Genomic DNA, 248,115 nt, shown 5'->3' with positions numbered 1-248,115 from the left:
ATCATTTTGCCCCCTCTCCTGGTTGCTCAAACAGTGGATATCATTTTTATATTATTTTGCCCCCTCTCCTGGTTGTCAAACAGTGGATATCATTTTATATCATTTTGCCCCTCTTTTGGTTGTCAAACAATGGATATATTTTTATATTATTTTGCCCCCTCTCCAGGTTGTCAAACAGTGGATATCTTTTTTATATCATTTTGCCCCCTCTCCTGGTTGCTCAAACAGTGGATATCATTTTTATATTATTTTGCCCCCTCTCCTGGTTGTCAAACAATGGATATCTGTTTATATTATTTTGCCCCTCTTTTGGTTGTCAAACAATGGATATATTTTTATATTATTTTGCCCCCTCTCCAGGTTGTCAAACAGTGGATATCTTTTTTATATTATTTTGGCTCCTCTCCTGGTTGCTCAAACAGTAGATATCTTTTTTTATATTATTTTGCCTCCCTGGTTGTCAAACAGTGGATATATTTTTATATCATTTTGCCCCCTCTCCTGGTTGCTCAAACAGTGGATATCTTTTTTATATTATTTTGCCTCCTCCTGGTTGCTCAAACAGTGGATATCATTTTTATATCATTTTACCCCTCTCCTGGTTGCTCCAACAGTGGATATCTTTTTATATCATTTTTCCCCTCTCCTGGTTGCTGAAACAGTTGATATTTTTTATATTATTTTGCCCCATCTCCTGGTTGCTCAAACAGTGGATATCTTTTTATATCATTTTGCCCCCTCTCCTGGTTGTCAAACAGTGGATATCATTTTATATCATTTTGCCCCCTCTCCTGGTTGCTCAAACAGTGGATATCTTTTTATATTATTTTGCCCCCTCTTTTAGTTGTCAAACAATGGATATTTTTTATATTATTTTGCCCCCTCTCCTGGTTGCTCACACAGTGGATATCTTTTTTATATCATTTAGCCCCCTCTCCTGGTTGCTCAAACAGTGGATATCTTTTTTTATGTTATTTTGCCCCCCTCCTGGTTGCTCAAACAGTGGATATCTTTTTTATATAATTTTGCCCCCTCTCCTGGTTGCTCAAACAGTGGATATCTTTTTTTATATTATTTTGCCCCTCTTTTGGTTGTCAAACAATGGATATATTTTTATATTATTTTGCCCCCTCTCCAGGTTGTCAAACAGTGGATATCTTTTTTATATTATTTTGGCTCCTCTCCTGGTTGCTCAAACAGTAGATATCTTTTTTTATATTATTTTGCCTCCCTGGTTGTCAAACAGTGGATATATTTTTATATCATTTTGCCCCCTCTCCTGGTTGCTCAAACAGTGGATATCTTTTTTATATTATTTTGCCTCCTCCTGGTTGCTCAAACAGTGGATATCATTTTTATATCATTTTACCCCTCTCCTGGTTGCTCCAACAGTGGATATCTTTTTATATCATTTTTCCCCTCTCCTGGTTGCTGAAACAGTTGATATTTTTTATATTATTTTGCCCCATCTCCTGGTTGCTCAAACAGTGGATATCTTTTTATATCATTTTGCCCCCTCTCCTGGTTGTCAAACAGTGGATATCATTTTATATCATTTTGCCCCCTCTCCTGGTTGCTCAAACAGTGGATATCTTTTTATATTATTTTGCCCCCTCTTTTAGTTGTCAAACAATGGATATTTTTTATATTATTTTGCCCCCTCTCCTGGTTGCTCACACAGTGGATATCTTTTTTATATCATTTAGCCCCCTCTCCTGGTTGCTCAAACAGTGGATATCTTTTTTTATGTTATTTTGCCCCCCTCCTGGTTGCTCAAACAGTGGATATCTTTTTTATATAATTTTGCCCCTCTCCTGGTTTCTCAAACAGTGGATATCTTTTTTATATCATTTTGCCCCCTCTCCTGGTTGCTCAAACAGTGGATATCTTTTTTTATATTATTTTGCCCCCTCCTGGTTGCTCAAACAGTGGATATCTTTTTTTATATTATTTTTCCCCCCTGGTTGCTGAGACGATCCTATTGTGTTGCTTTGCTTCGCAACAAATAAAGTTATATATATGCAAAAACGGCTCGTTTGGGTTGAGAAAATATTTTACGTAGAAGAGCGAACAACATTTCGGTCACAGTCAACGATTTTGTAAAGTGCTTTAAACAGGAACTACATAGAATTCAGCTAAATCCTAACTTATTATCTGTGTTTTTTAAACTAATAGTTTATTTTACTCCTTAATTATGAAATATGTAGAGGTCGCTCAAGACATAGATATATTTTTTATTAAGCGAGATACTTCTTTCTCTCTTAGGATCAGGCGTCAAACGAAGAGTGGAACCTGTTTGTTTGTTTTGGAATTTCGCACAAAGCTACTCGAGGGCTATCTGTGGTAGCCGTCTAGTGTAAGACTAGAGGGAAGGCAGCTAGTCATCACCACCCACCGCCAACTCTTGGGCTACTCTTTTACCAACGAATAGTGGGATTGACCGTCACTTTATACGCCTCCACGGCTGGGAGGGCGAGCATGTTATGCGCGACGCGGGCGCGAACTCGCGACCCTCAGATTACGAGTCGCACGCCTTACGCGCTTGGCCATGCCAGGTACTGAGTGGAACCTACTCGTCAATATATTTATAATACTATAAATGCTAGATTCTTATTAATATTAAATAACTTTGTTCTTGTACATACTTTGGAAACGCGTTTGTTTTTTTTTGTTTTTTTTTACAAACTGTTTTAATCAAGTTTTCTTCCTAGATTTATCAATTACTAAGTAAATCACATGTTCCAAAAATGCTGAATTATTGTATAATATATATTTCTGTGTATTGGTTGCTTGTAGTTAGGCGTAAAGCTACACAACGGGCTGTCTCTACCATGAGCAGTTTCCAGCAGTGACATACTATTGTAACACCAGGGGGAAGGGTGGTCTGTGTACTGAGAGCTTTAAAATTACACTTCTCTTAATAAACTATTGAACGGAAAAATTAGAGCTTTAAAATAATTAAACGTTTTGTTTCTTTGCTTTATAACATAATAAGCCTAAAAACTACACAATGAGTCACATACGTTCTGCCCACTGACATTATCGAAACCCAGATTTAGCGTTATAAGCTCATTGGACTCGTCACCGAGCCATCGCTATCAATAACATATGATTTTGAATAGAATGATTTCAAATATATTAAGTTTTATTATTATTGGCTATGCACAAACTATCAAGAAATGTTAAACATTTTTTTATTTAAAAAATATGTTTTTTTGCATGTCAAACACTTTAGAGACAACTTTCTAGGTTTGAAGTGATATATATATATATATATATATATGTACATGCTTAAGTTTCGTAGTACTATATCCTTAAATTAACTGGAAGTTGTCTGTATGTTATAAGCAACAATATTGCAAAGAAAATCTCGAATACTTTTTTGAACGATATTTCAAATGAGATTTCCAAAGTATAGATCAAGCCTGATTCCAACATTTGATATTAAAATTCTCTGGAGAAGAGAAACGGTTTTCTTTAGACGTTAGGCCTCACAATGTTATTATTGATTTTCTAAGATGTCTTTGTTATTCTAACTTCCATTGCTTCTCCAGCACTGCTGACTTTCAGTTCTAAGTATTTTAATACCTTTATAAGAAAAAAAACTAAAAAGAAAAACGCATCTGTTTTTAAAATTCTGGTTACCTAAATTTTTGGATTACGTTAAATAGACAGGAAACAGTGCAAACAGTCAACTCTTAGAATTTATCACCCATGAGCGTGCTTTATAAGTGCAATGTGTGCGAAGAAGATGCACATCTGTGAAACTGTGCAGTGTTACTGTTTGTTAAAGTTGTTGGTTTCTCTTCTTGTTTGTCACTAGGCACGAATATAAATAGAAAACAATCTAGGTTTCTCCTATCACGAGTATCGAAATACTGTTCATATTATTGTAACTTTTTCAGACTTCTGGAACTAAATGACTGACTGATAGGATTAAAACAAATAAGTGTTCGATACCCGCGGTTGGCAGAGCGCAGATAGTAAATTTTGTAGCTTGTCGTATAAAACCAGTGAACAAATAATTGCGTGTAAAATGTATACAATAGCAAACACAAGGAAAAGATCTGTTTTAAATAAATACCTTCGTTGCAACAGCATGTCTTTAAACACAGGATATCTAAATTAATACAAACAAATGCTGATCAAAGACACCGAATTCTGTAAGTCCACTTGTCTTAATCCTGGCATTAGTTAAGCCTTTATTAAGTATGGTCTATATTCGAGAAACAGACAACATTGTATGTTGTGCAAGGATTCTGGTATCGTTGGTTTAATTTAAAGTTAGAGCTGAGGTTAACCGTACTTAACGGCTCTACAGGAAGACAGACGTCACTGTAGTAGTAAGAAGGAATATCATTAGAGTTATGTAGGTAAGGAAGACAGATATTAATGTTTTAGTGTAGTAGTAAGGGAGTGTACCTTAATAAAATAAACTCAAACAGGAAGAAGTGTACCTTAATAAAATAAACTCAAACAGGAAGAAATGTACCTTAAAAAATACAATAAAATCAACCAGGAAGGAGTGTACCTTAATAAAATACAATAAAATCAACCAGGAAGGAGTGTACCTTAATAAAATAAACTCAAACAGGAAGGAGTGTACCTTAATAAAATAAACTCAAACAGGAAGAAATGTACCTTAAAAAATACAATAAAATCAACCAGGAAGGAGTGTACCTTAATAAAATACAATAAAATCAACCAGGAAGGAGTGTACCTTAATAAAATAAACTCAAACAGGAAGGAGTGTACCTTAATAAAATAAGATAAACTAAACAAAGAGGGAGTGAACCTTAATAAAATAGATAAACTCAACCAGGAGTTAGTGTACTTTAATTACATAAGAGAAACTCAAACAGCAGGGAGTAGACCTCAATAAAATAAGAGAAACTCAAACAGCAGGGAGTGTACCTCAATAAAATAAGATAAACTCAACCAGCATGGAGTGTAATAATGCAAAAATGGTAAGATGTGTCTTTTGAAATGATGTAACCATGGTAAGTTGTCTCTTTTGTAATGATGTAACCATGGTAAGTTGTATCTTCTGTAATAACTTAACCATGGCAAGTTGTGTCTTCTGTAACAATGTAACCATGGTAAGTTGTATCTTCTGTAATAACTTAACCATGGCAAGTTGTGTCTTCTGTAACAATGTAACCATGGCAAGTTGTGTCTTCTGTAATAACGTAATAACCATGGCAAGTTGTGTCTTCTGTAATAACGTAATAACCATGGCAAGTTTTGTCTTCTGTAATAATGTAACTATGGTAAGTTTTGTCTTCTGTAATAATGTAACCATGGTAAGTTGTGTCTTCTGTAATAACGTAACCATGGCAAGTTGTGTTTTCTGTAATAACGTAACCATGGCAAGTTGTGTTTTCTGTAATAATGTAACCATGGTAATTTGTGTCTTCTGTAATAACGTAACCATGGCAAGTTTTGTCTTCTGTAATAATGTAACCATAATAAGTTTTGTCTTCTGTAATAATGTAACCATAATAAGTTTTGTCTTCTGTAATAATGTAACCATGGTAAGTTGTGTCTTCTGTAATAACGTAACCATGGCAAGTTGTGGTTTCTGTAATAATGTAACCATGGTAACTTGTGTCTTCTGTAATAACGTAACCATGGCAATTAGTGTTTTCTGTAATAATGTAACCATGGTAAGTTGTGTCTTCTGTAATAACGTGATAACAACATGCAAGTTGTGTCTTCTGTAATAACGTAATAACCATGGCAAGTTGTGTTTTCTGTAATAATGTAACCATGGTAAGTTTTGTCTTCTGTAATAATGTAACCATGGTAAGTTGTGTCTTCTGTAATAACGTAACCATGGCAAGTTGTGTTTTCTGTATTAATGTAACCATGGTAAGTTTTGTCTTCTGTAATAATGTAACCATGGCAAGTTGTGTTTTCTGTAATAATGTAACCATGGTAACTTGTGTCTTTTGTAATAACGTAACCATGGCAATTTGTGTTTTCTGTAATAATGTAACAATGGTAAGTTGTGTTTTCTGTAATAATGTAACCATGGTAAGTTGTGTCTTCTGTAATAACGTGATAACAACATGCAAGTTGTGTCTTCTGTAATAATGTAACCATGGTAAGTTGTGTCTTCTGTAATAACTTAACCATGGCAAGTTGTGTCTTCTGTAATAACGTAACCATGGCAAGTTGTGTCTTCTGTAATAATGTAACCATGGTAAGTTGTGTCTTCTGTAATAGCGTAACCATGGCAAGTTGTGTCTTCTCTAATAATGTAACCATGGTAAGTTGTGTCTTCTGTAATAACGTAACCATGGCAAGTTGTGTTTTCTGTAATAATGTAACCATGGTAATTTGTGTCTTCTGTAATAACGTAACCATGGCAAGTTGTGTCTTCTCTAATAATGTAACCATGGTAAGTTGTGTCTTCTGTAATAACGTAACCATGGCAAGTTGTGTTTTCTGTAATAATGTAACCATGGTAACTTGTGTCTTCTGTAATAACGTAACCATGGCAATTTGTGTTTTCTGTAATAATGTAACCATGGTAAGTTGTGTCTTCTGTAATAATGTAACCATGAAAAGTTGTGTCTTCTGTAATAATGTAATTATGGTAAGTTGTGTTTTCTGTAATATTGTAATTATGGTAAGTTGTGTTTTCTGTAATAATGTAACCATGACAAGTTGTGTCTTCTGTAATAACGTAATAACCATGGCAAGTTTTGTCTTCTGTGATAATGTTACCATAATAAGTTTTGTCTTCTGTAATAATGTAACCATAATAAGTTTTGTCTTCTGTAATAATGTAACCATGGTAAGTTGTGTCTTCTGTAATAACGTAACCATGGCAAGTTGTGGTTTCTGTAATAACGTAACCATGGTAACTTGTGTCTTCTGTAATAACGTAACCATGGCAATTAGTGTTTTCTGTAATAATGTAACCATGGTAAGTTGTGTCTTCTGTAATAATGTAACCATGGTAAGTTGTGTCTTCTGTAATAACGTAACCATGGCAAGTTGTGTTTTCTGTATTAATGTAACCATGGTAAGTTTTGTCTTCTGTAATAATGTAACCATGGCAAGTTGTGTTTTCTGTAATAATGTAACCATGGTAACTTGTGTCTTTTGTAATAACGTAACCATGGCAATTTGTGTTTTCTGTAATAATGTAACCATGGTAAGTTGTGTCTTCTGTAATAACGTAACCATGGCAAGTTGTGTTTTATGTAATAATGTAACCATTGTAAGTTGTGTTTTCTGTAATAACGTAACCATGGCAAGTTGTGTCTTAAGTTATAATGTAACTATGGTAAGTTGTGGCTTCCGTAATAATATTGCGCATTAACTTTCTTTCTGAAACTTTTAAGAGATAATAGTTGGTATCGATACAAGGTTTCTTGACATTAGATTCTTTAATTCACTATATCTTTGAAGATTCAAGATGGAATAGATTTATAATATCTTTTTTTCTAGTAGCTCAAATCTTATAACGCTACAAATTGAGTGTCGATACCCGTGAGGGCACATCTTATTGTTTACCTTAGTGCTTAAGAACAACTACTAAACGAACATTAGATCCTTGGACTGGCTTGCTGAATTAACTCCTGACTGTCATATAGCTCTTCATTGTAAAGGTTTATATTCATCTGGATCATCTATAATAGGCTTGTTTGGAGGTGTGGCCACTTTGTTTCGGAAACTGACGTTCACTAACAATGAAGGTATAGTATTTGAGGTAATCATAGGCATGACCACAAGGAACAGTAAATAAAGTAGCTGTCAAAGGGACTTGGAATCAGGAAGATCAGAATTATTAGACATCAGTAGAAAACCATATTAATTTCAGTTAAAACATCATGTAATTCTGAAGTTTGGATAAAATGAAATATTCAGTTATCATTTCAGGAACAACTTAAGAAACAAATAGTTTAATGGTAACTGAGAGCTAAAAACCTTTTAAGGTACCTTTTATATTCTGTTTTCTCCAATTGGTTATACATAAATACAATGTTTATCATGTTGAACATTCTATTTTATCCAAAGTTATTAACACAGTATGTAACAATGCGCTTTTTATCAAAAATATCATCCCTCGTTTGTCTTGGCATGACAAGGCGAGTTAAGACGTTCGACTCGTAATCCGAGGGTCGCAGGTTTAAATCCCTGTTTCTCCACACATGCTCGCCCTTTCAGTCGTAGGGGCGTTATAATGTGACGGTCAATCACACTATTTGTTGGTGAAAGAGTAGCCCAAGAGTTGGTGGTGGGTGGTGACAATATGCTGTCTTTCCTCAAGTCTCACACTGATAAATTAGGGACGGCTAGCGCAGATAGCCCTCCTGTAGCTTTGCGTGAAATAAAAAACAAACAAAAAATCGTTTATCTTTTGAAAACAACTGCTTCACGGTTAATAAAAAAGCGCATGACATTAAGCCTTATCTTCAAAGTAACTCAGCTAATGAAGGCCTATAGGCTTTGAATTGTATGTTAAATGTTATTGAAATTCATGTGACATTGTTATTCAATAAAGAATCCGGTGTGGATGGCCGAAGGCTAGCAGATTAAAGTATTTTATATCAAAATTCATTCATCTCGTAAGTATATAATTGATGAATATTGAAAATGAGTAAAGTGGAAGGCAAATTAAAGTAATTCTTATTAAGTTTACAAATGTTAGAACATCTTGAAGTAAAGATGTTAGAAACGTGTAGGATATTCAAAACGTCAGAGAGAAAAAAATGATCAATATTATTGGATATTATTCGCACATTTTAATATATTTAATATTTTAACTTCGAGATGGCGCCACATCATTGTACATTCATTTTATCAGAAAAAATGTCATTAATAATCAACAGATGGCAGCGAAGAATATTTATTTTCTTTATTTGCCATGGTACATTATTTTTTTACGATGTAATAATCGGCTTATATCTTCTACACACTGTAGATTTTTGTATCGCTACAATTACAAAGCTAATTCTTTCTCGGCGTGTTATTGTAAATATTTACAATTCACAATAGCAACAATTACAGCTTTGGTCGAATATGCCACAAATACCACACAATATATAGCAACAACTACAACTTAGGTCAAATATGCTACAAATACCATACAATATGCAGCAACAACTACAACTTAGGTCAAATATGCTACAAATACCACACAATATGTAACAACAACTACAACTTAGGTCAAATATGCTACATATACCACACAATATGTAACAACAACTACAACTTAGGTCAAATATGTTACAAATACCATACAATACGTAGCAACAACTACAACTTAAGTCAAATATGCTACATACCACACAATATGTAGCAACAATTACAACTTAGGTCAAATATCTTACAAATACCACACAATATGTAGCAACAACTACAACTTAGGTCAAATATGCTACAAATACCACACAATATGTAGCAATAACTACAACTTAGGACAAATATCTTACAAATACCACACAATATGAACCAACAAGTACAATTTAGGTCAAATATGTTACAAATACAACACAATATGTAACAACAACCACAACTTAGGTCAAATATGCTACAAATACCATAAAATATGCAGCAACAACTACAACTTAGGTCAAATATGTTACAAATGCGACAGAATAAGTAGCAACAACTGTAACGTAGATGAAAACAACAACAACTTTAAATTTGATCAAATTCGTTTAGATCTTGATTCAACCCGAATCATATATATATATATGATAGAATTATATTTTGCCTAAACATTACCAAGTTCATACAGATGCGATGGACATTGTTTTACACTTCGGGACCTGTCTGTTGGATAAGACAGAAGGAAATCAAAAACATGAAACACACTGTAACAATTACCTCTAGTTTCTAGTTTTCATAGTAAACGTGTTTAGATATGGATCACACTGTACCACATGTCACCAGATTCAAGGTTTCATGGTAAACGTATTGAAATTTCTCTGAATGTTGTCGAACACGGTATTTTTAGTTATCGCATATCAAAGTTAATAACACATCAGTTTGTTCTGTTTCTTTTATATACATTCTCTGAGTATTGCTGGAGACAGCTGAGAAAAAAACAAGTATTTCCTTTTCTTCTCTCAATCTAGTTTCAAATTTCAGTGAATTGGTTGAACGTCTGAACACATGATGTCTTCATGAAGTTTTTATCACGATTCCTCAAAACAAAAGTAATTCTTGTCACAAATTTTGATTTTAGTTTCTGAACAACAACACAGTCAATGTTAAACCAATTTTTCAGACTAAAGGCCAACATCAAAGTTTCTTTTTTTTTGACAAACTGTTGATTACGAGAATGTCTTCTTAGGAAAGCGACCGAGTTCTTCAACCAATACCTAACTAATAATACAAAATACGTCAAATGGTCTGGACAAATAACAGTGAACCGTAAGTTGCTTTACAAACATCAAAGGTGGTTTAGTTTCTTTTAATATAACTTCTTAAGAGTATATAGAAAGTAATTTAGAGCTAGAAAATATTTTGTTTGTTTCGAATTTCGCGCAAAGCTACTCGAGGGCTATCTGCACTAGCCATCCCTACTTTACCAGTCTAAGACCAGAAGGAAGGCAGCTAGTCATCCATACCCACCGCCAACTCTTGAAATACTCTTTTACTAACGAATAGTGGGATTGACCGTCACATTATAACGCCCAACACGGCTAAAAGGGCGAGCATGTTTGGTGCGACCGAGATTCGAACCCGCGACCCTCGGATTACGAGTCGAACGCCTTAACACGCTTGACCTTGCCGGGCCAGAAGATATTTTGTATATAAAAAGGGAGGGTGCCGAGACATTGAGACCAGTATCACAGTTTTAACGATCAGCCTTGCTTGTTTGGTAACAGAAGTTAAAAGATTGGTAAATTAAGATGGGTCTCAGGACGGTTGGTATGGTATTAACACTTTTACTAATTGAGCAGAGAACACCGTTTCGGCCTTCCTCGGTCATCTTCAGGTCCGAAGTCCAAAATTGTGTAATTTTGCTGTGTCCATTGAACCCTACAATATATCACGTAACTAGTCAACAAGCTTAAGAAATGAGAAAAGGTCAGTGCACCGATTACTAACTCATTTATAATTTGAATATCTTGCAGAACTGACTAGCTCTGGTACATATTGATATCTCTACGCTCTAAGGAAGTTTACCAATTGAATCCTTCCGAGTCGACCCTTTGAAACGTAGAAGTAAGAATATAAATACACCCCATATAAACAATGCGATAAACTGTTTGAAACGTAAAAGTAAACATATAAACCATGCGATAAAGTGTTTGAAACGTAAAAGTAAACATATAAACCATGCGATAAACTGTTTGAAACGTAGAAGTAAACGTATAAACTATGCGATAAACTGTTTGAAATGTAAAAGTAAACATATAAACCATACGATAAACTGTTTGAAACGTAAAAGTAAACATATAAACCATGTGATAAACTGTTTGAAACGTAGAAGTAAACATATAAACCATGCGATAAACTGTTTGAAATGTAAAAGTAAACATATAAACCATGCGATAAACTGTTTGAAACGTAGAAGTAAACATATAAACCATGTGATAAACTATTTGAAACGTAAAAGTAAACATATAAACCATACGATAAACTGTTTGAAACGTAAAAGTAAACATATAAACCACGTGATAAACTGTTTGAAATGTAAAAGTAAATATATAAACCATGTGATAAACTGTTTAAAACGTAAAAGTAAACATATAAACCATGTGATAAACTGTTTGAAATGTAAAAGTAAACATATAAACCATGCGATAAACTGTTTGAAACGTAAAATTAAACATATAAACCATGTGATAAACTGTTTGAAACGTAGAAGTAAACATATAAACCATGTGATAAACTGTTTGAAACGTAAAAGTAGACATATAAACCATGTGATAAACTGTTTGAAACGTAAAAGTAAACATATAAACCATGTGATAAACTGTTTGAAACGTAAAAGTAAACATATAAACCATGTGATAAACTGTTTGAAACGTAAAATTAAACATATAAACCATGCGATAAACTGTTTGAAACGTAAAAGTAAACATATAAACCATGCGATAAACTATTTGAAACGTAAAAGTAAACATATAAACCACGTGATAAACTGTTTGAAACGTAAAAGTAAACATATAAACCATGCGATAAACTGTTTGAAATGTAAAAGTAAACATATAAACCATGCGATAAACTGTTTGAAACGTAAAAGTAAACATATAAACCATGCGATAAACTATTTGAAACGTAAAAGTAAACATATAAACCATGTGATAAACTGTTTGAAACAATAAAGTAAACATATAAACCACGTGATAAACTGTTTGAAACGTAAAAGTAAACATATAAACCATGCGATAAACTGTTTGAAATGTAAAAGTAAACATATAAACCATGCGATAAACTATTTGAAACGTAAAAGTAAACATATAAACCATGTCATAAACTGTTTAAAACGTAGAAGTAAACATATAAACCATGTGATAAACTGTTTGAAACGTAAAAGTAAACATATAAACCATGTGATAAACTGTTTGAAACGTAGAAGTAAACATATAAACCACGTGATAAACTGTTTGAAATGTAAAAGTAAATATATAAACCATGTGATAAACTGTTTAAAACGTAAAAGTAAACATATTAACCATGTGATAAACTGTTTAAAACGTAAAAGTAAACATATAAACCATGTGATAAACTGTTTGAAATGTAAAAGTAAACATATAAACCATGCGATAAACTGTTTGAAACGTAAAATTAAACATATAAACCATGTGATAAACTGTTTGAAACGTAGGAGTAAACATATAAACCATGTGATAAACTGTTTGAAACGTAAAATTAAACATATAAACCATGCGATAAACTGTTTGAAACGTAAAAGTAACATATACACCATGCGATAAACTATTTGAAATGTAAAAGTAAACATATAAACCATGTGATAAACTGTTTAAAACGTAAAAGTAAACATATAAACCATGTGATAAACTGTTTGAAATGTAAAAGTAAACATATAAACCATGTGATAAACTGTTTGAAATGTAAAAGTAAACATATAAACCATGTGATAAACTGTTTGAAACGTAGAAATAAACATATAAACCATGTGATAAACTATTTGAAACGTAAAAGTAAACATATAAACCACGTGATAAACTATTTGAAATGTAAAAGTAAACATATAAACCATGTGATAAACTGTTTAAAACGTAAAAGTAAACATATAAACCATGTGATAAACTGTTTGAAATGTAAAAGTAAACATATAAACCATGTGATAAACTGTTTGAAACGTAGAAGTAAACATATAAACCATGTGATAAACTATTTGAAACGTAAAAGTAAACATATAAACCATGCTATTTCCTTACCTAAATTCACCCAACACATAAAAACATTAAATTCACAGTAGATATTAGATTTTCAAAGTATAAATTTTAATTATCTAATAAGAGTTTGAGTATTATTGACGATTTGGAACTAAATATGTCTCAGGAGTGAAATATCATGAATCTTTGAGGTGAGAGTAGCCCAAGAGTTCACGGAGGGTACTTTCGACCAGTTGCCTTCTTTCTAGTGTATCGGTCAAATGATAGATATCCCTTGATGAGCTTCGGGCAGAATAATGAAACATATTTAGTTGTTTAGGTCTGGTTTATATCATCTTCATTTACATATTGCATATAGAAAAACACACAGAAACCTTCAAATATTATATGAAAAAAATAAAGTATATTTATGTGCTGAAAATAACTAAGTGTCTAGTTGAACAATAAAACCACCAGATGACGCATGTGTACTTAGCAGCATCATAATATTACACACATAGTTGCATTGTTACTTAGGTTATACGATAAATTGTTTGTTTTCAACCGCAAGACTTCACTGTGGGCTATCTGCGTCATACTCACCACGGGTATCAAACCCTGGATTTTAGCATTATAAATCTTGAGTATTACAGATGTGCCACTACAGGATAAGCAAACGATAGCCTTCAAGTTATACTTTTGTTTACACATCCAAATTAGAGCATGTCCTCTATATATAGATAGAGTGTATTCTCTTCTCTAATTACCACATTTAACATTACAAAGTTGCCCATTATCAAAATAGTATTACGTTTAACCGTCTGTTTCAGGTACTGAAATATCATTCTTTACGTGTGATAGAACATTTTATTGTCAAGACTAACGTTCGCCGAAGGCAGCAAGCAAGTCGTCACCACCCACCGCCAACTTTTGGGCTACTCTTTTACAAACGAATAATGGGATTAACTGTAACCTTATAACGCCGCCACGACTGAAAGGGTGAGCATGTTTGATGTGACGAGAATTCGTACTCGCGACTTTCAAACTGCTAGGAGAGCAACCTAACCACCTGACCATGTCGGGCCTCTATCTTCACGTAATCGCCCCTCGTTATGAACTGATAGCCAAGGCTCTAAAGAGAAGTCAGGTAGTCACCACCAACTTTTGAACTAGTAGCTCTTAAGTCGCATTCATAATCCAAAACTATAGAGTACATTTATTAGTTGTTGTTTTTTGTTTTACGTACCAACGGCAGCGGGTCGCGAACCATGTATCTCAAGATTCACAACCCAGGCTGACCCAGTTCAAGTCCGAAGTTATCGATATTGTTTCAATAAAGTTCACCTATCTTTAAGATTCGTAACGTATTACTTTTATCTGATGTTTTACCTCTTAAACTGGTTAAATAGACATTTTTCTTGCCACCGATTGCTTCATTAAATGATTCGACTCGTTAGTCGATCAATGCCTTAGTTTTATCGGTCAGTGAAATGCTCCGAAAGCTGAAAAGATCAAAGACTTATTTTATCCTTCCAGAGATCGTCTTTGATCTACACTCAAGTACATATCATATCATGTCGAATGGATTTAGCTCTTAACTGATTGAACAAAGTGTCATTTTGGGCTCGATCGTACGAGGCCTATTAACAACACAAATTCTCTTCGTGAACATGCTCATACCGTTGTTATCAGTTTCTGTGAACAAGGCTATATTTTACCCTCGACCAAGGCTTCAGGTAGTCGACTGTTTATAACGTATAAAACAAAACGAGCTCTCTATAACAGCCGCGTGTTGAAAAGAACAAATGGCGATCCTAGTAGAACATCACTAAGTGAATTATTAATTATGTCACTTGTGACATGGTTTATAAAAATGTTGGTGTAATTTACTAATTGTAATCATTGTTTCGTCTGTTCGTTGTAAAACACAAATTTCTACAATAAACTAGCTATTTATTGCGAGAAACGAAACACGAACTCAGCGTGCAAAACGAACAGACTTATGTGTGAGGGGTCATTTTGTTTCATTTTAGTTTTATAATGACCTAAACAATAAAAATGGAACTTCGCTGTAAGATAATGTGTTAAAGAAACTTGTAATTTGTGTGTTTATATGTAGAGAAATCTTAAGTAAAGTTTAATTAAATGTGTAAAAGGAACGATAGAGAGAAACAATGGCTAAAAATGAACTGTTTATTTCACCAAAGGTGGCATTTTGGTGTCATTCAAGTTGCTCCTTGGATATCACTGATTTACCTGGTTCGTTATTTTTAACAAGTTTCTGTAACATTTATTAATCTCTATCAGATTGCAACAATATATTTCCCTCTGTTTTTGGATGAAGAGTTAAAAACCAAACTATTTGTAACCCAATGTGGCCATGTGTTTGTCATTTCTGAACTGTCAATCTGACGGATCACGGTTCATCTTCCACTTTGGAACCGTACGTTTACTGTAAGAGTGACAGTCAGAACTGATTGTCTTCTCTCATGTCTACCCTTTTAAAATCATGAAAAACTTCACAGATGTCCTTCTATATAGCCTTGCGTGTAACTTTAAAACAAACAAATTCTACATATGTGTTAGGTTTGTTTCCTTCCTTTGGATATCTGCGATAGTTTCACAGTAACAGACTAGAGGGAAGGATGCTAGTCAACACTACCCACAGGCAACTCTTGGGCTACTCTTTTATTAGCGAATAATGGGATTAACAATCACATTATAATGCTTTCAAGAGCATGCATGATCAATGATCCAGGAGCGCCCTCTCAATCAGGATTTATGTTTATTAAAATAAGGTTAGCTTCTACAAATGAAATTATATTCATGAAACATGTCGGAAAGTGAACTACATCGTAGTTTTACAGTTTCATCGTAGTACGTAATAAATATATAACATTTTATGTAAGTACAAAGTTGAGAGATTTACTAACACAAGTTAATCATTTGGCTATACATGTAGTTCATATTGTATCTAATATAGATTTACTAACACAAGTTAATCATTTGGCTATACATGTAGTTCATATTGTATCTAATATAGATTTACTAACACAAGTTAATCATTTGGCTATACATGTAGTTCATATTGTATCCAATATAGATTTACTAACACAAGTTAATCATTTGGCTATACATGTAGTTCATATTGTATCTAATATAGATTTACTAACACAAGTTAATCATTTGGCTATACATGTAGTTCATATTGTATCCAATATAGATTTACTAACACAAGTTAATCATTTGGCTATACATGTACTTCATATTGTATCTAATACAGATTTACTAACACAAGTTAATCATTTGGCTATACATGTAGTTCATATTGTATCTAATATAGATTTACTAACACAAGTTAATCATTTGGCTATACATGTAGTTCATATTGTATCTAATATAGATTTACTAACACAAGTTAATCATTTGGCTATACATGTAGTTCATATTGTATCCAATATAGATTTACTAACACAAGTTAATCATTTGGCTATACATGTAGTTCATATTGTATCCAATATAGATTTACTAACACAAGTTAATCATTTCGCTATACATGTAGTTCATATTGTATCTAATATAGATTTACTAACACAAGTTAATCATTTGGCTATACATGTAATTCATATTGTATCTAATATAGATTCATTAACAAAAGTTAATCATTTGGCTATACATGTAGTTCATACTGTATCTAATATAGATTTACTAACATAAGTTAATCATTTGGCTATACATGTAGTTCATATTGTATCCAATATAGATTTACTAACACAAGTTAATCATTTGGCTATACAAGTAGTTCATATTGTATCTAATATAGATTTACTAACACAAGTTAATCATTTGGCTATACATGTAGTTCATATTTTATCCAATATAGATTTACTAACACAAGTTAATCATTTGGCTATACATGTAGTTCATATTGTATCCAATATAGATTTACTAACACAAGTTAATCATTTGGCTATACACGTAGTTCATATTGTATCTAATATAGATTCAACTCCATAAATTCGAAAGATGTAGCAAGTTTCAAGATAAATATAAAATATAGAAAAGAATTGAACATCTATTTTGAGTATTACTGATAATAATGTAATATTCATCATATATAATTCCTATGACGCTAGGATCCAGTTAAAAACAAACACGTACAGTAATTTTCCTTAAGCCTAGCGTTAAATATGCAAATTAGAAACAAACTTTGTATCTCTCTTATATCTTTAACAATCAAAAATTGTGAAAAAACAGTTGGTACGAGGGTTACATAGATAGTAAATACAATTTTAATATAATAACTGCTCGAAAGAAAAATCATTATTAGGCAGTTATTAGTATTATTATTAGGGAGTTAGTAGTATCATTATTAGGGAGTTATCAGTATCATTATTAGGGAGTTATTAGTATCATTGTTAGGGAGTTATTAGTATCATTGTTAGGGAGTTATTAGTATCATTATTAGGCAGTTATTAGTATCATTATTAGGGAGTTATTAGTATCATTATTAGGGAGTTATTAGTATCATTATAAGGGAGTTATTAGTATCATTATTAGGGAGTTATTAGTATCATTATTAGGCAGTTATTAGTATCATTATTAGGGAGTTATTAGTATCATTATAAGGGAGTTATTAGTATCATTGTTATGGAGTTATTAGTATCATTATTAGGCAGTTATTAGTATCATTATTAGGGAGTTATTAGTATCATTATTAGGCAGTTATTAGTATCATTATAAGGGAGTTATTAATATCATTATAAGGGAGTTATTAGTATTATTTTTAAGCAGTGTCTTCTACCTAGTATAAGCTGATATTGACTGGACTAATACTATATTTTGAAAGTAATCCTAGTTATAGTTGTATAAATATATATCTTGTAGAACCTTACGTGTGGGTTAACCACTACAAGACGATATTCACTGGACTAATACTATGTGGTAATATTAGTGTTAGCTAATGTTGTAAATATATATGTATTTATAACTAGTATAAAATACCCATAATTCACTACTGGATTCTAAAGTCCCCTCATGATTCACAGAGGACTCGATGTATCAGTTAAGCGTCTCTGAATTACTTCTATAGCTAACTATCAGCACAGATTCTGTAGTTTATATGTCTGTTGTCATCTCCCAATATTAATACAATTATTTTAAAAACCACATAGTTTTAACTTAGTTTCTCAGGTTTATTTTCTGTGTTTTTATTTTCATTTATATTTTTCCTTCCGTTTTTTGTTACCGTTTTTCAAACTTAGTTCAACTTTTTTTATAAATTCTCAGGTTTCTATTTTATCTTCCTAAGTTTGTGTTGAAAAACAGAATTTGGCAGAATCGTCTACATGTTGCTCACTCAGTACGGGAGAATTACAAAAAAATATAACACGTTTCTATAGACCTTTAGGAAATTGAATTATAAGACTTAAGCGCTATAGGACATAAAAACTGGTCAATTTCTTTTTGTCAACTTTAACAACTAATACTCGGATACATACTCTCAGAAACCCTTCAGTGTGTGTGAAAAGTTTCAGGTCTGTAAGTTTCTTCTTCTTTTGTTATATATTTAACACAATACATTATTATATATATATTTAACACAATACTTTATTCATTATATATGTATATATTAAGCACAATACTTTATTATATATATATTTAGCACAATACTTTATTATATATATATTTAGCACAATACTTTATTCATTATATATGTATATATTAAGCACAATACTTTATTATATATATATTTAGCACGATACTTTATTCATTATATATGTATATATTAAGCACAATACTTTATTATATATGTATTTAACACAATACTTTATTCATTATATATGTATATATTAAGCACAATACTTTATTATATATATATTTAGCACAATACTTTATTATATATATATATTTAGCACAATACTTTTATTCATTATATATGTATATATTAAGCACAATACTTTATTATATATATATTTAGCACGATACTTTATTCATTATATATGTATATATTAAGCACAATACTTTATTCTATATATATTTAACACAATACTTTATTCATTATATATGCATATATTAAGCACAATACTTTATTCTATATAAATATATTTAACACAGGATTTTATTTATTATATATATATATATATTTGCCCCCAAGTGGCTCAGGGGTATGTCTGTAGACTTACAACGCTAAAATCCGGGTTTCGATAACCGTGGTGGGTAGAGCACAGATAGCCCATTGTGTAGCTTTGTGCTTAATTTAATATATATATATATATATATATATATATATGTAGGAGAGAAAACTATGTTGCATTCAAACAGGAGAAAGCCGATGAATCAATGAATACAATACATTTATCTAGAGTTTCTAATTATTTTCTTTCTCAACGCGAAACGTTTTTTTCTTTTCCCTCAATCATAATTGTTCATGGGGTTGCCATGACAAGAAGCCTCACTGGTCATTCATCACAGACTAATTCAGCAACGGTTCATGAAAACCTGCTTTAGTCAGTTAGGTCGTATAATAAATATTTCTCTTTTTAATACGAGTGTTTTGTACATCGTTGATACTGGTCAGTGCTTCATCGCCAAGTCCCGCTAGAGGGCGTTGTTGACTCCTTACGATTAATCGGGAACTTCCACTATTCTTGATTATCTCGAATAATAGCTCGAAGCGAGTTTCCTGTTCTAATGAACTCCTCTCAGGGTAAGCTGTCTCTCACCCATAAAGCGATTAGAACACGTGAGCACGTTAAGAGAAAATTCAGCAGTGAACAAACAAACAAAATGAAGTGACTGTAATCATGATATTGTGGAGAGGTTGTTGTAACTTACAGATTATGTAAACTTACCACTCTTCTTCTACGGAAGTGAAGATGAACTAAGGTCACGTAAGACACAAATATCTGTCTCTGGTTCTTCCAAGACTTGACTGGTCAAGTTAGATTGCAGAACAACTGTCAACACCGTGAGATTTTCAAACGATCTATAGCCAATAGGGCTTTTTAGATGGCCCAACAAGGCAAGGTTGTTACGGCATTCGACTAACAAATTAAGGGTAACGAGTTCGAATCTCCGTTGCACCAAACATGTTTCCCTTTCAGCCGTGGGAATATTATTACATTACCGTCAATCCCACTAGTTGTTGGTGTAAAAGCCGCACAAAAGTTTGAACTGCGTGTTAATGTTTGATTGTTTGTTTTTTTAATCTCGCGCAAAACTAAACGAAGGCTATCTGCGCTAACCGTTCTCAATTTAGCAGTGCAAGACTAGACAGAAACCAGCTAGTTCTCACCACCAACCATCAACCATTAATATTACAACCTTGACTAACTAATTATTTATCTTCTTATGTAACAACCGAAAATAACACATTTATTGTAGAGCACGTGTAGTAAATGTACCACTTAACACTGTAACACATTTATTGCGTAGCACCTTTAGTAACTGCACTACTTAACACCGTAAAACATTTATTGAAGAGCACCTATAGAAAGTATACTACTTGACATTATAAGACATTTATTATACACCACGTGTAGTAAGTGTAAAACTTAACACTGTAATACATTTCTTATACAGCAAGTGTAGTAGGTGTACTACTTAACATTGTAAGACATTTATTATACAGCACGTGTAGTAGGTGTAAAACTTAACACTGTAATACATTTATTATACAGCACGTGTAGTAGGTGTACTACTTAACATTGTAAGACATTTAGTATACAGCACGTGTAGTAAGTGTACTACTTAACACTGCAAGACATTTATTATACAGCACGTGTAGTAGGTGTACTACTTAACATTGTAAGATATTTATTATACAGCACGTGTAGTAGGTGTACTACTTAATATTGTAAGACACTTATTATACAGCACGTGTAGTAGGTGTACTACTTAACACTGTAAGACATTTATTATACAGCACGTGTAGTAGGTGTACAACTTAACACTGTAATACATTTATTATACAGCACGTGTAGTAAGTGTACTACTTAACACTGTAATACATTTATTATACAGCACGTATAATAAGTGTACAACTTAACACTGTAAGACATTTATTACACAGCACGTGTAGTAGGTGTCCTACTTAAAGTGTAAGACATTTATTATGCAGAACTTGAAGTAGGTGTACTACTTAACGCAGTAAGACATTTATTATACAACATGAGTAGAAAGTGTACTACTTTACTGTGTAAGACATATATTATACAGCACGTGTAATAAGTGTAAAACTTAACACTGTAAGACATTTATTACACAGCACGTGTAGTAGGTGTCCTACTTAAAGTGTAAGACATTTATTATGCAGAACTTGAAGTAGGTGTACTACTTAACACTGTAATACATTTATTATACAGCACGTGTAAAAAGTGTACTACTTAACATTGTAAGACATTTATTATACGGCATCAGTTGTAAGTGTGCTACTGAACACTGTTATACATTTATTATACGGCATGAGTAGTAAGTGTACTACTTAACACTGTAATACATTTATTCTACATCATGAGTAGTAAGTGTAAAACATAGCACCGTAAGACATTTATCATACAGCACGTGTAGTAGGTGTACTACTTAACACTGTAATACATTTATTATAAACCAAGTGTAGTAGGTGTACTCCTTGATACTGTAATACATTTCTTATACACCACGTGTAGTAGGTGTACTACTTAACACTGTAAGATATTTATTATACAGCATGAGTAGTGGATGTACCACTTAACACTGTAATACATTTATTATACACCACGTGTAGTAGGTGTGCTACTTAACACTGTAAGACATTTATTATACAGCACGTGTAGTAGGTGTACTACTTAACACTGTAATACATTTATTATGCAGAACTTGAAGTAGGTGTACTACTTAACACTGTAATACATTTATTATACAGCACGTGTAGAAAGTGTACTACTTAACATTGTAAGACATTTATTATACGGCATCAGTTGTAAGTGTGCTACTGAACACTGTTATACATTTATTATACGGCATGAGTAGTAAGTGTACTACTTAACACTGTAATACATTTATTCTACATCATGAGTAGTAAGTGTAAAACTTAGCACCGTATGACATTTATTATACAGGTGTACTACTTAACACTGTAAGACATTTATTATACAGGTGTACTACTTAACGCTGTAAGACATTTATTATACACCACGTGTAGTAGGTGTGCTACTTAACACTGCAAGACATTTATTATACAGGTGTAATAGTTAACACTGTAAGACATTTATTATACAGCACGTGTAGTAGGTGTACTACTTAACACTGTAATACATTTATTATGCAGAACTTGAAATAGGTGTACTACTTAACACTGTTATACATTTATTCTACATCATGAGTAGTAAGTGTAAAATTTAGCACCGTATGACATTTATTATACAGGTGTACTACTTAACACTGTAAGACATTTATTATACAGGTGTACTACTTAACGCTGTAAGACATTTATTAAACAGCATGAGTAGTAAGTGTACTACTTAACACTGTAATACATTTATTCTACATCATGAGTAGTAAGTGTAAAACATAGCACCGTAAGACATTTATCATACAGCACGTGTAGTAGGTGTACTACTTAACACTGTAATACATTTATTATAAACCAAGTGTATGTAGTAGGTGTACTCCTTGATACTGTAATACATTTATTATACAGGTGTAATAGTTAACACTGTAAGACATTTATTATACAGCACGTGTAGTAGGTGTACTACTAAACACTGTAATACATTTATTATACACCATGTAAAGTAGGTGTGCTACTTAACACTGTAAGACATTTATTATACAGCATGAGTAGTAAATGTACTTCTTAACACTGTAATATATTTATTATACAGCACGTGTAGTAATTGTACTTTTTAACACTGTAATACATTTATTATACAGCACGTGTAGAAAGTGTACTACTTAACAGAGTAATACATTTATTATACAGCAAGTGTAGTAGATGTACTACTTAACTCTGTAAGACATTTATTATACACCATGTGTAGTAGGTGTACTACTTAACACTGTAAGACATTTATTATACAGCATGAGTAGTAAGTGTACTACTTAACACTGTAAGACATTTATTATACACCATCAGTTATAAGTGTGCTACTTAACACTGTTAGACATTTATTATACAGCATGAGTAGTAAGTGTACTACTTAACACTCAAAAACTTTTATTATACAGCACGTGTAGTAAGTGTTCTACATTATCTGTACATGAACTGTTTATAATGTTGTAACGGTGACTGGTTTTTATTTTTGTGTGTAGAAGGAACACGATATAACATTATCTGTACATCAAGTGTTTGTAATGTAATAACAGTGACTGGTTTATATTGTTGTTTGTAGAAGGAACACGATAGAACATTATCTGTACATCAAGTGTTTATAATGTAGTAACAGACTGGTTTATATTATTGTGTGTAGGAGGAACACGATAGAAGATTATCTGTACATGAAGTGTTTATAATGTAGTAACTGTGACTGGTTTATATTGTTGTATGTAGGAGGAACACGATAGAAGATTGACTGTACATCAAGTGTTTATAATGTAGTAACAGTGACTGGTTAATATTGTTTTATGTAGGGGGAACACGATAGAAGATTATCTGTACATCAAGTGTTTATTATGTAGTAACAGTGACTGGTTTATATTGTTGTGTGTAGGAGAAACACGATAGAACATTATCTGTACATCAAGTGTTTATAATGTAGTAACAGTGACTGGTTTATATTATTGTTTGTAGAAGGAACACGATAGAACATTATCTGTACATCAAGTGTTTATAATGTAGTAACGGTGACTGGTTTATATTGTTGTGTGTAGAAGGAAAACGATAGAACATTATCTGTACATCAAGTGTCTATAATGAAGTAAAAGTGACTGGTTTATATTGTTGTTTGTAGGAGGAACACGATAGAACATTATCTGTACATCAAGTGTTTATAATGTAGTAATAGACTGGTTTATATTGTTGTGAGTAGGAGGTACAAGATAGAACATTATCTGAACATCAAAAGTTTATAATATACTAACAGTGACTGGTTAAAATTGTTGTGTGAAGGAGGAACACGATAGAACATAATCTGTACATCAGGAATTTATTATGTAGTAACAGTGACTAGTTTATATTGTTGTGTATAGGAGGAACACGATAAAACTTTATCTGTACATGAAGTGTTTATAATGTAGTAACAGTGACTAGTTTATATTGTTGTGTATAGGAGGAACACGATAAAACTTTATCTGTACATGAAGTGTTTATAATGTAGTAACAGTGACTGGTTTATATTGTTGTGTGTAGGAGGAACACGATAGAACATTATCTGTACATCAAGTGTTTATGATGTAGTAAAAGTGACTGGTGTATATTGTTGTATGTAGAAGGAACACGATATAACATTATTTGTACATCAAGTGTTTATAATGTAGTAACAGACTGGCTTATATTGTCGTATGTAGGAAGAACACGATAGAAGATAACCTGTACATCAAGTGTTTATAATGTAGTAACAGTGGCTGGTTTATATTGTTGTATGTAAGAAAAACACGATAGAACATTATCTGTACATCAAGTGTTTATGATGTATTAACAGTGACTGGTTAATATTGTTATATGTAGGAGGAACACGATAGAAGATTATCTGTACATCAAGTGTTTATAATGTAGTAACAGTGACTGGTTTATATTGTTGTGTGTAGGAGGAACACGATAGAACATTATCTGTACATCAAGTGTTTATAATGTAGTAACTGTGACTGGATTATATTGTTGTATGTAGAAGGAACACGACAGAAGATTATTTGTACATCAAGTGTTTATAATGTAGTAACAGTGACTGGTTTTTATTTTTGTGTGTAGGAGGAACACGATAGAACATTATCTGTACATCAAGTGTTTATAATGTAGTAACAGTGACTGGTTTATATTGTTGCGTGTAGAAGGAACACGATAGAACATTATCTGTACATCAAATGTTTATAATGTAGTAACAGACTGGATTATATTGTTGTGTGTAGGAGGAACACGATAGAAGATTATCTGTACATCAAGTGTTTATAATGTAGTAACTGTGACTGGTTTATATTGTTGTATGTAGGAGGAACACGATAGAAGATTGACTGTACATCAAGTGTTTATAATGTAGTAACAGTGACTGGTTTATATTGTTGTATGTAGGAGGAGCACGATAGAACATTATCTGTACATCAAGTGTTTATGATGTATTAACAGTGACTGGTTAATATTGTTTTATGTAGGAGGAACACGATAGAAGATTATCTGTACATCAAGTGTTTATTATGTTGTAACAGTGACTGGTTTATATTGTTGTGTGTAGGAGGAACACGATAGAACATTATCTGTACATCAATTGTTTATAATGTAGTAACAGTGACTGGTTTATATTGTTGTGTGTAGAAGGAACACGATAGAACATTATCTGTACTTTAAGTGTTTATAATGTAGTAACAGTGACTGGTTTATACTGTTGTGTGTAGGAGGAACACGATAGAACATTATCTGTACATCAAGTGTTTATAATGTAGTAACAGTGACTGGTTTATATTGTTGTGTGTAGAAGGAACACGATAGAACATTATTTTTACATCAGGTATTTATTATGTAGTAACAGTGACTGGTTTATATTGTTGTGTGTAGGAGGAACACGATAGAACATTACCTGTACATCAAGTGTTTATAATGTAGTAACAGTGACTGGTTTATATTGTTGTGAGTAGGAGGAACACGATAGAACATTATTTGTACATCAAGTGTTTATAATGTAGTAATAGACTGGTTTATATTGTTGTGAGTAGGAGGTACACGATAGAACATTATCTGAACATCAAGTGTTTATAATGTACTAACAGTGACTGGTTTATATTGTTGTGTGAAGGAGGAACACGATAGAACATTATCTGTACATCAGGTATTTATTATGTAGTAACAGTGACTAGTTTATATTGTTGTGTGTAGGAGGAACACGAAAAAACATTATCTGTACATGAAGTGTTTATAATGTAGTAACAGTGACTGGTTTATATTGTTGTGTGTAGGAGGAACACGATAGAACATTATCTGTACATCAAGTGTTTATGATGTAGTAAAAGTGACTGGTTTATATTGTTGTATGTGGGAGGAACACGATATAACATTCTTTGTACATCAAGTGTTTATAATGTAGTAACAGACTGGTTTATATTGTTGTGAGTAGGAGGAACACGATAGAAAATTATCTGTACATCAAGTGTTTATAATGTAGTAACTGTGACTGGTTTATATTGTTGTATGTAGGAAGAACACGATAGAAGATTATCTGCACATCAAGTGTTTATAATGTAGTAACAGTGACTGGTTTATATTGTTGTGTGTAAAAGGAACACGATAGAACATTATCTGTACATCAAGTGTTTATAATGTAGTAACAGTGACTGGTTTATATTGTTGTATGTAGGAGGAACACGTTAGAACATTATCTGTAAATCAAGTGTTTATAATGTAGTAACAGTGACTGGTTTATATTGTTGTGTGTAGGAGGAACACGATAGAAGATTATCTGTACATCAAGTGTTTATAATGTAGTAACTGTGACTGGTTTATATTGTTGTATGTAGGAAGAACACGATAGAAGATTATCTGCACATGAAGTGTTTATAATGTAGTAACAATGACTGGTTTATATTGTTGTGTGTAGGAGGAACACGATAGAACATTATCTGTACATCAAGTGTTTATAATGTAGTAACAGTGACTGATTTATATTGTTGTGTGTAGAAGGAACACGATAGAACATTATCTGTACATCAAGTGTTTATAATGTAGTAACAGTGACTGGTTTATATTGTTGTATGTAGGAGGAACACGATAGAACATTATCTGTACATCAATTGTTTATAATGTAGTAACAGTGAGTGGTTTATATTGTTGTGTGTAGGAGGAACACGATAGAACATTATCTGTACATCAAGTATTTATAATGAAGTAAAAGTGACTGGTTTATATTGTTGTTTGTAGGAGGAACCCGATAGAAGATTACCTGTACATCAAATGTTTATAATGTATTAACAGTGACTGGTTAATATTGTTTTATGTAGGAGGAACACGATAGAAGATTATCTGTACATCAAGTGTTTATAATGTAGTAATAAACTGGTTTATATTGTTGTGTGTAGGAGGAACACGACAGGACATTATCTGTACATCAAGTGTTTATAATGTAGTAACAGTGACTGGTTTATATTGTTGTATGTAGGAGGAACATGAGAGAACATTATCTGTACATCAAGTGTTTATAATGTAGTAATAGACTGGTTTATATTGTTGTGAGTAGGAGGTACACGATAGAACATTATCTGTATATCAAGTGTTTATAATGTAGTAACAGTGACTGGTTTATATTGTTGTATGTAGGAGGAACACTATAGAACATTATCTGTACATCAAGTGTTTATAATGTAGTAACAGTGACTGGTTTATATTGTTGTGTGTAGGAGGAACATGATAGAACATTATCTGTACATCAAGTGTTTATAATGTAGTAACAGTGACTGATTTATATTGTTGTGTGTAGAAGGAACACGATAGAACATTATCTGTACATCAAGTGTTTATAATGTAGTAACAGTGACTGGTTTATATTGTTGTATGTAGGAGGAACACGATAGAACATTATCTGTACATCAATTGTTTATAATGTAGTAACAGTGAGTGGTTTATATTGTTGTGTGTAGGAGGAACACGATAGAACATTATCTGTACATCAAGTATTTATAATGAAGTAAAAGTGACTGGTTTATATTGTTGTTTGTAGGAGGAACCCGATAGAAGATTACCTGTACATCAAATGTTTATAATGTAGTAACAGTGACTAGTTTATATTGTTGTATGTAGGAGGAACACGATAGAACCTTATCTGTACATCAAGTGTTTATGATGTATTAACAGTGACTGGTTAATATTGTTTTATGTAGGAGGAACACGATAGAAGATTATCTGTACATCAAGTGTTTATAATGTAGTAATAAACTGGTTTATATTGTTGTGTGTAGGAGGAACACGACAGGACATTATCTGTACATCAAGTGTTTATAATGTAGTAACAGTGACTGGTTTATATTGTTGTATGTAGGAGGAACATGAGAGAACATTATCTGTACATCAAGTGTTTATAATGTAGTAATAGACTGGTTTATATTGTTGTGAGTAGGAGGTACACGATAGAACATTATCTGTACATCAAGTGTTTATAATGTAGTAACAGTGACTGTTTTATATTGTTGTGTGTAGGAGGAACACGATAGAACATTATCTGTACATCAAGTGTTTATAATGTAGTAACAGTGACTGGTTTATATTGTTGTGTGTAGGAGGAACACGATAGAACATTATCTGTACATCAAGTGTTTCTAATGTCGTCATTGTGACTGGTTTATAATGATGTCTCGGTGACAGGTTTCACATGTAGTTTCAGTGATTGGTTTCTTATATCGTCACAGTGACTGGTTTATAATGTCGTCTCGTTGACTGGTTTCTAATGTCGTCACAGCGACTGGTTTCTAATATAATCATAGTGGCCAGTTTCTAATGTTGTCTAAATGACAGGTTTCTAAGTTAATTTCAGTGATTGGCTTCTTATGTTATTACAGTTACTGGTTTCTGATGTAGTCATAGTGACTGAATTTTGCATTGTTTAAAGTAATTTCTGTTGTTTTTGTCAAAGTGTTCTTCTCAACATATAGATTTAATTTGAACCAAACTCTGAGCTGTTTGGCATGTGAACGATTGATCTAACAAAGAAACATCTGAACAGGTAATTAGGTACTATCAAAGGTATATTTATATATATATATTTAGGATTAGGACATTAGTACAGGTAGAAGCCCCACAGGCTAGTCATTATATGCTTGAAATGAAAGTTTTGACAGATTATGAAACTGAACGGGTATAACCATTGAGAAAACACATTGGAAAGGCCTTGTAATCAAATACACCTAACACGTTTCTATCCTTTCCGATGGCATCAGACATGCTAAGAAACAATAAGCTCTGAGAACTGTCTGAATGGTTTGGTGAAAACGTTGTCTTTATTCGTTGTTGTAGAACAATATTTCGACATTAAGATAAAAAAAACAGTTTATAACTTCCTGACATTTTATACGAGTTTTAGTTGAAAAGGTTTTGACTTATTATGAAAGATAAAACAATAACAGTTATTTCTTGAGGAATCATGAAATATTCCTGTGTTAAAGGTTAAAATAAAAGACGACACAAAACTTGTACTTGTAGAAACTCTATCTTATATCACTAGTAACATATAATCATGTTACTGTTGTGAGAACATGCAAGTAAATTTTTCATTTTCTACAATTCTGATTTAATTTAACGAAAGCCACGCAAACATACACATACGACAGAAAATCAAATATATATATAATTTCCAGTCCTTAATTATAAATGAACGTAGAACTAGCAGACTTTATAGACATAACAGTAAACAAGTTCACCTTCCTTTGTGTACTGTTCCATAAAATAAAACACATTACATTTTGAAATAAGTTACACAGGATATGTTATTAAAACAGAATACAACACACGAGTATTTTATTAAAAGTACACAGGATATGTTATTAAAACAGAATACAACACACGAGTATTTTATTAAAAGTACACAGGATATGTTATTAAAACAGAATACAACACACGAGTATTTTATTAAAAGTACACAGGATATGTTATTAAAACAGAATACAACACACGAGTATTTTATTAAAAGTACACAGGATATGTTATTAAAACAGAATACAACACACGAGTATTTTATTAAAAGTATAAACAACACGTTATTCATCAGGATGATAAAAAAACAATACAAACGTTAATACAACACACATAACATTATTACATGGACGATACAACACAAACAATATTATAACACGATAAAGGATGATACAATAATACAACATTATTACACGATAAGGATAATAAACACATACAACATTATTACACGATAAAGGATGATACAATACATACAACATTATTACAAGAACAATACAACACATAAAAAAATATTACCTGACAAAGGATAATACAACACATAAAACATTATTACCCAACAAAGGATAATACAACACATAAAACATTATCACACAACAAAGGATAATACAACACATACAACATTATTACACGATAAAGGATGATACAACACATACAACATTATTACACGATGAAGGGTGATACAACACATACAACATTATTACACGATAAAGGATAATACAACACATACAACATTATTACACGATAAAGGATAATACAACACATACAACATTATTACACGATAAAGGATAATACAACACATACAACATTATTACACGATAAAGGATGATACAACACATACAACATTATTACACGATAAAGGGTGATACAACACATACAACATTATTACACGATAAAGGATAATACAACACATACAACATTATTACACAATAAAGGATGATACAACACATACAACATTATTACACGATAAAGGGTGATACAACACATACAACATTATTACACGATAAAGGATAATACAACACATACAACATTATCACACAACAAAGGATAATACAACACATACAACATTATTACACGATAAAGGATGATACAACACATACAACATTATTACACGATAAAGGGTGATACAACACATACAACATTATTACACGATAAAGGATGGTACAACACATAACTGTTTATCCCCTCTCACACTTTTTGTTGTAAACACTTCCTCGTCTGTTTTGTAATTATTCTATTGAACACATACTTAAAGTAATTAACTTAATACAGCTGTGCCTCTTAAAAGCAGAACGTTTACATAGCAGACCTTCTGGTTCTTGTTTTTTCACGAGTTGTGGAATTCAAGGGAAATCAATACAGAAGCTAGAAATGTTATTTCAGAAACTTTGTGAAGAAATGTTCAGAATGTTTTGTATACCGTTTCGACAGATCTATTGATTAGACTTTATATTATACAAGGAAATGTAACCAATAGAATGACCAAGTTATACAGCTCTGTATTTTAAATGTGAGAACACAGAAAAAAGAAAGCAAATATTGAAACATGTTAAGATGTTTATTGTAAAAATAGGGTTAGCTATTATAACCTTTCATCCGGAAACAACGAAACTTCTTAGTGTATGCTGTGTATCGGGACTTGTTTGAAATGAAAATAACCTTTGATTATATCATTGTCAGAACGGATCGTTTATTGGAAAACAGCTTACTTCATTCATGGAGCGCCAACAGACATAATAACTGCTGAATATCGAAGAAATAATTGAACTAATAAATTATATTTACATAAAAAAACTTCGTGCTGGCTCACATGAAACAAATATTGATTTATGTCACAATACACGACAATGGAGGTCTTAAGCATTTAGTGTGATCGCTGCACGCGGCTCAACCCTCGTGTTTATTGGACGATGAATAATGAGTAGCTGTAACGGACACCAGATGGCGCTTTTCACTATCAGGACTGTTCCTTTTCACAAAAGTAACACTTCCAACCTAATTATACTTGAATGTTTCCCCTTTCTGACACACAATACACTACAAAACTGTCCAAACAATCCACGTGGTTCTCTGAACGTATCCCTCATGCCTTTCGTATGTAACACATAACTCACATTTATCCTATAAACTATTCCATCAGACCACGTGTTTCTCTAACCCTATCCCTCATGCCTTTCGTATGTAACACATAACTCACATTTATCCTATAAACTATTCCATCAGACCATGTGTTTCTCTAACCCTATCCCTCATGCCTTTCGTATGTAACATATAACTCACACTTACCCTAATAAAACTCTTTTTAATCTGTTACTTTCCCTGAAGAATCCAGTCAACACGTTCTGTTGTATCTTTCTGAGACCGCTAGATGTCACAATCCAGCCCACAATTCTCCAACAAAGCCTAATACCCATCACTTACGCCTGAACTACTTCTAACCACATTGGAATAAACCTCTAATTACTATTCTTTGTTCTATTTTACCATTATACACAACCAGTTTAACAGTTTATATACATTTACTACTAAAACCCTCTATTAATTACTAAGATCATAACCATGAGGGGCCAGTAGTAAGTTTATGCTAAGATTCTGGGTTCGATTCCTCACAGTACACATAATATATAAATATAGCCCACTGTAGATTTGTTCTCAAACGAGCAGATATTTTAATATGCTAATTTAAATATTTCAATACTCTATTAAAGTCTCAGTTCCTGACAAGAAGTGACAGAAACAATACATTCTTAAAATGATCTGGTATCTGTTTCGATCTTCATGGGTAATAAATGACAAAAGACGTTTTATTTACTTATTGTAAGTGAATGCTCGCTGAAGGTACATGTCAGAGTGTCGTATATCTCATGTGATCTAATTATTTGTCTGTATGGTACAGTTTCTATCGTGTTGAGTCAGGGTTAAGAACAGTTACTGTTTTAAAAGTTACCAGCAGTTGACATACCTAACCGTCAGTATAAACCATTAAATAGTCTGTCTTTCTTTTCTGCAGTGATTTGGTTGGTACGAACGTTTTTATTTATCTCGAGTTTCTTATAAAGGGTGAACTAACATTACAATTTTTAGACTACTCATCTAAAACCATTTGTGTTATTTATTGTTGTCAACGTTTCAGTGATGTTTACAGTATGTGATTTAAACTTAACTTGTAGTTATAGACGATCCTCACTTAAATTAATGTGACATTAAAGTTCCAAGATACATCCTTTTATCACTGGAGTGTAAGAAAACTAAAAGTAGCATAATTTACAAGACTAAATGAAATATGCTAGGAAATAACTAGTGGGATTTACTTCAGTGAAATAAGGTAGTTCTCGAAATACGAGTCAGGTAGAGTTTAGAATTAATAAGTAGAGCCCGACGTTTCACATATGGTTTGTTTGATTGTTTGGGAATTTCGCACAAAGCTACTCGAGGGCTATCTGTGCTAGCCGTCCCTAATTTAGCAGTGTAAGACTAGAGGGAAGGCAGCTAGTCATCACCACCCACCGCCAACTCTTGGGCTACTCTTTACCAACGAATAGTGGGATTGACCGTCACATTATACACCCCCACGGCTGGAAGGGCGAGCATGTTTAGCGCGACGCGGGCGCGAACCCGCGACCCTCGGATTACGAGTCACACGCCTTACGCGCTAGGCCATGCCGGGCCCTTTCACATATGGAACTTATATTACTAGATGATATGTTTGGATATTAGAGTTATTTAGCTGGAAATTTGGAGTCTGAACTTAGTCCAGTTGTTGGGGGTACACTTCTGTCAGAGGTAACAAAAGGTAACATTATCTTGTTATGGTCCTACTACACTTCTGTTAGTACCACAGGTTGTTGGTGGTGACAAAAGGTAACTTCATCTTGTTAAGGTCCTACTACATTTCTCTTAGTACCATAGGTTGTTGGTGGTGACAAAAGATAACATCATCTTGTTATGGTACTCCTACACTTCTGTTAGCACCACAGGTTGTTGGTGGTAACAAAAGGTAACATCATCTTGTTATGGTCCTACTACTCTTCTGTTAGTACCACAGGTTGTTGGTGGTAACAAAAGGTAACATCATCTTGTTATGGTCCTACTACACTTCTGTTAGTACCATAGGTTGTTGGTGGTAACAAAAGGTAACATCATCTTGTTATGGTCCTACTTCACTTCTGTTAGTACCAAAGGTTGTTGGTGGTAACAAAAGGTTACATCATCTTGTTATGGTCCTACTACACTTCTGTTAGTACCACAGGTTGGTGGTGGTAACAAAAGGTAACATCATCTTGTTAAGGTCCTGCTACACTTCTGTTAGTACCACAGGTTGTTGGTGGTAACAAAAGGAACATCATCTTGTTATGGTCCTGCTACACTTCTGTTAGCACCACAGCTTGTTGGTGGTAACAAAAGGTAACATCTATGCAAAAACGGCTCGTTTGGGTTCAGAAAATATTTTACATAGAAGAGCAAACAACGTTGTTCGATCTTCTATGTAAAATATTTTCTCAACCCAAATCAGCCGTTTTTGCATATATATTTCTCTACAAGTGGGTTTCCTCGTCATCACTGATTAATAAGTTGATAATTTAACAAAATTAACGTTCATAGTTAATTAACCCGATTAACCACCAGAATTAATAATTAATACAAAGTCTGAATGCTTTTGATTTTTCAGGAAAAGTAAAATAGACACTTATAAGTGTTCTCAAAGTGCGAAGTAAACAATAAAGATATTTATAAAATAGGCCTGGCATGGCCTAGCGCGTAAGGCGTGCGGCTCGTAATCCGAGGGTCGCGGGTTCGCGCCCGCGTCGCGCTAAACATGCTCGCCCTCCTAGCCGTGGGGGTGTATAATGTTACGGTCAATCCCACTATTCGTTGGTAAAAGAGTAGCCCAAGAAGAGTTGGCGGTGGGTGGTGATGACTAGCTGCCTTCCCTCTAGCCTTACACTGCTAAATTAGGGACGGCTAGCACACATAGCCCTCGAGTAGCTTTGTGCGAAATTCAAAACAAGACAAACAAACATTCATAAAATATTATAATAAATCAACAGTGTCTCAGTAAAACTCAAATCATGTTTGTGATAAGAAACTTAAGATTCCTGAAGTCTGATGATTGTCGTGTATGTTACTGATCGTTTGTTTCGTAATGTTAACTTTTGTAAATCTGTGTCCTCATTTAACTAGTGGAGAATATTGGTTACATAAAAATATAAATGTATGTGCTTCATAAGGCTCACATTGTTTGTATGTGCTTCATAAGGCCCACATTGTTTGTATGTGCTTCACAAGGCCCACATTGTTTGTATGTGCTTCATAAGGCCCATCTTGTTTATATGTGCTTCATAAGGTTCTTCTTGTTTGTATGTGCTTCATGAGGCCCACATTGTTTGTATGTGCTTCATAAGGCCCAAATTGTTTGTGAGACTTTAAGCTTGCTTTTTGTTGTTGTTGTTTTATTCTGATTTTAGAACCAATGTTCCTCAACGCATATAGTCTGTTCGTCCCAGTTAGGTTACTCTTACCAATCAATCAGTGACGTTTGAGGAAGTGCTTAATAAACGAAACCTCTTTTAAATTCTGGACGATATTTGAGTTATTAGGATACTTGAAACCTGAACTGCCTACCAACGTGGCCAAATGATAGAGTAAGTCTGATACCCATCCAAGCTCTTCACTGTACACACAAATGATTGTAGCAGCACATGTTGCGCAATTCAAGATCTGGTCTCTCAGTTTTATAAAACCGTCATCTTCGCAGTTTTCATGATTCATGTTGACAAAGATGGCTGACGAAGGTTCAACGAGGCTTATTTGTCGCTGTAATAATGCAATTTTTACAAGTGCTTTTTAATGGAATGCTTTTGCTAGTCGTGTAAAAGGAACAAAGTTCGACCAACATCCAAAACTCAACATCTTTGTGGCCGAACACTTGTCAAAGTGAGTTTCTATGGCAGTAAAGTTTGGGTTTGTTTTTTCAGGTTTACAGAATGCATTTGGTTTTACGTCTTTAATACTGGAAACCGTGATTTTCTTTGATAGCCCACCCTATGACTGGAATTTGGTCTCAAACACTCATAGACTTAATGTTAATCACAAGCGATTCGCTATGACGATTTATCTTCATCCTCATTTATCCTGGGTTTTCCATTTTATATAAAAGATACATTCATCTCTCTGCTAGGCTTACAGCAGAAAATGGAATATCGGAGTTTAACGTTTTAAGACTTACTTGTGTTCTACCAGGGGACATTTAGGCTAGGAACAAGTACAATATCAGTTGTTCCATCTGCTGTTGTCCTAGCAACAAAATGCAATGAACTCAATCAATATTCCACTAACGTCCTTACTTCTGGAGCTGCAAAAATATTTGTGATGGAATTAAAGTAAAAAAGGAGTAAATTAATTTTGTTATTAAAATGTGGTTAATATACATGTTACTCTTATTATGCACGTGTCTAATGATGCATTTGTTGAGAAATGTGTTCTACATGTGGCAGGTAACTTTTGGTATGTGTTCTACATGTGATAGTATTTGGTAGGTCGTGGGTCCTACATGTAGTAGTATTTGATAGGTCGTAGGTTCTATACGTAGCAGTATTTGATAGGTCGTGGGTTCTACATGTGGAAGTATTTGATAGGTCGTGAGGTTTACATGTGGCAGGTAACTTTTGTATGTGTTCTACATGTGGCAGGTAACTTTTGGTATGTGTTCTACATGTGATAGTATTTGGTAGGTCGTGGGTCCTACATGTAGTAGTATTTGATAGGTCGTAGGTTCTATATGTGGCAGTATTTGATAGGTCGTGGGTTCTACATGTGGAAGTATTTGAAAGGTCGTGAGGTTTACATGTGGCAGGTAACTTTTGGTATGTGCTCTACATGTGGCAGTATTTCATAGATCGTGGGTTCTACACGTGGCTTGTAACAGGCAGAAAACTCAACGCTTTTCTGTACACATATAGAATGGATTTTACTTACATAGGTCACCGTTTATTTCATGGTCTTCTCTCGAACAGACCTCTCTCCGTTACGTACGGCTGTCAAGGTGACAAGTACACAAAACACCGTATTATCTAATACCTCTCTCCGTTACGTACGGCTGTCAAGGTGACAAGTACACAAAACACCGTATTATCTAATACCTCTCTCCGTTACGTACGGCTGTCAAGGTGACAAGTACACAAAACACCGTACAGACCTCTCTCCGTTACGTACGGCTGTCAAGGTGACAAGTACACAAAACACCGTATTATCTAATACCTCTCTCCGTTACGTACGGCTGTCAAGGTGACAAGTACACAAAACACCGTACAGACCTCTCTCCGTTACGTACGGCTGTCAAGGTGACAAGTACACAAAACACCGTATTATCTAATACCTCTCTCCGTTACGTACGGCTGTCAAGGTGACAAGTACACAAAACACCGTATTATCTAATACCTCTCTCCGTTACGTACGGCTGTCAAGGTGACAAGTACACAAAACACCGTACAGACCTCTCTCCGTTACGTACGGCTGTCAAGGTGACAAGTACACAAAACACCGTATTATCTAATACCTCTCTCCGTTACGTACGGCTGTCAAGGTGACAAGTACACAAAACACCGTACAGACCTCTCTCCGTTACGTACGGCTGTCAAGGTGACAAGTACACAAAACACCGTATTATCTAATACCTCTCTCCGTTACGTACGGCTGTCAAGGTGACAAGTACACAAAACACCGTATTATCTAATACCTCTCTCCGTTACGTACGGCTGTCAAGGTGACAAGTACACAAAACACCGTATTATCTAATACCTCTCTCCGTTACGTACGGCTGTCAAGGTGACAAGTACACAAAACACCGTATTATCTAATACCTCTCTCCGTTACGTACGGCTGTCAAGGTGACAAGTACACAAAACACCGTATTATCTAATACCTCTCTCCGTTACGTACGGCTGTCAAGGTGACAAGTACACAAAACACCGTATTATCTAATACCTCTCTCCGTTACGTACGGCTGTCAGGGTGACAAGTACACAAAACACCGTATTATCTAATACCTCTCTCCGTTACGTACGGCTGTCAAGGTGACAAGTACACAAAACACCGTATTATCTAATACCTCTCTCCGTTACGTACGGCTGTCAGGGTGACAAGTACACAAAACACCGTATTATCTAATACCTCTCTCCGTTACGTACGGCTGTCAAGGTGACAAGTACACAAAACACCGTATTATCTAATACCTCTCTCCGTTACGTACGGCTGTCAAGGTGACAAGTACACAAAACACCGTATTATCTAATACCTCCTCTCCGTTACGTACGGCTGTCAAGGTGACAAGTACACAAAACACCGTACAGACCTCTCTCCGTTACGTACGGCTGTCAAGGTGACAAGTACACAAAACACCGTATTATCTAATACCTCTCTCCGTTACGTACGGCTGTCAAGGTGACAAGTACACAAAACACCGTACAGACCTCTCTCCGTTACGTACGGCTGTCAAGGTGACAAGTACACAAAACACCGTATTATCTAATACCTCTCTCCGTTACGTACGGCTGTCAAGGTGACAAGTACACAAAACACCGTATTATCTAATACCTCTCTCCGTTACGTACGGCTGTCAAGGTGACAAGTACACAAAACACCGTATTATCTAATACCTCTCTCCGTTACGTACGGCTGTCAAGGTGACAAGTACACAAAACACCGTATTATCTAATACCTCTCTCCGTTACGTACGGCTGTCAAGGTGACAAGTACACAAAACACCGTATTATCTAATACCTCTCTCCGTTACGTACGGCTGTCAAGGTGACAAGTACACAAAACACCGTATTATCTAATACCTCTCTCCGTTACGTACGGCTGTCAAGGTGACAAGTACACAAAACACCGTATTATCTAATACCTCTCTCCGTTACGTACGGCTGTCAAGGTGACAAGTACACAAAACACCGTATTATCTAATAAGGTATTTTTGAACGACGAGGCACGTTAGTTTTCTGCATCGAATTTTCCAACCCACGTACAGCGCATGCGCAAGACAGGTCTGTTTTTAATGGAAGATAAGATTCACGTCGTACAATCCTGACGTTGAGTAGCTGCATCAGTATCTACATAGCTACTGCTGGGTGAAGACTCCAGTCAGTAATATGGACGTAAACTACATCAGCGACGATCATCGTCCATTCCCTTACTTTAACGTTCGCTGTCTTCCATTTCACACATTACTGACACAAGAGGTTGGTCTGTGAACTGATATCTTCAAAAGTTGGTTGGCTACAGGTGGTGAAAAGGTTTGGAACACGAATGACTGAACTGCACGTCCACTCACTAACTTTATCGTCAAGATGACAAGAAAAAGATGGTGTAGATTCCCCGCTCTTCTAATTACACTGTGTTTCTTCAATCTTTTCCAAAGTAAGTAGTTTTTACTGTGTTTTAGAGAGAGAGGTATTTCTGTTTATCAAGTGCTGATTATTAATTTAATAAAATTAATACAGATACACAGACGACGTTTCGACATTATTATACGATAAATATAACTTCAGGGATTATTGACGTTTACAAGGAATACTTTAACTGTATTACCGATAGTAAGCTCTCGTGATTCTATACCATAATCCACCCAGTGTGGGAGTGAATAAACTAATTGGCTGATGCAGTTCTAGACCATAATCCACCCAGTGTTGGAGTGAATAAACTAATTGGCTGATGTAGTTCTAGACCATAATCCACACAGCGTGAGAGTGAATAAACTAATTGGTTGAGGCAGTTCTAGACCATAATCCACCCAGTGTTGGAGTGAATAAACTAATTGGCTGATGCAGTTCTAGACCATAATCCACCCAGTGTGGGAGTGAATAAACTAAATGGCTGATGTAGTTCTAGACCATAATCCACACAGCGTGAGAGTGAATAAACTAATTGGTTGAGGTAGTTCTAGACCATAATCCACCCAGTGTGGGAGTGAATAAACTAATTGGCTGATGCAATTCTAGACCATAATCCACCCAGTATGGGAGTGAATAAACTAATTGGCTGAGGCAGTTCTAGACCATAATCCACCCAGCGTGGGAACGAATTATGTATTTGGCACGAAATAAGAAATAATAATTAAACCACATTTTAAATTAAAAACCTAAAGGAAATAAAGAAACAACAAGAAATTAGTTGAAACTGCTTGTTTTAATAGTTTTTGCTAGGCTTATTTCTCTATTCCACAAGTTGAGAACGAGGGTAAAATAATTGAACTAATAACAATGAGGACCTTTAGGTAGGACCTTAAATATAAAAACAGCTATTACATCTGGTCAATTGGAAGAGGTCAGTTTCATAGTAAAAGTAAATATATCATGTTTCTAAAACTTTTTATGGACTTCCAGATACAATTTTCATTACTAGTTTTAACCAGTATAACTTTACTTATAAAAAAAAAACAAATTACAACCAGAGGTGTTAACAATGATCTGTGACGTACGACACAAGAGGGCGTCACATATATAATTCATTATTTACATTATTATAATAACAAGAGTACCAAACAACGACTGATAAGTAGTTTATTTTTCTGGGATATACTACGTCAGTTCTTCTGTCTTATTCACTATCAAACAGTCTCGTAGCTATAAAACTCCTGCAAGTCTAATAGTAACATGTACGTGCTTAGCTACCATGTTCGACATTTGTTTTCTCAGTCGTTTCTTCAGTAATGAACATCATTTTGTTCTCGTGTAAAGAGAAAAAGTCATACTGATATATTGAAAGAGCGTGACACTCAAATATTTATATTAATATGTATATGAATCCAACTGTGTACACGTCTGTGCATATGAAGGTTTATTGTTTCTCTAGTGTATACACATTTCAACATTTCCTGAAATAGATATGAAAGAAATGTTATTATTTGTATACCTCGTGTTAACATTTCGTTTGTCCTCTAATCTGCGTTCGGGTTCATATTTTATCTTTCATTTTATAACTGTTTTCGTCTTTCGTTTAACAGATCTTTGTTAACATTTTAACGTCTTAAATTTTATCAAGTGAATTTTACTGGTGGGCCACTGAACAGATCTTATAATAATAACAACGAAGTAGTTTCGTCCAATCTTTAGTGTTAACATTAAAATCGTGAAACCAAATTCTTGTGAAACAAGTTATTAATAGAAAACTACTTTTAACAATCTCTATGACAGAACATAAACTGTTTTAAGTACAAAAATATGGAATGTTATTGAATAATATTTATTACAGAAAATAGACTGTCTTACACGCTGATAGTTTTAATATGGAATGTTATTGAATAATATTTATTACAAAAAATAGACTGTCTTACACGCTAATAGTTTTAATATGGAATGTTATTGAATAATATTTATTACAGAAAATAGACTGTCTTACACGCTGATAGTTTTGATATGGAATGTTATTGAATAATATTTATTACAGAAAATAGACTGTCTTACACGCTGATAGTTTTAATATGGAATGTTATTGAATAATATTTATCACGGAAAATAGACTGTCTTACACGCTGATAGTTTTAATATGGAATGTTATTGAATAATATTTATCACAGAAAATAGACCGTCTTACACGCTGATAGTTTTAATATGGAATGTTATTGAATAATATTTATCACAGAAAATAGACTGTCTTACACGCTGATAGTTTTATTTTTTAGTTTAAGCAACTTTCAGTTTTTCGTTTTTTATCTAAAACAATGGAAGAACTTGTGAAACAAAATAATCTGTTTCAAATGCTGGAAGGTTACAACTGTGAACCCTGTAGCTATACCTGTGACTCCTGTAAGTGGAGGGCTATAACTGTGACCTCTATAGCTATACCTGTGACCACTCCAGGTGCAGTGTTATATATAAACATATATACATGCACACATATACATATATATAAACATATATACATACACACATATACATATATATAAACATATATACATACACACACATATACATATATACACAATATATTATTATATACATGCATCATATACATATATATAAACATATATACATGCACACATATACATATATATAAACATATATACATACACACATATACATATATATAAACATATATACATACACACATATACATATATATAAACATATATACATACACACATATACATATATATAAACATATATACATACACACACATATACATATATATAAACATATATACATATACACATATACATATATACACATATATACATACACACATATACATATATATAAACATATATACATACACACATACAAACGACTAGACATATATATATTTTACAGAGAAAGCGAATCAACATATATAATGCTATATAATGCATAATAATTTTAAAAAAATAATTAGGTTTCAGTTTCCATTTAAAGTAAGCCACATGTTTAAGACATTAATTAGAGATTCTTACAACTGTGTAAAGTAATGTGTAAGAAATATTGTGATGTGTAAAACGTTACTCCTAGATAAGTACGTTACCTCAACTGTACAGGAAGGAAGATAATACGGCTGTTTCAGTGAATATACAGAATACGCTGGGCTGCTTCTCAGTGTCTCTGAAATATTATTCATTTATCTTTTGTAAATTTGTGTATCATTTACAATAATATTTAGTTTAATGAATTTTCTGTTTACAATACAAAAAGTAATATAGGATATATCGCAACTTACGTTAAGTAAATAATTATCTAACGAAACATGACGAGAACCCCACTTGAAATGAGAATGAATCTAAGAACGGCTGGTGAGAACCTTTCTTAACCTGAAGATGACCTAGGAAGGTCAAAACGTTGTTCTCTCCCTATTATTAAAACTGTTAGTACTCATACCAGCCGTTCTGAGATACAGAGAAAGAAAGAGTTTTAGTATTTCATTTGTTTTTAAACTGTATGTCTATTCTTTCCCAAGCCATTAGTATTCATGAGCACTTTAATACCCGTCCACTAGATGACACTAACATCGCATGAGCATTTTTTCGTAGGTATGATGGTTCACGAACTCAATAATGTAATTTGTGAAACTCGGGAAAACGTACCTGAACGTAGTTAGATTACTTTCTGAGGTGACTGTTGAAATAAACAAAGCTCAACTGCCAGGTTATCGTGTATCAAGGTCTCAGTAACACGCGTTGTCGGTTTAGTCACTACAGACAATACTAAAAGTAACGCAGTCTTTTCTAAACTTCACGTTACACAGGAATAAAAAAGTCAAAATATGGTAATGACGACTGGATTATTAAAATAATTTTGAAAGTTTTGAGAAATCACAAAATAAACGAAATTTTCTCGTCTTTCTATGAAATAATAAAAATAACAGAATAAATTTAGTTGATGACATAATAAAAATAACAGAAACAATGTTTTTGATAAAATAAGAAAAAAACAATTTTGTTGATGAAATAACAAAAATAACAGAAATAATTTTGTTGATGAAATAACAAACATAACAGAAACAATTTAGTTGATCACATAACAAACATAACAGAAACAATATTAGTTGATGACATAATAAACATAACAGTAACAATTTTGTTGATAATAAACTAATAACTTTGTTGATGAGAAACAGAAACAATTTTGTTGAGAAAATAACAGAAACAATTTTGTTGAGAAAATAACAGAAACAATTTTGTTGATGATAAACAGAAACAATTTTGTTGAGAAAATAACAGAAACAATTTTGTTGATGAAATAACAAAAATAACAGAAACAATTTTGTTGAGAAAATAATAGAAACAATTTTGTTGATGATAAACAGAAACAATTCTGTTAATGAAATAACAAAAATAACAGAAACAATTTTGTTGATAATAAAGATAAACAATTTTGTTGATGAAATAACAAACATAACAGAAACAATTTTGTTGATGAAATAACAAAAATAACAAACAATTTTGTTGATAATAAAGAGAAACAATTTAGTTGATGACATAACAAACATAACAAACAATTTTGTTGATAATAAAGAGAAACAATTTAGTTGATGACATAACAAAAATAACAGAAACAATTTTGTTGATAATAAAGAGAAACAAGTTAGTTGATGACATAACAAAAACAACAGAAACAATTTAGTTGATGACATAACATAAACAATTTAGTTGATGACATAACAAAAATAACAGAAACAATTTTGTTGATAATAAAGAGAAACAATTTAGTTGATGACATAACAAAATTAACAGAAACAATTTAGTTGATGACATAACATAAACAATTTAGTTGATGACATAACAAAAATAACAGAAACAATTTTGTTGATAATAAAGAGAAACAATTTAGTTGATGACATAACAAAAATAACAGAAACAATTTAGTTGATGACATAACATAAACAATTTAGTTGCTGACATAACAAACATAACATAATCAATTTTGTTGATGAAATAAAAATAACAGAAACAATTTTGTTGATAAAATAACAAAAATAACAGATACTAACAGAGAACTATATCACCCGCTTCTACAGTTCCTTTTTAACATAGGAGAGTACACCATAGCCCATTTCTACAGTTTATTCTTTAACAACTGAGAATAATAGATAGTCCACTTCTATGGTTTCATCTCTAACAACGGATACTAAGTAGTCCGCTTCTACAGTTTTTCTTTAGCAATGGAAAATATTACTTAGTCCATTAACCACTACTAACGTTACAGTAACTGTTAATACTATATTGATTCCGTCACCTACATTGTTACCCAGAATAACGTGACGGTCACTTCGTTCTACTGGTGTTTCTTTTACTGATTCCGTCACCTACATTGTTACCCAATATAACGAGACGGTCACTTCGTTCTACTGGTTTCTCTTTTACTGATTGCGTCACCTACATTGTTACCCAGAATAACGTGACGGTCACTTCGTTCTACTGGTTTTTCTTTTATTGATTCCGTCACCCACATTGTTACCCAGAATAACGTGTCGGTCACTTCGTTTTACTGGTTTTTCTTTTACTGATTCCGTCACCTACAATGTTACCCAGAATAACGTGACGGTCACTTCGTTCTACTGGTTTTTCTTTTATTGATTCCGTCAGCTACATTGTTACCCAGAATAACGAGACGGTCACTTCGTTCTACTGGTTTTTCTTTTACTGATTGCGTCACCTACATTGTTACCCAGAATAACGTGTCGGTCACTTCGTTTTACTGGTTTTTCTTTTACTGATTCCGTCACCTACAATGTTACCCAGAATAACGAGACGGTCACTTCGTTCTACTGGTTTTTCTTTTATTGATTCCGTCACCTACATTGTTACCCAGAATAACGAGACGGTCACTTCGTTCTACTGGTGTTTCTTTTACTGATTCCGTCACCTACATTGTTACCCAGAATAACGTGACGAGCACTTCGTTCTACTGGTTTTTCTTTTACTGATTGCGTCACCTACATTGTTACCCAGAATAACGTGACGGTCACTTCGTTCTACTGGTTTTTCTTTTATTGATTCCGTCACCTACATTGTTACCCAGAATAACGAGACGGTCACTTCGTTCTACTGGTTTTTTTTTTATTGATTCCGTCAGCTACATTGTTACCCAGAATAACGAGACGGTCACTTCGTTCTACTGGTGTTTCTTTTACTGATTCCGTCACCTACATTGTTACCCAGAATAACGTGACGAGCACTTCGTTCTACTGGTTTTTCTTTTATTGATTCCGTCACCTACATTGTTACCCAGAATAACGAGACGGTCACTTCGTTCTACTGGTTTTTCTTTTACTGATTGCGTCACCTACATTGTTACCCAGAATAACGTGACGATCACTTCGTTCTACTGGTTTTTCTTTTACTGATTCCGTCACCTACATTGTTACCCAGAATAACGTGACGGTCACTTCGTTCTACTGGTTTTTCTTTTATTGATTCCGTCACCTACATTGTTACCCAGAATAACGAGACGGTCACTTCGTTCTACTGGTTTTTTTTTTACTGATTCCGTTACCTACATGGTTACCCAAAATAACGTGACGGTCACTTCGTTCTACTGGTTTTTCTTTTACTGATTCCGTCACTTACATTCTTACCCACAATAACGAGACGGTCACTTCGTTCTACTAGTTTTTCTTTTACTGATTCCGTCACCTACAATGCTACCCAGAATAACGTGACGGTCACTTCGTTCTACTGGTTTTTCTTTTACTAATTCCGTCACCTACATTGTTACCCAGAATAACGTGACGGTCACTTCGTTCTAGTGGTTTCTCTTTTATTGATTCCGTCACTTACATTGTTACCCAGAATAACGAGACGGTCACTTCGTTCTACTGGTTTTTTTACTGATTCCGTCACCTACACTGTTACCCAGAATAACGTGACGGTCACTTCGTTCTACTGGTTTTTCTGTTATTGATTCCGTCACCTACATTGTTACCCAGAATAGCGTGACGGTCACTTCGTCCTACTGTTTTTTTTTTTACTGATTCCGTCACCTACATTGTTACCCAAAATAACGAGACGGTCACTTCGTTCTACTGATTCCGTCACCTACGTTGTTACCTAGAATAACGTGACGGTCACTTCGTCCTACTGGTTTTTTTTTACTGATTCCGTCACCTACATTGTTACCCAGTAATTTTAATAACGTGCTTCTAGTTGGTTCATTCCAGGAATGTCAGGGGGGAATACAATCTGTTGTGGAAACGTTGAATGTTCTCCCCTTGCGAGTACATCTCTAATTACAATATTTTGTCGTTACTACAAAAGCAGCTCTTTCGAATTATGTTTTACTACCGGTCCAGTCATGTCATGTAGTTGGAATCATTATTTCTAGTTCACCCTTTACATATATAAGACAGACATTTTTAAAAAATATTTGCTGGACAGATTTTAGCAATAAAAATGAAATGATGAACGGATAATAAATTACGTATTTTATTTTTCAAGTTTTGGCATTAAACGGAATGGTTGTTAAGTTTACTAACAATCACACGTGAGAAAGCCGTACAACTGGGATTTTATATTTCTCAAATTTAATAATTTGCATAACAAACTTCTAGTTAAAACTGGCAACAAATAAGTTCATTTGTTTTTTGTACTTTCAACCAGTTGTGGGCCCGGCATGGCCAAGCGTGTTAAGGCGTGCGACTCGTAATACTGAGGGTCGAGGGTTCGCATCCCCGTCGCGACAAACATGCTCGCCCTTTCAGCCGTGAGGGTGTTATAATGTTACGGTCAATCCCACTATTCTTGGTAAAAGAGTAGCCCAAGAGTTGGCGGTGGGTGGTGATGACTAGCTGCCTTCCCTTTAGTCTTACACTACTAAATTAGGGACGGCTAGCACAGATAGCCCTCGAATAGCTTTGTGCGAATTTAAAACAAACAAACAGCCAGTCGTTCCGAGTCAGTGGTGATAGAATAAAGGAAGGCAGCAGCATAAAAACACCCACCGCGAGGTTTTGGGTTATTATAATTAATTATTTTGATTCGGGAAGGACAACCACTGGGATCATGGGATTTAAGTGGACAACCTACAGACTGCGAGTTAAAAGGCCTAACTTTCTAGTCAGCAACAAACGAGAATGTTAAACAAGTTCTAATTATCATACTAATTACAAAGAAGTAACGACTTAAACTCAGTTATACGTACAGGTAATAATAGTGTTAATAAAGTGTTATTAGTATCACTAAACACGCTATCAATACAACGGAATTAAAGAACGTTTGGAAAGGTTAACCGGGTAAAATAAACATCGGTGTTTGTTCCAGAGCTAGGTTACCTTAGGCTGCTTGCTGTGTTTCACGTGGAGAATCGAACCCGTAAATCCGAAAGGGGACAGATCGATTCTTGATCATAAATAGTTTCTATATGCACTGCTTAGTAACCTTCTTATTTCTTGACACGTGTTTTATATCCGCTAGAGGACACATTTCGATGTCAGAGTAAGGTTCATTCCATAGTAATATGAGCCAGTGACTTCTATTTCGCGTTAGATAAACGTAATCTGATAATATATAGCATTAAAATGAATTATATTATAATCTGTTATTAGCAGAAGAGGGTTGTAGGATACACAAAGAGGGTTGTGGGATACACAAAGATGGTTATAGGATACATAAAGAGGGTCATAAGAAAGACGAAATTAATTCCACAGCGAGTGTCGAAACTAAGTTTAAATTTATGCAAATCAATAAATCATAAAAGTAAATTAATGCTACACTGAGCCTACACGTTTGAAGAAATTATCTGTTTGCAAGTTTTTAATCAGTAACAACGTAATATTCGAGCTATTAGATAGTCAGACAGTAATACATGCCCTGTGGAGTGGACACCTGTCCCCAAGCCGTATTAAACTTTAATAACACAGGCTGTATAAACATATAACGTCAATTATATGTACCTAAACACAGTCGCTTTTATACTAACAGAACATCCGTCTCAAACCTGAGTAATCAATAGGTTTTGTTGTCATGGTTTCTCTTATTGCATTAAGGGGCCGTATGGTTAGTTCAATCTTAACATTTCCTTCCATTGTTTCAGCTACTCATGTGTCTTGAGTCAGCAAACAACCTTAGCGGTTTCACTAGTCTCAGTGCCATTGTTAAAACTACTGATGTTTCTTGACTCATTAAAGAACTTTATCGATTTCTCTAGTTTCAGTTCCATTGTTAACACTGTTTCTCTAATTTCAGTTCCATTGTTAACACTATGTTTCTCAAGCCTCAGTTCCATTGTTAACAGCATGTTTCTATAGTTTCAGTTCCATTGTTAACACCATGTTTCCCTAGTTTCAGTTCCATTGTTAACACTGTTTCTCAAGCATCAGTTCCATTGTTAACAGCATGTTTCTCTAGTTCCAGTTCCATTGTTAACACTATGTTTCTCTAGTTTCAGTTCCATTGTTAACACTATGTTTCTCTAGTTTCAGTTCCATTGTTAACATTATGTTTCTATAGTTTCAGTTCCATTGTTAACACTATGTTTCTTTAGTTTCAGTTCCATTGTTAACACTATATTTCTCAAGCCACAGTTCCATTGTTAACACTTTGTTTCTCTAGTTTCAGTTCCATTGTTAACACTATGTTTCTCAAGCCTCAGTTCCATTGTTAGCACTGTTTCTCTAGTTTCAGTAACATTGTTAACACCATGTTTCTCTAGTCTCAGTTACACTGTTAACACTGTTTCTCTAGTCTCAGTTACACTGTTAACACTATGTTTCTCTAGTTTCAGTTCCATTGTTAACACTATGTTTCTCTAGTTTCAGTTCCATTGTTAACACTATGTTTCTCTAGTTTCAGTTACACTGTTAACACTATGTTTCTCTCCTAGTTGCGTTCATTGCAACAAATGGTAAACCTTGTTTAAAATAAAAAAAATTCAGAAACTATCAAACTGCTCTACTTATTAGGCTACGAGTTATGTTAGTTTAAATGTAAAAAGATATTAGTGTTGTCGTAAGGGATAATTAGGCTTGTCTTGATACGTAAATCAAGAATTCGTGGTTCGACTCATCGCGATGGACTCAGCGCAGATAGTGCATTGTAGATATTTTAACTAAAACATAGACTACTACAATGATAAATATTAAACGTAATAATGACTCGTTTTTTGTTTCGAATAGTATTTTCTACCAGAATGTTTCTGTCACAATTATCAAGGGACTGTGTTAATGGAAGTATTTAGGGGTTAGCATTATCTGTAAATCATCTTTTAAAGGTTATTACATGAAATCTAAAGCTAGAACAAAATAATTCTTGAAATTAGTTTTATATAGTAGGCCAGATTTCTTACATATATCTCGATGTTTTCTATCTTATTATGAAAATATTGTATTTCTCTATAAGTGTATTTGGTTCGTAGTGTTTTTAATATCACACAAAGCTACATGTAAGTTACTTGCACTAATTGTTCTTAATTTTGAAAGCAACTCCATCTACCGCCAACTCTTGGTCTGCTCTTTACCAACGAATAAGGGGAATGATTATTACATTATAACCCCCACCCACAAATGAAGAGACGAGCACATTCGGTGACAGGATTCAAACTCGAGGTCCACACGTTCAAACTGATCACCCTAGCCATGTTACAGAAGTAGTTGCTAAGTAACAGTTGCTATGATAACGACATACTCCATCTTTTCTGATCACAGCAAAATAAATAGCTTTTCTCATTATAAGATAAATACTTTATAGGTCTGAAGAAACTCAATTAAAAAGGTTAGAATCTTGGAGAAAGAATTTCCTGCTTTGTTCAAAGTTTCAACGTAAAGAGAATAATGTTAAGTTTACAAAAATTACTTCGTTTTGTTCATCCGCGAAAAAAAACAAAAAACTAATAACGAAGAAAGAAAAGTAAGTAAATTCTTTCGAAACAATAAGTGTACACAAATAATGGTAGAACAGAAATCTTAATTTCTCGACATAATGAAGGAATATTGAATGTACTTCCTGCAGTATATGTAAATAATATCAAATGTATGGCCAAGCGTGTTAAGGCGTGAGACTGGTAATTTGAGGGTCGCGAGTTCGAATCCCGTCGCGCCAAACGTGCTCCCCCTTTCGGCCGTGGGGGCGTTATAATGTGACGGTCAATCCCACTATTCGTTGGTAAAAGAGTAGCCCAAGAGTTGGCGGTGGGTGGTAATGACTAGCTGCCTTCCCTCTAGTCTTACACTGCTAAATTAGGGACAGCTAGCACAGATAGCCCTCGAGTAGCTTTGTGCGAAATTCAAAAAACAAACAAACAATCAAATGTAATTCCAGAAATATTCGATTTTTAAAGAAACCAATGGAAAGTCTAAACTAAACTAATTTATATACCATTTATATTTATGTTTTCATATTACCATACGGTTCTTACTGAATAACGTGACTGAGAAAGAGATTTCTTGTTGTAAATAAGTGTACGAATCGATATGGAAAAGGACAAATTCACACAACTACCCGATCTGTTAACCTTATTATTTTCACAACTATTTGTGTTTTTTTTATTTTTAAACTTTCGATTTGGAGTTGTTATCTGAGTTTCGACTTGACTTTTGATAAGGTTTTCATTTAGACTCACTTTGTGATGCACATTTGATTTAGTTTGGTTTCTTATACCTTTTTGTGATTTAGTCTCGATTTCTAATATTATTTTGATTTACTCATGGTTTATAATATAGATTTAATCTACACTTTATTTCTGTTAAAATTTTGATTCAGTTTTGATATCTAATGTTGTGTGATTGTTTACATACATTTAACTTGTAATTTTTTATATAACTGTAACTTAACCTTAAGATTTCATGTAATAGTAATTTAAACTTTATTTTAAACATTCTTCGTGACAGGTTTCAACTGTATTAACCTGTTGACTGCCAAGTATTTTGGCTGCTACACTACAACTCTAATGCTTCTTCATTTTGTAACTTTTTTCGCGACGCCATTTTGGATCGAAAGTGAAACAATTTGTAAGTAGGGCAAATGCATGTATGGTGCTGACATCTTTCGTTGAAGTTAGGTATTATTGAGAACGAATTAATTCGTCCGTGGCACTGTGTCATCGATCGGCACTGAACAGGTTAAAAATTCTGCAACGAAACGTTTTCACAAAAAAAGAATTGAATGAAAGAGCAGATAACTGGTGCAATAGACTTGTGCAAAAATTAAACTGACGCTAAAAAGTTAGGAGATTTTTAGTTTTTCTATGAAAACTCTACTAACGGAAACGTTTCTTTAAATAAAACCACACATTTAAGTAAAATGTAAGCCAAATAGAGCTCTAAGTAATTGAAGGTCTACCAATACTTATCGTGTATGGAACAAAATATAATCAAGTTTATATAATTAGTACATTTAGGACTCCCTCTTAATACGAACTCTTGTGAATGTCTTTTCGTCTTCTTATTAAATTAAAGGCAAAGAGAAAAGCTCGTTAAACCGCTAATCATACACACAATACTTGAACCAACCTCGAAAAAATGTAATGTAGTTTCAGAACTTGGTTATTGTTGTTTAAAAATGAAATAAATTAAACACATTACTTTTACTTTACGTGGTGGATTACTCTTTCTGAATTCAGTGGATTACTATTATTCTACTTGGTGAATAACTGTAACTTCAATCAGTGGATTACTATTATTCTACTTGGTGAATAACTGTAACTTCAATCAGTGGATTACTATAGTTCTAATCGGTGGATTACTATTATTCAAGTTGTTGAATAATACTATAGTGGATTAGTTGGATTACTATAGTTATAGTCGGTGGATTACTATTACTTTAGTCAGTAGATTACTATAGTTATAGTCGGTGGATTAGTATTACTTTATTCAGTGGACTACTATAGTTACAGTGGGTGAATTACTATTACATTAGTCAGTGGATTACAAAAGTTATAGTCGGTGGATTACTATTACTTTAGTCAGTGGATTACTATTACTTTAGTCAGTGGATTACTATTACTTTAGTCAGTGGATTACTATAGTTATAGTCGGTGGATTACTATTACATTAGTCAGTGGATTACTATAGTTCTAGTCTGTGGATTAGTATTACTTTAGTCAGTGAATTACTATAGTTATAGTCGGTGGATTACTTTTACTTTAGTCAGAGGATTACTATAGTTATAGTCGGTGGATTACTATTACTTTAGTCAAAGGATTACTATAGTTATAGTCAGTGAATTACTATTACTTTAGTCGGTGGATTACTTTTACTTTAGTCAGAGGATTACTATAATTATAGTCGGTGGATTACTATAGTTATAGTCGGTGGATTACTATTACTTTAGTCAGTAGATTACAAAAGTTATAGTCGGTGGATTACTATTACTTTAGTCAGTAGATTACTATAGTTATAGTCGGTGGATTAGTATTACTTTATTCAGTGGATTACTATAGTTCTAGTCTGTGGATTAGTATTACTTTAGTCAGTGGATTACTATAATTCAAGTCGGTGGATTACTATTACTTTAATCAGTGGATTACTATTATTCTAGTTGGTGAATAACTGTTACTTCAATTTGTGGATTACTATTCTTTACAACGTCGTTATACAGATAATAAGGATATTCTCTGCCGACTGTAAATCCCTCATCTTGTGTCTTTTTACAACGTCGTCATACAGATAATAGAGATATTCTCTGCCTACTGTAAATCCCCCATCTTGTGTCTCTTTACAACGTCGTCATACAGATAATAGGGATATTCTCTGCCAACTGTATATCCCCCATCTTGTGTCTCTTTACAAGGTCGTCATACAGATAATAGGGATATTCTCTGCCAACTGTATATCCCCCATCTTGTGTCTCTTTACAACGTCGTCATACAGATAACAGGGATATTCTCTGCCTACCGTAAATCCCCCATCTTGTGTCTCTTTACAGCGTCGTCATACAGATAATAGGGATATCCTCTGCCAACTGTGAATCCCCCATCTTGTGTCTCTCTACAGCGTCGTCATACAGATAATAGGGATAGTCTCTGCCTACTGTTATTCCCCCATCTTGTGTCTCTCCTAACGTCGTTATACAGATAACAGGGATATTCTCTGCCTACTGTAAATCTCCCATCTTGTGTTTCATTACAGCGTCGTGATAGAGATAACAGGGATATTCTCTGCCTACTGTAAATCCCCCATCTTGTGTCTTTTTACAACGTCGTCATACAGATAATAGGGATATCATCTGCCAACTGTGAATCCCCCATCTTGTGTCTCTTTACAGCGTCGTCACACAGATAATAGGGATATCCTCTGTCTACTGTGAATCCCCCATCTTGTGTTTCTTTACAACGTCGTTATACAGATATTAGGGATATTCTCTGTCTACTGTGAATCCCCTATCTTGTGTTTCTTTACAACGTCGTTATACAGATATTAGGGATATTCTCTGCCTACTGTGAATCCCTCATCTTGTGTTTCTTTACAGCGTGGTCATAGAGATAATCAGGATATCCTCTGCGAACTGTGAATCCCCCATCTTGTGTCTCTTTACAGCGTCGTCATACAGATAATAGGGATATTCTCTGCCTCTTCATTTGACTGTAACATTGATGTAGAGCTAATACTGTTGTATGTGCCTCTTCACCTGGTTGTAACATTGTTGTAAAACTAAAATTGTTGTTCTTGCTTCTTCGTCTGTATCTGGTTGTAACAGTGTTGTGAAGTAAGTATTGTTATCTTTGCCTCTTCATCTTCTTGTAACATTGTTGTAAACCCAATTTTTTGTCTTCCTCTTCATCTGGTTGTAACATTGTTGTAAAGCTTAAAATGTTTTATCTGCTGCTTCATCTAAATGCAACATTGTTGTACAGCTAATACTATTGTTTCAACCACTTCGTTTGCCAGTGACATTGCGGTAAAACTAAAATTGCTGTTCTTCCTTCTTCGTCTGGAACTGGTTGTAGCATTGTTGTAAAATTAATATTGTTGGCCATACCTATTTATCTGATTGTAACATTGTTGTAAAGCAGATAATGCTGTTTCTGCTTCTTCATATGGTTGTAATATTGTTCTAAACCTATTACTGTTTTCCTCGCTCTTTATCGGTTTGTAATATTGTTGTCAAGGTAATATTATTGTTCCTGCCTCTTCGTATGGTTGCAACATTGTTGTAAAGGTAATATTATTGTTCCTGCCTCTTCGTATGGTTGCAACATTGTTGTAAATCTGTTGTCTTTGAATCTTCGTCTGGTTGTAACATTGTTGTAAAGCTAATATTGTTATATCAGCCTCTTTATGTGGTTGTAACACAGTTATAGAGCAAATGCAGTTGTCTCTCCCTATTCATTTGCTTGTAAAAGTGCTGTAAAACTAATATTCTTGTCACTCCATCTTCATCTAGTTCTATCATTGTTGTCCCTGCATTTTCATCGGGTTGTATCATTGTTGTAAAGACAATTTTCTTGTCACTCCATCTTCATTTAGTTCTAACATTGTTGCCCCTAAATTTTCGTCTGGTTGTATGATTGTTGAAAGACAATATTCTTGTCACTCCATCTTCATATAGCTCTAACATTGTTGTCCCTGCATTTTCATCGGGTTGTATCATTGTTGTAAAGACAATATTCTTGTCACTCCATCTTCATCTAGTTCTAACATTGTTGTCCCTGCATTTTCATCGGGTTGTATCATTGTTGTAAAGAAAATATTCTTGTCACTGCCTCTTCATCTTGTTGTAACCTTGTTGTAAAGCCATTATTGTTGTTCCTGCGTTTTCAGATAGTTCTAACATTGTTGTAAAGCTACTACTGTTATATCGACCATTTCGTTTGATTGTAGCTTTGTCATAAACTAAAATTACTGTTCTTTGTTCTTCGTCTGCATCTGGTTGTAACATTGTAATAAAATTAATATTGTTGTCCCAGCGCCTTCATCTTGTTGTAACAATATTGCAGAGCTAATATTGTTGTCTCTTCCTCTTCATCTGCTTGTAACATTAATCTATATCTAATACAGTTGTCTCTGCCTCTGCATCTGGTTCTAACAATGTTATAGAGTCAATACTGTTGTCTTTGCCTCCTTGTCTGAATGTAACAACTGATTGTAAATTTGTTGTTGCGCTAATATTCTTGATACTGCCTCTACATGTGGTTGTGAAATTGTTGTAAAGCTAATAGTCCTGTAACTGTCCTATTATCTAGTTATAATATTGTTATCAATCTATAATTGTTGTCCATGCCTCTTTATCTGATAGTAACATTGTAGTAAAGCAAATATTGCTATGTTTCCTAACTAATTTGTTGGTTCTGACTCATTATCTGGTAGTGACATTCTTTTAAATTTAAGAGTGTTATCCCTGCCTATTCATCTGGTTGTAACATTGTTGTAAAACTAAAGGTGCTGTCTCTGCCTCTTCATCTGGTTGTAACATTGTTGTAAAGCAAATATTGCTGTTTCTGCCTCTTCATATGGTTTGATTATTTTTGTAAAGCTAATACTCTGTCCATTACTCAATATCTCGTTGTAACCTTGTTGTAAAGCTAATATTTGTAGTCCATAACTTCTTCTCTGATTGAAATTTAGCTGTAAAGCTATTTATTATACTTCTTTCTTCCTTTATATGTGTTTGTGACATTGTTGCAAAGCTAATACTGTTGTCCCTGTCTCTTTATCTAATTATGACACTGCTGTAAAGCTAATATTGTTGTCCCCACCTCTACATCAGTTTGTAACATGGTTGTAAAGCTACTACTGTTTTCCTTGCCTCTTCGTTTGGTTCTAACAATGTTGTAAAATTAAAATTTCTGTTCTTGTTTCTCATCTGATTCTGGTTGTGACATTAGTGATATCGAGAAAACCCACTTGTAGATATATATATATGTAAAAACGGCTCGTTTGGGTTAAGAAAATATTTTACGTAGAGGAGCGAACAACGTTTCGACCTTTTTCGGTCATCGTCAGGGTCACAAAGAAAGAAAGAGGTAACTGCCCAGAAGCTGACCACATGTTTGAAAAAGGTTTGGAACTGCCTATACCATTGTTGTAAAGCTGATATTGTTGTATCTGCCTCTTCATCTTGTTGTAACATTGTTGTAAAGCAATCGTTGTTGTTCCTGTTTCTTCATCTGATTGTGAGATTATTGTAAAACTACAATTGTTGTCTCTGCCTTTTCATTTGTTTCTAACGTTGTTAAACTAAAACTGTTGTCTCTGCCTCTTCATCTGGTTGTACCATTGTTGTAAAACTAAAACCGTTACCCCTGCCTCTTTATCTGGCTGTAATATTGTTGTCAAACTAAAAATGTTGTTTCTACTTTTTCATCTAGTTGTACCAAGTTCAAGGACCACTAAATCATATTCATGTACCAAGCGCTATATGATATATTATTATACTGATTTAGTTTTAAGGTGGTAAAATCCTATCAAATTCTAATTGAACATCCAAATGATTTTTTTTTATAAATATCGCCAGTACGTGAACATATCTCCTTGGAGAAAAATTCGAGAACTGAACACTTGCAATGGAACCAGTGGTTTGTCAGTTGATAATAGAAACACACAGGATGTAGGAACATGTAATTCAGATATTTTATGTAATACGTAACGTTTCAAAGCAATATTCTGAGAAAGTGAAAGTTAGATGTCATTTCATATCATAAACTATATCATTGAAGACGGACAAACGTTTCCTCCCACTTATACCTAATTCGTCACGTGGCTTACACGTCTCTGCTTACTTACTAATTTCAAAACATTTCATGCGTGCATAATGGCTAATGCACGATTGTAGCATGTGCTTTATTATCTATCTACATTGTTAAACGATGTGAACCTTTCATTCCTTATTCATAGAATTTGTTTGATCATAACAGTCACGGTTCTTGGATATACTAGTATTCACTAATACAGAAGCTTTGTTGTAATAACATCTGAATGGTATGTTCTGGTCTATACCGCGTAAACAGCATAACACTGGACAATTTAAGTGAGCTCCACTAATTACTTCAGAGAGATTGTTTAAATGACGGTATATATTTATAGCCATCTCACTAAAATCAAATGTTACGTTAAGATAATTACACTAGAATTACCATCACTATAAGACAATTCTTTAAGATAATTACAACAGATTTACCATTACTATAAGACATTTCTTTAGGAACATTACACCAGAATTGCCACCACGTTTTTGTAAGATCATTACACTAGAATTACCATCCGTATCAGACGTTTCTTTAGGATCGTTACACTAGAATTACCATCAATATCAGACGTTTCTTTAGGATCATTACACTAGAATTACCATCAGTATCAAACGTTTCTTTAATATCATTATACTAGAATTACCATCAGTATCAAACGTTTCTTTAGGATCGTTACACTAGAATTACCATCAGTATCAAACATTTCTTCAAAATCATTACACTAGAATTACCCTCAGTATCAGACGTTTCTTCAGAATCATTACACTAGAATTACCCTCAGTATCAGACGTTTCTTTAGGATCATTACACTAAAATTACCATCAGTATCAGACCTTTCTTTACGATCGTTACACTAGAATTACCATCAGTATCAGACGTTTCTTTCGGATCATTATACTAGAATTACCATCATTAACAGACGTTTCTTTAGGATAGTTACACTAGAATTACCATCAGTATCAAACGTTTTTTTAGGATCATTACACTGGAATTAACATCAGTATCAAACGTTTTTTTAGGATCATTACACTGGAATTAACATCAGTATCAGACGTTTCTTTAGGATCGTTACACTAGAATTACCATCAGTATCAGACGTTTCTTTAGGATCGTTACACTAGAATTACCATCAGTATCAAACGTTTCTTTAGCCATAAAAAACACAATTCCTAAATCAAAAAGAAAACAATCACTTATTCAATGGACTCTAACACCAGAAATTCACGCACTAATAATCAAACGCAGACAATTAAGACGAACACACTACATCACACGCGATCCACACATTAAAACAGAAATCAATAGAACAAATACAAAAATTAAACAAGAAATTAAACAAGTCAGAGAAAACAATTGGCATAACTTCTGTAAAAACTTAGAAAAAACCAAGAACAATCCAAAAGAATTCTGGAAAAAATTCAAGAGTATTGCTTCAGACAAAAACACAAATCACATGCTACAACATATCACACACAACAATAAAATCGCAAGGACGGACGAAGAGAAAGCTGACTTATTAGCTGACTATTACAAATCCTCTTTTAGCGATTTAAACTCAGTAGATTTCGACACACAACACCAACACCATGTCAACAACTTCATAAATACAAACCAAGCTTCATTCTCACCACGATTCCCCGGCGAGACACTAGAAGCATACTCAAGTTCAATCAATAGAAAAATAACCATAACCGAACTAAAGATTAATATTAAAACTTGAAGAACACTTCCCCGGACATGACCAAATACCAAATATTATTCTGAAAAAAGCTCCACTCTTCTACTACAACACCTCACGAACATCATGAACATTTCACTAGCGACCGGGTATTACCTTGACACGTGGAAAAAAGCCATCATAACAACGATCCCCAAGAAACAAACTAATAGAACAAATCCAGATAATTTCCGCCCCATCAGTCTGTTAAGCTGCCTTGGCAAACTGATGGAGAGAATTATCTCCAACCGTCTCCTCCATTTTTGCGAATCAAACAACATCCTTCCAGAATCTCAAAATGCTTCCAGAAAAAATAGACAAACAACAGATCACCTCACACGACTCACTGAATCAATCTACAAAGCTTACAACAACAATCAAGTAACCATCGGGGTATTCTTAGATGTCAAAAAAGCATTCGACAGCGTTTGGCACAACGCCATCATATACAAACTAAATCACCTACAAATAAATCCCACGATAGTCAAATGGATTTCAAATTTCTTAACCAATAGAACAGCACAAGTAAAAGTCAATAAAACCATATCCAAATTATTTAATATAACGGCAGGAGTGCCCCAAGGATCAGTCCTCTCTTTACTTCTATACATAATTTTCGTCAGTGACATACCTTTTCCAAATCTAACATACACACACAATTCACAATACGCAGACGACATCGCAATCCGGAGCACCTCCAGAAACCCAGTAATGGCCATGTCTCGCGTACAAGAATCACCAAACAACGTCTCAACATGGAGCAACAAGTGGAGGGTCGAGTTAAATCCAACAAAAACACAAGCAATCACCTTCTATAGAAAACTAAAGAAGCAAAGAAAAAATCTAGAAAAAATAAAACTATCACTTGGAAACACAACCATTAACATGAGCAAAAATATCACATTCCTTGGCGTCACTTTCGACACAAAACTAACATGGAAAAAACACATAAACAATATACACTCATCAATAAGAAAAAGGATTTCATATCTAAAGACTATAACCGGTAAACAATCGAAATGCGCACCGAACACCATTATACAAATATACAAGGCTTACATCCGTCCACTAATAGAGTACGGATGTCAAGTAACATACAATATGTCAAACAACACACTCCAAAAAATCCAAGTGCAACAAAACAAAATATTAAAATCCGCATTCAGTTTACCATCATTTACGCCAACAAATTAGCTACACCAAATTAGTAATTTACCAACTATAAGAGATAGAATAACAGAACTTTCTCTCAAATATTATCTAAAAGCAGAAAATAGAAACAAACTAACGGCATCACTACACAAATTATCAAGTGCACCAACAAAATACATATCACCTTACAACATATTTCAAGAATCACAATCCACTCAACAAAGAATCTAAATAAATAAAATCCATGTTATTAACATGAATTCCTTTTTTTCAGGTACAGGGCACACGACAGGCAAAACTTTCGGCGCCTGTCGTGTGAAAGTGGGTTTTCTCGGGGCACTCCCGTTTCCCCCCACATCAAAATCTTTAGGCATCAACTCTTTTGCCAGACCCTGAATCGTGCCGTTTGATTTGATCTGGATTTGAATGAATTATATTCATGTTCACATCTGCCCAACTTCTTCCTTTCGGGACAGGTCCCGGCCTTTCTTTCCACTGCTGCCTTTGCCTCCACCCAAAACAACATTTAGAGAGACATCCTCCACCCAAAAAAGTCAAGAATAATAACAATAATTAATTTATTAAATAAAATAATAATAATTAAAAAAACTACCACTTAATCTTAATAACAATCCACGAAAGGGGACGAAGAAGAACCACAACGTTCCTGAACACCCCAGTTGGGAGAGAACTCTTCTGATTTCTCTCTCTCTAAACTGAACCCCTGCCACGTTAGTTTAGTTTAGTATCTTTTGAATAGTAAAATGTTACAAACTTGAATGTTCTTTACAGATAATCAAATTGTTTTCTAATTAGAAGTCAGATTTTCTTGGAGAAAGATCAGAAAACCGTAAAAATTAAAAACAGAAATTTATTTTTTTTATTTTATTACTTCCTCATAACCTTATAAAAGGTATCACACTTTTTTCTCTGAAAAACGCATATTTTATTATTTAGAAGCCGAGAAACCGGCTGTTAGCACTGTATTATCTCTTCAAACAAATTTAATAAGTTGGAAGTCATAACCTTGTGTACTGTATGTATATTATTAGGTAAAACTGTATTTATACACAAATCACCTGTACTGAATTATCTGTAGGGTGTCTGAAACCATAGACACTTCAGATAATCTTACAGACACTGTTCCACTCGGTGTACTTGTAACAGGAGACAAGTTGGGACTCACACCAGGACTGACTGAACATTCTCATACTGTGACAACACAACAGTCAGACAAGTTTCTCAAATTAACTAAAGCTACAAATCAGCCATGGTAGGCACGATACTTTATGGTCACGTTGTATATAGATTAAATGTATCAAACAAGATAATCTATTAAAATGGCTGAGTCAACATGTTGTCAGAAACGACAAGTAGTTAAGTAGGCTGAAAGTGATTTTGTAAGAACATAAACAAAAGCTGAATAAACAACAAAACGTTTCACACGAGATTACTTACTTTTTAAACTGTAATTTGTTTTCGGAAATAAGTATTAAAGTGACCAACCTAAAAACAACAAAATCTATTACTGACGTCAACAAGATTCGATTAGTTTACATTGGACAATTGGGCAACATCTTTGGAAATAATAAACATCATACAAATATCTAGAAAATGTACTACTTTACTGTATACAGTCTCACCCCCCCCCACACACACACACAAACATGGTGACTGAGCGATACGTTTGAAGACGTGTGACATTAAAAACTGGGTTTTAATACCTCTGGAGAGATCAACACAGATAGGCCTTTATGTAGTTTTACATTTAACTACAAATAAAATTCCATGTAAAACTAGTTTGTTTGTTTTTGAATTTCGCACAAAGCTACTCGAGGACTATCTGTGCTAGCCGTCCCTAATTTAGCAGTGAAAGACTAAAGGTAAAGCAGCTAGTCATCACCACCCACCGCCAACTCTTGGGCTACTCTTTTACCAACGAATAGTGGGTTTATAACGGCCCCACGGCTGAAAGGGCGAGAACTCTTGGCCATGCCGGGCCCTTCTATAAACTAAATGAAAGTACAATATTATTTAACAAACATTATAAGTTACTGTTTACAATTATAGAAACATATTAATACTATTAGAATGAAAAAAAATATATTTTTTTGTATTTTAAAGACAGTCAAAAATAATTCTAATATCTTATATCACGTAAAATATCATTTTATCAGAATTCGTCACAGATCACCACTCGTTTTACAAAGAATATATATTTTATATACTTTACATTAATAACACAAGAAATAATCTTAGGTGAATAACAAATTATGTTTAGTACCTTCAATGTTATTATAACTTCTCAATAAAAACCTTACATTACACGTGTGTGTATTTCACAACATATCTAACGAATCACTGTTATAAAGTTAACACGTGAGGAATCAGTTAAACAACACTATATGACACAATAACTAGTTATAACTTATGACACTACATGACACAGTAACTAGTTATAACTTATGACACTACATGACACAGTAACTAGTTATAACTTATGACACTACATGACACAGTAACTAGTTATAACTTATGTCACGACATGGCACAGTAACTAGTTATAACTTATGACACTACATTACACAGTAACTAGTTTTAACTTATTACACTACATGACACAGTAACTAGTTATAACTTATGACACTACATGATACAGTAAGTAATTATAACTTATGTCACTACATGACACAGTAATAAGTTATAACTTATGACACTACATGACACAGTAACTAGTTATAACTTATGACACTAAATGATACAGAAACTAGTTATAACATATGACACCACATAAAATAGTAACTAGTTATAACTTATGACACTACACGACACAGTAACTAGTTACAATTTATCACACTACATTACAGTAACTAATTATAACTTATGATACTACATGCTACAGTAACAAATCCTAAACTTAAGACACTGTGTGACACAGTAACTAATTATAACATATGACACTACATGACACAATAACTAGTTATAACTTATGACACTACATGACACAGTATCTAGTTATAACTTATGACACTACATGACACAGTAACTAGTTATAACTTATGACACTACACGACACAGTAACTAGTTATAACTTATGACACTACATGACACAGTAACTAGTTATAACTTATGATACTACATGATAGAGTAACAAGTTATAACTTATGACACTACATGACACAGTAACTAGTTATAACTTATGACACTACATGACACAGTAATTACTTATAACTTATGACACTACATCACACAGAAACTAGTTATAACTTATGACACTACATGACACAGTAACTAATTATAACTTATGACACTACATGACACAGTAACTAGTTATAACTTATGACACTACATGACACAGTAACTAGTTATAACTTTGACACTACATGACACAGTATCTAGTTATAACTTATGACACTACATGACACAGTAACTAGTTATAACTTATGACACTACATGACCAGTAACTTTTATAACTTATGACACTACATGATACAGTAACTAGTTATAACGTATCACTACTACATGACACAGTTAGTAATTATAACTTATGACACTACATGATACAGTAACTAGTTATAACTTATGGCACTACATGACACAGTAACTAGTTATAACTTATGACACTACATGACACAGTAACTAGTTATAACTTATGACACTACATGACACAGTAAGTAATTATAACTTATGACACTACATGATACAGTAACTAGTTATAACTTATGACACTACATGACAGGTAACTAGTTATAACTTATGACACTACATGACACAGTAAGTAATTATAACTTATGACACTACATGATACAGTAACTAGTTATAACTTATGACACTACATGATACAGTAACTAGTTATAACTTATGACACTACATGACACAGTAACTAGTTATAACTTATGACACTACATGACACAGTAAGTAATTATAACTTATGACACTATATGATACAGTAACTAGTTATAACTTATGACACTACATGACACAGTAACTAGTTATAACTTATGACACTACATGACACAGTAACTAATTATAACTTATGACACTACATGACACAGTAACTAGTTATAACTTATGACACTACATGACACAGTAACTAATTATAACTTATGACACTACATGACAGTTACTAATTATAATTTATGACAGTGCGTGACACAGTAACTAGTTATAACTTATGACACTACATGATACAGTAACTAGTTATAACTTATGACACTACATGACAGGTAACTAGTTATAACTTATGACACTACATGACACCCTAACTAGTTCTAACTTATGACACTACATGACACAGTAACTACTTATAACTTATGACACTACATGACACAGTAACTAGTTATAACTTTATCACACTACATTACAGTAACTAATTATAACTTATGATACTACATGACACAGTAACTAGTTATAACTTATAACACTACATGACACAGTATCTAGTTATAACTTATGACACTACATGACACAGTAACTAGTTATAACTTATGAAACTACATGACACAGTAAATAGTTATAACTTATGACACTACATGACACAGTATCTAGTTATAACTTATGACACTACATGACACAGTAACTAGTTATAACTTATGACACTACACGACACAGTAAATAGTTATAACTTATGACACTACATGATACAGTAACTAGTTATAACTTATTACACTACATGACACAGTAACTAATTATAACTTATGACACTACATGATACAGTAACTAGTTATAACTTATGACACTACATGACACAGTAACTAGTTATAACTTATGACACTACATGACACAGTAACTAGTTATAACTTATGACACTACATGATACAGTAACTAGTTATAACTTATGACACTACATGACACAGTAACTAGTTATAACTTATGACACTACATGACACAGTAACTAGTTATAACTTATGACACTACATGACACAGTAACTATTTATAACTTATGACACTACATGACACAGTAACTAGTTATAACTTATGACACTACATGACACAGTAAGTAAGCATAACTTATGACACTACATGACACAGTAACTAGTTACAATTTATCACACTAAATGACACAGTAACTAATTATAACTTATGATACAGTAACAAATTCTACAGTAACAAATTCTAAACTTAAGACACTGTGACTGACAGTAACTAATTATAACTTATGACACTACATGACACAGTAACTTGTTATAACTTATGACTACTACATGACACAGTAACTAGTTATAACTTATGACACTACATGACTACAGTAACTAGTTATAACTTATGACACTACATGACACAGTAACTAGTTATAACTTATGACACTACATGACACAGTAACTAGTTATAACTTATGACACTACATGACACAGTAACTAGTTATAACTTATGACACTACATGACACAGTAACTAGTTATAACTTATGACACTACACGACACAGTAACTAGTTATAACTTATGACACTACATGACACAGTAACTAGTTATAACTTATGACACTACATGACACAGTAACTAATTATAACTTATGACACTACATGACACAGTAACTAGTTATAACTTATGACACTACATGACACAGTAACTAGTTATAACTTATGACACTACATGACACCCTAACTAGTTATAACTTATGACACTACATGACACAGTAACTAGTTATAACTTATGACACTACATGACACAGTAACTAGTTATAACTTATGACACTACATGACACAGTAACTAGTTATAACTTATGACACTACATGACACAGTAACTAGTTATAACTTATGATACTACATGATAGAGTAACAAGTTATAACTTATGACACTACATGACACAGTAACTAGTTATAACTTATGACACTACATGACACAGTAATTACTTATAACTTATGACACTACATCACACAGAAACTAGTTATAACTTATGACACTACATGACACAGTAACTAATTATAACATATGACACTACATGACACAATAACTAGTTATAACTTATGACACTACACGAAACAGTAACTAGTTATAAATTATGACACTATATGACACAGTAACTAGTTATATCTTATGACACTACATGACACAGTAACTAGTTATAACTTTGACACTACATGACACAGTATCTAGTTATAACTTATGACACTACATGACACAGTAACTAGTTATAACTTATGACACTACACGACACAGTAAATATTTATAACTTATGACACTACATGATACAGTAACTAGTTATAACGTATCACACTACATGACACAGTTAGTAATTATAACTTATGACACTACATGATACAGTAACTAGTTATAACTTATGGCACTACATGACACAGTAACTAGTTATAACTTATGACACTACATGACACAGTAACTAGTTATAACTTATGACAGTACATGACACAGTAAGTAATTATAACTTATGACACTACATGATACAGTAACTAGTTATAACTTATGACACTACATGACAGAGTAACTAGTTGTAACTTATGACACTACATGACACAGTAAGTAATTATAACTTATGACACTACATGATACAGTAACTAGTTATAACTTGTGACACTACATGATACAGTAACTAGTTATAACTTATGGCACTACATGACACAGTAACTAGTTATAACTTATGACACTACATGACACAGTAAGTAATTATAACTTATAACACTATATGATACAGTAACTAGTTATAACTTATGGCACTACATGACACAGTAACTAGTTATAACTTATGACACTGACACTAATTATAACTTATGACACACACAGTAACTAGTTATAACTTATGACACTACATGACAGTAACTAATTATAACTTATGACACTACATGACAGTTACTAATTATAATTTATGACAGTGCGTGACACAGTAATTAGTTATAACTTATGACACTACATGATACAGTAACTAGTTATAACTTATGACACTACATAACAGAGTAACTAGTTATAACTTATGACACTACATGACACCCTAACTAGTTCTTACTTATGACACTACATGACACAGTAACTACTTATAACTTATGACACTACATGACACAGTAACTAGTTACAATTTATCACACTACATTACAGTAACTAATTATAACTTATGATACTACATGCTACAGTAACTAGTTATAACTTATAACACTACATGACACAGTATCTAGTTATAACTTATGACACTACATGACACAGTAACTAGTTATAACTTATGACACTACACGACACAGAAAATAACTAATTATAACATATGTTATAACTTATGACACTACATGACACAGTATCTAGTTATAACTTATGACACTACATGACACAGTAACTAGTTATAACTTATGAAACTACACGACACAGTAAATAGTTATAACTTATGACACTACATGATACAGTAACTAGTTATAACTTATTACACTACATGACACAGTAAGTAATTATAACTTATGACACTACATGACACAGTAACTAGTTATAACTTATGACACTACATGACACAGTAACTAGTTATAACTTATGACACTACATGACACAGTAACTAGTTATAACTTATGATACTACATGATAGAGTAACAAGTTATAACTTATGACACTACATGACACAGTAACTAGTTATAACTTATGACACTACATGACACAGTAACTAGTTATAACTTATGACACTACATGACACAGTAACTAGTTATAACTTATGACACTACATGACACAGTAACTAGTTATAACTTATGACACTACATGACACAGTAACTAAGTTATAACTTATGACACTACATGACACAGTAACTAGTTATAATTTATGACACTACACATGACAGTAACTAATTATAACTTATGATACTACATGCTACAGTAACAAATTATAAACTTAAGACACTGTGTGACACAGTAACTAATTATAACATATGACACTACATGACACAGTAACTTGTTATAACTTATGACACTACATGACACAGTAACTAGTTATAACTTATGACACTACATGACACAGTAACTAGTTATAACTTATGACACTACATGACACAGTAACTAGTTATAACTTATGACACTACATGACACAGTAACTAGTTATAACTTATGACACTACATGACACAGTAACTAGTTATAACTTATGACACTACATGACACAGTAACTAGTTATAACTTATGACACTACATGACACAGTAACTAATTATAACTTATGACACTACATGATACAGTAACTAGTTATAACTTATGACACTACATGACACAGTAACTAGTTATAAATTATGACACTACATGACAGTAACTAATTATAACTTATGACTACAGTAACAAATTCTAAACTTATGACACTACGTGACACTGTAACTAATTATAACTTATGACTACAGTAACAAATTATAAACTTATGACACTGCGTGACACAGTAACTAATTATAACTTATGACTACAGTAACAAATTCTAAACTTAAGACACTGCATGACACAGTAACTAATTATAACTTATGACTACAGTAACAAATTCTAAACTTATGACACTGCATGACACAGTAACTAATTATAACTTATGACACTACATGACACAGTAACTAGTTATAACTTATGACACTACATGACACAGTATCTAGTTATAACTTATGACACTACATGACACAGTAACTAGTTATAACTTATGACACTACACGACACAGTAAATAGTTATAACTTATGACACTACATGATACAGTAACTAGTTATAACTTATTACACTACATGACACAGTAAGTAATTATAACTTATGACACTACATGATACAGTAACTAGTTATAACTTATGACACTACATGACACAGTAACTAGTTATAACTTATGACACTACATGACACAGTAACAAGTTATAACTTATGACACTACATGACACAGTAACTAGTTATAACTTATGACACTACATGACACAGTAACTAGTTATAACTTATGACACTACATGACACAGTAACTAGTTATAACTTATGACACTACATGACACAGTAACTAGTTATAACTTATGACACTACATGATACAGTAACTAGTTATAACTTATGACACTACATGACACAGTAACTAGTTATAACTTATGACACTACATGACACAGTAAGTAATTATAACTTATGACACTACATGACACAGTAACTAGTTATAACTTATGACACTACATGACAGTAACTAATTATAACTTATGACACTACATGACAGTTACTAATTATAATTTATGACAGTGCGTGACACAGTAATTAGTTATAACTTATGACACTACATGATACAGTAACTAGTTATAACTTATGACACTACATAACAGAGTAACTAGTTATAACTTATGACACTACATGACACCCTAACTAGTTCTTACTTATGACACTACATGACACAGTAACTACTTATAACTTATGACACTACATGACACAGTAACTAGTTACAATTTATCACACTACATTACAGTAACTAATTATAACTTATGATACTACATGCTACTAGTATAACTTATGACACTACATGACACAGTATATAACTTATGACACTACATGACACAGTAACTAGTTATAACTTATGAAACTACACGACACAGTAAATAGTTATAACTTATGACACTACATGACACAGTATCTAGTTATAACTTATGACACTACATGACACAGTAACTAGTTATAACTTATGAAACTACACGACACAGTAAATAGTTATAACTTATGACACTACATGATACAGTAACTAGTTATAACTTATTACACTACATGACACAGTAAGTAATTATAACTTATGACACTACATGATACAGTAACTAGTTATAACTTATGACACTACATGACACAGTAACTAGTTATAACTTATGACACTACATGACACAGTAACTAGTTATAACTTATGACACTACATGACAGAGTAACAAGTTATAACTTATGACACTACATGACACAGTAACTAGTTATAACTTATGACACTGACATTATAACTTATGACACAGTAACTAGTTATAACTTATGACACTACATGACACACTAGTTATAACTTATGACACTACATCACACCCTAACTATTTATAACGTATGACACTACATGACACAGTAACTAGTTATAACTTATGACAGTACATGACACAGTAAGTAAGCATAACTTATGACACTACATGACACAGTAACTAGTTACAATTTATCACACTAAATGACAGTAACTAATTATAACTTATGATACTACATGCTACAGTAACAAATTCTAAACTTAAGACACTGTGTGACACAGTAACTAATTATAACATATGACACTACATGACACAGTATCTTGTTATAACTTATGACACTACATGACACAGTAACTAGTTATAACTTATGACACTACATGACACAGTAACTAGTTATAACTTATGACACTACATGACACAGTAACTAGTTATAACTTATGACACTACATGACACAGTAACTAGTTATAACTTATGACACTACATGATACAGTAACTAGTTATAACTTATGACACTACATGACACAGTAACTAGTTATAACTTATGACACTACATGACACAGTAAGTAATTATAACTTATGACACTACATGATACAGTAACTAGTTATAACTTTTGACACTACATGACACAATAACTAGTTATAAATTATGACACTACATGACAGTAACTAATTATAACTTATGACTACAGTAACAAATTCTAAACTTAAGACACTGCGTGACACAGTAACTAATTATAACTTATGACTACAGTAACAAATTCTAAACTTAAGACACTGCGTGACACAGTAACTAATTATAACTTATGACTACAGTAACAAATTCTAAACTTAAGACACTGCATGACACAGTAACTAATTATAACTTATGACTACAGTAACAAATTCTAAACTTAAGACACTGCATGACACAGTAACTAATTATAACATATGACACTACATGACACAGTAACTAGTTATAACTTATGACACTACATGACACAGTATCTAGTTATAACTTATGACACTACATGACACAGTAACTAGTTATAACTTATGAAACTACACGACACAGTAAATAGTTATAACTTATGACACTACATGATACAGTAACTAGTTATAACTTATTACACTACATGACACAGTAAGTAATTATAACTTATGACACTACATGATACAGTAACTAGTTATAACTTATGAAACTACATGACACAGTATCTAGTTATAACTTACGACACTACATGACACCCTAACTAGTTATAACTTATGACACTACATGACACAGTAACTAGTTATAAATTATGACACTATATGACACAGTAACTAGTTATACCTTATGACACTACATGACACAGTAACTAGTTATAACTTTGACACTACATGACACAGTATCTAGTTATAACTTATGATACTACATGATAGAGTAACAAGTTATAACTTATGACACTACATGACACAGTAACTAGTTATAACTTATGACACTACATGACACAGTAATTACTTATAACTTATGACACTACATCACACAGAAACTAGTTATAACTTATGACACTACATGACACAGTAACTAATTATAACATATGACACTACATGACACAATAACTAGTTATAACTTATGACACTACACGAAACAGTAACTAGTTATAAATTATGACACTATATGACACAGTAACTAGTTATATCTTATGACACTACATGACACAGTAACTAGTTATAACTTTGACACTACATGACACAGTATCTAGTTATAACTTATGACACTACATGACACAGTAACTAGTTATAACTTATGACACTACACGACACAGTAAATATTTATAACTTATGACACTACATGATACAGTAACTAGTTATAACGTATCACACTACATGACACAGTTAGTAATTATAACTTATGACACTACATGATACAGTAACTAGTTATAACTTATGGCACTACATGACACAGTAACTAGTTATAACTTATGACACTACATGACACAGTAACTAGTTATAACTTATGACACTACATGACACAGTAAGTAATTATAACTTATGACACTACATGATACAGTAACTAGTTATAACTTATGACACTACATGACAGAGTAACTAGTTGTAACTTATGACACTACATGACACAGTAAGTAATTATAACTTATGACACTACATGATACAGTAACTAGTTATAACTTGTGACACTACATGATACAGTAACTAGTTATAACTTATGGCACTACATGACACAGTAACTAGTTATAACTTATGACACTACATGACACAGTAAGTAATTATAACTTATAACACTATATGATACAGTAACTAGTTATAACTTATGGCACTACATGACACAGTAACTAGTTATAACTTATGACACTACATGACACAGTAAGTAATTATAACTTATGACACTACATGACACAGTAACTAGTTATAACTTATGACACTACATGACAGTAACTAATTATAACTTATGACACTACATGACAGTTACTAATTATAATTTATGACAGTGCGTGACACAGTAATTAGTTATAACTTATGACACTACATGATACAGTAACTAGTTATAACTTATGACACTACATAACAGAGTAACTAGTTATAACTTATGACACTACATGACACCCTAACTAGTTCTTACTTATGACACTACATGACACAGTAACTACTTATAACTTATGACACTACATGACACAGTAACTAGTTACAATTTATCACACTACATTACAGTAACTAATTATAACTTATGATACTACATGCTACAGTAACTAGTTATAACTTATAACACTACATGACACAGTATCTAGTTATAACTTATGACACTACATGACACAGTAACTAGTTATAACTTATGACACTACATGACAGTAACTAATTATAACTTATGACTACAGTAACAAATTCTAAACTTAAGACACTGCGTGACACAGTAACTAATTATAACTTATGACTACAGTAACAAATTCTAAACTTAAGACACTGCGTGACACAGTAACTAATTATAACTTATGACTACAGTAACAAATTCTAAACTTAAGACACTGCGTGACACAGTAACTAATTATAACATATGACACTACATGACACAGTAACTAGTTATAACTTATGACACTACATGACACAGTATCTAGTTATAACTTATGACACTACATGACACAGTAACTAGTTATAACTTATGAAACTACACGACACAGTAAATAGTTATAACTTATGACACTACATGATACAGTAACTAGTTATAACTTATTACACTACATGACACAGTAAGTAATTATAACTTATGACACTACATGATACAGTAACTAGTTATAACTTATGAAACTACATGACACAGTATCTAGTTATAACTTACGACACTACATGACACCCTAACTAGTTATAACTTATGACACTACATGACACAGTAACTAGTTATAACTTATGACACTACATGACACAGTAACTAGTTATAACTTATGATACTACATGATAGAGTAACAAGTTATAACTTATGACACTACATGACACAGTAACTAGTTATAACTTATGACACTACATGACACAGTAACTACTTATAACTTATGACACTACATCACACAGAAACTAGTTATAACTTATGACACTACATGACACAGTAACTAGTTATAACTTATGACACTACATCACACCCTAACTATTTATAACGTATGACACTACATGACACAGTAACTAGTTATAACTTATGACAGTACATGACACAGTAAGTAAGTATAACTTATGACACTACATGACACAGTAACTAGTTACAATTTATCACACTACATGACAGTAACTAATTATAACTTATGATACTACATGCTACAGTAACAAATTCTAAACTTAAGACACTGTGTGACACAGTAACTAATTATAACATATGACACTACATGACACAGTATCTTGTTATAACTTATGACACTACATGACACAGTAACTAGTTATAACTTATGACACTACATGACACAGTAACTAGTTATAACTTATGACACTACATGACACAGTAACTAGTTATAACTTATGACACTACATGACACAGTAAATAGTTATAACTTATGACACTACATGATACAGTAACTAGTTATAACTTATGACACTACACGACACAGTAAATAGTTATAACTTATGACACTACATGATACAGTAACTAGTTATAACTTATGACACTACATGACACAGTAACTAATTATAACTTATGACACTACATGACACAGTAACTAGTTATAACTTATGACACTACATGACACAGTAACTAGTTATAACTTATGACACTACATGACACAGTAACTAGTTATAACTTATGACACTACATGACACAGTAACTAGTTATAACTTATGACACTACATGACACAGTAACTAGTTATAACTTATGATACTACATGATACAGTAACAAGTTATAACTTATGACACTACATGACACAGAAACTAGTTATAACTTATGACACTACATGACACAGTAACTAGTTATAACTTATGACACTACATCACACCTAACTATTTATAACTTATGACACTACATGACACAGTAACTAGTTATAACTTATGACACTACATGACACAGTAAGTAAGTTATAACTTATGACACTACATGACACAGTAACTAGTTATAATTTATCACACTACATGACAGTAACTAATTATAACTTATGATACTACATGCTACAGTAACAAATTCTAAACTTAAGACACTGTGTGACACAGTAACTAATTATAACATATGACACTACATGACACAGTATCTTGTTATAACTTATGACACTACATGACACAGTAACTAGTTATAACTTATGACACTACATGACACAGTAACTAGTTATAACTTATGACACTACATGACACAGTAACTAGTTATAACTTATGACACTACATGATACAGTAACTAGTTATAACTTATGACACTACATAAAACAGTAACTAGTTATAACTTATGACACTACACGACACAGTAACTAGTTACAACTTATCACACTACATTACAGTAACTAATTATAACTTATGATACTACATGCTACAGTAACAAATCCTAAACTTAAGACACTGTGTGACACAGTAACTAATTATAACATATGACACTACATGACACAATAACTAGTTATAACTTATGACACTACATGACACAGTAACTAGTTATAACTTATGACACTACATGACACAGTAACTAGTTATAACTTATGACACTACATGACACAGTAACTAGTTATAACTTATGACACTACATGACACAGTAACTAGTTATAACTTATGATACTACATGATACAGTAACAAGTTATAACTTATGACACTACATGACACAGTAACTAGTTATAACTTATGACACTACATGACACAGTAATTACTTATAACTTATGACACTACATCACACAGAAACTAGTTATAACTTATGAAACTACATGACACAGTATCTAGTTATAACTTACGACACTACATGACACCCTAACTAGTTATAACTTATGACACTACATGACACAGTAACTAGTTATAACTTATGACACTACATGACACAGTAACTAGTTATAACTTATGATACTACATGATAGGTAACAAGTTATAACTTATGACACTACATGACACAGTAACTAGTTATAACTTATGACACTACATGACACAGTAACTACTTATAACTTATGACACTACATCACACAGAAACTAGTTATAACTTATGACACTACATGACACAGTAACTAGTTATAACTTATGACACTACATCACACCCTAACTATTTATAACGTATGACACTACATGACACAGTAACTAGTTATAACTTATGACAGTACATGACACAGTAAGTAAGTATAACTTATGACACTACATGACACAGTAACTAGTTACAATTTATCACACTACATGACAGTAACTAATTATAACTTATGATACTACATGCTACAGTAACAAATTCTAAACTTAAGACACTGTGTGACACAGTAACTAATTATAACATATGACACTACATGACACAGTATCTTGTTATAACTTATGACACTACATGACACAGTAACTAGTTATAACTTATGACACTACATGACACAGTAACTAGTTATAACTTATGACACTACATGACACAGTAACTAGTTATAACTTATGACACTAAATGATACAGAAACTAGTTATAACATATGACACCACATAAAATAGTAACTAGTTATAACTTATGACACTACACGACACAGTAACTAGTTACAATTTATCACACTACATTACAGTAACTAATTATAACTTATGATACTACATGCTACAGTAACAAATCCTAAACTTAAGACACTGTGTGACACAGTAACTAATTATAACATATGACACTACATGACACAATAACTAGTTATAACTTATGACACTACATGACACAGTATCTAGTTATAACTTATGACACTACATGACACAGTAACTAGTTATAACTTATGACACTACACGACACAGTAACTAGTTATAACTTATGACACTACATGACACAGTAACTAGTTATAACTTATGATACTACATGATAGAGTAACTAATTATAACATATGACACTACATGACACAATAACTAGTTATAACTTATGACACTACACAAAACAGTAACTAGTTATAAATTATGACACTATATGACACAGTAACTAGTTATACCTTATGACACTACATGACACAGTAACTAGTTATAACTTTGACACTACATGACACAGTATCTAGTTATAACTTATGACACTACATGACACAGTAACTAGTTATAACTTATGACACTACACGACACAGTAAATATTTATAACTTATGACACTACATGATACAGTAACTAGTTACAATTTATCACACTACATTACAGTAACTAATTATAACTTATGATACTACATGCTACAGTAACTAGTTATAACTTATAACACTACATGACACAGTATCTAGTTATAACTTATGACACTACATGACACAGTAACTAGTTATAACTTATGAAACTACACGACACAGTAAATAGTTATAACGTATGACACTACATGACACAGTATCTAGTTATAACTTATGACACTACATGACACAGTAACTAGTTATAACTTATGAAACTACACGACACAGTAAATAGTTATAACTTATGACACTACATGATACAGTAACTAGTTATAACTTATTACACTACATGACACAGTAAGTAATTATAACTTATGACACTACATGACACAGTAACTAGTTATAACTTATGACACTACATGACACAGTAACTAGTTATAACTTATGACACTACATGACACAGTAACTAGTTATAACTTATGATACTACATGATAGAGTAACAAGTTATAACTTATGACACTACATGACACAGTAACTAGTTATAACTTATGACACTACATGACACAGTAACTAGTTATAACTTATGATACTACATGATAGAGTAACAAGTTATAACTTATGACACTACATGACACAGTAACTAGTTATAACTTATGACACTACATGACACAGTAACTAGTTATAACTTATGACACTACATCACACCCTAACTATTTATAACGTATGACACTACATGACACAGTAACTAGTTATAACTTATGAGAGTACATGACACAGTAAGTAAGTATAACTTATGACACTACATGACACAGTAACTAGTTACAATTTATCACACTAAATGACAGTAACTAATTATAACTTATGATACTACATGCTACAGTAACAAATTCTAAACTTAAGACACTGTGTGACACAGTAACTAATTATAACATATGACACTACATGACACAGTATCTTGTTATAACTTATGACACTACATGACACAGTAACTAGTTATAACTTATGACACTACATGACACAGTAACTAGTTATAACTTATGACACTACATGACACAGTAACTAGTTATAACTTATGACACTACATGATACAGTAACTAGTTATAACTTATGACACTACATGACACAGTAACTAGTTATAACTTATGACACTACATGACACAGTAACTAGTTATAACTTATGACACTACATCACACCCTAACTATTTATAACGTATGACACTACATGACACAGTAACTAGTTATAACTTATGACAGTACATGACACAGTAAGTAAGTATAACTTATGACACTACATGACACAGTAACTAGTTACAATTTATCACACTAAATGACAGTAACTAATTATAACTTATGATACTACATGCTACAGTAACAAATTCTAAACTTAAGACACTGTGTGACACAGTAACCAATTATAACATATGACACTACATGACACAGTAACTAGTTATAACTTATGACACTACATGATACAGTAACTAGTTATAACTTATGACACTACATGACACAGTAACTAGTTATAACTTATGACACTACATGACACAGTAAGTAATTATAACTTATGACACTACATGATACAGTAACTAGTTATAACTTTTGACACTACATGACACAATAACTAGTTATAAATTATGACACTACATGACAGTAACTAATTATAACTTATGACTACAGTAACAAATTCTAAACTTAAGACACTGCGTGACACAGTAACTAATTATAACTTATGACTACAGTAACAAATTCTAAACTTAAGACACTGCGTGACACAGTAACTAATTATAACATATGACACTACATGACACAGTAACTAGTTATAACTTATGACACTACATGACACAGTAAGTAATTATAACTTATGACACTACATGACACAGTAACTAGTTATAACTTATGAAACTACACGACACAGTAAATAGTTATAACTTATGACACTACATGACACAGTATCTAGTTATAACTTATGACACTACATGACACAGTAACTAGTTATAACTTATGAAACTACACGACACAGTAAATAGATATAACTTATGACACTACATGATACAGTAACTAGTTATAACTTATTACACTACATGACACAGTAAGTAATTATAACTTATGACACTACATGATACAGTAACTAGTTATAACTTATGAAACTACATGACACAGTATCTAGTTATAACTTACGACACTACATGACACCCTAACTAGTTATAACTTATGACACTACATGACACAGTAACTAGTTATAACTTATGACACCACATGACACAGTAACTAGTTATAACTTATGATACTACATGATAGAGTAACAAGTTATAACTTATGACACTACATGACACAGTAACTAGTTATAACTTATGACACTACATGACACAGTAACTACTTATAACTTATGACACTACATCACACAGAAACTAGTTATAACTTATGACACTACATGACACAGTAACTAGTTATAACTTATGACACTACATCACACCCTAACTATTTATAACGTATGACACTACATGACACAGTAACTAGTTATAACTTATGACAGTACATGACACAGTAAGTAAGTATAACTTATGACACTACATGACATAGTAACTAGTTACAATTTATCACACTACATGACAGTAACTAATTATAACTTATGATACTACATGCTACAGTAACAAATTCTAAACTTAAGACACTGTGTGACCAGTAACTAATTATAACATATGACACTACATGACACAGTATCTAGTTATAACTTATGACACTACATGACACAGTAACTAGTTATAACTTATGACACTACATGACACAGTAACTAGTTATAACTTATGACACTACATGACACAGTAACTAGTTATAACTTATGACACTACATGACACAGTAACTAGTTATAACTTATGACACTAAATGATACAGAAACTAGTTATAACATATGACACCACATAAAATAGTAACTAGTTATAACTTATGACACTACACGACACAGTAACTAGTTACAATTTATCACACTACATTACAGTAACTAATTATAACTTATGATACTACATGCTACAGTAACAAATCCTAAACTTAAGACACTGTGTGACACAGTAACTAATTATAACATATGACACTACATGACACAATAACTAGTTATAACTTATGACACTACATGACACAGTATCTAGTTATAACTTATGACACTACATGACACAGTAACTAGTTATAACTTATGACACTACACGACACAGTAACTAGTTATAACTTATGACACTACATGACACAGTAACTAGTTATAACTTATGATACTACATGATAGAGTAACAAGTTATAACTTATGACACTACATGACACAGTAACTAGTTATAACTTATGACACTACATGACACAGTAATTACTAATAACTTATGACACTACATCACACAGAAACTAGTTATAACTTATGACACTACATGACACAGTAACTAATTATAACATATGACACTACATGACACAATAACTAGTTATAACTTATGACACTACACGAAACAGTAACTAGTTATAAATTATGACACTATATGACACAGTAACTAGTTATACCTTATGACACTACATGACACAGTAACTAGTTATAACTTTGACACTACATGACACAGTATCTAGTTATAACTTATGACACTACATGACACAGTAACTAGTTATAACTTATGACACTACACGACACAGTAAATATTTATAACTTATGACACTACATGATACAGTAACTAGTTACAATTTATCACACTACATTACAGTAACTAATTATAACTTATGATACTACATGCTACAGTAACAAATCCTAAACTTAAGACACTGTGTGACACAGTAACTAATTATAACATATGACACTACATGACACAATAACTAGTTATAACTTATGACACTACATGACACAGTATCTAGTTATAACTTATGACACTACATGACACAGTAACTAGTTATAACTTATGACACTACACGACACAGTAACTAGTTATAACTTATGACACTACATGACACAGTAACTAGTTATAACTTATGACACTACATGACACAGTAATTACTTATAACTTATGACACTAAATGATACAGAAACTAGTTATAACATATGACACCACATAAAATAGTAACTAGTTATAACTTATGACACTACACGACACAGTAACTAGTTACAATTTATCACACTACATTACAGTAACTAATTATAACTTATGATACTACATGCTACAGTAACAAATCCTAAACTTAAGACACTGTGTGACACAGTAACTAATTATAACATATGACACTACATGACACAATAACTAGTTATAACTTATGACACTACATGACACAGTATCTAGTTATAACTTATGACACTACATGACACAGTAACTAGTTATAACTTATGACACTACACGACACAGTAACTAGTTATAACTTATGACACTACATGACACAGTAACTAGTTATAACTTATGATACTACATGATAGAGTAACAAGTTATAACTTATGACACTACATGACACAGTAACTAGTTATAACTTATGACACTACATGACACAGTAATTACTAATAACTTATGACACTACATCACACAGAAACTAGTTATAACTTATGACACTACATGACACAGTAACTAATTATAACATATGACACTACATGACACAATAACTAGTTATAACTTACGACACTACACGAAACAGTAACTAGTTATAAATTATGACACTATATGACACAGTAACTAGTTATAACTTATGACACTACATGACACAGTAACTAGTTATAACTTTGACACTACATGACACAGTATCTAGTTATAACTTATGACACTACATGACACAGTAACTAGTTATAACTTATGACACTACACGACACAGTAAATATTTATAACTTATGACACTACATGATACAGTAACTAGTTACAATTTATCACACTACATTACAGTAACTAATTATAACTTATGATACTACATGCTACAGTAACAAATCCTAAACTTAAGACACTGTGTGACACAGTAACTAATTATAACATATGACACTACATGACACAATAACTAGTTATAACTTATGACACTACATGACACAGTATCTAGTTATAACTTATGACACTACATGACACAGTAACTAGTTATAACTTATGACACTACACGACACAGTAACTAGTTATAACTTATGACACTACATGACACAGTAACTAGTTATAACTTATGATACTACATGATAGAGTAACAAGTTATAACTTATGACACTACATGACACAGTAACTAGTTATAACTTATGACACTACATGACACAGTAATTACTTATAACTTATGACACTACATCACACAGAAACTAGTTATAACTTATGACACTACATGACACAGTAACTAATTATAACATATGACACTACATGACACAATAACTAGTTATAACTTATGACACTACACGAAACAGTAACTAGTTATAAATTATGACACTATATGACACAGTAACTAGTTATACCTTATGACACTACATGACACAGTAACTAGTTATAACTTTGACACTACATGACACAGTATCTAGTTATAACTTATGACACTACATGACACAGTAACTAGTTATAACTTATGACACTACACGACACAGTAAATATTTATAACTTATGACACTACATGATACAGTAACTAGTTATAACGTATCACACTACATGACACAGTTAGTAATTATAACTTATGACACTACATGATACAGTAACTAGTTATAACTTATGGCACTACATGACACAGTAACTAGTTATAACTTATGACACTACATGACACAGTAACTAGTTATAACTTATGACAGTACATGACACAGTAAGTAATTATAACTTATGACACTACATGATACAGTAACTAGTTATAACTTATGACACTACATGACAGAGTAACTAGTTATAACTTATGACACTACATGACACAGTAAGTAATTATAACTTATGACACTACATGATACAGTAACTAGTTATAACTTATGACACTACATGACACAGTAACTAGTTATAACTTATGACACTACATGACACAGTAACTAGTTATAACTTATGACACTACATGACACAGTAATTAGTTATAACGTATGACACTACATGACACAGTAACTAGTTATAACTTATGACACTAGATGACAGTAACTAATTATAACTTGTGACACTACATGACACAGTAATTACTTATAACTTATGACACTACATCACACAGAAACTAGTTATAACTTATGACACTACATGACACAGTAACTAATTATAACATATGACACTACATGACACAATAACTAGTTATAACTTATGACACTACACGAAACAGTAACTAGTTATAACTTATGACACTATATGACACAGTAACTAGTTATACCTTATGACACTACATGACACAGTAACTAGTTATAACTTATTACACTACATGACACAGTAAGTAATTATAACTTATGACACTACATGATACAGTAACTAGTTATAACTTATGAAACTACATGACACAGTATCTAGTTATAACTTACGACACTACATGACACCCTAACTAGTTATAACTTATGACACTACATGACACAGTAACTAGTTATAACTTATGACACCACATGACACAGTAACTAGTTATAACTTATGATACTACATGATATAACTTAGTAACTACATGTTATAACTTATGACACTACATGACACAGTAACTAGTTATAACTTATGACACTACATGACACAGTAACTACTTATAACTTATGACACTACATCACACAGAAACTAGTTATAACTTATGACACTACATGACACAGTAACTAGTTATAACTTATGACACTACATGACACAGTAACTAGTTATAACTTATGACAGTACATGACACAGTAAGTAAGTATAACTTATGACACTACATGACACAGTAACTAGTTACAATTTATCACACTACATGACAGTAACTAATTATAACTTATGATACTACATGCTACAGTAACAAATTCTAAACTTAAGACACTGTGTGACACAGTAACTAATTATAACATATGACACTACATGACACAGTATCTTGTTATAACTTATGACACTACATGACACAGTAACTAGTTATAACTTATGACACTACATGACACAGTAACTAGTTATAACTTATGACACTACATGACACAGTAACTAGTTATAACTTATGACACTAAATGATACAGAAACTAGTTATAACATATGACACCACATAAAATAGTAACTAGTTATAACTTATGACACTACACGACACAGTAACTAGTTACAATTTATCACACTACATTACAGTAACTAATTATAACTTATGATACTACATGCTACAGTAACAAATCCTAAACTTAAGACACTGTGTGACACAGTAACTAATTATAACATATGACACTACATGACACAATAACTAGTTATAACTTATGACACTACATGACACAGTATCTGGTTATAACTTATGACACTACATGACACAGTAACTAGTTATAACTTATGACACTACACGACACAGTAACTAGTTATAACTTATGACACTACATGACACAGTAACTAGTTATAACTTATGATACTACATGATAGAGTAACTAATTATAACATATGACACTACATGACACAATAACTAGTTATAACTTATGACACTACACAAAACAGTAACTAGTTATAAATTATGACACTATATGACACAGTAACTAGTTATACCTTATGACACTACATGACACAGTAACTAGTTATAACTTTGACACTACATGACACAGTATCTAGTTATAACTTATGACACTACATGACACAGTAACTAGTTATAACTTATGACACTACACGACACAGTAAATATTTATAACTTATGACACTACATGATACAGTAACTAGTTACAATTTATCACACTACATTACAGTAACTAATTATAACTTATGATACTACATGCTACAGTAACTAGTTATAACTTATAACACTACATGACACAGTATCTAGTTATAACTTATGACACTACATGACACAGTAACTAGTTATAACTTATGAAACTACACGACACAGTAAATAGTTATAACTTATGACACTACATGACACAGTATCTAGTTATAACTTATGACACTACATGACACAGTAACTAGTTATAACTTATGAAACTACACGACACAGTAAATAGTTATAACTTATGACACTACATGATACAGTAACTAGTTATAACTTATTACACTACATGACACAGTAATTAATTATAACTTACGACACTACATGACACCCTAACTAGTTATAACTTATGACACTACATGACACAGTAACTAGTTATAACTTATGACACTACATGACACAGTAACTAGTTATAACTTATGATACTACATGATAGAGTAACAAGTTATAACTTATGACACTACATGACACAGTAACTAGTTATAACTTATGACACTACATGACACAGTAACTAGTTATAACTTATGATACTACATGATAGAGTAACAAGTTATAACTTATGACACTACATGACACAGTAACTAGTTATAACTTATGACACTACATGACACAGTAACTAGTTATAACTTATGACACTACATCACACCCTAACTATTTATAACGTATGACACTACATGACACAGTAACTAGTTATAACTTATGACAGTACATGACACAGTAAGTAAGTATAACTTATGACACTACATGACACAGTAACTAGTTACAATTTATCACACTAAATGACAGTAACTAATTATAACTTATGATACTACATGCTACAGTAACAAATTCTAAACTTAAGACACTGTGTGACACAGTAACTAATTATAACATATGACACTACATGACACAGTATCTTGTTATAACTTATGACACTACATGACACAGTAACTAGTTATAACTTATGACACTACATGACACAGTAACTAGTTATAACTTATGACACTACATGACACAGTAACTAGTTATAACTTATGACACTACATGATACAGTAACTAGTTATAACTTATGACACTACATGACACAGTAACTAGTTATAACTTATGACACTACATGACACAGTAACTAGTTATAACTTATGACACTACATCACACCCTAACTATTTATAACGTATGACACTACATGACACAGTAACTAGTTATAACTTATGACAGTACATGACACAGTAAGTAAGTATAACTTATGACACTACATGACACAGTAACTAGTTACAATTTATCACACTAAATGACAGTAACTAATTATAACTTATGATACTACATGCTACAGTAACAAATTCTAAACTTAAGACACTGTGTGACACAGTAACCAATTATAACATATGACACTACATGACACAGTAACTAGTTATAACTTATGACACTACATGATACAGTAACTAGTTATAACTTATGACACTACATGACACAGTAACTAGTTATAACTTATGACACTACATGACACAGTAACTAATTATAACTTATGACACTACATGATACAGTAACTAGTTATAACTTTGACACTACATGACACAATAACTAGTTATAAATTATGACACTACATGACAGTAACTAATTATAACTTATGACTACAGTAACAAATTCTAAACTTAAGACACTGCGTGACACAGTAACTAATTATAACTTATGACTACAGTAACAAATTCTAAACTTAAGACACTGCGTGACACAGTAACTAATTATAACATATGACACTACATGACACAGTAACTAGTTATAACTTATGACACTACATGACACAGTAAGTAATTATAACTTATGACACTACATGACACAGTAACTAGTTATAACTTATGAAACTACACGACACAGTAAATAGTTATAACTTATGACACTACATGACACAGTATCTAGTTATAACTTATGACACTACATGACACAGTAACTAGTTATAACTTATGAAACTACACGACACAGTAAATAGTTATAACTTATGACACTACATGATACAGTAACTAGTTATAACTTATTACACTACATGACACAGTAAGTAATTATAACTTATGACACTACATGATACAGTAACTAGTTATAACTTATGAAACTACATGACACAGTATCTAGTTATAACTTACGACACTACATGACACCCTAACTAGTTATAACTTATGACACTACATGACACAGTAACTAGTTATAACTTATGACACTACATGACACAGTAACTAGTTATAACTTATGATACTACATGATAGAGTAACAAGTTATAACTTATGACACTACATGACACAGTAACTAGTTATAACTTATGACACTACATGACACAGTAACTACTTATAACTTATGACACTACATCACACAGAAACTAGTTATAACTTATGACACTACATGACACAGTAACTAGTTATAACTTATGACACTACATCACACCCTAACTATTTATAACGTATGACACTACATGACACAGTAACTAGTTATAACTTATGACAGTACATGACACAGTAAGTAAGTATAACTTATGACACTACATGACATAGTAACTAGTTACAATTTATCACACTACATGACAGTAACTAATTATAACTTATGATACTACATGCTACAGTAACAAATTCTAAACTTAAGACACTGTGTGACACAGTAACTAATTATAACATATGACACTACATGACACAGTATCTTGTTATAACTTATGACACTACATGACACAGTAACTAGTTATAACTTATGACACTACATGACACAGTAACTAGTTATAACTTATGACACTACATGACACAGTAACTAGTTATAACTTATGACACTACATGACACAGTAACTAGTTATAACTTATGACACTAAATGATACAGAAACTAGTTATAACATATGACACCACATAAAATAGTAACTAGTTATAACTTATGACACTACACGACACAGTAACTAGTTACAATTTATCACACTACATTACAGTAACTAATTATAACTTATGATACTACATGCTACAGTAACAAATCCTAAACTTAAGACACTGTGTGACACAGTAACTAATTATAACATATGACACTACATGACACAATAACTAGTTATAACTTATGACACTACATGACACAGTATCTAGTTATAACTTATGACACTACATGACACAGTAACTAGTTATAACTTATGACACTACACGACACAGTAACTAGTTATAACTTATGACACTACATGACACAGTAACTAGTTATAACTTATGATACTACATGATAGAGTAACAAGTTATAACTTATGACACTACATGACACAGTAACTAGTTATAACTTATGACACTACATGACACAGTAATTACTAATAACTTATGACACTACATCACACAGAAACTAGTTATAACTTATGACACTACATGACACAGTAACTAATTATAACATATGACACTACATGACACAATAACTAGTTATAACTTATGACACTACACGAAACAGTAACTAGTTATAAATTATGACACTATATGACACAGTAACTAGTTATACCTTATGACACTACATGACACAGTAACTAGTTATAACTTTGACACTACATGACACAGTATCTAGTTATAACTTATGACACTACATGACACAGTAACTAGTTATAACTTATGACACTACACGACACAGTAAATATTTATAACTTATGACACTACATGATACAGTAACTAGTTACAATTTATCACACTACATTACAGTAACTAATTATAACTTATGATACTACATGCTACAGTAACAAATCCTAAACTTAAGACACTGTGTGACACAGTAACTAATTATAACATATGACACTACATGACACAATAACTAGTTATAACTTATGACACTACATGACACAGTATCTAGTTATAACTTATGACACTACATGACACAGTAACTAGTTATAACTTATGACACTACACGACACAGTAACTAGTTATAACTTATGACACTACATGACACAGTAACTAGTTATAACTTATGACACTACATGACACAGTAATTACTTATAACTTATGACACTAAATGATACAGAAACTAGTTATAACATATGACACCACATAAAATAGTAACTAGTTATAACTTATGACACTACACGACACAGTAACTAGTTACAATTTATCACACTACATTACAGTAACTAATTATAACTTATGATACTACATGCTACAGTAACAAATCCTAAACTTAAGACACTGTGTGACACAGTAACTAATTATAACATATGACACTACATGACACAATAACTAGTTATAACTTATGACACTACATGACACAGTATCTAGTTATAACTTATGACACTACATGACACAGTAACTAGTTATAACTTATGACACTACACGACACAGTAACTAGTTATAACTTATGACACTACATGACACAGTAACTAGTTATAACTTATGATACTACATGATAGAGTAACAAGTTATAACTTATGACACTACATGACACAGTAACTAGTTATAACTTATGACACTACATGACACAGTAATTACTAATAACTTATGACACTACATCACACAGAAACTAGTTATAACTTATGACACTACATGACACAGTAACTAATTATAACATATGACACTACATGACACAATAACTAGTTATAACTTACGACACTACACGAAACAGTAACTAGTTATAAATTATGACACTATATGACACAGTAACTAGTTATACCTTATGACACTACATGACACAGTAACTAGTTATAACTTTGACACTACATGACACAGTATCTAGTTATAACTTATGACACTACATGACACAGTAACTAGTTATAACTTATGACACTACACGACACAGTAAATATTTATAACTTATGACACTACATGATACAGTAACTAGTTACAATTTATCACACTACATTACAGTAACTAATTATAACTTATGATACTACATGCTACAGTAACAAATCCTAAACTTAAGACACTGTGTGACACAGTAACTAATTATAACATATGACACTACATGACACAATAACTAGTTATAACTTATGACACTACATGACACAGTATCTAGTTATAACTTATGACACTACATGACACAGTAACTAGTTATAACTTATGACACTACACGACACAGTAACTAGTTATAACTTATGACACTACATGACACAGTAACTAGTTATAACTTATGATACTACATGATAGAGTAACAAGTTATAACTTATGACACTACATGACACAGTAACTAGTTATAACTTATGACACTACATGACACAGTAATTACTTATAACTTATGACACTACATCACACAGAAACTAGTTATAACTTATGACACTACATGACACAGTAACTAATTATAACATATGACACTACATGACACAATAACTAGTTATAACTTATGACACTACACGAAACAGTAACTAGTTATAAATTATGACACTATATGACACAGTAACTAGTTATACCTTATGACACTACATGACACAGTAACTAGTTATAACTTTGACACTACATGACACAGTATCTAGTTATAACTTATGACACTACATGACACAGTAACTAGTTATAACTTATGACACTACACGACACAGTAAATATTTATAACTTATGACACTACATGATACAGTAACTAGTTATAACGTATCACACTACATGACACAGTTAGTAATTATAACTTATGACACTACATGATACAGTAACTAGTTATAACTTATGGCACTACATGACACAGTAACTAGTTATAACTTATGACACTACATGACACAGTAACTAGTTATAACTTATGACAGTACATGACACAGTAAGTAATTATAACTTATGACACTACATGATACAGTAACTAGTTATAACTTATGACACTACATGACAGAGTAACTAGTTGTAACTTATGACACTACATGACACAGTAAGTAATTATAACTTATGACACTACATGATACAGTAACTAGTTATAACTTATGACACTACATGACACAGTAACTAGTTATAACTTATGACACTACATGACACAGTAACTAGTTATAACTTATGACACTACATGACACAGTAACTAGTTATAACGTATGACACTACATGACACAGTAACTAGTTATAACTTATGACACTAGATGACAGTAACTAATTATAACTTGTGACACTACATGACACAGTAATTACTTATAACTTATGACACTACATCACACAGAAACTAGTTATAACTTATGACACTACATGACACAGTAACTAATTATAACATATGACACTACATGACACAATAACTAGTTATAACTTATGACACTACACGAAACAGTAACTAGTTATAAATTATGACACTATATGACACAGTAACTAGTTATACCTTATGACACTACATGACACAGTAACTAGTTATAACTTATTACACTACATGACACAGTAAGTAATTATAACTTATGACACTACATGATACAGTAACTAGTTATAACTTATGAAACTACATGACACAGTATCTAGTTATAACTTACGACACTACATGACACCCTAACTAGTTATAACTTATGACACTACATGACACAGTAACTAGTTATAACTTATGACACCACATGACACAGTAACTAGTTATAACTTATGATACTACATGATAGAGTAACGAGTTATAACTTATGACACTACATGACACAGTAACTAGTTATAACTTATGACACTACATGACACAGTAACTACTTATAACTTATGACACTACATCACACAGAAACTAGTTATAACTTATGACACTACATGACACAGTAACTAGTTATAACTTATGACACTACATCACACCCTAACTATTTATAACGTATGACACTACATGACACAGTAACTAGTTATAACTTATGACAGTACATGACACAGTAAGTAAGTATAACTTATGACACTACATGACATAGTAACTAGTTACAATTTATCACACTACATGACAGTAACTAATTATAACTTATGATACTACATGCTACAGTAACAAATTCTAAACTTAAGACACTGTGTGACACAGTAACTAATTATAACATATGACACTACATGACACAGTATCTTGTTATAACTTATGACACTACATGACACAGTAACTAGTTATAACTTATGACACTACATGACACAGTAACTAGTTATAACTTATGACACTACATGACACAGTAACTAGTTATAACTTATGACACTACATGACACAGTAACTAGTTATAACTTATGACACTAAATGATACAGAAACTAGTTATAACATATGACACCACATAAAATAGTAACTAGTTATAACTTATGACACTACACGACACAGTAACTAGTTACAATTTATCACACTACATTACAGTAACTAATTATAACTTATGATACTACATGCTACAGTAACAAATCCTAAACTTAAGACACTGTGTGACACAGTAACTAATTATAACATATGACACTACATGACACAATAACTAGTTATAACTTATGACACTACATGACACAGTATCTAGTTATAACTTATGACACTACATGACACAGTAACTAGTTATAACTTATGACACTACACGACACAGTAACTAGTTATAACTTATGACACTACATGACACAGTAACTAGTTATAACTTATGATACTACATGATAGAGTAACAAGTTATAACTTATGACACTACATGACACAGTAACTAGTTATAACTTATGACACTACATGACACAGTAATTACTAATAACTTATGACACTACATCACACAGAAACTAGTTATAACTTATGACACTACATGACACAGTAACTAATTATAACATATGACACTACATGACACAATAACTAGTTATAACTTATGACACTACACGAAACAGTAACTAGTTATAAATTATGACACTATATGACACAGTAACTAGTTATAACTTATGACACTACATGACACAGTAACTAGTTATAACTTTGACACTACATGACACAGTATCTAGTTATAACTTATGACACTACATGACACAGTAACTAGTTATAACTTATGACACTACACGACACAGTAAATATTTATAACTTATGACACTACATGATACAGTAACTAGTTACAATTTATCACACTACATTACAGTAACTAATTATAACTTATGATACTACATGCTACAGTAACAAATCCTAAACTTAAGACACTGTGTGACACAGTAACTAATTATAACATATGACACTACATGACACAATAACTAGTTATAACTTATGACACTACATGACACAGTATCTAGTTATAACTTATGACACTACATGACACAGTAACTAGTTATAACTTATGACACTACACGACACAGTAACTAGTTATAACTTATGACACTACATGACACAGTAACTAGTTATAACTTATGACACTACATGACACAGTAATTACTTATAACTTATGACACTAAATGATAGAGAAACTAGTTATAACATATGACACCACATAAAATAGTAACTAGTTATAACTTATGACACTACATGATACAGTAACTAGTTATAACTTTTGACACTACATGACACAATAACTAGTTATAAATTATGACACTACATGACAGTAACTAATTATAACTTATGACTACAGTAACAAATTCTAAACTTAAGACACTGCGTGACACAGTGACTAATTATAACTTATGACTACAGTAACAAATTCTAAACTTAAGACACTGCGTGACACAGTAACTAATTATAACATATGACACTACATGACACAGTAACTAGTTATAACTTATGACACTACATGACACAGTAAGTAATTATAACTTATGACACTACATGACACAGTAACTAGTTATAACTTATGAAACTACACGACACAGTAAATAGTTATAACTTATGACACTACATGACACAGTATCTAGTTATAACTTATGACACTACATGACACAGTAACTAGTTATAACTTATGAAACTACACGACACAGTAAATAGTTATAACTTATGACACTACATGATACAGTAACTAGTTATAACTTATTACACTACATGACACAGTAAGTAATTATAACTTATGACACTACATGATACAGTAACTAGTTATAACTTATGAAACTACATGACACAGTAACTAGTTATAACTTATGACACTACATGACACCCTAACTAGTTATAACTTATGACACTACATGACACAGTAACTAGTTATAACTTATGACACTACATGACACAGGAACTAGTTATAACTTATGATACTACATGATAGAGTAACAAGTTATAACTTATGACACTACATGACACAGTAACTAGTTATAACTTATGACACTACATGACACAGTAACTACTTATAACTTATGACACTACATCACACAGAAACTAGTTATAACTTATGACACTACATGACACAGTAACTAGTTATAACTTATGACACTACATCACACCCTAACTATTTATAACGTATGACACTACATGACACAGTAACTAGTTATAACTTATGAGAGTACATGACACAGTAAGTAAGTTATAACTTATGACACTACATGACACAGTAACTAGTTACAATTTATCACACTACATGACAGTAACTAATTATAACTTATGATACTACATGCTACAGTAACAAATTCTAAACTTAAGACACTGCGTGACACAGTAACTAATTATAACATATGACACTACATGACACAGTAACTAGTTATAACTTATGACACTACATGACACAGTAACTAGTTATAACTTATGACACTACATGATACAGTAACTAGTTATAAATTATGACACTACATGACAGTAACTAATTATAACTTATGACTACAGTAACAAATTCTAAACTTAAGACACTGCGTGACACAGTAACTAATTATAACTTATGACTACAGTAACAAATTCTAAACTTAAGACACTGCGTGACACAGTAACTAATTATAACATATGACACTACATGACACAGTAACTAGTTATAACTTATGACACTACATGACACAGTAAGTAATTATAACTTATGACACTACATGATACAGTAACTAATTATAACTTTTGACACTACATGACACAGTAACTAGTTATAACTTATGACACTACATGACACAGTAAGTAATTATAACTTATGACACTACATGACACAGTAACTAATTATAACTTATGACACTACATGAAACAGTAACTAGTTATAACTTATGACACTACATGACACAGTAAGTAATTATAACTTATGACACTATATGATACAGTAACTAGTTATAACTTATGGCACTACATGACAGTAACTAATTATAACTTATGATACTACATGCTACAGTAACAAATTCTAAACTTAAGACACTGCGTGAAACAGTAACTAATTATAACATATGACACTACATGACACAGTAACTAGTTATAACTTATGACACTACACGACACAGTAACTAGTTATAACTTATGACACTACATGACACAGTAACTAGTTATAACTTATGACACTACATGACACAGTAATTACTTATAACTTATGACACTAAATGATAGAGAAACTAGTTATAACATATGACACCACATAAAATAGTAACTAGTTATAACTTATGACACTACATGATACAGTAACTAGTTATAACTTTTGACACTACATGACACAATAACTAGTTATAAATTATGACACTACATGACAGTAACTAATTATAACTTATGACTACAGTAACAAATTCTAAACTTAAGACACTGCGTGACACAGTGACTAATTATAACTTATGACTACAGTAACAAATTCTAAACTTAAGACACTGCGTGACACAGTAACTAATTATAACATATGACACTACATGACACAGTAACTAGTTATAACTTATGACACTACATGACACAGTAAGTAATTATAACTTATGACACTACATGACACAGTAACTAGTTATAACTTATGAAACTACACGACACAGTAAATAGTTATAACTTATGACACTACATGACACAGTATCTAGTTATAACTTATGACACTACATGACACAGTAACTAGTTATAACTTATGAAACTACACGACACAGTAAATAGTTATAACTTATGACACTACATGATACAGTAACTAGTTATAACTTATTACACTACATGACACAGTAAGTAATTATAACTTATGACACTACATGATACAGTAACTAGTTATAACTTATGAAACTACATGACACAGTATCTAGTTATAACTTACGACACTACATGACACCCTAACTAGTTATAACTTATGACACTACATGACACAGTAACTAGTTATAACTTATGACACTACATGACACAGGAACTAGTTATAACTTATGATACTACATGATAGAGTAACAAGTTATAACTTATGACACTACATGACACAGTAACTAGTTATAACTTATGACACTACATGACACAGTAACTACTTATAACTTATGACACTACATCACACAGAAACTAGTTATAACTTATGACACTACATGACACAGTAACTAGTTATAACTTATGACACTACATCACACCCTAACTATTTATAACGTATGACACTACATGACACAGTAACTAGTTATAACTTATGACAGTACATGACACAGTAAGTAAGTATAACTTATGACACTACATGACACAGTAACTAGTTATAATTTATCACACTACATGACAGTAACTAATTATAACTTATGATACTACATGCTACAGTAACAAATTCTAAACTTAAGACACTGCGTGACACAGTAACTAATTATAACATATGACACTACATGACACAGTAACTAGTTATAACTTATGACACTACATGACACAGTAACTAGTTATAACTTATGACACTACATGATACAGTAACTAGTTATAAATTATGACACTACATGACAGTAACTAATTATAACTTATGACTACAGTAACAAATTCTAAACTTAAGACACTGCGTGACACAGTAACTAATTATAACTTATGACTACAGTAACAAATTCTAAACTTAAGACACTGCGTGACACAGTAACTAATTATAACATATGACACTACATGACACAGTAACTAGTTATAACTTATGACACTACATGACACAGTAAGTAATTATAACTTATGACACTACATGACACAGTAACTAATTATAACTTATGACACTACATGACACAGTAACTAGTTATAACTTATGACACTACATGACACAGTAAGTAATTATAACTTATGACACTACATGACACAGTAACTAATTATAACTTATGACACTACATGAAACAGTAACTAGTTATAACTTATGACACTACATGACACAGTAAGTAATTATAACTTATGACACTATATGATACAGTAACTAGTTATAACTTATGGCACTACATGACAGTAACTAATTATAACTTATGATACTACATGCTACAGTAACAAATTCTAAACTTAAGACACTGCGTGAAACAGTAACTAATTATAACATATGACACTACATGACACAGTAACTAGTTATAACTTATGACACTACATGACACAGTAAGTAATTATAACTTATGACACTACATGATACAGTAACTAGTTATAACTTTTGACACTACATGACACAGTAACTAGTTATAACTTATGACACTACATGACACAGTAAGTAATTATAACTTATGACACTACATGACACAGTATCTAGTTATAACTTATGACACTACATGACACAGTAACTAGTTATAACTTATGACACTACATGACACAGTAACTAGTTATAAATTATGACACTACATGATAAATTAACTAGTTATAACTTATGACACTACATGACACAGTAAGTAATTATAACTTATGACACTACATGACACAGTAAGTAATTATGGTTGTCCATTTTCAGAGAACCAGAAGAATATGATAATGGTCTTCGCTCAAAATTAATTACGCATTATAGAATATGTTTTGTTAAATTAGTCACAGAAGAAAGTTTTGAAATCAGTTTTCTATTCGGCATACCTTTCAACAGGAAATACTTTAATGAATTTACTTAACCTACTTTCACAACTTGACTCAACCTACTTTCACTACATGAAAAAGCCTGCATTCACTACTTGACTAATCCTACATTTTCACTAGTTGACTAAGCCTACTCTTACTAATTAACTAAAGTTAATTTTTTCACTAGATGACTAAGCCTACTTTCACTACTTCACTAAACTACATTCATTACTAAACTAAACCTAATTTAACTACTTCACTAGCCCTACTTGACTAAGCCTACTTTCACTACTTCACTAAACTACATTCATTACTAAACTATACCTAATTTAACTACTTCACTAGCCCTACTTGACTAAGCCTACTTTCACAATTTGACTAAACCTACTTTTACTACATAACTACAGCTGCTTTCACTACTTCACTAAATCTACTGTAACTGGTTCACGTAGACTACTCTCACTAGTTGACTAATCCTAATTTTTACACTATTTGACTAAATCTACTTTCACTACTTCACTAAACCTACTTTCAGTAGTTGATTAGCCTACTTTAACGAGTTGACTAAACCTACTTTCACCACTTAACTAAACCAACTTTGACTAGTTGTCTAAACCTACTTTAACTAGTTCACGTAGACTACTCTCACTACTTGACTAATCTTATTTTTGTCACTAGTTGACTAAGCCAACTCTCACTACTTGACTAAACCTACTTTTCTCACAAGTTGATTAAACCTACTTTCACTACTTCACTAAACCTACTTTCACTACTTAACTAAACCTAATTTCACTACTTGACTAAGTCTACTTTCACCAGTTGAGTAACCCTACTTTCATTACTTGATTAAACCTACTTTCACTACTTGACTAAACATAATTTTATCACTAGTTGACTTAGCCATCTTTCACTACTTGATAAACCTACTTTTTCACAAGTGGACTAAACCTATTTTAACAACTTGACTAAACCTGCTTTCACTACTGGACTAAACGTACGTTCAATACTTGACTAAACCTAATTCAACAATTTGACTAAACTACATTCACTACTAAACTAAAGCTACTTTCACTACTTCCGTAATCCTACACTTTCACTAGTTGACTAAGCCTACTTTCACTATTTGACTAAACATAATTTTACTACAAAACTACAGCTGCTTTCACTACTTCCCTAAACCTACTTTCAGTGCTTGACTAAACCTACATTCACAACTTGACTATACCTTCTTTAACTAGTTGACTGAACCTAGTTTCACTAGTGACTTAGCCTACTCTCACTACTTAACTAAACCTAATTTTTTCGCTAGTTCACTAAACCTACTATAACTACTTAACTAAACTTACTTTCACTACTCCATCAAACTATTTTTCAACAGTTCACCAAGCCTACTTTAACTATTTAACTAAACTTTCTTTCACTACATCAATAAACCTACTTCCACTACTTGAAAACACCTACTTTACCTACTTGACTAAACCTACTTTTTCACTAGTTGACTAAGCCTACCCTCACTAATTGTCTAATCCTAATTTTTACACTATTTGACTAAATCTACTTTCACTACTACACTAAACCTATTTTCAGTAGTTGAGTAGCCTACTTTAACTAGTTGACTAAATCTAATTTCACTACTTGACTAAACCAACTTTCACTAGTTGACTAAGCCTACTTTCACTACTTGACTAAACCTACTTTTTCACAACAAGACTAAGAATACTTTCTCACAAGATGACTAAACCTACTTTTACTACTTGACTAAACCTACTTTTTCACAAGACTAAAAATACTTTCTTACTAGATGACTAAACCTACTTTCTGTACTTGATTAAACCTACTTTCACAACTTGACTAAACATAATTTTACTAGTTGACTAAACGTACTTTCACTAGTTCACTAAGCCTACTTTCGCTAGGTGACTTAGACTATTCACTATTTTACAAAACTTACTTTCACTATTTGGCTAAGCCTAATTTGACTAGTTTAATAGACCTACTTTCAATAATTGACCATACTACTTGAACTAGTTGACTAAACCTACCTTCACTCGTTGACTAAACCCACTCTTTTCAATAGTTGTCTAAAGATACTTCCACTACTTGACAAAATCTACTTTTTCATCAGTTACGAAAGCCTACTTTCGTTAGTTGACAAAACATAATTTAAATGCATCACTAAACCTACTTTAACTAGTTGACTAAACCTACTTTCATCAGTCGCTTTAGCCTACTATAACTACGTGACTAAACATACTTTTTCACCAGTTTACTAAGCCTACTCTTACTATTTGAGTGAAACAAACTTATACACAAGTTCACTAAGCTTACTTTCACTTCTTGACTAAGCTTACTTTAACTAGTTTACTAAGCTTACTTTCAATACTTAACTAAACCAACTTTCACTACTTGACAAAACCTACTTTTACTATTTGCCTCAGCTTACTTCATCTACTTGACTATACTTACTTTCACTACTTGAATAAACCTACTTTTACTACTTGACTAAACCTAACTTACTTGGTTCACTAAACTTTCTTCCACTACTTGAATAAACCTACTTCTACTACATGAAAACCTACTTTCACTACTTGACTAAACCGACATCACTACTTCACTAAGCCTACTTTGACTAGATGAATAAACCTACTTTCTCTACTTGAAAATACTTATTTTAACTTGTTCACTGAACCTAATTTCACTAAAGACTTAACCTTCCTTCACTAATTGACTAAATATCCTATTTTAACTAGTTGACTAAGCCTACTTCCATAACTTGAATAAACCTATTTCTACTACTAACAAAACCTACTTTTACTACTTGACTAAACCTACTTTCACTACTCGAGGAAACCTACTTTCAGTACTTGACTGAACATACTTTCACTACTTCACTAATCATAATTTAACTAGTTTACTAAGCCTTTTTCTATTACACGACTAAACCTACTTACACTACTTGGGAAAACCTACTTTCACCACTTGACTAATCTTACTTTCACTAGTTGACTAAATTTACTTTTACTACTTCACTAAACTTACGTTAAGTAGTTGGCTAAGCCTACTTCCATTACTTGACTAAACCTACTTTCACTACTTGGCTAAGACTACTTTGACTAGTTGACTAAACGTACTTTCACTACTTCACTATAACTACTTAAACTAGTTGTCAAAACTAATTTCCCTGGAGACTTAGCCTACTTTAACTACTTGAATAAATCTGCTTTTCTGACTAGTTGACAAAGCCTACTTTCAATACTTGATTAAATCTACTTCTACTACTGAACAAAACGTACTTTAACTGGTTTACCAATCTTACTTTCACTACTTGACTAAGCCTACAACATACTTTCACTAGTTGACTAAACTTAATTTCACTACTTGACTAAGCCTACAACATACTTTCACTAGTTGACTAAACTTACTTTCACTACTTGTCGATACTTACTTTAACTAGTTGACTAAGCCTACTTTCACTACTTGATTATACCTACTTCCACTATTTCACTAAACCTACTTCCACAACATGACTAAACCCACTTTCACTACTTGACTCTGTATACTTTCACTACTTGAATAAGTCTACTTTTAGTACTTGACTAAACCTACTTAAACTACTTCACTAAACGTACTTGCACTTCTCTACTAAGCCTACTTGCCTACTTTAACTAGTTAACTAAAAGTACTTTCACTTCTTGACTAAGCTTACTTTAACTAATTGACTAAACCTGCTTTTTGACTAGTTGACTATACCTACTTTAACTACTTGAGTAAACTTACTTTCACTAGTTGAATTAGCCTTCTTTCACTAGTTGACTAAGTTTACTTTAACTAGATGACTAAACATACTTTCAATACTTGACTATGCCTAGAACCTGCTTTCATTACTTGACTAGATCTACTTTCAATACTTGACTATACCTAGAACCTGCTTTCATTACTTGACTAGATCTACTTTCAATACTTGACTATACCTAGAACCTGCTTTCATTACTTGACTATATCTACTTTCACTACTTAACAAACCTAATTTTTGGACTAATTCATTAGAACTACTTTCACTACTTGACTATACCTACTTTAACTAGTTGATTAAACCTACTTTCACAAGATGACTAACCATACTTTCACTAGTTGAATAACCCTTCTTTCACTACTTGACTAAACCTACTTATACCAGTTGACTCAACCCACTTTTACTGGTTGATTAAGTGTTTTTCCATTACTTTACTAAAGCTACATTCACTACTTGAAAAAACCTTCTTTCACTACTTTACTGAACCTACTTTCACTAGTTGACTAAGCTTTTCTCCATTACTAAACTAAACCTACATCCACTACTTAACAAAACCCACTTTCACTACTTGACTAAGACTACAATCTACTTTCACTACTTCACTAAACCTACTTCTACTACTTGATAAAACCGACTTTCGCTACTTGACTATACCTACTCTAATTAGTTGACTAAACTTACTTTCACTAGTTGACTAACTCTACTTTCACAACTTGAGTAAACTTACATTCATTAGTTGACTAAACTTACTTTTTGACCAGTTGAATAAGCGTACTTTTACTACTTGACTAAACATTCTTTCTTGACTATACCTACTTACACTAGTTGATTAAACCTATCTTCACGAGTTGACCTAGTCTACTTTCACTACTTGACTAAACCTGCGTTTTTGACTAGTTGACCTAATTTCAGATCTGGTTTATACCTACTTTTACCACATGACTAAGCTTACTTTCACTACTTGACAAAGTATACAACTTAGTTTTACTAGTTGATTAATGTTACTTTCACTACTTGACAAAGTATACAACTTAGTTTTACTAGTTGATTAATGTTACTTTCACAACTTGACAAAGTATACAACTTAGTTTTACTAGTTGATTAATGTTACTTTCACTACTTGACTGAACTTACCTTACCCAGTTGACAAAGCCGACTTTTACTACTTGACTAAACCTTCTTTCACTACTTGGTTAAGCCTACAACGTACTTTCACTAGTTGACTAAACTTACTTTCACTACTTGGCGAAACTTACATTAAGTAGTTAGCTAAACCTAATTTCGATAGAGATTTAGCCTACTTTCACTACTTGGTTAAGCCTACAACGTACTTTCACTAGTTGACTAAACTTACTTTCACTACTTGGCGAAACTTACATTAAGTAGTTAGCTAAACCTAATTTCGGTAGAGATTTAGCCTACTTTCACTACTTGACTAAGCGTACAACGTACTTTCACTACTTGACTAAACCTACTTTAACTACTTGACTAATCTTACCTTCACAAGTTGACTAAGCCTTCTCCCACTAGTTGACCTAACCTACTTCCACAACTTGATCAAACCTACTTTGACTACTTGACTCTCTATACCTTCACAACTTGACTAAGTCTACTTTTAGTACTTGACTAAACCTACTTTAACTAGTTGACTAAAAGTACTTTCACTTCTTGACTAAGCCTTCTTTAACTAATTGACTAAACCTGCTTTTTTGACTAGTTGACTAAGCCAAGTTTCACTAGTTGAATTAGCCTTCTTTCACTAGTTGACTTAGTCAACAACCAACTTTCACAACTTGATTAAGCTTACTTTAACTAGTTGACTAAACGTACTTTAACTACTTAACTATGTCTAGAATCAGCTTTCATTACTTGACTATACCTACTTTAATTACTTGACTAAGCTAGCTTTATCTAGTTGACAAAGCCTACTTTTCTACTTGATTAAGCCTACAACCAACTTTTCGTACTTGATTAAGCCTACAACCTACTCTCACTACTTCACTAAACCTACTTCCACTACTTGACTAAACTTTCTTTCTATAGCTGAGGGAATCTGCTCTTTCTGAGTGAAAACAACAATCACACATAAGGTAGTGCTACATGTAAGTTAACGGTGTTTTCAAGATTACGGTACACTCTAACGACTGTAGTCATGGTGACGATGTTAACTTTCTGATGTTCATGAGCCGTTGACATAGTCATAGGGCAGGGGGTTTAGGGGAATAGAAACAAAGCGAGTTCATTAGTGTAAAAATAGTTATGACTTGACTTTACAAAACAAAGTCCTTCTAACTAAACCACAATCTAACAGTATAAACACTAAATTGATGCTATATCCCAATTATCTACTAGTTTATATATAACGAAGGTGAATCGTGAATGAAAATCTTCCACTTATAGAATACTTGAATGTTTGGTATACTGATAGTGTACTATTACATCCAATATACATCTGTTTATTTCATCACATGTGTGTTGTCAACAGATCTGATGTTTATATAACAAACACATCTACAATGTGCTGTCAACATTACTGATTTACAACTGTTTATATAACCACACATGTGTGATGTCAATAGATCTGATGTTTACAAATGTTTGGTGAAGATTGAACTGCATCATAAAGATTGGTGTACGACGTTTCCACAAGTTAATGTAATTCAAGTCCAAAGATTGGTAGATATGTACATGTATACAGGTTATGGAACTTCACAATATAGACATTTAGGTATTCCAGGATTCTAGATGACAAGAAACCAACTTGAAATAAAAATGTATCTCAGAACGGCTGGTATGGGCATTAACACGTTTATTGATAAGCAGAGAACAACGTTTCGACACTTCTATGTCATCTTCAGGTCAAAACTCTTTGTTAACTTGAAGATAATCTGGGGAGATCGAAACGTTGTTCTTACTTATCAATAAAAGTGTTAATACCCGTATCCAGGATGTTGCTTTAGGGTGGAGCTCTTTTGTCCAATCAAAATAGCTTCTTTTATTTTATGTTTATTTATGTTAAGTTTTTTTGTTTAATGTTTACACTGTTTTTATGTATGTACTGTATAGGTTTGAGTTACAACGGTGGTAAACATCGAATGATTTTTATTATGTTCGGTGAATCTGGTTTCACAAGTCCTTTGAACATTCCACCACAAACTCTACAGTGGTCCTTTGGAAGTTTCATTACACACTTTACAACAGTACTTTGAACATTCCACCACAAACTCTATAGTGGTCCTTTGGAAGTTTCATTACACACTTTACAACAGCACTTTGAACATTCCACCACAAACTCTACAGTGGTCCTTTGGAAGTTTCATTACACACTTTGCAACAGCACTTTGAACATTCCACCACAAACTCTACAGTGGTCCTTTGGAAGTTTCATTACACACTTTACAACAGCACTTTGAACATTCCACCACAAACTCTACAGTGGTCCTTTGGAAGTTTCATTACACACTTTGCAACAGTACTTTGAACATTCCACCACAAACTCTACAGTGGTCCTTTGGAATTTTCATTACAAACTTCACAACAGTACTGTGAATATTTCATTACAAGCTTCACAACAGTAGTGTGAACATTTCATTACAAACTTTACAACATTACTTTGTACATTTCATTACAAACTTCACAACAGTACTGTGAACATTTCATTACAAACTTCACAACAGTACTGTGAACATTTCATTACAAACTTCACAACAGTACTGTGAACATTTCATTACAAACTTCACAACAGTACTGTGAACATTTCATTACAAACTTCACAACAGTACTGTGAACATTTCATTACAAACTTCACAACAGTACTGTGAACATTTCATTACAAACTTCACAACAGTACTGTGAACATTTCATTACAAACTTCACAACAGTACTGTGAACATTTCATTACAAACTTCACAACAGTACTGTGAACATTTCATTACAAACTTCACAACAGTACTGTGAACATTTCATTACAAGCTTCACAACAGTACTGTGAACATTTCATTACAAACTTTACAACAATAGTGTGAACATTTCATTACAAGCTTCACAACAGTACTGTGAACATTTCATTACAAACTTCACAACACTACTCTGAACATTTCATTACAAACTTCACAACAGTACTGTGAACATTTCATTACAAACTTCACAACAGTACTGTGAACATTTCATTACAAACTTCACAACAGTACTGTGAACATTTCATTACAAGCTTCACAACAGTACTGTGAACATTTCATTACAAACTTCACAACAGTACTGTGAACATTTCATTACAAGCTTCACAACAGTACTGTGAACAGTTCATTACAAACTTTACAACAATAGTGTGAACATTTCATTACAAGCTTCACAACAGTACTGTGAACATTTCATTACAAACTTCACAACACTACTCTGAACATTTCATTACAAACTTCACAACAGTACTGTGAACATTTCATTACAAACTTCACAACAGTACTGTGTACATTTCATTACAAGCTTCACAACAGTACTGTGAACATTTCATTACAAACTTCACAACAGTACTGTGAACATTTCATTACAAGCTTCACAACAGTACTGTGAACATTTCATTACAAACTTCACAACAGTACTGTGAACATTTCATTACAAACTTCACAACAGTACTGTGAACATTTCATTACAAACTTCACAACAGTACTGTGAACATTTCATTACAAGCTTCACAACAGTACTGTGAACATTTCATTACAAACTTCACAACAGTGCTGTGAACATTTCATTACAAACTTCACAACAGTACTGTGAACATTTCATTACAAACTTCACAACAGTACTGTGAACGTTTCATTACAAACTTCACAACAGTGCTGTGAACGTTTCATTACAAACTTCACAACAGTACTGTGAACATTTCATTACAAACTTCACAACAGTACTGTGAACGTTTCATTACAAACTTCACAACAGTACTGTGAACATTTCATTACAAACTTCACAACAGTGCTGTGAACGTTTCATTACAAACTTCACAACAGTACTGTGAACATTTCATTACAAACTTCACAACAGTACTGTGAACATTTCATTACAAACTTCACAACAGTACTGTGAACATTTCATTACAAACTTCACAACAGTGCTGTGAACATTTCATTACAAACTTCACAACAGTGCTGTGAACATTTCATTACAAACTTCACAACAGTACTGTGAACATTTCATTACAAACTTCACAACAGTGCTGTGAACATTTCATTACAAACTTCACAACAGTACTGTGAACATTTCATTACAAACTTCACAACACAACAGTACTGTGAACATTTTACATTACAAACTTCACAACAGTACTGTGAACATTTCATTACAAACTTCACAACAGTACTGTGAACATTTCATTACAAACTTCACAACAGTACTGTGAACATTTCATTACAAACTTCACAACAGTTCACATTTCATTACAAACTTCACAACAGTACTGTGAACATTTCATTACAAACTTCACAACAGTACTGTGAACATTTCATTACAAACTTCACAACAGTACTGTGAACATTTCATTACAAACTTCACAACAGTACTGTGAACATTTCATTACAAACTTCACAACAGTACTGTGAACATTTCATTACAAACTTCACAACAGTACTGTGAACATTTCATTACAAACTTCACAACAGTACTGTGAACATTTCATTACAAACTTCACAACAGTACTGTGAACATTTCATTACAAACTTCACAACAGTACTGTGAACATTTCATTACAAACTTCACAACAGTACTGTGAACATTTCATTACAAACTTCACAACAGTACTGTGAACATTTCATTACAAACTTCACAACAGTACTGTGAACATTTCATTACAAACTTCACAACAGTACTGTGAACATTTCATTACAAACTTCACAACAGTACTGTGAACATTTCATTACAAACTTCACAACAGTACTGTGAACATTTCATTACAAACTTCACAACAGTACTGTGAACATTTCATTACAAACTTCACAACAGTACTGTGAACATTTCATTACAAACTTCACAACAGTACTGTGAACATTTCATTACAAACTTCACAACAGTACTGTGAACATTTCATTACAAACTTCACAACAGTACTGTGAACATTTCATTACAAACTTCACAACAGTACTGTGAACATTTCATTACAAACTTCACAACAGTACTGTGAACATTTCATTACAAACTTCACAACAGTGCTGTGAACATTTCATTACAAACTTCACAACAGTACTGTGAACATTTCATTACAAACTTCACAACAGTACTGTGAACATTTCATTACAAACTTCACAACAGTACTGTGAACATTTCATTACAAACTTCACAACAGTACTGTGAACATTTCATTACAAACTTCACAACAGTACTGTGAACATTTCATTACAAACTTCACAACAGTACTGTGAACATTTCATTACAAACTTCACAACAGTGCTGTGAACATTTCATTACAAACTTCACAACAGTACTGTGAACGTTTCATTACAAACTTCACAACAGTGCTGTGAACATTTCATTACAAACTTCACAACAGTGCTGTGAACATTTCATTACAAACTTCACAACAGTGCTGTGAACATTTCATTACAAACTTCACAACAGTGCTGTGAACATTTCATTACAAACTTCACAACGGTGCTGTGAACGTTTCATTACAAACTTCACAACAGTGCTGTGAACGTTTCATTACAAACTTCACAACAGTGCTGTGAACGTTTCATTACAAACTTCACAACAGTGCTGTGAACGTTTCATTACAAACTTCACAACAGTACTGTGAACATTTCATTACAAACTTCACAACAGTACTGTGAACATTGCATTACAAACTTCACAACAGTACTGTGAACATTGCATTACAAACTTCACAACAGTACTGTGAACATTTCATTACAAGCTTCACAACAGTAGTGTGAACATTTCATTACAAGCTTCACAACAGTACTGTGAACATTTCATTACAACCTTTACAACAGTACTGTGAACATTTCATTACAAACTTCACAACAGTACTGTGAATATTTCATTACAAGCTTCACAACAGTAGTGTGAACATTTCATTACAAACTTTACAACATTACTTTGTACATTTCATTACATACTTCACAACAGTACTGTGAACATTTCATTACACACTTTACAACAGCACTTTGAACATTCCACCACAAACTCTACAGTGGTCCTTTGGAATTTTCATTACACACTTTACAACAGTACTTCGAACATTTCATTATAAACTTTACAACAGTACTTTGTATATTTCATTACAAGCTTCACAACAGTACTGTGAACATTTAATTACAAACTTTACAACATTACTTTGTACATTTCATTACAAACTTCACAACACTACTCTGAACATTTCATTACAAACTTCACAACAGTACTGTGAACATTTCATTACAAACTTCACAACAGTACTGTGAACATTTCATTACAAACTTCACAACAGTACTGTGAACATTTCATTACAAGCTTCACAACAGTACTGTGAACATTTCATTACAAACTTCACAACAGTACTGTGAACATTTCATTACAAACTTCACAACAGTACTGTGAACATTTCATTATAAACTTTACAACAGTACTGTGAACATTTCATTACAAACTTCACAACAGTACTGTGAACATTTCATTATATACTTTACAACAGTACTGTGAACATTTCATTACAAACTTCACAACAGTACTGTGAACTAAGACTTTCACGTTGCGATTGTTCTAGAGAAATTCATAAGGACAGTGAATGTCTGTTTGTTTGTTTTAAATAATGTGTTACCATGTAAGACTGTATCGCTTTGTTTGTTTTAAACAACTTGTTACCATGTAAGATTTCCAACTTCACTGAGGGTTAACATTTTCGTCTAGTCAAATGACACTGGATCGTGATGAATGAAACTTTAGCGACCTTCACTGTCTGTGTGAATATTATTGTTTTAATTCACAGCCAGTGGGTCAAAGGTCATTCTTGTTTACTGTGTTCAACAGCGATGAAGTTTTATTTTCATATACGAGGTAGAACAAAGCGAGTGAACAGTTGTTTAGACCACTACCCTGTCTGTCGTATCCAAGTCTTGGCACCGTACGAAAGACCTTGTCGGCAGATATAGTGTAGTTCAAATCTTTGTCTTTTGTCTTTGATTTCACTCATAAGTGTCTTGAGGTTCGGGTCCGAAGCAAGTAAAAAGATATACAACGCTGAAATTTGGTGTTAGATCCCCCGCACATCGCCCATTATGTCATTGTGCTTTAAACAAACGAGTCCATCAATTTTGTTAGAACACACTTGAACTTCTATTACTTGAAACATGCAATAATTAAAGTTTTTATATCGTAATGTTTTATGTTTTCTTTTGTAAGAACCGTATAATAACAACTACCTCGGCCATATATTACTAAGTCTACAGATTTTCTTGGCCAATGCTGTTATTTTCAGCGTGTTCCACAGAATCGTAGCGCTGCGGTACAAATCGTTAACTAAATTCTGGAGTTATCAATGACAGAGATCGACGCCAAAAACGCGCCAAGCAGCAAAAATAACCGTTCAGTACATTTCTAAACGAAAATTCGATTTACATAATAAACATAAAAACGAGACATGAACACAAGAAACGGCTTCCAGTTTCTTATGTATATTAATATTCATATTATGTGTTATTCTTTCATAAGCTTTAATATCTTATGCAGTTTCTATAGTTTCAAAGCAAAGACGTGAGCGTATTATAATAATTTGAAACACTCCTACACACCTATGTGTTCATAAACTACTTCGGTACGTGGAGATCACTTTATTATTATAATAAATAATGTCCTGTCTCAACTGTTTATTCTCGCTTGCTACTTCTTACGTGTAAAGTCTCAATCCTTTCAGCCGTCAGTGGCTCAGTGGTAAATGTGAAGGCTTAAAACGCTATAATCACGATTTTGATACGCGTGGTGGGCACACCACAGTTAGCTCAATATGTAGTTTTGTGTTTACCAGCTAAAGCAAACAAAAAAGAACAACATCAATCTTTCTTTTCCTCAAATTCTTTGATTTTTCAACATTTATTCTGGTTTATATCCTTGTTCAAATTTTATATTTTCATTTTAGCTCTTTTCTGTTTTAGTTGTCTCATTATTGTCTGTTTTCGTTGTCTCATTCTTGCCTGTTTTTGTTGTCTCACTATTGTTTGTTTTCGTTGTCTCATTCTTGTCTGTTTTCGTTGTCTCATTCTTGTCTGTTTTCGCTGTCTCACTATTGTCTGTTTTCGTTGTCTCATTCTTGTCTGTTTTCGTTGTCACATTATTGTCTGTTTTGTCTCACTCTTGTCTGTTTTCGTTGTCTCACTCTTGTCTGTTTCTATTTTTCTCAAGTTCTACTTATTGAAAGTTCCATGTCACCGACTATGATAAAGATAAATAAAGACCCGGTGTTCAAAGTCATAGTTACATGAGTAGGAAGAAACAAATAGCGAGTACAGACATAAACGACATATTTTTGTAAGTGGAACCTACTTAACTATCAGCGAGGATGTGGCGCAACACTTGGTGGAGAAGAAACTCCAGATCTTTTTATTCTCACGTGCATGTGAAATCTTCCCGAATCACAAAGAATTAGTGTTTGCTCTATGACTCTGAGGTCGTTTGGTGATTTTATAAACCAACAGTCTTTATACTCGAGAGGCTTGTCCAGTCGGTAACCATGATCGGTAACAAAGGTTCGAACATGTCAGGGAACATCAGGTGCAAACATTAGTACTTAGTACAAAACCCTATATCAATTCAATCTGTGTGATTACATGTGTACAAACTTTTTCCACATTTGAAGAGTTCTCAGGACCAAAGGGGTAGCCTTCGGGTGGCCTGAGGGGGTAACCTTTACTACATAGAGTAGCACATCTACACCAAACTTAAATTATGCAATGTCACATTTTTTTAAATATTATACCAACATATGTTCTTCTTGTAAGATATTTTTCATCATTAATTATATGTTTATATGGATATATATATATATAATCAAAACATTGAACTACATAAAAGATTCATGCAAGAAAGCTTGTTGGAGACTGTTTAATCGAGTCCAGAAATAAAAACATTAGCGTTCAAAATTATCTTTCTTGAAGCTGTATCTTTCTGTTGCACCTGAACTGTGAGAGTCAGTAAAAACACACCTAAAATTGTACTTTCTCTTAGACATGAACTGTGAGAGCCAGTGAAAACACACTTAAGATTGTACTTTCTATTGTACCTGAGCTGTGAGAGCCAGTGAAAACACACCTAAGATTGTACTTTCTCTTAGACATGAACTGTGAGAGCCAGTGAAAACACACCTAAGATTGTACTTTCTATTGTACCTGAACAGTGAGAGCCAGTGAAAACACACTTAAGATTGTACTTTCTATTGTACCTGAACAGTGAGAGCCAATGAAAACACACCTAAAATTGTACTTTCTATTGTACCTGAACAGTGAGAGCCAGTGAAAACACATCTAAGATTGTACTTTCTCTTAGACATGAACTGTGAGAGCCAGTGAAAACACACTTAAGATTGTACTTTCTGTTGTACCTGATTAGTGAGAGCCAGTGAAAACACACCTAAGATTGTACTTTTTCTTAGACATGAACTGTGAGAGCCAGTGAAAACACACTTAAGATTGTACTTTCTATTGTGCCTGAACAGTGAGAGCCAGTGAAAACACACCTAAGATTGTATTTTCTCTTAGACATGAACTGTGAGAATTAGTGCTTTTAAATTTGTTAAAACCATGGAGTGAGATCAAATATCTATCCTGATCGACAATATTAAAACTGAATTCTAAATATCAGTTCGAAAAAATATATCAGGAGGTAACAGTTTTTCTCACTACGACCTTCGTGATGGGGAATCCACCTGAAGATGACCTAAGAAGGTCGAACCTTGTTCTCTACTTTACTTTTATTAAAGTGCTAATACCCATACCAGCAGCTTTGAGATACGTTCTCACTACGACCTGGATAAAAGACAACATTTATTTACCAACACCCTACGTAAACAGAATGTAACAACACCTCAACCACTTGGACACTGATTAAATTAATGGAAATGTATTTTGATATGATGGGAATCAAAGAAAGTTATGGAATATTCAACACAAAGTCTATGGCTCCAGTTCGGGAATATTCAACACAAAGTATATGGCTCCAGTTCGGGAATATTCAACAAAAAGTATATGGCTCCAGTTCGGAAATATTCAACACAAAGTATATGGCTCCAGTTCGGGAATATTCAACACAAAGTATATGGCTCCAGTTAGGGTATATTCAACAAAAAGTATATGGCTCCAGTTAGAGTATATTCAACAGAATGTATATGGCCCCAGTTAGGGATTATTCAATACAAAGTATATGGCTCCAGTTAGGGAATATTCAATACAATGTATATGGCCCCAGTTAGGGAATATTCAACACAAAGTATATGGCTCCAGTTAGGGAATATTCAACACAAAGTATATGGCTCCAGTTAGGGAATATTCAACACAAAGTACATGGCCCCAGTTAGGGAATATTCAACACAATGTATATGGCTCCAGTTAAGAAATATTCAATACAAAGTATATGCCTCCAGTTAGGGAATATTCAACACAAAGTATATGGCCCCAGTTAAGGAATATTCAGTACAAAGTATATGGCCCCAGTTAAGGAATATTCAGTACAAAGTATATGGCTCCAGTTAAGGAATATTCAGTACAAAGTATATGGCCCCAGTTAAGGAATATTCAGTACAAAGTATATGGCCCCAGTTAAGGAATATTCAGTACAAAGTATATGGCCCCAGTTAAGGAATATTCAGTACAAAGTATATGGCCCCAGTTAAGGAATATTCAGTACGAAGTATATGGCCCCAGTTAAGGAATATTCAGTACAAAGTATATGGCCCCAGTAGGACTAAATACATTTTTGTAATCATATAGAAACAAATACTACTTGAATTTTCTACAAGTTTCACAAACGTATATTTAGTATTTACGTTGCTACTAGGAAACACAGAAATCATACTTTGTAGGCCTTACAACTGAAATCTAAGGTTAAACAAATGTTATGATCTCACTAATTTTATTTCAACAATAACCAAACTACATTTACTGAACCAACAATCGTAATTGGTAAAAGTGACGTAACGTGAACTCGTCTTTATATCGACTTTGTAATTAAATCAAAACTCAGTTCTGTTTATAATGGTAATTTATGTATAATAGTTCTGACGCAAATTAAACGTACTGCAAGGAAAGCAGAAGCGTAGGAGGAGAGTATTACCAGAAGGTAAATATTTGGTTTACCATACATACACCTTATGTACATTTAGAGCTTTCAGGTGCTGTGTTCTGTTAAACATAGATTCGTATAAATTACACCAATTACTGTAAGTAAACTGAAGTTCATAGTAACATATTGAACACATCTCTCCATAGATTAATATATTAAATATCTCTTTTCCAACTGAAATAATGAAAGTTTCTAATGAGAAAAAAGTATTTTGGTGCTCTAAAGTTTGAGGTTTCATTTCTTAAAACATAACAAAGCATTTTCGGTTATCAGTTAAATACAACCTGTAGTAGATTATATTAACTACCAAAGCACACTAGAAACTACCAGTAATAATACATATAGCACGTGTGGTTCAGGAAAGAACAATAGAAAGTACCATTAGAATACATGTAGCACGTCTGGTTTACAAAAGAACCATAGAAACTACCAATAATAATACATATAGCACGTGTGGTTTAGAAAAGAACACTAGAAACTACCAATAATAATACATATAGCACGTGTAGTTTGGAAAGCAACAATAGGAGATATCAATAATAATACATATAGCACGTGTGGTTTGGAAAACAACAATAGGAGCTACCAATAATAATACATATAGCACGTGTGGTTTGGAAAACAACAATAGAGGCTATTAATAATAATACATGTAGCACGTGTGGTTAAGAAAAGAACACTAGAAACTACTAATAATATTACATATACGTTTGGTTTAGAAAGAAAACAATAAAAACTACCAGTGATAATATATAGAGTACGTGTAGTCTAAGAAATAACACTAGAAACTACCAAAATAATAATAATACATATAGCTCGTGTAGTTTAGAAAACAACAATAGAAACCACTATTCATATTACATATAGCACGAGTGGTTTCGGAAGGAACGATGTACACCATCGTTCGGATTACATATAGCACGAGTGGTTCAGCAAATAACAATGTAACCTACCATTCAGATTACATACAGGACGTGTGGTTCAGGTAAGAACGAAGTAAACAATTATTCAGATTATATACAGGACGTGTGGTTCAGGTAAGAACGAAGTAAACAACTATTCAGATTATATACAGGACGTGTGGTTCAGGTAAGAACGAAGTAAACAACTATTCAGATTATATACAGGACGTGTGGTTCAGGTAAGAACGAAGTAAACAACTATTCAGATTACATACAGGACGTGTGGTTCAGGTAAGAACGAAGTAAACAACTATTCAGATTATATAAAGGACGTGTGGTTCAGGTAAGAACGAAGTAAACAACTATTCAGATTATATACAGCTGAAATGAAAAGGTCTCTTCATGAGTTTTATCATTCTACGAATATTATTTCCACTTAATGTGTCGCTCCACATGATAAAGGCCCGGCATGGCTAAGCGCGTTAATGCATGTGACTCGTATTCTGAGGGTCGCGGGTTCGCATCCCCGTCGCGCCAAACGTGCTCGCCCTTTCAGCCGTGGGGGCATTATAATGTGACAGTCAATCCCACTATTCGTTGGTAAAAGAGTAGCCCAAGAGTTGGCGGTGGGTGGTGATGACTAGCTGCCTTCCCTGTAGTCTTACACTGCTAAATTAGGGACGGCTAGCACAGATAGCCCTCGAGTAGCTTTGTGCGAAATTCAAAAACAAACAAACAAACAAACAATCCACATGATAAAATGGGTTCGCTCCCTCCAGTATTCTAGAGAATTATTTACTTTTAAAAAATGAAAATGTATAATACATTTTAGAATATCACATCGAAAATATTAGTTCAATTGTTGTTTATCTCATTATAAGTATCCATAATTATCAAACTTACAACAAAATATCTTCTTATTAAAACAAACCAGTCATGACGATCAAATTTTATTAAATCGTCTTTTCTGCCATAATTACAGTTTAATTACACAAACAGAATCATTGCTGTACATAAATTAATAAATGTGTTTATCTAAACATTCTATATGTCCTTGTCTAAACATTATTCTATATAGTCTTATCTAAATGTTATTCCTTATGTGCATATCAAAACATTATCCTATCTATCTATGTCTGATCATTATTCTATCTGTCCTTATATAAACATTATTCTACGTGTTCTTATCTAAACATAATTATATCTGCCCTTACCTAAATATATTCTATATCTTCTTATCTAAACATTATTCTATCAGTCCTCATCTAAACATTATTCTTTATGCATTTGTATAAACATTATTCTCTGTGTCCTTGTCTAAACATTAATTTATAAGTTCTTATCGAAACATTATTTTATCAGTCCTTATCCAAACATTACTCTATATATTATTATCTAAACGTTATTCAATATCTTCTTATTTAAATATTATTCTGTATGTCTTAATCTAAAGATTATTCTATCTTTAATAATCTAAACATTATTCTATATGTCCTTGTATAAAAATTATTCTATATGTTCTTATCTATACACTATTACATCTGTCGTTATCCAAGCGTTAATCTAGATATTTCGTTGTCTAAACATTATTATGTATGTTATTCTTTATACATTATTCCATTTGTTCTTAATTAAACAGCAATCTAAATGTTCTTGACTAAAAATTATTCTTTATGCTCTTATATAAACATTATTCTATGTTTCTTTATCTAAGCTTTATTCTATATATGTCCGTGTCTAAACACTGTTCTACACATCGTTCTATAAACATTATCAAATGTGTTCTTAGCTAACCATTATTCTACATGTCCTTATCTAAACATTATTCTATATGTCCTTGTTCAAAAATTATTCTACATGTCCATATAAACATTATTACATATGTTCTTATCTAAACATTATTTTATAAATTCTTATCTAAGGATTATTCTATATGTCCTTATCTAAACATTATTCTATATATCCTTATCTAAACATTATTCTATATGTTTTATATAAACATTATTCTACATATTCTTATCAAAATATTATTCTATCTGTCGGTTTCTAAGCATTATTCTATATATGTCGTCGTATCCGTCCACATTTAAACATTATTCTATCTGTCGGTTTCTAAGCATTATTCTATATATGTCGTCATATCTGTCCACATTTAAACATTATTCTACCTGTCCTTGTCTAAACATGATTCTATATGTCCATATATAAACATTATTATATATGTTTTTGTCCAAAAATTTTCTATATGTTCTTAACTAAGCATTATTCTATACTTTCATATCTAAACATTATTCTATCTGTGTTCATCTGAACATTATTCTAAGTATGTCATTGTCTAAATATTATTCTACATATGTTCTTATGCAACATTATTCTATATGTCCTTGTCTGAACATTATTTTATAAATTCTAATATATACAGGATTCTAGATGTCCTTGTATAAACGTTGTTCTATATGTATTTATATGAACATTATTTCATCTGTCCTTATCTAAATATTATTCTACATATATCCCTGTATAAACATTATTCTATATGTTCTTATATAAACATTATTTTATCTCTTCTTATCTAAAAATTATTCTGTATGTTCGTGTCTAAAAATTATTATATAAGTCCTTCTATAAACATTATCTTATATGCTGTTATCGAAACATTATTCTATATTTTCTTATCTAAACATTATTCTATCTGTCCTTACCTAAACATTATTCCTTCTCTCCTTACCTAAATAATCTTCTACATATGTCCTTGTCTGAACATTATTGTATAAGTTCTTATCTAAATACAATTCTGTCTGTCCTTATCTAAACATTATTCTATCTGTCCTCATCTAAACATTATTCTATCTGTCCTTATCTAAACATTATTCCATATGTTCTAATCTAAACATTATTCTATATGTCCTTATCTAAATATTATTGTATATGTTGTTATCTAAACATTATTCTATGTGTTGTTATCTAAACATCATTGTATACATGTTCTTGTCTAAACATTATTCTATATATGTCTTAGTCTAAACATTATTCTATCTGTTCTTACCTAAACATTATTCTACATGTCCCTATCTAAACATTATTCTATAGGTCTTTGTTTTAACATTATTGTATGTGTTGTTATCTAAACATTATTTTGTCTGTCCTTATCTAAACATTATTCTATAGATCCTTGGCTAAACATTGTTTATATGTGTTCTCAGCTAAACATTGTTCTATATGACCTTATCTGGGAATTAATCTGTATGTGTCCTTGTGTGAACATCATTCTATAAGTTTTTATATAAAAATTATACTATATGTCCTTGTATAAACATTATTTTATATGTTCTTATCCAAACATTACTCTCTATGCCCTTTTATAAACATTATTCTATTCCGTGTCGAGACATTACTTATATATTTTTATCTAAACATTATTTTACCTGCCCTTATTTAAACATTAGTCTATCTCTCCTTACCTAAACATTATTCAATCTATGTGATTGTATAAAAATTATTCCAGATATGGCCCTGTAAATGAAATATTTTATCTGTCCTGATTTTAACATTATTCTATATGACATTAGCTAAACATTATACTATTTGTCCTCATCTAAATACTATTCTATATGTCCTTGTTAAAACATTATTATCTATGTCATTATCTAAACATTATTCCATATATTCTGATCAAAACATTATTTTCTCTTTCCTTATCTAAAAACTGTTGTATACAGTCATGTGAAAACGTTAGGACACCCTATGAAAGCCTGTGTATTTGTGTAACATTTGTGGATACATAAATATTTAGTCTAAATTTCAACAATATTCAGAGATATAACTAAAAGTATAAAACTGAAGAAAAGACTTTTTAAGATATTCTGTAAATGTAATTCTACAAAAATGCATATTCTAATTGAAGAAAAAGTTAGGACACCCTACCCCCTAATAGCTAGTGTTACCACCTTTGGCTGAAATAACTGCAGTGAGACGCTTCTTGTAGCCATCTTCCAGTCTCTGACATCGGTCTGTAGAAAGTTTGCCCCACACATAAATGCAGAATTCTGTCAGCTGTGAGATGTTTGAGGGGTTTCTTGCATGTACAGCCCGTTTCAAGTCACCCCACAGCATCTCAATGGGATTAAAATGTGGACTTTTACTCGAACATTTCAGGACTCTCCATTTCTTAGTTTTCAGTCAGACCTTGGTGGATTTACTGGTATGTTTTGGGTCATTGTCACGTTGCAGAGTCCAATTCTGCTTCAGCTTTAATTTTCTTACAGATGGTCTCACATGATCCTCAAGCACCCTCTGATACACAGTAGAATGCATAGTGGATTCTATGATTGTGAGCTGTCCAGGTCCTGCTGCAGCAAAGCAGCCCCAAACCATGACACTTCCACCTCCATGCTTCACAGTTGGTATGAGGTTCTTTTCCTGGAATGCTGTGTTTGGTTTACACCAAACATATCCTCTGTTCTGGTGTCCAATTAATTCATTTTTGGACTCATCTATCCAAAGAATATTATTCTAGAGGTTTTGGTCTTTGTCCACATTCTCTCTGGCAAACTTCAGTCTGGCCTTGATGTTTCTCTTAGAGAGCAAAGGTTTTCTCCTTGCACACCTCCCATGCAATTTAAACTTCTGCAGTCTCTGATTGTAGAGGCATGGACTTTCACATCAACAGTAGCCAGAGCCTGCTGTAGGTCTCGTGATGACATGTTAGAGTGTTTGGAGACCTCTTTTAGCATCTTGCGGTCTGCTCTCGGGGTGAACTTGTTTGGACGACCAGACCTGGGCATGTTGGCAGTTGTTTTGAAAGCCCTCCACTTGTTGACTATTTTCCGAACAGTGGAATGACTGATTTGATAATCTTTTGTGATCTATTTAAATCCCTTACCAGACTTACAAGCTGCTACAATTTTCTTTCTGAAGGCCTCAGACAGCTCTTTTGTTCTCACCATGGTGCTCACTCTCACTTCAACAGTCAGGAGCACACCAAACTAAATGTCTGAGGCTTAAATAGAGCAAGCCTCATTCAAAATGCTGAGTAACGATGTTCTAATCATGTGCACCTGGTGTGATACACCTGTGTGTGAGTTGAGCCATTTTACGTGGGAATAAATGTGGGGGTGTCCTAACTTTTTCCTCAGTTAGAATGTACATTTTTGTAGAATTACATTTACAGAATATCTTGAAAAGTCTTTTCTTCAGTTTTAATTGTTTAGTTATATTCCTATAATCTCTCAGTATTGTTAAAATTGAGATTAAATATCTATATATCCAAAAATGTTACAAAAATACACAGGCTTTCATAGGGCGTACTAACTTTCTCACATGACTGTATATGTCCTTGTCTAAACATTATTCTATATATGTTCTTATCTAAACATTATTCCATCTGTCCTTATCTATATATTATTCTACCTGTCCTTATCTAGGAATTAATCTATATATGTCCATCTGTAAAAAATGTGTTATATGTTGTTATATAAGCACCATTCTGTATGTCCTTGTCAAAATATTATCTAAACATTATTCTATCTCTCCTCATATAAACATTATTCTATATATGTCCTTGTCTAAACGTTATTCTATATGATATAACCTAAACATTAGTCTATCTGCCCTCACCTAAACATTATTCTACATGTCCTTGTCTAAACGTTATTCTATATGATATAACCTAAACATTAGTCTATCTGCCCTCACCTAAACATTATTCTACATGTCCTTGTCTAAACGTTATTCTATATGATATAACCTAAACATTAGTCTATCTGCCCTCACCTAAACATTATTCTACATGTCCTTGTCTAAATATTATTATATATGTCCTTGTCTAAACGTTATTCTATATGTTATTACCTGAACATTATTCTATCTGCCCTCACCTAAATATTATTTTATCTACCCTCACCTAAACATTATTCTACATGTTCTTGTCTAAATATTATTATTTTTGTCCTTGTCTAAGCATTATGTTCGGTGTTTTTATCTAAATGTTATTCTATCTGTCCTTATATAAACATTATTCTATATGTCCTTGTCTAAACATTATTCTATCTGTCATAATATAAACATTATTCTACGATATCTGATCTAAACATTATTATATCTCTCATTATGCAAACATTATTTTGTATGTCGTTGAATAAACACTATTTTCAGATGTCCTTGTCAAAACATTACTTAATATGTACTTATTTAAACACTATTCTATATGTCCTTATTTAAACATTATTCTATATATTCCTACTTAATAATAAATCTATGTCTTTATCTAAAGATTATTCTATCTGTCCTTATCTGAGCATTATTCTATGTCCTTGTATAAACATTATTCTGTATGTCCTTATCTAAACATTTTTCTGTATGTCCTTATCTAAACATTATTCTACATGTCTTTGTATGAGCAATCTTCAATATGTTCTTATGTACACATGTCTGTCGTTATCTAAGCATTATTCTATATATGTTCTTGGGTAATAATTATCCTGTATGTTATTATCTGTGCATTATGGTACCTGTCCTTATCTAAACATTACTCTTTACCTGCTTGTACAAACATTATTTTATATGTTTTTATCTAAACATTATTCTTTACGTGCTTGTATAAATATTATTTTATATGTTCTTATCTAAACATTATTCTATATATCATTATCTAAATGTTATTCTATGTATTCTTACCTAAACATTATTCTATATATCCTTATCTAAATATTATTCCATGTATTCTTATCTAAGCATTATCCGATATATAATTATGTAAACATTATTCTATTTGTCCTTATCTAAAAATATTCTACACATCCTTGTCTAAACATTATTTTATGTTCTTATCTAAACTTTATACTATCTTTCCTTATCTAAGCTTTATTCTACATATGTCCTTGTCTAAACATTATTCTTTATGTTGATTTCTAAATACTATTCTATCTGTCCTTATGTAAATATTATTCTATATGTCTTTGTCTAAACATTATTCTATCTGGCATTATGTAACCATTATTCTATATGTCCTGGTCTAGGGATTATTCTACATGTTGTTATCTAAACATTATTCTCTATGTCCTTATCTAGGAATTAAACTATATATGTCCTTGTCTAAACATTATTATATTTGTTCTTATATAAACATTATTCCATCTGTCCTATATCTAAATATTATTCTTCATATGTCCTTGTCTATATATTATTCTATATGTTCTTTTTAAACATTATTATTTCTGTCCTTTTCTGGGAAATAAGCTATATATGTTCTTGTCTAAACATCATTCTATATGACCTTGTATAAACATTATTCTATATGTTCTTATCTAAATATTATTTTACCTGTCAGTTATCTTAGCATTATTCTGTTCATATCCTTGTCTAAAAATTATTCTATATGTTATTATGTAGACATTATTCTATCTGTCCTTATCTAAACATTACTCTACCTGTCTTTGTCTAAACGTTATTCTATTTGTCCTTATCTCAACATTATTCTATATGTCCTCATATAAACAGTATTCTATATGTCCTCATATAAACAGTATTCTGTATGTCCTCATATAAACAGTATTCTGTATGTCCTCATATAAACAGTATTCTGTTTTATATCTTCTTGTCTGTACATTATTTCAGTATCCTTATCTGAATATAATTCTATATTTCCTTATCTTAACATTATTTTATATGTCCTTGTCTAAACATTATTCCATTATTCACTAAAGCTCACGTCATATCTGTTTAGTATTTACTAGTGTCTGAAGTTCAGTAAAGTGTGATTTGAACGTTGATATCTGAACAAACGTGTATTAATAAAGACTGTAAGCCACAGATTCTGTAAAGGTATACTATATATTTGTATTGTAAGAACAATAGAAGAAACCTCTGATTGATATAGTATGTTGGAAATGACCAATGTCACTCCAGTTCCTCATGCCAGAAACATAATATAGTGAAACGTTAAATGATAATCGATCCACTGCGTACAGTAATCTATACACTTGTTTCACAGCCATCAACAGAAAGGCTGTTATTTTCTTCCATGATCAACTTTATTACACTTCGTATTTAAACTATTTCATCATCTTTTTCACTCGAAGACGTTTCGAAGAACGCAAGTGTGTTTCAGTCCATTATAATTATCCGCAGTTGTAAGTAGCACAGAAAACCTTGATATAAGACGGAAGATACAAGATAGACCAGGAAAGGCTCTAAGTGCACTACATTAATAGCTAGTAATGTCACTGACAAATCTCACGAGAGCCATATCCTTAATGAGAAAACGTTGTGTGGTAGCTCCGAGAACATTTAGCTGTTCAAACCTCAGGTAATTATACAAGTGGTTGACCAAAGACAATAACGTGAATTTCCGTGGAGGTTTTAACAGAGAAGCCTAGAATCCACAGTTTTTGGCAAAGTGAGAGGAGTTCCAGATATAATACTCACACTTGTTTCGGTGGAAATTTTAATTCGTAATCCACAAATCTTGGCGAATATAAAAGCAGCCAAACTAAACTCACAGATGATTGATTTATTTCGTCACCATGTATGTATGTATGTAATTTCGTTCTTTGTTTCGAGTCCCGGCATGGCCAGGTGGTTAAGGAACTCGACTCATAATCTGAGAGTCACGGGCTCGAATCCCCGTCACACCTAATATGCTCGCTCTTTCAGCCGTGGGAGCGTTATAATGTGACGGTCAATCCCACTATTCAGTAATAAAAGAGTAGCTCAATAGTTGGCGGTGGGTGGTGATGACTAGTTGGCTTTCCTCTAGTCTTACACTGCTAAATTAGGGACGGCTAGCGCAGATAGCCCTCGAGTAGCTTTGTGCGAAATTCAAAACAAACTTTCTTTCGTATCTTCGTGCAAACCAACTCAAGGACATCTGCGCTAGTCGTCCTTGTTATTGAAGTGTTCCGGTTGAACGAACACAGCTAGACAACATTACTGACCGTTTATTATTACGCTATCTATAACCAATAAATTGTGGGATTTATCGACACATTATAATGCTCCAACTACTTAGAAGAAGAATAAGGACACGATTTGAAGTCTCGACCCAAAAAGTTCGACTAAAAATATGGAAATAAACAACAGAACTTTCACACAAAAATATCAGTTTACACAAAAGTTACAGGAATATAATGTAGCCAAAAGCGCCCACCGCCAGCGCTTCGACTATCTTGTCTAATTAATGGGACTTGGTCATCACTAGATGGGATGTTTGAACCCTTAGATATTCAGTTAGAGAAGATTGCAAACTGGTCACGCTCGAGCAGTTCAAGAAAGATAACGAACGATTCTTTATATAGAAAATTAGGTTTACATAAACAAACATACATATTTTAAAGCAAGGTACATTAAACTGTTACTAATATGTTAACCACTGTAAACAAAAAAATATTCAAGACAATAATAGTTATTTGTATTTTGATCATTGTAGAGAAATAACAAATATTCACAACAATTATAGTTATCAGTTGTTTACCACTTAAGAGAAAGAACAAACATTCACAACAATAGTTATTTGTATGTTGACCATTGCAAAGAAATAACAAATATTCACAACAATAACAGACATCAGTATGATGACCACTTTAGAGAAATAACAAATATTCACAACAATAATAATCAGTGATGTCGAGAAAACCCACTTCTAGAGAAATATATATATGTAAAAACGGCTCGTTTGGGTTCAGAAAATATTTTACGTAGAGGAGCACACAACGTTTCGACCTTCTTCGGTCATCGTCAGGTTCACAAAGAAAGAAAGAGGTAACTGACCAGAAGCTGACCATTTGTTTAAAAGGGGTTGTGTAACTGAGTGTCGGAATATAGAGGGCGGTGTTAGATGTTTGAATATATAATTTTATATTATTTATTTTATTATTTTTGATATAGATATAAAGGTGTTCCTTTGTATTGGTTTATTTCGGGTTTAAGTTGTTGTATAAGTAAGACTTCTTTAATTTCGCGTTTGTTTATGTTTGTTTCTTTATTTAGTATTTAAATGTTTCTATGGTTATGTTGTGTTTATTTGTTTTGCAGTGTTCGAAAACGTGTGAAGGTGACTTTTTATGTTCTTTGAATCTGGTTTCCATTTTTCTACTTGTTTCTCCAATATAGAAGTCGTTGCAGTTATCACATTGTATATTATAAATAATGTTGGTGTGGTGTTTGTCAGTGTAGTTTTTACATAGTATAGACCTTAGTATCGTGCCTGGTTTTTGAATAAATTTGGTATTGACTGGAATGTCATATTTTGTTGCTAGTTTTTGCCAAATGTTGGTTATTTTTCTGCTGATGTCGGGAATATATGGTATGCAGCAATGTATGGTTTCGTGATTTTTTGAATCGTGAGATATATTTACTTTTGTTGGATGATTTTGATTTCTGTCTAGGTGTGTGCGTATAATGTTTTCTACGGTTTGTGGAGGAAACTTATTGATGTTGACGAAGTAATGTTTTATTTTGTTTAATGTTGTGAGAAAAGAAACCATCAACATAATTTCACAAAACAGAAAGCTAAAAACCAACCTTACAAAAAGAGACATTAATTCCATTAAAAACCTAAAACAAGACAAAAGCATAAAAATTCTAAAAGCAGATAAAGGAAACGCTATAGTCATAATGAACACGAATGAATACATCCAAAAAATGAAGAACATCCTATCAGACACTAACAAATTTAAACCAATACACACAAATCTAACAAAAACACACGAAACGCAACTACTCAAAATACTCAGTGATGTCGAGAAACCCACTTGTTGAGAAATTTATATGCAAAAACGGCTCGTTTGGGTTGAGAAAATATTTTACATAGAAGAGCGAACAACGTTTCGACCTTCTATGTAAAATATTTTCTCAACCCAAACGAGCCGTTTTTGTATATAAATTAATCAAAATACTACTAAAAATAAAAAAACCAACACAATTTCACAAACACTTTATTCCTACGTACGTAAAACCGACTGATGCATACCACAAATATACGGCATCCCCAAACCTCATAAACCAGATCGTCCATTACGACCAATAATGTCCACATATGAATCGTTTAATTACAATCTTGGTAAATACATAGCATGGGTATTCTCCAAATATGTAACATCAGCCAGTTCATTCATCAAAGACTCTTTTAATTTCAAGTCTAATCTAAATCAACTTAATCATAAAGCCTTAATGGCCAGTTTCGATGTTATATCCCTCTTTACAGAAGTCCCAACCGCAGAAGCCTGCAAGATAGCCTTAGAACTCTATATCCGAGACCCTAACCCATCTATAGACATTCTCAGCAACCAATTAGCAACCCTCATAGAATTCACCACGATGAAAACAAACTTCATGTTCAACAACCACAATTATATACAAACAAATGGCCTGAGCATGGGCAACCCAGTATCAGCAGTTCTAGCCAATATTTTTATGACACAAGTTGAAACACAAGTAATTAACACAGCATTACATCCACCACTATACTGGTACAGATATGTAGATGACACGATTGCGGGATTCACAACTACAGATCACACGCTTAATTTTTTCAATCACATTAACTCTATACATCCCAACATTAACTTCACATGTGAACAGGAAGAAAGCAATCAAATATCATTTGTTAACCTCAAAATTACAAGAACCGACACACAATTTGTTCACTACAGTATGTTCACTACTGTAGACAAATAACAAACATTCACAACTATAATAGATATTTTATGTTGATCACTGGAGAGAAAGAACAAACATTCACACAATAATTGTTATCAGTTGGTTGACAATGAAGGAAAATAACAAACACTTACAGCAATAACAGTTATTAGTATCCTGACAACTGTCGAGAAAAAACAAACATTCACACAATAATTGTTATCAGTTGGTTGACAATGTAGGGAAGTAATAAACACTTACAGCAATAACAGTTATTAGTATTCTGACAACTGTAGAGAAATAACAAATATTCACAAGAATTATAGTTATCAGTATGTTGTCCACTGTAAAGAATTAACAAACATTCAGAACAATAACAGTTGTTAGTATCTTCACCACTGTAGAGAAATAACAAACATTTACAGCAATAATCGTTATTAGTATGTTGACACTGTGGAGAAATAACAAACATTCATGACGATAATAGTGATTAGTATTTTGACACTGTGGAGAAACAACAAACATTCATGACGATAATAGTTATTAGTATTTTGACACTGTGGAGAAATAACAAACAGTCATGACGATAATAGTTTTTAGTATTTTGATCACTGGAAAGAAATGACAAATATTCACAACAATAATAATTATAAGCGTGTTAACCATTGTAGAAAAAGAACAAATATTCAAAATAATAATCGTGATTAGTGTGTTCACCACTTTAAAGAAACAACAAATATTCACAACTATAATTGTAAATGCATGTTGATCACTGGAAAAAATAAACATGAACGAATATAATCATTACTGTATGTTTATCACTGTATACAAAACAAACATTTACAACAATATTAATTATATGTATGTTGACCACTGTAGAGAAATAGCAAATATTTACAGCAACAATCGTTCCCAGTATGTTGGCCACTAGAGAGAAAGAACAAACATTAACAGCAATAACAGTTGTAGAAAAAGAACAAACATTAACGACAATACTAGTTTTCAGTATATTAATAAGTGTAGAGAAATAACAAATATATTTAGTACCATAATATTTATTAGTATGTTGACCACTGTAGGGAAATAAGAAATATTCATAACAATAACAGTTTTCAGTATGTTGACCACTGTAGAGAAATAAGAAATATTCATAACAATAACAGTTTTCAGTATGTTGACCACTGTAGAGAAATAAATATTCATAACAATAACAGTTTTCACTATGTTGACCACTGTAGAGAAATAACACTCATATACAGCAATAAAAATTATTAGTATCTTGACCACTGTAGAGAAATAGCATATATTCACAACAATAATAGTTATTAGTATGTTATACACAGAAAAGAAAAAAAAACATTCACAACAGTAATAGTTTAATAAATAACAACTAGTTTAATGTAACTAAAAACTGTCATTACAGAAAACAAGTGCAAATTAAATAAAACTATTAAATATCAGAGAATAAAACTGCTTTATTGTAACTAAGTAGGTTACATAAGTAGGTTGTATAGTCACCAATGTATTTCTATAGTTGTTTTTTCTCTAATAGACAACTGCCGTCTATTTCACAGTCAAGTAAACGTCAGATTTGTAGTTGGTATATTTGGAATTCTGTGTCAGTCTACACCCCCGTGTGTTATAACGTAAATTGGTTGGAACCGTTAGATGAGTATATTATTTGATTGGATCTTCTTGTAAGGTATTACTTTACGGTCATACGCTAAATATCAGTGATACACTAAACATATAATAAAGTATTTTATGTAAACATTTGTCCTCTGATGTAATGAGAAATTAGACAAACACCTCATCTCGTTAAGAAAGCTTTGAAACATATAATTGTAGGGTTTTGGACTGGAGGACGAATTAGCAGACAAAATTATTGACAACAAGATAGATTTATAATTAGAAAAACAGACAAACAGATAGGTAAAGATGAGAACAGACTGATGGATAGTTCATGAATAGATAGATGGATAAATTCACCATAACATTTGTCATTCTAATGTACCTAATGGTTTATTTTACGTTAATCAATACCTCCTTCACATCTTTAATAAAGTTTCCTTTAAGCTTGGGATCTTTCACTTTCAAACACTGCATTCCAGATGAAACATGGTAAGTAAAATGTCTTTTAAAAGAGATCCCAGCTGTTTATTAAATTCTTACAGGTGCAAACTTATAAGAAGTCATTTTTAGGAACTTGTCTTAATAATGGCACATGGATCGTATTATCGATAATGACAATAATAGGCTTAATGGTACTTAATACTCAAAATGTATGAAAAAGTGCTGTATTATTAGTTTCTCAAGGTAGTTCTAACTCGCGTTAATACAAACTGAGTAACTCAAACTCAAACCTATTAAAATGTTACAAACCATTATATTAACATACGTGTTAATAGCGTAATACGTTAGTTTTTTTATTTTCTAAAGCCACTAATTTTACGTTCTGATGAAAGTCCTGCTACAAAACAAAAGTAAATGAAAGCTTTATGCTGCTATGGGGAACGGAGACATGAATCAACTGTTCAGTACCTTACGTAAACATGAACCAACGTTATGTTCAGTACCTTACGTAAATATGAACCAACGTAATGTTCAGTACCTTACGTAAATATGAACAAACTAATAAACAAAATTTTATTTTGTTTTATTATTGGAAAGGAGAACATAGCCTGATAGTTGATAGTACGTTTACCCTGTCTGTTCCAACTGTATATTTATATTTATATAACTCTGTATTAAAGGGTGTATTTCTCTATCCTCTAGATTAAGCTACACGTTCGTATTATTTTTTACTTGATAACTACTTGAATATTTTGTGTTTCACATGTTTTGTCAAAGGCTTTCTTACTTTTAATAATTTCTCAGTTTTACAACTCTTTCTAATCAAACATGTTTGAGGTTTAAAATAGTCTAGTCTGACTTATATGTGTGTTTTCTTTCCACATTTCAGTCTGACTTATACGTGCGTTTACTTTCCACATTCTAGTCTGACTTATGCGTGTGTTTTCTTTCCACATTCTAGTCTGACTTATATATGAGTTTTATTTTCACATTCTAGTCTGACTTATGTGTTTTCTTTTCACATCCTAGCCTGACGTATACATGCGTTTACTTTCCACAGTCTAGTCTGACTTATACGTGTGTTTTCTTTCCACATTCTAGTCTGACTTATACGTGTGTTTTCTTTCCACATTCTACTCTGACTTATACGTGTGTTTTCTTTCCACATTCTAGTCTGACTTATACGTGTGTTTTCTTTCCACATTCTACTCTGACTTATACGTGTGTTTTCTTTCCACATTCTAGTCTGACATATATATGTTTCTTTTAAGAGTTTAATTTAAACTTCACACATAAACAGATAAACAGTATATCAAACAATTTCTAGATGAAACTTTCAAAAATGTGAAAACCCAGAAAGATAAAGGTCTGGAAGTAAGTTAATAAGTTGAAATGAAAATCAAACTGTATAGAAAGTTCTGAAATTACCTATAAGAGACCTACGAAAATCACATGGCCCATTTTCCTTTGAATGTAACAACATACGCTACAAAAAGAAGCAACCTATCCAAATACTAGAATATTACGGACTTTGAAATTAAACAGTGGTCTCACGACGTCTACGCCAACACTCACCTTATAAACAAAGATGGTCTGATACGTCATGGTTTTATCTACTGCTGGTACATTTAAATTGACTATTTCATGGTTTTATCTACTGCTGGTACATTTAAATTGACTATTTCATGGTTTTATCTACTGCTGGTACATTTAAATTGATTCTTTCATGGTTTTATCTACTGCTGGTACATTTAAATTGACTATTTCATGGTTTTATCTACTGCTGGTACATTTAAACTAAACACTCGGACAATAATGATTGTTAAACACATAGCTACTCAGTGGGCTATTTGTACCACGGGTATCGTATACCAGTTTTTACTGTAGTAATCCTTGCCCCTGAGCCACCAGGGTTGTGGTGTTTGAATATAAAGTACATTATTTATGTATCTCTTTCACCATTTGCTCTTACTTACTGCACCGTTTGCGTTATATATTCTTTTAAAACTTACGTTCTGCAACATCTAAGCAATAATTACAATAAAACAACCCTCTTAAGCCATTAATTACAGAAACTGTGTGGCTGTTGAATGAAACGATGTTTCTAGATGCTGACACGCAAAGATATGATCAGTACACAGTTGCGTGCATTCTGTTTCAGCGAAATTAATATAAACTTTCTACTTCTCAGAAAAAGTTTAACCAGGCATAGCTGTCAAAAACTGGTAATTTTTTATCTTCTCTCTAAGCGACGAAGGTGAGCCTCTTTTGTAGCTATAAGCTGTAATGGCATGCACTGTAATGAACTTACAATACAGATGTTCACCAGAAAGTGCTTTAGTAACCAATCCACAAACAACAGATCCATCGAACACCGATTGTCATCCGCTATGTCTCTAAGACTCGATATTTTAAAAACAGTTCAAATAATTTCTATAGTCTCATTTCATCCATTATAAACAAGGTATTAATATCTTTTTAATCACCTCATCTATTCTATAACCAGATATTAATATCTTTTTAATCATTCCATCAACTCTAAAACCAGATATTAATACCCTTTCTAATCCTTCCATCAACTCTAAAACCAGATATTAATACCCTTTCTGATCATTCCATCAACTCTAAAACCAGATATTAATACCCTTTCTGATCATTCCATCAACTCTAAAACCAGATATTAATACCCTTTTAATCACTTTATAAATATCTAAAACCAGATATTAATACTTTTTAATCACTTTATAAATATCTAAAACCAGATATTAATAACTTTTTAATCACTATATAAATATCTAAAACCAGATATTAATAACTTTTTAATCACTATATAAATATCTAAAACCAGATATTAATAACTTTTTAATCACTATATAAATATCTAAAACCAGATATTAATAACTTTTTAATCACTTCATAAATATCTAAAACCAGATATTAATAACTTTTTAATCACTATATAAATATCTAAAACCAGATATTAATAACTTTTTAATCACTATATAAATATCTAAAACCAGATATTAATACCTTTTAATCACTTTATAAATATCTAAAACCAGATATTAATACCTTTTAATCACTTTATAAATATCTAAAACCAGATATTAATACCTTTTAATCACTTTATAAATATCTAAAACCAGATATTAATACCTTTTAATCACTTTATAAATATCTAAAACCAGATATTAATTACTTTTTAATCACTTCATAAATATCTAAAACCAGATATTAATACTTTTTAATCACTTCATAAATATCTAAAACCAGATATTAATACCTTTTTAATCACTTCATAAATATCTAAAACTAGATATTAATAACTTTTTAATCACTTCATAAATTTCTAAAACCAGATATTAATACTTTTTAATCACTTCATAAATTTCTAAAACCAGATATTAATACTTTTTAATCACTTCATAAATATCTAAAACTAGATATTAATAACTTTTTAATCACTATATAAATATCTAAAACTAGATATTAATAACTTTTTAATCACTTCATAAATTTCTAAAACCAGATATTAATGACTTTTTAATCACTTCATAAATTTCTAAAACCAGATATTAATACTTTTTTATCACCTGACCTATTTTAAAAAGGGTTATCATGTCGTTTTTATCATATCATCCATTATGAAATTGTTTTCATACCATTTTGATAAAATCATCCATTATAAAATTGTATTTTAGTACCATTGTTATTTTTACAGTCATTTTATAAATGTTAGTTTACTAAAGACAGTCAAGTTTCACAAAGTGATTACGTAAAGCTTTTTCCTTTCAAAGAATTTACTAAAGTGAAGAATAAATAGGCAGTTCCACTTACGAAACGCAAAATATAAGATTTTTGAGGACGTATATCTCAGGACGGCTGGTAGGGGTATTATCACTTTTACTAATATAGCAGCTGAGATATATTTTTACTTCAAATGGGTTTCTCGTTATCACGAGTTTGATGACGTATGTTCCCCTTTCGTAAAATAAAGTCTTGTAACCTTCATTCATCGTTTCTGATTTCACGTATCGATTTTTCTATCAAGTGATAATTTGAAACTCGTAATGTTTAATTTCCTGTTCTTTGATGTGCGTCCTCAGTTGAATTATATTATGAAACATGCGCGTTTCTCTCAATTGATGTGGTAACTGGGCGAATATAGAAACATGAAGAAAGTTGTTCTTCTGAGATCTAGAAAGACGTCAGAATTAACTTTAAGGGAAAGTCCAAGCATTTTTTGATCTTGTAAGTCGTTAACACTTACGAGTCGAATATAAGAATAATCCAGACGGATGACAGTAGGAAGATGTCTGATATGGTTAATATAGCGATCGAAAATGTTAAAATTCGAAACGTTATGAGATTAATTTTATGTTGAATATCGGTTTAACGTGAACACAGGGAGTAAAAACCTTGTTGACTCATTGCTACAAACATGTTCTTACATGTATGTATGTTTCGACATACCTCGATATTCTACAGCGTTTATCAGGATTTGTGATGTCTATGTAATATTACATCTTGGGTTCACAATTCTTAAGTTTTATATATATTTAAGCCTAATAGAGCAACATTTTGTTATATAAGGGTTTTAATAGTTCATTCCTCACAAACCAAAATATCAAGTAAGTTGCTGCGATATAATTGTATACTCCCTTAGCACGATCAAAATACAGCATTAACCAATTGGATTACTTGTTACAGTGAACCTTAGCACGATCAAAATACAGCATTAACCAATTGGATTACTTGTTACAGTGAACCTTAGCATGATCAAAATACATTAACCACTTACCTTACTTGTTACAGTGAACCTTAGCACGATCAAAACACAGCATTAACCAATTGCATTACTTGTTAAAGTGAACCTTAGCACGATAAAAATACAGCATTAACCAATTGCATTACTTGTTAAAGTGAACCTTAGCACGATCAAAACACAGCATTAACCAATTGCATTACTTGTTAAAGTGAACCTTAGCACGATCAAAACACAGCATTAACGAATTGCATTACTTGTTACAGTGAACCTTAGCACGATCAAAACACAGCATTAACCAATTGCATTACTTGTTAAAGTGAACCTTAGCACGATAAAAATACAGCATTAACCAATTGCATTACTTGTTACAGTGAACCTTAGCACGATCAAAACACAGCATTAACCAATTGCATTACTTGTTAAAGTGAACCTTAGCACGATAAAAATACAGCATTAACCAATTGCATTACTTGTTACAGTGAACCTTAGCACGATCAAAATACAGCATTAACCAATTGCATTACTTGTTAAAGTGAACCTTAGCACGATAAAAATACAGCATTAACCAATTACATTACTTGTTACAGTGAACCTTAGCACGATCAAAATACATTAACCACTTACCTTACTTGTTAAAGTGAACCTTAGCACGATCAAAATACAGCATTAACCAATTACATTACTTGTTACAGTGAACCATAGCACGATCAAAATACAGCATTAACCAATTAAATTACTTGTCACAGTGAACCTTAGCACGATCAAAATACAACATTAACCACTTACCTTACTTGTTACAGTGAACCTTAGAACCATCAAAATACAACATTAACCACTTACTTCACTTGTTACATTGAACCGAACCTTTAAAATACAGCATTAACCACTTTACTTGTTACATTGAAACTAATTACAATTGTTTATATTATTTGACTGGAAGACCTGAGTCGAAATGAAAGGACTAGAGAAGTCAATCGTGTGTGTTTAACCTACATTGAAGAGTTGATTTACATTTTGTAACAGAGAACATGGGAAGAAACTAATACTTCATCACTTCTAATCAACTACTTACTACATTCTCATTCGAAGGTACTGTGAACAGGAATCGGCTTTCCCATTTATTATTACATAGTTTATCGTCATTGGCTGTTATGTAACCAGAGAGAACTCCCAGCACTACGTTCAGTCAAAAGGCAGTAAAAGCACAATTTTCATTCATTTCACCAAATCCCAAAATAACAGACGTTAATAAAAACCCTTCCTGTTGTTATTAGTAAGACAGCGACTGTTTAGTTACCTCTCTTAAACAAAGTTATCATTCACTGGAAACAAACAGCATATCAACTTAAAAATAGTTATGGAATTAACGCTGTTTCTTCCTAGAAGTTTTAGAAAGATAATTAAGAAAACAACTGTTTTTAAGTTTTGGAGACCGTTAACAGAACAAATTATGGAAGCAAATATTCTAAATTCCTTTTATGGTCAACAAAAATTATGGAAACAATTGTTTTTTCTTTTCTGGTATTATTAACGATATAATTTACAGAGCAACTGTTTTAAGTTTCCTGTGACTGTTAAAAAAATATTTGTTTGCTTTCATTTTCGCACAAAGCTACGCGATGGCTATCTGGGCTAGCCGTCCCTAATTTAGCAGTGTAAGACTAGAGGGAAGGTAGCTAAATCATCATCATCAACCGCCAACTCTTGGACTAATCTTTTACCAACTAATAGTAGGATTTACCGTCACGTTATAATGCCCCCACGACTGAGAGGACGAGAATGTTTGGTGTCATGGGGACTGAACCCGTGACTCTCAGATTTCGAGTCGAGCGCCCTAACCACCTGGCCATGAAGGAAATATTTATAAAAAAACCATTCTGTTATTGTTAGGAATATAGATTTTTTTTTGAATGATATAAAAATTATATTTCAAGCTATATTTCTTTACTTTAATCACAACAGTAGGAACATACAATAGTTTGATGCTGTAAAGAATGTTATAGGACATACCCTCACTCCGATCTTATCTTGATTTTCAAATGATATTTGTGAACTACAGCTGGTTGCTTTCATATATCTCACCTTTTTCTATTCTTTACATTTCTCTTTATTCCTAACGTCCGAAGAACCCATGGGGTTACAAAACAGCTTACATATTAGTCCGAAGGTGTGGAGACCCATGGGGTTACATTTCCACCTTTATCATTAAGCCTAACTTCTGTTGAACCCATGGAATTACAAAACGGAAAGTTTCTATAGCCGAAGTTTTGCATTAATACTTCCTTTATATAAATACTTCATCTGAATGAAACCAACAACAAGTTTGACCAACTTGTACTTCATGTTTACATTTTAAAAACTTTTATCATTTCAATAATTTGAAATTTACTCATCCGTGTAACTTCTCACCCTTACAAAAACTTAAGACTCAACTTTTTATTATTATATTACTTATCCCAATTTCATACCATGTGACTTATCAAGTTTATTTTAGTATTTATTTAGTAACAATTACCAGACTCACCAGTTTAGTAACAATTTCATGATTTAGAACTTCTTCAGTAACTATTAAATGACTTCCTTAAAAGTAGTTCTGTTTCAACACCATGAGGCTGTACGGAATGCAGAAACACCACTCAATGTAACTCTTTAATTATTCTTCATCGAGAAAAATTGGGATTAACAGTCACTTTATAACCTTCACGACTGAAATGAGCGAACACGTTCAGTGAAAGGATTTAATTTCGCGCACCGAAGAGTACGAACTTGACTAAACTTCATGGCTATTCCACTCAGGTATTAGTGGGATTACGGCCGAAAATGTCCTTCATCACGACACACTAATCTCTTTATTTTTTGTTAACAATAGTATTGATGTATTTATATATAAATACAACAGAATGTATTTTAATATCGATATACAGAGATCAATTTATTCTTTACCTTTTTAGGATCGACTCAAGGTCCTCATGAACGGAAACTCCTTAACGACATTCTTCGAAACTACAACGTAATGGAAAGACCTGTTTCAAACGAGTCTGATCCTCTATTGCTCAGTTTCGGACTCACCCTTCAACAGTTGATTGACGTGGTAAGACTTGCATTGTTATCCACGAGTATGTTTAACTGAACATACAATGTGGTAAGAGTTTAATTGTTGTCCACGAGTATGTTTAACCGAACATCTGATGGTAAGAGTTTAATTGTTGTCCACGAGTATGTTTAACCGAACATCTGATGTGGTAAGAGTTTAATTGTTGTCCACAAGTATGTTTAACCGAACATCTGATGTGGTAAAGTAGTTTAACTGAACATCTGATTGTCCACGAGTATGTTTAACTGAACATCCGACGTGGTATGTGGTAAGAGTGTTAATTGTTGTCCACGAGTATGTTTAACTGAACATACAATGTGGTAAGAGTTTAATTGTTGTCCACGAGTATGTTTAACTGAACATCTGATGTGGTAATAGTGTTTAATTGTTGTCCACGAGTATGTTTAACTGAACATACAATGTGGTAAGAGTTTAATTGTTGTCCACGAGTATGTTTAACTGAACATCTGATGTGGTAATAGTTTTCAATTGTTGTCCACGAGTATGTTTAACCGAACACATGATGTGGTAATAGCTTATCTGTTGTCCACAAGTATGTTGAACTAAACACTCGACGTAATAATACTATTATTTTTCCGTGATTGTATTTAACTGAAGACATTCATGTATTACATATATAACTGAAGACATTCGTGTGTTACATATGTAAGTGAAGACATTCATGTATTACATATTTAACTTAAGACATTCATGTATTACATACTTAACTGAAGACATTCATGTATTACATATTTAACTGAAGACATTTATGTGTTACATATTTAACTTAAGACATTCATGTACTACATATTTAACTGAAGACATTCATGTATTACATATTTAATTGAAGACATTTATGTGTTACATATTTAACTGAAGACATTCATGTATTACATATATAACTGAAGACATTCATGTGTTACATATTTAACTGAAGATATTCATGTACTACATATATAACTGAAGACATTCATGTATTACATATTTAACTTAAGATATTCATGTATTACATATATAACTGAAGACATTCATGTATTACATATTTAACTGAAGATATTCATGTATTACATATTTAACTTAAGACATTCATGTACTACATATTTAACTGAAGACATTCATGTACTACACATATAACTGAAGACATTCATGTGTTACATATGTAACTGAAGACATTCATGTATTACATATTTAACTGAGGACATTCATGTATTACATATTTAATTGAAGACATTTATATGTTACATATTTAACTGAAGACATTCATGTACCTCATATATAACTAAAGACATTCATGTGTTACATATTTAACTAAAGACATTCATGTACTACATATATAACTGAAGACATTCATGTATTACATATTTAACTGAAGACATTCATGTATTACATATATAACTGAAGACATTCATGTGTTACATATTTAACTGAAGATATTCATGTATTACATATTTAACTGAAGACATTCATGTACTACATATTTAACTGAAGACATTCATGTATTACATATTTAACTGAAGACATTCATGTATTACATATTTAACTGAAGACATTTATGTGTTACATATTTAACTGAAGACATTCATGTATTACATATATAACTGAAGACATTCATGTGTTACATATTTAACTGAAGATATTCATGTGTTACATATGTAACTGAAGACATTCATGTGTTACATATTTAACTGAAGACATTCATGTATTACATATTTAACTGAAGACATTCATGTGTTACATATTTAACTGAAGACATTCATGTACTACATATATAACTGAAGACATTCATGTATTACATATTTAACTGAAGACATTCATGTACTACATATATAACTGAAGACATTCATGTGTTACATATTTAACTGAAGACATTCATGTATTACATATTTAACTGAAGACATTCATGTGTTACATATTTAACTGAAGATATTCATGTATTAAATATTTAACTTAAGACATTCATGTATCCCATATATAACTGAAGACATTCATGTACTACATATATAACTGAAGACATTCATGTGTTACATATGTAACTTAAGACATTCATGTATCCCATATATAACTGAAGACATTTATGTAGTACATACGTTAAAAAATACATCTTTATCAGTTTCTAATATTTCATATTCTGAATAACGTATAAATAAATACATTTAATAATTGCCGGTTATCGTTGGTGACACTTCAACAGTTGTTATTTCTCTTTCATTTAATAATTGTTAGTTATTTTTGGTGCAAGTTTAACAGTTACTGTTATTTATGTTTCATATATTACGTATCAGCATTTCATGTTATAATTTAGTAAGACTCCTGATACGGAGTGACACAAGGTTGAAGGTTACACACCATCTTCACGTGTTTGAAATTAACAAGCAAATTTCAAAGTTCCAGTCCAGCTCGGCCTCAGTTAGTTCTTGTTCAGACGTATTTCTAGCACCGTAACTATGATTTTTTTTCTATGTGTATCGATGCACGAGAATATTCATTTTCTTGTTTATTGTTGTTCACTGATTTTCACTCAAGCACTCATGTTAAACAGGTACTTCTACGTTGTTTAGTTTTACTGTTTTATTTTTAAACAGATATAGCACATTCAGAGCATATATTACTCATTCTTGACAAACTCGTAATACATTATTTAACTTTGTCGGTCTACAATTTCCGACTAGTTTTAATACAGGTTTTAACTTTACAAGTAGTTTTACACTTTATTATTAGCTAATACGTAGTTTTGTTCGTTATGTTCATTTACTTGTAGTTTTACACTTTCATATCATCTTACTTGTAGATTTATAATGTCATGTTACATTACTTGTAGATTTATAATTTCATGTTACATTACTTGTAGATTTATAGTTTCATGTTAAATTACTTGTAGATTTATAGTTTCATGTTAAATTACTTGTAGATTTATAATTTCATGTTACATTACTTGTAGATTTATAATTTCATGTATTATATATTAAGAGTAAAGATGATTTAACTTTAGGCAAAATTTAAGCAGTTATAAGAAAACACTATATATGATTTATGGAACACACAGATTAAAACATAACGCTGTAGGCATAAACCACAAAAATAAATCTACGTATTATTACCTGAAGAAACCAAGGCCTCACCCAACCCTGAATTATAATTTTTAAAATCAATATATGAGTACAGATAACTGTGACACTTTTAGAGCAAAGCCACAATGGACTATCTGCTATCTCCACCAAGAAGAATCAAACACTAATTTTACATCTTTAAAACTGTTTGTACGTCCTCCAAGGAAAATGGATAGATAAGTATATATATATATACACTGCTGGCCAAAATCTTAAGGCCAATGAACATAAAGAAAAAAATATGCATTTTGCATAGTTAGACTCATTTGAGTAGAGCTTCGAAAGATGAAAATAAGAAAAGGGAAAACAAATATAAAAAAACTTTTTTAGCATTTAATAGGGAAAATGTGAACACTATGAAATAAGCCAAAATACTAGCTGGTCAAAAGTTTAAGACCATACCAAAAAGAAGTCCGAAACAGGGTAGGAAATGCTCAACAAGAGGTCTCAGTAGTGAGTTGCATGGCCATCATTACGAATAACTTCAACAATTCGCTTTGGCATGGTCGGTATAAGCGTTTGCAGAAGGCTGGCTGGAGTGTTATTCCAAGTGATGAAGATGGATTCACGAAGATCATGCACTGTTTGGAATTGATGTCCATTTCTATAGACTTCCTACGCCATCCACACCCAACCATTTTCAATGGGGTTTAGTTCGGGCGAACACACTGGATGGTCCAAAACAATCACGTTATTCGCCATGAAAAAGTCATTTGTCCTGCTGAAAGATCCAGTCATTTCCACACAAGCGAGAGCCTTCAGTCAATAAGGATTCTCTCCAACATGCCAATGTAGCCAGCTGCTGTTTGACGCCCCTGTATTATCTGAAGCTCCATTGTTCCATGGAAGGAGAAAGCACCCCAGATCATGATGGAACCTCCTCCACTGTGTCCGGTGGGATATCTTTATCGTGCCAGTAACGTTGGAAGCCATCTGGACCATACAGGTTAAATTTTTCTCATCAGAGAACAAAACCTTCGTCTACTTTTCCACATCCCACGTTTGGTGCTTCTCAGCAAAGTTTAACCGAGCTGTTTCATGGTGTGGCCATTAAAGACGGTTACGGTTTTTAAAGCCTTTCTCTCGTAGATGCCGTCTTATTGTCCTTGAGCTACATTCTGCGTCCGTAAGGGACTTAATCTGGTTCGACGATCGGCTGGTGTCTTGCCGGACAACCCGTCGAATCCTCTTGCTCAACGCCGGAGTAATCTTATTTTCTCGAGGAAATCATCCGAAACTCTTGGTTGATTCCAACAACTTATTAATCGAATCAAATTGAAACTACTTATTGAAGTGTTTAAGTAGAGATATTTACAAGTTATTTTCTTATAAGTCTTGCCTTCTCCTTGTTTTATCTTAACTGTGCCTAGTGAATAAACAGTGTTCACGTTAATAAGTTGTTTTTATAAACATGTTTCAGCTCTTGCGAGACCAGATGTTACGTTCTTGCGCCGCATTATCCAAAATATCATATTTTTGTGTTTTGACCACATTTTTTAAAAACTGAGTATATGTAGTTTTATCATTTTTTTTTGCTCTGGATGTATGTAGTCATATATTTTTGTGGTCTCAGTGTATGTAGTATTATATTTTTGTGATCTGAGTGTATGTAGTCTTAATTTCTGTGGTTTCAGTGTATGTAGTCATATATTTTTGTGGTCTGACCATATTTTTGTGGTTTCAGTGTATGTAGTGTTTTATTTTTGTGATCTGAGTGTATGCAGTCTGACCATATTTTTGTGGACTCAGTGTATGTAGTCTTATATTTTTGTGATCTGACTGTAAGTAGTCTTACATTTGTGTGGTCTCAGTGTATGCAGTCTTATAGTTTTGTGATCTGAGTGTATGTAGTCTGACTATATTTTTGTGGTCTCAGTGTATGCATATTTTCGATCTGAAGAAGCGTTTATATACCATTCCCAAATGTAACATCAGACTATCTGCAAAACACCAAACAGTATCAAAATGTAGTTCTGATACATGCCGTTCTACTTTATGACGGTTGTGAATATTACGTGACTTGTCTTACTCCACACTTTGTACATCCTATAACATTTAGTTGTTTCTTACATCAACATGTGAAATATGTTTGTCTTACTCCACACTTTGTACATCCTATAACATTTAGTTGTTTCTTACATCAACATGTGAAATATGTTTGTCTAACTCCACACTTTGTACATCCTATAACATTTAGTTGTTTCTTACATCACCATGTGAAATATGTTTGTCTTACTCCACACTTTGTACATCCTATAACATTTAGTTGTTTCTTACATCATATGTCATAATATATATATATCTGAAATTTACTTTGCTTTTAACTAGATTGGTATGAATTCTATTCAATTTCACTCTTGTTACTAGCAACAGATTTCACTAAACTTATCTTAATTATCAATGGAAATGAGTTTAATTTGTTTAACATGATTCTTATCTCTTCTTTACAGGATGAGAAAAACGAACAGATTGTGACGAACCTTTGGTTAACGTTGGTAAGTTATTACACATCTAAGAACTAATTAAAAACACATGATCAGCCTAATCCTTCGCTGCATACACAAACGAACTGAATGTGAAAGTGAAGTCAGTCAGTTTGTTTCAAAATTCTATCCGATAAAATGTTGCATATTAAAGAAACTGCATAACTGATGTTGTTTAGGGATAGCTTTAGAACTGACTGTATGTTGAGGAAACGATGTGTGTTAGAAGAACACTTCACAACTGATATTCGTATCTATCCTTTGAGTTTTTATGCTTAGTGTACACAACAACAAACTTATTTTCTCTATATTTCTGTACACAGAGATAAGATGCATTCCATCCTAAAGTAAACTTCAGTACGTTGGTGTTCAATAAAATAAATCATCATATTTACATTAACGACAGTACTTTATATGATGGTTACCGAAATAGCTTCCACAATAGTTTTATCATAGCTAGAAGTTAATAAAACAGCTCACACTATTCCTGAGTGAAATAACAGAGAGTGAAGACTACTCCGGAAGGAAGTAAAACAACAAAACAAAACAGAAAACACAATTATTAAGTAAAGCAAACAATTATCCTGAGTCAAGTTAATAAAACAGCTCACACTATTCCTGAGTGAAATAACAGAGAATGAAGACTACTCCCGAAGGAAGTAAAACAACAAAACAAAACAGAAAACACAATTATTAAGTAAAGCAAACAATTTTCCTGAGTCAAGTAAATAAAACTATATTTCCGAGTGAATTCAAAAGCAGCAAAAATATTCTTAAGTGAACTATAGAACTACATTCTTAAGTAAACTATAGAATAGAGAAATATATTCTTAAGTAAACTATAGAACAGAAACAATATTCTTAAGTGAACTATAGAACAGAAAATAATATTACCAAATGAACTGAAGAACAGAGAACAATATTCTTGAGTGAACTATAGAACACAAAATAATATTACCAAATGAACTGAAGAACAGAGAACAATATTATTGAATGAACTAAAGACCAGAAAACAATATCATTGAGCGAACTAAATAAAATAGAACAATATTCTTAAATCAATTAAAAAACAGAAATCAATATTGTTAAGTGAACTAGAAGACAGAAAACAATATTATTGAGTGAATTACACAAAAGAAAACAATATTATTGAGTTAACAACAGAACAAAAAACAGTTTTCTTAGCTAAATGACAAACAGTTGTGAGAACTCATCTCACAATATTCTGAGGTCTGGAGCATAAAATCTTTGTAGTAGTGAAACGAAGTAACAAAATAATTAAAACACGAAGATGTAAAAATTAAATACTCGGTGTTTAATGACATTTAAACCAGTGTTTATGATAGTCTAAACATAAATCTGACATCAGAGTGAACATGCACGATTCATGAAATGTTTATAATAGGATATTTATGTGATATTCTAGTTGAAACGTTAAGATCAATATTATTATTTATTTTATATTCCCGATAAAAGATGACTGAAGTGTCTCACGATATTTTAATTGAAATCCCAGGACCAGGTTGGTTATTCATTTTATACTGCTGTACTGGTGATAAAGAAAAAGCTGTAAACACGTTCTTTCAAACTAAGAGATTCAAAATGGAACATGAAATCCAAGCCAGTTGTTTAGATTAAAGACAGCATGTCTATTTACTTACTACACAATGAATGAAATCCAGCTGTTTATTTACCATACAATGAACTGGTTTCCGCTATTTACGTACTAAAAATTAATGGAATTTAGTTGTTTATTTAGTGCACAACTGGTAAACCTAGAAGTTTTGAAAATATTTGATTTATATACAGTGAGAAATTTTATCAAAATTTTATGGATGAATTATACATTAAAATAACCTCTTTTTTAATGGAATTTTATTCCAAAGGTTCTTCAACGTACAAGTAAAATGATATCAAAATATTAATTTATTAAGAACAATCTAGTCCTAAAGCTAATTGAATTAGTTTTGGTACAAAACTAAGATTCTTATGGTAATATGGATGTTTTCAAGATTATTATGGTAATATGTATGTTTTCACTTTACAATCGAACCACTGTTAACAGTAAAGTTGTACATACAGTGATAATATGTGTGTTTATATACGTTAGAGACTTTGAAGAAGAAAGTCATATTTAATAACTATTTTAAGTCGAACGTAAAAGTTTGATTATGTCCAAGTTGATATCTAGATTCTAGAGTCTGACACATTTACTTAATAAAACATTTTACACGTCGTTTAGACTTCTAACAGAAACATAAATATATATCAATCAGAGACGATAAATCTTTTATTTTTCAAATTATTCTTTATAAGAAGAAATGAAAGGTTTGTTAAGAAATCTTTCTGTGTTTTGTCTTAGGAATGGGTGGATGTCAATTTAAGATGGAATGTGTCTCAATATGGAGGAATTCGAGATATACGGATAGCCCCCAAGTACCTCTGGAAGCCAGACGTTCTTATGTACAACAGGTAATCAATAATCGTACCCTATAGCCTGAAAGCACACATCGCGAGTCATATGTTTTATCAAAATTTAATAGATGAATTACAACTTAAAATAATTTACATAACAGACAAGTCACTGTAACAGTAACGTTATACAGACAGTATTAATACGTGTGTTTATTCACATTACCGACAAGTCACTGTAACAGTAAAGTTGTACAGACAGTATTAATACGTGTGTTTATTCACATTACCGACAAGTCACTGTAACAGTAAAGTTGTAGAGACAGTATTAATACGTGTGTTTATTCACATTACCGACAAGTCACTGTAACAGTAAAGTTGTACAGACAATATTCATACGTGTGTTTATTCACATTACTGACAAGTCACTGTAACAGTAAAGTTGAACAGAGAGTATTAATACGTGTGTTTATTCACATTACCGACAAGTCACTGTAACAGTAAAGTTGTACAGACAGTATAAACACGTGTGTTTATTCACATTACCGACAAGTCACTGTAACAGTAAAGTTGTACAGACAGTGTTAATACGTGTGTTTCTTCACATTACCGACAAGTCACTGTAACAGTAAAGTTGTACAGACAGTATTAATATGTGTGTTTATTCGCATTACCGACAAGTCACTGTAACAGTAAAGTTGTACAGACAGTAATAATACGTGTGTTTATTCACATTACCGACAAGTCACTGTAACAGTAAAGTTGTACAGACAGTATTAATACGTGTGTTTATTCACATTACCGACAAGTCACTGTAACAGTAAAGTTGTACAGACAGTATTAATACGTGTGTTTATTCACATTACCGACCAGTCACTGTAACAGTAAAGTTGTACAGACAGTATTAATACGTGTTTATTCACATTACCGACAAGTCACGGTAACAGTAAAGTTGTACAGACAGTATTGATACGTGTGTTTATTCACATTACCGACAAGTCACTGTAACAGTACAGTTGTACACAGTATTAACACGTGTGTTTATTCACATTACCGACAAGTCAATGTAACAGTAAAGTTGTACAGATAGTATTCATACGTGTGTTTATTCGCATTACCGACAAGTCACTGTAACAATAAAGGTCTACAGACAGTTTTAACACGTGTGTTTATTCACATTACCGACAGTCACATAACAGTAAAGTTGTACAGACATTATTAATACGTGTGTTTATTCATATTACCGACAAGTCACTGTAACAGTAAAGTTGTACAGACAGTATTAATACGTGTGTTTATTCACATTACCGACAAGTCACTGCAACAGTAAAGTTGTACAGACAGTATTCATACGTGTGTTTATTCACATTACTGACAAGTCACTGTAACAGTAAAGTTGTACAGACATAATTAATATGTGTGTTTATTCACATTACCGACAAGTCACTGTAACACTAAAGTTGTACAGACAGTATTAATACGTGTGTTTATTCACATTACCGACTAGTCACTGTAACAGTAAAGTTGTACAGACAGTATTAATACGTGTGTTTATTCACATTACCGACAAGTCACTGTAATAGTAATATAGTACAGACAATATAAATACCCACTATTCGTTGTTAAAATAGTAACCCAAGAGTTGGCGGTGGGTGATGATGGCCAGTAGAGACTCAATTACCTTTGTTGTTTTTTGTCTCTCGTTGATTTTGTGTCAAAACTAATACTAACCACTAAAATTATTATCTACGTAATCAAATAAGCAGGTAGAATGAACGACAAATTATCCTATTATTATTATTATAACAAATCAGAAGAGAAAATGTGAAAATAATTTTTTATTATTATAACATTGCAGACAAGAAAATATCTTATTATTAATACAACAGTGCAGAAGACAAAATGTGAAATTATCTTATTATTATTATAACAGTGAAGAAAATAAAATGTGAAAATATCTTATTATCATTATAACAGTGTAGATGATAACATGGAAAATATCTTATTATTAATATCATAAGAGTGTATTAAAGAAAATGTGAAATCATCGTATTATTATTATAACAGTGTAGAAGACAGAATGTAAAAATATTTTATTATTATTATAACAGTGCAGAAGGAAAATGTGAAAATATCTTTTTATTATTATAACAGTTCAGACGATAGAATGTGAAAGTGTCATTATTATTATTAAAACAGCGCAAATAAGAGAATGTGAAAATATCTTATTATTAATATTATAACTGTGCAGACGATAGAATTTGAAAGTATCTTATTATTATTATTATAACAGTGCAGACGATAGAATGTGAAAGTATCTTATTATTATTATTATAACAGTGCAGACGAGAGAATCGATAGCACGTTTCCCACAAACATTGTAGTCCAGCATAACGGTAGTTGTTCGTATATTCCACCGGGGATCTTCAAGAGCACGTGCAAGATTGACATAACATGGTTTCCATTCGACGATCAGAAGTGTATAATGAAATTCGGATCTTGGACCTATGATGGAAACGCCTTGGACCTCTTACTTCCTAGCGAAGAGGCAGATCTCTCCAATTATTTAGTCAATGGAGAATGGGACCTGATAGGTATTTAGCAAATAGAACATTTACACTGCAGACTTAGCAGGCTCATTACTGACCCATATCAGGCGAAGGAGAGACTACCTTATTACTTCAGATAAGCTAGTTCATGAAGCGTCCGAGAAAAACACAATGTTTAGGTTGAAAAAATAATAATCTATACAGCATTTAGCACTGCAGACTTACCAGTATGTCCATTCTCGTCCATTTTTATAAATACGAAAATAGCTTATCTCATTAGTTGAGTTAAAGAGGAAAGAATTTGATATAACCTAAAACATTAAAAAACGAAAGATTTGTGCAAGTGGTTAATGGCACTAAACTATTCCAAGAGAGCCTTGCAATGATTAGGGTTAATGAAAGATGACAAAATAACCATGGGTAAATTGAACATGATACTTAACCAGCTCGGAACGATCATTGAAATTAAACATAGGAAACATTAGAGTACCACACTAAGCCTAATCTCTGTAACATTTCAGCTTCTTTCTCTTAAAAATTTCAAAATATTTTTAAACGACAAAAATACAATAAAGTAGAATTGGTATAAACACCATGAAGCCTGATACGTATAAAGACTACATGATACAGTAAATAAACTATATAACACAATAGGTAACACCTGTATTGTTCTACAGTGTTATAGATAACAATTTTTATAAGACCTATCCTAAGCTGAAAACAACATATAATAATTTAAGCTAACGAATATCGTTAGAATGCAATACCAGCAACAGTAGAAAGTATGGTGAATTTAACATGTTTATTAAAAACATTTAAAATTGACTGTTTACTGAATAAGATGTTAAATTTCTTAACTAAGGTTTACATCTAAAAGTAAAACATGTTAAAATATCAAGATGGAATATTCTCATTTCGCCTTTTAAGGATTAATTAATTTTTTTGATAAATGTATCAGGTTTTCCAGGCGTTCGTAACGTGATCTACTACACATGCTGTCCAGAACCATACGTGGACATCACGTTCACGTTGCATATCAGACGACGGACACTTTACTATGGCTTCAACCTTATTATTCCTTGTGTATTAATATCTTCGATGGCCCTGCTGGGTTTGCTCTACCACCGGATTCTGGAGAGAAGTTAACATTGGGTCGGTAACCCTAGTTTGACATTTGGGTTTACAATTAACTTTCCATTTCACTTGTGAATAAGCAAATGTATTTCCGTAATTAATTTAAATATTAAAAACTAATTAATTAACATCATATCCACAATTAAAAAATGAATTATTCAATATCGATTTAAGTTTTTAAAATTTATTAACTTTCGTTCAATAAAACAGAGGCTAAAATTTCCCATCATAATTTTATAATTACTAAATATTACAGGTGTTACAATCCTATTGTTTTCTTTATACTTGGGTTAATGTGTTATAATGACTAAAAATTTATTCTCTAAATGTAAAAATCCTGTTATATTTTATACTTGACGTAATGTGTTATAATGACTAAACATTTATTTTCAAGGTGTCACAGTCCTATTGTTTTCTTTATACTTGACATAATGTTTTGTAATGACTTAACCTTTATTCTTTAGGTGTCACAATCCTATTGTCGCTGACGGTTTTCATGTTGCAGTTAGCTCAGTCCATGCCTCCTACATCCGATGCTGTATCCATCATAGGTGATGCTACACTCTCTACATGTCACCACTTGTATCCCTACTTGCACGTGTCAGTAGACCTTACCTTGTTCCCAGAATGAATCATCCATGCTCGCTTGTTGTTATTTCCAGGTGTCACCATCCTACTTTCCTTGACGGTGTTTTTACTTCTCGTGGCGGAAACCATGCCACCGACCTCTGATGGTATTCCTCTGATAGGTGTGATGTTTGTGTCTGTTACCTTGTGTTCACTAGTTTCATATTAACAACTATACACACATACCAACCTTAATGATACCTAAATATCTCCACGCAAACAGCCACATAAAGTAAAATTAGTTAAATACAAAATAAACACTGGAGAATCCCAGCAAAATTATAATAAATCAACACTACCAGTTTATCTTTCTATAAACTAATACTATCGCTTTATCCTTTTTCAAACTAACATTGCCAGTTTATCCTTTCATAAACTAACACAATCAGTTCCCCTACCTTTGGCCCCGGCATGGCCAGGGGTTAAGGGGTTCGACTCGTAATCTGAGGTTCGCGGGTTCAAATCCGCGTCGTATGAAATCTGCTCGCCATTTCAGCTGTGGGGGCGTTATAATGTTACGGTCCATCCCACTATTCGTTGTTAAAAGAGTAGTCCAAGAGTTGGCGTGGGTGGTAATGAGTACATGCCTTCCCTCTAGTCTTACAGTGCTAAATTAGGGACGGCTAGGGCAGATAGCTGTGGTGTTGCTTGGCGCAAAATTCCAAAACAAACAAAGAATCCCGCACTTTACATGTTTAAAGTTTGTGGTAGTAACTATTTGATTTGGTCAGTTCTCCAGTAACTTAGTTTTGTGATTTCATACAGGTATAAAGAATATAATATAAACAACTATACAGAATATAAAGTACAGAATTTTTTATCTAGTTTTTGTTTAAGTTTTTTATCCTTATGTTTCATACGACGAAACAGTAACAAGGCTAGAGACTCACAATATTAATATATGGGACTCGATTCACCGCGGTAGAAACAACAGGTAGCCCAATATTTATTATCTGCTATGGTTTGAAAAATTACAAAGCAAACATATGGAACTTAATTTGCATTTCTCAAATCAATACGATAAACTAGTTATTAGAATTATCAAAGTCAACATATTAAAACTAGATAAAGCCTCTTTCAAAACAAATATATTATTCCAAAGCCAATGTATTAAAACTATGTTAAGTTTATCCAATATCAAAACGTCCTCCAAAATGTTAAACTACGTACAGGCTTTCAAAGGTCTAAAATTATAAAAATTGGTAGAATTTATATTAAAACACTTCGTTCAATTCGCGGGATTTTCGAGAAGAATTTTGGAACTAAAAGTTTGACACACAACTTGTGTCTAAATTGATTTTTAATAAATACTCCCACTATACTTCAAAATTGACACAGTCTTTCTGTAAACTGGATCAAACTGGATTAGCACTTTGTTAATATTTAATATGAAGATGGGGTACTCAGTGTTGTAAGGAAGCTTACATTTTCAGTCGCCACATTCCAATTGAATAGTAGTTTATGTAGCTTTCAGAACCACGACATCTCACTGATTGGTAAGTTCTACACATTCTGTTAACCTCTACAAACTCATTACGTCCTCACACATAACGAGCCAATACTGTTCCCTATTTATCAGATTATTGTAAACTTAAATTTGACAATTGGTTACTTGAACCGTAGGCAACAATAACGAAGCAAGCTCAATGGTAGATACTTCTAAAACGAGCTAGTGAAGCCTAACACATATTAGTGATTAAAGTAAATGAGTGGTTTTGGTTTTATTACCAGGCAAACCTTATAGCATAACACATATTAGCGAATAAAGTAAATGAGAGGTTTTGGTTTTGTTACCAGGTAAACCTTAGATCCTAACACGTATTAGTGATTAAAGTAAATTAGTGGTTTTGGTTTTATTACCAGGTAAACATTATAGCATAATACATATTTGTGATTAAATGAGTGGTGTTCGTTTTGTTAGCAGGTAAACCTTATAGCCTAGCACATACATTCTTGTGCAAATTAATTGAAACAAATGGTCATTTTACAATATTTTCAACATGGCGGCCGGTGTAGGCTCGCTGGACCGCTGATTTCCTTTAATAGTCATTTTTTTTTCACACAGACAGCGTCATTAGCTGTGTTTTGCAGTACGGTCGATCTATTTTTGGGATATATGACGAAATTTTGAGGAATATAACGTCATTCGAAATTGCGTTAGAAGGGCAAGGAGACCAGTCAAAAAACAACTTCTTGCCAACGCAATGAAGAAAAACGGTATCAATGGGGTCTGAAATACAAGAACTGAACGCAAGAACAATGGAGAAAGGTATTATTCAGTGAGGAGACTCATTTCTTCGTACAGGGTCAAAGAAGTCTGCATGTTCGCAGATCTCTAGGTGAGAAACTTCGAGAATCTCACATCAATCAGTTCGTAAAACATCTCTTGAAGAAGATGTTTTGGAGCTTTTTCAGCTACTATGGCGTCAGAGGCTTACATATTGTGCAAGGCATGATGCGAAGACCACAGTACATCGAAGTTTTGCAAAGAAAAATCGTTCCAGAATTGAAAAAAAAAAAGGTTTCCAGATGGATCTGGCATTTTTCAGCAAGATCTGGCTCCGTGCCAAACATCGAAACTTGTGAAGAATTTTATGACTACAACGCGAATAAAGGTGCTGGACTGGCCTGGAAACTCTCTGGACTTAAATCCTATTGAAAATCTTAGGGCGATTTGTAAAGAAAGACTTCGAGGAAAAGACTGTACTACGAAAGATAAGCTAATTGAGGCCATAATTGAGATGTGGTACCGCGATCCAAAAATTAGTAAAGATTGCAGTCAACTCGTTGAATCGATGCCAAAGCGAATTAATGATCTTCTGAAAAATAAAGGCGGTCATATCATGTATTAATTTGTGAGTAATTTTTGGATTATCGGAAATAAGACGTAAAAAATTGAAAAAAATCGTAATTTTTTGTCTTGTTTCAATTAATTTGCACAAGGATGTATTAGAGATTAAAGTAAATGAGTGGTTTACTTACCAGGTAAGCCTTATAGCCTAGCACATATTAGTGATTAAAGTAAATGAGTGGTTTTGGTTTTATTACCAGGCAAACCTTATAGCCTAGCACGTATAACCTAACAATAATACCCCTATACGTGTTAGGATCTCACCAATATTCCGTTTGCGGGTTAAATACCCTTCAGTATCTCATTTTGAGGGATAAATGCTTCCAGCACATCCTTATATAGATTAAAGATTGACGAATACCTCATTGTATGAATGGACCTATCCACAGCGCCCCACTCAGCGGGCTAAAAGCTACCTGGAACCCTGTTACTTGAGTTTAATGCTGTCCAGTACCCTATTCTGTGGGTGAAACACTCTTAACTATTCCCAACACCTACATACTTTGTCTTAGCCTCACTTGTTTGTATTTGCACTCTGCCTGCCGAAGCATGTTTTGTACTTCTATCACAGTCTCTACACTCAACATCTGTTGTTGTCACAGAACTGAATGTCAATCTGTTGTGTCTACAGCACAGCACTTAGTTTAAGTGTTTGTTATATTTAGTATGTTGACGTTTTCTTTTTATCTTAACGTAAAGTTAACTAATTTGTTTATGATATAACACTAGCATATCAGGTTGAAATATTTACTGTAAGCACTCTAGACAACATTTTCAATTTCAAAGAAAATATGGATAAACATTTGATTATCAAGTATTTTCAATGTTCTTAGTGTTCACCGTTTACTTTAAATCAAACAAAATATCCTACCAAGTTATAGGTTTGTTTTTAAAAACTGATATTTGTTTAAAATATTTATGACGCTGCTTCACTTTGAAAACAGAAGTTCATATGAAAACCTTGAAGAGGGTGTCATCGTCAGTAACATTAAACTTATAAGATTGGTTGAAATATGCTTAATATCTAACTGATGAACCGTTCTTCCGACTGTTTTCATATACTGTCCTTCTTCAATAGGTACGTATTTTGCTTGTACGATGGTGATGGTGGCTTTCTCTGTCGTCATGACGGTCGTCGTTTTGAACTACCACCACCGTAACTCGGACACCCACGAGATGCCTGACTGTGTGTGTATCAAAACTTGATTTTCGTTAAACAAGCAACTGGTGATGTTACTCTGAACTAAATTAAAGTAGCCAGTTCACATAAAGTTACACGAATACTTGGTTAAAAACACAACTGATGGTGTTCCTCTGAACTAAATTAAAATAGCCAGTTTGATTGAAGTTACACGAATACTTAGTTAAACAAGCAACTGGTGGTGTTATTCTGAACTAAACTTCAAATACCCACTCTCTAAAGTAAAACGAATACTTTGTTAAACACGCAACTGATGGTGTTACTCAGAACTAAACTAAAATAGCTAGTTTGATTAAAGTAACACGAATATTTGGTTAAACACGCAAGCGGTGGTATTACTTTGAACAAAACTTAAACAGCCAGTTTCCTTAAAGTTCAACGAAAATTTGGTTAAACAAGCAACTGATGGTGATACTCTGAACTAAACTACAAATATCCAGTTTGTATAAAGTAAAACTAACATTTGGTTAAATACCCAACTGCAAACTAATGTTGTTATTCTGAACTAAACACTGCAGTTTGTTGAACTTTAAAATAAATATTTATAAAGTGTTCTAAGCGAAATATTTGGAATATATAATACATACCTTAAGTTGAATTCAGATGTACTTCTCAAGAGGAACAAGAGTTCAATAACATCATCTACTTACTATATATCTAATCCACTTCAATAAACTCAGTTAACATTCTCTAGTCCTAGGAAATAACTATATATTTCCTAGTAAATCATATCATTTAATATTACTTATAAAACAAGCAGTTCGAAGTTAAATACAAAACAAACCACTTAGTGTGGAACAGTATAACATAAGGTCCTATATTCAATATGACACCAAGATGGGGTGTGATCTGGTGTTAATATGTTGAACTGCAGAACATAATATCATATAATCAGGATTGGGTGTGATCTGGTGTTTATGAGTAGAACTGTAGAACATAATATCATGTAATCAAGGTGGGGTGTGATGTGGTGTTAATTTGTTCAACTGTAGAACATAATATCGTATAATCAAAATGGAGTGTGATCTAGCGTTAATGGGTTGAACTGTAGAACATAATATGTAATCAAGATGGCGTGTGATCTGGTGTTAATGTATAAAGATATAGAACATAAAATAATACAATCAAGATGGGGTAGGATCTAGGGTTAAAGTGTTCAGCTATAAAATATAATCAATATCGGGGGTGATTTGGTCTTAGAGTGTTGATCTGTAGAAATTAATATCACATTATCTAGACGGGGTATGGTCTTTATTAATGTGTTCAAGTGTAGAACATAATATCAAATAATAAAGATGGGGTATGATCTGGTGTTAATGTGTTGAACTGTAGAATATAATGTCATATAAGAAAGATGGCGAGCGATCTGGTGTTCATGCCTACAACTGTATAACATAATATCGTTTAATCAATATGAGGTGAGTTCTGGTGTTAATGTGTTGAACTGTAAAACTTAATATCATATAATCAAAATGGGGTGTGTTCTGGTGTTAAGGTATTCAGCTGAAGAATATAATATCATATAATCAATATCGGGTGTGATCTGGTGTTAATATGTTGAGCTGTAGAACATAATATCATATAATGAAGATACATTGTGGGGTTTCATCTGGTATTAATGTGTTGAAATGTATAACATAATATCATATAATCAAGAACGGGGGTGATCTTGTGTTAATATGTGTAACTGTGAAACATAATCTCTTATAATCAAGATAGGGTGTTATCTGGTGTTAATGTATTGAGCTGTAGAACATAACACCATGTAATCAAGATGAGGTGTTAACTAGTGTTCGTATGTTGAACTGTAGAACCTAATATCATATAATCAATATTGGGTGTGGTCTGGTGTTGATATGTTAAGCTGTAGAACACAATATCATATAATCAATATGAGGTGTGATCTGGTCGTATTGTGTTGAACTATATAACACAATATCATACAAGAGAGATGGGATGTGATCTGGTGTAAATGTGTTCAGCTGTAAAACATATAATATCAAGAAGGGGTGTGATCTGGTGTTAATGTGTTCAGCTGTATAATATATACTATCAAGAAGGGGTGTGATCTGGTGTTAATGTGTTCAGCTGTATAACATATACTATCAAGAAGGGGTGTGATCTGGTGTTAATGTGTTCAGCTGTATAACATATACTATCAAGAAGGGGTGTGATCTGGTGTCAAAGTGTTGATAAGTAGAACATGATATATAATCAAGATGGAGCAATCTGGTATTAATGTGTTGAACTGTAGAACATAGTATTATATATTCAAGATGGGGTGTGATTTGGTGTTAATGTATTGAGCTCAAGAACATAATATGTAATAAAATGGGGTATCATCTGGTTATAATGTGTCGAGCTCTAGAACGTAATATCATATAATCAATATAAGGAGTGATGTAGTGTTTGTTGAACTGAAAACATAATACCACATAAACAGTATGAGTTATGATCTGTTGTTAGAGTGTTGAGCTGTAGAATATAATATCATGTAATCAAGATGGGTCGTGATCTGGTGTTATTGTGTTAAACTGTAGAACATAACACCATATAATCAAGATGAGGTGTTAACTAGTGTTAGCATGTTGAACAGTAGAACAAAAATATATAATCAACATTGGGTGTGTTCTAGTATTAATGTGTTCAGCTGTAGAACATAGTATCATATAATCAATATGAGATGTAATCTTATTTAATGTGTTGAACTGTATAACACAATTTCAATTAATCAAGATGGGGTGTGATCTAGTGTTAATGTGTTAAGATTTAGAACATAATAACATAAAATAAAAATGGGGTGTGATTTGGTGTTAACGTGTTGAGCTGTAGAACAAAACATCAAAATATGAAGATTGGTGTGATGTGGTGTTAATGTGTTGAACTGTAGAACATAACATCACATAATCAATACGGGGTTTGATCTGATGTTAATTTTTTGAGGTGTAGAACATTATACCAATTAATCAAGATGTGATAGGATATGGCGGTAATGAGTTGAGTTGCAGAACATAATATCATATAATAAAGATGGGGTGTGAACTGGTTGGTGTTAATGTGTTGAGTTGTAGAACATAATATCATATAATAAAGATGGAGTGTGAACGGGTTGGTGTTAATGTGTTCAGTTGCAGAACATAATATCATATAATAAAGATGGAGTGTGAACGGGTTGGTGTTAATGTGTTGAGTTGTAAATCATAATATCATATAATAAAGATGGAGTGTGAACGGGTTGGTGTTAATGTGTTAAGTTGTAGAACATAATATCATATAATAAAGATGGAGTGTGAACGGGTTGGTGTTAATGACGGGGTGTGATCTCGTGTTACTGTGTTGAACTGTAGAACATAATATCAAATAATCCATATGGGTTATGATCTGGTATTAATGTGTTGAGCTGTAGAACATCATATCAAATAATCAAGATGGGGTGTGATCTGGTGTGTTGAACTCTAGAACATAATATCAAATAATCCATATTGGTTATGATCTGGTATTAATGTGTTCAGCTGTAGAACATCATATCAAATAATCAAGATGGGGTGTTATCTGGTATTAATGTGTTGAGCTGTAGAACATCATATCAAATAATCCATATGGGTTATGATCTGGTATTAATGTGTTGAACTGTAGAACATCATATCAAATAATCAAGATGGGGTGTGATCTGGTATTAATGTGTTGAACTGTAGAACATAATATCAAATAATATGGGTTATGATCTGGTATTAATGTGTTGAGCTGTAGAACATCATATCAAATAATCAAAATGGGGTGTGATCTGGTATTAATGTGTTGAGCTGTAGAACATAATATCACATAATCAAGATAGGATATGATTTGGTGTTAATGTATGGAGCTGTAAAACAGGAGGTGTTGCTGACTGATCATTAATGTCTTTTCCTTTTTAAGATAAAATCTATATTCCTCGTTTGGCTTCCCTGGATTCTGCGCATGAGCAGGCCAGGTCGAAAAAGAAGAGAAAAAAGTGTCTTGTTCAATAAGAAAATGAAGGAGTTAGAGCTTAAAGAAAGGTCTTCCAGAAGCCTGCTGGCCAACGTCTTGGACATTGATGACGACTTCGGACCGGCGTACTCCACATCTGGCTATTTCCACGTTCCTTCATCCGATGACAGTGGAGCTATACATTCATGTATTACTACGCAAAAAGAAATTAGTGCTATTATTCGTGAACTGCGTTACATAACAAACCATTTGAGAGATGATGACGACGCAAACGAAATCATAGCAGAGTGGAAATTTGCTGCCATGGTAATTGACAGAGTGTGTTTAATCATGTTTACCATCTTTACGGTGGTGTCGACGTTTCTGTGCCTGTTTTCAGCGCCTCATCTTTCAGCTTGAGTTACGCAAGATCCACACACGTAAAAAATTCACGGTTATCAAGGTGGTTTTGTATCCTGTAGTAGAAACTGAAAAACCGAATTTTTCTAGTGATGTAGTCATAACTGAGCTTGGGCCTCAATAATACGAACAACTGACATGTTAATCAGATGTGACGTCAAAGTAATTTTACCATTTTTACCCAGAGATTCTGAAAATAAACATCAACTTCTATCAGAGCAGTAAGGAGACAGAAGCAAGATAGGACAATATGTTGTATAGTAATTTCGTGTTTCTCATTATAATGAACTCGTAATTTGTTCCACAAAACACGAGGAGCAATTTCCAGCGGAAAAGACGTTAGAATTATGATATTCAATTTCAGTTCTCTGTTAAGTGTAACCCTGCTATGTAGGCGGCAGGTGCTTATAGTCATTCTGGTCTCGGGTTCTAAATGAGCCTTCATGGCTCTAACCCGGACGTTATTCCAAATTGTATAATAACGTGCTTTAAATAAGTTTATGTTAAGGTAGAAACTACAACGTAACAAACTATAGAAATATTTATACGTTACTCTAATCAAAACCGTGAGCTTCTTATAATCACACGTGACTATAATCAGAACTGTGAGGCTATTATAATCACACGTGACTATAATCAAAGCTGTGAGGCTATTATAATCACACGTGACTATAATTAGAACTGTGAGCTTCTTATAATCACACGTGACTATAATCAGAACTGTGAGGCTATTATAATCACACGTGACTATAATCAGAACTATGAGGCTATTATAATCACACGTGACTATAATCAGAACTGTGACGCTATTATACTCACACGTGACTATAATCAAAGCTGTGAGGCTATTATAATCACACGTGACTATAATCAAAGCTGTGAGCTTCTTATAATCACACGTGACTATAATCAGAACTGTGAGGCTATTATAATCACACGTGACTATAATCAAAGCTGTGAGCTTCTTATAATCACACGTGACTATAATCAAAGCTGTGAGGCTATTATAATCACACGTGACTATAATCAAAGCTGTGAGCTTCTTATAATCACACGTGACTATAATCAAATTTGAATTTATTACAATAACACGTGACCATATAAACAAAGATACAGGTCTAGTATAATCACAGTGACTATATAAAGAAAACTAAAGGTTGAATATAATCACAAGTGACTCTATAAACAAAGCTATAGGTTGAGTATAATCACGCGCGACTATAGAAACAAAACTACACGTTGAATATAATCACACGTGACTGTGTAAAGTAAAGCTACATGGTGAATATAATCACCTGTGACTGTGAAGACAATACTATAGGTTTAATAAAATTACAAGTGAATGTATAAACAAACTAAACTTTGAGTATAATAACACGTGACTTTATAAACATGATACAGGTTTAGTATAATAACTCTTGAGTTTATAAACAAAGGTACAGGTTTCGTATAATCACACATGACTTTATAAACAAAGCTACAGTTTTAGTATAATCACACGTGACTTGATAAACAAGGTTACAGGTTGAATACGATAATCACGAGTGACTGTGTAAACAATGCTACGGGTTTAATAAAACCACAGGTCACTACATAAACAAGCTACAGTTTGAGTATAATAACAAGTGACTTTATAAACAAGCTACAGGTTTAGTATAGTCACACGTGACTTTATAAACAGGCTACAGTTTGAGTATAATCATGATTGACTTTACAAACAAGCTACAGGTTTAGTATAATGGTACATGGCTATAGAAACAAGCTACGAGTATAATAACACGTGACTTTACAAACAAGCTACAGGTTTAGTATAATGGTACGTGGCTATAGAAACAAGCTACGAGTATAATAACACGTGACTTTATAAACAAGCTACAGGTTTAGTATAGTCACACGTGACTTTATAAACAGGCTACAGTTTGAGTATAATCATGATTGACTTTATAAACAAGCTACAGGTTTGGTATAATAGTACGTGGCTATAGAAACAAGCTACGAGTATAATAACACGTGACTTTATAAACAAGCTATAAATTGAGTATAATCACATGTGACTTGATAAACAAAGCTATAGGTTGAATACGATAATCACGAGTGACTGTGTAAACAATGTTACAGGTTTAATAAAACCACAGGTCACTACATAAACAAGCTACAGTTTGAATATAATAACAAGTGACTTTATAAACAAGTAGCAGGTTTAGTATAGTCACACGTGACTTTATAAACAGGCTACAGTTTCAGTATAATCATGATTGACTTTACAAACAAGCTACAGGTTTAGTATAATGGTACGTGGCTATAGAAACAAGCTACGAGTATAATAACACGTGACTTTATAAACAAGCTACAGGTTTGGTATAATGGTACGTGGCTATAGAAACAAGCTACGAGTATAATAACACGTGACTTTATAAACAAGCTACAGGTTTAGTATAATGGTACGTGGCTATAGAAACAAGCTACGAGTATAATAACACGTGACTTTATAAACAAGCTACAGGGTTTAGTATAATGGTACGTGGCTATAGAAACAAGCTACGAGTATAATAACACGTGACTTTATAAACAAGCTACAGGGTTTAGTATAATGGTACGTGGCTATAGAAACAAGCTACGAGTATAATAACACGTGACTTTATAAACAAGCTACAGGGTTTAGTATAATGGTACGTGGCTATAGAAACAAGCTACGAGTATAATAACACGTGACTTTATAAACAAGCTACAGGTTTAGTATAATGGTACGTGGCTATAGAAACAAGCTACGAGTATAATAACAAGTGACTTTATAAACAAGCTACAGGTTTGGTATAATGGTACGTGGCTATAGAAACAAGCTACGAGTATAATAACACGTGACTTTATAAACAAGCTACAGGGTTTAGTATAATGGTACGTGGCTATAGAAACAAGCTACGAGTATAATAACACGTGACTTTATAAACAAGCTACAGGGTTTAGTATAATGGTACGTGGCTATAGAAACAAGCTACGAGTATAATAACAAGTGACTTTACAAACAAGCTACAGGGTTTAGTATAATAGTACGTGGCTATAGAAACAAGCTACGAGTATAATAACACGTGACTTTATAAACAAGCTATAAATTGAGTATAATCACATGTGACTTGATAAACAAAGCTACAGGTTGAATACGATAATCACGAGTGACTGTGTAAACAATGCTACAGGTTTAATAAAACCACAGGTGACTACATGAACAAGCTACAGTTTGAGTATACCAGCACGTGACTTTATAAACAAACATACAGGCTGAATATAATAATCACAAGTGACTGTGTAAATAATGATATAGGCCCGGCATGGCAAAGTGTGTTAAGGTGTTCGACTCGTAATCCGAGGGTCGCACCAAACATGCTCTCTCCTTGTAATGTGACGATCAATCCCACTATTTGTTGGTAAAAAAGTGGCCCAAGAGTTGGCGGTAGGTGGTGATGACTAGCTGCCTTCCCTCTAGTCTTACACTGCTAAATTAGGGACGGCTAGCGCAGATAGCCCTCGAGTAGATTTGTGCGAAATTAAAAAAACAAACAAGCAATGCTATAGGTTTAATAAAATTACAGGTGGCTATATAAACAAGCTACAATTTGAGTATAATAACACATGACTTTATAAACAAAGCTACCGGTTTAGTACAATCACAGTGACTATATTAAGAAAATTACAGGTTGAATATAATTATACGATACTTTATAAACAAAGCTGTAGGTTTAGTATAACAACACCTGGCTTTATAAACAAAGCTATATATGTTTTTTAGTTTAATTAGCTGGACTAACTCAGTTTCCTGAATTATTGCTCAAGTATGGATTCTTTGAAACGTCTAGTCTGATGAAGGTCTTAAAACATTGAAATTAAGACATATCTAAAGACAGACAGCCGTTTCTCTGATGGCTCAGTTTAAAAACATCTCACTTTTTAAACAACTGACACAATCACAAAATCTGTATTCTTCCACATTAGCTCACGTTTAAAATATTCTTACATTTCAAATGGTAAAAGGTCGCTCAGTTAAACGTATTTTTAAATCTTATATGTTAAAACGTTCCTCGCTAAGACTTAATATAATCATACAACCTGGACTTTAAAAAGTCCGTTACTTAAACTTAACACGTACTTACGTCTTAGACGTTAAAAGGCCTTTCACTTAGGCTTACATATCCTTCCGTCGTAGTCATTAATGTCTCTCACTTAGGCTTACATATCCTTCCGTCGTAGTCATTAGTGTCTCTCACTTAGGCTTAAGATACTTCCATCCTGATCGTTTGTCTCATTTAGGTCTAACTGTTAACATATGAAAATATCTACTAGAAGTAAAATAGATGGTGACATTAACATTGAATAAGTATCATAGTTCTAACTCGAACATGATTCACTGAACTTTCAAAGTTTCCTGTTACATATAACAGATAATTTTTTCTTCTGGTATTCATGTTTCCTATAACTGTTTATTAAAATAGATGAACACAGTAGTTGTTTAGACAAGTCGACAGCGTGCCCTCTATTGGCAATGTTTTGGTATTTTCTTTTGTTTTTTTGTTGTTCATCGTACCAAAATTTTTAAATAGTTTTCTAGGCTTTTTGTGAGTTAATTTTTCATGTATTGTCAATAAAATAATTTTCTTCATACGAGGATGAACTCTTGAGCCATTATTTAAGATTATATTTTTAAAAAAATGTAAAATAATTATCGAATCCTTCACGAAAGCTTAGACGAAAGAGTGATATCGTTTCGAATCAGCTAATCAAGGGTAGTAAAGTAGGAGATGAAGGCTATATGTTTCAGAAGAGATGCTACGTTCTGACCACGAAGCTCTTAATAACCGTTTGGGTTATCCAACATGGACACGTGACGTGGATAATAATTCATTCAACTATATTATTAATTTTCCCACTGTTGTAATGTTACCCCTTTGAATACAAATTATATTTTTTTATACTTCTATCTACATATAAAAATATTAAACACTTTACGACAGAATGACAACTTTTGGTGATTTCACTTTAAACATGTAAACTATCTGAGTTTATTTATATGTCTTCATATAAAACAAGAGAGAAGAAAACTAGCCTAATGTTGTTTCTTTTGATCTCTGGAACAGAGTTCTGGTATTTTTAAAATATCTTCGACGGTAAATAAATGTTTGTATTTTATGTTATACAAAGGTTTTAAAACATTGAGATTCACTTCATATATTCGACTGTACAATATTTATTTTCCGTCTTGTCAAATTCGGCAAAAATAAATAAACATGCTAAATAAACCTCAGAGGCACGTGCTTTTCCAAACTCCTGCTGTAATTAGGATATTCTTCGGTAAACGAAAAACAACAAAGGTCTGCCTAAATATTATTGTATATATATATATATAACATCGATTTTGTGGAGATAATGGATAAAGGTGTAGGATGCATTTAGTCAACCTTAACTTAAAAACACTTGCCTTTGTTTTTATCTAATTCATAAAACAGCACAAAGGCTTAATAACCCATTTCTATTCTTTCAAGATCGGAAACAACCCCCATCGGTTTGTTTGTGTTCTACAGTGGATAATAGAATAATAAAGCAATAACTAATATAATAATAAGAGTAGTAATCCCAGTAGGATTATTCTATTAAGCGATGACTTTAAAAATATATTAGCGGATATAATTAAATGAAATATACGTATTTTTGTAGATTTATTTTGCGTGCGTAAATATATATATATATTGTAGGCTCGATAAATACCAGGAAAGAAATGGATAAATAAATACAAAATTACATTTTTTTCAGTGAAGTAATACATACAACAGTCTGTACTGTAACATGCTGTTCCAGCCAAAATTAACATTATTTTCCCACATGTGGTCCCAGCATGGCCAGGTGGTTAGAACACTTCCTTCGCAATCTGAAGGTTACAGGTTCGAATCACTATTACAACATGTTCGCTTTCACGGGCCTGAGTGCGTTATAATATGAGGGTTAATCCCACTATGAGTTGGTAAAATAGTAGCCGAAGAGTTGGAGTTGGCTACATGAGGAACTGTTAGCGAAAATATTTCTCGAGTGGTTTTGCATAAAATTGAAAACAGACAAATTTCTTTGTAAAACGTTCACAGAACAGTTTTGAAATAGAAACACTGAATACAATATTAACCATTTTTAACTTTAGTTTATATTTTATTACATATTATTTTAATGTTTTAACATTTTTTTTTGCTTTGGTCGTTTTCTTTTCAGTTTTTAATTAATTAAAACTTCACTAGTAGAGGTGTAATATTTTCAGTTAATACGTGTTCATAATGTGTTCGAGCACCTTTTCCTTGACTTGAGCTGTTTAAGAAACATCTGATGTTTCACAGAGTCTTCAAAGCTGGGTTTAGCCACTAATATACGCGTCTCCGAATGAGTCGGTGGTAAATCTGAGGGCTTATAACGCTAAAAACCCTGACAATAATATCAGCGATGGGCACAGAACAGATAGCCTATTCTACTGATTTATTCTTAAGAACACACGAAGAAATTACCAGTACATCGTTATCCGTATTTATCGTTTATCTCACATAACGCCCAAGCTAGTGCAGCGGTAAGTCGACGGACTTACAACGCTAAAATCAGGGGTTCGATTCCCCTCGATGGGTTCAGCAGATAGCCCGACGTGGCTTTGTCATAAGAAAAACAAACACATATCACATAATTCGTAAAGCGTTGACTGGATAAACATCAATCTACATCTTGCTACTCTGCATTTATTGTTTTGTTAATTAATAAAAATGTTACTTTCCAGTAAGGACAAACTAACTGGTACTAAATTGTTACTTTCCAGTAAGGACAAACTAACTGGTACTAAATTGTTACTTTCTAGTAAGGACAAACTAACTGGTACTAAATTGTTACTTTCTAGTAAGGACAAACTAACTGGTACTAAATTGTTACTTTCTAGTAAGGACAAACTAACTGGTACTAAATTGATACTTTCTAATAAGGACAAACTAACTGGTACTAAATTGTTACTTTCTAGTAAGGACAAACTAACTGGTACTAAATTGTTACTTTCTAGTAAGGACAAACTAACTGGTACTAAATTGTTACTTTCTAATAAGGACAAACTAACTGGTACTAAATTGTTAATTTCTAGTAAGGACAAACTAACTGGTACTAAATTGTTACTTTCTAGTAAGGACAAACTAACTAAATTGTAAATATATACAAATAAATTATCAAAGTCCAAAGAACTTGAAACTTAAAAACATTTTTATAAAAACTTTTATAAAATCATCCTATCGGGAACGGCTGAAACGAAAACATAAAGCATTTCTCTGCTTTAGCAAGAGGCTTTCTTTTCTGTTACAAATATAATCTTTTTAACGCGTTGGCTGCCAACTTAAACATTTAAGTGTTACCGAGGACTGGTTACAATATCCCAAACTCATGTGTTACAAGAGAAACTTGGTTTTATATGACTTGCTGATGTGGTACGCTGTCTATAACTAATATTCGGTTGTGACTCACCGGTGGGGTAGGTGACAGAAAACGTGGTACGTTTCTCAGAACCACGTGCTAAGAAGGTATGGACCAGTAGCGATTGTTTGTTTATCTGTTTTCAGTTTCGCGCTAAGTTACGCGAGAGCTACCTGCACTAGCTGTCCCTGATTTAGCAGTGTAAGACTAGAGAAAAGGCATCTAGTCATCATCATCTACCGTGAAATCTTTTACCAACGAACAGAGGGATTGACCGTAAATTATAAAGCCCTCAAGGATGAAAGGGCGAGTATTTTTTGCGCGATAGGTTTTCGAGCTCGCAACCCTCAGATTACGAGTTAAGCGCTTTAACAACCTGGCCGTGCTGAGCCTCAATATAAATGTATTCTAATAAAGATTAAAGTTAAGTAAAAGTGAAAAGTATACGGAAACAAACACGCATGCGCAAACATATATATATATAACAAAGATAGTAAAGTAAAGTATAAACTACAGAAAAAACGCAGTCGTATAAATATATATATATATACATGTATATATAATACGAGGACTAGAAATTAATGTGTAAAGATTAAATAGTCCCAATGTGAAAGTGGTAAATTTACAAATATACAACATTACAATCCGAGGTTCCATTCCCCGCGTTAAACACCACAAGTAGATCAACTCTTTAAAAAACAAAGGTATATATAAAAATATAAACACATATATATAAACAAAATGAGGACTACAAATCCACATTGTTTATATTATTATATAAACGCACGTATATAAACAAAATGAGGACTACAAATCCATAATGTTCATATTATTATATAAACGCACGTATATAAACAAAATGAGGACTACAAATCCATAATGTTTATATTATTATATAAACACACATATATAAACAAAATGAGGACTACTAATCCATAATGTTTATATTATTATATAAACACACGCATATAAACAAAATGAGGACTACAAATCCATAATGTTTATATTATTATATAAACACACATATATAAACAAAATGAGGACTACAAATCCATAATGTTTATATAACTATATAAACACACATATATAAACAAAATGAGGACTACAAATCCATAATGTTCATATTATTATATAAACGCACGTATATAAACAAAATGAGGACTACAAATCCATAATGTTCATATTATTATATAAACGCACGTATATAAACAAAATGAGGACTACAAATCCATTATGTTTATATTATTATATAAACACACATATATAAACAAAATGAGGACTACAAATCCATAATGTTTATATTATTATATAAACACACGTATATAAACAAAATGAGGACCACAAATCCATAATGTTTATATTATTATATAAACACACGTATATAAACAAAATGAGGACTACAAATCCATATAAACACACGTATATAAACAAAATGAGGACTACAAATCCATAATGTTTACATTATTTCACACTAAAATGTAAGAACTTCATTTTATTTTATTCCCTCCAATATTAGATATATATTTTAGGAGTAATATCTACAATAAATCTATACAAAAATCTACCCTAACACATGATAATCCATACAATTCATTCTCACTTTCACAATAAGGCTTTTAAGATGATCCATTTATGATCTTTCCTTCAAATAATTCTGGTAAATGTATTCCGTTTTTTTTATGTAACAAAAACATTATTTGTAAAACTCATTGTAAACAATTTATTTTAACAATAATGTCCATTTGTTGGCATCGTTCTAAACAATTTATATTATGCTACAATAGCCACCATTACTAGGACTCATCTTAATTTATTTTATGTTCTAGTAAAGACCATTTGTAAAACACATTGTAAATTATTTATCTTATGGAACAATAATGACAATTTTTAGGACTCTTTCTAAACAATTAATGTTATAAAAAATAATAATCTTTTGTAGGACTCACTGTAAACAATTTCATTTATGTTATAATAATGAAAATTTGTAGAACTCATTATAAACAATACATTTTATGTAACAACAATTACCATTAGTAATACTCATTTTAAACAATTTATTTTACGTGATTGTTGTGACCATATGTAGGACTTATTGTAAATTATTTATCTTATGTAACAATAATGTCCATTTCTAGTACTTGATGCTAACAATTTATTTTATAAACAATAATAACCATTTGGAAGACTCATTGTAAACAATTTATTTTACGTAACAATATTGACCAATTGGAGCTCCAGTAGTAAACAATTTATTTTATGTAACAATAATGACTATTTGGAGGACTCGATGTAAACAATTTATATTATGTAAGAATAACGACCATTTGTAGGACTCATTGTAAACAAATTATTTTATGTAAATAATAATGACCATATTTAAGACTCTTTCTAAACAATTTATTTTATGTAATAATAATGACCATTTGTAGGACTCATTGTAAAAGATTTATTCTGAGTAGACATAATTACCATTAGTAGGATTCATTTTAAACAATTCATTTTCTGTAACATTAATGACCATTTATAGGGCTCATTCTAAACAATTAATTTTGTGTATCAATAGTGACCATTTCTAGGACTCATTGTAAACATGTGTTTTATGAAACAATAATGATCTTTTATAGGACTCATTGTACATAATTTTATTATTTAACAATTATGACTATTTTATGGACTCATTGTAAACAAGTTATATTATGTAACAAAAATGATCATTATTAGGACTCGTTGTAAACAATTTATTTTATGTAATCATAATGACAATTTCTAGAACTCATTGTAAACAATTTATTTTATCCAACGATAATGACCATTTGTAGGACACGTTTTAAAAAAAAATTACTTTATAAAACAATAATGTTCATTTACAGGAATCGTTGTAAACATTCATTTGCAAATAGATTTTTTAAAATGAGTTAAAATTAATACAAATATATTACTTTTTAAAATATAGTTATAATTATAGAACATTTCCTGTAAGTTGTTTCATAGGAACAAAAAAGATTAGTATATAAGATAGCTTAAGTATCAATAACACGAACAAGTTTCGTTACGAATGATAAAAAAACGAAACGTTCAGTAAATCACATTCAAATAAACCTGGCTAGGCTTAGAACCCAAGCGTTTTCAAAACATTTATATGATCAAAGTTCGATAATCTTCAGATGTTGCTTTTTTTTCTGAATTTTAATTTAAAAAAAAAACACGACGACATCCGATTTATTTTCTGCATTGAAAAGTCTGGAAGCAAAAATGTAACATCAATATTATTGGTTCTTCAGATACGAACCACTTATGGTGAATGATGGACAATTCAAATACGAATTACTCTGTGCAAGTGGTCCAAATTTATTTGTCGTCTCTTCCTTGTTCGTGGTTCCAGGTGAGACTTGAAAATATCAAAAATTAATTAAATCTGTAGCAGGCTGCGAATCCATAAATAAATTATCTGTCAGAGATTGTTTCAGCCAAAATTGTCCTTTTGAAAAAAAAAAAATGTACATACGTGATGACGACAAACTCACTTGAAGTAAAAATGTATTTCGTGATGACGAGATAACCAACTTCTAGTAAAAATATATATATATTTAAAAACGGCTGGTATGGATAGAGAAAGCACTTATTGAGGAGCGAACAACGTTTTATTAGTGTTTTCTCTACTCATACCAGTCTTTTTTAAATATATAAAAATGTATTTATTCTGATAATTCGTAATGACGAGAAAACCCAATTGTAGAGAAAATTATATATATATATAATGTATTTATTCTCAGGTTAACCTGAAGATGGCCTCAGAATGTCGAAACGTTATTCTGTGCTTTATTTTAATTAAAGTTTTAATACAAACTGTCTTGAAAGTACAAAATCGTACGTAATCTATATCCACATTACTAAAACATATAACATTGTGTAGAAATATAGTACTTGACTCCTTTAAAGAAAACTCAAACTTTCCTAAAGACTACGTGATCTCAGGTGAATTGTGTTTCAATAGTGTCCGGACATTCATTATCCAGCTCCTCTGCTAAAGCTCCAGTTTTTCTAATATTTACAAGACAAAGGACACTTGATTAATCAAAGCTCATAAGTATTTAATCAATGTATTGACAATTAGGAATTATAGCATTTGATTAATGTTTTTGATAATTAGAAGCTTTAAGACCACTTGTGTCTCAACAAACAATTATAACTACTTAATAATTGTTTATGATATTTACAAGTTCTAAGCCAACTTGCGTCTCAACAAACATTTGTAGGTATGTAGTTAATGTTTGTGATAATTACAAGTTGTAAGGCCACTTGTGTCTCAAACACCTTTAAGTATTTAATCAAAATTCCTGATAATTAGAAGTTCTTAGGCCACTTGTGTTTCAAACACTTATAAGTATTTAATTAATAGTTCTAATAACTACAAGTTCTAAGGCCACTTGAGTCTCTTTAAACACTTAAGTGTTCAATTAATGTTTCTCATAATTACATGTACTTCGGTTACTTGTGTCTCAACAAACTCTTATAAGTATTTAATAAGTGTTTTTGATATTTTGATGTTCTAATGCCACTTGTGTCTCAAACACTTTTAAGTATTTAATTAATATTTATGATAATTAGAAGTTCATAGGTCATTCGTTTAAAAAAAAACATTTTATAAGTATTGAACAATGTTTATGATAATGACAAGTTCTAAGTCCACTTGTGTCTCAACAGTCACTTAACAATTTAAATGTTTGTAATAACTACAAGTTCTAAGACCACTTGTGTCTCAACAGTCACTTAACTATTTAAATAATGTTTGTAATAATTACAAGTTCTAAGGCCACCTGTGTCTCAACAGTCACTTAACTATTTAAATAATGTTTGTGATAGTGACAAGTTCTAAGGCCACTTGTGTCTCAACAGTCACTTAACTATTTAAATGTTTGTAATAATTACAAGTTCTAATGCCACCTGTGTCTCAACAGTCACTTAACTATTTAAATAATGTTTGTGATAATGACAAGTTCTAAGACCACTTGTGTCTCAACAGTCACTTAACTATTTAAATGTTTGTGATAACTACAAGTTATAAGGCCACTTGTGTCTCAACAGTCACTTAACTATTTAAATGTTTGTGATAATGACAAGTTCTAAGACCACTTGTGTCTCAACAGTCACTTAACTATTTAAATAATGTTTGTGATAATGACAAGTTCTAAGGCCACTTGTGTCTCAACAGTCACTTAACTATTTAAATGTTTGTGATAACTACAAGTTATAAGACCACTTGTGTCTCAACAGTCACTTAACTATTTAAATAATGTTTGTGATAATGACAAGTTCTAAGGTCACTTGTGTCTCAACAGTCACTTAACTATTTAAATAATGTTTGTGATAATGACAAGTTCTAAGGCCACTTGTGTCTCAACAGTCACTTAACTATTTAAATAATGTTTGTGATAATGACAAGTTCTAAGGCTTCTCGTGTTTCAACAAACACTTATCAGTATCTATTTAATGTAAATTATAGAACGATTCGTTCTTGCTACTTCAATGATTTTTATTCATATTTTCCAAATCGGGATGTTTTGTGTTTTATACATGTTAATCATGTTTTATATGTTACAATCTTTTGTTAATTTTTAAAGATTTCTTAGAAAGAGGTGAAGTTTAATATCCAAACAAACTGAGTGTTCAAGCTCTTTCAGAAAACATTCTTGAGTAGAAATACAAATGTACTGGTCACGTTTAATTGAAAATATTTCACATCTGGACTGGCACATTTTAAGGACAGAGTTTTGTTTAAATATCAGGCTTACAAATTGGTGTTAGATTGCTTGTATTATAGAAAGAAACTGCCTTCAAAACATGATGAGTACAACAATGTGTTATTTGACATAAAAAAATTTTGGAGTAATTCGAGTTTTGTCAACGGACATCTATCATTATACGTTATTGTTCCGTTTCAGGTTTTCGAAAAACGTTGATCAAGAGAAGACTGAGAGCCAAACTTATGTCAGAAACATTGGAAGAAAAATCCTGACGTTGTTGGCTCTTGAGTAGATTTTTATTGTTTTTAATGTTTCTTTGGAAGGGTAACAACATAAGAGTTATCAGTAGAGGAAAAGTTTGATACAATTATGTGTGAAACAAAACTTAACGTAGTATATGAGGAAAACAAAACTTAACGTAGGATGTGAGGAAAACAAAACTTAACATAGTATGTGAGGAAAAACACGGCTGATTTCACACTTTTTGGTATATTTATTTTCGATGAACTTCACGTCTTAAATCTTTTTCCCAAAGCTAGTTTTCAAATATTATCTCGATTTATATACATCTCAATAAAACAGATATTAAAATGTTACTCCAATTCAGATTGTGTTAAAATGTAGAATATTTAGAATATTCTGTTAAATATTGACTAACATTATCTGCATTACGCTAGAATGGTTAATCCAGTTTTGTTTCGTTTCTTTGTTGTTAAGCAACATAGTATTAGAATTATGAGTCAGACGGAGGAAATAGTATGCGGTATTTTGACCGAGTTTTACACATCCAGCCTTGAAGTATGTAAAAAGAAAATTATAAATAAATCTAAAAAAATAGTGTAATAAGGGTAAAAAAATTACAATAAGAAACTCTAATAATGAAGGATACAGTCATCACTTGTGTAATACTCAAAAGAAACTCTAATAATGAAGGATACAGTCATCACTTGTGTAATACTCAAAAGAAACTCTAATAATGAAGAATACAGTCATCACTTGTGTAATACTCAAAAGAAACTCTAATAATGAAGGATACAGTCATCACTTGTGTAATACTCAAAAGATACTCTAATAATGAAGGATACAGTCATCACTTGTGTAATACTCAAAAGAAACATTAATAATGAGGGATACAGTCATCACTTGTGTAATACTCAAAAGCAACTTTAATAATGAAGAATACAGTCATCACTTGTGTAATACTCAAAAGCAACTTTAATAATGAAGAATACAGTCATCACTTGTGCAATACTCAAAAAGCACTTATCTTCACGAGCAGTGTTATTCTTTGTATAAGCTTGACTGGTTCCGTATAATTAGAATAAGAAATTGATTTGTGTAGAAAACCAAACAAGACCTCATGAGTTGTTCTGCTTAAAAGTGCGTGAAATGTAACTCGCTGTTAAACATTTAATAGAATATATTTCAGCTCTTCAGGTGGACGAAGAAATTATTACTTGACAATGTATCACGACGTGAATGAAACCCATTTAAACCGGGATTATTTTTAGTTCGGTGTGTGATGTAGCTATTATCTTTCACAATTAGTATTATCTTTAAGTAAAATTTCCTATTACAGCGCTATCTATTGCAAATAATAGTAAAACGAATAGTTATTTATTTGTGTGCACTTTCTTCTAATATTCAAGACAAGCCTAATTAATGCCTGTGATTGTTATGTTGATGTCATGAACTTTACTTGAAGAATAACATGTACAACAGAAGGGACTTACCTGTTACCCCCTTATTTTGATATCAAATGTTCCCTCCTTTTAAAGAACAGTCATTTATTGACTAGCTGGCTTTATTGTATGTTTTCCTACTATTTTCACTGCACATCCCTATCAGTGGCTCAGCAATACGTCTGAAGGCTTATAACGTTAAAACTTGGGTTTCGATACACATAGCGAGCACAGCACATACTGTCAATTGTTTAGCTTTCCACTTAACAACAAAACATTTGAAACTATTTCTAATTTATATTTTTATATTGTTTGTATTACTTATTTTTATCGTCTCTCCATTGTATATATTTTATACACAACACGTTTGAAAAATTAGATTATATTAACTTATTTTTCTACAGTCAAAAGGCTTAGGAACTTTTAACTTGTAAAAATAATTATATACAGGGACCTGTATGTAAACATTAGTTTTGAGCATCATTCATAGTAATAATTTTACTAAGTTAAGGTTACCTACCAGCTAAATAGTAATAATTTTACTAAGTTAAGGTTACCTACCAGCTAAATAGCAATAATTTTACTAAATTGAGGTTACCTATCAGCTAAATAGTAATAATTTTACTAAGTTGAGGTTACCTATCAGCTAAATAGTAATAATTTTACTAAGTTAAGGTTACCTATCACCTAAATAGTAATAATTTTACTAAGTTAAGGTTACCTATCACTTAAATAGTAATAATTTTACTAAGTTAAGGTTACCTATCACCTAAATAGTAATAATTTTACTAAGTTAAGGTTACCTATCACTTAAATAGTAATAATTTTACTAAGTTAAGGTTACCTATCACCTAAATAGTAATAATTTTACTAAGTTTAGGTTACCTATCACCTAAATAGTAATAATTTTACTAAGTTAAGGTTACCTATCACCTAAATAGTAATAATTTTACTAAGTTAAGGTTACCTATCACCTAAATACTAATAATTTTACTAAGTTAAGGTTACCTATCACTTAAATAGTAATAATTTTACTAAGTTAAGGTTACCTATCACCTAAATAGTAATAATTTTACTAAGTTAAGGTTACCTATCAGCTAAATAGTAATAATTTTACTAAGTTAAGGTTACCTATCACCTAAATAGTAATAATTTTACTAAGTTAAGGTTACCTATCACCTAAATAGTAATAATTTTACTAAGTTAAGGTTACCTATCAGCTAAATAGTAATCATTTTACTAAGTTAAGGTTACCTATCACCTAAATAGTAATAATTTTACTAAGTTAAGGTTACCTATCACCTAAATAGTAATAATTTTACTAAGTTAAGGTTACCTATCAGCTAAATAACCCCAACAGAGGTATACAATTGTTTGTCATAGAAATTTTCAGAATAATATCCACAGCTTTCCTGCGATGTCACCATGTATCTCACAAGACTTACCATAACTCTAGTATGTCACCATGTTTCCTACAAGACTTACCATAACTCTAGTATGTCACCATGTTTTCCACAAGACTGACCACAACTCTCATATGTCACCATGTTTTCCACAAGACATGCCACAACTCTCATATGTCGCCATGTTTCCTACAAGACTTACCATAACTCTACTATTCCACCACGTTTCTCACAAGGTCTGTGAAAAGTTAGTTTATCACAATGTTAATTACATGGTTCATGTTGGTACAGTCAGAAGTGTGTTAACACACTTATCAGAGTAGATAGTTGTATGATACCATGGGCACACAATCATTAAAGGAACCAAAGGCAGAACTGGATTTATAAAGTACAAATAAGCTTCACTTATAGGGATATCAGAATACCTAGAAATTCCGTCATATTATGAATTTCATTTAAGTTTAAGGACATAATCAAGCGTTGAATAAATCCATTTTTCTGTGCCATACAGACCCTAATAACACATATTCTAATACCTGAAAGGTAAATTATTAACACAACTTTATGAGTAACACTTTCGTATATTAGACATTCGTATTTCTCACCAAACATTAATCATTTTCTACATTATATATTGACGTTTATAAGTTTATTCTTCGATAGCTTGTTTGAACAGAGTATTCATGATGAAATTTAGTTTAATGGACTACAACTGACAGCTGTAGAAAAACACTTGTAGAGGACTAAAGGCCAAAGAGAAACATTGTCCGATGTTTCTAACACTGACAGTTGTTGTCCGTTAAGTTTCATGAGCTTACAGCTTGTTTAAACCTTTTTAAAAATCAAAGAAACAAGCTTCTGTTCATGAGTAACGTAACACCAGTTTTTATGCCATAAAATTGTTTTTATTGTTGTTTGCACACTTTTCATTCCGGAGTCATTCTCATAGTTTTGTGAAAAATAAACTAAATATGACATTTTGGGGCCCACACTTACAGCATAACGTGCGCATGAGATCCGGAAAGAAAGGGTGGCTTTCACCTGACTGCAAACTTATAAACTATGAAGGTCGGCACGAGATGTAATCGTGAAAATTGGTCCCATTGGCTGAATCATAGCTTATTTCTTCAGAACGGACAACCCATTTCAGTATCTGAAAACCATGTTTTCTATTTCAAAACTCTGAGGAGTGTTCACTGTCTTCATTTATAACACTAAACGTACAACAGAGTTTAAATACTTTAACCTCAGATAGCTACATTATGTTTATTTCAGAAATTCTAAGAACAATTAAAACCTTTATCAACGTCAGTTACAACATTATGTTTAAGTAAGAAATTTTAGTAGAGATAAAACCTATATCTACATTAGGTACAAAATTATTTTTACTTCAGAAATGGTTAGTAGAGTTAAAACCTATATCTACGTTAGTTACAACATTATGTTCATATATATGTAAAAACGGCTCGTTTGAGTTGAGAAAGTATTTTACGTAGAGGAGCGAACAACGTTTCCACCTTCTTCGGTCATCGTCAGGTTCACAAAGAAAGAGGTAACTGACCGGTAGCTGACCACATGTTTGAAGGCGGTTGTGTAACTGAGTATAGGAATGTAGAGGGCGTGCGTAGATGTTTGATTATATTTATTAATATAGGTATAAAGGTGTTCCTTTGTATTGGTTTATTTTGGGGTTGAGCTGTTGTATAAGTAAGGCTTCTTTAATTTTGCGTTTGTTTATGTTTGTTTCTTTATTTAGTATTTGGGTGTTTTATGTGGTTATGTTGTGTTTATTTGATTTGCAGTGTTCAAAAACGTATCTGGTTTCCATTATAATGTTGGTGTTGTGTTTGTCAGTGTAGTTTTTACATAGTATAAACCTTATTTTGTGCCTGGTTTCTGAATAAATTTAGTATTAACTGGAGTGTCATATTTTGTTTCTAGTTTTTGCCAAATGTTGGTTATTTTTCTGCTGATGTCGGGAATATATGGTATGCAGCAATATATGGTTTCGTGATTTTTTGATTCGTGAGATATATTTACTTTTGTTGGATGATTTTGCTTTCTGTCCAGGTGTGTGCGTATAATGTTTTCTACGGTTCGTGGGGGAAACTAATTGATGTTGATGAAGTATTGTTTTATTTTGTCTGATTTCTCGTTAATTTTATCTGGTGAGCATAATTTTGGCGAATAAACTACATTATACCATTCCAGAACTAGACACTGGCTTCATAATTATTGGAATTTAGCCAGCAAAAAATGTACTTCCGGCAATTTAGCACCGTCACCGTCATTATCTGCTTGGTCATCATGGCGAACAAGAAACAACTGTCCAGTGATTTAAAAAAACGAATTATTGTAACATACAAGTCTCGTGGGTCTCTTTCCGGTATTGCTACACAACTTAATGTGCCGAAATCTACTGTTCAAAGCATAATTGCCAAGTTTAAGCTTACAGGATCAACTGCTAACCTACCTCGTTCCGGACGCCCCACCAAAATTCCATAGAGAACCAAGAGGAAGGTTCTCAGACAAGTTACTAAGGACCATCGTTTAACACGTCATGACATACAGAAAGTAGTAAGGGAAACTGAGGTTGAAGTAAGCACATCTACAGTTACGAACATGTTACGCTCTTCTGGATTCAAAACATGTCGTCCTCGTAGAACTCCATATTTAAAGCCTGTTTATTTAGAAGCACGATTGAGGTATGCAAGAAAACATGTAGATAAAACCTTTACCTATTGGAAGAGTATTCTTTAATCAGACGAGACTAAAATCGAGCTTTTCAGCCACAATGATGTTCGCTACATTTTCCGTAAGAAGGGGGAACGAAATCTTCCAAAGAAAACCATCCCTACAGTTAAACACAGAAGTGGCTTGATCATGCTATGGGGTTCCTTCACTCTTCTGGTGTAGGCAGCCTTCACCGCGTCAACGGAATCATGAAAAAAGAAGAGTATGTTGATATATTAGGAACTTATATCAAGAATGATGCTCGGAACTTGTGGCTTTGGCGTCGTTGGATCTTCCAGCACGACAATGACCCTAAGCACACATCGAAATATGTGCAATCCTGGTTGCAGAGGAACCATATAAGCGTTCTGGAGTGGCCATCGCAGTCACCCGATCTCAACCCAATTGAAAGCGTTTGGCATGAATTGAAGACCAGGGTTCATCAGCGTCATCCGAAAACTTGGAAGAGTTGGAGGCCTTCTGTAAAGAAGAATGGAAGAAAATACCAGTCGAGTACTGTCAAACGATCATGGAGGACTATGATGAGAGATTGAGCCAAGTAATTCATCTAAAAGGCTACACAACTGACCATTAAAGTAGGCGCACGAACACTTTCTGTCCCTTCTATGTTTGGTTATTTATTTATAAACAGTTTATTTGTTGCTCAATTTACATACAGTTTATGTAGATGTGTGTTAGTATAATATTTATAATATACTATTCTTTCATTATCCTAATAGTTATATTTTTTAAGTTATAAGGAAAATACTACTCACGACGCAGGGGTACGAACACTTTCTGTGGTAACTGTACGTTAATTACAACATTATGTTTAGTTAAAAATGCTTAGTAGAGTTAAAACCTGTATCTACGTTAATTACAACATTTTGCTTGGATAAGAAATGTTTAGTACAGTTAAAACATATCTACGTTCATTAAAACATTATGTTTAGTTAAGAAATGTTAAGAGTTGAAAGGTACAGCTATGTCAAATACATAATGTTTAAATAAGAAATGTTTAGTGGTGTTAAAATCTATATTTACGATAATTACAACATTATGATTAGTTAAGAAATGCTTAATACAGTTAAAACCTATATCTACGTTAATTACAACATTATGTTTCGATAAGACACGAGATGTTTAGTAGAGTTAAAACCTATATGTGCTTTAATTACAATGTTATGTTCAGTTAAGACACGAGATTTTAGTAGAGTTAAAACCTATATCTACGTTAGTTTGAACGCTATTTTTAATTAAGAAATATTTAGGAGAGTTAGAACTTATATCTATATTAATAATAACATGGTGATTAGTTAAAAAATGTTTAGTAGAGTAAAAACCTATATTTACGTTAATTACAACATTATGTTCAGTTAAGAAATGTTTAGTATTGTTAAACCCTATATCTACAATAATTACAACATTATGTTTAGTTGAGAAAAGTTTAATATAGTAAAAACCTATATCTACGTTCATTAGAACATTATGTTTTCTTAAGAAATGCTTAGTAGAAATAAAACCTACACTTACGTTAATTACAACGTTATGTTTAGTTATGAAATGTTTAGTAGAGTTAAAACGTACATCCACGTCAATTACATAATTTTTAGTTAAAAAAGGTTCTGTACAGTTAACACTTATACATACGTTAATTGCAATATTATTTTTAGTCAACAAATGTTTAGTAGAGCTAACATCTATATCTACGTTAATTACAACATTATGTTTGGTTAACAAATGTTTAGCAGACTTAAAACCTGTGTATACATTAGTTACAACATAGCGTTTAGTTAAGACACGACATGTTTAGCATAGTTAAAATTTATATCTTCGTTAATTACAATATTATGTTCAGATAAAACAAGAGATTTTACCAGAGTTAAAACCTATATCTATGTTAATTACTATGTTATGTTATGTTCTGTTTAGAAATGTTTTGTAGAGTTAAAACGTATACCTTCGCGAAAGAGATAATGTTTAGTTAAGAAATGTTTAGTGGAGTTAAAACATATATTAACGATAAATACAACGATATGTTCATTTAAAAATTGTTTAGTACAGGTAAAATCTACGTCTTCGTTAATTACAACGTCATCTTGAATTAGAAATGTTTAGTAGAGTTAAAACCTTTATCTACGTTAAGTACATAATTTTTAGTTAAAAAGTGTTTAGTACAGTTATAACCTATATCTTCGCTAATTACAACATTATTTTTAGTCAACAAATGTTTAGTAGAGTTGCTATATCTACGTTAATTATAACATTATTTTGGTTAAGAAATGTTTAGTGGACTTAAAGCCTATAACTACGTTAGTTACAACATAGTGTTTACTTAAGACATGACATTTTAGCATAATTAAAAACTATATCTAAGTTAATTACAACATTATGTTTAATTAAGAAATGTTTAGTAGAGGTAAGATGTATATCTACGTAAGTGACAACAATGTGTTTAGTTTTAAAATGTTTAGTAGTGTAAAAACTTATTTTTACCTGAATTACAACATTATGTTTAGTTAAGAGATGCTTACTAGAAGTAAAACCGTTATCTACGTGATTTACAACATTACGCTTTGTTTAGAAATGTTTAGTACAGTTAAAACCGTTATCTACGTTAATTACAACATTATGATTAGTTACGAAATGCTTAGTAAAGTTAAAATGTTTATCTACGTAAATAACAACATTATGTTCAGTTTAGACACGAGATTTTATTAGAGTTAAATTCTACATCTAAGGTAATTCCGACACTATGTTTAGTTAAGAAATGGTTAATAGAGTCAAAACCTATATCTACGTTTTTACAACATAATTTTTACATAGGATATGTTTAGTTGAAATAATACCAATATCTACATTTGTTTCAACATTAATTTTAGTTAAGAAATGGTTAGTAGAGTTAGAACCTATATCTATATTAAAAATAGCATGGTGATTAGTTAAGAAATAATTAGGAACGTAAAAACCTATATCTACGTTAATTACAACATTGTGTTTGGTGAAGATATATTTAGTAGAGTACAAACATATATCTACGGTAATTACAACATTATGTTCAGTTAAAAACTGTTTAGTAGAGTTAAAACCTATATCTACGTTAATTAGAACATTTTATTTTGTTAAAAAATGCTTAGTGGAGATAAAACTTACATGTACGTTAATTACAACGTTATGTTTAGTTAAGAAATGTTTAGTAGAGTTAAAAGGTTTATATACACAAATTACATAATTTTTCGTTAAAACATGTTTAGTAGAGATAAAACCTATATTTACTCTAATTACAACATTATGATTAGTTAAGAAATGTTTAGCAGATTTAAAAACTATATCTACGTTAATTTGAACATTTTATTTTATTAAGAAAGGCTTAGTACAGTTAAATCCTATATCTACGTTAATTATAAAGGTATATTGAGTTAAGATATGCTTAGTAGAGTTGTAACCTGTATCTACGTTAATTACAATATTATGTTTAATTAAGAAATGTTAATGTTAATGTAAATTCTTAACATTAGTTAAGAAAAGTTATTCTACATCAATTACGTAATGTACAGTTAGGAAATGTTTAGTAGAATTAAAACCTATATCTACGTTAAATACAGCGTTATTTCAGGTAAGAAATGTTTAGTAGAGTTGAAACGTGTATCTACGACAATTACGTAATGTTTAGTAAAGAAATTTTAAGTAGAGATAAAATTCATATGTAGGTTAATTACAACGTTATGTTTATAGCTAAGAAATGTTTAGTATAATTAAAACCTGTATCTACGTTAATTACAACGTTTTGTTTAGTTACGAAATGTTTAGTAGAGTTAAAACCTGTATCTACGTTAATTACAACGTTTTGTTTAGTTACGAAATGTTTAGTAGAGTTAAAACCTATATCTACGTCAATTACGTAATGTTTAGTTAAATGTTTAATAGAGTTTAGACTTACATCTACGTTAATTAGAACTTTATGTATAGTTAAGAAACGTTGAGTAGAGTTAAAAACCTTTAATTATCTATCTCGTGAAGATAGTTAACTTACCAATGTAGTGAATGTTTTGTGCGTGTTCTAAAGTTAACTCTTCTGGATGATTTAAGTTTTTATTTAACTTCTGACATCAGTGTTACGACATGATAATAATATATGTATTTTCTGTATTTCCCTTTAGTGTAACAATAACTATTGATATACACGACGCTAACTGGTTCATTTGTTTTCTGTTTGTTTGATAAACAATACTAAAGTCACGTAATTTAGAATCAGTAAAGACAAGTGGAATCTGAATAATAATAGTACGTGATAGAAATCAGAGAACCACTCAACGGGCGATATACTAAGTGTGAGTTATTAAGTGACTCGTGTCATGCGTTTTCTATTAACACTAGATAGCTCAGAAACAATAAAATATCAAAAATATTTCTCTACCTCACAACGAATTTTATAGAATTATCTAGTGAATTCAGAAGACTTAATGTGTAGTCCAGAAGTTATTAATAACTATATATTTATTAGGCACGTGAGTAGATATATATATATATATATATGTGTGTTTGTGTGTTAGGTGGACAAATGGGGGTACATACGTGAGTACCCGTCTAATAAGGACAAGCGAAATAAAAACTATTTTATAACAAAGGATAAGAAATTATTATTCTAGTTGTTGTTGTTGTTTTCAAGCAAAATAAATACTAAAAATTGTAATAAAACAGATAAAGGTAACAGCACTAGTTGTTTTTAAATTAGAAATGAAATATAAGAGAAACCAGCTCCCATGACTTTCCTCATGTCATCAAGTTTGGTTGTGACTAAAATGTGATAACGTATAAAGAAAACACACATACTGAAGGTTTATGTATTTGTATGTATATATATATATACGTATTTCTATGTGTGTATGATACATTAAGATTGTTGTTTTAGAACTTCAGAAATGCCTGTGGGATTTCTCTGTCCTCAGGTGATAAAACGTGAGACGGAACTAATACAATTAATTTTCATTACTCATTTATATGCTTAAGAACCACCAATCGGTACCAAAGAAAACACCAACTTGGAACACGGCCACAAGAGACGGAATGAAACCAATCTAGCAAAGACTACTGTTGACACTTTTAAACTCTAACGATAAGTTACGCCTTGTGTTGGTGTTCTCTCTTCTGAATGGAACGACACCTTATTCCGTGATAACACACAGACGGTTCTTAGAAACAAGAACAGTCATATTTTCCTCGTCTCAGATACTCAGAGGTGTGACAACCTTTCTTTTTACTATATTTTTACTTTCAACTGAAATATTCTAGTTTCTCCATATGTTTACTTGATAGCTCATACTTTACTCACAGCTATTCTGGTTTTTCCATATTTTCACTTGATAGTTGATACTTTACTTACAGTTATTCTAGTTTTTCCATATCTTTACTTGATAGTTGATACTTTACTTACAGTTATTCTAGTTTTTCCATATCTTTACTTGATAGTTGATACTTTACTTACAGTTATTCTAGTTTTTCCATATCTTTACTTGATAGTTGATACTTTACTTACAGTTATTCTAGTTTTCCATATTTTCACTTTATAGTTGATACTTTACTTACAGTTATTCTAGTTTCTCCATATCTTTACTTGATAGTTGATACTTTACTTACAGTTATTCTAGTTTTTCCATATCTTTACTTGATAGTTGATACTTTACTTACAGTTATTCCAGTTTTTCCATATGTTTACTTGATAGTTGATACTTTACTTACAGTTATTCTAGTTTTTCCATATCTTTACTTGATAGTTGATACTTTACTTACAGTTATTCTAGTTTTTCCATATCTTTACTTGATAGTTGATACTTTACTTACAGTTATTCTAGTTTTACCATATTTTCACTTGATAGTTGATACTTTACTTACAGTTATTCTAGTTTTTCCATATCTTTACTTGATAGTTGATACTTTACTTACAGTTATTCCTAGTTTTCCATATCTTTACTTGATAGTTGATACTTTTACTTACAGTTATTCCAGTTTTTCCATATCTTTACTTGATAGTTGATACTTTACTTACAGTTATTCTAGTTTTTCCATATCTTTACTTGATAGTTGATACTTTACTTACAGTTATTCTAGTTTCTCCATATCTTTACTTGATAGTTTATACTTTACTTACAGTTATTCTAGTTTTTCCATATCTTTACTTGATAGTTGATACTTTACTTACAGTTATTCCAGTTTTTCCATATGTTTACTTGATAGTTGATACTTTACTTACAGTTATTCTAGTTTTTCCATATTTTTACTTGATAGTTGATAATTTACTTATAGTTATCCTTGTTTTTCCATATTTTCACTTGATAGTTGATACTTTACTTACAGTTATTCTAGTTTTTCCATATTTTTACTTGATAGTTGATACTTTACTTACAGTTATTCTAGTTTTTCCATATTTTTACTTGATAGTTGATACTTTACTTACAGTTATATCAGACGACCGTTTGTAGATGATATTAGTCTGAAATCGATTGTAGACGTTAGGAAGCATGTACAACTGTGATAATTACATTTTACTGAACACTATAAAATGTACAAATAAGTTACTTATCCTTACTATTAGACAAAAGTAGGAATATATAATTAAGCACTACCCATTACTTATGTAGAATTAATCACTAATGCAGAAGTCTCTGTGTGCTATCCGCAGCTAAACATTCAAGCAGAAGTCTGCTTATACCCCATTTCATCCGTAACGTTAATTGGACAACAAACTTATCTTTGAACCACAATTTATTGCTAAATTATAAACGATTAGCATGAGTCCCTTCAAAACCTAATTTATACCGAAACTTAACCAGATAACCGTATTATTTCTAAAACAAAACAACACCACGTTTCATTAAGTCAGCAGAACATCAGCCTATTATATCAGTTTCTGCGTTGTCACTGAGTGCACATGGTCAGACGCACGTGCATTGTTCGCTGCATCGTAAGCTGCATTTAGTCTATTTCACAGATTAATGGCGCCCAGACAGAAACATCCATCTGTCTGGAATATTGGTTCAAGAAACGGGTATGCTTCTCGAGACACATTGTATTAATACAGACATTTTCTTCGTAATTAACTTCAAGAGAAGCTGTGTCGCAGGCAGCTGCACTCATTATGTCACTGAAATTTGGCTGAAGAATTGTTATATCAGATACTTTACTGTAGTAGTTTAGGTATTGCTATTTAAAGACCAATAGAGATGAATTGATAGTGTTATACGTCTCTAACGAGGATCAATTAGTAGACGATAATATTGAGTTTCTAAAGATTCTTAGTTTTAAAAGTACCAAACTATTAAACAACCCGAGAATAAGGCAGGTATTCACAATATTAATACGTTGACAGCTATTAACAATATTAATAAGTTGACAGCTATAAACAATATTAATATGTTGACAGGTATTCACTAGATGACTATTTTGACAGATATTCACTGGATGACCATGTTGACAGATTTCACTAGATGACGATGTTGACAGGTATTCACTAGATAACTATGTTGACTGGTATTCACTAGATGACTATTTTGACAGATATTCACTAGATGACTATGTTGACAGATATTCACTAGATGACGATGTTGACAGGTATTCACTAGATGACTATTTTGACAGGTATTCACTAGATGACTATGTTGACAGGTATTTACTGGATGACCATCTTGACAGATGTTGACTAGATGACTATGTTGACAGGTATTCACTAGATGACTATGTTGACAGATGTTGACTAGATGACGATGTTGACAGGTATTCACTAGATGACTATGTTGACAGGTATTCACTAGATGACTATTTTGACATATAATCACTAGATGACGATGTTGACAGGTATTCACTAGATGACTATGTTGGCAGGTATTCACTAGATGACGATGTTGGCAGGTATTCGCTGGATGACTATGTTGAAAGGTATTCAATAGATGACTATGTTGACAGGTATTCACTAGATGACTATGTTGACAGGTATTCACAAGATAACTATTTTGACTGGTATTCACTAGATGACTATGTTGACAGGTATTCACTAGATGACTAAGTTGACAAGTATTCACGAGATGACCATGTTGACAGGTATTCACTAGATTGCTACGTTGACAGGTATTCACTAGATGATTATGTTGACAGGTATTCACTAGATAAATATGTTGAATGGTATTCACTAGATGACTATTTTGACAGATATTCACTAGATGACTATGTTGACAGGTATTCACTAGATGACTATTTTGACAGATATTCACTAGATGACTATGTTGACAGGTATTCACTAGATGACTATTTTGACAGGTATTCACTAGATGACTATGTTCACAGGTTATCACTGGATGACCATGTTGAAAGATGTTGACTAGATGACGATGTTGACAGGTATTCATTAGATGACTGTTTTCACAGATACTCACTAGATGACGATGTTGACAGGTATTCACTAGATGATTATGTTGACAGGTATTCACGAGATCACCATGTTGACAGGTATTCACCAAATTACTACGTTGACAGATGATCACTAGATGATTTTGTTGACAGGTATTCACTAGATAACTATGTTGACAGGTATTCCCTGGATGACCATGTTGACAGATGATCACTAGATGACGATGTTTACAGGTATTCATTAGATGACTATGTGACAGATGTTGACTAAATGACTATGTTGACAGGTATTCACTAGATAACTATTTTGACCGGTATTCACTAGTCGACTATGTTGACAGGTATTCACTAGATGACTATGTTGACAGGTATTCACGAGATGACCATGTTAACAGGTATTTACTAGATAGCTATGTTGACAGGTATTCACGAGATGACCATGTTAACAGGTATTTACTAGATGACTACGTTGACAGATATTCACTAGATGAATATGTTGACAGGTATTCACTAAATGATTATGTTGACAGGTATTCTCTAGATAACTATGTTGACTGTTATTCACTAGATGACTATGTTGACAGGTATTCACTAGATGACGATGTTGGCAGGTATTCGCTGGATGACTATGTTGAAAGGTATTCACTAGATGACTATGTTGACAGGTATTCACTAGATAACTATTTTGACTGGTATTCACTAGATGACCATGTTGACAGGTATTCACTAGATGACTATGTTGACAGATATTCGCTAGATGACTATGTTGACAGGTATTCACTAGATGACTATGTTGACTGTTATTCACTAGATGACGATGTTGGCAGGTATTCACTAGATAACTATTTTGACAGGTATTCACGAGATCACCATGTTGACAAGTATTCACCAAATGATTACGTTCACAGGTATTCACTAGATGACTATTTTGACAGGTATTCACTAGATGACTATTTTGACAGGTATTCACGAGATGACCATGTTGACAGGTATTCACTAGATGACTATGTTGACAGGTATTCACTAGATGATTATGTTGACAGGTATTCACTAGATAACTATGTTGACTGGTATTCACTAGATGACTATTTTGACAGATATTCACTAGATGACTATGTTGACAGATATTCACTAGATGACGATGTTGACAGGTATTCACTAGATGACTATTTTGACAGGTATTCACTAGATGACTATGTTGACAGGTATTCACTAGATGACTATGTTGACAGGTATTCACTAGATGACTATGTTGACTGGTATTCACTAGATGACTATTTTGACAGGTATTCACTAGATGACCATGTTGACAGGTATTCACTAGATGACTATGTTGACAGGTATTCACTAGATGACTATGTTGAAAGGTATTCACTAGATGACTATGTTGACTGGTATTCACTAGATAACTATTTTGACTGGTATTCACTAAATGACTACTTTGACTGGTATTCACTAGATGACTATTTTGACAGATATACACTAGATGACTATGTTGACAGGTATTCACAAGATGACGATTTTGACAGGTATTAACTTCATGACTATGTTGACAAGTATTCACTAGATGACGATGTTGACAGGTATTCACTAGATGACTATTTTGACAGATATTCACTAGATGACGATGTTGACAGATGTTGACTAGATGACGATGTTGACAGGTATTCACTTCATGACTATGTTGACAAGTATTCACTAGATGACGATGTTGACAGGTATTCACTAGTGACTATTTTGACAGATATTCACTAGATGACGATGTTGACAGGTATTCACTAGATGACTATTTTGACAGGTATTCACTAGATGACGATGTTGACAGATGTTGACTAGATGACGATGTTCACAGGTATTCACTAGATGCCTATGTTGACAGGTGTTCACTAGATGACTGTTTTCACAGATAATCACTAGATGACGATGTTGACAGGTATTCACTAAATGATTATGTTGACAGATATTCACCAAATTACTACGTTCACAGGTATTCACTAGATGACTATTTTGACAGCAATTCGCTAGATGGCTATGTTGACAGGTTTTCACTAGATAACTATGTTGACTGGTATTCACTAGATGACGATGTTGACAGATATTGACTAGATGACTATGTTGACAGGTATTCACTAGATGACTATGTTGACAGGTATTCACTAGATGACTATGTTGACAGGTATTCACTAGATAACTATGTTGACTGGTATTCACTAGATAACTAATTTGACAGGTATTCACTAGATTACGATGTTGACAGGTATTCACTAAATGACTATTTTGACAGATATTCACTAGATGACGATGTTGACAGGTATTCACTAGATGACTATGTTGACAGGTATTCACTGGATGACCATGTTGACAGATGTTGACTAGATGACGATGTTGACAGGTATTCACTAGATGACTATGTTGACCGATGTTGACTAGATGACGATTTTGACAGGTATTCACTCGATGACTATTTTGACAGATATTCACTAGATGACTATGTTGACAGATATTCACTAGATGACGATGTTGACAGGTATTCACTAGATGACTATTTTGACTGGTATTCACTAGATGACGATGTTGACAGGTATTCACTAGATGACTATGTTGACAGATGTTCACTAGATGACGATGTTGACAGGTATTCACTAGATGACTATGTTGACAGATGTTGACTAGATGACGATGTTGACAGGTATTCACTATATGACTATGTTGACAGGTATTCACTAGATGATTGTTTTCACATATAATCACTAGATGACGATGTTGACAGGTATTGACGAGATGACCATGTTGACAGGTATTCACTAGATGACTACGTTGACAGGTATTCACTAAATGATTATGTTGACAGGTATTCACTAGATAACTATGTTGACTGGTATTCACTAGATGACTATTTTGACAGATATTCACTAGATGACTATGTTGACAGGTATTCACTAGATGACTATGTTGACAGGTATTCACTAGATGACTATGTTGACAGGTATTCACTAGATGACTATGTTGACAGGTATTCACTAGATGACTATTTTGACAGGTATTCACTAGATGACTATGTTGACAGGTATTCACTAGATGATTATGTTGACAGGTATTCACTAGATAACTATGTTGACTGGTATTCACTAGATGACTATGTTGACAGGTATTCACTAGATGACTATGTTGACAGGTATTCACGAGATGACCATGTTGACAGGTATTCACTAGATGACTATGTTGACAGGTATTCACTAGATGACTATGTTGACAGGTATTCACTAGATGACTATGTTGACAGGTATTCACTAGATGACCATGTTGACAGGTATTCACTAGATGACTATGTTGACAGGTATTCACTAGATGACCATGTTAACGGTATTCACTAGATGACTATGTTGACAGGTATTCACTAGATGACTATGTTGACAGGTATTCACTAGATGACTATGTTGACAGGTATTCACTAGATGACTATGTTGACAGGTATTCACTAGATGACTATCTTGACAGGTATTCACTAGATGACTATGTTGACAGGTATTCACTAGATGACTATGTTGACAGGTATTCACTAGATGACGATGTTGGCAGGTATTCGATGGATGACTATTTTGACAGATATTCACTAGATGACTATGTTGACAGGTATTCACTAGATGACTATTTTGACAGATATTCACTGGATGACTATTTTGACAGATATTCACTAGATGACTATGTTGACAGGTATTCACTAGATGACTATTTTGACAGGTATTCACTAGATGACTATGTTGACAGGTATTCACTAGATGACTATGTTGACAGATGTTGACTAGATGACGATGTTGACAGGTATTCACTAGATGACTATTTTGACAGGTATTCACTAGATGACTGTTTTCACATATAATCACTAGATGACGATGTTGACAGGTATTCACTAGATAACTATGTTGACAGGTATTCACTAGATGACTATTTTGACAGATATTCACTAGATGACTATGTTGACAGGTATTCACTAGATAACGATGTTGACAGGTATTCACTAGATGACTATTTTGACAGGTATTCACTAGATGACTATGTTGACAGATATTCACTAGATGACTATGTTGACAGGTATTCACTAGATGACTATGTTGACAGGTATTCACTAGATGCCTATGTTGACAGGTATTCACTAGATGACTATGTTGACAGGTATTCACTAGATGACTATTTTGACAGGTATTCACTAGATGACTATGTTGACAGGTTATCACTGGAGAGCCATGTTGACAGATGTTGACTAGATTACGATGTTGACAGGTATTCACTAGATGAGTATGTTGACAGATGTTGACTATATGGCGATGTTGACAGGTATTCACTAGATGTCTGTTGACACGTATTCACTAGATGACTGTTTTCACAGGTATTCACTAGATGACTATGTTGACAGGTATTCACTAGATGACTATTTTGACAGGTATTCACTAGATGACTATGTTGACAGGTATTCACTAGATGACTATGTTGACAGGTATTCACTAGATGACTATGTTGACAGGTATTCACTAGATAACTATATTGACTGGTATTCACTAGATAACTATTTTGACAGGTATTCACTAGATTACGATGTTGACAGGTATTCACTAGATGACTATGTTGACAGATATTCACTAGATGACGATGTTGACAGGTATTCACTAGATGACTATGTTGACAGGTATTCACTAGATGACTATTTGACAGGTATTCACTAGATTACGATGTTGACAGGTATTCACTAGATGACTATTTTGACAGATATTCACTAGATGACTATGTTGACAGATATTCACTAGATGACTATTTTGACAGGTATTCACTAGATGACTATGTTGACAGGTATTCACTAGATGACTATGTTGACAGGTATTCACTAGATGACGATGTTGACAGGTATTCACTAGATGACTATGTTGACAGGTATTCACTAGATGACTATGTTGACAGGTATTCACTAGATGACTGTTTTCACATATAATCACTAGATGACGATGTTGACAGGTATTCACTAGATGACTATGTTGACAGGTATTCACTAGATGACTATGTTGACTGGTATTCACTAGATGACTATTTTGACAGATATTCACTAGATGACTATGTTGACAGGTATTCACTAGATGACTATGTTGACAGGTATTCACTAGATGACTATGTTGACAGGTATTCACTAGATGACTATGTTGACAGGTATTCACTAGATAACTATTTTGACTGGTATTCACTAGATGACTATGTTGACAGGTATTCACTAGATGACTATGTTGACAGGTATTCACTAGATGACTATGTTGACAGGTATTCACTAGATGACTATGTTGACAGGTATTCACTAGATGACTATGTTGACAGGTATTCACTAGATGACTATGTTGACAGGTATTCACTAGATGACTATGTTGACAGATATTCACTAGATGACTATGTTGACAGATATTCACTAGATGACGATGTTGACAGGTATTTACATGATGACTATTTTGACAGATATTCACTAGATGACTATGTTGACAGGTATTCACTAGATGACTATGTTGACAGGTATTCACTAGATGACTATGTTGACAGGTATTCACTAGATGACTATGTTGACTGGTATTCACTAGATGACTATTTGACAGGTATTCACTAGATGACGATGTTTTAGGTATTCACTAGATGACTATGTTGACAGGTATTCACTAGATGGCTATGTTGACAGGTATTCACTAGATGACTATGTTGACAGGTATTCACTAGATGACGATGTTGACAGATATTCACTAGATGACTATTTTGACAGATATTCACTAGATGACTATGTTGACAGATATTCACTAGATGACTATGTTGACAGGTATTCACTAGATGACTATTTTGACAGGTATTCACTAGATGACTATGTTGACAGGTATTCACTAGATGACTATGTTGACAGGTATTCACTAGATGACTATTTTGACAGATATTCACTAGATGACTGTTTTGACAGGTATTCACTAGATGACCATGTTGACAGGTATTCACTAGATGACTATGTTGACAGGTATTCACTAGATGACTATGTTGACAGGTATTCACTAGATAACTATGTTGACAGGTATTCACTAGATGACTATTTTGACAGGTATTCACTAGATGACGATGTTGACAGGTATTCACTAGATGACTATTTTGACAGGTATTCACTAGATGACTATGTTGACAGGTATTCACTGGATGACTATGTTGACAGATGTTCACTAGATGACGATGTTGACAGGTATTCACTAGATGACTATGTTGACAGATGTTGACTAGATGACGATGTTGACAGGTATTCACTAGATGACTGTTGACACGTATTCACTAGATGACTGTTTTCACAGATTATCACTAGATGACGATGTTCACAGGTATTCACTAGATGATTTTGTTGACAGGTATTCACTAGATAACTATGTTGACAGGTATTCACTGGATGACCATGTTGACAGATGTTCACTAGATGACGATGTTGACAGGTATTCATTAACTGAGTATGTGGACAGATGTTGACTAGATGACTATGTTGACAGGTATTCACTAGATAACTATTTTGACTGGTATTCACTAGATGACTATGTTGACAGGTATTCACTAGATGACCATGTTGACAGGTATTCACTAGATGACTATGTTGACAGGTATTCACTAGATGACTATGTTGACAGATATTCACTAGATGACTATGTTGACAGGTATTCACTAGATGACTATTTTGACAGGTATTCACTAGATGACTATGTTGACAGGTATTCACTAGATGACTATTTTGACAGATATTCACTTGATGACTATTTTGACAGGTATTCACGAGATGACCATGTTGACAGGTATTCACTAGATGACTATGTTGACAGGTATTCACTAGATGACTATGTTGACAGTTATTCACTAGATAACTATTTTGACAGGTATTCACTAGATGACGATGTTGGCAGGTATTCGATGGATGACTATGTTGACAGGTATTCACTAGATGACTATTTTGACAGATATTCACTAGATGACTATGTTGACAGGTATTCACTAGATGACTATTTTGACAGGTATTCACTAGATGACTATGTTGACAGGTATTCACTAGATGACTATGTTGACAGGTATTCACTAGATGACTATTTTGACAGATATTCACTAGATGACTGTTTTGACAGGTATTCACTAGATGACTATGTTGACAGGTATTCACTAGATGACTATGTTGACAGGTATTCACTAGATGACTATGTTGACAGGTATTCACTAGATAACTATGTTGACTGGTATTCACTAGATAACTATTTTGACAGGTATTCACTAGATTACGATGTTGACAGGTATTCACTAGATGAATATGTTGACAGATATTCACTAGATGACGATGTTGACAGGTATTTACTAGATGCTATGTTGACAGGTATTCACTGGATGACTATTTTGACAGATATTCACTAGATGACTATGTTGACAGGTATTCACGAGATGACCATGTTGACAGGTATTCACTAGATGACTACGTTGACAGGTATTCACTAGATGATTATTTTGACAGGTATTCACTAGATAACTATGTTGACTGGTATTCACTAGATGACTATTTTGACAGATATTCACTAGATGACGATGTTGACAGGTATTCACGAGATGACCATGTTGACAGGTATTCACTAGATGACTATGTTGACAGGTATTCACTAGATGACTATGTTGACAGGTATTCACTATATAACTATTTTGACTTGTATTCACTAGATGACGATGTTGACAGGTATTCACTAGATGACTATGTTGACAGATGTTTTGACTAGATGACGATGTTGACAGGTATTCACTAGATGACTATGTTGACAGGTATTCACTAGATGACTATGTTGACAGGTATTCACTGGATGACTATGTTGACAGGTATTCACTAGATGACTATGTTGACAGGTATTCACTAGATGACTATGTTGACAGGTATTCACTAGATGACTATGTTGACAGGTATTCACTAGATGACTATGTTGACAGGTATTCACTAGATGACTATGTTGACAGGTATTCACTAGATGACTATTTTGACAGATATTCACTAGATGACTATATTTTACAGGTATTCACTAGATGACTATTTTGACAGGTATTCACTAGATGACTATGTTGACAGGTATTCACTAGATGACTATGTTGACAGGTATTCACTAGATGACTATTTTGACAGATATTCACTAGATGACTATGTTGACAGATATTCACTAGATGACGATGTTGACAGGTGTTCACTGGATGACTATGTTGACAGATTTTTTACTAGATGACGATGTTGACAGGTATTCACTAGATGACTATGTTGACAGGTATTCACTAGATGACTATTTTGACAGATATTCACTAGATGACTATGTTGACAGATATTCACTAGATGACTATGTTGACAGATATTCACTAGATGACTATGTTGACAGGTATTCACTAGATGACTATGTTGACAGGTATTCACTAGATAACTATGTTGACTGGTATTCACTAGGTAGCTATTTTGACAGGTATTCACTAGATGACTATGTTGACAGGTATTCACTAGATGACTATGTTGACAGGTATTCACTAGATGACTATGTTGACAGGTATTCACTAGATGACTATTTTGACAGGTATTCACTAGATGACGATGTTGACAGGTATTCACTAGATGACTATTTTGACAGATATTCACTAGATGACTATGTTGACAGGTATTCACTAGATGACTATGTTGACAGGTATTCACTAGATGACTATGTTGACAGGTATTCACTAGATGACGATGTTGACAGGTATTCACTATATGACTATGTTGACAGGTATTCACTAGATGACTGTTTTCACATATAATCACTAGATGACGATGTTGACAGGTATTCACGAGATGACCATGTTGACAGGTATTCACTAGATGACTATGTTGACAGGTATTCACTAGATGACTATGTTGACAGATATTCACTAGATGACTATGTTGACAGGTATTCACTAGATGACTATGTTGACAGGTATTCACTATATGACTATGTTGACAGGTATTCACTAGATGACTATGTTGACAGGTATTCACTAGATGACTATTTTGACAGGTATTCACTAGATGACTATGTTGACAGGTATTCACTAGATGACTATGTTGACAGATATTCACTAGATGACGATGTTGACAGGTATTTACATGATGACTATTTTGACAGGTATTCACTAGATGACCATGTTAACAGGTATTCACTAGATGACTATGTTGACAGGTATTCACTAGATGATTATGTTGACAGGTATTCACTAGATACCTATGTTGACTGGTATTCACTAGATAACTATTTAGACAGGTATTCACTAGATTACGATGTTTACAGGTATTCACAAGATGACTGTGTTGACAGATATTCACTAGATGGCTACGTTGACAGGTATTCACTGGATGACTAATTTGACAGGTATTCACTAGATGACGATGTTGACAGGTATTCACTAGATGACTATTTTGACAGATATTCACTAGATGACTATGTTGACAGATATTCACTAGATGACTATGTTGACAGGTATTCACTAGATGACTATTTTGACAGGTATTCACAAGATGAGTATGTTGACAGGTATTAACTAGATGACTATGTTAACAGATATTCACTAGATGACTGTTTTGACAGATATTCACTTGATGACTGTTTGACAGGTATTCACCAGATGACCATGTTAACAGGTATTCACTAGATTACTATGTTGACAGGTATTCACTAGATGACTATGTTGACAGGTATTCACTAGATAACTATGTTGAATGGTATTCACTAGATAACTATTTTGACAGGTATTCACTAGATGACTATGTTGACAGGTATTCACTAGATGACTATTTTGACAGGTATTCACTAGATGACTATGTTGACAGGTTATCACTGGAGAGCCATGTTGACAGATGTTGACTAGATGACGATGTTGACAAGATGACTAAATGACGATGTTGACAGGTATTCACTAGATGACTGTTTGACAGGTATTCACTAGATGACTATGTTGACAGGTATTCACTAGATGACTATTTTGACAGGTATTCACTAGATGACTATGTTGACAGGTATTCACTAGATGACTATGTTGACAGGTATTCACTAGATGACTATGTTGACAGATGTTTTGACTAGATGACTATGTTGACAGATGTTCACTAGATGACTATGTTGACAGGTATTCACTAGATGACTATGTTGACAGGTATTCACTAGATGACTATGTTGACAGGTATTCACTAGATGACTATGTTGACAGATATTCACTAGATGACTATGTTGACAGGTATTCACTAGATGACTATGTTGACAGGTATTCACTAGATGACTATGTTGACAGGTATTCACTAGATGACTATGTTGACAGGTATTCACTAGATGACTATGTTGACAGGTATTCACTAGATGACTATGTTGACAGGTATTCACTAGATGACTATGTTGACAGGTATTCACTAGATGACTATGTTGACAGGTATTCACTAGATGACTATTTTGACAGGTATTCACTAGATGACTATGTTGACAGGTATTCACTAGATGACTATGTTGACAGGTATTCACTAGATGACTATGTTGACAGATATTCACTAGATGACTATGTTGACAGGTATTCACTAGATGACTATGTTGACAGGTATTCACTAGATGACTATGTTGACAGGTATTCACTAGATGACTATGTTGACAGTTATTCACTAGATGACTATGTTGACAGGTATTCACTAGATGACTATGTTGACAGGTATTCACTAGATGACTATGTTGACAGGTATTCACTAGATGACTATGTTGACAGATATTCACTAGATGACTATGTTGACAGGTATTCACTAGATGACTATTTTGACAGGTATTCACTAGATGACTATGTTGACAGGTATTCACTAGATGACTATGTTGACAGATATTCACTAGATGACTATTTTGACAGATATTCACTAGATGACTATTTTGACAGGTATTCACTAGATGACTATGTTGACAGGTATTCACTAGATTACTATGTTGACAGGTATTCACTAGATGACTATGTTGACAGGTATTCACTAGATGACTATGTTGACAGGTATTCACTAGATGACTATTTTGACAGGTATTCACTAGATGACGATGTTGACAGATATTCACTAGATGACTATGTTGACAGATATTCACTAGATGACTATGTTGACAGGTATTCACTAGATGACTATGTTGACAGGTATTCACTAGATGACTATTTTACAGGTATTCACTAGATGACTATGTTGGCAGGTATTCGCTGGATGACTATGTTGACAGGTATTCACTAGATGACTATTTTGACAGATATTCACTAGATGACTATGTTTTACTGGTATTCACTAGATGACTATGTTGACAGGTATTCACTAGATGACTATGTTGACAGGTATTCACTAGATGACTATGTTGACAGATATTCACTAGATGACTATGTTGACAGGTATTCACTAGATGACTATTTTGACAGGTATTCACTAGATGACTATGTTGACAGGTATTCACTAGATGACTATTTTGACAGATATTCACTAGATGACTATGTTGACAGGTATTCACTAGATGACTATGTTGACAGGTATTCACTAGATGACTATGTTGACAGGTATTCACTAGATGACTATGTTGACAGGTATTCACTAGATGACTATTTTGACAGGTATTCACTAGATGACTATGTTGACAGGTATTCGCTGGATGACTATGTTGACAGGTATTCACTAGATGACTATTTTGACAGATATTCACTAGATGACTATGTTGACAGGTATTCACTAGATGACTATTTTGACAGGTATTCACAAGATGAGTATGTTGACAGGTATTAACTAGATGACTATGTTAACAGATATTCACTAGATGACTGTTTTGACAGATATTCACTTGATGACTGTTTTGACAGGTATTCACGAGATGACCATGTTGACAGGTATTCACTAGATTACTATGTTGACAGGTATTCACTAGATGACTATGTTGACAGGTATTCACTAGATAACTATGTTGACTGGTATTCACTAGATAACTATTTTGACAGGTATTCACTAGATGACGATGTTGACAGGTATTCACTAGATGACTATGTTGACAGATATTCACTAGATGACTATGTTGACAGGTATTCACTAGATGACTATGTTGACAGGTATTCACTGGATGACTATTTTGACAGATATTCACTAGATGACTATGTTGACAGGTATTCACGAGATGACCATGTTGACAGGTATTCACTGGATGACTACGTTGACAGGTATTCACTAGATGATTATTTTGTCAGGTATTCACTAGATAACTATGTTGACAGGTATTCACTAGATGACTATTTTGACAGATATTCACTAGATGACGATGTTGACAGGTATTCACTAGATGACTATGTTGACAGGTATTCACTAGATGACTATGTTGACAGGTATTCACTAGATGACTATGTTGACAGGTATTCACTAGATAACTATTTTGACTGGTATTATTCACTAGATGACGATGTTGACAGGTATTCACTAGATGACTATGTTGACAGATGTTCACTAGATGACGATGTTGACAGGTATTCACTAGATGACTATGTTGACAGGTATTCACTAGATGACTATGTTGACAGGTATTCACTGGATGACTATGTTGACAGGTATTCACTAGATGACTATGTTGACAGGTATTCACTAGATGACTATGTTGACAGGTATTCACTGGATGACTATGTTGACAGGTATTCACTAGATGACTATGTTGACAGGTATTCACTAGATAACTATGTTGACTGGTATTCACTAGATGACTATTTTGACAGATATTCACTAGATGACTATGTTTTACTGGTATTCACTAGATGACTATTTTGATAGGTATTCACGAGATGACCATGTTGACAGGTATTCACTAGATGACTATGTTGACAGGTATTCACTAGATGACTATTTTGACAGATATTCACTAGATGACTATGTTGACAGATATTCACTAGATGACGATGTTGACAGGTGTTCACTGGATGACTATGTTGACAGATTTTTTTACTAGATGACGATGTTGACAGGTATTTACTAGATGGCTATGTTGACAGGTATTCACTGGATGACTATTTTGACAGATATTCACTAGATCACTATGTTGACAGATATTCACTATATGACTATGTTGACAGATATTCACTAGATGACTATGTTGACAGGTATTCACTAGATAACTATGTTGACAGGTATTCACTAGATAACTATGTTGACTGGTATTCACTAGGTAGCTATTTTGACAGGTATTCACTAGATGACGATGTTGGCAGGTATTCGCTGGATGACTATGTTGACAGGTATTCACTAGATGACTATGTTGACAGGTATTCACTAGATGACTATGTTGACAGGTATTCACTAGATGACTATTTTGACAGGTATTCACTAGATGACTATGTTGACAGGTATTCACTAGATGACTATGTTGACAGGTATTCACTAGATGACTATGTTGACAGGTATTCACTAGATGACTATGTTGACAGGTATTCACTAGATGACTATGTTGACAGGTATTCACTAGATGACTATTTTGACAGGTATTCACTAGATGACTATGTTGACAGGTATTCACTAGATGACTATGTTGACAGGTATTCACTAGATGACTATGTTGACAGGTATTCACTAGATGACTATTTTGACAGATATTCACTAGATGACTATGTTGACAGGTATTCACTAGATGACTATGTTGACAGGTATTCACTAGATGACTATGTTGACAGGTATTCACTAGATGACTATGTTGACAGGTATTCACTAGATGACTATGTTGACAGGTATTCACTAGATGACTATGTTGACAGGTATTCACTAGATGACTATGTTGACAGATATTCACTAGATGACTATGTTGACAGGTATTCACTAGATGACTATGTTGACAGGTATTCACTAGATGACTATGTTGACAGGTATTCACTAGATGACTATGTTGACAGGTATTCACTAGATGACTATGTTGACAGGTATTCACTAGATGACTATGTTGACAGGTATTCACTAGATGACTATGTTGACAGATATTCACTAGATGACTATGTTGACAGGTATTCACTAGATGACTATGTTGACAGATATTCACTAGATGACTATGTTGACAGGTATTCACTAGATGACTAATTTGACAGGTATTCACTAGATGACTATGTTGACAGATATTCACTAGATGACTATGTTGACAGGTATTCACTAGATGACTATTGTTGACAGAGTATTCACTAGATGACTATGTTGACAGGTATTCACTAGATGACTATGTTGACAGGTATTCACTAGATGACTATGTTGACAGGTATTCACTAGATGACTATGTTGACAGGTATTCACTAGATGACTGTGTTGACAGGTATTCACTAGATGACTATTTTGACAGGTATTCACTAGATGACTATGTTGACAGGTATTCACTAGATGACTATGTTGACAGGTATTCACTAGATGACTATGTTGACAGGTATTCACTAGATGACTATGTTGACAGGTATTCACTAGATGACTATTTTGACAGGTATTCACTAGATGACTATGACTGTTGACAGGTATTCACTGAATGATGTTGACTTTGGATGACTTGACAGGTATTCACTAGATGACTATGTTGACAGGTATTCACTAGAGACGATGTTGACAGGTGTTCACTGGATGACTATGTTGACAGAGTTATTCACTAGATGACGATGTTGACAGGTATTCACTAGATGACTATGTTGACAGGTATTCACTAGATGACTATGTTGACAGGTATTCACTGGATGACCATGTTGACAGATGTTCACTAGATGACGATGTTGACAGGTATTCACTAGATGACTATGTTCGACAGTTATTCACTAGATGACTATGTTGACAGGTATTCACTAGATAACTATGTTGACAGGTATTCACTAGATGACTATGTTGACAGGTATTCACTAGATGACTATGTTGACAGGTATTCACTAGATGACTATGTTGACAGATATTCACTAGATGACTATGTTGACAGGTATTCACTAGATGACTATTTTGACAGGTATTCACTAGATGACTATGTTGACAGGTATTCACTAGATGACTATTTTGACAGGTATTCACTAGATGACTATGTTGACAGGTATTCACTAGATGACTATGTTGACAGGTATTCACTAGATGACTATGTTGACAGGTATTCACTAGATGACTATGTTTGACAGGTATTCACTAGATGACTATTTTGACAGGTATTCACTAGATGACTATTTTGACAGGTATTCACTAGATGACTATGTTGACAGGTATTCACTAGATGACTATTTTGACAGGTATTCACTAGATGACTATGTTGACAGGTATTCACTAGATGACTATGTTGACAGGTATTCACTAGATGACTATTTTGACAGGTATTCACTAGATGACTATGTTGACAGGTATTCACTAGATGACTATGTTGACGATATTCACTAGATGACTATTTGACAGGTATTCACTAGATGACTATGTTGACAGGTATTCACTAGATGACTATGTTGACAGGTATTCACTAGATGACTATGTTGACAGGTATTCACTAGATGACTATGTTGACAGGTATTCACTAGATGACTATTTTGACAGATATTCACTAGATGACTATGTTGACAGGTATTCACTAGATGACTATGTTGACAGGTATTCACTAGATGACTATGTTGACAGGTATTCACTAGATGACTATGTTGACAGGTATTCACTAGATGACTATTTTAACGGATATTCACTGGATGACTATTTTGACAGGTATTCACTAGATGACTATGTTGACAGGTATTCACTAGATGACTATGTTGACAGGTATTCACTAGATGACTATGTTGACAGGTATTCACTAGATAACTATGTTGACAGGTATTCACTAGATGACTATTTTGACAGATATTCACTAGATGACTATGTTGACAGGTATTCACTAGATGACCATGTTGACAGGTATTCACTAGATGACTATGTTGACAGGTATTCACTAGATGACTATGTTGACAGGTATTCACTAGATAACTATGTTGACTGGTATTCACTAGATGACTATGTTGACAGGTATTCACTAGATGACTATGTTGACAGATATTCACTAGATGACTATGTTGACAGGTATTCACTAGATGACTATGTTGACAGGTATTCACTAGATGACTATGTTGACAGGTATTCACTAGATGACTATTTTGACAGGTATTCACTAGATGACTATGTTGACAGGTATTCACTAGATGACTATGTTGACAGGTATTCACTAGATGACTATGTTGACAGGTATTCACTAGATGACTATGTTGACAGGTATTCACTAGATGACTATATGTTGACAGGTATTCACTAGATGACTATGTTGACAGGTATTCACTAGATGACTATGTTGACAGGTATTCACTAGATGACTATGTTGACAGGTATTCACTAGATGACTATGTTGACAGGTATTCACTAGATGACTATGTTGACAGGTATTCACTTGATGACTATATTTGACAGGTATTCACTAGATGACTATGTTGACGAGGTATTCACTAGATGACTATGTTGACAGGTATTCACTAGATGACTATGTTGACAGGTATTCACTAGATGACGATGTTGACAGGTATTTTCCTGGATGACTATGTTGACAGGTATTCACTGGATGACTATTTTGACGAATATTCACTAGATGACTATTTTGACAGATATTCACTAGATGACTATGTTGACAGATATTCACTAGATGACCATGTTGACAGGTATTCACTAGATGACTATGTTGACAGGTATTCACTGGATGACTATTTTGACAGGTATTCACTAGATGACTATGTTGACAGGTATTCACTAGATGACTATGTTGACGGGTATTCACTGGATGACTATGTTGACAGGTATTCACTAGATGACTATGTTGACAGATATTCACTAGATGACTATGTTGACAGGTATTCACTAGATGACTATTTTGACAGATATTCACTAGATGACTATGTTGGCGAGGTATTCACTAGATGACTATGTTTGACGAGGTATTCACTAGATGACTATGTTGACAGGTATTCACTAGATGACTATGTTGACAGGTATTCACTAGATGACTATGTTGACAGATATTCACTAGATGACTATGTTGACAGGTATTCACTAGATGACTATGTTGACAGGTATTCACTAGATGACTATGTTGACAGATATTCACTAGATGACTATGTTTTACTGGTATTCACTAGATGACTATGTTGACAGGTATTCACTAGATGACTATTTTGACAGATATTCACTAGATGACTATGTTGACAGGTATTCACTAGATGACTATTTTGACAGATATTCACTAGATGACTATGTTGACAGGTATTCACTAGATGACTATGTTGACAGGTATTCACTAGATGACTATGTTGACAGGTATTCACTAGATGACTATGTTGACAGGTATTCACTAGATGACGATGTTGACAGGTATTCACTGAATATGACTATGTTGACAGTTATTCACTAGAATGACTATGTTGACAGGTATTCACTAGATGACTATGTTGACGGGTATTCACTAGATGACTATGTTGACAGGATATTCACTAGATGACTATGTTGACAGGTATTCACTAGATGACTATGTTGACAGGTATTCACTAGAGATGATATATGTTGACAGGTATTCACTAGATGACTTATGTTGACAGGTATTCACTAGATGACTATGTTGACAGGTATTCACTAGATGACTATGTTGACAGGTATTCACTAGATGACTATTTTGACAGGTATTCACTAGATGACGATGTTGACAGGTATTCACTAGATGACTATGTTGACAGGTATTCACTAGATGACTATTTTGACAGGTATTCACTAGATGACTATGTTGACAGGTATTCACTAGATGACTATGTTGACAGGTATTCACTAGATGACTATGTTGACAGGTATTCACTAGATGACTATGTTTGACGAATTATTCACTAGATGACTATTTTGACAGGTATTCACTAGATGACGATGTTGACAGGTATTCACTAGATGACTATGTTGACAGGTATTCACTAGATGACTATGTTGACACATATTCACTAGATGACTATGTTGACAGGTATTCACTAGATGACTATGTTGACAGGTATTCACTAGATGACTATGTTGACAGGTATTCACTAGATGACTATGTTGACAGGTATTCACTAGATGACTATACTTGACAGGTATTCACTAGATGACTATGTTGACAGGTATTCACTAGATTACTATGTTGACAGGTATTCACTAGATGACTATGTTGACAGATATTCACTAGATGACTATGTTGACAGGTATTCACTAGATGACTATGTTGACAGGTATTCACTAGATGACTATGTTGACAGATATTCACTAGATGACTATGTTGACAGGTATTCACTAGATGACTATGTTGACAGGTATTCACTAGATGACTATTTGACAGGTATTCACTAGATGACTATGTTTACAGGTATTCACTAGATGACTATGTTGACAGGTATTCACTAGATAACTATGTTGACAGGTATTCACTAGATGACTGTTTTTGACAGGTATTCACTAGATGACTGATGTTTACAGATATTCACTAGATGACTATGTTGACAGGTATTCACTAGATGACTATGTTGACAGGTATTCACTAGATGACGATGTTGAAAGGTATTCACTAGATATACTATTTTGACAGGTATTCACTAGATGACTATATGTTGACAGGTATTCACTAGATGACTATGTTGACAGGTATTCACTAGATGACTATGTTGACAGGTATTCACTAGATGACTATGTTGACAGGTATTCACTAGATGACTATGTTGACAGGTATTCACTAGATGACTATTTTGACAGATATTCACTAGATGACTATGTTGACAGGTATTCACTAGATGACTATGTTGACGAATATTCACTAGATGACAGTATGTTGACAGGTATTCACTAGATAACTATGTTGACGACGGGTATTGACTAGATGACTATGTTGACAGGTATTCACTAGATGACTGATGTTGACAGGTATTCACTAGATGACTATGTTGACAGATATTCACTAGATGACTATGTTGACAGATATTCACTAGATGACTATGTTGACAGGTATTCACTAGATGACTATGTTGACAGGTATTCACTAGATGACTATGTTGACTATGGTACATACACTAAAACAGGTAGCTAATGTTGACAGATATTCACTAGATGACTGATGTTGACAGGTATTCACTGAATGACTATGTTTGACGGGGTATTCACTAGATGACGATGTTGACAGGTATTCACTAGATAACTATTTTGACAGGTATTCACTAGATGACTATTTTGACAGGTATTTCACTAGATGACTATTTTGACAGATATTCACTAGAAGACGATGTTGACAGGTATTCACGAGATGACCATGTTGAAAGGTATTCACTGGATATTCATGTTGACATTACTAGATGACGATGTTGACAGGTACTATATGACTATATAGAAGACATTTCACTTGGATGACTGTTTTGTATGCAATTCTAGATGACTATGATGACAGGTATTCACTAGATGACTATGTTGACAGGTATTCACTAGATGACTATGTTGACAGGTATTCACTAGATGACTATGTTGACAGGTATTCACTAGATGACTATGTTGACAGGTATTCACTAGATGACTATGTTGACAGGTATTCACTAGATGACTATGTTGACAGGTATTCACTAGATGACTATGTTGACAGGTATTCACTAGATGACTATGTTGACAGGTATTCACTAGATGACTATGTTGACAGGTATTCACTAGATGACTATGTTGACAGGTATTCACTAGATGACTATGTTGACAGGTATTCACTAGATGACTATGTTGACAGGTATTCACTAGATGACTATGTTGACAGGTATTCACTAGATGACTATGTTGACAGGTATTCACTAGATGACTATGTTGACAGGTATTCACTAGATGACTATGTTGACAGGTATTCACTAGATGACTATGTTGACAGGTATTCACTAGATGACTATGTTGACAGGTATTCACTAGATGACTATGTTGACAGGTATTCACTAGATGACTATGTTGACAGGTATTCACTAGATGACTATGTTGACAGGTATTCACTAGATGACTATGTTGACAGGTATTCACTAGATGACTATGTTGACAGGTATTCACTAGATGACTATGTTGACAGGTATTCACTAGATGACTATGTTGACAGGTATTCACTAGATGACTATGTTGACAGGTATTCACTAGATGACTATGTTGACAGGTATTCACTAGATGACTATGTTGACAGGTATTCACTAGATGACTATGTTGACAGGTATTCACTAGATGACTATGTTGACAGGTATTCACTAGATGACTATGTTGACAGGTATTCACTAGATGACTATGTTGACAGGTATTCACTAGATGACTATGTTGACAGGTATTCACTAGATGACTATGTTGACAGGTATTCACTAGATGACTATGTTGACAGGTATTCACTAGATGACTATGTTGACAGGTATTCACTAGATGACTATGTTGACAGGTATTCACTAGATGACTATGTTGACAGGTATTCACTAGATGACTATGTTGACAGGTATTCACTAGATGACTATGTTGACAGGTATTCACTAGATGACTATGTTGACAGGTATTCACTAGATGACTATGTTGACAGGTATTCACTAGATGACTATGTTGACAGGTATTCACTAGATGACTATGTTGACAGGTATTCACTAGATGACTATGTTGACAGGTATTCACTAGATGACTATGTTGACAGGTATTCACTAGATGACTATGTTGACAGGTATTCACTAGATGACTATGTTGACAGGTATTCACTAGATGACTATGTTGACAGGTATTCACTAGATGACTATGTTGACAGGTATTCACTAGATGACTATGTTGACAGGTATTCACTAGATGACTATGTTGACAGGTATTCACTAGATGACTATGTTGACAGGTATTCACTAGATGACTATGTTGACAGGTATTCACTAGATGACTATGTTGACAGGTATTCACTAGATGACTATGTTGACAGGTATTCACTAGATGACTATGTTGACAGGTATTCACTAGATGACTATGTTGACAGGTATTCACTAGATGACTATGTTGACAGGTATTCACTAGATGACTATGTTGACAGGTATTCACTAGATGACTATGTTGACAGGTATTCACTAGATGACTATGTTGACAGGTATTCACTAGATGACTATGTTGACAGGTATTCACTAGATGACTATGTTGACAGGTATTCACTAGATGACTATGTTGACAGGTATTCACTAGATGACTATGTTGACAGGTATTCACTAGATGACTATGTTGACAGGTATTCACTAGATGACTATGTTGACAGGTATTCACTAGATGACTATGTTGACAGGTATTCACTAGATGACTATGTTGACAGGTATTCACTAGATGACTATGTTGACAGGTATTCACTAGATGACTATGTTGACAGGTATTCACTAGATGACTATGTTGACAGGTATTCACTAGATGACTATGTTGACAGGTATTCACTAGATGACTATGTTGACAGGTATTCACTAGATGACTATGTTGACAGGTATTCACTAGATGACTATGTTGACAGGTATTCACTAGATGACTATGTTGACAGGTATTCACTAGATGACTATGTTGACAGGTATTCACTAGATGACTATGTTGACAGGTATTCACTAGATGACTATGTTGACAGGTATTCACTAGATGACTATGTTGACAGGTATTCACTAGATGACTATGTTGACAGGTATTCACTAGATGACTATGTTGACAGGTATTCACTAGATGACTATGTTGACAGGTATTCACTAGATGACTATGTTGACAGGTATTCACTAGATGACTATGTTGACAGGTATTCACTAGATGACTATGTTGACAGGTATTCACTAGATGACTATGTTGACAGGTATTCACTAGATGACTATGTTGACAGGTATTCACTAGATGACTATGTTGACAGGTATTCACTAGATGACTATGTTGACAGGTATTCACTAGATGACTATGTTGACAGGTATTCACTAGATGACTATGTTGACAGGTATTCACTAGATGACTATGTTGACAGGTATTCACTAGATGACTATGTTGACAGGTATTCACTAGATGACTATGTTGACAGGTATTCACTAGATGACTATGTTGACAGGTATTCACTAGATGACTATGTTGACAGGTATTCACTAGATGACTATGTTGACAGGTATTCACTAGATGACTATGTTGACAGGTATTCACTAGATGACTATGTTGACAGGTATTCACTAGATGACTATGTTGACAGGTATTCACTAGATGACTATGTTGACAGGTATTCACTAGATGACTATGTTGACAGGTATTCACTAGATGACTATGTTGACAGGTATTCACTAGATGACTATGTTGACAGGTATTCACTAGATGACTATGTTGACAGGTATTCACTAGATGACTATGTTGACAGGTATTCACTAGATGACTATGTTGACAGGTATTCACTAGATGACTATGTTGACAGGTATTCACTAGATGACTATGTTGACAGGTATTCACTAGATGACTATGTTGACAGGTATTCACTAGATGACTATGTTGACAGGTATTCACTAGATGACTATGTTGACAGGTATTCACTAGATGACTATGTTGACAGGTATTCACTAGATGACTATGTTGACAGGTATTCACTAGATGACTATGTTGACAGGTATTCACTAGATGACTATGTTGACAGGTATTCACTAGATGACTATGTTGACAGGTATTCACTAGATGACTATGTTGACAGGTATTCACTAGATGACTATGTTGACAGGTATTCACTAGATGACTATGTTGACAGGTATTCACTAGATGACTATGTTGACAGGTATTCACTAGATGACTATGTTGACAGGTATTCACTAGATGACTATGTTGACAGGTATTCACTAGATGACTATGTTGACAGGTATTCACTAGATGACTATGTTGACAGGTATTCACTAGATGACTATGTTGACAGGTATTCACTAGATGACTATGTTGACAGGTATTCACTAGATGACTATGTTGACAGGTATTCACTAGATGACTATGTTGACAGGTATTCACTAGATGACTATGTTGACAGGTATTCACTAGATGACTATGTTGACAGGTATTCACTAGATGACTATGTTGACAGGTATTCACTAGATGACTATGTTGACAGGTATTCACTAGATGACTATGTTGACAGGTATTCACTAGATGACTATGTTGACAGGTATTCACTAGATGACTATGTTGACAGGTATTCACTAGATGACTATGTTGACAGGTATTCACTAGATGACTATGTTGACAGGTATTCACTAGATGACTATGTTGACAGGTATTCACTAGATGACTATGTTGACAGGTATTCACTAGATGACTATGTTGACAGGTATTCACTAGATGACTATGTTGACAGGTATTCACTAGATGACTATGTTGACAGGTATTCACTAGATGACTATGTTGACAGGTATTCACTAGATGACTATGTTGACAGGTATTCACTAGATGACTATGTTGACAGGTATTCACTAGATGACTATGTTGACAGGTATTCACTAGATGACTATGTTGACAGGTATTCACTAGATGACTATGTTGACAGGTATTCACTAGATGACTATGTTGACAGGTATTCACTAGATGACTATGTTGACAGGTATTCACTAGATGACTATGTTGACAGGTATTCACTAGATGACTATGTTGACAGGTATTCACTAGATGACTATGTTGACAGGTATTCACTAGATGACTATGTTGACAGGTATTCACTAGATGACTATGTTGACAGGTATTCACTAGATGACTATGTTGACAGGTATTCACTAGATGACTATGTTGACAGGTATTCACTAGATGACTATGTTGACAGGTATTCACTAGATGACTATGTTGACAGGTATTCACTAGATGACTATGTTGACAGGTATTCACTAGATGACTATGTTGACAGGTATTCACTAGATGACTATGTTGACAGGTATTCACTAGATGACTATGTTGACAGGTATTCACTAGATGACTATGTTGACAGGTATTCACTAGATGACTATGTTGACAGGTATTCACTAGATGACTATGTTGACAGGTATTCACTAGATGACTATGTTGACAGGTATTCACTAGATGACTATGTTGACAGGTATTCACTAGATGACTATGTTGACAGGTATTCACTAGATGACTATGTTGACAGGTATTCACTAGATGACTATGTTGACAGGTATTCACTAGATGACTATGTTGACAGGTATTCACTAGATGACTATGTTGACAGGTATTCACTAGATGACTATGTTGACAGGTATTCACTAGATGACTATGTTGACAGGTATTCACTAGATGACTATGTTGACAGGTATTCACTAGATGACTATGTTGACAGGTATTCACTAGATGACTATGTTGACAGGTATTCACTAGATGACTATGTTGACAGGTATTCACTAGATGACTATGTTGACAGGTATTCACTAGATGACTATGTTGACAGGTATTCACTAGATGACTATGTTGACAGGTATTCACTAGATGACTATGTTGACAGGTATTCACTAGATGACTATGTTGACAGGTATTCACTAGATGACTATGTTGACAGGTATTCACTAGATGACTATGTTGACAGGTATTCACTAGATGACTATGTTGACAGGTATTCACTAGATGACTATGTTGACAGGTATTCACTAGATGACTATGTTGACAGGTATTCACTAGATGACTATGTTGACAGGTATTCACTAGATGACTATGTTGACAGGTATTCACTAGATGACTATGTTGACAGGTATTCACTAGATGACTATGTTGACAGGTATTCACTAGATGACTATGTTGACAGGTATTCACTAGATGACTATGTTGACAGGTATTCACTAGATGACTATGTTGACAGGTATTCACTAGATGACTATGTTGACAGGTATTCACTAGATGACTATGTTGACAGGTATTCACTAGATGACTATGTTGACAGGTATTCACTAGATGACTATGTTGACAGGTATTCACTAGATGACTATGTTGACAGGTATTCACTAGATGACTATGTTGACAGGTATTCACTAGATGACTATGTTGACAGGTATTCACTAGATGACTATGTTGACAGGTATTCACTAGATGACTATGTTGACAGGTATTCACTAGATGACTATGTTGACAGGTATTCACTAGATGACTATGTTGACAGGTATTCACTAGATGACTATGTTGACAGGTATTCACTAGATGACTATGTTGACAGGTATTCACTAGATGACTATGTTGACAGGTATTCACTAGATGACTATGTTGACAGGTATTCACTAGATGACTATGTTGACAGGTATTCACTAGATGACTATGTTGACAGGTATTCACTAGATGACTATGTTGACAGGTATTCACTAGATGACTATGTTGACAGGTATTCACTAGATGACTATGTTGACAGGTATTCACTAGATGACTATGTTGACAGGTATTCACTAGATGACTATGTTGACAGGTATTCACTAGATGACTATGTTGACAGGTATTCACTAGATGACTATGTTGACAGGTATTCACTAGATGACTATGTTGACAGGTATTCACTAGATGACTATGTTGACAGGTATTCACTAGATGACTATGTTGACAGGTATTCACTAGATGACTATGTTGACAGGTATTCACTAGATGACTATGTTGACAGGTATTCACTAGATGACTATGTTGACAGGTATTCACTAGATGACTATGTTGACAGGTATTCACTAGATGACTATGTTGACAGGTATTCACTAGATGACTATGTTGACAGGTATTCACTAGATGACTATGTTGACAGGTATTCACTAGATGACTATGTTGACAGGTATTCACTAGATGACTATGTTGACAGGTATTCACTAGATGACTATGTTGACAGGTATTCACTAGATGACTATGTTGACAGGTATTCACTAGATGACTATGTTGACAGGTATTCACTAGATGACTATGTTGACAGGTATTCACTAGATGACTATGTTGACAGGTATTCACTAGATGACTATGTTGACAGGTATTCACTAGATGACTATGTTGACAGGTATTCACTAGATGACTATGTTGACAGGTATTCACTAGATGACTATGTTGACAGGTATTCACTAGATGACTATGTTGACAGGTATTCACTAGATGACTATGTTGACAGGTATTCACTAGATGACTATGTTGACAGGTATTCACTAGATGACTATGTTGACAGGTATTCACTAGATGACTATGTTGACAGGTATTCACTAGATGACTATGTTGACAGGTATTCACTAGATGACTATGTTGACAGGTATTCACTAGATGACTATGTTGACAGGTATTCACTAGATGACTATGTTGACAGGTATTCACTAGATGACTATGTTGACAGGTATTCACTAGATGACTATGTTGACAGGTATTCACTAGATGACTATGTTGACAGGTATTCACTAGATGACTATGTTGACAGGTATTCACTAGATGACTATGTTGACAGGTATTCACTAGATGACTATGTTGACAGGTATTCACTAGATGACTATGTTGACAGGTATTCACTAGATGACTATGTTGACAGGTATTCACTAGATGACTATGTTGACAGGTATTCACTAGATGACTATGTTGACAGGTATTCACTAGATGACTATGTTGACAGGTATTCACTAGATGACTATGTTGACAGGTATTCACTAGATGACTATGTTGACAGGTATTCACTAGATGACTATGTTGACAGGTATTCACTAGATGACTATGTTGACAGGTATTCACTAGATGACTATGTTGACAGGTATTCACTAGATGACTATGTTGACAGGTATTCACTAGATGACTATGTTGACAGGTATTCACTAGATGACTATGTTGACAGGTATTCACTAGATGACTATGTTGACAGGTATTCACTAGATGACTATGTTGACAGGTATTCACTAGATGACTATGTTGACAGGTATTCACTAGATGACTATGTTGACAGGTATTCACTAGATGACTATGTTGACAGGTATTCACTAGATGACTATGTTGACAGGTATTCACTAGATGACTATGTTGACAGGTATTCACTAGATGACTATGTTGACAGGTATTCACTAGATGACTATGTTGACAGGTATTCACTAGATGACTATGTTGACAGGTATTCACTAGATGACTATGTTGACAGGTATTCACTAGATGACTATGTTGACAGGTATTCACTAGATGACTATGTTGACAGGTATTCACTAGATGACTATGTTGACAGGTATTCACTAGATGACTATGTTGACAGGTATTCACTAGATGACTATGTTGACAGGTATTCACTAGATGACTATGTTGACAGGTATTCACTAGATGACTATGTTGACAGGTATTCACTAGATGACTATGTTGACAGGTATTCACTAGATGACTATGTTGACAGGTATTCACTAGATGACTATGTTGACAGGTATTCACTAGATGACTATGTTGACAGGTATTCACTAGATGACTATGTTGACAGGTATTCACTAGATGACTATGTTGACAGGTATTCACTAGATGACTATGTTGACAGGTATTCACTAGATGACTATGTTGACAGGTATTCACTAGATGACTATGTTGACAGGTATTCACTAGATGACTATGTTGACAGGTATTCACTAGATGACTATGTTGACAGGTATTCACTAGATGACTATGTTGACAGGTATTCACTAGATGACTATGTTGACAGGTATTCACTAGATGACTATGTTGACAGGTATTCACTAGATGACTATGTTGACAGGTATTCACTAGATGACTATGTTGACAGGTATTCACTAGATGACTATGTTGACAGGTATTCACTAGATGACTATGTTGACAGGTATTCACTAGATGACTATGTTGACAGGTATTCACTAGATGACTATGTTGACAGGTATTCACTAGATGACTATGTTGACAGGTATTCACTAGATGACTATGTTGACAGGTATTCACTAGATGACTATGTTGACAGGTATTCACTAGATGACTATGTTGACAGGTATTCACTAGATGACTATGTTGACAGGTATTCACTAGATGACTATGTTGACAGGTATTCACTAGATGACTATGTTGACAGGTATTCACTAGATGACTATGTTGACAGGTATTCACTAGATGACTATGTTGACAGGTATTCACTAGATGACTATGTTGACAGGTATTCACTAGATGACTATGTTGACAGGTATTCACTAGATGACTATGTTGACAGGTATTCACTAGATGACTATGTTGACAGGTATTCACTAGATGACTATGTTGACAGGTATTCACTAGATGACTATGTTGACAGGTATTCACTAGATGACTATGTTGACAGGTATTCACTAGATGACTATGTTGACAGGTATTCACTAGATGACTATGTTGACAGGTATTCACTAGATGACTATGTTGACAGGTATTCACTAGATGACTATGTTGACAGGTATTCACTAGATGACTATGTTGACAGGTATTCACTAGATGACTATGTTGACAGGTATTCACTAGATGACTATGTTGACAGGTATTCACTAGATGACTATGTTGACAGGTATTCACTAGATGACTATGTTGACAGGTATTCACTAGATGACTATGTTGACAGGTATTCACTAGATGACTATGTTGACAGGTATTCACTAGATGACTATGTTGACAGGTATTCACTAGATGACTATGTTGACAGGTATTCACTAGATGACTATGTTGACAGGTATTCACTAGATGACTATGTTGACAGGTATTCACTAGATGACTATGTTGACAGGTATTCACTAGATGACTATGTTGACAGGTATTCACTAGATGACTATGTTGACAGGTATTCACTAGATGACTATGTTGACAGGTATTCACTAGATGACTATGTTGACAGGTATTCACTAGATGACTATGTTGACAGGTATTCACTAGATGACTATGTTGACAGGTATTCACTAGATGACTATGTTGACAGGTATTCACTAGATGACTATGTTGACAGGTATTCACTAGATGACTATGTTGACAGGTATTCACTAGATGACTATGTTGACAGGTATTCACTAGATGACTATGTTGACAGGTATTCACTAGATGACTATGTTGACAGGTATTCACTAGATGACTATGTTGACAGGTATTCACTAGATGACTATGTTGACAGGTATTCACTAGATGACTATGTTGACAGGTATTCACTAGATGACTATGTTGACAGGTATTCACTAGATGACTATGTTGACAGGTATTCACTAGATGACTATGTTGACAGGTATTCACTAGATGACTATGTTGACAGGTATTCACTAGATGACTATGTTGACAGGTATTCACTAGATGACTATGTTGACAGGTATTCACTAGATGACTATGTTGACAGGTATTCACTAGATGACTATGTTGACAGGTATTCACTAGATGACTATGTTGACAGGTATTCACTAGATGACTATGTTGACAGGTATTCACTAGATGACTATGTTGACAGGTATTCACTAGATGACTATGTTGACAGGTATTCACTAGATGACTATGTTGACAGGTATTCACTAGATGACTATGTTGACAGGTATTCACTAGATGACTATGTTGACAGGTATTCACTAGATGACTATGTTGACAGGTATTCACTAGATGACTATGTTGACAGGTATTCACTAGATGACTATGTTGACAGGTATTCACTAGATGACTATGTTGACAGGTATTCACTAGATGACTATGTTGACAGGTATTCACTAGATGACTATGTTGACAGGTATTCACTAGATGACTATGTTGACAGGTATTCACTAGATGACTATGTTGACAGGTATTCACTAGATGACTATGTTGACAGGTATTCACTAGATGACTATGTTGACAGGTATTCACTAGATGACTATGTTGACAGGTATTCACTAGATGACTATGTTGACAGGTATTCACTAGATGACTATGTTGACAGGTATTCACTAGATGACTATGTTGACAGGTATTCACTAGATGACTATGTTGACAGGTATTCACTAGATGACTATGTTGACAGGTATTCACTAGATGACTATGTTGACAGGTATTCACTAGATGACTATGTTGACAGGTATTCACTAGATGACTATGTTGACAGGTATTCACTAGATGACTATGTTGACAGGTATTCACTAGATGACTATGTTGACAGGTATTCACTAGATGACTATGTTGACAGGTATTCACTAGATGACTATGTTGACAGGTATTCACTAGATGACTATGTTGACAGGTATTCACTAGATGACTATGTTGACAGGTATTCACTAGATGACTATGTTGACAGGTATTCACTAGATGACTATGTTGACAGGTATTCACTAGATGACTATGTTGACAGGTATTCACTAGATGACTATGTTGACAGGTATTCACTAGATGACTATGTTGACAGGTATTCACTAGATGACTATGTTGACAGGTATTCACTAGATGACTATGTTGACAGGTATTCACTAGATGACTATGTTGACAGGTATTCACTAGATGACTATGTTGACAGGTATTCACTAGATGACTATGTTGACAGGTATTCACTAGATGACTATGTTGACAGGTATTCACTAGATGACTATGTTGACAGGTATTCACTAGATGACTATGTTGACAGGTATTCACTAGATGACTATGTTGACAGGTATTCACTAGATGACTATGTTGACAGGTATTCACTAGATGACTATGTTGACAGGTATTCACTAGATGACTATGTTGACAGGTATTCACTAGATGACTATGTTGACAGGTATTCACTAGATGACTATGTTGACAGGTATTCACTAGATGACTATGTTGACAGGTATTCACTAGATGACTATGTTGACAGGTATTCACTAGATGACTATGTTGACAGGTATTCACTAGATGACTATGTTGACAGGTATTCACTAGATGACTATGTTGACAGGTATTCACTAGATGACTATGTTGACAGGTATTCACTAGATGACTATGTTGACAGGTATTCACTAGATGACTATGTTGACAGGTATTCACTAGATGACTATGTTGACAGGTATTCACTAGATGACTATGTTGACAGGTATTCACTAGATGACTATGTTGACAGGTATTCACTAGATGACTATGTTGACAGGTATTCACTAGATGACTATGTTGACAGGTATTCACTAGATGACTATGTTGACAGGTATTCACTAGATGACTATGTTGACAGGTATTCACTAGATGACTATGTTGACAGGTATTCACTAGATGACTATGTTGACAGGTATTCACTAGATGACTATGTTGACAGGTATTCACTAGATGACTATGTTGACAGGTATTCACTAGATGACTATGTTGACAGGTATTCACTAGATGACTATGTTGACAGGTATTCACTAGATGACTATGTTGACAGGTATTCACTAGATGACTATGTTGACAGGTATTCACTAGATGACTATGTTGACAGGTATTCACTAGATGACTATGTTGACAGGTATTCACTAGATGACTATGTTGACAGGTATTCACTAGATGACTATGTTGACAGGTATTCACTAGATGACTATGTTGACAGGTATTCACTAGATGACTATGTTGACAGGTATTCACTAGATGACTATGTTGACAGGTATTCACTAGATGACTATGTTGACAGGTATTCACTAGATGACTATGTTGACAGGTATTCACTAGATGACTATGTTGACAGGTATTCACTAGATGACTATGTTGACAGGTATTCACTAGATGACTATGTTGACAGGTATTCACTAGATGACTATGTTGACAGGTATTCACTAGATGACTATGTTGACAGGTATTCACTAGATGACTATGTTGACAGGTATTCACTAGATGACTATGTTGACAGGTATTCACTAGATGACTATGTTGACAGGTATTCACTAGATGACTATGTTGACAGGTATTCACTAGATGACTATGTTGACAGGTATTCACTAGATGACTATGTTGACAGGTATTCACTAGATGACTATGTTGACAGGTATTCACTAGATGACTATGTTGACAGGTATTCACTAGATGACTATGTTGACAGGTATTCACTAGATGACTATGTTGACAGGTATTCACTAGATGACTATGTTGACAGGTATTCACTAGATGACTATGTTGACAGGTATTCACTAGATGACTATGTTGACAGGTATTCACTAGATGACTATGTTGACAGGTATTCACTAGATGACTATGTTGACAGGTATTCACTAGATGACTATGTTGACAGGTATTCACTAGATGACTATGTTGACAGGTATTCACTAGATGACTATGTTGACAGGTATTCACTAGATGACTATGTTGACAGGTATTCACTAGATGACTATGTTGACAGGTATTCACTAGATGACTATGTTGACAGGTATTCACTAGATGACTATGTTGACAGGTATTCACTAGATGACTATGTTGACAGGTATTCACTAGATGACTATGTTGACAGGTATTCACTAGATGACTATGTTGACAGGTATTCACTAGATGACTATGTTGACAGGTATTCACTAGATGACTATGTTGACAGGTATTCACTAGATGACTATGTTGACAGGTATTCACTAGATGACTATGTTGACAGGTATTCACTAGATGACTATGTTGACAGGTATTCACTAGATGACTATGTTGACAGGTATTCACTAGATGACTATGTTGACAGGTATTCACTAGATGACTATGTTGACAGGTATTCACTAGATGACTATGTTGACAGGTATTCACTAGATGACTATGTTGACAGGTATTCACTAGATGACTATGTTGACAGGTATTCACTAGATGACTATGTTGACAGGTATTCACTAGATGACTATGTTGACAGGTATTCACTAGATGACTATGTTGACAGGTATTCACTAGATGACTATGTTGACAGGTATTCACTAGATGACTATGTTGACAGGTATTCACTAGATGACTATGTTGACAGGTATTCACTAGATGACTATGTTGACAGGTATTCACTAGATGACTATGTTGACAGGTATTCACTAGATGACTATGTTGACAGGTATTCACTAGATGACTATGTTGACAGGTATTCACTAGATGACTATGTTGACAGGTATTCACTAGATGACTATGTTGACAGGTATTCACTAGATGACTATGTTGACAGGTATTCACTAGATGACTATGTTGACAGGTATTCACTAGATGACTATGTTGACAGGTATTCACTAGATGACTATGTTGACAGGTATTCACTAGATGACTATGTTGACAGGTATTCACTAGATGACTATGTTGACAGGTATTCACTAGATGACTATGTTGACAGGTATTCACTAGATGACTATGTTGACAGGTATTCACTAGATGACTATGTTGACAGGTATTCACTAGATGACTATGTTGACAGGTATTCACTAGATGACTATGTTGACAGGTATTCACTAGATGACTATGTTGACAGGTATTCACTAGATGACTATGTTGACAGGTATTCACTAGATGACTATGTTGACAGGTATTCACTAGATGACTATGTTGACAGGTATTCACTAGATGACTATGTTGACAGGTATTCACTAGATGACTATGTTGACAGGTATTCACTAGATGACTATGTTGACAGGTATTCACTAGATGACTATGTTGACAGGTATTCACTAGATGACTATGTTGACAGGTATTCACTAGATGACTATGTTGACAGGTATTCACTAGATGACTATGTTGACAGGTATTCACTAGATGACTATGTTGACAGGTATTCACTAGATGACTATGTTGACAGGTATTCACTAGATGACTATGTTGACAGGTATTCACTAGATGACTATGTTGACAGGTATTCACTAGATGACTATGTTGACAGGTATTCACTAGATGACTATGTTGACAGGTATTCACTAGATGACTATGTTGACAGGTATTCACTAGATGACTATGTTGACAGGTATTCACTAGATGACTATGTTGACAGGTATTCACTAGATGACTATGTTGACAGGTATTCACTAGATGACTATGTTGACAGGTATTCACTAGATGACTATGTTGACAGGTATTCACTAGATGACTATGTTGACAGGTATTCACTAGATGACTATGTTGACAGGTATTCACTAGATGACTATGTTGACAGGTATTCACTAGATGACTATGTTGACAGGTATTCACTAGATGACTATGTTGACAGGTATTCACTAGATGACTATGTTGACAGGTATTCACTAGATGACTATGTTGACAGGTATTCACTAGATGACTATGTTGACAGGTATTCACTAGATGACTATGTTGACAGGTATTCACTAGATGACTATGTTGACAGGTATTCACTAGATGACTATGTTGACAGGTATTCACTAGATGACTATGTTGACAGGTATTCACTAGATGACTATGTTGACAGGTATTCACTAGATGACTATGTTGACAGGTATTCACTAGATGACTATGTTGACAGGTATTCACTAGATGACTATGTTGACAGGTATTCACTAGATGACTATGTTGACAGGTATTCACTAGATGACTATGTTGACAGGTATTCACTAGATGACTATGTTGACAGGTATTCACTAGATGACTATGTTGACAGGTATTCACTAGATGACTATGTTGACAGGTATTCACTAGATGACTATGTTGACAGGTATTCACTAGATGACTATGTTGACAGGTATTCACTAGATGACTATGTTGACAGGTATTCACTAGATGACTATGTTGACAGGTATTCACTAGATGACTATGTTGACAGGTATTCACTAGATGACTATGTTGACAGGTATTCACTAGATGACTATGTTGACAGGTATTCACTAGATGACTATGTTGACAGGTATTCACTAGATGACTATGTTGACAGGTATTCACTAGATGACTATGTTGACAGGTATTCACTAGATGACTATGTTGACAGGTATTCACTAGATGACTATGTTGACAGGTATTCACTAGATGACTATGTTGACAGGTATTCACTAGATGACTATGTTGACAGGTATTCACTAGATGACTATGTTGACAGGTATTCACTAGATGACTATGTTGACAGGTATTCACTAGATGACTATGTTGACAGGTATTCACTAGATGACTATGTTGACAGGTATTCACTAGATGACTATGTTGACAGGTATTCACTAGATGACTATGTTGACAGGTATTCACTAGATGACTATGTTGACAGGTATTCACTAGATGACTATGTTGACAGGTATTCACTAGATGACTATGTTGACAGGTATTCACTAGATGACTATGTTGACAGGTATTCACTAGATGACTATGTTGACAGGTATTCACTAGATGACTATGTTGACAGGTATTCACTAGATGACTATGTTGACAGGTATTCACTAGATGACTATGTTGACAGGTATTCACTAGATGACTATGTTGACAGGTATTCACTAGATGACTATGTTGACAGGTATTCACTAGATGACTATGTTGACAGGTATTCACTAGATGACTATGTTGACAGGTATTCACTAGATGACTATGTTGACAGGTATTCACTAGATGACTATGTTGACAGGTATTCACTAGATGACTATGTTGACAGGTATTCACTAGATGACTATGTTGACAGGTATTCACTAGATGACTATGTTGACAGGTATTCACTAGATGACTATGTTGACAGGTATTCACTAGATGACTATGTTGACAGGTATTCACTAGATGACTATGTTGACAGGTATTCACTAGATGACTATGTTGACAGGTATTCACTAGATGACTATGTTGACAGGTATTCACTAGATGACTATGTTGACAGGTATTCACTAGATGACTATGTTGACAGGTATTCACTAGATGACTATGTTGACAGGTATTCACTAGATGACTATGTTGACAGGTATTCACTAGATGACTATGTTGACAGGTATTCACTAGATGACTATGTTGACAGGTATTCACTAGATGACTATGTTGACAGGTATTCACTAGATGACTATGTTGACAGGTATTCACTAGATGACTATGTTGACAGGTATTCACTAGATGACTATGTTGACAGGTATTCACTAGATGACTATGTTGACAGGTATTCACTAGATGACTATGTTGACAGGTATTCACTAGATGACTATGTTGACAGGTATTCACTAGATGACTATGTTGACAGGTATTCACTAGATGACTATGTTGACAGGTATTCACTAGATGACTATGTTGACAGGTATTCACTAGATGACTATGTTGACAGGTATTCACTAGATGACTATGTTGACAGGTATTCACTAGATGACTATGTTGACAGGTATTCACTAGATGACTATGTTGACAGGTATTCACTAGATGACTATGTTGACAGGTATTCACTAGATGACTATGTTGACAGGTATTCACTAGATGACTATGTTGACAGGTATTCACTAGATGACTATGTTGACAGGTATTCACTAGATGACTATGTTGACAGGTATTCACTAGATGACTATGTTGACAGGTATTCACTAGATGACTATGTTGACAGGTATTCACTAGATGACTATGTTGACAGGTATTCACTAGATGACTATGTTGACAGGTATTCACTAGATGACTATGTTGACAGGTATTCACTAGATGACTATGTTGACAGGTATTCACTAGATGACTATGTTGACAGGTATTCACTAGATGACTATGTTGACAGGTATTCACTAGATGACTATGTTGACAGGTATTCACTAGATGACTATGTTGACAGGTATTCACTAGATGACTATGTTGACAGGTATTCACTAGATGACTATGTTGACAGGTATTCACTAGATGACTATGTTGACAGGTATTCACTAGATGACTATGTTGACAGGTATTCACTAGATGACTATGTTGACAGGTATTCACTAGATGACTATGTTGACAGGTATTCACTAGATGACTATGTTGACAGGTATTCACTAGATGACTATGTTGACAGGTATTCACTAGATGACTATGTTGACAGGTATTCACTAGATGACTATGTTGACAGGTATTCACTAGATGACTATGTTGACAGGTATTCACTAGATGACTATGTTGACAGGTATTCACTAGATGACTATGTTGACAGGTATTCACTAGATGACTATGTTGACAGGTATTCACTAGATGACTATGTTGACAGGTATTCACTAGATGACTATGTTGACAGGTATTCACTAGATGACTATGTTGACAGGTATTCACTAGATGACTATGTTGACAGGTATTCACTAGATGACTATGTTGACAGGTATTCACTAGATGACTATGTTGACAGGTATTCACTAGATGACTATGTTGACAGGTATTCACTAGATGACTATGTTGACAGGTATTCACTAGATGACTATGTTGACAGGTATTCACTAGATGACTATGTTGACAGGTATTCACTAGATGACTATGTTGACAGGTATTCACTAGATGACTATGTTGACAGGTATTCACTAGATGACTATGTTGACAGGTATTCACTAGATGACTATGTTGACAGGTATTCACTAGATGACTATGTTGACAGGTATTCACTAGATGACTATGTTGACAGGTATTCACTAGATGACTATGTTGACAGGTATTCACTAGATGACTATGTTGACAGGTATTCACTAGATGACTATGTTGACAGGTATTCACTAGATGACTATGTTGACAGGTATTCACTAGATGACTATGTTGACAGGTATTCACTAGATGACTATGTTGACAGGTATTCACTAGATGACTATGTTGACAGGTATTCACTAGATGACTATGTTGACAGGTATTCACTAGATGACTATGTTGACAGGTATTCACTAGATGACTATGTTGACAGGTATTCACTAGATGACTATGTTGACAGGTATTCACTAGATGACTATGTTGACAGGTATTCACTAGATGACTATGTTGACAGGTATTCACTAGATGACTATGTTGACAGGTATTCACTAGATGACTATGTTGACAGGTATTCACTAGATGACTATGTTGACAGGTATTCACTAGATGACTATGTTGACAGGTATTCACTAGATGACTATGTTGACAGGTATTCACTAGATGACTATGTTGACAGGTATTCACTAGATGACTATGTTGACAGGTATTCACTAGATGACTATGTTGACAGGTATTCACTAGATGACTATGTTGACAGGTATTCACTAGATGACTATGTTGACAGGTATTCACTAGATGACTATGTTGACAGGTATTCACTAGATGACTATGTTGACAGGTATTCACTAGATGACTATGTTGACAGGTATTCACTAGATGACTATGTTGACAGGTATTCACTAGATGACTATGTTGACAGGTATTCACTAGATGACTATGTTGACAGGTATTCACTAGATGACTATGTTGACAGGTATTCACTAGATGACTATGTTGACAGGTATTCACTAGATGACTATGTTGACAGGTATTCACTAGATGACTATGTTGACAGGTATTCACTAGATGACTATGTTGACAGGTATTCACTAGATGACTATGTTGACAGGTATTCACTAGATGACTATGTTGACAGGTATTCACTAGATGACTATGTTGACAGGTATTCACTAGATGACTATGTTGACAGGTATTCACTAGATGACTATGTTGACAGGTATTCACTAGATGACTATGTTGACAGGTATTCACTAGATGACTATGTTGACAGGTATTCACTAGATGACTATGTTGACAGGTATTCACTAGATGACTATGTTGACAGGTATTCACTAGATGACTATGTTGACAGGTATTCACTAGATGACTATGTTGACAGGTATTCACTAGATGACTATGTTGACAGGTATTCACTAGATGACTATGTTGACAGGTATTCACTAGATGACTATGTTGACAGGTATTCACTAGATGACTATGTTGACAGGTATTCACTAGATGACTATGTTGACAGGTATTCACTAGATGACTATGTTGACAGGTATTCACTAGATGACTATGTTGACAGGTATTCACTAGATGACTATGTTGACAGGTATTCACTAGATGACTATGTTGACAGGTATTCACTAGATGACTATGTTGACAGGTATTCACTAGATGACTATGTTGACAGGTATTCACTAGATGACTATGTTGACAGGTATTCACTAGATGACTATGTTGACAGGTATTCACTAGATGACTATGTTGACAGGTATTCACTAGATGACTATGTTGACAGGTATTCACTAGATGACTATGTTGACAGGTATTCACTAGATGACTATGTTGACAGGTATTCACTAGATGACTATGTTGACAGGTATTCACTAGATGACTATGTTGACAGGTATTCACTAGATGACTATGTTGACAGGTATTCACTAGATGACTATGTTGACAGGTATTCACTAGATGACTATGTTGACAGGTATTCACTAGATGACTATGTTGACAGGTATTCACTAGATGACTATGTTGACAGGTATTCACTAGATGACTATGTTGACAGGTATTCACTAGATGACTATGTTGACAGGTATTCACTAGATGACTATGTTGACAGGTATTCACTAGATGACTATGTTGACAGGTATTCACTAGATGACTATGTTGACAGGTATTCACTAGATGACTATGTTGACAGGTATTCACTAGATGACTATGTTGACAGGTATTCACTAGATGACTATGTTGACAGGTATTCACTAGATGACTATGTTGACAGGTATTCACTAGATGACTATGTTGACAGGTATTCACTAGATGACTATGTTGACAGGTATTCACTAGATGACTATGTTGACAGGTATTCACTAGATGACTATGTTGACAGGTATTCACTAGATGACTATGTTGACAGGTATTCACTAGATGACTATGTTGACAGGTATTCACTAGATGACTATGTTGACAGGTATTCACTAGATGACTATGTTGACAGGTATTCACTAGATGACTATGTTGACAGGTATTCACTAGATGACTATGTTGACAGGTATTCACTAGATGACTATGTTGACAGGTATTCACTAGATGACTATGTTGACAGGTATTCACTAGATGACTATGTTGACAGGTATTCACTAGATGACTATGTTGACAGGTATTCACTAGATGACTATGTTGACAGGTATTCACTAGATGACTATGTTGACAGGTATTCACTAGATGACTATGTTGACAGGTATTCACTAGATGACTATGTTGACAGGTATTCACTAGATGACTATGTTGACAGGTATTCACTAGATGACTATGTTGACAGGTATTCACTAGATGACTATGTTGACAGGTATTCACTAGATGACTATGTTGACAGGTATTCACTAGATGACTATGTTGACAGGTATTCACTAGATGACTATGTTGACAGGTATTCACTAGATGACTATGTTGACAGGTATTCACTAGATGACTATGTTGACAGGTATTCACTAGATGACTATGTTGACAGGTATTCACTAGATGACTATGTTGACAGGTATTCACTAGATGACTATGTTGACAGGTATTCACTAGATGACTATGTTGACAGGTATTCACTAGATGACTATGTTGACAGGTATTCACTAGATGACTATGTTGACAGGTATTCACTAGATGACTATGTTGACAGGTATTCACTAGATGACTATGTTGACAGGTATTCACTAGATGACTATGTTGACAGGTATTCACTAGATGACTATGTTGACAGGTATTCACTAGATGACTATGTTGACAGGTATTCACTAGATGACTATGTTGACAGGTATTCACTAGATGACTATGTTGACAGGTATTCACTAGATGACTATGTTGACAGGTATTCACTAGATGACTATGTTGACAGGTATTCACTAGATGACTATGTTGACAGGTATTCACTAGATGACTATGTTGACAGGTATTCACTAGATGACTATGTTGACAGGTATTCACTAGATGACTATGTTGACAGGTATTCACTAGATGACTATGTTGACAGGTATTCACTAGATGACTATGTTGACAGGTATTCACTAGATGACTATGTTGACAGGTATTCACTAGATGACTATGTTGACAGGTATTCACTAGATGACTATGTTGACAGGTATTCACTAGATGACTATGTTGACAGGTATTCACTAGATGACTATGTTGACAGGTATTCACTAGATGACTATGTTGACAGGTATTCACTAGATGACTATGTTGACAGGTATTCACTAGATGACTATGTTGACAGGTATTCACTAGATGACTATGTTGACAGGTATTCACTAGATGACTATGTTGACAGGTATTCACTAGATGACTATGTTGACAGGTATTCACTAGATGACTATGTTGACAGGTATTCACTAGATGACTATGTTGACAGGTATTCACTAGATGACTATGTTGACAGGTATTCACTAGATGACTATGTTGACAGGTATTCACTAGATGACTATGTTGACAGGTATTCACTAGATGACTATGTTGACAGGTATTCACTAGATGACTATGTTGACAGGTATTCACTAGATGACTATGTTGACAGGTATTCACTAGATGACTATGTTGACAGGTATTCACTAGATGACTATGTTGACAGGTATTCACTAGATGACTATGTTGACAGGTATTCACTAGATGACTATGTTGACAGGTATTCACTAGATGACTATGTTGACAGGTATTCACTAGATGACTATGTTGACAGGTATTCACTAGATGACTATGTTGACAGGTATTCACTAGATGACTATGTTGACAGGTATTCACTAGATGACTATGTTGACAGGTATTCACTAGATGACTATGTTGACAGGTATTCACTAGATGACTATGTTGACAGGTATTCACTAGATGACTATGTTGACAGGTATTCACTAGATGACTATGTTGACAGGTATTCACTAGATGACTATGTTGACAGGTATTCACTAGATGACTATGTTGACAGGTATTCACTAGATGACTATGTTGACAGGTATTCACTAGATGACTATGTTGACAGGTATTCACTAGATGACTATGTTGACAGGTATTCACTAGATGACTATGTTGACAGGTATTCACTAGATGACTATGTTGACAGGTATTCACTAGATGACTATGTTGACAGGTATTCACTAGATGACTATGTTGACAGGTATTCACTAGATGACTATGTTGACAGGTATTCACTAGATGACTATGTTGACAGGTATTCACTAGATGACTATGTTGACAGGTATTCACTAGATGACTATGTTGACAGGTATTCACTAGATGACTATGTTGACAGGTATTCACTAGATGACTATGTTGACAGGTATTCACTAGATGACTATGTTGACAGGTATTCACTAGATGACTATGTTGACAGGTATTCACTAGATGACTATGTTGACAGGTATTCACTAGATGACTATGTTGACAGGTATTCACTAGATGACTATGTTGACAGGTATTCACTAGATGACTATGTTGACAGGTATTCACTAGATGACTATGTTGACAGGTATTCACTAGATGACTATTTGACAGGTATTCACTAGATGACTATGTTGACAGGTATTCACTAGATTACTATGTTGACAGGTATTCACTAGATAACTATGTTGAAAGGTATTCACTAAATGATTATGTTGACAGGTATTCACTAGATGACTATGTTGACAGGTATTCACTAGATGACTATGTTGACAGGTATTCACTAGATGACTATGTTGACAGGTATTCAATAGATGACTATGTTGACAGGTATTCACTAGATGACTATGTTGACAGGTATTCACTAGATGACTATGTTGAAAGGTATTCAATAGATGACTATGTTGACTGGTATTCACTAGATAACTATTTTGACAGGTATTCACTAGATGACTATGTTGACAGGTATTCACTAGATGACTATGTTGACAGGTATTCACTAGATGACTATGTTGACAGGTATTCACTAGATGACTATGTTGACAGGTATTCACTAGATGACTATGTTGACAGGTATTCACTAGATGACTATGTTGACAGGTATTCACTAGATGACTATGTTGACAGGTATTCACTAGATGACTATGTTGACAGGTATTCACTAGATGACTATGTTGACAGGTATTCACTAGATGACTATGTTGACAGGTATTCACTAGATGACTATGTTGACAGGTATTCACTAGATGACTATGTTGACAGGTATTCACTAGATGACTATGTTGACAGGTATTCACTAGATGACTATGTTGACAGGTATTCACTAGATGACTATGTTGACAGGTATTCACTAGATGACTATGTTGACAGGTATTCACTAGATGACTATGTTGACAGGTATTCACTAGATGACTATGTTGACAGGTATTCACTAGATGACTATGTTGACAGGTATTCACTAGATGACTATGTTGACAGGTATTCACTAGATGACTATGTTGACAGGTATTCACTAGATGACTATGTTGACAGGTATTCACTAGATGACTATGTTGACAGGTATTCACTAGATGACTATGTTGACAGGTATTCACTAGATGACTATGTTGACAGGTATTCACTAGATGACTATGTTGACAGGTATTCACTAGATGACTATGTTGACAGGTATTCACTAGATGACTATGTTGACAGGTATTCACTAGATGACTATGTTGACAGGTATTCACTAGATGACTATGTTGACAGGTATTCACTAGATGACTATGTTGACAGGTATTCACTAGATGACTATGTTGACAGGTATTCACTAGATGACTATGTTGACAGGGAGAAGAACCTGGAGAGAACATCGCATTACAGATACGCCAAAAGCTAGAAACTTCCTATGGTATTCTCTGGCACCGGATGAGTCTACTGATCTCTCGAGTACGTCACAACTTCTCGTGTTCATTCGTGGAGTTAATTTGGACTTTCAGATCACGGAAGAGTTGGCATCAGTTTGCAGCATGCACGGAAGAACAACTGGAGAAGACATTTTCATGGAAGTGCATAAAACTTTGCAAGACTATAACCTTCAGTGGAATCAGCTTAGAGGTGAACAGTTGATGGAGGAACGAACATGGCTGCAGTAAAGAAGAGTCTGGTGGGGCTGATCAGGAAACAGTTGGAAGACATTCAACTCCCAAGTGCTCTGTTCATACACTGCATCATACATCAGCAAGCACTCTGTGGAAAAGACTTAGATATTTCTTGCGTACTGAAACCAGTCATTTCTGTTGTGAACTTCATTCGGGGTCATGCACTTAATCATCACCAGTTCAAGGCGTTTCTTGAAGAAATTGATTCGGATTTCTGTGACTTGTCTTATCACACGACGGTGAGGTAGCTCAGCTGTGGTAAAGTCTTGTCTCGTTTTTATAAGCTGAGAAGAGAAATAGATATATTTCTTATCGAGAAATATAGAGTCGATCCACTTCTGTCGGATCCACCCTGGTTGTCAAAGTTGTCATTTTTGGTTGACATCACATCCCACATGAATGAATTAAACTTGAAACTTCAGGGGAAGAATAACCTTGTCTGTGATCTCTATAGAATCATTAAAGGATTTCGGAGAAATCTGTCATTGTTTGAAGCACATTTGGAAGGTGGAAAACTCTCTCATTTTCAGTGTTTCAATGAGTTTCATGCTGGAATCACAGAAATTGTCAACCTGGAGTTTCAGAAATAGATTATTGGTGATTGAAATAAACATTTTTAGAGAGATTTTCACATCTCGACAGAATCTAAAGTAACATTCTCCTTTTTCAGAATCCTTTTGATTGTATCATTGATGACGTGCCAGTGGAACTTCAGCTGGAGGTCATCGATTTGCAAGGAAATGACTTGTTCAAAGCCGAAGCAGTTCGCATCTGGTATGGCATCAGTGTTTGGAACAACTTATGTCTGTGAACAAGCATTTTCAAAAATGAAGTATGTGAAGTCGGTACATCGATCAAGGTTGACTGATGAACATTTGAGAACAATTCTAATGATTGGATGCAGCAATTCAAAACCGAACATTGAAGATATTTTGAAAGCCAAATGCCAATTTCATGATACCTCACTAACTTTTTTGTGGCTTAGTGAAATTCAGATATGTACTCACTATGTGCGATGTGACAATTGTTTTTTGCTAATGTGACCTTCTTTGATAACCTTTTGGTAAATAAAAATGTTGGTTGTATTTCTGTTTGTTTTTTATTATATGTATGTATTGCATGCTACTCCCACATGGCTAATGTGGCATTCTAAACTTAGTGTTAAGTCTTTTACAGAGAGCTTTCGTTCTACTTTATGAGTATTGAACATAATGATCATGTGGCCCGCGGTTCTCATTCCCCAAGTAATCTGGCCCCCTGTGAATAAAGTTTGGTGATCCCTGACCTAGATGAATATTTTGATGAAAACACAGATTAATTTGAAACTTAAATAGGTTATAACACACATAACGTGTGACAGGGAATGAAGAACACACATAGTATAGTGATTGAATTGAGTAATAAAGTCATAAGAAATACACATCTCACCTGAATCTTGAATTTAATAATCTGAATTTTCAGTTCAGTGATATCTTCGACACATGATCTGAGATAGAGAATTGCAAATACACTCTCACATAATCTGAGATGAAGGTTCATGAAAACAAACATAAAATAAGTATGTTGTTGTTGTTGTTTTAAATTAAGCACAAAGCTACACAATGCGCAATCTGTGCTCTGCCCACCATGGGTATCGAAACCCGGAGTTTAGCGTTGTCAGTCCGGAGACATACCTTTGAGCCACTGGGGAGGGGCAAAATAAATATGATATTCAGGAGTGAAATATTGTATGATATTCAGGAGTGAAGTGTTGTATGATATTCAGGAGTGAATGTATTGTATGATATTCAGGAGTGAATGTATTGTATGATATTCAGGAGTGAATGTATTGTATGTTATTCAGGAGTGAAAGTATTGTATGATATTCAGGAGTGAATGTATTGTATGATATTCAGGAGTGAAAGTATTGTATGATATTCAGGAGTGAAGTATTGTATGATATTCAGGAGTGAATGTGTTGTATGATATTCAGGAGTGAAAGTATTGTATGATATTCAGGAGTGAAAGTATTGTATGATATTCAGGAGTGAAGTATTGTATGATATTCAGGAGTGAATGTATTGTATGATATTAGGATTCGAGAATACTCACATATAATATGAGAAGAAAATTGAGGAATCCAAACAAAATCTCAAAGTTTGTGTTTCAGGATTAAATACGTTGTCTCAGAAGGGGATTTATAAATATATACATGAACTGATACCAAGAGAAAGGGTCAAGTTATTTCTTTGTTTGTTTAAATTATAGAACAAATTGTGTTTTTATGTATCAATTTATGAAACAACGTAAATGTTAACAAACTCGATTAAACAGAAAATGTGACGTGATGTAACTAAAGCTGAAAAACGATGGGTTTTGTTTTCTAACCTCCAAATGTTGTTAAACATAACCCAGATTACTAAAGAACTAAAATGTTGTTAAACATAACCCAGATTACTAAAGAACTAAAATGTTGTTAAACATAACCCAGATTACTAAAGAACTAAAATGTTGTTAAACATAACCCAGATTACTAAAGAACTAAAATGTTGTTAAACATAACCCAGATTACTAAAGAACTAAAATGTTGTTAAACATAACCCAGATTACTAAAGAACTAAAATGTTGTTAAACATAACCCAGATTACTAAAGAACTAAAATGTTGTTAAACATAACCCAGATTACTAAAGAACTAAAATGTTGTTAAACATAACCCAGATTACTAAAGAACTAAAATGTTGTTAAACATAACTCAGATTACTAAAGAACTAAAATGTTGTTAAACATAACCCAGATTACTAAAGAACTAAAATGTTGTTAAACATAACCCAGATTACTAAAGAACTAAAATGTTGTTAAACATAACCCAGATTACTAAAGAACTAAAATGTTGTTAAACATAACCCAGATTACTAAAGAACTAAAATGTTGTTAAACATAACCCAGATTACTAAAGAACTAAAATGTTGTTAAACATAACCCAGATTACTAAAGAACTAAAATGTTGTTAAACATAACTCAGCTTACTAAAGAACTAAAATGTTGTTAAACATAACCCAGATTACTAAAGAACTAAAATGTTGTTAAACATAACCCAGATTACTAAAGAACTAAAATGTTGTTAAACATAACCCAGATTACTAAAGAACTAAAATGTTGTTAAACATAACCCAGATTACTAAAGAACTAAAATGTTGTTAAACATAACTCAGATTACTAAAGAACTAAAATGTTGTTAAACATAACCCAGATTACTAAAAAACTATTTGAAACCTATGACGAATCCAAATCTACAAGGTGTTCGGAAAGTCACTGTGCACTTGTATATTTATTAACAGACATGTTTTAATATAGAATACAGGAGGTAAATATGAATGACAATTATAAACAATGTTGAAAGTCACCCCGTTGGCATCAATACAGGCCTGGATCCTTTTTATTTTGTTTCTAAACACTGCTATCAGTTGCTGGCTTGAAGTAGACTGAATGAATGCTGTTATCGCTGATTACAAAACTGTACAGTGACTTTCGTAACACCCAAACTGCACAGTGACTTTCGTAACACCCAAACTGTACAGTGGCTTTCGTAACACCCAAACTGTACAGTAACTTTCGTAACACCCAAACTGTACAGTGACTTTCGTAACACCCAAACTGTACAGTGGCTTTCGTAACACCCAAACTGTACAGTAACTTTCGTAACACCCAAACTGTACAGTAACTTTCGTAACACCCAAACTGTACAGTGACTTTCGTAACACCCAAACTGTACAGTAACTTTCGTAACACCCAAACTGTACAGTGACTTTCGTAACACTCAAACTGCACAGTAACTTTCGTAACACCAAAACTGTACAGTGACTTTCGTAACACCCAAACTGCACAGTGACTTTCGTAACACCAAAACTATACAGTGACTTTCGTAACACCAAAACTGTACAGTGACTTTCGTAACACCAAAACTGTACAGTGACTTTCGTAACACCCTGTATATCAGAAAAACCCAAAAGCCACATGGACTTTATTTATATCGTTCTTCTCTTTTTATTTTTATGTTTTAAGCTAAGACTAAAACCTGAACTTTTGTTTCTGTTCGATAAGAAGAGAAAAAATCAATTTGTGGTTAAATCAGAATGACGTCAGCTATGACGACATATAATTAAAGACTGTTTCCTTAGTTCCCAAATCAATACCCCCTAAGCTGTTTTTAAACTTGTGTAGAAACTGTGTCTGGCTTTGTATTCACCAACAATTTTCTTGAGGTTAAGCCTACAACTAAGAATTTGTTATTACGGCTCTAGAAAAATAGAGTTACGTGGCATGTTATTTCACAGATAGATGTTAACAAATAGAACACGATTCATGAACTTTCAGCTGGCTTCTGACGAAAGAAGAAGCGAGAAGTAAAAATTATTAATAAACCATGCCTGAAAGTAAGTTAAACATGTGATGAATTACTGTATACCATTATGTTCAAATTTTAATTACAAATTTAATATTCTCAAAGTTGTTGTTATAGCCCTCAACCGATGTTTTCAATTTAAACATGCAAATTTATTTTTAATTAACAAAAACACCTTTTACGGTAGTTGGCTTAACAGAGATTAAAGTTTGGCTTATTGTTCCTACCGTATTAATCAATTTTGAAAGCGCGTGCAACAAATGTTGGATTGTTAACAATGGACCAAAAACCTCACTTCGATAGATTGAACACTAAAAACATTATAACTCTGTAAAATTATATATGGTTGATTCCAGTTGTCTAGCCTAGAGTTTCGTCGGTTTCTTAGACTTGTTTATTAACAATGGTTGAGTTTGTTTCTGAGGCTGCACGATAGGTTTTAGCATTATAAGCCTTCAGCCCTTACACTAAGCCACTCGGGAGTATCTCAACAGTATAAGGCAATAGTGTTAGTAATCACTTTTATCAGGTAGTCGTTCCTAATTTAGGAGAGACGGGCCGAGGGAAGGCATCTAATGAACACCATTCGTTTGGACTACTCTTTGACAATGAACAGTCACATTTTAACGCCCCACGCACATACACACACACACCTAAAAAGCAAGTCTGTTCAACAAAGGAATTGGAATTCGCAACCTGCAGATTGCCAGTCGAAGACCCTAACGAAACTTGTCAACGATAACACAAGCTAGCGGTTCGTTAGGGTCTTCTATTTTGTCTTTTTTCGAATTGTTGTGCCTTGCAAGTGATTTAAATCTTTGTTTATTTCAACAGCAATTCGCGCGGTTTTGATGTAATGTATTTTTGTAAGTAAAAACGTTCTTTTGTGGCCTGTTAAATTTTTCTAGTAGCAATGTGTTAAAGTGTTGATAAGATTTAATTATACGTGGTTTTTCGGCATGTAACATTAAAATATTTTTCTACAACGCCACCTATGAAACACCAAGTTTATTATTTAGAAAATTTAAGAAGAGGAAATATAATTATACTTTAGTTTCGTTTGTTTAGAATTAAGCACAAAGCTGCACAAAGAGCTATTTGTGCTCTATCCACCACGGTTATCGAAACTCAAATTTTAATTGTGTAAATTCACAGACACGCCGTTGTGCCACTGATGAATTGTTTTTTGTTTTGTTTTTTAATTTCGCGCAAATCTACACGAGGACTATCTGCGCTAGCCGGCCCTAATTTAGCAGTGTAAGACTAGAGGAAAAACAGTTAGTCATCACCACCCACCACCGACTTTTGTGCTACTCTTTTATCAACGAATAGTGGGATTGACCGTCACATAATAACGCCCTCCATGGCTGGGAGGGTGAGCATGTTTGGTGAGATTGACCGCGGATGACCTGGGGAACTAGTTTCACAGTAAACAACAATTATGTGAAAGGAAAATGTTTGGGGTGAACTATGAGTGAAGATGTGAAAAGATTGTTTCATGTGATGCCTGGTGTGAAACTATGTGTGAAAACTCTCACGGAAGTAAAATTAATACCACTCTAAGCGCTAATACAAAAGTATGCTGATGTAAACATGTTTAGAGCCTGTGTACTTGGTTTTCAGTGAATTACCGACCATTCCACGGCGTCCCGACATGACCAGGTGGTTAAGGCGCTCGAATACCCGTTGCACCAATGACGCTAGCCCTTTCAGCCGTGGGAGCGTTATAATGTACAATTAATCCCACTATTCGTTGGTAAAAGAGTAGCCCAAGAGCTGGCGGTGGGTGGTGGTGACTAGCTGCCTTTCCTCTAGTTTTAAATTTCTAAATAGCCCTCGTGTAGCTTTGCGCCAAACAAACAAACTATTCGACTGTGGTCATGTGTCTGTCGGAAGGTCACAACCTTTCTGATATTAAACTTTAAGTGTTTATTATGTAAGGAAAAAACTCGAAGAACTTTCACATTTTATCCATAGCGAATTTTATGGTCACCAAAGAGAACTAGCTATCCGGCTAGAAAAATCCATTTAAATTAAGCTGTGAACGAGATAATAAATATGGATTTTGAAGGCTCAAAATTTTTAGCTGCATCTGAAGGCCAAGTCCAAGTGATGCAAATCGAATAACTTTTATGTATTATTTAGAATAAATGTGCCTTGCTTTTCCACGATGATGTCACCGTGACGGTCTACAATAAACAAGTCGCTGCAATCACAATAGGTCAAAGTATGTAATCTATCGGAAAATTAACCTGTTTCTATGGACTAGTCATTCTTCAGAAGTCTACACAAATAGGTTGTAGACTTCTGTATTGTAATTTAATCACGACGAATGTTTGATGTCAAGATGATGGAACCACAATGATGATGTGAACATATTTGAATACAACCACTGACGTCACACGTCAGGAAGAAAAGAACTATCCTTGAAACTTTAAAAACTTTCCTCAAATCCTGAAAAAGCCTGGTGGTTAGGGCACTTGAATTGCAATCTGCGGATCAAGAGTTCAATCCTTGTCGCTGAACATGCTTGCCCTATTTGTCGTGGGGGCATTATAACTTTGTGTTCAATCTTAATGTTCATTGGTAAAAGAGTTTCCTAAGAGCTAGCTGTGGATGGTGTAAAATAACTGCCTTCCCTCCAGTAAATCTAGTTTAACACTTCTAAACTGGGAATGGATAACGCAGATAGCCCTCGTGTAACCTTGGGCGAACTTTGAAAAGAGAAACCAATAAAAGAGCGATAAGTAATTTTTTACAAGTACATTCTCACGAGCTGGGATAATAATCACCCTCCATTAATTTCTCAGTTCCTCTAACGTTTACCAGTCAAATGATAAACAGTGCAATTTTCAAAACATCAAAAGTTTACCTTTGAGACTGTATAGAAGGTTCCAATTTACACTATTGTCGGTTCTCTTTCAAAACGCCCTGAAAGGTTCCCTTTATAGGGTCATTGCTTATCTCTTAGAAATATTAGATGGATCCCTTTCAAAATATTGGAGGTATGAGAAAGAAAGTCCTATTGATTTCTGAGATAAGCTATTTCACAAAAATATTTGAAATATTATTTGTATTCTTTGAAGAGACCTTAAAATCGATTTATTTTATATCTTGGCCACAACGGTTACACTCGTCCTTGCTACCAATCTGATATCACTTTCAAAACTGAGACCGATTGACGAAAACTTAACAAGAAGCCAGCAGTTTCTTTAGTTTCTCACTACAAGTTCCGTTTTACAATTTGTAAACAAAAAACAAATTCGATTTCATTCTTTATTGCCGTAGCTTTAGCGCCTAAATATTATTCCTTGTTAACTTGCCACTTGTCTAATATCAGACATTTTGTTGGAAGAACATAACGTGATTAACATGGCGCTGATTGATTGAAGTAATTTTTTAAAGGACATGTTCACTCAAAAACTCGTGATTGTGCTTATTTAGATCTAACACGAAACTTAATTAATTTTATGACATAAAAAGTATAATAAAATTTACCAATGCACCCCGGTTGCTCAACGGTTGCTCAAGTTGTGGCCTTGTAACGTAAAACAACGAGATTTGATACCCAGAGAGGCCTAACACATACATCACAGTGTATAAAGTCTTGCCTCAGTAACTATAGCATTTTATTTTAACTGCTAGGCTACTGCGAGTCCTTTAAAACAATTACGTTTTTATGAACGTTTATCTTTACGAGACAACCTTCCCTGTAACTTTGGAAACAATATATCCTTAATCTGTGAGGTTAATTTGAACATTTTACACGCTTCTAAGGTACATTTTGTGTGAGCTTAATTTGAACATTTTACACGCTTCTAAGGTACATTTTGTGTGAGGTTAATGTGCAAATTCTCCAAACTATTAAATCGTCTTATGTTTGAAGTTAAATTGCAAGCTCTACAGGCTTGTAAGACACTTTATGTTCGAAGTTCATTTGCAAGTTTTTCATGCTTGTAAAGCACTTTACTTTTGAGGTTAATTTGCAAGTTTTCTTGAGTTGTAAAGTAAATTAATCTCAAACACAAAGAGCGAATTCTTCAGGTATTTAAATAAAGTAAGAGTTTAGAATAACTTGTCAGCGTCTCTTTCGGATATGGCCCAAAAGTGTCAAACACAAAACATAGACCATTGGAGAGCTAACCACTAGGCCACACCCAGCCCAGAACTTAAAAAGTTTAACCTTGTTTTTTATTTTATAAAGTAAACAACAAAAATATCTAAGTTTCTATACAATCCTTCGGAGGAAGGAAATAAACAATTGAAAATAATTCACAAATAAAACTAATATATTACTTCACTAAAAGAATAACAAAAACCAGCTTTCTACTAACAATACATAAAACACTTCTAACAGTATTCCTTCTTACCATAAAGAAAATACCACGACATTAAATAGTCTATTAAAAAGCACAGAACTCCCTATATCTCCAACCCAACATATTAAAAACACTCTATACTCTAATACGCATGAGTCTTCTCAAACTAACAAATATGTTGAAAATAACAGTAAGCATGGCAAATTAGAATGAAAAATCACCAAATGTTTCTATATCTCTGAAACTCTTTCTGGTGTAGAACTCAGTAAATGTCTCAACTTCTGCCTAAATGACATCGATATTAATGAGTCTGAACTTTTTCTGAACTCCATGAATTCTCTAGCAAATTAAAAATTCGCGAATTTTTTTTACGACAAACTTCACCCAACTGATAATCAAGTAACGTTTAAGAAAAGTCTTTATGGAACCTCCATCAAACAAAGAATCACCTCTAGAAATATATACAAAATTGTAGAAAATGACATAATACATACATTAAAATCTTCCAAGCAATGTCCTAATAACATTAACCAACTAGACGACATTAATTTCTTACAAAATCTCTTACATGATCCTACAACTCAGTTTATTAAAACCATAACTGATGAACTTAAAAACACTCCTCAATAGACAGCAAAGAAGTATTTCAGTATTTGATACCCAGACAAGCTCCTTCACGTAAATATCATTTCTTACCCAAAATACACAAACCAAATCTTCCTGGTCACCAGTAGTTAGTAATATAAACATAACTACTGAAAATCTCCCTGATTTTCTTGACCAACGCATAAAATGTGTCTTCTGCATCATATCCTCTGGGTAGTTAGTAACCACATCACAGAAGATATTAACACAGAAGATATTACCACAGAATAGTCTTCTCTATACACAAACATCCCACACGATGACGGGCTAGAAACTCTAAAGTCCGCATCAAACATCTCTAACCCATCAGAATCTCAAACAATAACCAATCTTGCCAGCCTAGTTCTAACTCTGAACAACTTCAAATTTAATAACGAGCATCACATTCAAGTTAACAATGGGTAGGTACCAAAATCATTCCCATTTATACCAATATCTTTATGGATCATATTGAAAACCAGCTCTTACAAGTCAGCCCTGTAAAACCTCATACATGGAAACATTACACGTTTTTCATATGGACAGTCGACCATCAATCACTTAAAGAAATTATCACACTTACAAAGTCCTTTCACAAAAGTTTTACTTGCGATTATTCACCCACACAGAATAAGTTCCTTGACGTAACAGTTTCTCTAAAAAACAGACTTGTACAAAGAGCCTACAGACAGACCACAGTATTTTCTCTATAAAAGCTGTCACGCCTCTAGCACTAAACGAAACATTATCTACAGTCAAACTCTTAGAATAAAAAAATATGATGAAACAAATTAAAAAACACACACTAAGAATATAAAACTAGCCATGTTACAGAAAGGGTATAAAGAATTCGAGAAGGCTAACCAACATTCGGCGGAAAACATCGTGAACCAGAGTAATAGTAAACTTTCAAATAGAATTCATCTTCTTATTGCCGACCATCTTAAACTCCGAAATGTTTCACAAATTCTGCAAAAAACATTTTCATCTACTACAGCTCGACAGTCATCTGCCCCCCAGTGCATACCCAGTGCTCAGCGGTATGTCTGCGGACTTACAACGCTGAAAACCGGGTTTCGATACCCGTGGTGGGCAGAGTACAGATAGCCCACTGTGTAGCTTTGTGCTTAATTCAAAACAACAGTCATCTTAAACAGATATTTTCTCAAGTTCCCGTTATTTCATTCCGAAAAACAGAACTCTAAAATATATCCTTATTCACAGAAAAATAAATTACACCCCAAAATGGTTTGTCGTCCATGCAATAAAGCCCGTTGTCAAACCTGCAAATTCATAAAAAAACCACTGATTCATTTTCCGACAAGCAAAATCAACGAAATTTTAAAATATATAAAGAAATCACTTGTGAACAAACATTTTCATCTACTACAGCTCGACAGTCATCTGCCCCCCAGTGCATACCCAGTGCTCAGCGGTATGTCTGCGGACTTACAACGCTGAAAACCGGGTTTCGATACCCGTGGTGGGCAGAGTACAGATAGCCCACTGTGTAGCTTTGTGCTTAATTCAAAACAACAGTCATCTTAAACAGATATTTTCTCAAGTTCCCGTTATTTCATTCCGAAAAACAGAACTCTAAAATATATCCTTATTCACAGAAAAATAAATTACACCCCAAAATGGTTTGTCGTCCATGCAATAAAGCCCGTTGTCAAACCTGCAAATTCATAAAAAAACCACTGATTCATTTTCCGACAAGCAAAATCAACGAAATTTTAAAATATATAAAGAAATCACTTGTGAACAAAAAACAAAACACCATTTATCTTATACAGTGTAAAAAAATGCAATTATCAGTATATAGGACACAAACAGAGAACGTTTTAACAACCATAAATCCTCCATTAACACCGAAACAAATCGCCTTGTCGCGGAACACTTCAACCAACACGTTCATTCCATTAACGGTGTTACTCTCGTTGGCATTGAAACAGGATTTAAAACTAAAGCAGACAGAGAATAAAAGAACCATATTGGATTACCAAACTAAACACTAAAATTAATCTAGATCCAGGAATCAGAGACCTCTGGTGAACAGTTTCATCTGTCATAAAAATCATTTTATTATTCACTTACCTTTTCATGAAATAATTCATGTTTTTTTTTTCCTGTTTTTAAATTGATTTATGTAAACGTATCTTTCTCTAGTTGTAATCTTTACTTAAATACCTAAACACAATTCTTAAAAACACACACATATTTTTATATACATTATCGCCATCGGCTACATAGCATCGGAAATGAGACGCTTCCAACACGACACAGAGAAATAAACAATTCCCTGAAAGACCAATGACCTCTATGACGTTATTAAACTAAATCTTTATATATCACTCGTTCAATTATACTGGGCATTCTCAGATTGCCCCTAAAGAAGAAAGATCCACCTTTCGAAAGCGCTTAGGTTATAAGGGTTTCTATTTCGGTTTTATCAAGACTTCTTGGACCTACGTGTTTTTGGCACATCCTGAATAAGTTTCATAAATGTTAATAAATAACTGATGTTCTGGTTTATTTTGTAAACCAGTTTAATTCACGAACACCTAACTATATTATATCTAAGTCTGTTAAATGTTAATAAATAACTGGTATCCTGGTTTATTTTGTAAACCAGTTTAATTCACGAACACCTAACTATATTATATCTAAGTTTGTTAAATGTTAATAAATAACTGGTGTGCTGGTTTATTTTATAAACCAGTTCCATACAGTCAGTAATACTCTAACTACATTATTTCTTAACTACGGGCTCATTTATCATGAGAAATATCAGGTCTCTTCAATCAGTGCTTGTCTCTGTCTTCACTCACTGGAGTGTTTAACTCAAACACAGCCTGTTCTACTGGACGTATTCCAGATTGTTTTCTGTAACAGCTGTTACTTTGTGAAATTTCAATTCTGTCAATGCTAGTCGACTCGACCTTTGTCCCACAGTCTTGTACCTGTTTCCATAGTAACGAGCGCTAACACCACTTCATCTCTGTAGATGTATGTTTGTCACCATAGTAACAAACGTTACCAACTCTTCATCCCTGTATGTATAGTATATACACTGGTTACTATAGTAACAAACGCTACCAACGCTTCATCCATATAGATATATACTTGTTGCCATAGTAACGAATCCTACCATCGCTTCATCTCTGGATATGATCCTTCTTCTTATATAGATGAATGGTACCACGAAAATATTGACTGTTAATATATTCTTAATTATGTATCTCAGAACGGCTAGTATTGGTATTAACACTTTTACTGATAAACAGAGAACAACGTTTCGACCATCCTAGGTTGTCTTTCTTAACTTGAAGATGACCTAGGATGGTCGAAACGTTGTTTTCTGTTTATCGGTAAAATTGTTAATACCCATACCAGTCGTTCTGAGATTGTTAACACCCATACCAGCTGTTCTGAGATTGTTAACACCCATACCAGCTGTTCTGAGATTGTTAACACCCATACCTGAGATTGTTAACACCCATACCAGCCGTTCTGAGATTGTTAACACCCATACCAGCTGTTCTGAGATTGTTAATACCCATACCAGCCGTTCTGAGATTCATTTTTATTTCAAATGGGTTTCTCGTCATCAAAATTATTCTTAATTATTTTGAATTACAGTTTACTTCGTTTAATATTCTAATGCTTTGAAAATAAATGTTTGTAGGTAAACGTATGCGACTTGGCAATTGTGTTCGTTGTTTTAAAAAATATTTTCAGCAAAAAAGCTGTTTATCCGTGTTCTGAAACAGAAGCGCAGTGGACACACAAGCAGCACAGTTGAGTCGGTGAAATACATGTTAAAGTAATAACAAAAGCACAGCATAGACTCTTTGGACGAGACAGAAATTAATTCTGATAAGTATTGTAATATTCCTATTTTTTCTGATGAATAAAGATTGTTTGTATTCTTGTTTGTGTGACGTCAATATAAATACAAAACAAACAAATAAAAATCAAAATTACTTCTGTAAAAACAAAACCTTGGCTATTGGTAAACACTTTATCGTAAAACTAAAACAAAAATAAATACAAAATGAGTCATTGTATCTTAGAAGTATAATTACTTCTGCCTAGTTACCGAAACGTTTTATCTATTATAGTTGGACAAAGGCTTCATTGTTAACAGAGATTAGAAAAACTTGCACATGTACATTCTTAATGTTCACAATGAGTTTGATATTGATTTTCTTATATTCGATATAGACTTGAGGGAGTGTTTATTTATTATTTTTTGTGGCTTTTTTGCACCTTTGATGAGTTTTGGTGTTGAATTCGCACTCTTGTAAATATTTAAACGGTCCGATGTTATATAGCAAGTTGATCTAATTTAGTGATATATCACCAGGACCACCGGTAACAGCGAGAAACCCAACTAATAACTGAAACCGGTAAAAGTACTGAAGATTTTACTGTGACTACATTTTAAAATTTAGTCAATTTCTTATAAAACACAGACTTCATTAACTTACAAGTTAACTGTTGTAACCTTTTTTTCTGATATACAGGTTAGGCCTAGTTTTAATGAGGTATTATTAATATTTTGTCACGTGTTTATTTGATAATTCACTTTGTTTTTCTTATACACACAGGCAAATGTCAATCCAAGATTATATAGAAGTTTTACATAAAGGAAAGTTAACAATAAAGTTACGTCTCCCTTCTCTTGAAATGTTTACAAAACCTTCAAACGGAACCGGTGCCAACTATTTACATATGTTGATATCCCTTCACTTAATAATCGGTGTCGAAGAAAAACCTAGAAACCCCCTAGTGACAAGTAAGTCCACTATAATTCAGACAAGTGAGGATCGAGCTAAATTTGATGTTTCGTTAAGGAAATAATTCGTGATCAACGTATGTGTCGGTTACCCGTAAACACACTCTACATGTGTTCCTGAACCAGTTTGATGCCACGTGTCTGCGAACTCACACTGCTAAAAACTGGGTTTCGATATCCGTAATGGGCAAAGCAGAGATAACACATTGTGTAACTTCGATGACCTTAGAAAGACTAAAAAAATGTACCAAATTATCTGTACCGGATGTTATATACGACACCACACTGTACCACATGTCACATGTGATACATCACTATATGTTATTTTATGTATTGACAAATAGTCCGTTACAGGCTACATTCTCGCATCGTAACTACAAATATTAAACAAACAAAGCAACTTATAGACAGGGATAATTCTTTAGTTTTATATTATTCATAGAATATTCTAAGGAAAAAACCAGTTATGTCTAAACAGCCTTTAATCACTTTCAAATTCTATCTGATCATCACGACTTTGTAACAAGACCCTGTATTTGGCAGAGTTATCTGTTTAAATTCTGTAACAAACAGCTTTATTGGATGATTTTAAATGCATTTAACTACACTTTAAAAATGTATTTCATTTACAGAACGTCCACTCAATCTGAGTTCAGTGAACTTTGGTCGGCTTGTTTCTTCTCTCATTACATATTTAAACATTAATTGTTTTGTTTCCAGGTTTTCGTAATTTCTATTCGTCTTTTCGTCAATATTCGTATTTCTGATTTTATTTCTCTCATTACGATAAGTACCTGTGGTGATCTGGTAAATTTTATGGTGACGTCAACCTAAGGGTAAAGACCTGAAGAACCAATTTTATTTTTTTTAGTATATTGTGAACAAAGAAAATAAATCCAACAGTAACTACTTAAGAGGGCCGCGGGTTCGAATCCCTGTCACATCAAACATACTCGCCCTTTCATCCGTGGAAGCATTATATTGTGACGGTCAATCTCCACCATTTGTTGGTAAAAGAGTGTTGGTCCAAGAGTTGGGAGTGGTGTTGTGATGACCAGCTAGCTGCCTTCCCTCTAGCCTTACATTACTAAATTAGGGACGGCTAATGAAGATAGCCCTTGTGCAGCTTTTCGCGTAATTAAAAACAAACAAACAATTTGAGACAACGTCCATGAATTAAAGCCAAACCCAGTTCACGTTTAGTAGCGAGAGTAAAACTTCTATAGATGAAGTATTAGATAAACAGCTACTGTCGACCAAATAAGAACATTTATCAATAGTCGCTACACTTAAACTTCTTTTTGAGTAAATTAATCTATGATACATTTATTTTCCTATTTTTAGCTATATTTTTGTGCGCCATCTATACAAAGCAAGCGCGAGGCGCGCGTATACCAGTTTGGTGTTTACTTATCAAGAGCTTTACCAGCATACCTTCAAATTGAAATTATTTTGAGCAGGATTAAAGTAGATGAATACGAGATCTTAGACATGTTTTAAACCTCTTGAGTCCAACACTGTAATTAGATCTGAAATTGGTCAAAAGATAACTGATCTGCGAGACAAAAGTTTGTACTTAAAAACGAAGGGAAAAGATAACTGATCTGCGAGGCCAAAGTTTGTACTTAAAAACGAAGGGAAAAGATCAACAACAATTCAGAGCCGTTTTGCCGCGGCTGAAAATCATTAGCATTAAAACAAGTTTTAAAATTTTATCAATTTACTATTTTTCTAACTGTACTCTGGTATTAAAAACACGGATTACATACATTATATACTGGAATAGATGGAAAAGGAATTCTGGTGAAAAATTCTCTACTTCAGGTGTAAATTAAATAACTGTACGTATCTGTAGTTTCTGACTTGAGGTGCTGAGCCATCTATCGACAGCATTACACCTCCTGCTTTTTTGTATTTCGTAACTTCTTCAGTGATTGTTTCTTCTACACCTTTCAAAACTCGCCGTGAATTTTCCACTTACCCTAATTTCTCTCACACTTTTTACGCTATTCAGTCATTTTAATCGTTAGTCGTTTTGTTTTTTTGTTCCGAAACTAAAGTACCATAGTCTTGGAAAATGAAACTTTAAGAGTGCCCTTCAGTACTGAGACGACTGTGTTCTTAACATGTTCACAAGCACTTTCTCTGCTCTTCTGCACGCTAGAAGTAACTCAAAAGTGCCCGTCTTTTGATTCATACCGTTTCTTTGGTGTCTTTCTATTTTTTCATAAGACATCCAGAAACATTTCAGCTATAAGTACAGTGACGTTCACTCAGAAATATTCGTGTTTCTAAAAACTTCACCAGAATAAAAATAAAACGCTCGAGTGAAAAGAAAACTGAAGTAATTACGTTTGACCTTTTACAGGAAGTTTAAACTAATGAATAATAAGCATTTCTACAACATAGCTTTGTCAAATCTGACTGACACCTGTATTCAAGTAAATACGGTGTATTCAACATAGCTTTGTCAAATCTGACTGACACCTGTATTCAAGTAAATACGGTGTATTCAACATAGCTTTGTCAAATCTGACTGACACCTGTATTCAAGTAAATACGGTGTATTCAACATAGCTTTGTCAAATCTGACTGACACCTGTATTCAAGTAAATACGGTGTATTCAACATAGCTTTGTCAAATCTGACTGACACCTGTATTCAAGTAAATACGGTGTATTCAACATAGCTTTGTCAAATCTGACTGACACCTGTATTCAAGTAAATACGGTGTATTCAACATAGCTTTGTCAAATCTGACTGACACCTGTATTCAAGTAAATACGGTGTATTTGCCATATCCAAATAAATCAGACAAAATATATTCAATATTTGTACAAAAAACTATTTTTTGTAGGTAGCTACCTATAAGTTTCTAACTAGTAACATAATTCAAAACTCGCCTTTAAAGACAATATTTGATTTTAAAAATTGGGATTTACTTTTACAAATCTACTAGATTTTTAATAAACTGCACAATTAATAAATGAGACCCTCCATCAGTGGCACAGCGTCGTATCTACGGATTTACAACAGTACAAACTGGGTTTCGATACCCGTCGTGAGCAAAGCAAAGACAGCCCACTTTGTAGTTATATACTTAGCTTCAAATAAACAAATGAGAAATAGCAGCTCTCTCGAGATGTTTGAAGAAACTGTTATCCAAGCAAGATAACAAAGAATAAATATTTATATGTTTATTCTTATTTCACACCGTTCATAAGAGTAAAAATTAAAACATTCACTACCTCAGAAATATATTATCATTATGGTTAAAAACCTCTTTCATATATGTTCTCAGAGTTCTTTTTGTGGTTAACAACCTCTTTCAAGTATGTTCTCAGAGTTCTTTTTGTGGTTAACAACCTCTTTCAAGTATGTTCTCAGAGTTCTTTTTGTGGTTAACAACCTCTTTCAAGTATGTTCTCAGAGTTCTTTTTGGGGTTAACAACCTCTTTCAAGTATGTTCTCAGAGTTCTTTGTGTGGTTAACAACCTCTTTCAAGTATGTTCTCAGAGTTCTTTCTATAGTTAAGATCCTCTTTCAAGTATGTTCTCAGAGTTCTTTTTTGTGGTTAACAACCTCTTTCAAGTATGTTCTCAGAGCTCTTTTTGTGGTTAACAACCTCTTTCAAGTATGTTCTCAGAGTTCTTTCTATGGTTAAGATCCTCTTTCAAGTATGTTCTCAGAGTTCTTTTTGTGGTTAACAACCTCTTTCAAGTATGTTCTCAGAGTTCTTTTTGTGGTTAACAACCTCTTTCAAGTACGTTCTCAGAGTTCTTCCTATGGTTCACAATCTCTTTCAAGTATGTTCTCAGAGTTCTTTCTATGGTTAAGATCCTCTTTCAAGTATGTTCTCAGAGTTCTTTTTGTGGTTAACAACCTCTTTCATGTATATTCTTAAAAAAGTTTTCCCTTTGGTTAACAACCTCTTTCATGTATATTCTTAAAGTTTTCCCTTTGGTTAACAACCTCTTTCAACTTCACTGCGGTAACTCGGCATGAATGTTTCCAAGCGAACGTTAATTAAGAAATCAATGAACATCATTAATAAATTTTTGCTCTAAGTACCAAAACAGAAGTCAGTGTGTTGGTGATAGTTATTCTTTAGATCAGGGTAACCCTGGTGAGTAATAAATGTTCAATTAAATATAAACTACCAACAGCTTCAGCAACAAAGATGCCTTAATTACCACATCGTTCAAGAAACAAGGTGGCCACTGGGAGTGGTTTAGAAGTAGTTCTCAAGAAACAAGGTAACCACAAGGAGTGGTTCAGAAGCAGCTCTCAAGTAACAAGGTGGCCACTAGGAGTGGTTTAGAAGTAGTTCTCAAGAAACAAGGTGGCCAATAGGAGTTGTTTAGAAGTAGTTCTCAAGAAACAAGGTGGCCACTAGGAGTGGTTTAGAAGTAGTTCTCAAGAAACAAGGTGGCCACTAGGAGTGGTTTAGAAGTGGTTTTCCGGAAACAAGGTGGCCACTAGGAGTGGTTTAGAAGTAGTTCTCAAGAAATAGGTGGCTACTAGAATTATGCTTTTTTGTAAACTTATCTTGCAAAAATATAATGCGCGAAACTCCATATTTGTTGAGAAATAAGACCCCGAGAAGGATATCTTAATCTGGGATTGTTAACACTAGAAATTCGGAGTATATGTCCTTTAATAATACCTAGAGATACGATCCTTTCTGTAATACTATGAACTGTAGCTGTTTCAAAAAGGTTTAAAACTGTACCTATTATATATATACCAAGGATGTTGTAGAAAGGCTTAAACGAGTTTTAAAAACATACAATACAGGAATTTCTTCCAAAGAGGTTTTTGATAAGTTTAAGCTGAAGAACACGAGCTGAAGAGAGAGACCACAAATATAATAATATATTTAATTCGGTTCTTTTCGAACTGTCTATACATTGGATGTTTCATTAAAATGCTATTTAATATCTTTACAACATGGTAAACAATGTTGATGATTCTATTCATTATATCAATACTCCCTTATTTATTATATCAACACTCCCTTACTTGCTTTTTCAACATTCCGCTATTCTTACCTTTCCAACAATTTCAACTTATCTCTTCACAATCTTCATTTTCTAACGCATGGCGGCACTTCTTTATTTAAGATTTTGAATGATCACGTTCTGATGTGAACGTTTTATTTCTTTAAATTTAAATTTCTTATTTTAATTTTTCTTCCTTAATAAATAAATTTGTTTTCACAGACGAGATAAAACAATGTAAAACTTTGTTAATAAAAACTAATGGTGACTGCAGACAAATTAATAATAGTTCGATGTCTAAAACTACGTCAAGTAATAATAGTTCGATATATAAATCTTCGTCAAGTAAAAATAGTTCGATGTCTAAAACTACGTCAAGTAATAATACTTTGATATCTAAAACAACGTCAAGTAATAATAGTTCGATGTTTAAATCTTCGTCAAGCAATAACAGTTCAACGTCTAAAACGAAGTCAAGTATTAACATTTAGATGTCTTAAGCGACGTCAAGTAATAATTGTTTGAAGCCTAAAACTACGTCAACTAATAATAGTTTGATGTATAAAACTACATCAAGTAATAATAGTTCGATGTTTAAATGTACGTTAATTAATAATAAATCCACGTCTAAAACTGCGTCAAGTATAATAGTTTGATATCTAAAACTACGTCAACTAAAAATAGTTCGACGTTTAAATATAGGTCAAGTAATAATACTTTGATATCCAAAACTACGTCAAGTAATAATAGTTCGATGTTTAAATCTTCGTCAAGCAATAACAGTTCAACGTCTAAAACGAAGTCAAGTAATAACATTTAGATGTCTTAAGCGACGTCAAGTAATAATTGTTTGAAGCCTAAAACTACGTCAACTAATAATAGTTTGATGTATAAAACTACATCAAGTAATAATAGTTCGATGTTTAAATGTACGTTAACTAATAATAAATCCACGTCTAAAACTGCGTCAAGTATAATAGTTTGATATCCAAAACTACGTCAACTAAAAATAGTTCGACGTCTAAATATACGTCAAGTAATAATAGTTCGATGTTTAAATCTTCGTCAAGCAATAATAGTTCGATATCTAAAACGAAGTCAAGTAATAATATTTAGATGTCTTAAACGACGTCAAGTAATAATAGTTTGAGGCCTAAAACTACGTCAAGTAATAATACTTTGATGTATAAAACTACAGCAAGTAATAAAAATTCGATGCTTAAATGTACGTCAAGTAATAATAGTTCGATGTTATAAATATACGTCAAATAATAATATTCGATGTCTAAAACTACGTCATATTCGATGTCTAAAACTACGTCAAGTAATAATAGTTTGATAAATAAAACTGCATCATGTAATAACGGTTCGATATCTAAAACATCGTCAAGTAATAATAGTTCGATGTTTAAATACACGTCAAGTAATAATAGTTCGATGTCTAAAACGAAGTCAAGTAATAATATTTAGATGTCTTAAACGACGTCAAGTAATAATAGTTTGAGGCCTTAAACTACGTCAAGTAATAATATTTTGATGTATAAAACTACATC

The 248,115-nt window shown here is 33.2% G+C and overlaps 1 pseudogene across 1 annotated transcript; it reads left to right on the top strand.

Moving 5' to 3' along the window:
• The first annotated feature begins 39,021 nt into the window (after window positions 1-39,021).
• Window positions 39,022-160,793, top strand: LOC143238108 (neuronal acetylcholine receptor subunit alpha-7-like; annotated as a pseudogene). The gene is made up of 9 exons (XR_013020408.1): window positions 39,022-39,309; window positions 135,285-135,424; window positions 140,985-141,029; window positions 143,380-143,489; window positions 145,770-146,023; window positions 146,937-147,130; window positions 147,577-147,663; window positions 151,669-151,778; window positions 155,707-160,793. The product of XR_013020408.1 is annotated as a neuronal acetylcholine receptor subunit alpha-7-like (transcript).
• The last annotated feature ends 87,322 nt before the right edge of the window (window positions 160,794-248,115 follow it).

Source organism: Tachypleus tridentatus, chromosome 2, assembly GCF_004210375.1.
Source record: "Tachypleus tridentatus isolate NWPU-2018 chromosome 2, ASM421037v1, whole genome shotgun sequence".
Lineage (NCBI taxonomy): Eukaryota > Metazoa > Arthropoda > Merostomata > Xiphosura > Limulidae > Tachypleus > Tachypleus tridentatus.
The sequence above is the reverse complement of the archived record's forward strand: the minus strand, read 5'-3'. Positions and strand labels throughout refer to the sequence as shown.